This window comes from Erythranthe guttata, chromosome 3, assembly GCF_056151865.1.
Source record: "Erythranthe guttata isolate IM_541 chromosome 3, IM_541, whole genome shotgun sequence".
NCBI classification, from domain to species: Eukaryota; Viridiplantae; Streptophyta; class Magnoliopsida; order Lamiales; family Phrymaceae; genus Erythranthe; species Erythranthe guttata.
Genome location: NC_142535.1, coordinates 17,072,577 through 17,318,635, shown reverse-complemented (window position 1 = coordinate 17,318,635; position 246,059 = coordinate 17,072,577). Strand labels below are relative to the sequence as shown.

Sequence of the window (246,059 nt, the reverse complement as noted above, 5' to 3'; positions counted from 1 at the left end):
AATACGATGATGACACGTGGAACGCTCACACTTCATGTGGGTCCGAAAAAGTGGCTCAAATCTAAGGCGACGATTTTAAAAGCATTGGGAGAAGATCTATGGAACATCGTGGCACGACATTCGAGAAGGATGTCGAAATGATGGAGGCGTGTTGCAAATAATCACTTGGTTATCGAGAGCTATTAAATGAGTGATTATATTCGATACGTTTTCTTATTCTACAGCGAACCACTTCGTCAGATTCACTAGAGAATAGGGGGAAAGTAGATGACGTGGGTCAGTTGGAATTTGGAAACAATCCAAATGGGTAATTATAAAAGAGGTTCAAAGATTATAATAAATTATCTTTTAATTTTTTTAATTTTTAAAAAATTTTTTTTTGCGTCCCTGTTTCGGTTTATTGTCTCCACAAATTCAAAGTTAATAATATGCAGACAAAATCCAGGAATCATTGTCATATTCCCCTGACCAATAATTGTAAACTAATCCCATATTATCAAGACTTGTCGGAATATAATCCCCAATTAATAATAGGATGAAATTATGCTAATTAATTTTATTTTATTTTATTTGGGAGCAAGAATGCATCTGGACTAGAACTAGGCATAGATTCAAATCTGCATGTACAAAGTATGTGAATTCTGATGTAATTGGTCAAGAAAAAGTGTTTTCTTTTAGTGGAAAATAGACGATAAAATTCATGTACTAAAAGAGTGAAAAGATAAGCAAAAGTTCCAAGAAAATAGTCCAATATATAATCATTAAAAAATAAAAATAAAAGGAATTAATTTTTATGTGTCATAAGATTTAACCAATTTTTTCAAATCAATTTTATCAATACATTATCCTTTACGCAATGTATTCTATATATATTAATTATATGTATGGAGTCAACTTTGAGTAAAGGGTAAATTGAGTACCATCTTCATATATGGAGTCTATCAAACTTCAAATACAGTAATTATAATGGTCTAATTAATTAATCTATCGGTAGATGACAAACTAAACAACTTAACAGGGTGTTTGGTTAAACTTATAAGCTGTGAAAAGAGCTTATAAGCTCTTAAAATGTTTGGTAATTTAAAAAAAAAGAATCAAAAAACAAGTTGCTAAAGAATTAATAAATGATTTATAATAATTAAAGTAGCGCCACAATAGTTTTTCTCGATGTTTTGAGATCCGGATCGGACCGTTTTAACCGCAAATATAATCCGGCAAATATTAAGATTATTATTATTCAAAATAAAATAAAAAAAAGTTGGAAAGAAGAATTTAGAAGCAAAATCGTCAAGTATACAATATTAGAAGTGCACGCATTATATATTGCCATAACTATAAGTAGTTGAAGCTTCCTTTTAATAATTTTATTTATGTTTTATTCTAAATTAAGATACTCTTTGTAACTTGTAATAATTCAATTTGTTTTTCATTGTCAATATTCAACAATGTTCCATCCCTCACAAAGTCAGTGCCCATAGCTTATAACCAACTCCAATTTTGTCATTTTTATTTAATTACAATATTAGCCCTTGTCTTATAAATCGGCAACTTCCTCCTCAACATCTCCGATCCGACCGACACATCGCGTGGCAGAGCTTCTTCAATCCGTATTATACACTTCGTTTTTTCTGCCATCGAAAATTAGCATACTTTCGAAAAAAATGGTTTTTTTTTTTTTTTTTTCGGAAGTGGAAAAAAATAAAAAAAATTATTGACATGGAAAAATAGAGTAAATGATTCCCACTAGTTATGACACACACACACGGCTACGTTTTTTCACAAAAAGAATAATTGGAACTTTCTGGACTTTAATCCTCCACCATTCTTTTTTTTGTTAATTGCGTCCCAAATTACTATTGTTTTGAATAGACATAAATCAATTATTCATCTATTTTTTCTTTTTTTTTCCCCCTATTTATTTCTCCTATTTTTGTCACAATGCAAATTCACCATCACATCAAATTCATAAAATAACATACTTTTGGAGCCCCACTCATGTCACTCTAATTTGATCATTTTCCTTTTAATTTAAAGGATATGATTATGAAATAATGTCTTCATTTGAAGGGGTTTTGAGGGTAATTTCGGTAATTCACTCGACTAAGATAGTGTTTGGTGTTTCATTATATAATTATTGAACGAGTCGATTGGATTTGGTATTGGAAATTACAATTATTAAAATCTAATACTAAATGTTATTTATGTTGTGTCCCTTAATTTAACATTCACAATAGTCTTTAAACATGATTGTAATACTCAGTCCCGATGAAAACTCTCCGAAGATTCAAGTCAACTCGATTTGAGTGAAATATTCCGAAAGAACTTCAAGAATGTGATTAAAGAAAAATAATAAGGAATATATCAAGGCTCAGAAGTAGTTATATTATTCATCAAATTAATATGGACTTGGGCTAATTAAATTTGATTTAATTAATTAAATCCAAGTGAGCCACTATTTGTAAATGTTTAACTATTTAATAATATAAATTTAATAGTGATAAATGATAGTCCCACATAACGATGCACTTTGACTACATACTACGATTGTGTTGAGATTTGTACTTCTAGACTTCTTCTAATACTAATCTATATAATATATAAAAGTTGAATTCCATAGCTAATTGATTGACATTTGGCAATTTCAATTGATGACATGTCCTCAATTTCATCCCATGTGGCGAATTGATTGGTGGAAATAAATCATAAAAAAATATGTCATCATTTTCCAAAATTAAAGGTAATTAAATAAATTTAATTATTTTCTTAATCTATTTATATCCTACCATTTATAAAATGCTCTAAATATATCAACTTTCTTAGAAACCCTAAATAAATTTATTTTTGAATTTAATTTTATAATTAATTTAATTTGAATTTAGTTAAATTCGATTTAAAATCTTCCCTTATTATAATTGCATGATTGGTGGTGTTACGGATTTTTTAATTTTAATTCATAAAATTGAATTTATATTAAAAATATATATTGCAAAATAAATTATTTGATATTATACATTTCACATGAACATGAGAATATGTATTTTTTTACTAATTTAATATTATATATTAATATTATCTGTAAAAAAGAAAGATACATGTTTGAATTTACTATCTTGCGAAAATTGACACTATTTGTTATGCCATGTGTAGAGTAATGTACTCCCAATTATTTACCATATTGAAAATTATACTACATGAATTTCATGTTATTATTTAAATAATTATTTTTTCTTCACTGAATCCAGTGACAATAAATTTTACGATTGATTTAACTTTTTAAATTATATACTAATCAAAATACAAATTTTATCATAATTATACTAATAAATTGAATAACCTAAGTTAAGTTTAATCAATTCATAAAAAAAAACAAATTGATTTTATATAATTCAAAATATAATAATTCTAAATCTTTGGAATTAAATTTGTTTATCCACTTTATTTAATGGCTAACATTAAGAATATCAATTTTAAAATAATGATCGTATATACTATATATTGTATTCCACTAATAAGTATTTCATTATAACACTAATAAATATAATGAAGTAAATATCTACAACAACTCCAACCAAAAGTATCAAAATGAGTTTGCAAATATTTATGTGCTATTTAATATTTTATTTTGATATTTATCTAAATGTATTTGCTTCAACCATAGATATTAAATAGTTGTTAATTAAATATATCTAATTGCCACATGTTATTTTCTAAATGGACACTGAGGTGGTTAAATTCATAACTCATGTTTGATATTTTATTGTGCATGATTGCATAATGTATTTTTACATTCTTAAAGATGAAATGTCAAAATACCTCATTTCGTAACTCTATTAGAATTAAAAATTACTATTTTGGAGTATACAAATGGTGGTTAAATGTTTTGATAGCTCATTTAGTAATCCACTCGAAGTGCTCTTGCCGTAAATAGTTTATATTAATAATTCCCCTAATGTTTGTTTTCGTATTACACCGACCCCCTTATGGTATGATTTTTCAAGGAATTTTTTTACTACGTGGAATATTCCAATAATGCTTATTATATATACCCTACACACACGACATTTCTTTATGGTACTTTTTAAAGACAAAAATTACACTCAGGTGAACTTTACACGAAATCTTTATTCTTCTTAAATAACACTTTCACAAATTTTTATTATTACCATGACAAGCCTGAGGGTAATTTTTTTAATTTAAAAAGTACGATAAAAGAAATGTCACGTTTGCAAGGGTAGAATCCATATTTTTTGGGATATTACATGGAATAAAAAAGAATCCGTAAAAAAATCACACCATAAGGGGGTCGTGTAAGACAGAAACAAACATCAGGGGGGTTTTGGTATAATCACCGATAAGTGGAGGTGTTTTCTATAATTTAGCCTAAGTTCAGAAGGATTTTCATAATTTATCATATTAACAATGATTATTGTTCTTTTACGTCTTAACTTTTGCTTATACCCTTATAATATTTTGAAAATTTTAATATCAGTTTGATAATATAATTAAATATTAATTTCTAATATATTTAATATGTGTTTTTTTATGGTTCAAGTACCACACATAAGAAATTTTATATAAAGGTTCGAGATTGAATATAAATGTTCTATTTTATACTAGATAATAGATCATTGCAAAAAGAATTGTTGCAAAATCAGAATTTGTGATTAATATTAGCATTAGAATTATAATTATAATTATAATTAAGATTCTTTGAATTAGTATTAGTGTTAATACTAGAAATAGGATTCAGATTGTAATTAGGATTAATATAATATTAGGATGATGATTAATATTAGTATTAGAATTATAATTAAGATTATGATTATGCTTTGTACGATAATTAGTGACATGCATTAGTATTAGGATTATGATTAATAGTAGGATTGGGATTAGAATTATAGTTAAGATTAGAATTAGAATTAACATTAGCATTAGCATTAGCATTATTAGTATTAAAATTAAGATTATAATTAGAATTAACATTAGCATTAGCATTAGCATTAGCATTATTAGACTTATGATTAGTGTTAGGAATAGGATTATGGTTAGGATTACGATTAGAACTATTATTAGTGTTATGAATAGAATTAGGAATACGATAAGGATTTGGATAATATTATAATTACAATCATAATTAGCATTAGCATAATAATTAGCTTATCTAGATTAGCATTAGCATCAAAATTAGTATTAGCATTAACATTAACAATATTAACATATTAGTATTAGTAATAGTATTAATAATAGTATTAGTATTAATATTAGTATTAGTAATAGTATTAGTATTGGTATTAGCATTAGTATTAGTATTAGTATTAGTATTAGTATTAGTATTAGTATTAGTATTAGTACAAGTATTAGTATTAACATAAGTATAAGTATCCGTATCAATATTATTATCGGTATCAGTATAAGTATCAGTATCATTACCACAATATGTATCAATACCAATATCAGTAACAGTATCAGTATCATTATTAGTATCGGTATCAATATCGGTATCAGTATCAGTATCGGTATCGGTATATATATATATATATATATATATATATATATATATATATATATATATATATATATATATATATATATATATATATATATCATTAGCATTAAAATTAGTTTTAGCATTTATATTAGTATTAGTAATAGTATTAGTATCAATATTAGTATTAATATTACTATTAGTTAGGGGTGGCAATTTGGATCCGGATCCGTGGATCCAACTAGATTCGGTTCGGTTCATAAGGATCCGGTTTAGATTAAGTTTAGTTGAAACAAATCGGATCCGATCCAGTTGATATTTTTTTAAAACTGGATCCATGTGGATCCACTTTAAATCCATTAAAAGTTTAACCACAAAATAAATTGGGTCATATTGGATCCAATCAAAACCCAATTATAACCCAATCAAATACCAACACAATTTTCTCAAAAAAAAAGTCAAAATATTATTTTAATTAAAAGTTTAATCGATAAAAAATTCTCTCTCAGATTTCACCCCAAAAATTTCTCAACCCATCGCCATTCCCCACCTCCATCGCCGTTCCTCGCCGCCGTATACCGCTCCTCGCCGACCGCCGCCGTCTACAACCTCCACTCCGCTCGCCGCCGTCAACAACCTGCACTCCACTCACCGCCGTGAACAGCCTCCACTCCGCTCGCCGCCGTGAACAGCCTCCACTCCGCTCGCCGCCGCCGCACGCCGCTCGCCGCCAAGACCTTCGCCGTCGCCTTCCCGCCGGAAAATAAGGCCTTCCGGTGGTTTGAGGCCGCGGAGACCGTCGGAAAATGTTAAGGAACTGAGGAGAAGCAAGTCGGAGCCAACTCCGGGGAATCATTCCGAGGTAATTTTTTATTTTATATTTGTTTAGCAATTATTATTTTTTTCTACTATTTATTTATTAATTTATTTATTTTATTAGAACTATTATGCTGCAGATCATATATTCCAACTCAAGTGCTATTATTACTTCTGATGAAAAAATTAGGGCTGTTAAATTAATGATCTTATTTTAATATTTTTTTGTTCAAAAAACATGACAAATATCTTATTTTCAGGTGTCAAGATCATTCCAGGTGATTCTTGGTTTGGAGTTTATTGTAAAGTTATGGTCTTTAGTCTTTACACACTTTGATATAGATTGAAATAGATGGAGAATGATGTAAAACAGTGTGTGTGTGTGTGTGTGTGTAAAACAGTGTGTGTGTGTGTGTGTGTGTGTCTGTAAAACAGAGTGTGTGTGTGTGTGTAAACAGTGTGTGTATGTGAGTGTGTGTAGAAGTTGTGTGTGCATGTGAGTGTGTGTATGTGTGTAAAACAGTGTGTCTGTGTGTGTGGAAATTGTGTGTGCATGTGAGTATGTGTGTGTGTGTGCGTGCGTAAAATAGTGTGTGTGTGTATAAAACAGTGTGTGTGTGTAAAACAGTGTGTGTGTGTGTGTGTGTAAAACAGTGTGTGTGTGTGTGTGCGCGTAAAATAGTGTGTGTGTGTGTGTAGAAATTGTGTGTGTATGCGAGTGTGTGTGTGTGTAAAACAGTGTGTGTGTGTGTGTGTCTGTAAAACAGAGTGTGTGTGTGTGTGTGTGTAAACAGTGTGTGTATGTGAGTGTGTGTAGAAGCTGTGTGTGCATGTGAGTGTGTGTGTGTGTGTGTGTAAAACAGTGTGTGTATGTGAGTGTGTGTGTGTGTGTTAAACAATGTGTGTGTGTGTGTAAAACAGTGTGTGTGTGTGTGTGTGTAAAACAGTGTGTGTGTGTGTGTAAAACAGAGTGTGTGTGTGTGTAAAATGGGGTGTGTGTGTTAAACAGTGTGTGTATATGAGTGTGTGCGTGTGTGTGATAGTGTGTAACTGTGTATGAAAAGTGTGTGTGAATATGTGTGAGTTTGAAAGTTTAGATATTAATTATTAAACCACATAAATTGAGATATTAAATCCTAAAAGTTGAGATATTAAACTACATAAATTGAGATATTAAATCCTAAAAGTTGAGATATTCAACCTCATAAATTGAATTAAAAATGAAATGGATCCATTTGGATCCAATCCGGATCGGTCTAAATTCGATCCACATTAAATCTATTCATATAGATTGATATTGGATCCGGATCCTTTTGAATCCGATCCACATGGATCCGGATCGGATCCGGTCCAAGTTGAGAAATTGCCACCCCTACTATTAGTAATAATATTAGTATTAGTATTAATATTAGTATTAATATAAGTATAAGTATCCGTATCAGTATTAGTATCGATATCAGTACCAGTATCAATATAAGTATCAGTATCGGTATCAATATCAGTATCAGTATATGTATCAGTATCGAAATGAGTTTCAGTATCAAAATCAGTATGAATATCAATATTAGTATCAATTTAAGTATCAGTATCAGTATCACTATCAATATTAATATCAGTATCAGTATTATTAGTATAATATTAGTATTTTTATCAGCATCAGTATCAGTAACAATATTAGTATCAATATTAGTAATAGTATTAGTATTAATATTACTATTACTATGAGTATCAATATGACTATCAACATCAGTATCAGTATTAACATCAGTATCGGTATCAATATCAGTATCAGTGTCAGTATCAATATTAGTATCAGTATCAGTATCAGTATCAGTATTTGTATCAATATCAGTAAGTATTAGTATTAGTATTAGTATTAGTATTAGAATTAGTATCAGTATGAGTACCCAGATTAGTACGAGTATAAGTATTAGTATTAGTATCGATATTAATATCAGTAGTACTATTATTATTACTATCAATATAAGTATTATTATTAGTATTATTATTAGTATTAATATTGATATTAGTATTAGTATTAAAATTAGTATAGTATTGGTATTAGTATTAGTATTAGTATTAGTATTAGTATTAGTATTAGTATTAGTATTAGTATTAATATTAGTATTAGTATTAGTATAAGTATTAGTATCACTATTAGTATCAATATTGATATCAGTATTGGTATTATTATTGGTATTGGCGTATACATCTTATCTCTTTTGCAATATTTATAAGTTGTGTAGTTGTTTGAGTAATGTGATTACTAATTGAATGTTGTTAGTGATAAACTGCAGGTTATTTGAATATCTATTGAGTTACCTCTATGCTACTGTGTTTGTTGTTAAGTTAGTTATTTTGCAGAGGATTCACATGGTGTAGTAGATTGCATTCCATGAAATAGAGTTATACTATATGTTTTAAATTATTTCACTTAATCTTCATATCGTGCTTTGCGCCATTCGCGTATTTTTCTTTGTAATATTTAATTGAATTTCATATCTTATAACTCTGAATTAAGAGATAATTTTTTTCCTTCCATTTTGTTTTACTTGAATTGTTGTTGTTATAAAAAGATATTCGTTTAAATATTATTATTTTTCTCATTTTGAAACTGATATCCGTGCAACGCACGGGTGAAGTACTAGTTAATCACGAAATTAAGAGGGCGGAATTTTTTATTTTATGGCAATTTCACCCCTGAATTATGGTCAAATTACAAAAACTCCCTCATGTTTGAGTAATTACAGTCATCACCTCTCAACTATGTATCATCTTACAAAAATACCCCTATAAAGATAAATTTAAGGATATTAAATCGTAAAACCGAATCAAAATTTCGGTACGCCAACACTTTATACCGTTTACCGAATTGAATATACGATTTAGTTCAGTAAATAACCGAATCACATAACTTTTATGTAAAAACATTTAAAAAAATGAATGACTAATAATAAGATTTTTTTTCGTAATTTGGCCATGCAACCGTAATTTGTCCTTAATTTTAATTAAAATTAGTCTCCAAACAAAAGATTAGTAGTTTGCATTCTGTCACACATCTTCTGTTCACGTGACACGTGGCTTTGTATCGGCGCCCAATTCTCTCTCATCTCTCTCTCTCTCTCTTAAAATGAGACTGCTCGGTACTGAAGAAGCCTAGACAAAGGTAAACGCCTCATTTCCTCTGTGACTCGTCTCCTTAATTACCAGGTACAAACGTCTTTGCTTTCTCTCTCTATCTCTCTCTCTCTCTCACACACACACACAACATATTTTGTGTGCCCTATGATCATCTTTTTCTGTGATCAATCGGTTTTCGCGAAATACATCAATAAAAATGGAGGCCCTTTTTAATATTTTTTTTCGTGACTGAAAGAATAGGATAAAGATCAGTTCTTTGTAATTAATTTCACAGAGAGAGAGAGAGAGAGAGAGAGAGAGAGATTGAATTGAATTGTGTAGAAGAAACCTGACACTCTGAATAAGACAAACTGTTGAATTCTTCAGTACCTTCTCGCATTCACTTATTACAAATTTCCGAGTTTATCTCATTTCTGTATTGTTTTTTTTTGGGTTATTAAATTAATTATCAGGAATATAAAAATCAGCAGCTTTATTTTGGGATTTTTTCTACTGTGAGGAAAATGGGAGGAACAGAGGGTTTGGACTTAATTTTTGAGGAGGTGTTTGGATTTGGTGCTGTTCAGAACATGAATCAAAGTTATGGTGGTGGTGGTGAAATTGGCGGTGGAGGGCTGAGTATAAGTGAGTGGAAGGATATTCCGGCGGAGCTTTTGCTTAGGATTCTTTCTCTGGCGGATGATCAGACGGTGGTGGTTGCTTCTGGTGTTTGCCATGGATGGAGGGATGCCATTTCTTGGGGCCTTACCCACCTTTCCTTCTATTGGTATATACATATATATATATGTGTGTGTATATATATTTAAAAAAAAAATTGTTTTTTGATTTGGATGTGTGTGATTCGTGCAATCTTGTTCCGATTGATATCGAAGATTTTCGGTTTTTTCAGGTGCAAGAAGAACATGAATAACCTGGTTCTCTCACTAACTCCGAAGTTCACGAAACTCCAAGTTCTAATCCTAAGGCAAGACACGCCGCAACTGCAAGACGAAGCCGTCGAGAAAATCGCAAGCCACTGTCGCGAGCTTCAAGAATTGGATTTGAGCAAGAGTTTTAGGCTGACCGATAGCTCCTTATACGCGCTAGCACGAGGCTGCCCGAATCTCGTAAAGCTCAATATTAGTGGATGCTCTGCGTTTAGCGACTCGGCTGTCGGTTATTTAACCGGCTTCTGCAGGAAATTGAAATTCTTGAATCTGTGCGGCTGTGTTAAGGCAGCAACCGATAGGGCGTTAAAGGTAGTAAAATAACTCGTTAACGTAGTTTGAGGTTTCGTGACGTAGATATAGTTCTTGTAAAATTGCTGCTATTTGTTTTTTTTACGCAGGCGATTGGGTACAACTGTAATGAAATGCAGTACTTGAATCTTGGATGGTGTGATCGGATAGGCGACGAAGGTGTGAAGAGCTTAGCCTATGGCTGCCCTGATCTTAGAGCTCTCGATTTGTGTGGATGTGTTCTTATTACAGGTGAATTATCGATGTTTCTTGTTATTATTTGAGTAGGGGTGAAAATAGATGGATTGGAATAAGCACTTTTGGAAAGTTTCAATTTTTTTCGGAAGTGAAAAACTAGTTTCAATTTCGTTACAAATAAAGATCCGAAAAACCCGGAAATCGGAATTTTGGGTATTGGAATGAAAAAAGCTCGTTCCAAAATCGGAAATTTTCGGAGTTGAATTCTTGGAATTTTGAAAATTCCAATTTTTAGTCACCTAAATTTTTGGAAAAAAAAATTGAATTTTTCGGAAAAAAATTGAAATTTTCGGAAAAAAATTGAATTTTTCTGAGTTATTTTCGGAAATTAAAATGGGATCGGAAATCGGAATCTCGTATATATTTCAATTTCGATGGGGGGTTCTGTTTAACAATTATGGGAGAAAACCGGGGTGCCGAATGCAATAAAACCCGTTGTTACATCGCCCTTAAATTCAAGAATGTGTTTCGAGGTTTTCTAATTAGATTTTGCTTTTTGTGGTGATAAATAAATAAATAAATAAATAAAACGTGCAGACGAGAGTGTAGTGGCGTTAGCAAACAACTGCCTCCACCTCCGATCGCTGGGGCTCTACTATTGCCAGAACATAACCGACAGGGCAATGTACTCGCTGGCACAGAGCCGAGCCAAGAACAGAGTGTGGGCCCCGGTGAAGAAGACTAGGTACCAAGAGGAGGAAGGCCTGACCAATCTGAACATCAGCCAATGCACCGCCCTTACGCCGCCAGCTGTCCAGGCGCTGTGCGACTCTTTTCCTTCGCTCCACACTTGCCCCGATCGCCACTCGCTTATTATTAGCGGGTGTCTCAGCTTGACATCTGTCCACTGTGCTTGTGGGGTCCAGGGCCACCGATCGAATACTACCGCTATACCCCACCTGGCTCACTGAGCCTGAGTTACTCGGTTGTGTATGTATATATTATGTATATATATGTATGTATATATTGCGTAAATAAAACGAGAGACGTTTGTTTCGTGTATGTTTGGACTGAATTTGGGTAATGGTTGGTTTGTGTTTTTTTTCTTCAGAGACTTTTTGTGGAATTTGGTTGATTTCTTGCATTTGGAACTTGTGTTTTTATTAAATTGTTAAAAAGTCCTCGTGTTATTAATATTTGCAAAAAACTCCCTATGATTCATTTATTTTAGCACAAAGCTCCCAAAATGGCGCGGTAAAGACCGTTTTATCCTTTCCGATGATTTGGATTTCTCTCGTTGGGTGTTCCATCGTCTTCACCACAAAGCCATTCATCATCCTACGTATAGAATAACAAAATTCAAATTGCATTCTCCATCTTATATTAGTTTCGTAACTTTTTCGTTTCACCGTTTAAATTGTTTATTAGTAGTAAATTTGTTACGTAAATTTAAAGAAATTTGAGAGAAACGGTGAAACGAAAATTTACGACGCCATTAACAAAACTACATTATTTATTCTTCATAACTATGGCGCCTGTAACTTTTTGTTTCACCGTTTCTCTCGAATTAAATTTCTTTCCATTTTCGTAATTACTCGAACGCATCACTTCCCCATTAAAGGAATCCAAACGTGGAATCTGAGTTATACTCGCTATTTTTCACCATCACAACTCAATTTTGACGGATGTGATCGAACCCGACACAAATTCTTATGAATGATGATCGACATTGTGGATCGGGGTTGGGCTCCTATTTATACGAGACTTATAATAAAGGGAAAATTAGAGAAAACCCCCCTATCTAGGAAAATAAGTTAAGGAAGCACCCATTCCTATAAAATAATTAGAGAAAACCCCTTTAGCTAATATTCAACCCAAATGATATTTTCATAATTCCGAAACTGCACTTAATTGTCTACTATACTTTTTCAAAACCCTAATCTTATTTTCTCTTCTCTCCCGTCTCTTTTTCTCCGTCTCTTCTCTGTTTTTTTTCCTCTCTATTATACTTTTCTCTCTCAATTCTTTAAATTATTCTCTCTTGATCGGAAGATGAAGAACCAACCACGAACATCACCGCCAGAACAACGATGCCAATTCCGTTAAAGCCATCGTCGTCGTTGCCGTCTCCGTCGCCGTCGTCGCCGGGGTCGTCGTCGTTGCAGATCTTAACAAAAGCCATAAAGATGATGATGATTTTGATAGCGATTCTGAGTTCGAATGCCACGATTGCTACATCGGCGGCGAAAAGAGGTAAAATTGTCGATTTGTCGCCGGAATCGGATTTTGATGGGTGGTGGTTCTGATTTGGTTGGTGGAGCAAGTTGTGATTTTATTTATTTATTTGTAATAAAAAAAAATCACCATAATATTAAAGTAAGGTGGTGATGGTGTGTTGTGGCGGCGGTGTGGTGACGATGGGGAGGCAGATTTAGGGGTTTATGGTGGATTGGGCGGATGACGGCGCGTGTAGAGAATTTCGCGCATGCTGAAACTGTAATCGACTATGTACATGTTCATAGTCGATTAAGCTAATCGACTATCCTCTGGTAGTCGATTAAGGTTCATCGACTCCAATTTTTTTTTTTTTTTTGGATTTTTTGTTTATTGATTCGAATTGTATAAATCATTTATATTGTTTGTATATTTTTTGTTTTTGTAATATATAGTTGATTTTGCATTTTTTCGCAGTTGTGATTTGTTATTTTTAGTAGCAGATTTTTAATCGACTATGTTTCACATCATAGTCCATTAATATGCTTCATTGACTCCAAGTTTTAATTTTTTTTGAATTTTTTGTTTAATGATTGCAATTGTATAAATCAATTATAATGTTTGTATATTGTTTGTTTTTGTAAAATATAGTTGAGTTTGCATTTTTGTAGTTGTGATTTGTTATTTTTAGTAGTCGGTTTCTTAATCCACTATAGTTCATCGTAGTCGATTTAATATGCTTCATGGTCGATTAATATACCTGATAGAGAAAAAAAGTTAAAAAACGAAAAAAAATATTAAAAAAAAATAATAATAATAAATAATTAATAATAATAAAAAAAAATAAAAAAATAAAAAAAATTAAAAAGAGAGAAAGACACGACTATGGGTCATGGGGATAGTGTGCTGATGGGTCATAGGGATGTGTAAGGTGGAGAGACATAAATGGAAAAATAGGTGACTGGAATTTAGAGTAGATTTTTCTCAAACGGTGCAAATAATTTGGACCTTCCTTTATTAAAAGAAGTATTGAGGGGTTATATCATAGAGCCCCTATAATAAATTCGTAATTAGATTTTATAAAATTTCCCTACTACTTACTATAAGCATGTATTTAGAAAGTTAGAGAAAATTGATCCAATATATATAGACATACACATATGGTATGTATTAATATTTCCTACCATGTTAAGAGATTATTATAACTACGTGGCCTAGAGATAAATACTAAATATATAATTAGGAAGGTGAATTAGATATTCTTTGTGCCAATCACATTTTTTATATGGTAATAACAAGGGGTATATTTGGTATTTCACCCAGTCCCTAGGAATCAATTCGGATTATTTTAAATTTTATGTGTGGATATATATCGTACATACTATATATCGTGTGTGTATACATTTTTTTTTTAATTTAATTTCAGATTACGTACAGTTGTACTTACCATTGATATTAATTTGTTGTGAAAATAATAATCTGTGAAAAGATTATTCAAAATTATTATTTCATTTTAGGTAGGTAAAAGAAAATGCTTACGACCAACAAATAATATAATAGTGTATTCCATATTATTCTTGCAATTTATTTATTTTCTTTCTTTCTTTTTTTTCCCTGCATAATTTGTTATTGATTACATTAACAAAATTTTGTAGTCTAGCAACTATTTCTTCTTCTATAAATAGCGAGAGCAAATCTAGAACATCGATCATCATTCATTCGCAGCCGAAAAAAAACAAAGAAAAAAAAACATTTTAGAGAGAGAAAATGGAGAGAGAAACTACGGTGCTAATCGTCGGTGCAGGGCCCGCGGGCCTAGCAACTTCCGCATGTCTAAACCTAAAAAACATACCAAACATTGTCTTAGAGAGAGAAGATTGTTGTGCTTCTCTTTGGAAGAAAAGAGCTTACGATAGATTGAAACTTCATCTTGCCAAACAATTTTGTGAATTACCCAATATGCCCTTCCCTTCCAATGCACCCACATACATCCCTAGAAAGGACTTTATCCGGTACTTGGATGATTATGTTTCGTATTTCAACGTAAGCCCTTTCTACGAACGTACCGTGGAATCCGCCTCGTTCGATCACAGCTGTCGAAATTGGGTTGTGATGGCAAAAAACGAGGTTTTGGACACGATGGAGAAGTACGTGGCCAAGTTTTTGGTTGTGGCCACGGGGGAGAATAGTGAGGGGTACATACCTCAAAATATCCCGGGTTTGGATTCGTTTAACGGTGAAGTGATGCATTCTAGTAAATACGAAAATGGAAAGAAATTTGAGAAAAAGAAAGTGTTGGTTGTTGGAAGTGGGAATTCCGGTATGGAAATAGCGTTCGATTTGTCCAATTGGGGTGCTCGAACTTCTGTCGTTGTTCGTAGCCCGGTAAGTGCTTTATCCAAAATCTATTTTTCTTTTTGAATTTTTGATTTTTTTTTTAAAAATAATTACTCCTTTTGTCCTAAAATAGATGTCTTTTTGGGCCACAGATTAAAAAATAGGAAGAAAAAAAATCCGAGATAGAATGACTAAAATATCCATGTTTTATTTTATTTTATTTCCATTAATTCTCTCAATTAACTAATAGTAATAATGGCGAAATTGAGAAAATGGAAACAAGAAAAATTTCATGAATCGGCAGTTAATTTAAAACGAATTGAGTACGTAATTTAGCAAATGCACACTGATTTTTTATTATTATTTTTTTTTTATTATTTCAGGTTCATATTCTTAGTGAGGAGCTGGTGAAACTTGGAATGGTGTTATTGAAGCATCTAAATGTAGATTTAGTGGACAAAATTGTGCTACTATTGAGCAAATTGAAATTTGGGAATCTTTCTCAATATGGTATCCAAACGCCAAACAAAGGACCCTTTTATCTCAAAAGAGCAACCGGAAGATCTCCGGTTATCGACGTCGGCACCATTTCCAAAATTCGAGCAAGAGAAATCGATGTATGTACATGCATACGTAACTTTTTTTTGTACATGCATGCATGCATGTACACACGTGAAAAATATTGCCTAATATTTGGTTAATGTAATAATTTTGTAGGTTTTGCCCTCAATCAAGAATGTGCATGGAGATAATATTAGCTTTACGAACGGTGAAATGGAAAGTTACGACGCCGTTGTTTTTGCGACCGGCTACAAGAGCACTGTCAGAAAATGGCTCAAGGTAAGTTAGCTTTCATCGTTCGTATTTACGATTTTGCTAAAACATTTTAATTAAATGCAAATTTTTTGATTTGTTATATGTAGGATGATGGAGGGCTTTTTGGGGAAAATGGAATGCCAAAGAAGAGAAACCCGAATCATTGGAAAGGAGAAAACGGTCTTTATTGTGCTGGATTTGCGAGGGCTGGATTGTTTGGGATTTCGAACGATGCCAAAGCTATATCGCAAGATATAAGTGCGCGCTTTAAGTCATCGTAATTTTTCGTTTAATTGTAATTTTTTATGCAAGTATTATAGTATATGATCTGCTTAATGTGAAATAAGGGCGTCGATCGTCGATCTACAGCCGATATTTTCTTCAATAATTGAGAAAATAAATAATATCTCAAGCGCTCGACTTTTATCTCTAAGAAATTCAAAAATATAAACCAGAAAAAAAAAGCTAATTATTAGTTCATAAATGTTTCATAATTCTACTAGAAAGCACAAAAATCAGCCTTGAAAAACTTGTTGCTCCACTCAATACATTTCGAGTTTGATGGTCGAACATTGTCCGTAGAATTTAGTATTCAACGGGAGAAAAACGGAAGCTTGGTTCTTCACCATTATTGTATTTGAAGAAAACCACAATAACTGTAATATCGTCGTGAATTTTTCTATTGGAGCTACCAAAGTACATTCTCTTTAATTCCTTGTAGGTAACATTTTTTCTCTTGGCTGCAACTTTCATTGCTGATTTAATAAGTCTCTTGGCTATACCCTGAAATACACAAAAAGCTCAAAAAAAAAAAATAAAAAAAAAATAATAATAAATACATATAATTACTACTATTATGATTATTAGTTATTTGTAATTAATCGAATAATGTAAAATACCCGTCTCGGTTTATTGTGGACAATCTTTACAGCTTCTTCATTGGATAAAAATTCCCAAAGACCATGGGATGCAAAAATGACGAATTTGTCTTCGGTCGGTATTAAATTTATCTCCACGGTTTTAGGGTTGTCGCTATCGAGATCGAACTCCTCCGGATACTTAACGGAAGCATTGCCCATGCATCGGCATGCCTAGAATTTTATAACATGTATATACCAAATTAATTAATTTAATTATCACATAACCAATGATATTGTGTGTGTGTGTGTGTGTCTATATATATATATATATATATATATATATATATATATATATATGAAATACAAGCATGGATGGATGATAGAATACAAACATGTCTGATTTTGGGGTTGCGAGGTTGATCATAAGCAAGCTTCAACGGCCTAATCGAAGTCGACCGAGTCTCGATATTTCCAAGAATTGTTTTTGAATTCCCCAAATTAGCAACGTACAACGATTCATCCCATATTATTCCGACCATTGATACAACAAGACCCAACATTTACAATCCGGCGATTTTCTTTCAAAGACTGTCGAACGAAATCAATAAACCCCTCTTCGGTTTCCGAAATCGCCTGCTTGATCATATCACCCGACATTGTCCATCCCTTCTCTCCCGAAATTCCTGTTCACCAATTATTCAACACACACACACACACACACACACATTAATACAGTTGGGAGCAACAAAATTATATAAATTAAGCAGAATATTAAATTATCGAATTATTAATTTAGCACGTTCTACTAGTATTGGGACTGATAAAATTTATTATTTAATCAATTATATATACACTAGAACCCGATAAATTAATAGAATTGATTAAATAATTCATTTAGAGGAATATTAAGTTATCAAACGATTAATTCAGCACATTCTACTAGAGTAGGGACTGACAAAATTTATTATTTCATCGAGCTTATTAATTTATCAGGTTCTACTATATATATAATTAACTATTAGAGGCAAATAAAATAAATAAATAATAAAAAAGAAGGGACTCACTGAGTAGATTATTAAAGAGAAATTATTTTAAGTAGTTGGCGGCTTCGGTGCCACAGTGGCCGTCGTAGATTCCGACGAAGGTCGCATTTTTACCGATTACGACGTGGCTATAATCCTCAATGGGGGCGTTCGCCTCCAGCACAGCAGTTGAGAATTCACAGTTCGAGTAACTCACCATATCCCTCGACCGCAAAGTTGACTCACTACATCCTAACCCTACCTGCAATTTTTCTGACGTCATAACATCCGCCGGTGATTCCACCGCCGCCGCCGCCGGTTTATTTCGTTGTCCGACACAAGTCAAAGAGAATAATCTCCTAAACGCATCCATCTGAACGTAAGGAGAAAAAAAAAACAGAAAATAAGAAAGTGAATTAGGGTTCTAGCTATTTAATTTACGAGACTTAAATTGACTCATTAATTTTAAATAAATTGAAATAATTAATCCTTAAAATCAGCTACTAAAATTTTTGAAAATATATCATCCTTGAAAAAAGCCAAGAATTATGGTAACAGGCTTATTTCGTTATCACTATTCACTCATATTTCTTGACACATTGGCATTTATTTAAGTTTAATTTATTTTATAATTTTAATTATTAATTTCCAAATTAAACACCTAGTGACATGTTGATGATTTAATCTATTTCAAATCTGATTTGACTATAATTAAGTAGTGTTCTAAAAATCGGTCGAGGCGGCCGATTAATCGGTCTCCGAGGCGGAGGCGGTCCAAAATCTTTAAGATTTTAGTGTAAAGGTTTGAAAAATCGGTTTTTTGCCTGTGAGGCGGTTGTAGGCGGTCTGAGGCGGTCTGAGGCGGTCACACCTTTAAGGCGGGTCAAACTCGGTGGCAAAAATCGGTCAAAAATCGGTTAAAAATCGGTCTTTTTTTTTTCTTATTTTTTTCATAATTCAAAATAAAAGTTGGATTTTAATAAAAGAAAATATGAGTTTATGCCTTATTTTGTTTATGTTAATTGTTATTGTTAAAGAACTAATGATGTATGCCAGGAATGTTCAAGAATAAATGTAAATTCAAACAAAATATTTTTTTATTTATATTTTATAAGGATATTTATGTATTATGATCTTATAATTATTAAACTTTTATTATGTTATTAGGATATATAGGTGATGGAGATATAACTATGTTTAAATATCTGTTTATATATATGTTTGGAGTATTTATAAATAATATTTAGAAATATATTATATTAAATTTTAAAAACCGATTTATTTCCAATTTATCACCGATTAATCACCGCCGCACCGATTAATCGTGAGTAATCGGTGTCGATGCCTGACCGACTCGGACCCGATTACCGCTTTTTACAACCTTGTAATTAAGTAAGGATTTAATTGAATGTGAAATTAAACACCTAATGTATCCGTTGATTGGTGTTTTGAATTAGGGATTAAATTCCAAATGATAGGATGAATATCTGAAATATCAATATTTAATTATATAAAAAATGTATTATATTATATATAAATTTTTGAAATATCATTAGACATTATATCTTCAATAATTGAAAAGTAAATAATAAATGAAATATAGCTTCTTTTTTTTTTCTCATTTTTCGCAATTCTTTGCAAAATTAACACATATCTCAAGCACTTGACTTTTATCTCCAAGAAATTAAAAATCCAAACCAGAAAACACCTAATTATAATTTCATAAATGTTTCACAATTCTACTAGAAATCAAAAATTCATACACAAATCATGAAATCAGCCTTTTGAAAAACTTGTTGCTCCACCCAATATCTTTCGAGTTTGATGGTCAAACATTGTCCGTAGAATTTAGTATTCAACCGGAGAAAAACGGAAGCTTGGTTCTTCACCATTATTGTATTTGAAGAAGACAACAATAACTGTAATATCGTCGTGAATTTTTCTATTATCAATTATGTCACTATACATTGTCTTTATTTCCTTGCAGGTAACATTTTCTCTCTTTCGTGAAGGAAAAAAGGGTAGCTAATTGAATGCAATTTTTCAAATTTTTATATGTAGGATGATGAAGGGCTTTCTGGTAAATATGCAATGCCCAAAAAGAGAAATCCGAATGTTGGAAAGGACAAAACGGTCTTTTCCATTTAATTTCTTACGACATCAAATATATTAATCTCATACACATCTTTGAAATCTTAATAAAATTGGAATAAGCTTCCACAAATTATATGCTGGGTTTGACTGATTCCTCTTGAATCTTCTTGGTGTCATCCTTTTCTTGCAATTCTTCAATCTGCATTTTTTCCAACAATAAAAAAAAAAATTAATTAATTAATTAATTAATAATTCATTTTAGTAGAAAAGTTCAAAATGACCCTTTATGCATATTAATAAAATTATTAAATGATCTTTTTTCTCTCTACATAAATTGGTATAAACAAAATTAATTTTGGAATTAATAATATAGCATGTTCTCATCGCATCGGGACCAGAATAAATTATTATTTAAGAGATAATATTGATTTTATCGAGGTTCTACTATATTTACTTACATTTTGATCGGTGGTCTTCGTTTTTGACCTCGCGGAAACATCCTTGAGAGATTCAACGAAGGACTCTGCCTCGTCCTCTTCTTCTTGAACCTGCATTTTAGCATATATACATATCTCAAATATTAAATGATAAATAAATGAATTAATTCTACATAATTTCAAATATGTAATCCTGAAATAATAATATTAAAGTAAAACGTTATCAATTTTCAAATATCTCATCACACCTACTCCAATAACAAACGGTCAAAATTAGATATACTATTAGTCAACATTTTATTAGTGTGTGAGAAGAGTAACAATCCATATTTTTCAATTTTTGGGGGAGAAAATGCGAAAATGGAAAAGTTATAGGGGTGAAGTGCATTTAATTTTGTCATAAATAATAATAGTAAGGGTAAATTACAACCACCCCTAGGTATGGTTAAATTACAAAACCCCCCCTTTTGTTAGGGTAATTACAACCATCCCCTCAACTATAAATTTACTTACACGTCCACCCTTGTGGTTTCAAATTTCGTGAAATCTTCGAGATTATATGGAATGTAATCACTTTTGTACTCGTTTTATCCCATTCGAACTCCACATTTTGAAGCAAGATGTCAAAATATCTGTTTTTTGGCTTGTATATACCAGATTGTGGTGCGTCAGAAACTGTATTTTTACACAAAACGAGTATAAAGTAGAGCACATTCCACGAAATCTAGATGATTATGTTGAATTTGACACCATAAGGATGGAGATGTAAGGAAAAAACATAGTTGAGGGGTGGACGCAATTTTTCAAACAAAATGGATTTTTTTCGTAATTTGGCCATACCTCAGAAGCTGACCGTAAGATGCCCTAGAAAATATAGAAAAAGGCAAGAAAAATAATTGGTGGTAAATGAAACCTTATCAATAAAGTCATCAAGAAATCCGGCATCCTTTGCAGTTGTTTCAGCCAATTTTTCGACAAAATCAACAGCTTCTCTGAATTTGCCGCCCTCCGGAAAATCATCGGCGATGTCCTCCGCCACCTTCTCCACTTCCGCCGCCACTTTCTCCACTGCTTCCACCACATCTTCTGTCACCTGCAACGCGCTTTCTATTTTCTCTGCATGTACGTACAACAACTATATAAGTTAATGCTTTATTACAAATAAACTTATGTATAAATTTATTTTATACCTAATAAATGTATTTAAATTAGCTAAATATTTTGCTAATTAAATTATGAAAAATGACAAAAGGGTATATATAGAATTACTTTTGAGTAATGGTCCCCATTTGTAATTGACAATAGGTATCACTACTGCTATAGATACTGCTAAAATCCAGCTCCTGTCCACACAAAAAAATAAATAGTTATAATTAATAATTTGACAACTTTCCTAATAAAAATAATAATAATTCGAACGAAAAAAAATTAAAGCCTCGATCGACTCACAAAACATTCGAAGGAGGCGGCCCTGAAGGTGGAACTCCTGGTTGCACACCGTTGTAGACGACATACTTCCTAATAAACACCACCACTTATTTCCGTAAGTACGACATCACTTAATTACGTAAATCTTGATATAGTAAAAACATTGTATTTTACAATAAAAATCGTAAGTTACGTTCATGTCACCGAGAAACGATCTTTAATTCGACAGATTTTATTATAAAGAAACTACACATATATGTAAATTAACTCACCTTCGATTAGTGCGATTATGCCTTGGCAATGATCTTGTATAGCTGCTCGGATTTTGGAACCCTAGTTGATTTTCTTTGAAACGACGAGTGACTATAATAACCCGGTTCGAGACGGGACTATTATTATTAAGGACAAGGGTTTGATGATTGAAGTATACCTTGATCAACATGACTAACAAATATATCGATTTTCTGCAGTTCTTGATTTTTTTTTTTTTTTTTTTTTGTGTGTGTGTGTGTAAATTTGATGAAGAAGAAGCTAATATATATTATTTTGATCAACTACCCCCACTATATGAGATTTATAGGAGGGGTACTACTACTATTGGTTGGAGTATGAAAATTAGAGGGCATGACTTTTCAAATGCTGCATGCTCTATTATTGAATAAAAATAAAGTTATTAACTTTAATTTGGATATTCCTTATCTTTTTGTATGTATTATATTATAGTGGGACTTAGGAAAGTGAAATTCAATTCTTTTTGTTTTTTTCTTTTTTTTTTCCAGCCATATATATTCAGGCGGCTATATATAGAAATACAAGTATAAATATTTTGTGAATATAGAACAATTTTGAACAATTAAATATATATAATAAATAAAGAAATATCTAAGAAATACTGAAAAATGAAAATATTGAAGAAATCGTACTAATTTCACACGTGTATTATGCGTTATTTATTCATGTTTGGTAGCTTGGTAATAGCTGATGTTACATTCGTTGTATATAGTAATATTAACAATCGAATTTCTCAAACGAACTTTTAAAGAACGATCTCACATCAGTATTTAGTAACTTAATATATGTACACTTCATATATACGAAATGAATAAATGAACTATAGTATATACAATAAATTAAATATATAGCTATATTAAGAGTTTTCAAATTATTTTCCTACTCATTAATTATAAATTAGATATATTGGTAACAAATAAATTTGTCATGCATCCTTTGCCTCCTTGTGATGCTCACTGAGAGTTTCAACAATGTTTTCCACCTTTCCTTCAACTTCCTGAAACTGAAACATTCAAATAATAAATCAATATAATGTTAAATATTTTTATTAGTATATAGCATATATTTTGAACTCCATGTGACTAATTTGCACAATTTTCAAGCTAATGTAGATTAGTTATAATTAATTGGAAAGTTAGATGCTACAATCGGTCATTTACAGAGGTTGATTGATTGTTAACTGTAGGTGAAGAAGATAGATACCGATCAAAAAAACACTCAAATTCTAACAGAAAAATCCATTGTGAAAGAATCAAAAGTTTCTTTTTTAGTTCGGAAAATGAAAATGAAATATAACAAGAAAAAGCATGTAAAAAATCTTTCTTCTTTTTGTTGTTGCTTAAATCTAAAATATAAAATTATTATATAATAATATAAAACAAAACAAGTCTTTTTGTTTTCAAATCAGATAAATCATTATTTATCTATACTTCGTTGGAACAAAAAAAAAGGCCCGGCCTGGTCAGTACTTAGCCGGGCCATCAGAATAAGAAGGGCCTTTCAAACAAAACAAAGAGGTCTTCCTTATTTTTCTTTAGTTCGATTGTTGGCACGCCCCTCTTTTAGATACAGGAAATTCCTTATTTGTGGATCTCTCTCTATATATAACCAACCACTAAGCACACATACACATGGGTGTGTGCGTTATTATGTGCAGTTCTACGGTTAACAATCACCAGATATAGCATCTAATTTTCCCGATTAATTGGGCATGGTCCACATTTCGTGTGTTGGTTGGACGGTTTCTTGATAAATAATCATCGCCGTTTCTTTTTAAGTGTCGTTTAAGGTAGATGCAGATTAATTAAGAAAATTATTCAACAGCCTTGATTTATGGAGAGAAAAAATCCTTATTTGACCAAACTATCCTTTGTGGATTTTTATCTTCTCTTTCTCATTTTTTTTAAATTATCATTATTGTTGGGGTAAATTTGGAAATAATTTGGATAAAGATAAAAAAAAAATGTCATAAGATTCCATTTTATACACACATCAAGTTTCAAAGTCAAATAAGGCACGGAATTTGACTAACCAATCCTGCTAATTCATTATTCGTTAGTAATTAATCTAATTAATTATCACATTAATTAGGTGAAAAAGGTGTTGAATATTGCCTAACATTCAAAGATGGTTTAATTAATGGGATTAAGCAAATTAAATTAATTAAAACATAATTAATTACCTTGTCAATAGCGTCTCCAACGGTACGAGCATCTTTAACAGTTTTCTCAGCCACGTCATCCACAATTTCCACCACTTTTTTCATTCGTCCACCCTCCGGCAAGTTGCCGGAGATTCCATCCGCCACCTCGTCCACCACCTCCGCCACCTTTTCTACCACATCCGCTATTTGTTCTATAGTCTCCATCGCCGTATCAACGTCGTCTACAAAATATTCAAAATTCGATTAATATAATATACTTTTCTAAATTTCTTATTTCTCATGTAAAGTTAATTAAAATCCGATGCATCATAGTCTATTAAAGATTAAAAAAAACCCTAATCCTAGTTACTAATGTCAAATTAAATTAAATGAATCTAGATGCAATGTATAATATAGGGCAGATTACGGCCAACCCCTCAAGAACCCCTCAAGGTAATGTCGAATTACGAAAGTCCCCTCTTGTTTGGATAATTACAACTATCCCTTCAACTATGTAGTTTTTATAAAAAAAACCCCATTCAGTTGGTAAATTTGACACTGTAAAGGAGGACGTGTAATACAATACATATTGAGGGAGGTGGTTGTAATTATCCAAACATAAAAAACTTTTTCGTAATTTAACCTTACATTAGGGGGTTGGCCGTAATTTGCCCTATAATATATAATAATATTCGTTTAAATATAAATTTTGAAACTTACTTTTGAATTGGAGTAGTTGGCCCCACTTGCTGCCCGCGAAGGGTAAAAATATTGATAACCCTATTCCTAGAAGCCAACTCCTGCATTAATTAATTTAAATATCAACATTAATATATATTTAACATGCAATTGGCATTATATTTAATTATCTCGATTATTTTTAAAGATTAAATTAAAATTCCTCAAGAACACGTACAAGGAAGAAGATGGAGGCTTAGAATTAGGCAATGGAGCACCTGATAAATTTCTGAAAAAAATAATTTAATTTTAGGAAGATTTATAATTAGTGCGACAACAAATAAAACGAATGCATCGTAACTTACCTTCTATGCGGATTATAATTTTGCATTTCCGCATAATTGGTAAAGTGTCCGATTTTGGCTTTAGGCGAGATAATCCGAGACATACGATATGCGGAATACAACGATGAGATAAATCTTCTTGCAGACGACATAACTCAACTAATAATCGTTGTAACTAATTACACTCTAAATATAACATATACGTATGTATAAATTAAATGTGTAACGTTGAAGCAATAAATGAACTTGTATGAATATGGATTAATATCTTCTAAATGAAGGAAATTAAAGTAAATATTAATGTAAGATGACAAGAAATAATTAGAGGAAAAAGTGCAAATATATATTGAAGAGAGCTTGGAAGAAACGTGTTGATTGGAAGGCGTAGTGAAAACAATAAAGAAACTTTTGTTTGACAAATTCTTTGTACTATAATAGTTTGAGTTACTTTTAAACGACTTTGAAGCATTCTTTATAATATGGATTACATTTTTTTATTTATTAGTCAAATAAAAAATAAGGGTCAGTTACAACCACTTCGCTAAGCTAAAATGTAACTGTAAAGAAACATCTTATGTTTGAGAAATTACATCAAGTCCTTTGCAGTTTGTAAAATTCTTACACCTACATCTACAAAAGGATGTTTATGTTAGAAATCTACAAATTGTAGGGGATGTATGTAATTATTGAAAAATGAGAGGGTTTTTCGTAAATAAATCTTACTTTAGGAGGGCGGCCGTAATTTATCAGAAAACTTACAACAAACGTTGTTGTAGATGGGAGAATAGGATTGAGGTATTAGGTAGGAAGGTGATCAAGAACACGTGAGTAAAAGAATGGCAATTCAATCCTTTTCACCTTTTTTTTTGTTTTTTCAATTTATTTTTTCTGGTAATTTTGCAAGTTGATGTAGAAATTTCAATTTAATTATTAATTAAATAGATATATTGTCCAGGCTTGGAGCTACCAGGAGACATATATTACTCAATAGAGGCGGCTGATACAAATAATTGAACAATCAAAATATTCTACATGTGTGTGCATTTTTACCAAAGAATTGAGGATAATAATTAATAAATTCTTTAATTTGAATTATGTATGTAATATAATCAGTATTATCCTAAATTAAAGATTAGTATTATCCTAAATTTCTTTAATCACTTTTGAATCTTTCAAAACTCATCACCTTAAAAAGATGAAACATCTTAGGTCAATTTTTTATGCATATGTAATAATTATTATTTGCCTTCCTAGCTTAGCTATAATTTGATAGAAATTTGCCACCAAAAAAAATATAAAAAAAGCCCTAATTGCATGGAATAAAAAAGTTAGTATTAAAGTAGGGAATTTTTTTAAAGGAGAATTGAAGTAGAAATTTGGATTTAATGTGTGAGATATTTTTTTAATTGCATGGAATATTGGAGGCATGTAATATAGACAGGTCAAATAAAAGTGTGAAAGAAAAACAAGAAAATATGCAATTGTGTGTTATAAGCCAAAATGGTTCATCAGCCACCACACAAAATTCAAGCTCTATTATCTGCTTCATCACCACAATATTTAAATTCAGGCATTCACCTAATTAATCTATGTATCTCTAATTATCTTCACTAAAATAATTCACATTAATTAATTAATTACAACAATAATTAAGATGTATTTTGTTCAGTTTTTTTTTTTTTTTTGTCGCTACATTTTCCGATAATTCTTGTTTTACGCTTGTGTTAGTCGTCGTCTCCCGTTTGAATCGAAATAGTAGCGAAGATCAGTATATATAGAAAATAATAAAGAATTTTTTGTATATATTTAAATAAATATAATGGTCATCATTGTCATATACATTTCAACTTTTTTTCAATCAATAAATTAAATAAATAATAATATTATTATTTTGAGCCATTAATTATTAATAGCTAATTTATTCTCTAGGTATCTCTTGAACTTTTTCTTCTTCTTCTTCTTCTTGCTTTTGTTTGGAAGAATGCTGATGGCCGAATATGGCATCTTCAGCCAATGATTCTACATAATCCTCCACTTTGTCTTCTACTTCTTGAACCTGCATTTACATAATTATAATTTAATTAATAAGTAAATAATTTACAATTTTATTAAAAAAAATTTGGAATTTTTTAAATCCAAATTTAATTTGAGATTAATTGTCTAATAATATTTATAAAAAAAATAAAAAATTACCTTATCGATGAAGTCTCCGACTAAATGAGCGTCCCTATTCGCTCTTTCGGCCACATGTTCGATAAAATCGACGGCTTTTCTGAGCCGGCCGCCTTCCGGGAGATCTTCGGCTATGTCCTCCGCCACTTTCTCCACCCCCTCCGCCACTTTCTCCACCGCGTCCACTATTCCTTCTACCGCTTCCACCGCCGTTTCAACTTCATCTGAACATTGTATTGTTGTTAATTAATTCAACCATTTATTAAAATTAGATTCTTTTAATTATATTAATTAGGTTTAATAATTAATTATATAATATATATAGAACTTACTCTTGAGTTTGAGAAGTGATGTCCATTTGTGTGTGAAGAAGGGTATAACTACTGTCATTGCAAACCCCATAGCCCAATTTCTGCATTCAAAATGAAAATCAAAACCCATTAATTAATTTTATGTGATCAAAATTAATTAATTAATTAAAGAAAGAAAAAAATCAAATTATTACATGAAGTTGTAAGGAGGCTCTGATGGCGGCGGAGATCCTGGTCTGACAACACTTCGTACGACGAATCTCCTGGAAAAAAAATGAAGCAATAATTTTCAAGATTATTCGTCGAATATCCAATAAATTAAATAACACAATTTTCTGCCTATATATATGTTTACGCGATTTGCATCTACGTACGTACCTTCGACTTGTGCCGTACTGTTTCGCTCTACGAAAAACATGTTGATTACGATTATTTGCAGAAACGAAATGTGAAGAAGACGAAGAATAAAAGAATATTCGAGTTCCGGACATATAGGAGGGCTTGTTAGTAATATTGAGCCTAGGCAAAACCCCACATGCAATATTAATAGATTTGGTGATGATGGACATTGTTCCTTAATTATATCGAAAAAATAAAGTATGACTCGATCTGTACGAGGTAACAAAAACTTGTGAAAGAATAATTGGAAATTAAATTAATTTATTTTTTGTTAGGAAATTGGAAGTTTTTAAATGATTTAGTTCTATGGAGACGTTGTGCATTTTATAGGAATGTGGAATGGTGTGGCAGACACGGTAATTGGCTGCTACGATTTTGACTTTTCAATTTAAAAATATTCGGTCAAATGTAAATTCGAAGTAATTATTATTATTATTATTTATTACGATATATAGGAATATATATATATATATATATAGGGCGGTTTCGTGTTAACTTGCCTATTTGGATTATTTGTTGAAAATTCGCATTTGCCGTGTGTTATTATCTACATGTACATTTCAATTTTCCAGGATGAATATAATTATAGATTTTGAAATATATTTTTCATATAAATATTTATTTAATTTACGGTCACCCATGAGATGTAAGATCAATTAAATAATTCATCATGTTTAGGTAATTACAATCACTCCCCTCAATTATGAGTCTTTTTACACGTCTACTCTTATGGTGTCAAATTCAACATAATCTTCTAGATTTCGTGGAATGTTCTCTAGTTTGTACTCGTTTTGTGTAAAAAATACAGTTTCTGATGCACCACAATATGATATTTACAAGCCAAGAGGCCCGTCTTTTGATCATCTTGTTTCAAAATGTGGAGCTCGAATGGTGTAAAACGGATACAATTTGGAAAATATTCCTCATAATCTAGAAGATTCCAGTAAATTTGACATCGCAAGGTGGACGTGTAAGGAAAAAAATCATAGTTGAGGGGAAAAATATGTAATTACTCAAACATGAGGTTTAAGATTGCAGTAATTTACCCTATAATTTATTAATATATATATATATATATATATATATATATATATATATATATATATATATATATATATATATATATATACAATTTTAAAACTTATTTACTCAAAATTTTCTTTTAACTATTTTACTTTTCCAGCATTACTTATGCACCACTTAACTTGGTTAACAAACATAATCCACTATTGTGCAAATAAAAGACAAAATTATCATAACTACTCTGTTCTATAAAAGAATTAATAATTATGCCAACTAAACCACTAAAAGACCTGATTAATTAATTATGACGTCATTACATAAGAACAAAACAGCTTAAACATACACTAATTCATTATTCATCACATCACTGCAAAAAAAGGACATGCAGTAAAACTAACTTATATTGTCCTAATCATACAATTACTATTACAAGTTGTAATAAGATTAGAGATGATACTCCTCCAGCTGAACATCCTTGGCCTTCAAAGGTACATAATCCCCAAAATACCCCTCCAAATAATCGGAAAGAGCCGATTTATCGACATTCTCGTGGTGTAACGACTTGCACACGAAGTAGATAACAGTTTGGACAACCAAAACAAACAGAATCAGCTTCAACAAGAGCAGAAAACAGAGCACCCCAATCCCAATAACTTTTATTATCCCGATTTCGAACCACTCGTAAACGACATACATCCTAAAATACGAGTCTATAACTCCCAACGATAAATTCAATTTAAAGAATATAAGAATCGAAACCAATATTTTCCCCTTGATCAAGTTCTTGCTCTTGATCATCGCCTTAAATCCGCACGAATCCTCCAAGACCGTGACCACGCTAGCCAACTGCCATATTACACTCACGTACACGAACCCTATTGCGTACGATACAAATATGATCCACAAAACCACCGGGCCTACTATCGAGACTTCGCACAGAGTCACAAACCATAAATATAAGGTTACGGCAAAAGCTACGTTGTACGCGAAGAAACCTAAATAAGTGCACAAGAAAGTTACCATAAGCCTCTTCCAAACCTTGGGGACCACACTCATGACTTTCTTGAACGTAATTTCTCGATTTGTGTACACGCACGCGACGGTGTACACAACCGCTGAGGTGGCGAGGAGAGCGAGAACTAGGAGGGAAGTGACGTACACTGCCTTAAAGAGTACGTACAATGACCATTCGGACGATACAAGGTCCGAGAGGCTATCAAATCGCGGGGTGCCAGCTGGCGTACGGTGTAGCTTGTATTCGGTGTACCTGATTCTCCAGTAAAGGACTTCCGATATTTTCTCGTGCCCTAAAAAGATTAAGGAGAGAGGGAGGATTAGTGCGAGGGTGATTTGGGTAAAGATTTTACGGAGTTTGAAGATGAGTTTGTAGGCTTCTGCGTAGATGCCGAAGAGCCCTAGGAATTGCATTTCTTCGAGTTCTCTATCCATGGTGAATCTTCGATCGATCTTTTTCGTTTTTGCTCTCGGTTTTGCGGTGTGTGTGAAAATTGACGAATATAGACGGCAGGGCGACATTTTATAGGTTCTTGTTTTCTTGTGTTTAGGTGTATAGTATATACTTTTCGAGAAAGATGATAAGTACTATGATGTAGTATGTAAGAATCAAAGCCGGCATTGCCATGTAAGAATCGAAGTAAGGTTTGTCAATATATTTAATCATGTATTAATTTGATATTGCATCTTCTATAATTAAATCATTTTCGAAGATACAACTTACATTTGCAGAATGGCAAAAAATTAAAGTAAATTAAAAAAAAAATTAACAAAGAGAATCCATTGATTTTAACATTGCCTTTTTTTCTCAACATTGCGGAAAAATTAAGCTAAATTCTGATCCTAATAACAATTAACAGTGAGAATTTGAACACAAAAAATTAACAATAATACAATAAATTCGTTTGAGAAAAGTACCTGAAATGGATCACTATGCATTTGCCCTAGATCGGACGGACGATTTATATTGCGTCTGCTTTTCTCGCCCTTGCGTATCAAAACGACGTCGTGGTTGACAGTGGCGTATCTAGTGTGGTCCAAGGGTGTGCAACTGGATACCCTTGATTTTAAAACAAAATCTCCTAATATAACATATATTTTGCTATTTGTAACTTGAATTTATCTACCATTTCTTTAATATTAAATATAATCTAAATTATTCAAAATTCTTAATGTTTTTTATATATGTATTATTTCCATTGTTTTCTAAATTTAGAATTATGTGGGTCTTTTTTTTCTTTTTGAAAATCCAAAATATGCTAATGAAATGTACATTTTGTCGCTTGCAACTTTAATATGTTTACTACTCCTTTAATATTTTCACCAATTCTATGTCTTAATATTTTCTAAATTAGCCCAAAATTTGTAAAATAATCCCTCTACATTTAAAAATTTTAAATATATTTTTATTATTTAATGTGTACAATATTAAAAAAAAAAAAAAATCGGGGGTGCTGCCCCTGAACCCCGTAAACTTTTAGCCAACCATTATAATTTTTACTATATTTAATTTTGAACACCCTTGACAAAAATTCTGGATTCGCCACTTATGGTTGGGATGTGCAGTGATACCTCGCCGCTGCTGCAACTGTTGCCACGTCAGCATTATCATCGATATTTTAGAGAGAGAGAGAGAGGGGTTTATCCGAAAATGTAAAGTGACTGGGCTAAAGAGGAAGAGGCTGTTGGGTTTTAGCCCAAATAATAAAATTATATTTTCCTTTTGGCCCATTAAAATTTTAATTATACTTATATTTATATGATTTAAGAATTTTAAGGTATCAAGCAAGAAATTTATTATATCCTACGTAGCACGGAAACGGAAACGGCAATACGGGCAAACATTTATGGAGAAACGGCATGTTCTAAAAATGGGGATACATATGGAAAATTGGGGGGAAACGTGTAAATATTAAAAGTATAGGGGTTTATTTATAAATATTCTATTAAACAAATACAAGTTTTTATTTATGTATAAATTCCTTTTATATATTTTTACACTAATACATTCAAAATAAATTTTACTATCAACTATCAATTTGCAATTGATATTAAATCATGTAAATAATTTAGGAAACAATAATAATATTTAAAAATTTGCTATTAAAAAATGCTTCTAACTTTTTAGAAATTGCAAAATAGCCCATATGGTGTCCGGCGGGTGTCTTCAAGTTTCCGACACTAAATGTCTCCGAAACACATAAACGTTAACAAGTTGAAGTTTTCCGTGCTACATAGATTATATCTCAATCATATAATTCTAAAAAAAAATCACATGGGCAATACAAAAATCGCCATACATATATATAGGCATGTAGGATTTCAATATACAAAACAAAATTTATAAGATTCTCTAAAAAATTGTGAAATGGACAAACACTCAAAGTCTCAAACCCTAGATCAATTTCTACCCTATAAATTACATTAGGGACTTATAATTAAATCCGAGCCTACAAAGATTGAACTAGCTATACATACATACATATATATATATATATATATATATATATATATATATATATATATATATATATACACACACAAAACCCTAACCTAGTCATGATCATGCATATATATCTCTCCCCATGCAAACACACACTACGTACTATATATATATCATACATGCATAATTAATTTTCCTCAACCAATTACAATTCTATGTAAAAATAGAAAATTACAGAATTCCCACACCAAGAAAATCTATGAATGGAACATCTTTCTTTGATTTCTCTTCAATCTGCTTATTATTCTCACCACTCGTCCTCGTTTTGCTAAACGAAAACGAACTTTCTCCACACTCCAAATAACTAATAAATGGAGTACTACTCGAAAAATTGCTCAGGCGATGATTAAAAGGGATAGTAGCTAACATACGGGGATTATTATTTTTCGGTCCGAATAAATCAGAATAATTAGCGGATGAATTATAATTAGGCCATGGTGATGTGTACGAACCAGACGACAAAGAGAAGATTTTGTCTTTATGCGAATCGAAAATCCCACCATTCTCGAAGCTGATTTTCGAACCGTAATTATCCTCTTGAAATCTCGATTTCTTTCTCCGAAAAACGTAAGTAGTACTGCGAGATAATTTGGTTGATTGATCATCACTAATCTTGCCAGAAATTAGGTTGGATTTTTCCCTTTGCTTTCTTGCCATAATTACATGCCAATGGTTTTTAACTGCATTGTCAGTTCTACCTGGAAAAATTCTTGAAATAAGTGCCCATTTATTTCCATGGATTGCGTGAGCTGCAAGCAACCTTTCTTCTTCTTCATCTGAAAATGGCCTTCTGTTTATTCTTGGATCAAGTTGATTAAACCATCTTAATCTGCAACTCTTACCTGCATGCATGCATGATTAGTATTATTATCTGCAGACTCAATAATTTTAAATTCTTGAATTAAATTAAAATAATTATAAGTTGAATTATATTATTGGAGAATATAAAGTTAATTAAAAAAATTATGAACTTCTTGTAATTAGGTTGTGCATGATCAATTAATTAATTAATTAATTAATTAATTAATTAGTAATTCAGAGGGTTTAATTAATTCAAAAAAAGATTCATAAATTTCTGCTAAAAGAATGTTAACTGTAGAGATAAAGATATGTGGAAGAACATATCCTAATTAACTGAGAATAATAATTATCACACAATATATATGCAAACTTTTCTGGTAAAAAAATTATTATAATTAATAAGAGGGATATTAATAAAAACTTGATGTATTCTACAAATTAAAAGGAACTAAAACCCTAATCTATAAGTACATACACATACATATATTTAGATATATACATACAAGCATATACACATATATAGGCATATATATAATAATACCTGATCTTCCTTGAAGTTTATCAGCAATAGAATTCCAGTTTTGAGGACCGAATTGTTCGACTAGCTGCCGGAGTTTTTCATCTTCGGCGGGCCTCCAGTGGCCTCTAGGGCTAGTCGTCCTAATTATCGGATCGCCGCTCGATCCGCCGCCACCACATGCCGCAGTTTCATCCATATATATATCGCAATATTTATTGATTTTTTTTTAGCTGTTGATCGAAAACCCTCAAAGAAGTTAGAATACTAATCGAATTAAGTTTCAATCGAAATCGTGGGCATCGATCATGAGATGAATGAAAAAAGAAAAATGTGGATATACACAGAAAGAAGCTACTAATTAAGCTGGTTTTGCACCACAAAATGGACTTTAATTACATGTGGAAAAAAAACAAAACACCTTTTTTTTTGTCTTTGCTAATGGCCCCATCAATATTAATTAATTAATTAATTACTTGTGTTAAAAATGTCTTATCATTAATAAAACAATAAAATGACTCAAAATATAAATAGCAGAAGAATTGATGACCATATTATAAAGAAAGGATCCAATGGAGGGAATTGTTATTACCTTTAATTAGTTAGAATTCAATAGAAGAAGAAAATCCGAAAAATTGACGAGAATTTTGCCAAGAAAATATCGATCGATCGGATCATATATGATATATCGAGAGTTCGCAGCTCCGAATATAAAAACTCTTTTTTTTTTCAAAGCTCGGTATCGGAATAAAAAGCTTGTTATTCGATTAATATTGTGATGCTGTTTGGTGAACTCTCCATGTTTTAACTTATATAAGTAAATATATATATATATGTATATATAGGCTTGAAAAGTTTAGCATTATTAGATATGTGTCACTATACGTCTTTAACAAGAAACATTGCATTTGAAATTTATGGAAGCATAATATTATTTTTTATTGTTTAATTTTGGACAAGTTATTATGATTAATTGTATAATTGCTATAAAAATGAGGCAATTATTATAATTGTAAAGTTAATTAAGACAGTGTTTTAGTTAAATATATATTCACCTATACAGACAGTACTAAACCTTAATCAGGCTGTGGTGATATGTCTATATCTCCCATCATATATATATATTAGTCTAATCGAGTACAAGTGTTTTAATCACTAGTTAAATCGTCAACTTCTCATTAATTACCTGCTAATTTAATTATCGAAACATAAATCTAATTAATTAGTTGTGTGTTTGTATTATTAATTAGTAGGGATTACTGTTTTTTTTTGGGGGAGTATATATATATATATATATATATATATATATATATATATATATATATATATATATATATATATATATATATATATATGCGCGTTTTGGCATTCATGCAACATGCAAAGTTTATTAATTTCATCCTCGATCAATGGCTAATTTAATTGTTACATAATTAATATTAATCAGCAGCCATTCCTAATTAACTCAAAACAGATTACTTGTACATGGGTTGTAAATGACTTGAGTCGGCTCGTGAATTTGGGTAAGCCGGCTCGATCGACAGAGGCTCGAACTCAAACTCGAGGCTCATTCTTAGTTGTTCCTGAGCTACGCCGAGCCGACTCTCGTGCATTTTTTTTTTTGTTATTTTTGTTGAATGACCATCTCAACCAAAAGCTTAAGTTGTTAGTGAAATGTATCATTTAGTATTTATATCTCCAACACGCCCCCTCAAGTGTAGGCGAATTACATTTGAAACCTTGCACTTGAAATATTTGAATTGGGTGGCGGTGGGATTTGAACTCAGGACCTTTCATTTGACCTTTCGAACTCATGATCTTTCATTTGGTCTGGCTCTGATACCATGTTGAATGACCATCTCAACCAAAAGCTTAAGTTATTAGTGAAATATATCATTTAGTATTAATATCTCCAACAATTTTTTTAAAATATAATTGATATAAATTAAATAATAAGTTCATATAAATAAATAAATAAAATACAGGACATGTTTTTTATTTCGATATTTTTATTATAATTTATAATAATAAAATTCAAATAATATCAATAAAAAACTAAAAAGAATACACAAAATGGGCTCACACTCGAGCTCGAGCTCGACAAGCTCGCCTCGCGCTTGAGTTCGAGCCCAAAAAAATTACTCGAAGAACTAGCTAGGGGCGGACCAATGGTAATTTATTTGGGGGGCGAGAGTTTAATAAAAATAAATTAGGGGGCGAATATATTATAATCTAAAAATATATAAATAAAATTCAATAAAAAATAGGCAAAAAAAAAAAATTCTGCAGGGGCGGCTGCCCCTCCAAGGCACTACTTGGGTACGCCCCTGCGAAGAACTAAAGCTCGAGCTCGCCAAAACAGTCAAATTCGACTCGTTACACCCCTACCTGTACAAAACGATAGCGTGTCTTCCGCCATCCAAAAATAAATAAATTAAATAATCCAAATGAAGTAACACATAAGAAAAGTATGTGTGTCTGAATTAGACATTACTTGTCGAAATTTAGTTAATACCAACCCCCATTTTTATAATCACTTAATTAATATCTTTAATTATTGTCTTAAGTAAAGTTAGTTGGCATTTATGTATCTATCATTTCGAAAGATTGGCTCTCGTTTTCGGTTAAGAAAACCTTTTAATTCTCCATTTTTAAGGTGAAGTATGTGGAATTAAGATTGTGACAGCTCAGCTAATTAACTTTTTTTGTGATAATTTGATGAAACCTTGTAACAATTATTAATGTCATAATTAATATTTTTGATTTTGACATTTTTGATTTATCAAAAAAGACAATTTTTTTTCTAAGAAAACATGAGACATTTGATTGTCTCTGCAATTTTTTTTATTTAAATACATAAAAACTACATTTTCGTATAATAACTTATAAATCACACACACTAATATTCAGACAAAAACTTTATCCAGTAGTTCATATATTTAATTATTTTATCATGTAATTATTTTTATCGAAGGTTGTTTTAGGCCGCCATTCTTGTAATAATCATGGAATTAAATTGTAAAATAATTGAGTGAGTTGAATGGGTTGTTTACATCTTACCCACCATAACAAAAATCTCCCCAAAGACTTATGAGCATCATATTTTCTATACTCATTTGATTGTTGTTTGTTTCTTTTTCTTATAAAGAAAAGAAATTTACACAATTATTTAAATGTGTTGTGTAAATATTCATTCTCGTGCAATAGTTTGCAGATCGTAAACAATAATGTAAACTATATTAAACATAAGCATGTACGATAAATTAAATTTCGACCTACAAAATGTTGCGGAGGAGATTCTTACTAGACGCGCTTCTTAAACTCATTTAATTGTTGATTTATAATTGGATTAGTTTGTTAGGTTTTATCATAATTAAACTCACTACCTTACCATAATTCATCCATATTTAATGAGACGAGTCCAAATAAACAACATGGTAAATTACAACCGCCCTCCTGAAATAAGATTTATTTACAAAAAAAAACTTCTTATTTTTTTTATAATTACATCCAACCCCCTGAAATTTATAGATTTCTTACATTAGCAGCCTTTTGTAAGGAGTGGAGGTAAGAAATTAACAAACTGCATAGGGGCTAGATGTAATTTCTCAAAAAGAAGGGATTGTTTTGTAATTAAACTTTACCTCAGGGAGGTGGTTGTAATTTACCCTAAATTTACAGTTATTGGGCCAAAGCCCATTTCGCTACTTATGGGCTATAGAATTCGTTGAATCGCATACTTTATTCATCTCAACCATTTTATGGTCTAAATTTGAAATAGGATCTTAAAATGGCCCAGCTACTAATATTATTATTATTATTATTATTATTATTATTATTATTATTATTATTATTATTATTATTATTTTCTTTTTCTTTTTTATGTTTTTGCACCAACAGCGATATTTAGAAAAAAATAAAATTAACCAACTACATATTATTTTGTAGAATAACTTGTAATTTATCATGGAATAATTTTTTAAATTATTATTTTGATTTTTGTATAGTAGAATTGGTATTAACATGTCAAGATTTGCACGATGGTTCACTAACAAAACATTATATATATTATCTTTTCACATCTAATCCAAAAAAAAGTACACATATATAGTATATATATATATATGTATATATTATTTAAAGACAATTTATTATTTAACATGAATAAGCTCATTATTGTAGGTAGATACATAAAATTTGTAAGCCTTACGTCAAGTCACACGTGTACATCGAGTCATTGAGTATTTAATTATTTATTTATTATGTTCCAAGTCATCAAGTGGATAAAAGCTGTACAATATATATTTTTAACGACTTCCACACAATTATTATTAGGCTGCGGCCATACGCAATACTAATTCCACTTGTGCAAGATCAAATCAAAGAAAGATTCCAAAAGATTCCATTTTATTAAGATAAAATGACAAATATACCCATAAATTAAACTGGCTTTTGTTTGCTCATGCAAGACCAAATAAGAAATAATAAAAAAATATGAAACAACTAAATTTCGACATTAAGGTGTCATATACATAAATTCGACACCTTAATGTCGAAATTTAGTATATTTGGACTAATTTGCTAACAGTTAAATTTCGACACTAAGGTGTCGATTTTGTACTCCAAAAACGACATCTCAATGTCGATTTTTACCTATAAAATTCGACATGTACATGTCGACCGTGTCTGTGCGGGATTTTTTTTTTTTTTTAAATATGAAACAATTAAATTTCGACATTAAGGTGTCGAATATATGTCCATAAATTCGACACCTTAATGTCGAAATTTAGTATATTTGGACTAATTTGCTAATAGTTAAATTTCGACACTAAGGTGTCGATTTTGTACTAAAAAATTGACATCTCAATGTCGATTTTTGCCTATAAAATTTGACATGTACATGTCGACTGCGTCTGCGCGAGAGTTTTTTTTGGAGAAACGGTATTCTAGCTAAAAAAAAACACATATATGTATACTTTCTTGGGTTTTTCCACCGTAGATTATTCTATTTTGATGTCTTATGACTCCATACTTGTCATCTTTGTAGGATTTGTTAAGTTTTGATGATTTTGAAGATTTAGGTTTTGTGGTTTTATAGATGAGGAAGGAGAAATGTTTTGATGGAAAAGATGAGAGTTGATCTTATGGTTTTGTGATAGGGTTTTTTTTTTGTTTTTGAGTTTTTGATATTGCACATTTGGAATTTTCTATTTTTTTAGCAAGTAAGGGTATTATAGTATTTATACATTACAAAATTTAATTTGGTCTTGCACAAGTTGAATTAGTCTTTCATATAGCCGCAGCCTTTTTTTTTTTTTTTGAGTTTTTGGTATTGCACATTTGAAATTTTCTATTTTTTAGCAAGTAAGAGTATTATAGTATTTATATATTACAAAATTTAATTTGGTCTTGTAAAAGTAGAATTAGTCTGGCATATAGCCGCCGCAGCCTTATTATTATTATTCTTAATTATTATTATTATTATTATTGGGTTAATTAATAATTAGGCAAATTAATCCACTTGACATGGTACTCATCTTTATGGATAAGAAACCAATGTTTAGATAATGTTCCACTCTACCAAATAATTTCAGTAGGGGCACAACGGTCATTTTCACAAGGACACGGTTTTGTGATCAAAAGGTATCATCTTCTAGAAGATAGAGTAAATAAAAATTTAATCTTTTTTTCTCATACACAAACAAAGCGTTGACTGGGTCAGACCACTAGGTGTGGTAATAAGACACAAACATAAAGGGCAAAATGGGGTTTTAATTAGAAACATCCAATTAAAGCTGAAGAAGCTTCTGTTGAAGAAACAAACAGAGAATAGTGGTGGTAAGTTTCTCTCTCACTTTTCTCCAGAAGATTTTGAATCTTTCTCTTCTTTCCGCAAGTCTTTGAATTTTGTTCATTCCTATATCTATATATCTATATATATATATGTATAGGAAATTTATATATAATAATATAATATCTACGAAAAGTCTTTTGTAAAGCCTTGTTTTTTTCTGTGAAGGTATGTCTTGATTCTTTGTTTGTTAAAGTTTCAATCTTTATTGCTCTTACAACCTTTGGACATTTGTTTTTGTCTTTTGTTTATTGCTTATTCACTGAACCCACCTCAGAATCTTCAAATATTTTAATTTAAAAACAAAATCCCATATTAAAAAAATTATATTTTTATTAGATAGTTGCATTTGTTTACTATTTATCAGTAGTCAGAAACCCTAATAGCAGCTACCTCAAAGCTTAATTGATTTGCAGATTGTTGTTTGCTGCTGAATTGATTCCTTGTGGGCTGGTCTTGATTTTCTTCTCCTCTGTTCAGGTATTTATAGTTGTTTAATTTTATGAAAATTGAAATCTTTATTGTAAAATCATTTTTGTTTTGATTGAAACAAGATTGGAAAAAGAACAATTTTTTTTAAGGTTGTAGTGATTATGATTTGAGATTTAAGATTCGTTTACGATGAAGAGGAGCTTGGGGAATCTGTTATCGAATTTTCGAAAACGAAAAAATATATGTAATTTTGAGATCTTTTTAAGAAAGTGGCTACTGTTATATGATGATCTTAGCATTTTTTTTTGTGCCGTTTTCGTACTTCAATGGAGGTGCTGAATCGGGGTCTTGAAAAACGGTATTACCCGAACACGTGTGTATATGAAAGTACAACGAACGTTAAAAAGCGTGCGCTGGCCGGTAATTCGGCAGAAATTAGCTTCAATTTCACTCTTTCATGACTTATTTGGGAGTGTCTTTGTGAAAGATTTGCAATCTCTTTCGTTCGATTGGTTTGTATTCGTTAAGATGGTCTCGACTCGAGAATAAGAAACCACTATTTTCGATTGTCTAAAGAAAGCGAGATCACATTTGACCTCCTCGTGTTTGTGCAAAACTGAATTAACCATAGTTGAAGTATGTATTTGAAGAGAAAACCGAGGAATATGTTTTCGTTTTATTCTTCATGTGAAGAATGAACGTATAGAATAAGATTTCTCTTACCTTGTTTTCCCCTATGTTTTTTCAGATATAAGGAACCAACGAGATTTTCTGAAGTTTTGACTTTTTCGTCTGTTTGAGGAAGATTTCACGACTGGGAATTCGGATTGGACCATGTCTTTAGTAAGACCTGCTGCATTTTTCGGTAACCACGAGCTTTATTCGATAAAGAACGGTGATAACACCTCTGTCGCACAGTCAACATCCACTTCTAATTCAGACAACACCGAATCCTACAGCAGCGAAAATTACGGGAACGACCCTTATCAACCCAACTACGAATCAGACATGATCGACTACGACGATGCCCAGATGAAACTAAAACTTCAAGAACTCGAACACGCTCTCCTCGATAACGATGATGATAGTGATAATAATTACAATAATGGGATGGAAACCGAAAACGAAACCGAAGACTCCCCAAAGGAATATTCCTCCTCGGGTTCCATCTTTAGTAGCACAAGCGTCGCAACTTCTCCAAAGAGCCTGCTTTTCGCATGCGCAGCTTCGATTCAGAACGGCAATTTCGCCGAAGCGTCTCACATGATAAATGTGCTCCGTCAGAGGGTCTCGATCCAGGGAGAACCTTCCGGAAGAATCGCCGCGTACATGGTGGAAGCTCTGGCTGCTAGGGTAGAATCTTCCGGGAGGGGACTCTACAAAGCCCTGAAATGCAAAGAGCCGCCATCTTCCGACCGCCTCTCCGCCATGCAGGTCCTCTTCGAAGTCTGCCCGTGCTTCCGGTTCGGTTTCATGGCGGCAAACGGAGCTATTCTAGAAGCATGCAAAGACGAAAATCGAGTTCACATCATAGATTTCGATATCAACCAAGGGAGTCAATACTACACACTCCTCCAAACCCTAGCAAAGACTTCCGGAAGGCGCCCCCACATTAGGTTAACGGGGGTCGACGACCCGGAATCTGTTCAACGCGGTGTGGGAGGCCTCACCGTAATAGGACAGAGGCTCGAGCAATTGGCTAAAGATTTACGGGTCCCGTTTGAATTCCATGCAGTAACTTCCGAAACCGCCCTCGTTTCCCCGTCGACGCTCGACTGCCAGCCTGGCGAAGAAGCACTGGTTGTAAACTTTGCCTTTCAACTACACCACATGCCCGACGAAAGCGTTTCGACGGTCAACTTGCGAGACAGGCTTCTGCGCATGGTGAAGGGCTTAAACCCGAAGCTCGTGACGGTTGTCGAGCAAGATGTGAACACGAACACCGCGCCGTTTTTAATCAGGTTCGGCGAGGCGTACGATTACTACTCGGCCGTGTTCGAGTCGTTGGACGCCACGCTGGGGAGGGACAGTCAGGACAGGGTGAATGTCGAGAAGCAGTGTCTGGCGAGGGATATTATTAACGTTGTTGCGTGTGAAGGGGAGGAGAGGATCGAGAGGTACGAGGTGGCGGGGAAATGGAGGGCTAGGATGAGTATGGCTGGTTTTAGCTCGTCCCCGATTGGTCGGAATGTGAGCAGCGAGATTCGGCAATTGATTAAGGAGTATTCGGAGAGGTATACGGTTAAGGAGGAAAACGGTGGGCTGCATTTCGGTTGGGAGGATAAAATGTTGATTGTTTGTTCTGCTTGGATGTGAACTCAGATTTTGTATATATACTCAGAAAATAGGAAATCATTCATATATATATATATATGTAACAACACTTATTATTTCTGTCTTTTTTTGTTCTTTAATTTGTTGAATGTAGTGAACTTGTAACATTTGTTCTGAACTTATGATTTAGGTTATGTTGTGAGATTTAGGATATTGGTATGTTGTTGTGTAGGTGTGGAAATTGAACGAAACGGTAGCACTCTCGGAAAAATTTCAATTTTTTCGGAAGTAGAAAACTAATTTTGATTTTGTCGCGAAAATCAGAATTTCAGAAATTTGAATGAACAATTTGTTTCATAATCAGAATTTTTTTGATATGAATCAATTTTTTAGTATCCAATAACATAAAAATACATAATAACATTGATGTTACAAGTGTAATTTTCAAAAAAAAAAAAAAAAATCAATTTTTTTGCAAAATAGTTTCAGAAATTAAAATCGGAACGAAAATCAAAATCTGGTATATATATTTCAATTCCATCCAATAAAATTACCAAAAAAAAAAATCGGAATTGACGAAATTCGGAAGTTCCATTACACCTGCTATGTGAACATATTCCAAGGAACAGCTACTGAATTTATAAATACCAAATCAAAATTGGCCCTAACTATTATATTTAATCTTCATGTCTAAGAGATTACATAACCTTATAATTATTACCCAACAAAAAATCAGGCATTAACCTATTTGTATACATTAAAATAATTTCAGTACATTACTGATTACACAATAGAGAGATTTAATGTTTAATTCCAACAAAACACAAGCCTATTTCAGCTTGGGCCTGCATTTCTTCCAGCACTTTGACTATCTTTTCTCGGCTAAGTGCAGTTTCCGTTTGCTCCGAAAGAATTTTCCGTAATCTTCACACATAAAAATCACAACTTTATCAACAAACTACCAAAGAAACTAAATGAATAAATAATTGCAATAGAACCAACTCACTTTTGAACAATTGCAGTGTCACCATGGCCAGTACAGATAACGAGCATGGCATTGCACGGTAGACACGAGAATAAGCTTTTGACTTTCTTATCGATTCCACTAAGAATTTCCTTCAGTTCCGAAGTGACATTATATGAAATGCTTTTTTTACCATTAGATTTATTACACGTAAGCAATGAGATCATTTCTGCTATCTTCGTGTTTATGTTTTCATCATCGTTAGCTTGTTTCTTGAAATAAGAATACAATTCCGTGAATTGGGTCCAAATAAAATTCACCCGTTCATTTTTCACCTGATAGTTACCAAAAAAAAAACATAAGATAAGATTTATAAAAAAATTCCATGGACAGAAATTAAAATAAAAAATAAATAAAAATTACCTCTTTTCTGGCTTTTAAAAGAGCTTCTTCGTCGGAAGAAACTGGAATTGAATTAGATGATTCCGAGGCGTATCTCTTCACTATAGATACATTATCGATCAGCGACGAGGTTTTTCCGGATTCACTTAATAATGTGAGGAGTTTCTTACGTAAAAATGTTGAAGTGGGCATGCCAAAACCAGGCCCTGAATACCAGAAATAAAAGTAATAAACTAAATTATTACCAAATTAATTTGGATGCCTTTAATTCAGAATTGTATGGGGACGAAATTGCGTTACCGTGTTTAATTTTTAATAATGCAAGTTCGAGTGTAGCTCTTGCATCTTCGACACTATCGTGTCCATTTCCAGAATCTTGTATCTCTCTGGAAAGAAATTTCCTAGTCAGCACACGAAGAGCTGTTTTGTAGGACCGGCCTTTTGGGTGCCTATATAATATAGCTGTATCTATCACCGCATCGTGACGGATTTTCAGAGCTAATAAATCGTTTTCTAATGAATGTCCGACGAGGATAGTCTCTTTGTAAACCAGTCGAAGAAAATCTTCCTAAACACAGAAGCAAGTGATGCAATAAATATAATATACTCGAGATTGTTGGAATATAAAAATGGGAGGAAAAAAAAGGTAGAACTTAGAAGGCGTGAAATATACCTGGACATCTTCGAGGGTTGTGGTCACGTTTTCCAACATCTGATATGTAATTCCACTGTATCTGTATTATCGAAAGAATAAAATAAACAAAAATTTCCGAATAGATTAATTAGGCTCCCGGACTTTTTTCTCGGACTGATTTTCTCAAAAGACTCGAAAACTCATATCTTAGACAGTTTTAGTTAAAGAGAGTAAGTACCTTGTATTGTAATCGGTTATAGCATTTGCTGGTTTGACAAGTTTATCTAACAATACCTGCACATGAAACAAAATTAGCCAAAATTGTAGCAGCCCGAAATAAATCATACACAGAGAATATACTCTACATATCGAGTTTATGTATGTATCACTTTGTTTATCGAGGTTATGTGTGGATCCTTCGGGTATACCTGTCCAGTAATATCCACCAGTGTAACTCTCGTAAGCTCAAAACCCTTTCTTGTAATGCACTGGTCAAACAAACAAATAAACAAACATAAAAAACGGTGAACCAACTCAACCATATTTCAAATAACGCGCTCAAAACGAAGAAAATAATACAGAACATGGATATATAAATTATCCCCAATCTTAGCCTAACACTTCATTACTGACAAAAACGGTTAACCAAACTTAATAATTGAAAAGTTACCATCTCACAATCAAGTGCCACAATCTCATGCAATGGAGTTCCAGAAGGGGCCGGAAGGGTTGCAAGAAATTCTACAATGCCAGAAATTTAATCAACTATAATAAGAACAAACAATATCCGCACAGAAAATGTACAATGAGAAAAACCCCAAAAAAAATAATAATTAAAAAAAATTGCACAGGTTAAAACGTTACCTGGATTATTACAACAGTATCCATTATCTTCTAATTCCTTGGCAGTTAGTGTGTAGTAAGTGACTGGGAATGGCAGATTTTTTGTCAAGTCAATGGCAGATGCTTTATCACCCTCCGCAGAGTCGCAATTTCCCGCTAAAAGCATCATACAGTAAAAAAACTTCAGTTATATTTTACCAAGATTTAATTGCTAATGAAGGTGGCAATAAACCACAAATTTCTATATGATATTTCCTCGAACCTTGATAAGATGTCCGAGCAGCTTTTTTTTGAATGACCTCTGCTTCGTCCCTTTTTCTTTTTATTTTGCATGTAAGAAGTGCGTCTATTGTCTGCATTCCATCCGCTACACAGCTAACACCAAAAAAAAAAAAGCAAACACTTAGTAGGTACAATAGCTTAAGAAAATCATGCGCTCGACTTTTTTTTTTAAATGGTTACCAATTTACCTGAGAGATAAAACCGCTCTGGGAATTCCACAGCATTCTTTAAAACTTTTTAGTAGTTTAGACTGTGACAAATAAAGTGCTGCATCGAGACCAGGGATATAAAGCATGACCACTTTGGGAATTAACGGTTTGTTCTGCACATAAAAAGCTCGGAGACTGAATAAACTAGCTAAATAAATAAGAAAATCGACAAATTGAGCAAAACCGAGAAGCAATAAATAAGCTCTTTACTTTAATAAAAACCCACGACGGCATGAATCCTTCAGCAAGAACCCAGGTGGCAAGTCCTTGCACATCCTGTAACAAAAATCGAAACCAACGAGTACTGCCAAATTCAAAATAACATGATATAATAAATAATTAAATATCGAAATCTAGGTCGGTAATTCGAGAAATACATGCAGATTCAAGGTCGAATTTGCTTCGGGCTGCTTGAATTCTACATCTGCTCTCGCCTGCACCAAACACAAAAATCTCAAATTTCATCACACACCACCATTTTAATTTTATTTTTTTTCTTCTTCTTTCCATACGCAAGCAAAATTAGATGTTCATACTTGAGCATGCAATTAATGAAGAATGTTGGAACAATGCCCATGGCTACAAAGATTGCAGAAATTAAGATGAACAAACCTCTGGGCCGTATACATCGTAGAAGGTTTTTGCGTCGCCGTTGCCGGCGGAATCTGTCTCGTTGTTTAATTGAGCTTCATCGTCGGTAGAACTCATTTCACAGTACGATTGACGAGAAATCGGATTGCTTATTGCGTTGTTGATTGATTTCTGCCAAAGCCCTAATTTTTTTTTGTTTGCGCAGAAATTTGATTTAAACCTAGGATTTTGGGGGTGGGTTTCACTGAGTTGTAGACAGGAATAAAATAATATTTTTTTTATTAATTCTTGAAAATAATAGACATCCTGCAAATTGAGAATGATTGGTAATCTTTTTTTTTTCTTACATGAAATTTAATATGAAATAACCATTTATTTACATTTATTAAATAATGAAATTTTATTTTCTTTTTTATTGACAAAAAAAAACTTGCAGTCAATCGAATTCGACATTCGACATCGGGTCAAACGACGTCTCTTGTTCCCATACAAGTAATTGGGTTACTCGGGTCAAATACACATACCATACGCCAATATAAATATATATATATTCAAAGTGTATTTCGTTCACGTTATATTAAAAGTCGTTTAAGAAGTCGTTTAAGGTTCCAGTGCACGTGTTAGAATCAAAACTAATAAGCATGGATGAATTTTAGGGGGTAGACATATTATATAAACGTGACTAAAAAATATATCACCATTTATTTCTTCATAAATTATTTCGTGTGTTTGTGACTATTGAAATATTGTTTTAAGTAATAATGATAAAATTTTGGAAAAAAAAATCGAACTGTAAAATGATAGATAATATAAAATAAAATATATACATTTACCATATACAAAAAAATCTCGTATAAATTCAACTAAATAAAAATCAGATTTTCACACAATTAACGTAAAATTAATGCCATCTAAGCACCAATACAATCTTGGCATGACCTTAATTAAGTCAACAAAATATTAACACCAAAATATTACGCCTACCATGAATTATAATCCCATCCCCTCTATTTAAAACCATCACAAACACATCATATTTTCTCAAATCCAAAAAAAAAAAAAAAAAAAAAAATGAACATGAACAAATTTTATTGCATTCTCCCAATTTTCTTGGTTGTCACCTTATCATACCTAATTTGCCCTTCACTAAGTGACCAAAGAACACAAGATTTAATTAGCCAAATATGCGGTGGGGTCTCGGATTCCGCTACTTGTGCCATTGAACTCAACACGCATCTCCCCTCGCCGGAGACGGATCTTCCCGGTCTCACGAGAGTCACGGTTGACCTAACCCTAGCCTTAGCTAGAGACGCGGAACGAATATTTGGGGGACGAAGACAACACGAAGACGATGAGAGGTTGATAAAGCTCTATGGTTTTTGCGAAACTAAATACCACAGCGCAGTAGGGTTTGCGGAAGGCGCGAAATACGATGCCGACAGGGGGGATTTCAAATCGATGGTGTATCTTTTGCAGTTGTGTGCTCCGCCGGTTATCGAGTGCCAGAATGCACCCGGCGCTAATGACATTTTCGCATTGCGATCGAGGAATGAGGCTATGAGGACTTACATCAGCATGGGATTGAAAGAAGGAAGTCTTTTTTAGAAGAAAAAATAAATTAGAGTATTTTTTTATTTTTTTTATATCAATATTATTTAATATATTTGAAATGTATTTGGGCATTGCAATGATGTTATTTAATTTTCTAATAAATAATTAATTAATTAATTAATTGTGATCTTTTTATTATATTTTTCTATTGTTCAATTTGGTAAATGTATATTTGTATATAGTATACTGGGGAAGAAAAATATAAATACATGATAATTAAATCGTATTAAAAAAAATTGGTTCTAAAATTTAAATTACCAAAATAACATCAATCTTCCTACAAATATGATTATTCTGGGTGGATTATGATTTTGCTAGCTGATTTGCAAATCGAAAATCATTAGACCAAAAAAGACTGAAAACTAGGAAATGAAAAAAAAATTAATTATAAATTCTAAAAAGATTAAAAGTATGTCATTGGAGTTTTTTTATTGCACCATCGAATTTTTAATTTTATATATAAATAAATAAAGATATATAAAGATACTTGAACGAATGTGCAATTTCAAATAGGCCTCTCCAGCCCAATATAAAATAAAGTAAAATCTGAAGGCCCTAAATACAAAGAAATGTTAGCCCATTAAAGCCGGCCCAGTTTCAGCTAACTTTTCCAGTATTTAACATTTCCTCCCCAAACACTTTTGTGTATATTATATAAAAGTAATGAAACAAAACTTATACATATATCACAAGAGTTTTTTAAATATGATGATATAAATTTAATATATTAAATTATATGCTAATATCCAAAATAAATTATACAGAATTCTAAAATAATATGTGTCCAATAAAAGTCTTTAATCAAAATTTAAAACTATACAAGTTTTGAATTTAACACATTAAGACTACGGGTGTGAACGAGCCGAACTCGGTTGTTTTGACAGGCTCGAGCTCATCGAATATTTTTTTTTTAATTATTAATTTTTTGTTACTAAAAATTATTTATATTATAATAAACAAAATTACAAAATAAGTAATGAACTGTAATTATATATTTTTAAAATTTTATATGTTTTTATATAATATATATTATTTAAATAAAAAATAGTAGATAAAAAATAAATAACAAGAAGGCTCGTGAGCCGGCTCGTGAGTTCATGAAAAACTAAGTAAAGGCACGAGCTCAACTTGTCAGAAAGCTCGAGCTCGAGTTCGAGCCGGCTCATCTCGTCTACCACCCCTACGGCCTAGGTACTCGACGAGCTCGGAGATGGCCATTGGAGAAGAAAATCTTAGGATAATTTCCATAAATAAATAAGGAAAATACGTAAATTAGGATTGATGATTAATCAACCTATGTAAATCTCGAACGAATAAAAAGATCATAAATTAAAAAATAGCCATATACGATTCTTTATATAAACGAATATGTAAAAACCTAACGGATAGGTTTTTTGTCACATCAATAAATATTATACTCCCTCTTTAATATATTTTTCAGTCACTTGTTTATCTTCGTCAGCTTTAAGGTGGTGTTTGCAAATGCATTTAGAAATAAATTGTGAATTTTTTTTCTCATATAATCTAGTTTTAGGTGTTTGTAAAACAAACTTTTGTTTTTGCTTCTCTTAAAATAAGCTGCTTTAAGCTACAATTTTAAAAGCTCCCATGTACCTGCTTTTTTTATTTTAGTTAATTTTCCAGCTAATTTGCAACTACCCCCAACTTTTAGAAATAATCACTTAATTACAATTTAACTCACAACCGTAACTTCTACTTTTAAATAAGTTTTTGCAAACACCACCTAAATCTTGTATCGGGTGAGCTGTTTGACGATCGAGTGAGTTGCATTGAACAAAATTATGAAGAACATAATATAGTCAATCAAAACTTTATATGCATTAAACGAAATACCATATTAGTAGAATCATTTAATTTATGAACATAAATATACATTCAACCAAATAAAAATCAGATTCTCACAAAATTAACGTAAGATTAATGTCATCCAAGCACCAATCTTGGCACGACAATTAATCACAACCTTAAATTCAAAATTACTACTAGAATATTATGCTCACAATATAATATACATTTATTCATATCAACAAAAATATTAAATCAAGATTACACCTACCATATATAAATATAATTCCACCTCTCTATTTAAAACCGCAACAAACACATCATATTTTCTCAAGCACAAAACCTTAAAAAAAAAATATAATAGAAAAAAAACATGAACAAATTTTGTTGCATTGTCCCATTCTTCTTGGTTGTCACCTCATACCTAATCACCCCTTCACTAAGTGATCAAACACAAGATTTCATCAGCCAAATTTGTCGTACGGTCTCGGATCCCGGTTTTTGTTTCGATCAACTCAACAAGAATCTTCCGTCACCGCAGACGGATCTTCCCGGTCTCACAAGACTCACCACTGGCCTGGCCCTAGCATTCGCAAGGGACACGGAAACGTTCTTTCAGAGAGTTAAAGAACACGAAGAGAACGCGGGCTTGAAGAAACTCTACGAGTTCTGCGAAAGTAAATACCATAGTACAGTGGGGTTTATGCAAGGCGCGAAATACGATGCCGACAGGGCGGATTTCGTATCAATGGTGAATCTTCTGCAGTTGTGTGGTCCGCCGGTTATTGAGTGCCAAACTGCACTAGGTGATATTATTTACGCGGTGCGTTCGAAGAACGCGCATATGAGGACTTTCATCTCCATGGGATTGAAAGAAGGAACTCTTCTGTAGAAGCAAAATTTAATTTGCTTTGGAGTATTTTTTTTATAATATATTTTAAATGTTTTTGGGCATTGGAATGATGTTATTTAATTTTCTAATAAATAAATAATTAATTTTGATCTGTTATTATTTTTCTTTCTATTGTTCAATTTGGTAATGTATATTTGTATGTATAGTATATACTAATGCTAGCATCTTTTTCATGTGTGATGCATGGGGTAATATTGCAAAAAGGAAGAAAATTTACATACATGATAATTAAATTGTATTAAAAATATTAGATTACATAATATTAAAATATTTTATATATAAACTAAAGACTGGAAAAAAGGAAATGAAAATATAATAACAATTAATTTAAAAAAAATAATATGTTATTTCAAATGGGCCTTCCAGCCCAATATAAAATAAAGTAAAAGCTGAAGGCCCTAAATGCAAAGAAATATTAGCCCATTAAAGCAGGCCCAGTTTCGGATAACTTTTTCAGTATTTAACATTTCCTCCCCAAACACTTTCGTTAATTCCACAACAAAGCCACCTTACACCGCCACCACTACCTGCCGCCGCCTCCGCCGCCGCACAGAAGCAGAGAGATGTCGAAGACGCTTGTGCAGCCGATAGGACAGAAGAGGCTTACGAACGTGGCAGTGGTTCGCCTTAAGAAGCACGGCAACCGATTCGAAATCGCTTGCTATAAGAACAAAGTTCTCTCATGGCGCTCCGGCGTGTACGTATATACATATATATTAGATTATATTTTTACTCTAGTTTTACAATCAAATTTAAATTACACTGGAAGATTAAATTGGGCGTGACTGTAATTTTAATCGAAGGATAGGGTTTTAGCTTTTTTTTTTTTTTAATTGATTAAGGTTTTGGGGGTGATGTAGTGATATTTATGACATTTGAATGCGCAGGGAGAAAGATTTGGATGAAGTGTTGCAGTCTCAGACTGTTTACTCCAATGTTTCGAAAGGTGTTCTCGCTAAATCGAAAGAATTAGTGGCGGCGTTTGGGATGGATGATCAATCCAAAATATGTTTGGAGGTTTGTTATTCGATTTTATGTTTCTATAAACAAATTAAATGTGGCTGGTTATTCATCTTGTTTAAAATGGCACCATGGTTTCGTAACATTAGTTGCGTTAGATGACGTTGGTTAATGTGCATAGTTTATCATATCAGATAGAATAATAAATCGATATGTTTGGAAAGAAGGTGGAATAATAATGTGATTTGAGTTCCATGAAGCGGTGTTACGACTTACGACGAGTCGATTTTTTTCATACCATACCAATTTTTGTGATTCAACCAGTCAGTTTCTTCGTCACTATATTTGATTTAGACTTGGAATGAAATAAATAAATAAATAAATAGGAGTTGTTTGATGAACTGAAACAGGGAAAGATGTTTTGTTACAGATCATAAGATCCGAGAAACTGTGATTAGAATCATTGTGGAAACCAGGAGGCAGTTCTGTAATAAAATGATTGATCAGGATAATCTCTCGTATCTTATCGTAAAAACTGCGATGCACAATTGTTCTAGTAAAAAAGGTTGAGGTGGTAAGGTTGGGCACGTGTTATATGTCCACCATTTGACCTAGCGATAATTACATAAACTAGTAGGTGATAACCTCTCTTATGTACTTACGCAAATGAAGATTTTAGGTTTTATTCGTTAGCTTCTGATAATGTATTTGTGAATGGGTATAAAATCCTGGAATTGGCTGCTGGTTGTGGTTCAAACTAAGATTTTAGGTTTTATTATTATTTACTATGAAGTGAGAAGTTATCGATTTCATATTCCATTACATAACTTCTGCATGAAACATTAGCTTCTTAAAAGATGGAAAGACTACTGCAGATGCACGTGTTGAAAGAGTCGTATGCTTTCCCTATTGCAGATTTTAGAGAAAGGAGAGCTACAAGTTGCAGGGAAGGAGAGGGAGTCACAATTATCTAGTCAATTTAGGGATATTGCAACTATAATCATGCAGAAGACTATTAATCCTGAAACTCAACGACCGTATACCATAAGCATGATTGAGCGACTAATGCACGATATACACTTTGCTGTTGACCCAAATAGCAGCTCAAAGAAACAGGTAACTTTCATTTATTACAGATACGCAATTGCTAAATTTCACTATATCACATTGCTCGTGTTTCAACTCTTTCGATCTTCGACATGGCCCCGCTGTCTTTATCAATTGTCTTTTTTACTTGCTATCTTCTTTTCTTTCAGTTTTGAAAATGTATACCTATCATTGCGGTTCCTATATTGCTAATAAAATCCCAAAATACTTTCACAGGCATTAGATGTTATCCGCGAGCTTCAGAAGCACTTCCCCATCAAACGGTCCCCTATGAGACTGAAATTAACTGTACCTGAACAGAACATGCCATCTCTCTTGGAGAAGATCACTGAGTGGAATTCCACCGTCGTTTCAAAAGACGAATCTGGAAATCAGCTATCTGTTGTAAGTCTAATACCTTGGCCGAAAAAAATTATTAGTTAAACTCTGTTCTTTCTTCTCGTATTTATACGTATGTGCTTACACAATCCCGTTAACTAAATTTAATCCCTGTTTGTGTCAGATATGTGAACTGGATCCTAGTATTTTCCGTGACTGTGATGCTTTGGTAAGAAACCTGCAAGGGAGACTAGACATCGTGGCAGTGAATGTGCATGTCGGTAGTGAGACACACATGGACCATTACGGTGATTTGGAAGACGAACCATTGAGCGTACAGAAGGAACCTGTGGGGCCCGTTGCACAACTGAGTGAGAAATTGGAGAAGCAAGTTGTTATTTCTGCCAAAGAAGGGACTTCTTCTCATGGAGGAGATGTAGTAAAACAGCAAAAGTGCAGCACTTGCGATGCGTTTGTCGGTGACGCTAAACAGTACAGAGAGCACTTTAAGAGCGAATGGCACAAGCATAATCTCAGACGCAAGACCAGACAGCTCTCTCCTCTTACTGCTGAAGAGTGCATGTCTGACTTGGATATTGCCGACTCAAAAGCTGATTTGAAGAATTATTCCTTTTGACTGTTTCTAAGGATATGTATTTATCTCCCGTTTTGTGCTTGTGATCCGTTTCTCTATTTAATCGGCCAGAGTTTTCTTCACACTAAACATTACAACTTGGAAAAACTTGTTAATCTGTAGACGAGCGTTAATTACTGTGTACATCTCTAGTCCTGTGCAGTACTTGATGTGCTTGTATTCGGTTGAGGTTTCTCTCTGGGTTCAAGCAGTTTATTTAATATTTTGTTGATTGATCCCTTTTCCTTGCTATACGGTTGGAGTTGCTCGTTTTAAACGTGTGTGCTAAGTAGCAAAATGTGATGTATTCACAGGAAACTTCACCATCTTTTGTTGCTAGTCATTATTCTATATAAATTATTGCATCACATAATCAATCTACCGAGCACCTTAGTTTTTCGTAGTATATGATTTTACCATTACATACACTTATTTGTATGTTTGGATGCAACTGATAAGAAATCACAGCACACAACCCATTGATTGCTGGCATGACAAATTGGTCCTAGAGATACGAACAAAGGCCGTCGCCCAGTGTCTTACTCAATAAAAAACACATTGAAATTGGGAAGAAAAAAAACGAATGTGATTAATGTGATTGAAGTTGATGTCCACACCATTAGAATAATGTACATTACAACCTATAGGAAGCAGTTTCTGCAACTTGTAAGAGATGAGGATTATAGGAATCAGACAAGTAAAAATTAAACTCTAGCAACCCCTGATAATTCTACAACAAATTTGGCTTAAAAGGCAATCCAGACTATATACACTCAAGTACTCGGAAAATCTAGAAGCAGGTTTGTGTCCACGAGAGGGTCTTGGCAGAAAAGAGAAAATTTACGGTCAGCTATGTCGATCCTGCAAGTTTCCCTCAAAACAGTAAAGCCATCTGTAACAAACCAGCTGAAATTTTAGTAACGAAAAATTTATGATAATCTAAGATTCCTATGAAGAAACACTATGCCTCGTGCCATTTACCCTTTTCTCGTTTTCCAATGGGAATTACTCTCTCTTGATTTTCTACGCTGCACAAACAGCTACAACTTAAACAGGCCAAAACCCCATTAGATAAAAACCGATCAGGGAGATGTCTTCCAATCGAAATGAAGGTCGCTGAAACCATTGACCGCTCCAAGACCGCTAAGAAGTGGGTTGCCCAAATCTTGCTGCTGCTCTCGTGGCATTGCCATACCTACTCCTCGGGCCCCACTCATAGGCATAGAGTTATTACCAAGGGCCGCTCGAATCCCATTTGCCATAGCTGATTGTCCAATCCCATTGTTGTTCATTGTCCTGAAGCCTGAACCACCAAAACCAGGGTTGCCGTTCGCCACTCCATTCCCTACAAGAACATTGCTCCCGTTCATACCGCCATTACCAACAGGTTTTACGTCACCACCCATAGTCATCATACCACTCCCACCAAGCTGCGATGACATCATCATCTCGTGTATAATTTTCTGGACAGAGCTTTGCGAATCATTTGCATCTGCATCGCCTGAGGTAGAAGGTTGATGCATTGAGATATTTGGTGAATTAGCTGAGTTCATTTGAGCTCCACCTGATAAACTACCGTGCGAAGTTTGTTGTGGATTGTTTGACGAGGATGGTGTTGGGGATTGGAAAGGGGAAGAAGCGGGTTGAGTTTGCGGCACTGGACTTCTAGAAGAAGCTGGAGATGGCATCGGAACGTTATTATTACCTCCATAAGGGCTGTTTGAATTAGACATAGGGTTTTGCTGTCGGGAGTTGATTGAGTTTTGATGAAGCAGACCAACAATGGGGTTGTTAGATGAAGTTGTGGGTATAGAGTTCATAGTGTTGTTATTAACACTTGGCATGCCATTATTGGAGGCAAGTTGTGTGGCTGCAGCCTGGACAGGATTATCGTTGTTTGAAGTTTGAGCCACTCTTTGTTGCTGCTGCTGCTGCTGCTGTAGCTGACCCTCGGCTTGTTGGGGTTGACTTTGAAATCCGGGCGAAGGATTTGTTTTTTGAGTAAATTTGGTCAAGCTCTCTGAAAAAAAAAAGGCCCACCATAACTTAGTACATAAAGACTTCCCTCAAATGAAGTAGTGTTGATGAGACAACATTAATCACAATCGATACCGAATCCTAAGCACTTCTGATTACGTCAAATATCGGTATAGATAGCAACTCACAGAATGACATCAAATAGGACAAGTATGTAAATGACAGGCATGATAATGAAGCTTACCCATTGGGCCTGTTCCAGTTTCACGGCTATAATCAATAAGATCTTTCATGCTATTCACCACCTCTGATATCTGCAATTTTAACAATAAAAGATGTATAACAAATCTTTCATGCTATATAGGTTATCGTGTATGTGATACTGTACTAAGCAAATGTCATGTACAAGAACATTAAAAGGTAATGAAAAAAAAATAGTCATTGATGCCGGGGCCCGCTGGTCGCATTATATCATCAGTATCCATATGCAAGAGTTTGGGTGCTGCTCGATGATTAAAAGGATTTCCACTTGTTCAAACAGAGAAGCATACATTTTTTTTATTTTCAGTAAATTACGCAAATCCACCAAGTAAATTGTTACCTGCAAGCACCGCACATATCTCTTTGTATATCCCAAATCATTTACTAATGGAACTTCCAACGCTTTGGCCAATTGACGAGCTGAGGCAACAAACCTGGAAAAGCATAGAATCAAAACATTTTATGTAATACTAACCACCAAAAAATGAATAGAATAAATACCAAACAGGCACACAGGTAGCTAATACTCACATATTGCAGTTAGTTTGCAGTTCAGAAACAGATGTAGCAGGTGAGGCATTTTGAGTAGCAGCAGCCTGGCATTTTTGGGCAGCAGCACCAAGTTGGCCAACCTGTAGTTTAGAATAAAAGAAGTGAGATATGCAATGCACATAAATGTAAGGAGACACTGTCCTTGCTTTGCCCAACTAAAAGTTTTATTCCAAAAGCAAAATTTGAAAATACAACTGCATTTGAAAATATAACTTGTAGATTAGTTAACCTGGGGTATCAGCAATCTCCTAGGAATAAGTTCTTCATGACGACGAGCACAAAACTCCCATGAGCATATCTGACAAATTATTCCGAAAGCAAGAGAGTAAGCTTAAGCAATTCTAAGTATTAAACAACAAAAAGAATAGCCAATAGCTATTGTTTAACCTTAAGATCAGGTGAGAACACAATCCGAAGCTGACCATCTCGAACAACACGAAGTTGCTCAAAGACGCTTTCCTGTATGGCTTTTGCATAGTCCAAAACAATTTGCCCCGATGTATTTTGATACTCTCGAGGCATGTCAACGTAAAGTAGTTCTTCCAAAGTACCACTTTCATATTTTATTTTGAAGAGTCTGGGCAGTACCTCAGCAGTTGCCTCTGAACAGTTCATACAAAATAGTGTTAAATGCATAACAAATCCTTTTTTTTTCCCTTTTTTCACATATCTATGTTTTGTTTTTTAGGGTGTTTGGGAGGTGAGGAGCGGATATGACATGCTGAAATGGGTGCCTGAAAAAGGCACCACATCACTGCATGTGATACCATAATAACCACACAAAGAAATAAAGGAAGTGAACAACACAAAGGCAAACAAGAAACTGTAGACACAGCGAGAAATTGATACAGATAATGTAGCAAAACACGAAAGGAAACGCACCAAATCCACGACCAGGTTTGCGATTGCATATTTCACAGTGCCAAACATCCTGCATACATTGCCAAGTGAGAGCATTGCATTGGGTGATAAACAAATCTCAAAAGCTTCAAAAGAACTATAACATAAATTTTAATAGACCTCTATCCATCATTGAGTTAGTTTGAGACTATTTTATTCAAAGCAGCGTTATTAAATTAATACTTGACTTTTCAAAATATTTGGATAGAATACACATTATAACCACTATAATTTGGATGTCTTACAGATGCAAAATTGCCAAAAAAATCAATTCAACTACTCAAAGGGTTAGACATTTTGACTAGTAATGCAGCCAACTGAAATAAATTCAGTAGGATTTTTTTGTTAAAGAGCCAGGCTAAGCCTATTTTGAATTACCAAAATAATTTCATTCATACAAAACCTATAGTAATTGTTAGAGTACCAATAATGGCATAAACTGGGCCAGGAGAGTCCTGGCAGAAGTCCATCCATTATTGAGTCTGTAATCCAACAGACCTGTGGGAAAACTCCGTTCGTTTGGCGACCACTTCCGTACATCGAGACACACCACTTTTTCTTGGCATTAGGTGCAAAATATTCAGCTACAAACTTCCTCCAGTACTCAATATTATTGTCCTACAAAAATAATAAAATAAAGCGACGCAAATATCTCGCATTAGTAAGCATAACCCAAGGTGCTCACTAAAGAGAAGTTCTTTCCTAGGGGAAAAAAAAAAAAACTTATTCAGTATCAGAATCTTACTTCAGGTCTATGCTGTTGCTGGTACATGTAATGCGTTAGCCTCCGCGCGCACATTCCAGGTTCATAAACGGGTTTTACAGGAGACCTAATAGGTAAATTCTGCTGTTGAAACTGTGGTTGAAGTGGGGATCTTTGTTGAGGCATGGCTTTCAATAGTTGCTGTTGTTGAAGTTGTTGCATAAGCCGTTGTTGACTCAAAATATGTGCCGCTGTAGCACCCTGAGGGGACTGCCTTGACAGGAGGTGCTGTTGCTGTTGTTGCTGATGTAAGAACAAAGAAGGGTCCGAATGCTGGGGTTCCATTTTGACAGGACCTAAGCCTCTCATACTCTGTAACTGCTGGGATTCCAATTTCACCGAACCAAGAGTCCGCAAAGCTTGTAGCTGATGTGGTGATTGCTCACTGGTCCCCTGTGGCTCCATCTTAACAGGGCCGACACCTCCTAATCCAGCTCGCATTGCTTGAAATTGCTGCTGCTGTTGTTGGGAATTGTTCGGAAAAGAAAACTGCTGATTATGTTGAAAATTCTGAGGATCGATTTGTTGAGATTGTTGCTGGTCACCGTTAGAGAACTGTTGTTGACCTTGATTTTGACCAGACGAATTTTGGTTGGCTGAGATTGACGGAGACATATAAGATGATGACGGGTGATTAAACCCCATCCCTCCCCCGACGCTAGAAAGTGGATCGGACTCTGCCCCACCATTAATAAACGCTCTCTGTGAGCTCCCAGGATTTTGGCCTCCATTACCAAACGACTGATGGAGCAAAGATGAAACATTTGGAACATTACCGAGCATATTCATGTTACTATACTGATTGCGAGGCGACGCCAACGATGAAAATGCATTCTGCGAAGGCATTCCATTTCCACCCCCTTGACCACCCAACATCCCAGAATTTGATCTCGGCTGGCCTCCACTAAGCGGTGTGTGGGGCCCTTGTGGTACCATTTTTATTCAAGAATCGACACACTGTAAATTACAAGACTCTTATTACACCAAGGATTGAACTCCCTAAATAAAACATTAATCTCAAACTTTCACAAAACTACAAAAACGCTACAAAATCACTAACAGTGGACATGCATGAGGGTTGCGCTGGTGTTTTTCCAAAATAGAATCGAAATCTGTGACATAAGAGATGCCAACTTTATCTCTAGAAATCCTAACTTTTATCTTATCCAATAATCAACCCACAATATTTCACACCCTGCCCTACCAATCCCTGCGTAAAATAGTAAATTAAAGTCAGGTTTCTCGTCTTCATTTCATAACATCATGCAGACAGCATAAATCCATTTACAAAAAAGAACTGAGCAAAACAGGAAACGAGGAAAACATCGGCAGAAACAAAATCTTGAGGAATGAGACTACAAGGGGGAAAAACAGAAGTGGACTCTTTTACTTCAATAAATTAAATTAAATATATTAGAAAATAAATGAGAAAACTAATCATCAGAAATAATTACTTTACTTGCCAAAAAAAAATAAGAAACACCGGAATTTAATAACACTAAAGAAGCAAAAAAACGGAAGCAGATAACTCGATTGAACCCTAACCCTAGTTAGGAAAGGGCAAAAACACTCGATCTACAGCTGAAACCAATCGGTACTACACATACATAATAGAACATTGAATCTCAAACACACACGCATACGGCATAACCACGTGAAAAGTATTTTAACAACAAAAAATTAAAAAATAAAAATAAAAATAAATCAAATTACGAAGAGCACTAAGATACTTACACGAGTGTAGAGATTTCGAGCTGCTCTGTTCAGTCCACGAAATAGTAATTACTATTCAATTGAACTTCAAATAAAAAACACTTCTTTTTAAGCATCAATTAATCAAATAATTGAATTAATTCGCCCTCGTAATCAACCAAAAACCGAGATCTTTCGAAGAAAAAGTCTTCCTGCAGATTAACGACGGTGTTATTGAGCACAGATTTTTTTTTTTAGAGAGAGAAAGATGAATAGAGAAGAGATAGAGAGAGAAAGTGTGTGCTTTCTGGGGATTTTATTGCGGACGTCAAATTTGCATTAGATCGGATTGAATTCTTTTCTCTCTCTCTCTCTCTCTTCTGATTTCATTCTTTCTTCTTCAACTTTTCTCTCACTAGAGTCTATCAAAGTCAAAACTTCTTCTTCTCTCTTTAAACACGCATATTTAATTATTTATTTATTTATTTATGGATACATTATTTTTATATTTTTATAATTGTTATCATGTATGTATGTGTATGTATGTATGTATGTATGTATGTATGTATGTGTCTGATTTGATTTTAGATTGTGGTGATGAAGAATGTGAATAAATTACAGGCTGTACAGCTCACCATATTTTTGCCTATCTGGATTTGACATCGGCCTCCTGTTTATTTACCAAAGTGCCACCGCATGCGTTTTCTTTTATTCAGCTTCATTATTAAGGTCTGTTTGCTTACTAAGATACAATTAGTTAAGATAAATTTAAATAATCTAATAAAAATATAATTATTTCATTGGACATTCGGACATCAAATAAAATAAGTCTCTAAAAGACAAGGCAAGACAAAATAATATATGGGGGTCTCTCGGCAAATTATTGGGATATCAAACATAAAAAATAAAAAACCAACTACTTACTTATTAATGGTTAATCTTCTCAACCAAACGAGGCGTTAATAATACATCGAGTATTCTAACACGTCAGTTTTCACCTCATTTACGAAAATAGACATTAGATCGACATTTGCCGCAGAAGATAAAGGAAAATCATATTTAATACATATGTATTGATTTAACTTTTTTCTTCTTTCAATAATGGCAAATTAATTAGTGTTTGTTGAAAATGTTCGCATTTACGAAATCAAAAATTATTTTGACAATTTTAAAATGCATAAATTTAATTTGAGAAATGAATAAAAAGGGTGTACATATAATAAAAGGAAAAAAACAACAAGGGCAAACAAGTAATTTAACATATTGTCTATATTTACTTTACGCAAAGTAATGACATGATACGGCTGGCTGGAAAGCCATTGGATTATTATAGAAAAACCCTAACCACACACTCTATATATCAAATTAATTATTATAAAAAAATCCCAGTTAATACACGTGGCAATTATGTCATGCCATGGGATGATGGGCATACATAAGCACTATATATCCATTATGTTTACATTCCGTTAACATAGCATCGAGTTGCTGTTAAGACCTTTGACGGAAAAGCACGGTCCGTTAAGATATATTCATTTTTTATTTATTTTGTAAAATACTACGGGAACAGAGTTCGAAAAAGAATTAACGGCTGTTAGAAGAGTGATGACATTTGGGATAACGGCCCTGCACCTTAACGGATTCTAAAGAAGATTCTCTCTCTCTCTCTCTCTCTCACACACAAACACACACTTAAATGTGTGATTAGGTGTCAATTTCTCCACATTCTAAAGATGCCCCCCAGTTTCGTCATTTACTTAATTTTGTTTTTATTTATTTTTAGTAATAATTATAATTTGTGTGATTCCAGCACATAAACCCCAAATATTCATTCAATTCACGAGGCAAATAAAAAATATAAATAAACTAATCAGGGGTTTTTTCGTAAATAGTCTTTAACTCAGGGAGGTAGTTGCAATTTACTATTTACAAATTTTATTTTATAGTTAGATTCGGAAAATGGAGTTGTCATTTATTTACAAATTATAGCAATATATCATTGCTCCCAAATATTTATAAGAATAATCATGATTAATTAAATAATTAAAGTTTTATTTAATAATAATATAGTCTCACTGTAGGCCCTAGGAAAATAATATATATGGGGGCCCACTATTTCCTGGGTTATTTATAGCCCAAATAATTATTGCTAAATGCTATAACTACTGATCAGTCACATACATTCCTCATTAATATGTGTTTAATGTGTTTTATGAAATGAAATTCGAGATATAATAACAAATACAATAAGAAAATATAAATTGTGTACAACAAAAAATCAAAAATAATATTGCATGTTATTGGGCCGAAAGTTTGGCCCAAAGTTAACCAACTAAATTTATATTACAGTAATTTACAATCACCCCCTGAGGTAAAGTCAAATTACGAAAACCCCCCTCATGTTTAGGTAATTACAACCACACCACTCAACTATTAATTTTCTTACACGTCGACCTTGTGGAGTCAAATTCAACAGAAATCTTCTACATTCGGTGGAAATGTTCTCTAGTTTGTACTCGTTTTGTGCAAAATTACAGTTTCTGATGTACCTCAATTTGATATTTACAAGTCAAGAGACACATCTTATTCACATACATATATTTAGACACATCTTGTTTCAAAATGCGGAGCTCGAATGTGGTAAAACGGGTACAACCTGGATAATATTCCACATAATCTAGAAGATTTTTTAAATTTGGCACCGCAAGGGTGAACGTGTAAGAATATTCATAGTTGAAGGGTGGTTGTATTTATCCAAACATAAGGGGTATTTTCGTAATTTAACCTTAGTCAGGGGAATATTCATAGTTGAAGGATGGTTGTATTTATCCAAACATAATGGGTATTTTCGTAATTTAACCTTAGTCAGGGGATGGCATAAATTATCCTACAATTTATAACTAATAATATGTTAATTTTATTTTTTTAACTTCACAAGACTAATAATCATTAATAATTAATATAACCTAAGCCAATTCCTTAACAATATCAATTTGCAATGAAACATTCACTAACATGCAAAAGTGACAAAAATATTCAAGAAAAGCCAAAGCATTTATCTTCATCAACCATTGAATTATACAGGAAAATTGACAAAATTATTATTCTACTAACAAGTCACAAGTAAGCATATGAACTGGGAAAACATCAAATTTACCACAGAAAAGATATACGAAAAGACAAGTTCAAATTCGAACACAACGAACAAACGAAGAATCAGAATCCGCGGGTTAAAGCTATCCCTGTAACCAAACACGTTTTTTTTTTCGAACTAGACTTGTTCATCTTGTTTCTGTTGCTCGGTTTTGCCGTTGCCAATCTTATCCATCTCCACCGATTCTTCACCTGTCGGTTTCTTGATCTCCCCTTTGTTTTTTCTGTATATCGCGTAAAGTATCAGCTGCACCGCCCCTAATCCACACCCGAACCCATTCGGAATCTGCCCAAAAACAACAAAAAGATTGCATTTTTATATACTAAATAGTGAATTTCCCCATGATTATTCGACGAAAATTAAACGACGAAAGAAAACGTAAACAACTTACAGCAACAAAAGGGTCCTTCCCAAGTAGGCCAAACACAAACCAGGAAGTACCACACAGAAACACAAACAGTGATAGGAAAAATGGCATGAACTCCACGCTTTTCGTCTTGATCACCAACCGCTGCATTTTCATTTTTTTTAATTAATTAAATTAATATTCACCGAACAAACAAGATTCTTGCTTACATCTCAACTCACCCTTTTCAATTACGATCACAACTCATACGATTAGATAAAAAAAAAAAAAAAAAAAAAAAAGCAGAGGACTAATCGAAAGGAAGGGATGAATTAAGAACGTACGATGATTGTCAACGGTGAGCCGTACATAACGATCGAGAAGATAGTAGTTACAACACCGCAGAAGAGCTTCCTCCCATTTCCGTGGAGAACTAACAGAGAAACCAACACGACAGTTCCGAAAATAGTAAGGACGACACTCAGCAGTCCAAGCATTTTCGCCTTCTCCTTTTTCGGTGCAAAAACGAGAAATACTATCACGTAAACGGATTCTATAACAGCGCCAGTCCCGTTTATTGTCGACACGAGCAGGTTATTCGGTGACACAAAGGGCAGCCCATACCTATCCAATTATTAAAAAAAAAACATAAAAATCAAGAATTAATTGGAACAATAGTTTGCACTTTGCAAGAATTGGAGAAATTTTTAATTAGTAAATTATTATTTAAATAAAGAATTGATTAATACCAAGCAGAGAGAAGGCAGTTGAGCAAGGTCATGACATATGGGATTCCAGAGAATTGCTGAGTGGACTTGTTCATCACAATTCTTTTGAATGTTATCCTAATTAATCAAGAACACAATTTCATACTGTAAATATCATTTAAAATTTAAAAAAAAAATTAAAAAATTAAAATATATAAAAAAAAAAAAAAAATACTACAAAATGACCATCAAACTGCAATCTCTACACTAAAATGGTAACTCCATTTTTTAACTTTCTACACGTTCCGAAAACTTATAAACACACACACACACACACACACTAATTGTTTTCATGAGATTGAGAAGAAGGCTTACAATGGCGCCAAGAAAAGGAACAGAGCAGAAGCATTTCCTGTAAAAACAGAAAAAACATATTACAGAGAGAGAGAGAGAGAGAGAGAGAGAGAGAGAGAGAGAGAACTCAAGAAATTAGGGGAAAAGGAAAACCCACCAAAAATGCCGAAAACAAAGTGCAGCACATTCTCCATGCCTTCAACAAATCAGTGTGTAACGTAAGAACCCTAATCAAAAACCAGATAAAAATCGAATCTTTTTCACCCCCTTCTCTCTCTCTCTCTCTACTCTCTCTCTACACTCTTCTTCTCTTATGAAGAACGCCTACTCTGTATGACTACACTGCACATATATATAACAGGAAAATGGGCAGGCAAAAAAAGCGTGAAAGAAAGATATAGGAGGGGTTAAAAAGTAATTATTTGAAATTTATTTGTACTATTTTAACGTGGAGCAGAACTGTAGCTTTTTGCTTCCGTCACGTTCTGTAAACCTAAAATCTCTTGATTCTCAATATATACACACACTCACGGGGTCCTGTTTAATCAATCATTGTCCCACATTTGTAATTTTATTATTTTTTTATTATATTTTTCTTTTGGTTAAAATTTTCAAGAATTTGTTGGGTGGGTTAAATTATGGAGTGTGATTAAACGTTCAAGTAGGTGTGGAGAATGGAATATTCTGTTTGTTAGTTTGCAGGCAGTTGCATGATCAAAATCATATTAACTGCTGCTGTTTTGCGTTCAAATGACGTCATAATTCATAACTAACAATATGATTTTTTTTTTTTAATAATAATAATAGTGCAAAATTGGTTGGTGAATTCATGCCTATCTTTTAATTCTTGGGACAAAGCAAAATGCACACATGCCCTAAAATAAGCAACGTGTCATATATCTGATAGCTCTTGCCAATATTGTGTATTTTTCTTCAATTTGTTTCTTTGTGCAACAAATTTTATATAAAGTTAAAACATTTATAATTAATACAATCAAATTCAACAAAATTATGTTAATCCAGCGAAATAATTTCTAAATATTATTTTTCAATAAAGTCCGAAAAATTATTGTTTAACAAGCTTATTAATTTATCGATGTTTTATGTGCAACCGTTAAATCATCCTTTTAGTAACGTTATTTTAGAAACACTTTTTAAATTTATATGGGGGATTATATTCTAAAAGTTTAGTCAATTTTACATTAAATATTATAAGAATTGAGGAGACAATTATCTATGTCAACACAGTCATTTCGTCATCTAATACTCGTCAATTAAAGTAAAACACTTATCTAAGACTGTTTTTAGATGTCTAATCCACTTGTTTTTGTCTCTACTCTCATGCAATATATATTATTTAAGTTTTGAATTCTTATTAGTAATAAATATAATTTTAAGGAAATTAAATTTTGCAAAGAATTAATGATTAATCTAACTTAGATTGGGGAGAAGCTAAATAGGTAGAAGCATCCACACAAGTAGTATCAAAGTAGTATATTATAACAATGGAGTATTATTATTAATTATTATTATTATAATTAATTAATGAATGGCTCTTATCAAAATAGGTGGTGGATGTTTCATTATCAAATCTCATTTTGCATCCATTTGGTTTTCTTTAATTTTGAAAACAACATGTGTCTACCATATGAGCCGTGTGGAAACCTAATTCAATTTACTTCATTTTTCCTCATCAATAAATGAATTCAAAAAAAAAATAAAAAAAAAAGGGTTTATTACGAAATTCTCCTAAACTTAGGTTAAATAAAAAATACCCGCCCCACCTATCAGTAAGTACCAAAATCCTACTGATGTTTGTTTTCATCTCACAGTCACCCCCTCACGTAGTTTTATATGGAATATGTTTGATGCCAAAGAATATTCTCCAGAAAATGCCGATTCTACCCCTATAGACATCACACAAATTCCCCTTGGGGAGCGTTGACACCGAAATAGTTATTCTTCTTAAAGAATATATTCAAAACTTTTTAGTATTGTCATTACCACTACGAGGGTAATTATTGTCTTTAAAAAGTAGCGGCATAAAGAAATGTCACATCTTCATGGGTAAAATTGGCATTTCTTTGAAAATATTCCCTCGAATCCAAAGAAGTCGGTGAAAATTCACACCATAAAGGAGTCAGTGTAAGATGGAAACAAATATCGAGGGGTTTTGATCGATGATCACGGATAGGTTGGAGTGTTTTTGATAATTCTAACTTAAACTAAGGGGTATTTTTGTAATTTAATCCAAAATAAAATAACTATATGGATCATCAGGCATAAAAATGCATTGGACAATCGCAATCAGGTAGAGATGTGACATTAAAAATGGGGAAAATAGATAGCATTCAAAGGGTCTTAAATGTTATATATGTTTACATTACCCTCAAGACAAGGGCTCTCTTGATTATTCATAATTTGTTGTTCAAGAATTGATTGCACAAAATTTTTTCTTCCAAAAAGTAAAAAAAAAGGAAAGAAAAATAAAAATTAAATGAACAACTATATTAATTATGTATGAAGTAGAATTAAGCTTTTCTTGTGCTTTCAAAAATAAAAAAGACAAGAAGCTTAATTTGTGATTATTTAATAATAATTGTCATTTATGAGAGAATATATTTACAAGGGTTTATTAGGGATAACCCCCTTGTTCATATTTTCTAATGAGGTAGATCCAAATTTTTTTCCACTTTTTGAGATAGACCCAATTTTGCCAACTTGACAAAATATATTATATAATTTTCCTTTAATACCCTTGTTTATTTTTAAACGGTATTTAATTCCTTTAATACGTGATTTGAGATTTGCTGATACGTTGCCTAAAATCACGGAATAATATTACGTGAGATCATTGGCCGTTATACCAAATCGTGTATAATATTTTCGGAGGTTCTCTTTCACCGTTCCAGGGGATTTTTATCTTTGAAGATTTCTGCACCGTCGTGGAAATAGGATCGAATTGAGCGCTCATCTGTTGGACGTTGTTTAACCGGGTATGAATGCGTTTTTCGATTTATTTTTCGTTCAATGGCTAGGATCGTCGTGTATGGTGGTTAGAAATTTTAAGAGGTGTGTTGATACTTGATTATATTATGTAGAACGTTTTTTAACAAAATTATTCCGTCATATATACATCGTTAATTTTGGCGGATGATGTTTGTTCAGAAGAGGATTGACAGAGTTAGATAAGGATTGTTCACGCATATTGGACCAGAGTTATTTTATATGAACGTCGTAGTTGGTTTACGTAGTAATTGAAATAACTGTCCGCGGTCGTGGAGTTCATGTGTCTGATCCCGGTCGATAATTGATTTATTTGTTTATAACAGCGGATTTTAGGACTCTGGGTCGTACATTAAAATATACTTTGTAGTCTTTTTTAAGTTATCGTATGAATTTTGCATTTTAAGTTTATTTTTGATCATATTAATATATTTTTTAGTAATTTGTATTTTTAATGTCGTATTATGATTCAAGGTTTTATCGATGGCGAATTTTGTACGGATTTTGTTGAGATTTAGTGGGTTGGTTGCTATAAAGAGGTGTTCGAACGGGTTTACTCGCGGTTCATTGGTTGCATTTGTTATTTCAATGTGGCCACAACTCGATGGGTGGGATATAAGCATGACATATAGGCTGGAAGGCGTTGGTGAATGTATCTTGGCTGACGATGAGGACATGATTTCGATGTTTGGTGGGTTGGTTGCTATAAAGAGGTGTTTACGATGTAATGGCTCGGTAACGTCGGTTAAGTGCTAAACCGTTGTAATACAGTAGTATACTATTATGAATACCATATGATACTACCATTATCATTTTATTATACTATTATGAGATTATTAATGTACTAGAGTTTTTTAACTCGACATATTGGTTTGATTGTGTTATGATGTGTTTTAAGTATTTTATCAAAACCCTAGATTGAAATTATGAGATTATTAATGTACTATTTTATTGGTTATGTTGGAATACTTTACGTTGGTTTTGTTCTCAATGTTCTTGTCATTTCAGTGGTGTATTGTTTGTAACACAATTTCATATCACTACTATAACCGTAATATACTATCATAGCAGATTAATGTACTATATTGAAATTATTAATATACTATGTGGTTGAATAATACGGGATCCATAGTTGATTAACGAGATCCATAGTCGAATTAGATCAATGAGATAGTTTATTACATGATATAAGGAAAATTACCCTAATTGATTAGTATTTCAAACAAACATATTATTCAGTTTCCATTTATATTATTATTTTTTCATATATATTATTATTTACCCTAATCGTTTTCATATAATAAGGAAAATTACCCTAATTGATTAGTATTTCAAACAAACATATTGTTCAGTTTCCATATATATTATTATTATTATTATTCTAGGGTTTTGATGATTTTTCGGCCCATAGTCGATTAACGAGATCCATAGTAAAATTATACCAGTGAGATAGTCTATTAAATGATATGGGATAGTATATTAACACAGATGTAATTCGACTATGCATCTCGTTAATCAACTATGGGCCGAAAAATTATCAAAACCCTAGATTTGAGTAATCCTAGATTTGGGTAACCCTAGATTGGAGCAGTGACGGCGGCCCATAGTCGATTAACGAGATCCATAGTCAAATTATATCAGTGGGATAGTTTATTAGTATATTGTCGGTTTCGTTGGGCCAAATTACGTGAGTTTGCCAGAGATTTGATGCCCAAGTATTTCAAGCACAACAATTTCTCCAGTTTCGTTCGGCAACTGAATACTTACGTGAGCTTTTGCTAATCGAATCCTTCGATCTGTAACGAGGAATTTTGGTTTTTTTTTTTTTTTTCGATTATTGATTGAGTTGCTTATCTGATGATTTTTTAGGGATTTGGGAAGGTTATGCCTGATCGGTGGGAGTTCTCCAATGAATGCTTTCGAAAAGGCGAGAAAAGGCCATTGTGCGAAATCCAGCGCCGGAAAATTGCTACGACGCTGCACCACAGCGGACGGTGTCTCCGTCGGACTCCGGCGAGGAGCAAGTACTTTCCTCATCTAATTGCCCCGGTACCGTCCGCGAGATCCGTATAAATTTCTGGTTTTGAGAGGTTTGCAGATTTTTTGGTAGTGGGTTTGTGGGGATAGTGTTTTAACGGGAAAATAGGGTGGGATTTGATATTATTTCAAAAGGTAAAGTAACGTGATTTGTGGGATTTGATTGAGGGTACTTATGTAATTTAGAAAAGTTTGAGTTTTTATCAAAATGGCAAATTTAAATTTGGGTCTACCCCTATTATTTAAATGTCTAAGGGGGTTATATCTAATAGACCCTGTTTACAAATATCTATATGGATGAGTATAATTAAATAATTAATTGGTTATGTATTGTAGGGTATGAATTTGTTTTTATTAATGTTGAAGTGACAATTCAGTGCCTTAGAATTAAGGTAATTTACCTATTTATTGCAGCGGTGATATGAGTGAGTATTCAGATGAATCCACCGGATCCTTCCATTTTTCTACATACCTATATTTTCTCAATATTATTATTATTATTATTTATTATAGTCAAATTACATTAATTATAGCCACATTTCCACGTCAGCGTTGTACACTGAGCCGCCCAAGTTTTTCATATTCACACCGTAACCGGGTCGGGTCGACAGCTGGCTTCAGGGCATGAAATTGGGCCTCACCCATTCAAGGAATTGGTTAATATCTGAATAACCGCAGCAGGCCCAACAAATCACAAATCAATTTCTTCCCGATTCCCCTACGATCCCGACTGACTTGATCGTCGGAGTGCTAACGCCCAGAAATACTTTCCTGACAGTCTTTTTTGCAGATCTCTCGAGAATTACGTGGGCTTCTTCATTGGGCTTTCTTTCTTCAAGGCCCATACCAAATTTTATTTTATTTTCTTATTATAATTAACCATATAGGCAAAAAAGGAGATTATTTATTTATACACAAAACATGAGAAACTATAAAAACACCAAAAATTAAAATAAAAGTACAAATTTATTATATCCATTAACCATAGAAACACCAAAAAGAAACAACAACAAAATACTAAATGCAGAATATTTTCTTAAACTGGATGGAAATTAAAATTAATTAATTAATTAGGATTGTCCATTCTGAAAATAATTGGATTTAGCAAGGCCCATTTCCGCAGACGGTAATTTCTTGATTTCACCTTTTTTATTGCGGTAAATTGCGTATATACATAGCTGCATTGTTCCCAATAAGCACCCAAATCCATTTGGAATCTGCAAAAAAAAAAAATATATTAAATATATAATTAACCAATTAAATAAATAAAGTGGTCACTAATTTTTTTTCTCCAATTCCAAATAAAGTTTATTTAGTGACAAAATTATTTAAAAACTTACATAAATAAACATGTCCTTCCCAATTAAACCATAAATCAGCCAAGAAGTACCACACAGGAAAACAAACAGTGACAGCAAAAAAGGCATATACTCCACACTCTTGGTTTTAATCACCAGCCTCTGCACATTAAATAAAAATCATTAATTTAAATACTAGTAATTAATTAATTAATTAGTAAAATTTGGCAAAAAAAAAGTAATTTAATTAGAGATACTTACCATGACAGATAGAGGAGAAGCATACATTATGATGGAGAATAATGTAGCAGCTATACCACAAAACAGCTTCTTTAAATTGTCGTGTCCGCGAAAGGCGAGAATCGAGACCAGGGCTACCGTCGTAAATATTGCGAGAATCAAAAGTAGAAGCCCTAAGATCTTGCCCTTCTCCTTTTTAGGTGCGTATATGAGAAATATAAGCACGTAAATCGACTCGATCACCACTCCAGTGCCGTTTATAGCCGATACTAGGACGTTGTTTGGTGATATGAACGGCATACCGTACCTGCATGTACATTTAATTAATTAATTAGTTAAAATTAAATAGTTTTATGTAATTTTGTCGATAATTAATTAATTAATTACCAAGCGGCGAGCAAGCAATTGAGCAAGGTCATGACGTAGGGTATGCCGGAGAATTGCTCGGTCGATTTGTTGGTGATGATCCTCTTGAATGTAACCCTTTTAAATTTTTGTAGCAATTAAGTTAAATAATATAATAAATGTTAAGTATACTCAAAATTAATATATTTGGTAATAAAGTTAAATTCCTGATCATTTTGTGAATTATACAGCTAATAAAAATTAAAACAAAAATGAAAAAAAATCGGTAGTACTAACGTTGGAGCCAAGAACAGAAACAAACCCGTGGCATTTCCTGTTTGAAAATTACATGAAAACAACACAGAAAAAATAAAATGGTAATAAATTCAAGAAAGTACAAGATTAATTAATTAATTAATTAATTAAGATTAATGTAGTAATACTAGCATATATATGCATGCAGCATGACACTTATTAATGAAATCAACATACCAAAGATTCCAAACACCAAATGCAGGATCTTCTCTTTACCCATGAATACTGAATATTTATTATTTTTTTTATTCCCAACAGAAAAATTAATATCTTACAATAAAAAAAAAAGGAAAAAAGAAAAGAAAATGAATATTATATTATATATTCAAGAAAAGATGAGTTGGTTTGTTGAGAGAGTGATGAAAAAAGAAGTAAGGAATTGTGGGTGGTTTATATAGAACCAAAAATACAACACTTTCTTTTTTCTTTACCAGATTACGTCCTTATCCACAACTATCAAAAGCCCCCGGCCCCTCTCTCTCTCTAGATCTCTTTCTCTCTCTCTCTACATATAGATACACAGATGTATATATATGTATATGCATCATGCATCAATGTGTGTGTTTATATATATATATATATATGCATGGAAATTCTGCAGCACTGTGTTAACTGATTTAATTTTCTGTTGGAATTAAAAAAGGTTTGGTATGTGTCTGAAACCATGCATGTTAGTTTCTCTCTCTAAAATAATTTAATGTTTGGAAAACGCGTTTTGGTTTTAGCGATTTTAGGTATAAATCGTTGCCTCTGGGTTTCTATTAGCGCCACCGCCCACCATTCTTAGTATTTATTTATTTATTTATTTATTTATTTATTTATTTATTATACAGTACTTGCCAATTTTATTAATTCTCAGCATTTGTTACCAAGTACAGAATTTTTGTATCTAATTTACAAAAGTTGGAGAAAATGTGATAGTGTTATTTATTTATTTATTATGGATTATAACATATGATAAAAGATATGCCAAAATCAGAAGATGGTACAAAATTTGGAGCCACTTGGATACGGTGGTGCAATTTTGTTACTGACATTTTTTTTCTAGGGAATTTAATGCTTCTTTCTTGATTTTTGTAAAGGTACGTGGATTTATATTCACTTTATTATAGGTATTATCGAAAAGGGGAATCCGGGATGTAATAAAAAGTTGCACCAAAACATAAAGATTCTTTTTTTTTTTTTAAATAAATTAAAGAATCCGAAGTCAATCATGTAGAAACGCGGGGCAAATCTACACTTTCGTATAATAGATTGCAAATCATACTGTAAATTGCACTAGACTGACCATGCGTGACAAACTCGACCTAACGATCATTGGCAAGATGATCGAACTTGATCGATTGATATAAACTCACTTGCTCTAATCGATAGGGATTCTTCGATCTATGTACATGTTGGCATTTTACATATGTACATTAGTGTTTTGGGCAAATTACGGGCACCCCTCTGCGGTAAGGTCATATTACGAAATACCCCTCTTGTTAGGATAATTACAACCACTCACCTCAATATACGCATCTATTTTTACGGTGTCAATTATTTTATCTACTGAATTATGAGTTTTTTTTAGAAAACACTACATAATTGAAGGATTGTGGTCGTAATTACCATAACAAAAGAGGTTTTTTCATAACTTAATCTTACTTCAGGGTGTGTCCGTAATTTGTCCTAATATTATTTTCTTTAATTTGGATTCAAGCAACTAATTATAGGGGTGCTAAACGAGCTGAGCATGCTTGTGAACTTGACTAAAGCTCGAATTCGAGCTACAGAACAGACGAGCTTGACTCGTTAACACACGTAATTTTGTAAATCCGTATCTTTTATTCTAACTTTGTAAATCCGTATCATATGACGGTCAAAAGAATATTTAGGCAATATACCTATGCAAAAAATGTCATAAAAATTGCCACGTTGGAACTGATTTATTTTATTTTTGAAGTATATATATATATATATATGAATTAATGCTTACAATAAATATTTTTTGTTGTGTTGATATGCTCACTATTGCAGTTAAGACAATTTAAATTTTAAATAAAGAAACCTTAATAATTGACTGCTGGAAATTGCAGAACCTAGTTTCAGGCTTCAATCTGTATCAATGTGGTCCATTTATTAGCACCTTAATCACCAATTAGTATGGTAATTTTCGGTGCCATTCATTAAAATTTTGTAAATATAATGGATAAAAAAAATGCGAATACCCAGTAATGCGAGATCACTCGAAATGATTAGTCGTTGATCGGTAACGTAACGGAGTCCATCTTTGGGACTTTATTCACTTCGTAAATTCAGATGACTAAATACATTTTGACCGAACTTTTGTTATATCGTTATAAAAAAAATATTGAAGTAGTAAATTACAAATTTATTAATTACGAATAAATGAACATATTAAAGAATGTTGATAACAAATGATGAGTACTATTCGATGTAACATTTATTGCACCGTGGTCCATGTATCACCCTAAAGCTTTGATGGTCCATGTGATCGTTTGATTATTAATTAGAAATTAGGAATTCGATAAATATCGTTTCATTTTAAATAATACCGTTTCAACTTCAGATGTAATTTTAACAATTTTCAAGGTTGAATTTAGCAAAACTCAAAATACGGAATTTATAGTTGTGTAGATTAACTTTCTAATCCAACTTGAACCATCGAGATTGGACGTGAGGTGAAAAATATATACATGAATCAATGAACATTGCCACGATTTTGATGTTATGAGTAATCAAAAGTTCAAAATATAACTCATTCAATGCATAACTTTATCACCCGATATCCGATCTGGTTAATTTAAGTTGAGTTATAAACCTATATCAAAGGACCACAATTTTTACGTTTTGATTTTTTCCAAAAACAGAAAAGAAAATGGTGAAAATTACTATCGAAATCAGAACAATATTAATAAGATTGAAACGACATTTAATATTTCAGTATAAATTAAGTTTAGTATGTATATTATTTGAATATAAATGTGGTGGAATAATATTGATTAGATAGTTCCTAATTAGTTAAAATGCTAATTAATCATGTCATTAATACTGTCCTACCTATAATTAATTACTCATTAATTCCCTATGATCTGTTGTCTCAAAGAGGGCTGTTAACAATGAGACACAGTCTGAGGTATTGCACCCAACACTTGTCTTATTATGGAAGAAGAAAGCAAAAACTTTAATTAAACTCCTAATTATATACAGTGAACTTTTTCCCCACCCTACAATTTGCTACAAAAAAAGACAAGTGTCAATAATATATTTTTGTCAATGCACAGTTTGATTATATCATGATTGTAATTATTAATTAATATGATCTAACTACAAAATTAAATTACATTTGAGTTAACTACCTTTTTCGGAAGTTAAAACCTTCCAAAATCACATGGTAGGTGTAAAGTAAAGTCATCAAGAAAGTGGTGATTAGAGATGTTAATTCAGATTTTCAGCGCTTTTTTATAAGTCGATCGGGTAGATCTTGACTATTTATAAGCACACATCTACATTCGTGTGTAGATCAACGATAAAATGCCATCCATTGTAACCTTCAGTGGGTGCAGCATAGAAAAAATTGTCGATCGAGTAATTCTTGGATCTTAAAATCCTTTAGGTGTCAATTTTTAATTTAATATTTCTTTCTTGATTCAATCACTTCACCTAATTTTTAGGTCCAAAAAAGATATACTGAAGAGAAATAAATAAATAATGGTGATTTTCAGTCACGGGCTCATCAATTTGCATGACTGGAAATAGAAAGATTCCATTTTTTAATTGTCAAAATCTTTGAATATGATTAATGGACACAAGTCAAAACCACCACGCATCTAAAAGAATCTTGACCAAATTAGACATCCAAAAAAATCATTGTTTCAATCATCCATTGAAAACAACGTTGTAACTTCACACACACACACACACACACACACACACACACACACACACACACACACACACACACACACACACACACACACACACACACACACATGTGACCGAAGTAAACATTTCATTTCACTTTCGTCGGACAGGAGAATCAGCGGTTTTTCATACGATAGAAAATTCGGTAATACACGTATTAAAAAAAGAAGAAGAATTAGGGCAAAGGCATAGGCGTCTTCCATTTGCTAAACTCGACCAAATCTCTATTAACGATAGAACCATTATGCAACCAAAACGTTTCGGCTGAGTTATGGAATTTTCTCACTTTCGTTTGAAGCTCCCACAGAATTCCTCTGAAAGCAGAGCATGATTCAGATTCCGGAGAATATACCCATAAACACCTCACTCGTCTACCCTTAGCTATCATGTCCTCTATATATTTATCTGCGAGAAAAAAGAAAAAAAAATATTAGCAATTTACTAAAATGACCCCCTATAAGAAAAAAATGCAGGAAATCCGGACCTGGGATTGATTCCAAGTAATCCAAAAGTTGTGTTCCGATTCGAGTGGATGGCCATTTAATTGAAATTTGGGCATAATCAACTATGTTCTGAAAAGGCAGTTCCGCTTGATCTGATAAGAGAACTGGAACACATTCCTGTTCAGAGGCAACGAGTAAAAGTTCGACATCAAATTATTTTCCTTCAATTATAGACATTAATGCCAAAAAAGAAGGGTGAGAATTAAGATACATACCACAAAGAATGACTCGTAAAACCGAAGAGTCCATGATGACTCCCCTCGTGGGGCCAAACAGAATTTTGCGTTGCGTAGGTGTTGAAAGTATTCTGTCCTTCCGAGTTTTTCAGGGCCGCTGAATTTCAACTCTGGAGATTCCAACTGTTTATAGAATCAAATTGCATATCTTTTCGGAGGGAATTATAATGTAATAAAGTCGAGCTTTTAGAGAGCTACAGAAGTTGCTCTCTGCTAGGGTTATTTACAGTTATAGCCCACAGTGAAGTTGATCAACTCCAAGTACAGAATAAGTGATGTTTGTAACTGTCATCTTGATATTTCCGTTATAGAATTAAAATATATAAAGTAAACACTGTAACCCATAAGCTCGATTCAAGATTCACTACCGACTATTTGATATTTCTTTTTTCCATATTGCTTTTTTTTACGAGGTTGAGTTTCGGTTTTTTTTTTACTCCATGTAAAACAGAATAGGAACTATTTCCTGCAATGACTAAGAAGCCAAAATAAACCTCTAATGAGAAGCCACCATTCACATTATTTTTCCTCTTGGAATATTTTAGAGCAATGAATTATCAATCGAGAAGTGAAAGATGTACCTTATCAGGGTATTGTTTTGCAAGATCTATCAATTGCAAACGGCCAGCTTTTCCTTGAGCTCGACCTAAATAATTTGCCAAGTATTTTCTCCTCGATAACGGCAGAGGATCAACCAGCCTAGACTTGTGAGCTGTCATTCCATCATCAACATTACCAGGTATGATTATATCTTTCCATGTATTGAAGGCACTCGTGTCTCGTTTATCAGTCCGGTCACCCTGCACCATTCTCGAGTAAGAAACAGATTTCCGTCACACGAAAACACAGATCATGGAAGTTGATTATTCAAAAAAAATTAAAAAAATAAAATAAATAAAACATACCTCCGGAGTCAGAATTATAGACCTATTTAAATATGTAGCCCACGACTTGAACAAATGAGCTCCAGCACCACTGCGAAGGAGAAGCACAATTGAAATATTATTACAGCACTTACACATAGCGGAAAATGGGTTAAAAAGTACAAATTCCGAATGTCTGTCCTAACTAAGAACCACAAGTGAAAGACCAGGCATCATTCATACCTTGGAAAAACAAAAACATGATTGCGGCCACCGGATAACCTGAAATATGGCATTTGACTTAAAACCTGAAACCAAATAGTGGTAATTTAAATAACAATTGCATCCCCTAAAAATTTCTTCCAAATTGCCCGTGTTTGGATAAAGAATTGCATTACCTTGACATATGTTTGGTTGATCTCTTTATCACTGAGTCCACCCATCATTCGGACACATTTAACGTAAGATGGCACAAAGAACAGATCTGCTTCCTCTTTCTTTTTAGTTCGAAATGTTGATTGTAAAAGCAACCTATGTATCTTAACCTAAGTTGAATTAAATATTAGACAAAATTAAGTACAAAAAAAAATCCAATATATTTTTCTTTAGGTATTTCTAATATAGATCCAAATGTAGTTGTTATTCTTATTCCGAAATCTCTAACAAAAACTGCACAATTTTTAATTTAATCAAAACTCACAATTCGGGGCTTCTAATCACATAACATACACAATATAATACGACACACTGAAAACCTTAAAGCAGTGATCAAGACCCCTTTTCCTTTATGCAGCGAATTGAATATTTCACTTATACCAACAGTGATGTTGTGCTCCTAAGATACTGAAATCATATTGCGTTCGCACGACAACTGTTTAACAAGCAACTCGATTCGATCAAACTCAACGCCATCAACAAAACACCCTTGGTATAATGAAACCACGCTCGAAAAAAACTTTTTCAATCGCCCAAGAAGCCGAAGAAATCAATGCCGGAAGATGGTGTGACCTCAGCTTCACCGGTTGCTCCAATCCCGGCTGAAGAAGCAAATACGCAGATGGCTCCAACTGTGGAAAAAGTGTCTTTCCAAGCGAGATTCCATTATACCAAAGCAATTGTTGACGACACTGAGTTTAATTCTCTTTGAACAAAAATGAAGCATTTAAAAATGCTTGAGTTCAAACTACTTAGTAACAATGGCAGTTAATTCGCAATTCCATCCGTGTTTTTTCCTATCTTAGTAATTTATGGTGAAATTCAAACTACTGTCACAAACAATTGTAGCAACAATTTCTTTTTGCAAGAATAAATCCTTTCATTCCAAATTCGCAGTTCTCAATTTACCAAAATAGCCCCAAATTCAAGTCGGAGAGAGTACTTGCCTGAGTGCCCCACTGGCCTTTGACGCAAGCCTCGGCGGAAATCTTCCCCTCGCGTCCGTACAACAGCAGCTTCAAACCCTCGATCTCGTCCTCATCGTACACGTAGATCCGCAAACTCAGGTGAGTACCGTACCCGCCGGCGCCCTCGAACCGAACGACGTCGTCGGGCGCGGTGTACTGGTTCGGATCGGAGAATGAGTTGCGGTAGGGTGAAGTGCAGGAGCCGAGAGAGTGGTCGAAGAGTCTGGTGAGAAAGAAAGTGCCGACGATGAGTGCCAGGGCGGCGATCTGGTGGGTGCGGGTGCATTGGGTGTGGCTGTGGGGGTGCGGAGAGAAGAATCTCGTACTTTTGTTGCTGGGGTTTGTGCTCGCCATTGTTGTGAGAGTGTGACTGTGTGTAAGCGAGTTTTTATTGCTTGAATTTCTTCATTATAATGGGTATTATATTAATTGGATTTAAATATTCGGCAATTTAATTTTATTGCAAGTTTATATGCATTGAAAAGCCCAACCCCAGGCCCAAATACTACGGCCCGCATTCCTTGTGAAGCCACGTCAGCAAAAAGCTTGAATTAAAAAAAAAAAAAAGTCGAGACACGTGTGTAAATCGAATTAATGCCACTCTCTCATCACCTATAAATAAGAGAGAACCTCTCGCCAAAATCTCCATTCGAAAACTAAAAAATTCCTTAAAACCTTCGTCTACTATTTTTCACGTTACTTGCGAAGAAATCCCAAATTATCAACCACGATGGCGCGGCGGAGAGACGACTATGCGGAGGAGGAAGACTACGAGGACTACGACGGTGTTGACGAAGAAGATGGGGAAGCGGACGACGACTACGACGGTGGCAGGAAGACGAAACGCAAGAGAAGCCGATCGGAACTTATAGATGATTATGCGGAGGAAGACGACGACGACGAGGAAGAGGACGAAGATGATGAGGATTACAGCGGCGGCGCCGGAGGAGGGAAGCGGCGTAGGAAGGCGGCGTCACGGTTCTTTGACGATGAGGCTCTTGTGGATGACGATGATGAAGAGTTGGAGGACGATGAGGATAGAGAAGAAGGTTAGGGTTTTTTTTTTTTTTTTTTTTGCGCGCTTAATATTTTCTATTTAATCATAATACTCTCAGTATATAAAATTGAACTTGAATTTTGAGTTAATACGCCCAACTGATATTATCGATTGGAATAAGTGAAGAAACAATGCGTGATTTTGCTAGTTTAAGAGCATACGAGAAGTGAAATTGGTCATGGTAACAATTGCAACACTGATCAATGATTCTAATTCGTTTTGGAAATTTTTTAGGAGCTTCATGTTGAGAATTTATTCTCTTGTAATTGGAATTTTCTGAATTGTTTGTATTTTAGTTCTGTACTTTGGCTCATGTTTGCTATCATCCTCTGTTATTCTTATGGCCTTGGATCTTGTTATATAGATTTTATTGTCGACGATATACGTGATGAGGATGATAGACGAATTCATCGTCGTCCATTGCTTCCACGAGAGGATGAGCAAGAAGAGGATGTTGAGGAAATCGAGAGAAGAATTCAGGAGAGGTATTCTAAGAGCCTTCACGTTGAGTATGACGAAGAGGCTACAGACGTTGAACAGCAAGCTCTATTGCCGTCGATTAGGGATTCTAAATTATGGATGGTGAAATGTGCGGTATGATTGACGAAATTCTTTTAATGTTTTTGAATTAAATGAAAAGGATTTAAAATGATACAAATTAATATGATTCGTTCTTTGTGCTACGTAGATTGGTCGTGAAAGGGAAATAGCAGTTTCCCTTATGCAGAAGTGTATCGACAAGGGATCCGAGCTGCGAATTAGATCTGCCATAGCAATTGATCATCTAAAAAACTATATATACATAGAAGCAGATAAAGAGGCCCATGTGAAGGAGGTATGCATCAGTTTATAACTTTTACTGTACTTTTTCTTCTTCAGATTCTTTGGCTTGTAAATTTATGGAGAATGTTTTGCTACAGGCTATTAAGGGTATGCGTAGTATATATCCAGGTAGAATAATGCTCGTCCCTATAAAGGAGATGACAGATGTTCTCTCAGCCGAAAGCAAATCACTCGATATTTCTAGGGATACCTGGGTGAGAGTGAAGATTGGTGCATATAATGGGGATCTTGCAAAGGTATATTTTCCCAGTGGTATTTTTTTTTGTTGTTTTGTTTCCTGTTTTCCTTTATTTTGTTTCTTGGTTTCTTATGGCTGATTCGTTTCTTTTGTTGTAAATGCTAGGTTGTAGATGTTGACAATGTCCGGCAGAGAGTAACAGTGAAAGTAATCCCGAGGATTGACTTGCAGGCCCTTGCTAATAAACTGGTTTGTATTTGTAATTTGATGTTAAGAGTTTTTAAATTCTTGACCATTATGAACATGGCTTATGTCCTCTTTATTCTATTACACACACATGACATGCTGGCTTTGTTTCAGGAAGGGAGGGAAGTTCCAAAGAAGAAGGGATTTAAGCCACCTGCCCGGTTTATGAGTATCAATGAAGCTAGGTATAGTTGTTGCAAAATCTTTTTATTTGTTTCTTTCATTATTACTTGCTTCCCCCGAAAGTTGACTTTTTCATTTATCTGACCAGGGACCTAAGTATTCGTGTAGAAACTAAACGAGATCCATCTTCGGGTGATTCCTTTTACAAAATTGAGGGGATGATGTTCAAGGATGGTTTCTTGTATAAAAATTTCTCACTGAAATCGCTCAGAACTCAGAATGTGAAACCTACTTTTGATGAACTCGAGAAATTTCGGCAGTCTGGTGAAACTGGGGATGGTGACATGTCATGTTTGTCGACACTCGTTGCAAACAGAAAGAAAGGTCATTTCATGAAGGGTGATAGGGTTGTAGTTGTAAAGGGAGATCTTCAAAACTTGCAAGGATGGGTGGAAAAAGTTGAGGAAGATTCTGTACATATTAAACCAAACGAAAAAGGCCTTCCTGTGAGTAAAAACAGAATTAAGCTTATCCATGAAAATATCTCACATTTTATGTTGGATAGTTAATGAGAAAATAACCGTATTTCACGTTCTAATTTTCAGAAAACTCTTGCTATAAGTGACAAGGACCTCTGCAAGTACTTTCGAACGGGAAATCATGTAAAGGTCGTATCTGGTGCTTCAGAAGGTGCAACTGGTATGGTGGTTTCAGTTGAAGGTCACATAGTGAACATAGTTTCAGACACAACCAAGGAGCTTGTATGTTATCTTCCTAAGTACTTTAGTTGTCCATTTTATTTTTCTTCGTGCAAGTACTGACTCTGTTGCTATTTTTGCTATACGCAGTCTCGTGTCTTTGCGGACAACATTGTGGAAAGCTCTGAAATAACATCAGATGTTACTAGGATCGGGGATTACGAGCTTCATGACCTTGTGCTACTTGAGTGCGTTTTTTCTCTTTCATGAAAATTTTATTTAATTTCCAGTTTTTCACTATTGGGTTTTTTCAAATGAAAGCTATTAAACGTGCAGGGACAATAGCTTTGGCTTGATTATACGTGTGTTGAGCGGTGCTTTCCAGGTTAGCCCAAATAAATAGAAGCCAACAAAGACTATTGATTGGTTTGTCGTTCTATTAACTTGCTTTATGGTTTCTACTCAGGTTCTTAAGGGTGTTCCGGAATGCCCTGAAGTTGCCCTTGTGATGTTGAGAGATATTAAACAGAAGATATCTAGGAAGATTTTTGCAACGGACCAATATAAGAACACAGTATCCGTGAAAGATGTTGTAAAGATTCTCGAGGGTCCGTGTAGGGTACGCTTCTCAAACCTTACTTACCGTTTATTAGTAAAAATTGATGTTTTGGTTGTATTGAGATGATCATATAATATTCAACTCCATTACTACTTTTTCAGGGGAAACAAGGTCCGGTTGAACATATATACAAAGGAGTCTTGTTTATTCATGACCGTCACCACCTTGAGCATACTGGCTTTATTTGCGTTAAATCTGGGTCTTGTATGATTATGGGTGGATCTCGTGCAAACAGTGATCGCGATGTATGAATAAATATTATTTTCGTGTTCTCGAGTTTTCACTGACTTTGATTTTGACTTTGACATTTGACTTTTTTTCTATTTAGGGTACCACATTGATATCGAGATTTGCGCATCTCAGAACGCCATCTTGTGCCCCACAATATCCGATGAGACCACCTAGAGGAGGCCCCGGCCCCGTAAATAATTGTAAGTAATTATTACGAAAGAAAATTAAATTTTCTGCATTTTGTTTATATTTATAATATTAACTTGAATTGGACAGTTGGAGGGAGGAATGGAGGTGGTGGAAGAGGTTTAGTTGGAGCTGCGGTTAAAATTCGTGCCGGCCATTATAAGGGAAGCAAGGGACGAGTAGTAGAAGTTAAAGGTTCAACGGTTCGTGTTGAATTAGAGTCGCAAATGAAAGTTGTTACAGGCAAGTTTTTCTCCTCTGAATTTGCCTTTCTTTTTCTTCTTGATTTTTTTTTTACTCCCACGTAATCATATTTTGGTATCGACAATTTTGTGCAGTTGATCGCAGTTATATTTCGGATAATGTCAATGTTTCCACACCATTCAGGTAGGCTTATAAATTATAATAATACTTGGAATATTTATTTATTTATTTTTGGTTTTTGGATTTTAAGGTTTCTGATATAATCTTTCAAATCAGGGAAACATCAAGATATGGTATCGGAAGCGAGACACCTATGCCGCCTCGAACTCCACTGCATCCGTGTATGACTCCTATGAGAGATTCAATGGTTTCGAGCCCTGTATAAAATTGATCGAACTGATGTAGATCTTTATTTATTTATTTATTTATTATTATTTTTTAATTTCTGACAAAAAAAAAAAAATCTGAACAAAATATCACTATTTTGCCATAGTCAGATATTCCAAGCTCACTGGCAAATCTGGTAAACAGCAGCAACAATTTGTTATTTCTGTCATTATTAAAAAAAAAATGAAAGTTGATAAGCTTTATATTATTGTTGATACTTAATAAACATGTAAATATATATTGAATGTTATTTCAAGTGGACATATATTAACTGTGTGTTTAACATATTTGTTACAGAATTTAAACTACATTAAGTTGGTTTAAGCCTCATTGTGATATATTTATGGAATTTGCTTAACTTTAATTGTGATACATTTATGCTTGCATGGTATACAATTCAATATTGTGCAAGTAAAAGACAAAGACGGACTTACGAAACTACTCTATAATAAAGTTATATAATATTAGTATAAATGGGCATACGAAATAGTCAGCCCATTTTCGTGATACGTTGTCAACCCAAAATCTTGGCCCTAGAATGTGCAATTACAACAATTTACCCCTGTTTCGCTACTTCAGTACCCACCGCCTGTAGACACGGGCCATGGGTCGGGTCAGACTTCTAAGGAACCCGAAACCGACTCGTGTGGAGGTGGGTCCGGGTCCGCCCGGGTTCATCCAACAATTAAGACCTTGAGAAATAGATTAAATAAAATGAAGGTTGTGAAAATGAATTTGTGAAAACTGAAGTGTGGGTATTTATAAGTGAAAATAATAATTTAGAGATTTTTCAAAATTCATAATTCAATCTTTCTTTTAAATTACACGGGTTGAACCGTATTTTTTTTCTTCATTTTTTCAAAATTATATATATATATATATATATATATATATATATATATATATATATATATATATGCAATTGTTATTAGTGGAGTTTTTCATATTAATAACAGTGAATATAACAATTAATAATTTATTAAACATTAGTTATATAATCATTATAATCATTTTAGGATTTTATATTGATAAGTTTTTAATTGGGACTATTACCATAAGTTGGTTTGCCTGAATGGTTAGTACTCTTCTAAAGCTTTTGGGCGACTCGGGTTTGACCCATAAACCGGGTTGGGTCCAACTCGACCCGTGAACGTGTCTAATCGCCTGCCCAACTAAAAATTTTATTAATAGTTAATAAAATTTAATAATAAGGGGGGGGGGGGGGGGTGGGGGTTGGCTCGAGCTCAAACTCGATAAAACGGGCTCGAACTCGAGCCACAAAAGGAAGAAAATGAGTTTGTATCGATTAACCGTAGAAAAGACAATAAATTATACACTTTGAAGATTATTAAAAATCGCCTAAAAAAAGGATTGTTATAAATGTTTCACACACTTTACACGTACTTTGCACATATTTAATTATTTTTTTATAATTGAAGTCAGCGGTGCCTCACTATCTCAATGAATCATTGAACTCCTTGATGTCAACCGCTTAAATTGATAGCTTCAGTTTCCAAAATATGCATTGGAGATACAAATTATTAAAAGTTACCCTTCGTTGGACCTTGTCATCTCAAATCTAGTATTAAAATACATTTTACCAAATTATCGTACTGGAAAAAGGTTTTTATTATACACACTAATTTGAATAAGATCTATAATAATATAAAATATTATAGAAATAATATAAAAAAAACATATAAATATTAAAAATATATGTATACTTATGATTTATTGTTTATTTTGAATTTATTTTATTATAATCTAAATATTTTTAATAATAAAGTTTAATAATTAAAAAAAATCAAAATGAGCTTGTTGCTCGAGCTCGACAAAATGGGCTCGAGCTCGAGCACAAAAAATAAAATAAACTCGACGAACTCGAGCTAAAGCTCAAAGCTCGACAAAATAAACTTGAGCTTGAGCTCAACCCTGCCAAACAGACGAGCTCGACTCGTCACACTCCTACTTGAAACCTTAATGAAATTACATCACCACAGCAACAACCATCACAAGTTGTGGTTTTAGCCTCCTGGAGGCTCCAGGAGTCAACCATCACAAGTTGTGGAAGAAAGACGATAAATTATGCACTTTCAAGATTATTAGAAATCGCTTCTACTAAAAGTTATTGTTATAATTTTTCACGTACTTTGCACGCACTTTGCACATATTTAATTATTTTTTTTTAAATTGAAGTCAATTGTGCCCTCACTATCTCAATGAGTCCGAGCAGGAGTCAACAGTTATCCAAGGTTTAATTTGTTGTCTTTCTTTGTGCATGCATGTTGTGTTGTCCATGATTTAATTTGGTCGTTGTGTGTTTATCTTACTTAAATTTTATTAATTTTCTTAAGCAGTGTTTTATTTTTTTGCTTTTCATATATATATATATATATATATTCATCTTAGGTCTCACTTAATCAACGACGAACAGTTTTCTTCTATTCGCGCTACTTGTGGTACAATTCATGTTCACAACACGCACTTTGTGCCCGAACGCCGAGGCCATTGTCAGCCAAGTGGTGAACCGAGCTGCCATCGACAACCCTCGTGTGCCGCTGATTCTTCTCCGACTGTATTTTCACGATTGCTTTGTCAAGGTTTTTTTTTTCTTTATTTCAATAATTTTATTTATAATATATTTATCCATTTCTGTTTTCTTTTCACTTTGAGAGTTGCGATGGTTCTATTTTAGACCAACCCAAGAAGAAAGCACTTGGCCATCAAGGAGTCCAATGATTTCTTGAGATGGCGAGTGTCAAACAAGCACTCGAATCTGCCTGCCCGACGTTGTTTCGTGTGCGGACATCGTCGCTATGGCCGCACAAGACGCCATCGTATTGGTAATTTTTTTTTTCTTTTTAGAAATTCCAATTGAAATATGTGGGGATGTGAACTGAATTGGTAGATAATTAGTTGTGGTAATTATTTTTCAGTCGAGACCGGGAGAAGGGATGACACGGTTTCAAGTAGATTACTTGCAACCGACATGCCTGACTCTCGCGGCTCAGTAGACATCCTAAATTCCAAGTTCTCCAGCAAAAGACTTTCCGAGGCCGAGCTCGTCATTGATGGATTGAAAATGTTGATTTTTATTCAAGACTTGAAAAAAGTATATTGCTCCTAGTGTGTGTTTATGCATTAAAATTTTCCATTTGTTGAGAAAGTTCAATTTGTTATGGAAGTTTGAAAACAAGTAAATTATTATTACAATTTCACACATTTAGACCATAAATAACACTCTAACAGTTAATTTGAGTTTGTGTCGATGAACCATAGAAAGAAAGTCAATAAATTATGCAATTTCAAGATTATTTAGAAATCACCTCTATAAAAAAAAGGATTGTTAGATACTTTGCACATACTTTGCACGCACTTTGCACATATTTCATTATTCACTTTGCACATATTTCATTATTTTTTTTATAATTGAAGTCAGTTGTGTCCTCACTATCTCACTGAATCAGTGAACTCCTTGATGATATACTAATTATTAGAAGTTACCCTTCATTCGACCTTGTCATCTCGGATCTAATATTGAAATACATGTGAAGTGATAGTATATATATATATATATATATATATATATATATATATATATATATATATATATATATATATATATATATATATATATATATATATATATATATATATATATATATATATATATATTTCCAATAATTTAATACTAATTGTTATTATTATTATCTATCTAAATATTCCACATATCGATCAACTATTTTCCTTGTGTTGTTTCTTTTTCAAGAGTTCGAGCAGGAGTCAACAGTTATCGGAGGTTTAATTTGTTGTCTTTCGTTGTGCATGTATGTGGTGTTGTACATGATTTAATTTGTTCGTTGTTTTGTTTATCTTACTGAAATTTTATTAATTTTCTTAAGCAATGATTTATTTTTTTGCTTTTCTTATATATATATATATATATATATATATATATATATATATATATATATATATATATATATATATATATATATATATATATATATATATATATAAATTCATCTCAGGCCTCACTTAATCAATGACGAACAATCTTCTTCTATTCGCGCTACTCGTGGTACAATTCATGTTGACCACACGCGCTTCGTGCCCGAACGCCGAGGCCATTGTCAGTCAAGTGGTGAACCGAGCTGCCATCGACAACCCTCGTGTGCTGTCGATTCTTCTTCGACTGTATTTTCACGATTGTTTTGTCGAGGTATTTTTTTTTTCTTTCTTTCAATAATTTTATTTATAATATATTTATCCATTTCGGTTTTCTTTTCACTTTGAGGGCTGCGATGGTTCTATTTTGCTTACAAAGGTCATAGACCAACCCGAGAAGGAAGCACTTGGCCATCAAGGAGTCCAATGATTTCTTGACATAGCGAGTGCCAGACAAGCACTCGAATCTGCCTGCCCGACGTTGTTTCGTATGCGGACATCGTCGCTATGGCCGCACGAGACGCCATCGCATTGGTAATTTTTTATTTTTTTTTCTTTTTAGAAATTCCAATTGAAATATGTGGGGATGTGATCTGAATTGGTAGATAATTAGTTGTGCTAATTATTTGTCAATTCAAAGTAAATAATTTTTTTTTCTTTTTCAATTCCCCTTAGACTTGTGGACCGATTTACGCAATCGAGACCGGGAGAAGGGATGGCACGGTTTCAAGTAGATTACTTGCAACCGACATGCCTGACTCTCGCGACTCGGTAGACATCCTCAAGTCCAAGTTCTTCAGCAAAGGACTTTCCGAGGCCGAACTCGTCATTGATGGATTGAAAATGTTGATTTTTGTTCAAGACTTGAAAAAAATATATTGCTCCTAGTGTGTGTTTATGCATTAAAATTTTGCATTTGTTGAGAAAGTTCAATTTGTTATGAAAGTTTGAAAACAAGTAAATTATTATTACAATTTCATTTAATTTTAGTTTGTATCGATGAACCATAGAAAGAAAGTCAATAAATTATGCAATTTCAAGATTATTTAGAAATTATCGCCTCTATAAAAAAGGATTGTTAGAAACTATACACATACTTTGCACGTACTTTGCACAAGTTCTTCAGCAAAGGACTTTCCGAGGCCGAACTCGTCATTGATGGATTGAAAATGTTGATTTTTGTTCAAGACTTGAAAAAAATATATTGCTCCTAGTGTGTGTTTATGCATTAAAATTTTGCATTTGTTGAGAAAGTTCAATTTGTTATGAAAGTTTGAAAACAAGTAAATTATTATTACAATTTCATTTAATTTTAGTTTGTATCGATGAACCATAGAAAGAAAGTCAATAAATTATGCAATTTCAAGATTATTTAGAAATTATCGCCTCTATAAAAAAGGATTGTTAGAAACTATACACATACTTTGCACGTACTTTGCACGCACTTTGCAGATATTTTATTATTTTTTTATAATTGAAGTTAGTTGTGTCCTCACTATCTCAACGAATCATTGGACTACTTTATGAGATACAAATTATTAGAAGTTACCCTTCATTGGACCTTCTTATCTCGAATCTAATATTAAAATACATGTGAAGCGTTGGTGCGTGTATATATATATATATATATATATATATATATATATATATATATATATATATATATATATAAATAAAGACACAATTTAGCATTAAGGCGTCCAAGGATTTGCTGAAATAGCGAAGGCCAAGCAAGAGGTGCAGTTTATTTGCCCCGGCGTGGTCTCGTGCGCTGATATAATTGCCATGGCCGCAAGTGACGCTTTCTCTTTGTTACGTACATAAGATACCATTTCATTTTGAGTTTTATTTCAAATGTGGTCTTAAAACAAATCAAAATAGTTTTCTTTAATATTTTCATGTTGTACTATAATGCTTTTGTTGTGTGACTTTTTCTCTAGTAATTTCCATTTTTTCTACTAAATAGATTATTATATTAAAGATGATAATCTTTAGATTTGAAAATATTTACGGATAAACAAATTAAACAAGTACGTGCAAAGTGCGTACAAAATTTATAACAATTCTTTTTTAGTCACTTTCTACATCTAAACTTTCTATATGTTATCGGTTAATTATTTTATCATAAACTAGTAATTGTACCGTGCGATGCACGGGACAACAAATTGCATTGTTTTGATGTTGTAAGAATATACACAAACGTTTGATGTATCGTATGATCAAAATTCTGTTATAATCATTCATTAATAATTCATCAGTGGAACATTACTAAGTATACTACACAAGAACAAAAAAAACCAAATAACTTTACTGTTGAATAATTTTCCAAATGATGTGAATTAGCTAATACCAGTAGTTTGAAAAATTGAACCAAGAACAAAATCATCAACTATGTCTTTCATGTTGATCTTAAAAGTAATTAGATTTAATAACTTAGTTAACATAATCAAAACTAAACTATCGACAACATACCAACGTAAAAGGCCGCCATATATACATCTTGCATCGTAACTAAGCCCTTCTCCACTACCTCGTTTTGGTCTTGTTTTCCCACTGGAATTAACTTTGGAAAATTAAGAAACAAAAATAAATATAAAAAATAAATTAAATATACAAACAATAAGTCTTGAAGGCCTTCCAATAGCTAGTGGCTCCGCCCATTTTTGCTTAGTTCTCTCAAATCATCCCTTTAATAACATCTAAAAGGAAATAATTGTTATACACAAAATTTGAAATCTTTGGTATAAATTAATGAAACACATAATTTAATAAAATGAAATTATCTATAAGCCATGATGGAAAAAGATGCAAACTAATAACTACACAGTCAATAGGATGAAGAAGAAAATAAGACAAAAATTCTAAAGTCGGGTTACCGAAAGAAGAAGCCTTTGGTAGGATGAAGAAATAAAATTCAAATGTTGCAGACATTCTGTAAAACGATGTCAAAAAATCCGCTAGAGATGAAAATCAGATTTATTTACCTTTTTTTGTAGAAATCGAAAATCAGATTTATTATGAACTATGAAGAGAAAACAAATTGCAAAAGAGCTAACCTTTTATGAAGCCACAAACATTTGGTAGAAATGGGGAGAGATAAAACTGGGGTCGAGAAGTTGAGAGGTGGGGATATAAATAAGAAGAGAAAACACAAACGGAAGTCGAAAGTGTTGAGAGTCTTAAGGGAAGTCTTTGGGAATCGTCCATCTTTGGGAATATGATAATTAGTATTTTATCATCAAAAAATAATATTTAGGAGATTTAATTGGTTGTGCATTAGAGATATTATGGCTGAAAATAAGAGTGATTGGGCTGGTTCGGGCATAAAAAATTGATAAAAATCGAAAATCATATTTAGAAAATAAAAATCTGATAAAAATCGAAAATAATATTTAGGAGATAAAAATTTGATGAAAATCGAAAATGATATTTAAAATAATATTTAAGAGATTAAAATTTGATAAAAAACTGAAAAATAATATTTAGGAGATAAAAACATGATAAAAAAAAAATTGAAATAACATTCAAGAGATAAAAATTTGATAAAAATAAAAAATAATATTTAAAATAATGTTAATGAGATAAAAGTTGATAAAATACGAAAATAATAATTAAAATAATATTTAGGAGATAAAAATGTGATAAAAATCAAAAATATTATTTCAAATAATATTTAGGAGATAAAAATTTGATAAAAATCAAAAATTATATTTAAAATAATATTTAGGAAATAAAAATTTGATAAAAATCGAAAATAATATTTACGTAACAAAAATCTGATACAAATCGAAAATAATATTTAGGAGATAAAAATCTGATAAAACTCGAAAATTAAATTAATATTTAGGAGATATAAATTTGATAAAATTCAAAAATAATATTTAAAATAATATTTAGGAGAAAAAAATCTGATAAAAATCGACAATAATATCTAGGAGATAAAAATCTGCTAAAAATCGAAAATAATATTTCAAATTATATTTAGGAGATATAAATTTTGATCAAATTAGAAAATAATAATTCAAGTAATATTTAGGAGATAAAAAATTGATAAAAATTGAAAATAATATTTAAAATAATATTTAGGAGATACAAATTTGATAAACAATGAAAATAATATTTAGGAGATAAAAATCTGATACAAATCGAAAATAATATTTAGGAGATAAAAATCTTATAAAAATCTAAAATAATATGTAGGAGATAAAAATCTGATAAAATTCGAAAATAATATTTAAAATAATATTTAGGAGACAATTTTTTTTATAAAATTCGAAAATAATAAAATATTTTTACAAATATGACATTAGGGTTTCTTAGGGTTGCCCTAGCGTTTCTTTAATATTTAGGAGATAAAAATCTTATAAAAATCTAAAATAATATGTAGGAGATAAAAATCTGATAAAATTCGAAAATAATATTTAAAATAATATTTAGGAGACAATTTTTTTTTATAAAATTCGAAAATAATAAAATATTTTTACAAATATGACATTAGGTATTTAGGAGATAAAAATCTTATAAAAATCTAAAATAATATGTAGGAGATAAAAATCTGATAAAATTCGAAAATAATATTTAAAATAATATTTAGCAGACAATTTTTTTTATAAAATTCGAAAATAATAAAATATTTTTACAAATATGACATTAGGGTTTCTTAGGGTTGCCCGTTTCTTTCTTTTATATATAAGATAACATAGGGAGTATGTTCTAATATATTAAACATGAGGACTTTTTTAGTCGTTTTAGGGAGTATGTACAATTAGTCATTTGAGCGAAAATACTTAAATACCATATTCGATCTCTTAAATTATGTACACAATTACTGAATGTCAAAATAGAGTGAATATGAACTGAAACAAGAATCACCAACGAAAAGAAAAACATCTTATTTCCACACCGAAAGAATACTTTTATTGCTTTCTTTTATTTTCTAATTGTTAATAAATTTTTATATTTTTTTCAATTTTCATATTGCACTTATTCTTTTTTTTTTTTTTTTTTTTTTTTTTGTTGCACTTATTCATGCTATGATATTGAGTAGGTCGACAACAATTACTAATAAAAAAAGTGCAAATTTAGACAGGATGACCTGTTTAAGTAGGAAAATCGGATGTCATAGTTTAAATAAAAATATAATTAGGATTATAATAATTGGAAAAAAAAACCCCAACATAACCCGTAACTTCTGTAACCCTAATTATAAGCGTGATTTATTAAGAATTGTGACTTAAGAGTGCCGAATGTCAAAAAATTAGTGTAATCCGGTTTATATTAAATATCGGCTGAACCGCTCAAAATTTAATCTCTAATTAAAAACCAAATCTTGTTTGTTGCTTGTAATCTCAATCCTTATATTATTTTATTTGAAAGACGGCCCGTATGGCCCACGGACTCTGCCCACTCGGCCCATTTGTTTCATGGCCGATGGCCCGGCCCATGTAGGAAAACCATGTCAAGCCCGACCCCTCAGCCCATTTTACCCTATTTTGACGGTTCCGAGGGGCCTCAGGCAAACATCTTTTTTTATAGTAATCATATAATTACACAGAATGAGTTTATAAATTATATATTTATTTTAAAGTTATTATATAAGTAAGATATATATTTATTAAAGTAATTTTGATCATTTACTAGAAGAAAATAAAAAAAAAACTCATAAAAGTAGAAACTTAATAAGAAAAGTTTAAAGTGGAAACTCATACTTATTAAAGTTGAAAGTTGCAAAATAAGTGGAAAATTACTGAAGATAAAATTACATAAGAAAATACAAGGAATTTTTTTTCAAGCTGATGGAAGAGCTACATGCTGTTAGTCACAGCTTTTTGAAGCAAAAAAAGAAAGAATAAATAAAAAAAAAAAAAAAAAAAAAAAAAAAAAAAAAAAAAAAGAGAGAAAAAAATAAAAAACGGCTATAAAATTTGGGCCAAAGGGCCAGGCCTTGCGAGCGGCACCCGGCCCGGACCAGCCCACGGAGTAAAAGTGATGCATGGGTCGGGCTTCACTGGCCTGGGTTGCGGGCGGGCCGTGGGCCGACAGGCGTGGACCGAATTTAATTCATCACTATATGCTGGCATTCCGAATCACTTTTTTTAAAATAAAATAAAGTTAAATATCGATAAATTAACTGAAATGTTAAATCCTACACTAAAATTATCAAATCCCACACACAAATAAAAAACTTTATCTCTCTAAAATCCTCCAGAACCCTCTTCCTTTCCTCTTCTTTTCCCACACTTGTCTCCTTATTGTTTGCATAATCACACTCCAAATCATGAAATAAGTAGTTAAATATTGCAATTTGTGTTGAAGTATTTACTTTGCAGTAGTACTTTTTTGCTTGTGGGGACTTACGGTTTGCAGGGATGGAATGCGTTCATCCATCAAATTTTGTAAGATGGAAAAATTGTAAATTAAAACCTTATATCTAAATCTAAAGACTTCTATTCATCAAGCTTTAGAGCAGACTGAATATTTTTTAACCCATGTAGAAACAACCACATATTCCAAATCACCCAAAAATCAAATCAAGTTCAATCCGACGAACGAGCAAAAAAATCTTTAAATCGCGCCAAAAAAGAATGCGGATGGAGATAGAAAAATTTACAAAATTCGATTAATTTAGAGAAACATTAAATTAGCGAATCAACAATTTAATAATTTATTAATATCAAAGTTCTAACGTATATATAGAAAATAAATCGTGTACTCGATTGATATGTCCAATTAGTCCTTAGAAGGCCGAAAATTTAGGAATTAAAAACTCAAGGATTGGCCCAATTTGGCTTTGAAAAGCCCAAAGCCCAATTCTCTCTCTCTCTCTCTCTCTCTCTCTCTCTCTCTCTCTCTCCTTCCCTCCGTCATTTTCTCTCTCCTCTCCAGCTAGGGCTTTTTCTCTCTGTAGAAGTTACAGTGAACCTCTAGAAGAAGCAGCTTAATTTTCAATGGTGATGCCACTGGGGAGGGACGATTACGAGGAAGACGAGCTGGATCAGGACGAAGAAGACGAGTGCTACGCCGTTGATGAAGAGACGGTGGTGGATAGCGACGGATAAGAGGAGGAGGACGACGGAGATGGCGGTTAGGGTTTCGTTTATTCTTTCTCTCCGCCGGTAATTTAAGTATTATTCAATTGAATTTTTAGTAAAGTTGCACCTACTGTTAGTCTGTTACTGTCAATTGGAAAAAACTGGAAGGCAAAATGCATGATTTTTGTAATTGTCATAACAAATTCAACGCTGATTAATGATTTTTTTAATTGTCATAACAAATTTAACGTTGATTAATGATTTTTATTTGTTATTCAACATGATAGTGGAAATTATGAGGAGCTTCACATTGGGATTTACACTCTTACTAGGTGAATTTTCTGAATCAAAATATTTGGGGCTTAAATCGAAAAGGAAATTTGAATTTAAATGGCAGAAGAAACCATTAATAACAGCTTAAAAATGCAGAGAAGTTGTTGGTTCAATTGACTGAAAAGGAAATGTGTGGCGGATTAAATGCTTGATATTTCGATTTTCAAAACATGGGAAGGTTGAAAAATGCTCGTTGTCGTAAATGTTGGTGTGTGTTTGGGTTGAGTCTTGCAATTTGGAGCATTATCCATGCTGGTGATCTTTTCCTATGTTGATTATTGATGATGCTAAAAATAGATCACCTTAAGTAGTTGAGATCGAAGGAGCTGGGAGAGCAAAGTGGATCACTGCTCACGTGCTAGATGGCCCTGAGATACCTGCGAACAAAGAATACGTGAACTAGGCCGGGGGTTGATCCGGCGGAAACCCCTCCGACGCTCAAGTCAGACGTGAAGATAATAGAAATAGTCCAGAGAATACGTATTGTAGTATTGCTCAGTTAATAGGACGTACCTTACATCAATGAATTATGTCGTTATTTATACCTCAAATGAGATTGTTGGGCCCAAACCTTATTTGACAGTGATTGGGCCTCGGTGATAGTGGTCTTCAATATTGGGTTCTTGGCTCAATAGGTAAATAAATTGTAGGCCTATTGGGCTGACCCAATTAGGCATATCAATTATAATTTATTAGAGTTAAGAATTGAGCAAAAGTTAGACTTTGATATTTTCGTTAGTTAAATTTTGTTTATGCGAGTTCAGATTTAATAAACTTGATGTCACAGTGTTATCAACACATGTCCTATTCGTATTGTGTTATGTATTTTTGGATCATCATAATCTCTTACTAGGTAATTGACATGATTGCAAATGCTTTATTCATGTTCATTGTGTTTTTTTTTATGCTGAGTAGATGGTCTCACTTGTTCACAGTTGCTATTTTTTTTTTTTTTGAGTAAGTTCACAGTTGCTATTATCGTCTGTTAATCTGATGTTCTGGGATCTCGATATATAGCAGGCAATAGTCGTTGAACAGCAAGCTCTCTCTGCCGTCGATTAGGGTCTAAAATTATGGATGGTGAAATGTGCGGTATGATAGACGAAATTCTTTAAAGGGAGTTAGCAGTTTGCCGTATGCATAATTATATCGGTAAAGGGGTCTGAGTTACCAACTTGATCCGTCGTAGCATTTGATCATCTCAAAATGCATCGGCGAATTACTTTCTCTCTTAACCCTTTTTTCTTCTTCAACTTGTTCAAATTTTATATTTCATTTTTTTTTTCCACGTGTGAATTCTTGTAATAAAATTGATTATATGTGCAGGGAGGAACAAGCTTAAAGCTTTGAGTGTATATTAAACGTGTTGTGGGTGATGCTTTTCAGGTTAGCCCTAATAGATAGGAGCGGACCAAGATTATTGTTTTGATGTTAGGAGATATTAAACACAAGATAGTTAGTTAAGAAGTTGTTTTACGGAGGACCGATGTAAGAACATTTATCCATTATAGATGTTGTAAAGATTCTAGAGGCGCGTCTCTGTAGGCTGCGCTTCTCGAACTCCACTTTTAGTTTATGAATAAAATTGATCTTTTGGTTCGGTCCAATTTTGTGAACTTAATCCCGATGTTTTAAAAATCGGACCGGACATTGATCCGGACAAGTTATTGGGTCACGGTTGGGTTATTGGGTCACGGTTGGATCCTGTGTAACCGGTTTTTTCGTTTTTAATTATTTATATTTTCTTTCACACACATTAAATTATTACTCATTTCCGATTGAAATGTAAATCAAACCTACTTTTATTTTATACACACACGTCACAACAAATCATTTCAAATACTAAATAAATTATAATCTAAAAAAAATAAGTCTTACAATTTCAAATTTTCTATTTTGAATTAGATCTTCTTTCAAATGGGGCAGTAAAAAGAAAAGTGATTTTTCACTTGAGTTCCAATTATACGGTTCGACTGGTAAAACAGGACTGAGCTAGTCAACGGCGGTTTAATTGAGCCGTCTGTACTGTAAATCTGTAAAAGCTGATAGAATATATATATATATATATATATATATATATATATATATATATATATCTTTTGTCGAATAACACAAAATCAAGCAAATAGACATAATATAATTTCATGTAAAAATTATTTCAAATGAATAATTCACAAACCAGTATTTTAATCTTAATAATCAATGTTTTCTAAAAGCACTTTATTCGAACATTTTCTTCTAATGTTTGGGATACTTGTAAGTTGCAAGAATTCATTTAATGGACATGGGTTCAACTTCAAGTATGGAAAAAATCCATTTTAATTATGGGCAAATGGCAAAAAGGCCCATCACATGGGACTTAAATGTATTTTAGTCACAAAAAAAACAGTCTCTCAATTAAGCCCATCCCCATGTCTTTAATCTAAAATACCCTCAATAATATAATTCTTATCAATTCCACCCACTATGCTCTTACTTCCTTAATATTACACATTGACCCCGGATTTAAACAAATATATCACATTAACCCCCAAATTTTTTTTTTTCAGAAAATATTTTTTTTTTCTGAAATGTTTTTTTTTCCGGCCAGATTCCGACGTTGACCGCCGGTCTCCGGCGTTGACTTTTTTTTTTTTTTTTGAATTTTTTTTCTTAGAAAAAAAATATTTTAATTAATATTACTGTTTTAACTACTAAATTACTATCTCAGACAGTAATATTACTGCTTGGTACAGTAATATTATCAATATTATTTTTTCCGAACAGTAGTATTATGAATATTATTTTTCCGAACAGTAATATTATTAATATTATTGTTTAAGACAGTTAAATTACTGTTGAAGACAGTAATTTAGCATCTAAGGCAGTACTATTAATTAAAATATTTTTTTTAAGAAAAAAAATGAAAAAAGCCAATTAACAGTTAAAGTATTGTCTCCGACAGTTAAATAACTGTTGGAGACAGTAATTTAACAAACGAATACAGTAATATTAATTAAAAATATTTTTTTTAAGAATAAAAAAGTCAATTAACAGTTAAATCACTGTCTCCAACAGTTAAATAACTGTCGGAGACAGTAATTAAGCAACGAATACAGTAATATTAATTAATTTTTTTTTTTAAGAATAAAAAAGTCAATTAACAGTTAAATTACTGTCTCCGACAGTTAAATAACAGCTGGAGACAGTAATTTAGCAACGAATACAGTAATATTAATTAAAAAAAAATTGAAGAAAAAAAAAGAGTCAATTAACAGTTAAATTACTGTTTCCGACAGTTAAATAGCTGCCGGAGACAGTAATTTAGCAGCCAAGACAGTAAAATTAATTAAAATATTTTTTAAAGATAGGAAAAAAAAAAAAAGTCAACGCCGGAGACCGGCGGTCTCCAGCGGTCAACGCCGGAATCTGGCCGCAAAAAAAATATTTCAAAAATTATTTTCTGCAAAAAAAAAAAGTTTGGGGGTTAATGTGATATATTTGTTTAAATCCGGGGTCAATGTGTAATATTAAGGAAGTTAGAGCATAATTGGTGGAATTGATAAGAATTAGGGTTAAAATTGGAATCAAAATTGAAATTAGGGTTAAAATTGGTTAATTGATGAAATTGGGCTAAATTGGGGTGTAAATCATGAAATTGGAGTTGAATTGGGTTTCAATAAATTGGGGGTAATTTTTGTATATATGAAAAGATTTTCGTTATTTGCAAATAAGTTTGAATGAGGTGGATTTATTTGATGCACAAAAAAATTGGATGTCCCTCTTTTAATTAAGTGTCATTGTCATGGGCCTATTTACCATTACCCCTTAATTATTAATTATTAATTAAGTGGTACATCTGATTTCATTCTATTTCAAGATTTTGCGTCTAACAACCACCTTCCTTTCTTTGAGGGACGTACTCAATATTTATTACTTATGGTGAATTCATTCCATTTCAAGAGTTTGCGTATAGCAACCATCTTCCTTTGTTCTTTTGTTTATTCATTTATTTATTATTGTTATTATATTATTTAATAGAATTGCTTAGGAAATATAATGATCTATCACACGTGACATTAAAATCCAAGCTGATTACAATCATCGTGGGAATCTGAACCGCACAATAAATACATTGTAGACCTAAATTGAGAAAAAAACAGAATTATTAATTAGGGGAGACATTGATTTTCAATCATTTTTGCATGAACTCCAGATTTATTTTTGTAAATTTCACACGTACGTAGGGACGCCCACGCATGCATGGCAATTTGCACAAAAAAACATAATTAACTTTACACGTGTAAACTTATACTATTTTTTATTAAATTGAGCAATCTATATTGTAATTGAGAAATCTATACTGAAATTGAGCAATGAAAGAAATATTATTGGACTAGAATTAATTGTGGATCTTTTTTAGTTCATTTTTTTTTGGACCAAGCAGTTTCGGTTTGGCCTTCTTAGGCCCTTTAAAGTTTTAACAAGAAAAAAAAAAAAAAAAAATAATAAAAGGGGCAAATTACAACCATCCTGAGGTATGGTTAATTTACAAAAAAAACTTATTGTTTGGATAATTACATCTATCCCCAATTATGATTTTTTCTTACACATCCACCCTTATGGTGTCAAATTCAACATAATCATCTAGATTTAGTGGAATGTGCTCTAGTTTGTACTCGTTTTGTGAAAAATATAGTTTCTGATGCACCACAATCTGATATATACAAGCCAAAAAAACACATATTATGATCATCTTGCTTCAAAATGTGGAGTTCAAATGAGATAAAACGGGTACAAAAGTGATAATATCCATACAATCTCGAAGATTCCACTAGATTTAAAACCACAAAGGTGTACGTGTAAGAAAATTTATAGTTAATGAGTAATTTTAATTACTAAACAGAAAAAGGATTTTCGTAATTTGGCCATACCGTAAGGTTGATTGTAATTCAACCCCAAATAATAATAAAACAAATACCGTAAGGTGGATTGTAATTCACCCCCAAATAATAATAAAACAAAAAAGGTGACAGGTGGGGTGGGAAAGGTACTGCACATGCATGCATGTGTAAAATTCACTGCACTACGTAGGATCGAAGTAATTCTTATTACCAAATAAGATATATAGATGATTATAGCAAATTTTTCTATATATAGTTCTTTTGTCGAATAACACAGAATCAAGCAAATAGACATATATATATGTATATATATATAATATGTTTTCATGTAACTATTATTTACAAGAAACGAATATTTCTCTAAATACCACTATTATCCTAATTATTGTTATTTTAAAGCAAATTATTCAAATATTTTTGGAAACTTTTGTATATATATAGTTCTTTTGTCCTATAACACAAAATCAAGCAAATGGACAAAATATAATTTCATGTAAAAAATATTTCTAGAAATTAATAATTCATAATTAAACCAGTATTTTAATCCTAATTAATGTTTTTTTAAAAGCAATTTATTCGAATATTTTCTTCTAATGCTTTGGATACTTGTAAGTTACAGTAAACTCATTAAATGAGCATGGGTTCAAGTATGGAAAACCCCATTTTAATTAATTATTAAGTGGTCCATCTGATTTCATTCTATTTCAATATTTTGGATACTTTCTTTCTTTTTCTATTTTTGAGGGCTTGCATGCATGCACGTACTTAACACTTATGGTGAATTCATTCTATTTCAATACTTTGGATACTTTCTTTCTTTTTCTATTTTTGAGGGAATGCATGCATGCACGTACTTAATCCTTATGGTGAATTCATTCTATTTTAAGGTTTTGCGTATGCGTATAACAGCCACCTTTTCCTTTTTTTCACGTATAAACTTACATTTTTTTTATTAAAAAAAGTGTAAAATAAACGCCAATTCATCAAATTAACAACTATATATAGATATGCATGTTATGTCTTATTCTTCCCTCACTGCTTCATCAAAGTTCATAACTTTAATTTCTTTCACCTAATTCCTCAAATTAAATGGATCCAAAAGCAATTTTTTTTGTCATAATTATTTTTCACCACCATTTTATTTCAGTAGGAAGCGAACTTCAAGTTGGCTTCTACTCCGACAAGTGTCCATTCGCGGAGGCGACCGTCGAGGCTGCTGTGGTGGACGCTGCGGTAGTCAACCCTAGGGTTGCCCCGATTCTGCTCCGCCTTCATTTCCACGACTGCTTCGTGGAGGTGTAATATAATTCCTATCTTACCTTTTTTTTTTTTTTTTTTTTAATTATTTGTATGTTTTAACCTTTTATTGTTTCTGTAGGGCTGTGATGGATCCATACTGATTACAACCGGCGTACAGGATGCTGAAATTAGTGCATCCGCACACCAAGGGGTAATGGGGTTCGACGTGATCGCGAAAGCGAAAGCGGCAATCGAAGCTCAGTGCCCGGGGGTCGTGTCGTGCGCTGATATCGTGGCGATTGCCGCTAGGGATGCCGTCGCCTTGGTACGTACACGAATCGTTTTAGTTTTGAAGTGTTTAATTTATTTATGTATAATTTTCTAGCAAAACTTAATCGGAAAATATCACTTGAAACAAATAATTCAAGTGAATACAACCCTAAAAAATAGCCTAAACTTGGTTTTTATATTTACTCAAGAAAATAAAATATATACATTTTATTACTCAATTAAATTTTATCGCTGCACAAAAATATATGTTGATGTAAATTGGGATACCAATAAGACCAATATATAGTATGTTATACTATATTGATACTAAATAAAATATTACTTTTATATTCACTAAGATATTTTTTAAGAAAATATGGATTATTTTACATTATAAGAAATTAGTATTTTTCATTAAATCTGTTACAGTTATAATTTTTAAGAAAAACTGGACCTTTTTATGGGCCTATTTCATATATCTAAAATATGTGAAACTAAACTGGCCTATTTCATATATTAAACTGGCCTAACTTGGTTTTTATAATTCAAGTGGATACAATCATACAACCGTAAAAAAATAGCCTAAATTTGGTTTTTATATTTACTCAAGAAAATAAAATATATTTGTTTTTTAACTCAATTAAATTTTATATCTGCTCAAAATTTTATATGATGTAAACTTGCATACCAAAAAGACTAATATATAGTATATTACACTATATTGATGCTAAATATAATATTATTACTTTTAAATTCACTAAGATATTTTTTAAGAAAATATGGATTATTTTACACTATAAGAAATTAGTATTTTTCATTAAATCTGCTACAATTATAATTTTTAAGAAAAACTGGACCTGTTTATGGGCCTATTTAATATATTAAACTGGCCTAACTTGTTACTCAAAGTCAGCCCAGCCCACTTAATTATGGGCCTATGTCATATATTAAAAATCGGCCGAACTTCTTACAGCCCAGTTTCAGTCCAAGTCCAACTTAACTCTAATAAAACGTCGCCCTTTGCTTAATCGATGTTTGTGTTTTAATTTATTTGTCTTTTGGCTGATTTTTTTGTTTTTCTCTTTTGGCAACACGTGTTAAGGCCGGAGGTCCGACTTATGAGGTCGAGACCGGTAGAAGAGACGGTAGGCTTTCCAGTGCAAATATGGCATGGCGCATGCCACAATTTCACGATTCCGTCCACACGCTTCGGTTAAAGTTCTTCGAGAAAGGACTCACCGAAGCCGATCTCGTCTTGCTAAGTGGTAAGTAGTCTTTTAATAATATATAATTTAAATAACATATTAGCTTAGTTTATTCGAGTCACTTTTCAATAAAATCTAAAATAACGGTTTTTTTTTTTTTTTTCTTCATCAGGGGGAGCACATACGATCGGTACTACAGCCTGTTTTTTCGTCAGAGACAGGCTGTACGCCTTCATGGGTACAAATACATCCGATCCAACAATTAGCCCCGCTCTGCTACCTTCACTAGAGCGCCAGTGCCCAAAGGACGGAAGTCCAATGGATCGACTACTTCTCGATCAAGTGACTGGAGAAAGATTCGACGTCCAGAGCTTGATCAACATTAAGAATGGGCTCTCCGTCCTGCCCTCAGATTCCATACTGTACGACAACAACATCACCAAATCCGTTGTCGATTTCTACAGTGTCGACAAATCCTCATTTGCAGAGGATTTTGCGGTGGCTATGATCAAAATGGGTAGAATCGACGTCAATACGGGAACCGAGGGAGAAATACGGCAAGTCTGCGAAACTGTGAATCCAAGTCAGATTTGCCCCCCATTCACTTCAACGGGCTCTAGGCTGATATCAGACCACCTTTTATTGGCCTTACTATTTTTAGTATTGTTTTGTTTTTATTAGTGTTTTTACTCTATCTGCAGAGTGCAGACTGCAGAGTAAGAAAAAACTTTTAGTTATGTTATGTAATAATTGTTGTATGGATTGAAAGTGCTTGTAGTATGCGGTATTGAAATAAATAATTTTAATCCATCGATTTTTATTAATTAAAGACTTGAAAAAACTATATTGTTCCTAGTGTTAATTTATGCAGTAAATTTGTCCCGACAATTTTAAAATAAGAAAATATTTATTACAAGAAAAAGTATATCAATTAAATGTGTAGTATAGTATTTATTGCATTTAGTTTTAATTTTTTTAATAAATTTACCCAATTGGACATCTCTCAGTGTGGCAGCGTTCAAAAGCCCATATTGATATTAGGCCCAAAATTCAAAGTCCAGAGCCCGAAGCCCAAAGCCCAAAGCCCAAAGCCCAAAGCCCAAATTCCTGCACCGCATTTCTTCTTTCTTCTATCTATCAAAAATGCTCGATTTCTGTCTCTTCTCCCCTTGGCTAATTTTGTTCTTTCAGTTAGGGCTTTTTCTCTCTCGCTCACAGATACACTGTCTTACACTCTGTGGAAGTTACAGTACGTCTCTCAACACACTACTGGAGCCTAATTTGCAGAATCTTCGATTCGGTCGGGAGGAAACCTAATTTTGAATCGCGATGCCGCGGCGGAGGGACGAATACGAGGACGACGAGCTGGAGCAGGACGAAGAGGAGGAGTACGACGCCGTTGATGAAGAGGATGAGGAGGCGGATGACTACGACGACGGCGGGAAGACGAAACGCAAGAGGGGTAGATCGGAATTTATAGATGATTATGCGGAGGAGGAGGACGAGGAGGAAGACGACGACGATGACGAGGATTACGGTGGAGGTGGAGCTGGTAGCCGTGGTGGTGGAGCCAAGCGGCACAGGAAGGCTGCTTCGGGGTTTTTCGATGAGGAGGCGCAGGTGGATACCGATGACGAAGAGGAGGACGAGGATGGGGATGACGGTTAGGGTTCTTTTCTCTGGGAATTTATTTTCTTCATCGTATACTTCGTCCATAATTGAATTTTGAGTAAATTTGCCCCTACTGTGACTGTCAATTGGAAAAAAATGGAAGATAAATAAGAGGAGAGACTTTAAATTGGGAAGAACCGGATATCAATGTTACGGTTGAGTGGTACCACTCCCATTCTTGTGATGGGAGGTTCCGGGTTTGATACCGGTTGTGCGGTGTTGTGACGCCATTTATTAGGTCAAGTTAAAAGAGGTTGTGAAAAGACCGATCTTTCTGCCTTCTATCATTTTTCATAACAAATTTAACACCGATCAATGATTTTTGTTTCTTATTTAATGTGATAGTGGAAATTATGAGGAGCTTCATGTAGGGATTTACACTCTTACTAGTTGAGCTTTCTGAATTTAAATATTTAGGGTTTAATCTGAAAGATTTTAGGGTGTGAAGTTGAGTTAAATGGCAGAAGAAACCTTTGCCTTTTGAGATGCGACGAGTTTATTTCCTTCGAATTGTCTTAAAATGAATAATTGCTTACATATCATGGTTGGTTGAAGCTGAGATGTTTGGACTGTAGAACGATTCTATTGTTCTTTTCTGTTGGTGATTTTACTTAATTTAGCAGCAAAGTGCGTAATGATTAAATTTGTGTATTCACTAATTTTTGGTAAGATTTATAGCCTCTTCAATTATTTTTCTTGCTGAAAGAGAAAATGACCTTGGTAGATTAGTTTTTAATGCTTCTCTTTATTTTTTTGTGACTTTTGAGATCTCCTTTTCACTTTTTACATGTTTGAATTGAATAATTGAAGCTTCACTTAACATATATTTGTGTTTAGAATGATAGGATTTTACATTTTTGTCTGGACATTTAAGATTGGATACCGTTTGGTGCAATACAAGAAGTTCAGCGACTCCTGTCAGAGGGAGAAAGAGAGAATAATAGACAGTTTGTTGGCGCAATTGACCGAAAAGGAAATGTGTTGCAGATTAAATGCTTGATATTTCAAACATGATGAATTTGATAATTGCTTTTGGGTGTGAATGTTGGTCTGTTTGGGTTTAGTCTTGTACTAGAGCATTATCCATGTCAGCGATATTTCCCTAGGTAGTTTATAAATTTCGGAGTTTGGAATTGCGTAAAAGTCAGACTCTAGATATTTTAGTTAGTTAGAATTTGTACAAATAAAGAACTGAATCATGTCGGTGGGTGTTCTCTGGATTATATTGGTACTTATGCTGAATGACTAGGCTTTCCTTGTAGTTTGAGTATGACTTATTAAGATGCTAGGCTTGGTAGCGTGTGAATTGGTTACCAAGTTTATGACTGTTCAGATTAAATAAACTCTTTCCCAGTTCAGAGTTAATAAACATGATGTGATAGTGTTAGTAATATATGTCCTAGTCAGATTCTGTTATGTGTTTGGGTTTTTGTAATGTCTTACTCGGTATTTGAAATAACTGCAAATATTTCATTAATGTTCATTGTGTTTTTTAATTTCTTATGCTGAATAGATGGTTTCACTAGTTCAAATTTGCTATTATCCCCTGTTAGTCTGATGGTATGGGATCTCAATATATAGATTTTATTGATCCTGGGGCTGATATACCTGACGAGGATGATAGAAGAATTCATCGTCGTCCGTTGCTTTCTCGTGAGGATGAGCAAGAGGATGTTGAGGAGATTGAGAGAAGAATTCAGGAGAGGTACGCTAAGAGCCTTAATGTTGAGTATGATGAGGAGGCAACGGATGTTGAGCAGCAAGCTCTACTGCCTTCGATTAGGGATCCTAAATTATGGATGGTGAAATGTGCGGTATGATATAGGATATGCTTTAATGTAGTTTAATTAAATTAAAAAAAGTCAACAAATACAAATTAGTTTGATCCACTTTTTTCTCTACATAGATTGGCCGTGAAAGGGAGGTAGCAGTTTGTCTTCTGCAGAAGTGTATTGATAAGGGACCTGAGTTACAAATTAGATCTGTCGTAGCACTTGATCATCTCAAAAACTATATATACATAGAAGCAGATAAAGAGGCCCATGTGAGGGAGGTACGCAACAGTTAATTCTTTTTTCTAATCCTTTACTTCTTCAACTTCTTGATGATGTCATTATACATAATTCTATTTGTTGATTGACTGCTGTATAAATGCGAAATTCGTTGATAATGTTCTCCTACAGGCTATTAAGGGTTTGCGCAATATATATCCAAGCAAAATAATGCTTGTCCCAATCAAGGAGATGACTGATGTTCTCTCAGTTGAAAGCAAGGCAATCGATATTTCCAGGGATACCTGGGTTCGAATGAAAATTGGTACATATAAAGGGGATCTTGCAAAGGTATGTTTTTCCCCGGGTACTTCTTTCATTTCACCCTTATGTTATGTCAGTTCTTATGTCTGATTTTTTCTTTCTTTTGTAAATCCTAGGTTGTAGATGTTGACAATGTTCGGCTGAGGGCAACAGTGAAATTAATCCCGAGGATTGACTTGCAGGCCCTTGCTAACAAATTGGTTTGTATTTGTAATATGTTTTAATAAGCATTTTTAATCTTGACCATCCTGAGCACGAATTGTGTTTTTTCTCTATTCTATTCGTATATGTAATTATTAAAATCCCATTGTTAGAAATGTTATTCTGAAATGAGATTGCATTTATTGAATTTATAAATTCTGTAATGAGAAATGCAGATGATACCAATTAGCTGATCATATGAGTTTTGCATATGACCTTTGTGGTGATAAACCTTGTTGGCTTTGTTTCAGGAAGGGAGGGAAGTTCCAAAGAAGAAGGCATATGTTCCACCTGCACGATTTATGAATATAGATGAAGCTAGGTATGATTGTTCTATTTTCTCTCTCTATCTATCTCTCCTACATTTTACTTTACTTAAGTCCCCATGTCGTATGATTTTTTTCATTCTTTTGTCAGGGAGCTAAATATTCGAGTAGAGCGTAGACGAGATCCAAGTTCTGGTGATTACTTCGAAAAAATTGAGGGGATGATGTTCAAGGATGGTTTCTTATATAAAAACGTGTCACTGAAATCGCTCAGAACTCTGAATGTGCAACCAACTTTTGATGAACTCGAGAAATTTAGGAAAACTGGTGAAAATGGCGATGGGGACACATCAAATTTGTCAACGCTCTTCGCAAACAGAAAGAAAGGTCATTTCATGAAAGGTGATCGGGTTATAGTTGTGAAGGGGGATCTTAGAAACTTGAAAGGGTTGGTGGAAAAAGTTGAGGAAGATACTGTGCATATTAAGCCAAATGAAAAAGGCCTTCCTGTGAGTAAAACGGAATTTGGCTTATCTATGCGATATCTCATATATTTTATGTTTGAATGGACATCCTGTTAAGAGAATAACCATATTTGATGTTCTAATTTTCAGAAAACTCTTGCTATCAATGACAAAGAGCTTTGCAAGTACTTTGAACCTGGGAATCATGTAAAGGTTGTATCTGGCGCTACAGAAGGTGCAACTGGTATGGTGGTTTCAGTTGAAGTTCACGTGGTGAACTTAGTTTCAGATACAACCAAGGAGCTTGTATGTAATCTTCTTAACTTCAGGTATTCATTTTTTTTTTGTAGAAGTGTTAATTCTGTTACTATTTTTTCTTTACACAGATCCGTGTCTTTGCGGACAATGTTGTGGAAAGCTCTGAAGTGACGTCAGGTGTTACTAGGATTGGTGATTATGAACTTCATGACCTTGTGTTACTCGAGTAAGTTTTTCCCTTTTATGTAGATCTCTTTTTTCCAATCTCACTTTTCATATTTTTAAATTGAATATGTTCATAATGCAGTGACAATAGTTTTGGTGTGATTATACGTGTCGAGAGTGAAGCTTTCCAGGTTAGAAAGATAAATAGAAGCCGGCAAAGATTATTGGTTTGTGATTCTGAAATTGCTTTATGGTGGCTACTCAGGTCCTTAAGGGTGTGCCGGAGAGGCCTGATGTTGCTCTTGTGAGGTTAAGAGAGATTAAATACAAGATCGATAAGAAGATTTTTGCAAAAGATCGCTACAAGAATACATTATCCGTAAAAGATGTTGTAAAGATTCTCGAGGGTCCGTGTAGGGTGCGGTTCTCAAACTCTATTTATAGCTCTGAATCTGTGATTCTTTTGTAGTGGTATGAATAAATGATCTACTGGTTCTGTTGATGTAATTTCTGACTCCATTATCTTTCATTATGTCAGGGGAAACAAGGTCCTGTTGAACATATTTTCAAAGGAATCCTATTTATTTATGATCGTCATCACCTTGAGCATGCTGGGTTTATTTGTGTTAAATCTGAGTGTTGTATGATGGTGGGTGGATCTCGCGCAAACGGTGATCGGAATGTATGGCTAAATTTTATTTTTTCAAGTTTTCATTCTTGGTTTTTTGAAGTGTTTACTTGGTTACATTGATCTAAATTGCTTTTTTCTGTAGGGTAACACAACGCCATCAAGATTTGCCCATCTCAGAACTCCACCTCGTCCTCAATCTCCCATGAGACCGCCAAGAGGCGGTCCTATGAATTGTAAGTAAATTCTGGATATAATTGAACTGCTTTTGCCTTTGTTTGTGTCAGTATCTGTATCCTCAGTGGTCCAAAGGTCCCAAATTGCTTCTCACTTAATTAGTTGGGTGATATTTTTGTTGTGATTATATATTATATTTTCTTGCATCTTTCGTTATATTTTTCACTTGGATTGGACAGTTGGAGGGAGGCACGGAGGTGGAAGAGGGGGAAGAGGTCATGATTCTTTAATTGGAGCTGCTGTTAAAATTCGTCTTGGCCATTATAAGGGATGCAAGGGACGCGTGGTAGATGTCAAAGGTACCACAGTCCGGGTTGAATTAGAATCACAAATGAAGGTGGTAGCAGGCAAGTTCTCTTTTATGTGGCCAAATGTTCTTTCTGATATTGCTTGTTCTCCACTTAATATTCTTCTTTCAACCTTGTTCAGTTGATCGCAGTTATATTTCGGATAATGCCAATGTTACTACGCCGTCTAGGTAGGCTTTAGCTAATTTGTTTTTTGCCTTTGGATTTTATTGTTTCTGATTTCATCTTTCTGACCAGGGAACCATCCAGATATGGTATGGGAAGTGAAACCCCTATGCATCCTTCTCGAACTCCAATGCATCCATTTATGACTCCCATGAGAGATTCTGGAGGTATGTTCTGGATACCCCGCATCAGTTTATCTCACTGCACTGTTTTGATATGGTCGTGATCATTTGATATCTTTTGACTTTCGACCTTTTCACAGTAGCTCCTTCTCTTGATGGTATGAGGACGCCTATGCGTGACCGTGCATGGAACCCTTATACGCCCATGAGTCCTGCAAGGTATGTTTTCGTATTGAAAATGCATATCTGTTAACATTTTTATATGTGAATTTGGATTTTTATCTGAGTTGATTGTGCACTTCAAAAAACAAGAACTATGATAATCATCATCCTTTTTCCCCCCTCCAAGTTTTTGCATCTGATTTAAGGAGTCAGCTCTTGTGATTAAATTGCTATGCTCATCTATAAATCTTTAAAGCTTTAGCCTTTAGTTAAATGTTACAGCTTGAGGGTGGTTCTTTGAACTCGACAAATACATCAAATTATTTAATATTTTAATTTTATAACTTTTATGATGTACGCATTTTTATTATAATTTGAACTGTCCATGCTGTTGATTTGATGTTTATTGAACTGCAATAATGAAATGCCAGGGATAATTGGGAAGATGGGAATCCTGGTTCTTGGGGAACTAGTCCACAATATCAGGTAACTTGTTTGAATTTTAGTTTAGGGTCTTCCTTTTATTGTGTGTTTATATACTCTCCTCCTACATGAAGTCTTGTAAAGCTATCCAGTCCTACTATTAATCAATGGTAGAATCCCTCAAAAACGTTTTTTTCAAGTTGGATTTTCTGAAGTCCGCTAGTTTTTTATTTGTGTAGTCTTCATAAATCACTTCTATTTTCAGCCCGGAAGTCCTTCTAGGAGAGCATATGAAGCTCCTACACCTGGTTCTGGTTGGACAAGTACTCCAAGTAGCAGTTACAACGATGCAGGCACGCCAAGGGATAGTAGTTCTGCCTATGGTAATTGGATTATACCCTCATTGTCTTACAATCTCATTGTATTACAATCATACAGTACTCTAGATATTAGATTTTTACATATAACACTTCATGTTTTCAGCAAATGCTCCAAGCCCATACTTGCCCTCTACTCCTGGTGGGCAGCCACCAATGACCCCAAGTTCGGCATATTTACCTGGTACACCTGGTGGGCAACCAATGACACCCGGAAGTGGTGGTTTAGATATGATGTCACCCGTAGGAGGTCTGTAATTCTACCTTCAATTTAGCACATTTCTTTTGGAACCTTTATCCAAAATTCTGTTAAGTTGATGACATGGTATTACGTTATAAAATTCGGAAATTGCTTGCAGGTGCTGACAATGAAGGCCCTTGGTTCCTGCCAGATATTTTGGTCAATGTTCGTAGGTCTGGTGAAGACAGTTCTAAGGGAGTGATAAGAGAAATTCTTCCGGTATCTTTTCTTTTGATCCTCTCAATGTTACAAATACTATTTGTTAAAATTGGGAATGGGGGCTGTGTTGTTTTATAAAATAATGAATGTTAATGACTTCACTTAGACATGATAATACCGCATCTAGTATGCACGTTTAGACAAAGTGTGCCATCCAGTTAGTCTGTCAACATGATACAAGTCATATGACCGTAGATGTTAATTATCTAATATTTACTGTGAGAGGAAGTAATCTGGGCCCAGTTAGACATGATAATACCCTATCTAGTATGCATGTCTGGTTCATTCCCTAACTGGTTGTCTTTGTTTAATGACTTAACCGTTATTGTTTAATGAATTAAAATTGCTCTGGATAACGTTTCATCGTAATATAGTAACTATTCATGGTTTTCTCAATAGAATAAAGGGTGTGTGTTCTCTTCAAGAGGCGATTATAGCGTGTTAGTTGGTAACATTAAGATAAATGTTCTTAGACTCAGTTGCCAGTAATCATGTTTATGAGCTGAATGCTAATTTTGATTTATGTCACAACCTAGCATATGGGAGGCTAACTTGTAAAAAATGATAGCTGCTAATGGTATCAGTTTATTGTTTTTCAGGATGGTTCGTGCAAGATAGCTCTCGGATCAAGTGGGAATGGTGAAATAATCACTTCACTTGCTAGCGAAATCGAGGTAGTGGCTCCAAGAAAGGCAGATAAGATTAAGATTATGGGTGGTCAGTATCGTGGGTCCACTGGTAAGCTTATTGGTATTGATGGCACCGATGGAATTGTGAAAGTCGATGATACACTTGATGTCAAAATCTTGGACATGGTTATATTGGCAAAACTAGTTCAAACCTGATGTTCGCTTAACTAAAGCCTACCCAGGATTTGCTGAGACCGCAAAAGCTTTGGCAGATATAACATATATGTTATTAATTTTGTACATCTCGCAAGTTTTTGGAGTATTTTTAATTGACGGGCAAATATTTGAGAAATGGCTTCCACTTTTGTTATGATTTGTGACCATGGGATACGTGGAAGGAGCCAGGAATTGAAGGCAAAGAAAGCTAAGTTTACAAGGCTTTAATTAGTTATTTTCTTTTTTGTTTCATTTACAAAACGGGGCTGTATATTTGATATGGTATTAAACTAGATGGGAACGAATAGTCTGCACAGTAATTAGTTTGTTGTTTCGTCTAAGTTGAAGTTTGAACTGTAAAAATCTGTGTAATTGTACATCTGATTGGTGTGTGCTTCTCATGATAATGATGGAATTGTTTCCATCTCAGATAACACGCTTTTCGATTCATCATATGATTTGCTGTGAGTTGGATCAATGTGTTGGTTGGCTTTTGCTATCCAACTTAGATTTATCTGGCCACAGGTTTCTGGTTGTGAAAACTGCACATATGATAGTACCTAGTTGACTCAGAGATTTATGTAGTTTTAACTTGGGTCAAATATTTATCCAAAATACTAATTTATTATGTTCACAATGACTAATTTTCAATTATAGCACATAATTATTTCAATGAATCATATCTTGCTTCTCGATATCTGCAATCATACCATACATAGATGATTAATCAATTAATATAGTAATGATGGTATGTATATATTCTTCAAAGAATCAATCAATCAAATGCCTTGATTCTCAATGAAATCTGCAAAATATTCAAGTTATAAATACATACTTAATAATCCGGGAATGGGAAGAAGGGGGGAATAAAAACTTGTTTATTTCATTGATTTATTTAACTAAAGTTAGGGATGGATACAAGTAAACAAAATATTTGAAAGTGAATACAATGAAACGAAATATCCTATCGATCCATCCATCAAATCACCACAAATATTCTATGATTTCCACCCTATAAATCCCCTAAACATAAACACATCACAAATCATCATCGGCAAAGACTTAAGAAAAAAAGAAAAAGAAAAAGAAAAATGATGATGATGATGACGCGCAACATTTCTTATCCTTGTGTTTGCGGCAACACTTGTGAATTCCCAATGCCACCGAGTTCGTATAGCCAACTTTCTTCCCGAACTACCCCGTGGAACCGTTACATCGTGCCTGGTTAATGATACGGATCCAGGGCTTACGACAATTGCTCCTAACAAGGAGTATGTCTACTCATTTTGTGGTGATAAAACCATTTCATTTTGCCGTTTATATTGGGGCGAGTTCAAGGGGCTTACTGCACATGTCTTTGACGAATTCAGTGAAACTTGTCGCGGCGCTACGTGCTATTTTGCTCTTAAACCCGATGGAGCTTATTACTCTGATTCCTACCCTCCCAAGGCTCTCGTCAAGAAATATGAATGGCATAATATATAAAATTAATTAAACAACTATTGTAATAACACTATTTCAATTTTAATAAAATGCAATTACTTTTTTTCCATTTTTATTTTATATGTCTAACTTAGAATTTCAATGATCAAAGTACTGATACTCAACAATTATGAACTCTTCTTACACGTTCACTCTTGAGGTAAAGTCAAACTACAAAACCCCCTTTTATGTTTTGGTAATTACAAACTTGAGAATTATTCATATAATCTAGAAAATTACATTTAATTTGACACCATAAAGGTACACGTGTAAAAAGATTCATTGTTGATGACCAAATAAGTATTGATCATTGAAACAAATCACTGAACACAACATATAACTCAATTCAATAACTTGTTAATTTTACGAGACACAGTATATGAAATAAAACGTTAACTATTGGATCAAGAGATACGATGATGGACCTCCAATGAGTGGGATTCGAATGTTTGGAAGAAAACACGTGTCCTGTTTGGATTCACCGAATTCTCGACCAAAGATTGACAGGTGGCGAGTGCGACTTTTGAAGGTGGTGACAATGATACAAGTAATATGACCGTAAATGTTAATTATGCTAGCCAACTTGCCTTTTCAATACAAAACTAGTAACTCACCCGTGCGATGCACGAGGATCAATTCTAAGTACAATTTTTTAATGACTAAAATATGCCCATGGGATAAATCAAACACCTTTTAAAATAAAAAAAGGATGTTAATGAGATGGATAACAGTAATATAAAAAATGAAAAATATGTTTTAGATAAAATAATCGAACGAAAACTTTGAATATTTGATATATACTAATACTAATACTAATACTAATACTACTAATAATAATAATTATACTGATGCAAATACTGATGCAAATACTGATACGTATACTCATAGTAACACATATACTGATAAAGATACAAATACTAATTGTAATGATACTCATACCGCCACTCATGCAATGCACATGCATTAAATCGTAAAAATGATAGAATTATCTCAATCATGATTGAGGGATAAAAGTTTTATACTTGAGGTGTACATGATAATTAAGTAAATTACATGTTGATAAGAGAATAATCATTTAATATACATTCGATCGTTAAACTTTTAGCCGAATACAAATACAAATATGGATAAGTGTCGATATTAGAAAATAATCATTTAATAAAGAAATTTGATAAGTGTCGATATTAGATTATTAGTTAATCATTAACAAAGACAAATATGGAACAAATAAATACAATAATATATTTACATAATAATTGACGAAAAATATAATATTTTTTGAAATCATGTCAAAAACTTTACGATAATTGATTATTCATAACCGAAAATTTATATAATAATAGAGTTGGAAACTTATATACAAAATTGCATGTTTACGATGCATCTTGTATCGCCAAAAGAGAAATTTGCATACGACATAAAAGGTTTAAATTCCAATGCTTGATATAAGTATAAACATTTGAAATTACCTAAACCCGACCTATGTGAAAAACCCACTACAAAGCTCAATATAATGCATACACATTTTGAATCCTACCACACTTTTCAATTGAATAATCTTCTTGTCTGGATATAGCATTGTCGATGTAAACCAACTCATTGTCGAGTTATTAATGATTAGTTTTGTGGTATATTACACACCTTGTTGAGATTATGAAAAAAACAAAAGAAGAAATGAAAAAAGAATAACAAAGATTAACTATGAAAAATGAATATCAACAATAATAAAAATGATATAACAATGAAGAAAAATATCAATAATAACATAAAAATAAAAATAATAACTAATCACAATAAATAACAATAAAAATAATAACGGAATATTATAATATTTACAAACCACAATACGTATTTTACGAAAAATAAGAAAGACATAATGAAATGGAAACAAATTTAGAAGAATAAATGGAAAAAAATAACAACAAATAATGAAAATTAATATCTAGAAAAAAGAAATAACATCGAACTCCAATTAATGTTCTTAGGATGAACAAATAAAAATTTGATTGAGTAAAAAACAGGGGAATAAATCATGAAAACAAAGCAAACAAAAAAAAAATGATTGGTTATGAGCCGGCGATATAAAAATATGAGTGAAAATAATGGAGTATTAATAGTGTTTTTTTAGATGTGGTGTAAAAATATCTTTTTAGATTTATACATGTTAGGCAATTAAATTATAAATTGATATTAACAATTTAACATAATTTGGGAATTAACAGCTCAAATTTATGGACTGATTGATGATTGATTGTAGTAAAAAATCAATCAAAAATCGTGATTGGTATATTATATTGAAAATGTTGGTTTATTAACATAATAATTCAAATTCTTAATTTAAAAAACTGGATATAAATTATTGGCTATAGAAAGTGATTTTTTGGTTATTGGCTATAGGAATCAATTATGTGTATAGGTAAAAAAATTTGAAATCTTTCCTTTTTGAGTCATAAATTAAAATGTTAAAATGAAATAGAAAAAAAAAACTATTATTCAATTATAAGTCTACTTTTCTCAAAAAAAAAAATGTATAGCGTATACGTGGATACGCATATATTAAAAAAAACTGCATATATAAAATGAAAACTTGGACAAAAAAGTATATAAATACAATTAAAAGAAATTATGATGCCAAGTTAAAATTAAATGAAAATTGTGGGATAAAAATTAGAGATGACAATCCTTAATTGTGGCTTTTGTCTTCATATATTGGGTGCATTTGATATACACCCCTAGAATGGAAAATATATAGGGATATGTCCACCCCTAAAATTCTTTCTTTGAGATAGCCCCTGGAGATGCAAAAGTACTATTGTGCCCTTAAGTGCAATTTTCGCCCAACTGCATTCAGTATTTCCGCCCCTACATTCAGCATAATGTTGAACTTCATTTAGCATTTTGGGCCAGCATTTATCATTTTTATAGATTATTTTAATAAAAAATATAAAGTCTTATTTTATTATTATTTTTTATATATATCGTATTTTTATTTTTTTAATTTTTTAATTTTTTTTAATTTTTTTTTTATTTTTTTTTTAATTTTTTAAAATTTTAAAATATTTTTAATTTTTTTAATTTTTTAAAATTTTAATTTTTTTTTTAATTTTTTAATTTTTAATATTTTAATTTTTTTCAATAAATCTATTGTACTGAATTGACTATATATGACTACAGTATACCACAGTCATGTATAGTTATATGTAATCATATACTGTCTTTTTACCCCAAAATTAATCTAAACCAACAACAAAATTCACAATTTAATCTTGATATTATAAATTAACTAACCCAAAAAAAAATGAAAAAACACAATCACATGCATATAATCTTCAAAACATGAACACGCATTACTATACATTAAAAAACACACATACATATAAATATATGTTACTACACGTGACTATAGTTATATACAATTATCTATAGTTATATAAGCGGCATAAGTTTGGAGTACTGTAGCATGAATCCAACTTCACAAAGGCACTTCATCGAATTTTATTCTCCGCATGACATAAAACTATAATAAAAGCAAAACCTGCGACAAAAAAATACGAGTTAAATAGCAAAATGGAACATGTGAGTTAGATTACATGAAAAATACAAAAAAAACATGATTTTTTTGTTGATAAATTTACTGAACTAAAATCGACTACAAATGACTATAGTATACTACAAGTCCAATATACAGTCATGTATAACTACATGTAGTCATGACTATACATGACTACATGTGACTGACTATATATGGCTGTATATGACTAAATATAACTGTATATTCATCTGACTCAAATTAACCATTTTAGTAACCACTACTGGTTAAATTTCTATTACAGACAAACAAAGCTCTCACACATTAGGCATTTCAAATCATCTTCAAATAAATACAAAAAAAATACATATAATTTATAATAAAAAAACCAAATTACATGAAAAATACAAAAAAAAAACATGATTGTTTTTGTTGATAAATTTACTGAACTAAAATCAACTACAATTGACTATATTATACTACAAATCCTATAACTAGTCATGTATAGTTACATGTAGTCATGACTATACATGACTACATGTGACTGACTATATATGACTGTAGATATGACTAAATATAAGTGTATATTCACCTGACTCAAATCACCAATGTAAGTAACCACTTTTGGTTAAATTTTCATTGTAGACAAACAAAGCTCACACTTTAGGCATTTCGAATCATCTATAAATAAATACAAAAAATAAATTACATATGAATTATAATAAAAAATCAAATTAATCCAACGAAAAATATTTTAATATTAATTGTTCACATATCTTCAAAAACATAGTAGATCTGTGTTTTTATTTTTGGTAAATGCAGTAAATATATACAAATCGAACACCACCAATTCCAGATCTGAAATTCTAGATCTGACTACACATCGTCGGATCACACTTTAAAATTTTCGAACTTAGTTGATTTTCATAAAAGAAAAACAATAAAATAAGGTGAAATAGTGAAAAGAATTCAGATCTTAAAAAATAAATTAAAAATGGATGGACATTCATAAATTAAAAAAATAACTTAAAAAAATGAAGTGAATGGTTTAGTATCGAGTTCAAGGCGGTGGGAGGAGCAACGACGCAAGGGGCGGCGGAGCAGCGGCGCAAGGCAGTGGTGGAGCAGCGACAACGCATGGAGGTGAGAGGAGCAGCGACGACGGCGGCGTAAGAAGGTGGGGGAGCTAGCCGCGACGGTGGAGGGTCGTGGGTAGCCACAGAGAGTGAGATGAAGAGTGAGAAAGAAAGAGAAGAGAGAGAGAGAGAGTTAGAGAGAGAAATGAAGAGGGAGAAAGAAAGAGAAGAGAGAGAGTGTGTGAGGGGAAATGACGGCACAAAATAAAGGGGAAGGGGGTGGGAGAAAAAGATTAGGGGTTAGGGTTTTAAATTATAACTAAAAGGTCAAAATGGGTATTTTAATTTGCCTAGGGGGGTCTATCAAATTAAGTTTAGAATTTGGGTTTTTGACTAGACAAGAAAAATACATAGGACCTATCCCTATATATTTTCAAAACTAGGGGGTTATCCCATATTTCCCCTTAAATAAAATCAAAGCATTACATAAAAACATGATATTTATCACTAATTAATGGATCGTGATTGATTGGCTTAATTTAAAATTAATTTTCGAATTTGGTGGAAGAAAATATGTTATATAGATAAATTTTATATTTATAAAAAAATGTATATATAAATTCATAATACATTCAAATTAAAAAAAATGAAATATACACACTTTTAATAAAAAATAAAATTTTGATAATAGATTGAAATTGATATATTAACTTTAATTCAAATTTGTAAACATCTAATTCTATAAATATAATACAATTCAAGGAATTAATACTGAAAAAATACGAAAATATATACGAATATAAAAAAATCAAAAATATATAGATAATATAAAAAAATTGAATATTCATACATTAAAAATTGAGTTTTCTGAATTTTTTAAATATATAGGCAGAAAATATATTTCGAAAATTTTAAATATTAAAAAGACAATATATTTCGAATTTGTAGGAAATTAAATGCATGAATATATATATATATATATATATATATATATATATATATATATATATATATCTATATGTGTGTGTGTGTGTGTGTGTGTGTGTGTGTGTGTGTGTGTGTGTGGTATTTTTTAAATGAATGGACAAATGTTATATAGGAAAGAACTTAAAAACATACCAAGATTAAAATGCCTAGTAAGCTATTGAGTACTATACATCATCAATTGAGTGACAACTAAGCGATTTGAACAAATGACATATGAATTTGCCACATGTCATTCAATGAGGGCATATATCATCTTTTTATATAATATATAGATTTCAATTTAAAACATTATTTACAATTACATAATTGATTGGAAATAAAAATAATTAATTAAATAAGTGCAATGAACAATCATTTCTATATTCTCAAAATTAATCAATAAGAGGAATTATAGTATAACTATTTTAAATAATAAACTCATAAATTCTAGATATTAACTATAATTTTCATGTAATCTTTTCAAAGAATCGACGATTCTCAATCATATCTCTCAATTATAAATAAATTGTCATTGTTTTGAAACCTTTAAGAAACAACTTCCTTGGATGCATTCATTTGTTTTCAAATACTAATAAATTCCACACAAATTGCACGTAAGTTGCACGCAAGTTGCACGGATCATATCTACTTTTAATTCCATTTTCTGTAATCAATCTCCTTTTATTGATATAAAATATATTTGGAATGTTGACATATTTTAAGATATTTGTGATATTATTATGTTTAATTTCAACATGTCAATTTTCTATAATTATTTTTCTTAATCACTTTATCTTTTAACTATAAATTTGATGGTGCATTTACAATATTTGCTTTAATGTTTCATATATTGTACAATCACTACTTGGTCCAAAAAAATTGAAGGAAAAAATCCACCAAAGAAATTAATTGTAGTCCTAATAGTTAATAAGGAGGAAAAAAAAAAAAAAAAAAAACCTTGTTCATCCATGGCGGTAACAGCTATCCTGATAGTCATCATCCCGGTGGCACTTGTCATCCAACCGTTGGCGGCAGAAGAGGAACTCTTCGAGTGCCACAACTTCCACATCGGAAACTTCATTTCACCGGCATCCCGCTGAACGATGGTGTCTTGCCTGGTCAACAACATTGATCTAGGGCTCACCACTATAGGTCTGGAGAAGTAGTATGTGTACGATTTTTCAATCATAACACTGATCTAGGGCTCACCACAATCCAGTCATAACAACAAACATTAATCTAAACAACTAAAAATAAGTCTGAAATAAATAGCATAACACCACCCAAAGCCACAACCACATGAAGCTGTGATTTCGGCTTCTCCGAGGCTCCGAGAGTGACGATAAGATGGCCTTGATTAGCCGCGTCACAAACGCGCCTAATCTCGCCGCTGTTGCCGGTCTTCACACCGATCCGGCCCATCTTCACCATTGAGGCGGCGAAGTCCCGCGCGAAGGTCGAGTCCTCGACCGCGTACATGTCGACAACCGAGCGAGTAACCCTATCGTCGTATAGGATCGCATCCGACGGCAACACGGAGAATCCGCTCCAGATGTTGCGAAGACTCTGGTCGTCGAAAACAGTGCTCGTGACTTGGTAGAGCGGGGTCCTAGACAATATGTCTGCGCATCTCGGGCACTTGCTCTGGAGAGACGGTAGCAAGTCCGAACTGATGGCCGGATCTGAAGCGTTGACTCCTCCACCGAACATGTAGAGTCTATCTGTAACGAAGAAGCAAGCGATAGTTCCGATTGTATGTGCTCCCCCTACAAAGTAATGACGTGTAAAATAATAATAATAATAATAATAATAATAATAATAATAATAATAATAATAATAATAATAATAATAATAATAATAATAATAATAATAATAATAATAATAATAATAATAATAATAATAATAATAATAATAATAATAATAATGATTATTATTATTATTGGGGCATGGACAAGGCTATTATTGCACGAGTCTTCGACTCTTTCAGTGGAACTTGCCACGGGGCTTCGTACTACTACGCTATGAAGCTACTACTCGGATTCTTACCGTCCCAAAGCTTTTGTGAAGAAATATGATTGGGAGAACATATGAAGTTCCAAAAACAACCGGTGTAGTACTATAGGGCCTAAGGGATGGACTATTTTTTTTTCTGTTTGATGTACAAGTAGCAGTGCTACTATATTAAAATGCTTCTCTTAATTTTAGATAAACTGTCATTCTGATTTATATCTTTTTTTTTCTTTTTTTGTTTAATTTTTTTAATGTTGTTGTAATATTTGAATTTCAATAATTAAGCTATTATTATTATCATTATTATTATCATCATCATTATTATTATTATTATTATTATTATTATTATTATTATTATTATTATTATTATTATTATTATTATTATTATTATTATTATTATTATTATTATTATTATTATTATTATTATTATTATTATTATTATTATTATTATTATTATTATTATTATTATTATTATTATTATTATTATTATTATTATTATTATTATTATTATTATTATTATTATTATTATTATTATTATTATTATTATTATTATTATTATTATTATTATTATTATTATTATTATTATTATTATTATTATTATTATTATTATTATTATTATTATTATTATTATTATTATTATTATTATTATTATTATTATTATTATTATTATTATTATTATTATTATTATTATTATTATTATTATTATTATTATTATTATTATTATTATTATTATTATTATTATTATTATTATTATTATTATTATTGTTATTATTATTATTATTATTGTTATTATTATTATTATTATTATTATTATTATTATTATTATTATTATTATTTTTATTATTATTATTATTATTATTATTATTATTATTATTATTGAGTAATAAATTCCACTATGTTTTTAATATTGGTTAATGGTAGTTTATGAGAGTATAATTAAAATGATGTATGTGTTTTCAAATACTTAGTAAGTTGCACGCAAGTTGCACGTCATTTGCACGAGTAGGTCTATTGATACTTCCATTTTACCTATAGACAATATCATTTTATTGATATAATATATATTCAAAATGTTGAAATAGTTTAAGATATTTGTGATATCATTATGTTTAATTACTCCATGTCATAATTATTTCTCTTAATTAGCCTTGATTTATCTTTTATCTATAAAATTGATGTTGGATTACAATAATTTGCTCTAATTTTCATATCTTACACAATCACATACAATCACATACAGTAAAACCTCGATAAATTAATAATGTCGTTTAAATAATAAAATTTCCCGATCCCGACTCGGGGACAACGTGCTAAATTAATATTCGCTACATTTATAAGATAATACACATTCAAAATTTTTAGGAAGCCCCATATAATTAATATATAAATTGATAATGCATAAATTTTTTTTTAATACATGGTACAATACATATTTTATAGATCTATGAAGGCTTAACACAATATAATTTAATTCTCGCTTGTTTCTTGTTGAAGTTCACATTATCATCAATCTCGTCCCTCACTTTTCTTAACATGGTTAAAACTTTCAGTATAGTTTTCTCATAACTCAACATAAATCGTTGTATATTATTGCTGCTATAAGAGCTTCCGTTCGTAAAACGGGCTCTATAGCGCATTGAACGAATGGTACAATGAATAATATATACATAATTTTTTTTAAATATATGTATTTATTGAAAATAATAATAAAAGTAATTATATAAATTAATAAGTGATTAATAATTTTTAATAAGTTAATATTTCACTAAATTAATAAAATTTTAATGGTCTCAACATTATTAATTTATAGATGTTTAACTCTATTTCCTATGGCATGTATTATTGGCCTTATTTTTTACTCGGTCACGGATTTTTTCCAACATAATTACTAGAATCCTTTGCTTTGGTCCTTCTAGTTGTACTCATAGATTTGATATAGGGCAAATTACGGCCACCTCTAAGATATGATCAAATTATGAAAAACTCGTATTTTTTGGGTAATTACAATCACCCCCTCTTTTTAAATATTTTTACATAAAATTTATGTAATTCGGTTATTTATCGAACCAAATCGTATATCCACTTCGGTAAACGGTATGAAATATTAGCGTACCGAAATTTCGGTTCGATTTTACCTATTTAACACCCCTAAATTTACCTCTGAAGGAATTGTTTCGTAAAATAACACATAGTTGAGGAGTGACTATAATTTTACCAAAACATGAGTTTTTTTTTTCTCGTAATCTGACCATAACTCAGACGCCGACATTATTTGCCTTTTGATATATGACCAAATAAGTATTGATCATTCAAACAGATCACTGAACGCAACAGATAATTCAATAACTTGTTAATTTTAAAAAGACAAAGTACATGAAATAAAAATAACTCAAAGTTTATTAGAAAATGGCAAATTACGTCCCACACCCTGAGTTATGGTCAAATAGTAGAGTATGGGGAATAATTTCTTCACTCCATTTTGATGATACAACGAAGCCCTTCACCTTTCAGCATCAGTTCGAAAGCCTTGTTAATTTCAGCAAACGGCACCTCGTGAGTTATGAACTTCTCCACTTCAAGCTCCTATACATTAATAATTCAAAAAAAAACAAAAATTAAAAAAATTATTCGACGAAGCGTAGAGGAATCGAAATTCGAATAAAAAACTAACCTTGTTCATGTACATTTCGACAACCCCTGGAAGATCGGTGCGTGGTTTATAGTTACCAAAGAAAGTACCCTTTAAAGTCCTCTCGTTCAAGAAATTCACCGGGTGAGTTTTGAATTCCGAGTCTTTATGAGGCACACCGACGAGTACAGCTACTCCCCATCCCTAAATTGAATTATAATTTTTTATTTTTTTTTAAATTGATTTTTTTTTCGATTTTTAGAAATATTAGCGAATGAAAAGTAAACATACATCGTGAACACATTCGAATGCGGAGATCATCGCGTTGATGTTTCCTGTACACTCAACGCTTCGATCTACTCCTCCATCTGTCATCTCAGCTATCACCTATTTTTATATAAATAAAATTCAAGAAAATTAATTTGTTAATTTAAACAATACATAATAGAGTGATAATTAATATAACTCAATTAATTTATGGATCAACCAACCTCTTGAATTGGCTTGGTATAGTCTTTTGGATTCACAAATTCAGTCACACCAAATTTCTTTGCTGCATAAAACAAAATTAGCACAATCAAATTACGTATCGATTCTTTTGTTCGAAATATAAATACTTTGGTGCAATTTATGAATTGTATACCTTCTTCAAATCTGCTAGGGTTCAAATCTATACCAATAATTCTCGAAGCACCAGCCAATCTTGCTCCTTCTGCAGCCTGAAAATCACCCAAATTATATTTTTTTTGAAAATGATTTATTTCTTAATTGTATGATCTTTTCTGAAATCGGAAACGTACACCAAGCCCAACAGCTCCAAGACCGAAAATAGCAACCGAAGAACCCTTTTTCGGTTTAGCAACATTCAACATAGCACCAAGCCCTATAAACAAGAAAAGCAATCAAGATCCAATTTTTTTTTAATCCAAATTTAGTCTCGCAAATTAATCATAATGTATCGATCAATAGATTAATTATACCGGTGGAAATTCCACAGCTGAGCACGCAAACTTTATCGAGAGGGGCGAGTGGATTGATCTTGGCAAGACAGCCAACATGAACGACGGTGTACTCGCTAAACGTGGATGTCCCGATAAAATGGTAAATCGGCTTTCCGTTAATCGAAAATCTCGATTTTCCGTCATTAATCATCACTCCCCTTTCTGTGTTGATCCTTAAAAGGGTACACATGTTGCTCTCTTCGGATTTACAGTGAGCACATTCTCCGCATTCACCCGTGAACACCGGTAGAACGTGATCGCCCGGCACTAATTCCGTCACACCTTCTCCCACACTCTCCACAATTCTATATTATATAGTCAACATTAAAAATAAAAATAAAAATTTGCAATGTTTGTTTGAGTACTAATATGTAATAAGTTGACATCATTAGGAATAAATTAACATACCCTGCTGCTTCGTGACCGAAAATCCGAGGAAAAACAGAGTCTTGCGCCTGAAAAAAAAAATCAAGAATCGAAACAGGGGAGCTCTCATAAGTACTAATTACAGTAGAACCTCGTTAAAATTAATAACCTCGATTAAATAATAGTTTATCCCGATCCCGACTCGATGAAAACGTGTTAAATTAATAACTCGATAATTTAATAATTCGTAAATTAATAGAATTTCCCTGGTTCCGACTGCATTAATTTAATTTATAGAGGTTTAATTTTAGTACTTCAAATTCAATTTTCAAGTTTTTATTTTTTATGAATTAATTAATATACTAGGTAATGAATTTGTTGATTAATGAATTACCTTGGCTTCCCAGAAGTAGACATCGGTGTGGCAGAGGGAGGTGAAGAGAATCCTCAGGCGGACCTCCATTTTCTGCGGCGGCGCCACCTCAATTTCTTCAATCACCAGCGGCTTTCCGGCTTCCCATGCAACGGCAGCTGCAATGAATCAAAGATTCACACAACAAATAAAAAACCCCATTGAAATTTATCTGCGTAATTTTTGAAGGGTATGAAAAAAAAAAAAAAAAAAAAAAAAAAGATCGCACCTTTGCATTTTATGACCTGACCGGCGGTGGCTGACGACGGCGGCGGCATCTTCTTGTGTTAAAGATTGATGTTTTGTCTGAGTTGTTTATGGTTATGAAATCCTAATTTATAGAAGAAATAATTAAGCCAGATAGATTAAATTACAGGTTTTGTAAATGAATTATTATCTTAAAAATCTAAAAATTGATCACAGCTGACAGCTGGTTTTATTTTACCACTTTAGTAGAAGGGGAAGGTGGTATCTGGTTTTCCGTTATCTGTTTTTAACCTAAAAATTCAAATGTTAAAATTATTGCAACTTGATAATTGTTTTAGTACACCTTTTACAAAAATATCTAGACTAGGATTTTTACTTTTGTTTTTCATGACCGACGTGATATTAATCTTTTAATAGTGCAAAGCTCGTTCGGGGCAAATTAGATACTACAACTGGTTATTTATACTAGGTGAATTTGTACCGTAAATCTATACATAATTGCACATACGCTACACCAATGTGTATATGTGCTAAGTGAGTAGTTATTTAATTAAATCTACGGTTCAAATTCACCGAACGTAAATAACCAGATGTATCATCTAACTTCAGAGCTTGTTCGGTTACATGGAACAAATCGAGCTGTTAATTCTTTACATGGATAGTCTAAGCTTCATTTCATAGTAATTTCACTTTAGCCTTATAATTTAATTTTTTCTCCATATTAAGTGTCACTTTAGAATTTCAAAGGAACTTTACCTGAAAAACTAATGAAGAGTCTGAGAGAAAAATTTGTAAATTTGTCAAATTATTTTTTTTTAGTGCAAAATCAACATTATTTAACAACTTTCTTAATTAATTAACGTGCAACAATCTTAAACAATATTTAATATGAAATGGATGTAATAATTAATTACTTAAATAGTTAATAAAAATAGTAAATTCCACATTCCTCCTTTACTATGGCTGGATATCACTTTACCCCCTTATACTCTCAATTGCATCGATTTGCACCCTTGTACTTTGGTTCGATATCACCTTACCCCCTTCTACACTCAATTCATCGATTTGCCCCCTTGTACTTTTCTTCGATATCACTTTACCCTCTTTTACTCTCAATTGCATCGATTTGCCCCATGTACTTGAAAAATTGTCTCAATGTGGCCTCGCTGTTAGTTTTCAGACTTTGGACCTTAACACCATTTGATTTAAGTCTGAAAATTACTAAAATTTCACACCTCCAATTTAAAAAAAAAAATGAAAAATAAATAAATAAAATAATAAAAAAATTCAAGACAGCGAGAAAACATAGTCCACGACGACGCCAGCCACAAATTTTCTTTTTTTTTTAGTAATAATTATTTAACCTGGGAGGGGTGACTTTTTTGTAATTTTCAAACTTAGATCAAACGGTGTTAAGGTAAAGGTCTGAAAACTAACGGCAAGGGCCACATTGAGACAATTTTTCAAGTAAAGGGGGTAAATCGATGCAATTGAGAGTAGAATGGGGTAAAGAGATATCGAGCCAAAGTACAAGGGGGCAAATCGAGGAATTGAAAGTAGAAGGGGGTAAAGTGATATTGAACCAATGTACAAGGGGGAAAATCGATGCAATTGTTATTTTTTAAAATATTTTTAATAATCTCCAATTTTTCGGGTCCTATGATCTATAATCCAGGACATTATTTATTTACAATTACATAGGCCCGCCCAATATGAACCGGACCAAATCACTACCCATTTAGGGCCCATATTCGTATGTTGTAAGAAAGCCGTACGACGACAAAACCCGAAGAGAGAGAGAGAGAGAGTGTGTGTGTGTGTGTGTGATTGATGTCAGATGATGTTTGTTGCACGCCGCCCGTCATTTCACTTTCGGCATTGTCGAAACTCCTATGCATACACACCCAAACAGTGCCGGCTATTTTCCAGCAGCATTTCACTTAACCCCCCTAACCATTCTACTAATTACTATTTACTCCTTCCTAATTTCATTTTTATCATTTAAAAAAAAAATTACAAATCAATAGTATTCCTTTTTATTTGGAAATCACTAATTTCAAGTATTTCATTATTTGTATATATATACATACATCTCAATATAATAATTAACTTAAAAAGGTATACCAAAAGCACATATATATAGCTAGACAACCTTCATCATCTCTCAACCATTAATTCCTCATCTTTTTATTCATATTTCTAGAGAGAGAGAGGGAGAGAGAGAGAGAGATGATAAGCACAAATGACTTCTACAACGTGATGTGCTCAATGGTGCCACTATACTTCGCAATGCTGGTGGCCTACGCCTCCGTGAAGTGGTGGGGAATATTCTCGGCGGAGCAGTGCTCCGGCATCAACCGGTTCGTGGCGGTGTTTGCGGTTCCGGTGTTGTCGTTCCACTTCATCTCTCAGAACAACCCTTACCAAATGGACACCAAATTCATATTGGCCGACACTCTCTCCAAATCACTCGTCCTCGTCTCGCTATCGATTTGGTGCGTATGTAAAGGCCAAATCGACTGGCTAATCACTCTCTTTTCGGTATCGACTTTGCCGAACACTCTTGTTATGGGCATCCCTTTGCTCAAAGCAATGTACGGCGACTTCACTACATCTCTCATGGTTCAATTAGTCGTTCTCCAATGCATCATCTGGTACGTACGCATTGTATACTATATACTACATCTGTTTCATATTAAGTGGCGATTAAGTAAAATGAACACAAATTATGAAACCTAATTAATATAGTCGACTTTTTAATAGAAAACCCCTAAATTAACCTTTGCAGTACTATTAAAAGAGCTCTTAGTAATCAATTAATGAATTTGAACAATCTATACTAAAGGCTAAACTTGGTAAAAAAAAAAAATATTTTCTTGATAACCTAAAGTGACACTTAATATGGATTTATTTTGGCCGAAAACGCCACTTAATATGAATCGGAGATAATATATTTAATATATATTTACATTATTTTTCATGTACTAAACGTCTGAGTGTGTGTTTGTGTGTTTTTTTTTTAATACAAGTCAAACAAATGGGGCAGGGTAGAAAGTGAATGGAATTTTTAACCTAATTATGAAAAGCTGTGTATTTAAAAAGGTGTAATGAGCTTCTATGTAGCATGCAGATTTGAATAGGATAATTGTTGACTTTTTTGGCTTTTGTTTTGACCCACTAGTGTCTTTTCATCTTTGGATTCCTCAAAAAAAATAATAATTTTAATTATAATTAAAAAAATATATATATTTGGTTCAATTAACTGTATTTTATAATAATATAATTTGAATGGACGCAGGTATACGCTGTTGCTCTTCCTCTTTGAATACAGGGCGGCGGCGATACTTATCCAGACGCAGTTCCCCGGACAAGCGGCGGCCGCCATAACCAAATTCGAAATAGACAATGACGTCATCTCACTCGACGGGCGGGACCCACTTCTCACCGAGTCCGAAGTCGACGACAACGGCCGTATCCACGTCCGGATCCGACGGTCCACGTCATCGGCCGCCACCTCCGTGGGGCCCACCCCCAGGGGTTCGAATCTCTCCAACGCCGAAATCTTCTCCATCGGCACCCCGCTCGAGTACGGGTTCGGGTTCCGACCCGTCAGCCCGGCCGGGTTTTCTGCGGGCTACGCCTCGTCGGATGCTTATTCTCTGCAGCCCACGCCGAGGGCTTCGAGTTTCAACGAGCTTGATTCCGCCGCCGCGAGCCCGGTTGCCGGGAAGATTTTCCGGCAGCCTTCTCCGGTGGTGAAAATGGTGTGGGAGTCCCCGGAGGAAGGACACGGGTTCGGAGATGTTGCGGGTACGTACGTTGTCATTACATTTTTATTTTATTTTAATATATATGGATTAATTGGGTTTTAATTAATGAATAATTAATAAATAAATAAAAAAAAAGGAAATTAAACAATTACAGTTGCTGCAGAGAGAGGTAGCTATCTTGCATGTACATATTGTCTAAAAGATTCTCCCAACATAGTTTTCGTTATGTCATATATCACCCTGTCTTGACCAGACAAAATTGACCTCACTCAATTTCTTGAAATTAATTAATTAATTTATTGTATAATATCACAAGAATTTAGATAATTAATTGTCCTATCTAAATTAAATACATTCATGATTATCTCAATTGGGATTTTCTTATATTATTTATTTTTAACTTAAAAAAAATATTTATTTTTTTGGTGGGGTTGGTAAATTGAGGGGAGAGTATTCATTTGTGTAAATGGAGAGCATAATTACTAAAAAGCACGTGTGTTTTTAAGTGGGATTGTTGTATGATTGCTCCTTTGGAATTTATGTAATAAGACAGTCTGATGATCCTCCCCCACTCTATTTTGTTTGCCCCTTTTCTGCCTTGTACTTATTTTTAGCCACATTTTATTTTAATTATGTGCACTTTTCTAGGCTCCAACTTCTATGTATGTGTTTGTGTGTGTGTGTGTGTGTGGATATATTTAAGTAGGGACAATAAAATATTAAGATTTTAAGACAGGTGGGTTTTAATTATTATGTGTGAAATTTTCAATAATTTTAATTAGAAATACAAACAAAATGTTTCGAGTGTGTGTGTGTGTGTGATTAATTAGTAGTAATTGGTAATATGTTGTTATAGAGAAAGATCTAAGCTTCAGAGATTGCGGAAGGATTTCAGTGGAACAAGGATCAGACATGAAGGAGACATCAACCAATCAGGAAATGCCACGTGCCCTAGTAATGCTAAGGCTTATACTAATCATGGTTGGAAGGAAGCTTCTACGTAACCCCAACACTTATTCCAGCGTTTTAGGCCTTTCTTGGTCTCTAATCTCCTTTAAGTAAGCCTAATTAATTACTTTCAGCATTTTTTTAATTTAAATAAATACTTAATTAATTAATTAATGATTTTTTCAATCGACAGATGGAACGTGGGAATGCCAAGTTTGGTTAAATACTCTGTCAAAATAATTTCAGATGCAGGGCTAGGAATGGCAATGTTCAGTTTGGGTACTTACTATTATTAACTAATTAAATCCAATAATGTTTGTTATTAATTACATTCTAATTTAATTTGTCTAATTAAGTGTTGATGAAACTGAAGTTGCAAAAATATTATCAGGGCTTTTTATGGCACTTCAGCCTCGATTAATAGCATGCGGTACGAAAATGGCGACAATATCGATGGTGATTAGATTCATCGGAGGCCCGGTTTTGATGTGCGCCGCTTCTTTCGCCGTCGGGCTTAGAGGGGTCCACCTTCACGCCGCCATAGTTCAGGTACCTTTTAATTACATATTTAATTAGCAGCCTTGTTTTATTTTAAGTACGAACGATTAAACGAGGCGTAATTTGAGTGTAGGCAGCTCTGCCCCAAGGGATTGTTCCGTTTGTGTTTGCACGAGAATACGGATTGCATCCAGACATACTAAGTACCGGGTAAGTACGAACGATTAAGTACTAAACTCCTTAATTACACACTCGGAAATCAAAATACAGTAATTAATTAAGGCCTTTTTTTTTTTCTTCTTGTGTGAATGCAGGGTCATTTTCGGAATGTTGGTGTCGTTACCAGTAACTCTCCTGTATTACATATTATTGGGCTTATGAAGGGTAATAATCTGGTGCGATGCAGCGCGAATAATCGATGTTATCCAACTACTACGTTTTATTTATTTATTATTGTATCACTACGTTTTGAACTGACAAGAGAAAAATGTTACGTAAAAATATGTCTTTTCGGACAGCGATAGAGAAAGCGTTGCGTACATTTCGGTGCAGCTATGTTAAGGTGTTGCCCTCGTTGATCAGTGTCCGAAAATCATCTCCTTTAAAGAAGAGAATGGTGAATTATGTCCGTGAACTTTTGCATCTCTCCACACAGTTATTCCTGAGGAAATAAATATGCATGAATAAACAGTGAGAGACGATTTGTCGATTTCTAGAGCCCAATGTATCAATAACTATAGAGCGCACCTATCCACGCAAGAAAACCGAACGAAGAAGCCAGGAAAAATTCCCGGCTGATATTGTTGAAGCTGTAGCGACAGAAAATTACGAGTTATTAAAAAAAAATCGATAATCGTATAAGGTTGCGTGTGGAATCGAAAACGAAAATTACCAGTACAGGCATATAAGATTTCCCCATCCATAGAAAACACATGACCAAGTCGAACCAGTGAACCTGCAGATTGACCGTAGTTCTTAAATTTGCATGCAACGAGTTCTTATTTAACGACTTAGATTTTGTAATTATGGAAAAATTACCACATTAAATCCCGGATAAATAGTGCTCGTGGGATCAAAAGTCCGTTGCCAATCATGGCCAATAGCATCGACACAGCCGATAAACCTTTCACATTTTCAGGATTCAGAATATTTGTCCACTGCAAAAAAAAAAAAAAGAAACAATCAGCTTAACACACGAAATAAATCCCGAGAATTAATAAATTAAAAAAGGAGATAACCATTTGAGAAACAGGCATCCACATGAATAGAAGAGTTGCGGTCCACCCCGATACAAATCCAAGAATCCCGATGGCTTTCTCCGAGAGCTTTCCCATACGAGCCTGAATTTTTTTTTTATTAAAAATCTGCAAAATTAGAGAATTTCGAACTAAAAATCCTTACTAGAAAAAAAAAATTGTATATTTTTGTTCACCAGAAAAACAGCAACAACTGCAGTCGAAAAGGCGATGAATCCAGGCAAGACAGTGTGTGGAATATACGGTACGAATGTTGACCACATGACCTGGACATATACATCACAGTCAACACCGATCGCAAGAATTATTAAGAGTAATCGAATAAAAATGTTTTCTTTCGGTGACGGAAATGTTTACTTGTGGAAGTGCAGAGAGACCGCCAATTGTAATAAATTCTTCCCAGAAATGCCAGATTTCTCCATCGAGCAAATGAAAATATCTCATAAAATTTAAAACGAGACCCGATGCAATCACTATCGAAGTGACGATAAAATGTGGGAGCGGCATAGCGTCGGCGATAACAAGCTGCAAGATCACTGCATACATTGATATAACTCCTAACATTTGGACTACCACCGCTTCGGTTTCCCTCTTCTTTATAAAGTACGAGAGCAATGAAATATTTCCGAGTAATCCAGTTAACATACCCTAAAATAAACGAGCAATAAATATATATATCTTAACAGTCGAAATCGTTGGAACAGTAATAAAAGGTGTCGAAAATAGTACCAGCCATGGAATAGCTAAAAGGGCTGATTTATTCCCTGCCAAAAGATTCCGAGTATTGAGAATAATCTGAGGCAGTTGTAATAACAGAAACGGCAAATTTGCAGCCGCGGCAAATTTTGCTGTAAGAGAATCCCATTGGTCGAAACTCTGGCCTCTCACCTGTGATGAACCCTTTATTTTATTAATTAATTAAAAGGTAGATTGAAATCATTAATCGAAAAACAAAATCATTCGACTTAAATCTTGGAGCTGAGTATACCTGATTAATCAGGTGTGTATCTTCTGAGTTAAGAGCAGAAACTGGTTTGAGCCTGTAGCAACAAACTGATTGGCCGGAAAAGATCGTTTTCTTCGATTGAAGTTTATTATTTACGATTCGTCGAAAGTGTGATTCAGTACAGACGAACGACTCCAATTTTTTTGGATTAGAACTGAACGAACAACAGTGAGATGGCCAATAATTATGCAGCGGTACCTTATCCACGGAGAATAATGAAGCCTCCATTGATTAATCGAGCATTTGACGAAATCACACCTACTCTAAATCGTAATGAAGAGTTTGTGGTAGAACCGAACCGATCCCGTTAAACATGAATCGGTGGATGTATGCAGATGACATGTGATCTTAATTCTGTTACCTATTACCAGAACATACACAATCATAAACTTGCCTATAAAATGAATTCTGAATTGGATTTATGTGGTAATTTACATACAAAAATTTATGATGGATTCAAATACATGACAATGTATCAATATCCATCAATTGCTAAAAACAATAAGGAGAAGAAAGAAACAGCAGTTTCACCAACTCTTGTGGGCATTTCGACAAACAGGTAGAAGGCAAAACCAAAAAGACTATTAACAGCACATATATCAGTCAGAAGCAGCTATTAATGTACCAATGAAAGAAGCAGCTATGGCATTGCGAGCTATGTGCTGGACTGGAAGACGCAATTATTGCCAAATTTTATTTATTAATATTAATATAACTCGTGTGTGTGCGTGTGTGTGTGTGTGTGTGTGTGTGTGTGTGTGTGTGTGTGTGTGTGTGTGTGTGTGTGTGTGTGTGTGTGTGTGTGTTTATGTGGATTCTTGAAATCCAAAATCTGATCCGGTTGTTGGGGGTGGCAGATGGGTTTACAAAATCCAACATTTATTATAAGAGAAACAAACTCTGTATCGTACAGCAATTTGAGCTATTATTTACTTGTTTGTATAATAAAAAATCCACTTGTTATTTTTTTATTTTTTTTATTTTTATTTATTATTAACTCAATGCTTACGTCATTATTAATCAGAGTGATGAAAATTGAAATAGAAAATAGACAAGTTTGATACAAACATCCTCGGACATTCCACTTATAGGTATATAGACACTAGAATCTTGTCGGTTGACCATTGTACACACACCAATGTGTGTGTTGTGTGAAAAAATTAGGGTGGATTTATCCATTTGCAATCTTGATTTTCAAATTTATTTTAAAAAAATATAAAAAAATGCAGTCAATATATTAATATTGTTACACAGTTAAATAAGAGTGTTTTAGTGATTTGTTCCTCTCTCTATAGTGTATACACAAATACAAGAATCAAGGAATCTCTCAAACAAGAACCAAAAAATAAACAAAACAAAAAATACAAAAAGAATATTCAAAAATTATTCCTTCACTCTGAAAGCAGGAACGAAAAGAGAAGCTCGTTCCACATATCGGGCACTCCCGGCAAACACCAATGGCTACAATCGGGTACCGTTGGATTATCGCTCCACGTGCCAACATGAGCATCGCTCCGAAACGCACCCATTTTAGTAACATGCAAGAGTCTTACATTAATCGGCACATTTTTCACAACGTTAATTATTGCATCAGATATCGAGCTCGTTTGTCTCCCTTTCACGTCGTGTGTTGGTCTGATTGTTACTTTACAGTTTTGACGGGTCCCACTACTGATCATATTATAAAAAAAAACGATATTTTGTTAGAAGACGATATATGAAAATATTATATATATATATATATATATATATATATATATATATATATATATATATATATATATATATATATATATATATTGGATCAAGAGATACGATAACGTACATCCAATGAGTTGATTCGAATGTTCGGAAGAAAACACGGGTTCTGTTTGGATTGACCGAATTCTCGACCCACGATTGCCAGGTGGCGAGTGCGACTCTGAAGGCGTTATTTATCGACATTCCGAGCTTCATCTTTCCACCAATCTGAAAATACCAACCCCTGTGATCTGAAAATCCATATTAGACGTAGTTTGTAATGAAACTTCGACTAAACTAAAGATTGGAGAAACAAGAACAACTACAACTCCATAGTTTCTAACTTTCGAGTCCAATTTAACCTCTAGTTTCGATTTTAAACCTCTAGTGCAAATTATCTCATTTCGGTAACCAATCAAAATTCAAAAGGCAGTTTTACAGACATCAAAACAATTGCATACACTGATTAAAAAATCTATGTTCCAGACGGAAATATCACTTATAAGTCGATAGTATACGTCCATAAACGATACACACATAGGTCAACGTATGATAATCACAAGATAGTACTAGTAAGAGCAAGGTCCTACCGAATCAAGAAGTTTAGTCGTTGAGAAAACTCAATAAAAATTGATTCTTTATTCGTTTATCGAGAAGAAACAAAGACCAAAATGCATCCACGAGTAAAATTCAAATATAAGTACCAATGTGGATCCGATAATTTAACTCCAATTTACCATTACTCATAATTTTTTTCTGAGAAAACCAAATAAAAACGGACCAAAACAAGAAACCACTTACATATCAAACAGTTTCGTCGGTGTCCACCAATGCCCCGAATTAAAAACAAGCACATCCGAATCAATCCACTCTCCACTAATATCATCCAATTGGTCCAATTTCAACGCGGCCTTCACTCTCTTAGGCGAATGCCTAGGCACCAAACCAGGCTGCACTAGAAAAACCGACCGATAAAACTCGACCGTAAAATTAAACGGCCCAAACACAACACCCAAATGCCTAATCTGCTTCGTGATCTCGTTACCATTGATTTCGTAAACACTCGATTTATCCTCAACACCGTTCATCAGCATACAAACCATCGATTCCCACTGAGTCCGACTCAACGAGTCACCAACAAAAACGATCCTTTTGCCACGAAGAAACTCCAATACAGCACCCACATCGAATCTCGGAATTTCGCAGTTTTGGGGCTTCCATCTCCACTTGAGATACCCTTGATCATTTCTACCGTTACCCAAACAATCGAAACCCCGTTCCATAAACGGGCATTGCGACGCGTTGTATAAAGGGTAAGTTTCGTCGATTACCCATTTTCCATCAAACACATTGCAACCCTTGTTCAAGAAATCACTAGACCTACTACTATTGCTGTTGCTACTACTAACACTATCCCGATTCCGATTATCCGAATCGACTACTTTTTCGTGAGAGGGTAACATGAAAAAATAGCTGCACCCCATTACTACAAGAAAACATAGGAATGAACCAACCATGAGTAGTGCAGTTAAAGATTGAAAAATTGAGCTTTTTGTGTAACTCCCAGATAAAAACTTCACAGCTTTCTTGAAGGTGGGATTCAAATGACCAAAATAACCCCAGTACAGTCTCTTCATCTCTGCGCTCATTCGCAGTACACGAAGCAGTTACAGAACAAAAGATCTGATTTTTATCATCAAGAAATGAACTTTACTCTTTGCTAAAATGCAAAATTAGAAAAGCTTTTGGGATCTTACAGTTGTTTCAGAAACTGGGCTGCTGTTGATTATGATTAGCATACACAACAGGATTAAAGAATGGTGAAAATTAACCTGGTTGTTGTTGTTGAAGCTGAAGGAATGGGATTCAAGAACGGGGAAGAGAAGGGTATTTTGGTAACTTCAGGTTAGCTGTAGGTGCTAGATTGATGATGTCTGAACTAAAGAGATGTTGTGCTGCTTTTAACTGATGTGTGGTGAATTTTCTTACACGGTTTGTCATTAAATAAGGGTTTGGTGCTCTTCTGAGTCAATGCGAGCAGTTATTTGTTTGAATCTTTCGTTTTTTATCGAGTTTTTTAAATTGTGTCCCGAGTTTGGATTGTTGGGCAATTGAATTGAATATCGATATGATTTTCGACTAGATCAGCTTACATATTATGGCATTGTGCAAATTGGTCTTAAATTTGTTTTGAGTTAAAAGTGAGAATGGGTAATGAAAAGATCAAGATTTGGAAAGAGCCACAATTACTGAATTAGGTTATAAACCGGCAAGTTTAGTTTGCTATTTTAGATTTTGTTGACACTGAAAAGAGGAGTCTTTAATGAATCTTTTGGTAATTACATTTTGGGCACTATACTTTTTTGGTGGCTTGCCAGCTGGATACCACTCCCCCACCTACTACTTTTTTTTATTTTATTATTTTTTTTTTTTTTTGAATGAAGAATAAATCTCTCAAAAAAGAATGAAGAATAAATCCAGTAATTGTTGGTTTTTTTTTTCCTCTTTTTTTTTAATCTTTTTCAAATTGGTTTTTTGTAGGCACGTCCTCGACCATAGACCTTTATAAATCTAAGTTCAGGTGTATTTTTTTTTACACATAAGTCCATAACTTACACCGATCTTATCAGGAAGGACAAATTACTATTTTATGACCTTTTGCCTTCACGTGTAAGTTGCGCATTAACTGAACCCTAAGCGCACAATTGCTTTTTTTCTTGCAAGAAATCTCGATTTGAAGATCGTGGGTGAGCAGGAGCAGTTGTAGAAAGAGAAACGAATTTGAGTTTTTAGAAAGAGAACCAAATTCGATAAGGGGAGAGGGAACCCGATACAATTTGGTATTTAAGGGAGGGTATTTCGGTCTAAAGACAAGTTGATGGACTTAAATATTAAACATATTTTGATGTGGACCTATTTGTCAATAAGTGGAGGGATGGTGGGCTTATTTGTAATAAGCCTTTTAAAATTGACTGAATACACAAAATGTTGTGTATTTTATATATACTTTAACATAATTTAGTCAAACTCGAGATCACCAAAGACTAATGCTATAATATGAGCGAAAATAATAAATAATATGGTGTTGAGCTGTCTATCTGATTAAAAAATATTACATGTCAATCATTTTAAAAGGAAAACAATAATAAAAATAAATAAATAACTAAAACAATTGAACATGCAAGCCACCAATTATTAGTTTGGTGTGATTGTGTGAATAAATTAAAATTTTCTCTGTGTTCATATATATATATATATATATATATATATATATATATATATATATATATATATATATATATATATATATATATATATATAAATTTAATTAATCTTTCTTGCAATATGATCAATCTTAAAAATGAAGTTAACTGTTTTATTGGAGGCAAATAAAATGGACTTGTATAAAAATCCAAGAAAACTAGAGAAATCAAATTCAAAAAACACCAAAATCAAAACATTGTAATTTAAGTCTTTTTTTTTCTTGCTCGTATATCAGTCGTCGATGGCGGGACGTGTGTTGTTAGGCAATCTACGGCCACGAACGAACGAGCTGAACAGATGCAGAGCTCTCGACGGCTGTGCATACGGCACCATGTGAGCTGCACCTCTAACTGTAGCAAACGTTAACAAGTTTCCATATTCAGTTGCCCATCCTCCTACCTGTAATAAATTAACAAAATAAATATTATTAAACAATTATCTATTTTTTTTATTTTTTTAAATAAAAAGAGAAAGAAAAAGGTTATTTATTAAGAATGTAATAATATAGTACCTGGCCTTTATGGAACCAAGCTCCATATGGGACTGTGATCTTGAATTGCATTTCATGAGCAAGTTCTCGTACAAGTGTTCTCGAACCAAGTAATGGCACAACCGAATCTTGATCGCCGCTGTTTTTTTTTTTTTTTTTTGGCAACATTTCATCGGTTGTTGATAGTTCGAAAAAAAAAATATTGGGAATTTTGTTGAGTATATCTTTTTTTTTTTTTACTTTTACCTGAAAATCCAAACGGGAATGCGGTTCTGAATGATTCTCTTGAGCAAGGGAAGCATATCGAGGTTTCCATCTGTCTCGTTGTAGTTCAGAACACTGCCAACATAAATTAATTATGGAGATTAGTGAAATATGTTAAAAGAAACATAAATTATACGCTAAATATTACATTTTCATGGTAAAAGAGGTGGATTGTTGTCCTTTAAGACCTCGTTTGCTTGGGAAAATATTATTTTACCGTGGCCTATCTATCTCTTGTCTTTTAGGGAGATCATTTATCGAGCATTAAATTATTTAATATTATCTTATCTAAAGAACCAAACGAGGCCTTAAAGTAGACTCACCCACTGCACATGGACCAGCTATAGGGTAATTTGGTTCGATTTGCATGAAGCGCCTTTTGAACCTCAGGAAGGTTAAAATAGAAGCGTCTTTCGTAGCTCATGCAAACATCAACTCCAACACTAATCTTTGTCGCCTGCAATTTCGTATTGAGTTATTACTTTGAGACATTGAATAAAAAAAAGAAAAAGAAAAATTGAATAGGAATTGATTCTAGTGACGTATAACTGTACCATCTTTTTTAGTCGAAGCTCTTGCTCGACGATGGATGGATAGCAAACATCAAGAATAACATCGTAGTTATTTATATAATCACCGACAATCTGATTTGCCACGGATATTGCTTGGTTGCAAGATTCAGAAACATTGTGTGGACTAGCAAATGAATAATCATCAAAATCACAATCGTTCATAATTGCGAGGCCCGTTTCATCGGAAATCATTCCGTGTGACCAGAAGAATTCGTAAGTTGCTGGTACATCTCTATCGAGCCTCAGAAGTGGATTCCCGATCTAGCAAAACAAAACAAAAATTAAATCTTTTGTAAAATCAGAAAATGATAAACGAAGAGTAATGTTTACTTACAGCAACCCCTTTGATGTTGAACTTGAATTTGGGAGAATGTTGGTTGTGGTCCAGAAGAGCAATAGCTAATTGCGGGATGTAATGCCCTATTCAGAAAAGCAAAGATCTAATTTTTATCCATCTACAATTATAGAGCCGACGAATTCAATTTCAAGATTGTGTTTTTTTCTTTTCGGAATATCAATTTCAAGATTGTTTACCTGCATAACTTTCTCCTGTGAGAAATAAATCTCGGGTTTTGAAAGTGGGGAACTTCTTGTACCACTCCATCAAGAATACGTGCATATCCATTGCTGCCATAAAACAAGAAATTCGACTCCAACTTACAATGTTTACTTTTGCAAATGTATAAAATAAAATATGTATGTATAGAGCAACTCGGTTTTACCTGTCGATGCATCACCGCAAGTATAGTCCGAGCTCGTATTCGAATATGACCATCCCACACCAGCTGGAGACTCCACAAACAATAGATTTGATGCTACACAAACACACAAAAAATAAGTACTATAGTTCCCTCAAATTCGACATGCAGACAAAAAATAATTAACTATTTTTTTTTACCTTTGTTCCAAGATTTTGAATTTACTCTCAGGCTTCGGCCATCGCCATTGGGGAAAAAAGGACCTAACTCAGTGAAGGCACCTCCTCCAATCGACGAGCAACCCGGCCCTGATTACAACAAAAACAAATTCTCAACTATTTTTCAGAATTAATTCAATGGTATATAAATAAAGGGACAATTTACAAGACTACCCTCTTTTTTTTTTCTTTCCTTTTTTGCTCTTTATTGTTCGAATCATGTCAATATGCAGTTCGATTTAGTTTCGAAACTTCATCTCAAAATTCAAGAACTGACTTTTACTGTAGAACCAGCTAGATAGTGCCTTGTTTGGCTATATATATGTGTACTCTTAACCAGTGACATGCTCAAAATGTACAAATGCTCGAAACCGAAACCGAAACCGAAGCAGAAACCAAAACCGAAGCAGAAAAGCTGAAAACAGTAAAAATGTTCACATAACAACAGTAAAAAAGTAATCTTTTTTTTTCAATTCAGCAAAAAAAAAAAAAAAAAGAGTAAATAACACAGTCTCCCCTGTCTCACTAACATGGGCTAATGTCCTAACTAATACAAGTATATATAAAATAGAAAAAACAATATAAACTCTAAAAAATTGCAACAAAATATTACCTCCATTGAGCCATAGTGTGAGGGGTTTGTGATCAGGGTTATTATCAGCTTCCACAAAGTAGTAAAACAAGCTCCTCCCTTTCTTAACATCCACATCTACATAACCTGCATATTGCCTGAATTTCACAAATGGCTGACCTGGCAACTTCACCACCAGATCCTCCTCCGGGAACCCATAACCACCGCCGACCACCAAAAACGCCACCACCACCACCGCCGCCGCCAAATTCCAGCACAACCCCATCTCACTCAAGAAACAACCCTTTTCTGCAAAGATGCTATCTTTTAAGACCCACCCTTATTTTTTAACAAGAAAACCCAGTGCCCACATACATATATATATATATATATATATATATATATACAAGAAAAAGTGATGTATAAAAAGAAAAAAAAAAAAAAGAATTGTAGGCTATAAATAATGAATTCTGTTGAGAAAGAGGGCACGTGAATTCTGGGATTGCTTTACCAAAAAAAGCAAGCCCCTTTACCCTGAAAACCTTCAGATTAATAGCAATTTTCCCATGTTTAGATAAATTGTGTGTGTGTGTGTGTGTGTGTGTGTGTGTGTGGGTTGAATTATGAAAAATGTGAGCGACTGAGGGATGATGCTGCTTCTTCTACGTGTTGAGCCCAACGTATCTTTCTTCGCTAAGCATTATGGCATCTTTTTTTTGTTCTTATCTTTTTTTATTAAAAAAAAAGAAAAAGAAAATCAAAAGTTTGTTACGGAAAGAGAGTGAAATGATCAGAGAGAGACGTTGGAAAGCAGAAGCAGAAGCAGGAGAAGCAGAATTTGCAGTGCGCCACTGTGTGTTGTGTGTGTAAACACACTACACTGTGGGTCCCACTCTCTGCACACTTCGTTCAAAAATCAAAACCATTTTTTGCATTCATGACGACTATTCAAAACATATTATTATTCTATCACATAATCCGTCATAAAAATTGACTAATAAAATTTAAATTATACTGAATAAAAAAATTACGGCCATCCGGATCAAATTACGAAAAAAAATCATTTTGTTTGGATAACTACAACCACACCCTAGCTTTATGGTGTCAAATTATACAGAATCTTCTAAATTAAATGGCATGTTCTCTATTTTATACTCGTTTTATGCAAAAATGCAGTTTCTGATGTGCACAATCCGATATTTACAAGCCAAGATACACATCTTATGATCATTTTATTTTAAAATGTGGAGCTCGAATAGAGTAAAACGAGTACAAATTGAAGAATATTCCATATTATCTAGAATATTCCACTAAAGTTCATACAGTAAAGATAGAATACGTAAGAAGATTCATCGCTAATAGATATTTATAATTAACCAAATATGATAGGTATTTTTGTAATTTAATCTTACTTAACCTAAAATTAATTTACAATAACAAAAAGGTTGATTTCAGATCTAGTAGGGATATTTTCAAGGTGAGATTTAAAAAAGAGAAAGGGGAGTGTGTGTGTGTGTGTGTATAATAATGACTGCATGACCAGTCAAAAAAGTCAAGAGGAAGAGAACGAAAAAAAAAAAAAAGGTATCTTCTTTCTTTCCGCTAAATATTAATTTGTTTTTATTATACGCCTATGAGATGGGCCCACGTGGATTTTGTGAATATTAGGCTATATAGTAATATATTAATTATTTTTTATCCAAAGAAAAGATAAGAAAAATAATCATCCACGGCTCATGTACTAACTACTACAGGTCTAATTCGATTACCAAGATTGATTGGAAAGAAGTCATTTTCATCTTTGTTTAATTTAGTCTTATTTGGGTTTTGTGGATAGTGTTGCAATTAATTATTTAATATTTAATATTTATGCTAATCGTTTTCATTTCCCAATAATGAATATGAATATCCCAGCTGGATTACTACTACCTCATGTTTCTTTTTGTGTATTTCTTCAAAGGGGCTACTTTTTCTAATTTTCATTTGTTATCTGCAATTTCAAACTTTTGTCGAGCCGACTCGGCTCCTCTATTAACAATTGTCATCGTAGGGGTTAAATAAAGGGCCTTTAGTTAGGTTAGTAATTAAATATAGACAATGTATTGATAGGATTGGACAAGAAGCAAAGACAAGATTATAAAGTCCCTACCATGAAATTAATTAATAATTAGTAGATTGTTAGCGACCAAAGCCTGCGCCAAATATTTTTGAAAAAAATTAAAAAAAATAAAATAAAATTTAAGTGTCTTTCATTAAAGTGGGGTTCATCATTGGTTCTTGCTCATGCAATAAAATATGGACCAGGGCTCCTAATAAAAGTTTATATGCTCCTTATCTAATTAGTACTTTATATAGAGCTCGTAAAAGCTACTATCTCAAAAAAGAAAAAGAAAAAAAAAAGAAATTTAACCACCCTACAACTACGTGTTGTCTTACGAAGAAAACTCGAGCAAAACTCGATTACTTTGGCGAGCTTAAGCTCGAGTTCAATTTGACGAGTTGGGGTCCAATTTGACAAGCTCGAACTCTTCAAGTTTTATATTTTGAGCTCAATCGGGTTCGAGCCAAGCTTGTCGAGCTCGATCTCAAACTCATTTTGTGTATTTCTTATTTTTTTTTAATTAATATTATTAGGGTTTTACTATTATAAATTATAATAAAAATTTATGAAATGAAAAAAACTGAATTGTAATTTACCTTTTTATATTATTTATCTGAATTTATTATTAATTTTATATAATAAAAATTAAAATTAAAGAAAAAGAAAAAAAGAAGCCCGCGAGCTTATGGGGACATCTAAGAATAAACTTGGGTTCGGTTCGTCAGAAAGGTCGAGCTCCAAACACACGAGTTCGAGCTTTTGTCGAGCTAGCTCACCGAGCTCACAAGCTGGCTCAACTCACTTACGCACCTAAGGTGGACATGTAAGCCACTGCATAGTTAGGGATGGTTGTAATTACTCAAAAAGGAGGATTTTTTTTTTTTTCGTAATTTAACCTTGCATTTGGGGTAGCCTTAATTTACCCTAATTATAATTAATTAGTAGTACACAAGCAACCTAAATTTTAAGGGACTAAAGATATGAATAATTTCCATAAACCAAAAATAAAATATATGTGATGAGACTATTATGAATGAAAACCATATTAAATTAGTAGTTGACAGAGCAAGACAGGCAGAAAAAAGAGTGTTTTATATTTCAGAGTAGAACCGTACCAACTGTAGGGAATCCACTGGAGTAATTAACCGCCACTCTTTCTGTTTCTTATTGAGAGGCCTTCCCTTTCCTGCTTTTTCTCTATTCACTCTCACATCCGCTAATCCCCAAGTGCAAGAACGAGCTTCCGTATCGAACGATATAAGCCTAAAGATCCCGTCAAACTCAGATGATGGAACGGTGTCCGTTATTTCAGTGACGTATTTTACATACAAGTTACGATCTTTAAACCGTTCGAGATCTTCCGGAATTCGAACTACTCTTTCCACACCCGGTGATGAAACCTTAAAAAAAAAAAAAAAAAAAAAAAAAAAAAACAATATTAGGTTAGTTTAGAGGAAGCCATTTAATAGAGATAATTGTTATATACATATATATAGAAAATAAATAACCTCTAGAGATACGTTTGCAGGAATAGAACCGTTAGATTCAGCTTCATCGAGCTGTGTTCGGTACTTTCTTGAGAAAGCTTCAATGTCAGTCATATCGGGAGAGCCAGACCTGAGATATATTATCAGAACAAAGTCTTAACATTCGTTGATAACTAGGGTTTAATAGACAAACATAAGCAACAAATTATTGTATTAATAACTGAGTAATCGAGGGGGGGAAAAAAGGGTAGGTTTCGGATAAACGACACGTAAAATCTTAAATAAACTATTTGATTTTTCGTGAGCAAGTTTACCAGCTAAGTCAACCGAGTATCCATTTCCCTTTTGAAGATTCGAAATCACAAATAAAACGCAATTAAGCAGCTTCTTACTTATTTGTTAGTCTCTCTATACGAACTTGAATGGTGGCATTTAGCAGTGTCTTAAAGGCGTATATACCAAGTTCTCCGTCAAACGAAACAACAACTTCTTCGGCAATTTGTAAAGCTGTTTTATCCCACGCTGTGCCAGCTAGACATATTCCACCGCCACCAGCTCCATCCCCTGCCTTCAATAACACACAAAAACACTCTTTAAGCTCTACCGAGATGTCATTATTATTCGGAAAAAAAAAAATAAAGAATTGCAAAGTGTAAGGAACTTACAGAGGTTTCGGGTTCTTCATCAAAATATTCATCGTTGTAATCTTCATCATCTTCTATCAGCTCGTCTGTACATTCAAGAAATTGATGGTTACATATCAGTTTCTGTTGAGTGTTGAGTGATAAAGTAGGAGATCAGCAACTATTAGTTTATCATGCATAAAACCATGAGATTTCAATTTCAAATTTTGCTACTCGAAGACTCGTTAATGGAACTTGAACAAAAGACAATGGTTTAACAAGAAAACGAATCAATCGATAGAACAGAGTTACATATCATATGAAAGAAATCGAGCAATATTCCAGCTAAATACCAACTAAGAGAGCATCACATTGGCCATAATATACATGGTGGTTGCTTCTCTCTATCCACCCTTGATATACTTTACTCCATATATACGATTTCGATATATTTTACCCGAATTCTCCCTCGTTTTTTTTTCTAAATAAGCAATAATTTTGTTTTTCCCAATTCTAAAATCAAGAGAAATTCGGATATCAAAATACTATCAGTGTGAAAATCAATTCGTTAACAACTATATTCATCTAACTACAGAAATAAACACGAAATTAATTAATTAATTAAAAAAAAAAAAAGAGTTATATAGTACCGGATTCGAACCCCTCAAGGAGAATTTCGTCTTCTACACCGCCGTCATCTTCATCACCATCCATGGAAACTTCATCGGTAATGGAAGGTTTCAAAACTGGCTCCGACCGCGAATTTTTCTTCTTAGCGGAGGCAATGAATGACCTGCCGGAAACATCTAGAAGGAGATGGGGGTAAAATGGGAAAGATAGAGTACTAAACCCCACGGCCGCGGACACTCGCGGTGGAGTTCGAATTACTGCACCGCCACAGCGGAGGCGCGTCCACGGACGGCTGGTTGAGCTAATTAAGTTCATTACCCGAGAGTGGCTTCTTCCAGAATGCCGTTAATTTTGCGGAGATGAAAACGGAAGATAGAAGAATTTGCGTTTCTCGACATTGGAGCCAAAAAACCCCGAGCTCCGCCGGTGTTCTGGTGGTGGGGGCATTCGGCCCATTAACGGTTGATTCAGCCCACAATTTTGTAATCCATGATCAACTGTAATTGGGCTATTTATATGGGCCAATAAATTATGTGTAATCATTTTTAAGGGCACAATTTTCTTCATAATTACAAACCTACCCAAAAGAATTTTATACCAACTCAATATCAATTAAAATTCAATTATTTGTGAATCTTCTAAACTCATCTTCAATTGAAAATTTATGCTTCTTTTTTATTATCACCCCCCTTGAAAAAAAAAAAAACCTTTTGTTTGAGTAATTACAGGTAAATTTGACACCGCGAGGGTATAGGAGAATACATAGTTGAGGATGATTGTAATTACCGAAACATTGGGGGGTTTTGTAAATTGACATTACCTCAGGGGGGCTGCGGTAATTTGCTCAAAAAAAGGAGGGAAACATGGAAAATTAAGAGGTACAATCTGGTAGGCTCAAATCACAAGCACCGGTCTAGGTACACCACTGAATTCAAGTCCTGAAAAGCATCATTTAAGTCCGGACAATTTGCACTAACAAAACAATGTAAAAATGCAGGGTATTTGTTTGCTGGCTTAAACACATCATGCTAACTGGGTACAATACAAAAAGGATTTTTAATGTCATGATTCAAGGATCTGCCTTTTGAGAGCGCTCCACATATGCCTGCATAAACGAACGCAAAGTTTCAGTTTCCAGCACGAAAAATATCCAGAATCGAGCAACCGGTGTATTCCATATTATACTCTCTAATTTAACCTGCTTTCGGCTTAAAGAATGAAATAGTTGCAACACAAAATTTTGCAAGTAGCAAGTAATTAATTACCTGGACGAGTTTGGCAATTTTGGGTTTGGAAACCGACAGATACTGATCGACTTTATCCTGTGTCTTCGGGATGTGATCGACAGGGATCGCACCAGAAACTTTGTCGACCACCTTTTTCACAACGGTTTTGTGAGCATCTCTGCTCATTCGACCTTCCTTCCACGTAGGCTTCAAAAGCTCCTTCACAAATTCCACGAGGGCATTCTTGAATATAAACAACGCTTTTTCATCCTTGTTCATACCATCCAGATTTTCAGAAGGCTTATTTTCTTGACCGCTCTTGCTTTGGTCACCAATTGCATTTTCCGAATTTGGAACTGCTTCCTCTTGCCTCGGTCTTGGACTTTGTGGTTGCTTCACATTTAGCCTATCGACTTCAGTAGAAACTACAGGAAACGGAGAGGATAGTTTCAGTTGCATTTGATTTTTATGTTCAGTACCTTGGGCTAAATTTCGTTTCTCGGTAATATCTCTGTCATTTCCCATAGAATGGGACAGATCAAAAGAACCAGCACCTGGATTCGGTCGAACAACAGATTCTTTAACAAGAGGGGAAGGAGGAACCTGTTGACCAGCAGTAGTCACAGGAAAGTTTATCCCTGTATTGGATCTTTGCTCACTGGTTAACAGCTGTAGGACCTTTGCATCTAATAAACCTGATGATTGAACAGCTTTCTGATTGTTTATAATCTGCGTTTGCACATCCATCTGTCCAACTGTATGTGTATCGGGCCCATTCAGATCGGTGATTAATCCATTTGATGGGTCAGGACAGATAATATTCTGACCATCATGCGAGATTAAATTCCCAGCCACGTTATTTCCATCATTTTGATTAAAGGTTTGTCCCGAAAAAAGAATTGGATCGGTAGTGTATCTGACTTCCTTCTGCTCGGCAGGAACATTAGAACCGAACGTATTCGTTTGATTGTTTTCTAGTACTGTCCCATGTTGCTGTTGAATATTGGAAGCTGGGAAATATTTCTGCTGCAAGGCTTTAATAGCGAAATCCTGGTTCTCCAGTAACGCCTCCGGTCCATGGCCATAACTGACACTTTCTCCAGGAAGTGATGGTTGTTTCTCACTATTTACGGAAATACCTGTACCTTCTCTCCAATCAGAATGAGCAGTATTTGTTGCATTAACAGGAATAGGTTCACCCCAGCCACTGGGCTGAAGTGTGTCCGAGACTCCCGTTGCATCATCCCACGTGGGACCATTCCACCTGCTACTCTTGTGATGAGAACTGCGGCTGTCAATGGCTTCACCTCGTCTACCTTTTACGTTACTAGGATTATGATCCTCATAAGAATCATCAGTATGTGTTGCCTTAGCAAGAATAGGTTCACCCCAACGAGTGGACTTCGGTGTGTCTGAGATTCCCGTAGCATCACCCCTTGTCGGACCACTCCACCTGCTACTTTTGTCATGTGAACTGCGGCCCCCAGTGACTTCATCTCGCCTGCTTTTTACATTATTTCGATCGGGATCCTCATAAGAATCATCAGTATGTGTCGTCTTAGCACGATTAGGTTCACCCCAACCAGTAGGCTTCTGTGTGTCTGAAACTCCCGTTGCATCGTCCCATGTGGGACCATTCCACATGTTACTCTTGTAATGAGAACTTCGGCTGTCAATGACTTCATCTCGCCTGCCTTTTACCTTAGTACGACTGGGTTCCTCATGAGAATTATCAGTAGCAAGAATAGGCTCACCAAAACCAGGGGGCTTCTCTGAAATTCTCGTTGGATCCTCCCATTTCGAACCATTCCACATGTCAGTCTTGTAATGTGAACTGCGGGTGTCAATGACATCACCTCGCCTGCCTTCTATCTTACTAAGATTGAGGTCCTCATGAGAATTATCAGTATTTGTTGTGTTAGCAAGAATAGGTTCACCCCAACCGGTGTGCTTCAGTGTGTCTGAAATTCTCGTTGCATCATCCCATGTGGGACCATTCCACTTGTTATCCTTGTAATTGAGATCATCAGTATTTGCAATAGGTTCACTCCGCCCGCCGTGATTCCGTCTGTCCGAAATTCTCGGTTCATCATCCCATGTCGGACTGCTTCGCCTGTTACTCTTGTAACGTGGACTGCGTCTCTCAGTGACATCACCGCCTCGCCTAGCTTCTACCTTATCAAGATCTGGGTTCTCGTGGGAGAACCAACAATTATCCTTACCACACTTCCCCGCTGCAAAATACTTGCACAGAGGTTTCACACTCTTGTACGGTTCTCTGTCAATGTCCTTATCAAAGGACGCATTTCTAGTTTTTTGGCCTAAACCATCGTGAGAAAATCTGCAACTCTCTCCCCAGGTACAGTCGCCTCGGATGAAGTCCTTGCAAGGAGGTGCACCTCTACTTCTGCTCACAAACTGATCTTCTTCTCTGTAATAAGGATCAGAAACATCGTTACGTGAGCCTCTATCGTACGAATGCCTTGGAATGCGGCTACGATCTGCTGCTCTGCTCCTCCAACTTTCTGTTGTGTCATCTTCCATGTGGCCCCCATCCCTGCGAGGATGAAAAAATCTGCATTGGCTGCCTCTCTTGCACCTTCCTGAAGCAAGATCTCTACATATCTGAGATGATTTTTCAGGACCACTTCTTCTGTCACTCAACTCATAAGACTGGCGTCTAGGATCTCTGATTGGACTACGGCTCCTTGTGTAATGCCTTGCATTGCCATCTGTTCTGCTTCTACTCCGACTCCTGCTCCAGTCCCTTCTCCTTTCCCTTCCCCTATCGCTTCCCCTTTCCCTTTCTCTTTCCCTTTCCCTGCCTCTACTTGGGCTCGGACTTCGACTCCTGCCCCTAGCCCTGCTTCTGCTCCGACTCCTGCCTCTTCCTAGGTACCTACAGTGGAAGTACAAGCAGGGTAATGCAAGACCAATAATCGAGTAACATTTATTTTTTTAGAATCGGCAGAAAATGAAAATGGGCACAACAAATATTAAAGAATATTAAAGAATCTTAAAGAAAGGGACGGCATCATTATAAACTTTATGTTTTAAAGATGCAACTGAAGATCCCTCGAGTGTTCAAGAAAAGACATATTGTAATTGGGGATGTGTCCCTCAGCATTAAAGCAAATTCCAAATGTGTCTGAAAACAGCTCTTCACAATAATATTAATATCACAATATCATGGCATCACATTTGCACAATGACAAAGATAAACAACCCCATATAATCACAGACCTTTGAGAATGGGATTGATCGTATTCACGGGTATGGTCATGACTACGCAGTTCCACTCCATCAAATCCAGGAGAAACATCGTCGTAGTATCTTTTTCCTCCACCTCTTTCCTTCCCTTCGGGCGCATTCTTGAAACTGGTATTCATGGGTTCGGTTGGGTTTTCTTCAATTGATTCCCAAGTAGGCCATCCAGAATTATCCCTAGATTTTTGGGTAGTAGTGGTTCTCGATTCAGATAACTCGTGATAATGCCCACTACCCATCCAAGAACTATTTTCACTCGTTCCAGATAAATGTTTGGTCTCCTCCTCCATGCCCCACATTGGTTTTCGTTTTCTCCTTTCATCCATGGAGCACTCTTGCTAATTAAGGCCTGTAATACTTATTGTTGCTCATACAACAAAACCTGTCAAATGAAAACAGAAATTAGCATACTTGATACTCTCTTAAGATTTTTGATTCACTGTTTTGTTAAAGCATATACGCAACCATGTAATGGAAGAAAGATCATCATATGAAAATTACTTTGATCATTGATAGAACTATACACAAAATCAATGTCAACAACCAAAACACCTTTGTACTATTAAGCATATTGAAGCAACTTAGCCAACTCTTTCCGTTTGAGCATCCACTTTATCTTAACCTCGTTAAATTATTAAATACCGAACTGCCCCTACCTTCTACTAGCCAATCAAAAATTAGAGCCCAACAGCACTTTATCACCCTGGTAATTGTGCAATATCATGGCAAGAAAGTATAACTTCAACCAAAGTCCATTGCTAATGGCCTGTCAATCTCAAACAAAAATCTCAACGGTGTTGCTAATGCCGACATGTTTGCGCCCCTATTTAGTTGATGCCCTTTTGTGCTCAAACACATCCTATTTATAAATCGAGGATAAAAAATGCCATCATTAGCAGCACCATCGAGCTCTCTGTTTTGAGATTGATATGTTGTCTATAGATATTGGACCAAAATGTGTTTGCAGATGATGCCGTCTCACTCGACAGACATCATGTGTTTGAGGAACCAGCCATCTACATGGGCAAAAGAAAAAAAGGAACGGGATCAAATTACTATATCGGTAAGTTGCACATTAGATTTGTGCAGTATTCTTGAGTATTTACAGTATAGTTACAGAAGGCAAGAAGAGCTCGATTCTACATCCAATTTAAACTAGTCACTCAAGAAGCAACTAAACATCTATTAGCAAGTTAGTTATGGCACAGCTAGCTTGCTAAATCGCATTACCTAATTCAAAGTTACTGTACTGAACAATCGAGCTATACTTATTACGACTAGTCGATTACTAGTAAAATCATTGCATGCCTCGAGTTTTCTAGTGTTGAAACATAATGTATTCTAGAGTTCAAACATAATGTATTATAAGAAACCAATTCCACCGAATCCAAAAAAAAAGATGGTCTATGATTTCAAAATGCTTAGAAAAAAAATTGCAAAAATTAGATTTCAGTAACGATAGTGTTCCTCCAAGAATAAAACATTCTAGAAATCACAGTAAAATAGAAAAGTTACTCGCGAGGAAGCACTGTTTTGAGGGGTATATAATCACCAATGCAGATTCGCAAACGCATGAAAATCGTGATGCAAAGTCCACTTATATATCAAGAATCTACGGTAATAGAATAATAATTATCCGCGTCTTCTTCTCAAATTCCCTACAAAGCTTAATATTTACAAGTATTTTACTAATCCCCAAAATTCAACAGCACAACTACAAGATTCATAAGGGTTTGTAAAACGCATTATTCAGTAATGCTAAAGCCACACAAAAAAAAAAAAAAAAGAGTCACAAAAAGTTAACTCAATAATCCCGAATCTAGCTTCCAATCTCCTTAAACCCATAACCCCACTAGGTCAAATTGAAAAGAAAAAAAAATTCTCACAAACTAAAATTAGGAATCGAACAGCCGTAAACAACTAAAAATTGAAATCAATAAAACCAACAAAGGGCAAAAAGGAAAGTAGAGAGAAGGAAAAGGCTAACCTTTTCGAGTGCACGAGGGCGCGAATGAATGAATGAAGAAATGAATAAGGGAAAGAGGGACTAGGTTTTCCAGATTTACGAATTTTGACTCGTTCTAACTCGGTGGACTCAACCTCTGTGTATATAATATATATTATATATACGCTAATTTAAATTAAATATGAAATTATGTACATTTTCATTTTTCAATTACTTATATCAAATTAATTTTATTTGTAACAAATTTTGTTAAAAGCAAGAAACTTTTTTAGTTTTTAGTACCATTTATAATTACTAGAATTGAGTAACATCAATACAAACTTTACTACTAATGTTTAGTTAGTTCAAATGGAACTAATCAAATATTATCTAATTCAAAATACATTGATATTAAATTATGTATTAAGTGTAAAGTTTCAACAATATGAATACTGAATAGTCATATCCTAATCTTAGCAGTTTAGGGATAAATCGGTCCTTTTATTTTCTTTTTGAGAACGATCAGAAAATTAATCACGAGTAGTGTAGCTACTATTTTATTGAATAGTAATATTTAGTTGTCAATTTCGTCTTTCGTCACAAGAATGAGTTAAGATTTAATCGCACCATGCCAATGAATTCAGCTTTGTTATGAATCTCGAAAGAGTGCATAAAACTTGAAAAAGAAAATTAAAAAATAACGATAATTCTAAGGAGCGGATGAATGTAATGTTGAATAATTCAAACCAATCTAGGGTTTTCCAGTAATGAATACAAACGAGCTGATCTCCAAGATAGATAAAGTTAAGCTACTTTAATCTAAGACTAGTTAAAACACAAAATACTAAAAAATGGCTTAATGAAACAATCGAGCAAACTCCACCTTATACAGCCATATGCCCATATATATATATATATATATATATATCTATATATATATATCTTTTATAAAATAGAAAACTCAATTTGTTAAATATTTTTCTGTGTTTTATTATGTGGTATATTGACATTAATTTTTGGGATACAAATAAAAGCATTTAATGAGAGCATTTCTTTTGTGGCCCAATACTATATTTCAATAAGCCCAATAGAGTTGGCCCAACCAAAACCCAGTAGCAGGTTGATAGGCTAAGGAGTTGTACCTAGCCGATTCTCAATAGACCGGCTAATTAATGAAATAAATGTTAAATACACTTTACATCCCTAATGTATACTCTTTGTAACATTTACCCCTAATAAGTTTTAAAAAAATGAACAATCTCGATTCAACACTTCCAAATTCCAAACATCTATTATTAATTATTATATTCAATATAAATCTGCACTATTGAAAAATATAAAATATTAAATTAATTCAATAAATAAAAAGAATGGATGAATAATAAAAAGATAAATCGATAGTGTGAAAAATACGAATGACAATGGCGTATAAATAAAATTAACTATTTATAACTTAAGTAGTATCTTTTGAAATGAACGTGACCACATAAATCTCAAAATTGACGAAAAGAAATTGTAAAATTTACCAAGTAAAAAATAAACATATTAAGTTGTAGTTTCATCCACTTTCGGACACCAAGTCAACTCTCTTGAAGTCAATTTTCTTGAAAGTTGTGGAGGGAGTGTTGGTATCATCCAAGTTGCAAAGTCCAATTTTTCAAAATCGTAAGAATGGTCGCTCGAATAGTCGCCCTCAAAAGAATGATATTTCTGTGTATCCATTGAGTAGAAGACAATCTTGTCACCATGGAACTTCGAAAAAAAAATCTTGTTCGCCATGCTTTTATCGTCAGTTGTATATCCAAAAGACGACGTCTTGCTCACATAAAACACCCTATTGCGCAAATCATCCACCAATTTCCACCGAAGTTGTTCACTGAGCTCAAACACCCTGACCTTCCTTTCGTCGTGCACAAGAAATACACCGAAAATTGTTTCCTCGTTTTTAGGTTTAATCAAGAAGCATTCTTTAATATTCCTACAAAGTCGAGTTTTCGTGAAACACCTTGGGAAGATATCAAAGGACCATATACCATCGGTCATGTCAAACCATGCCACATTTCCTATAACATCCAAAAAATATATTTTTCCATCATGCAAAATTGGAGGACAAAAGGACACATTGAATTGATGATCTATATCCAATAAAACTACATCCCATCTATCCTCTCCATATTTAAGAACCCCTACTTCCACCTCATGATGTGTGTTAGATAGAATTCCAACAATTAGACAATCCGGTGAAGTTGGCGGGTGGAAAAAACATATTGTGTTGTACATGGTGCGATGACTTGGGATGGGGGGGAGTTCAATCGTCTGATTGTTGAAGGGATCAAAGAAAAAAAGGGTTCGATCATCTGGGGACATCATGAGCAACCATCCATCATTGGAGAAACGTACGGTTGCATCTTTTAGTAATGTGGGAAAGTTCATCCGAAAAAAACAGTTGTGCTGAAAATATTTCGAAACATGATTGCTCTTTCGGTTGAACGTCATTAGACAAGGAGAAGGATGATACGGTGAAGCTTTCGCAACTCTATTCCAAGATTCACATACTAGACTAAAACTATACCTGTCTTTACCCAGTACGTTCGCTAGTACCAAAAAAAGAAGCTCTTCAGGGATATCATTCCAATCCTCCATCGCTTATAATCTATCACATAAAACCATTGTGAATACACTAGTAATAAAATTCTCATGCATAATTCTCTAAATAACCAAAAAAAAAATAAAGAAAAAAACACTAATTTGATATCGTAAAATCAAGAGGAACTCAAACATATCTTGCAGGATTTAATAACAAGAAAAACTTGTATTCAACATCTAAAAGAAAATAAAAATACGGAGAAAATAAATTAATCACCCTGCAAACAACTTTATTTTATTGGCTTCCATGTTTTCAATATATTTTGATTTGGTCCGTGGGGCTCTTCCTCGCGTCCTCTAAGCTCTCTGTCGGATTCCGGTAGAAAAAAGACCTGCAACGCCGGGAGGTGTTCCCGGCGGGAAAGCTCCGACGATCAAGTCAGTATGATTTCAAAGCGAGTTTTTAGAAAGTACGTAAAAGTATGTGAAAAAATGTATATTATCTGTGTGGAAAAACGCAATATCATTCCCTATTTATAAATGAGGAAACCTTGGCCTCCAAGGTTTCCTTTTTAGGGTTTTTCCCCCCTCAAGCCATTGTGTGTATTGGGCCTTTTACAACCCTGGGCTCGATTTACCACGAGCCGATACTGGGCCTGCGAGCCGAAGTTCCGCAGTTCGTCGTTGAGGTCGTACGACCTAATGGTCTTTTTATATCATTGGGCTGAATTGCCATGGGCCTTTTGTCGTGGGCCTAATTCGTATTGGATCTTTCCAGAATGGCCCGTATCAACTACTCCCCCCTACTCCTTAATTATCGGGCGAGATAAAACTTCTGTTTTGTCCCGTTCGATGAATATGGAGTATGGAGTGCGAGGTAACAGTTCGTTTTTAGCGTTTAATCTTTGATGGGGAAGCGTGCTCTACCGCCTTCTGCTGTCCTATCAATCAATGCAGTCGATTCGAGTTCCCTAGGTCATAATGAGGGAATTTCAATCGGTGCTTTCCGCGCCGAATTCGAGGCGGCCTGCTTTTGATCTCGTTCGTCCGAATGAGTGGTTGAGATCTAATTTCCTCTTATCTCTTTCCCTATAAATACCTCATTAACCCAACTTGTAAAAGTTTTTTCTTTTTGCCTACACGTCTCTCCTCCTGCTTGATTTCTGGTGATTCCATTTTCTGAGACAGAGCTTTCCTCCCTCAAGTCCACTCTTTCTCTCTAGCCAAGGTATTACTTCTCTTCCCCATCTTTTATTACCTCCATCTTATTCTTCAATTCGATAATGTCAGCCCATTCCCCTGACCCTTTTGGCCAAAAAGCACCTTCCGGGGAGGGGGGTGAAAACCCTGCTTTTTCTATCTCTTCTTCGTCGGAGGAGGGGCCTTACTTCTCCCCTTCGGGTAAACTCTTGGAACGACCCAAGAAGAAGGGCAAGAAAGAGGTTTCTTCTTCTGCGAGGAGTGGTTCGCCCTCCGTATCTGAGGGGAGGGATTTAGATGACCAATGGGGGCCCAGTACCTTGACCGACATAGATCTGGCTAACTTAGTCCGCGACATAGGCCTCTCCACCGATGTCGAGTTGATTCTTCCTTCGCGAGATGACCGTCCTTTAACTCCCCCCTTAGGTTTCAGTACTTGGTTTTCAGAGCAGTTTTATTTCGGTCTATCCTTCCCTATCTCGCCTTGGTTTTCTGAAATTGCCCAGCTATGTAATGTGTCCCTTAATCAATTCCACCCTCACGCTATAATAATTATGACGGGATTCCGTATGCTATGTGCTTGGTCGGGGGTGATTCCTACACCAGCTCGATTCCGAAGTGTCATGGTATTGAAAAATTCCAGTCCTTTCCATGTTTCCATCTCGGCTCGTCCGGGTTTCAAAATATTGATGCCACCCAACAAAACCGATGGGTGGCAAGGTCATTATTTTTTCGCAAAAAATCCCGTTGATACTCCCTATTTGTGCCCTTGGCTTGCCACCTTGCCCGAGAAGAAAAGGGGGAAACCCTTGGCAGTTGATGAAGTTTTGCTAAAAATGATATCTCACTTTCAACCGAGTTACGGCGTCCCGGATAGCCTCACCAGCTTTCCGCCGATGCTTCGTCATTTCCATTTTCACGACAACGGCACATATTCTTTAACTCGGGAGGACTTAGGTAGGTTTAGTTGCAACACTTACTCTTACTTCAACCCATTGCCCTATTTCGCACGGTTGCTTTTTGTTATTTGGCTATGTGCTTATATGTTTTGTTTCTCATCTACTTATCTTCCCTCTTTTTTTTATATTCTGCTGCGCAGACTTAAGGATGAAGAGGATGTTTCGAGGCGACAAGCCGGCTACCCGTCCCTCCGATCCGGAGCCTGGGTTCGAGGCGTCTGAATTTCAGCGCCCTCTAATCGCTGAATCCGAGAAAAGACCCTCGGAGGAAGGGGCTCTAAGGCCCAGGCCATCGAAGAAAAACACCGCTCCTCCTCGCGCCCGTGGTGGACCAGCTTCGCGAACTGAGGACTCTGAACCTCCTAAACAATCCTCCGCGATAGTTCTCGCCCCGTCACCGCCTCCTTCTTCGACCGAAGAGGTGGTAGAGAAAGAACCTGCTCCGAAGAAACGGAGGTCTGAACTGGCCCTTGGGGCGGCTGGGTCATCTTTACCGGCCGACTTTGGACTGTACCTCTGCCGGAATGCTGAAAACGCTATTGCTGCGTGCCGGTCCTTGGCATTCCCCACCGATGTCGCCCACTTCGGGCAAATGAGTAAGGGCGACCGACTTGAGTTGCTTCTTCATAACATTACACAGGTTTGTTTCACGCTGTTCTTGTGAATTGGTTTTTGCCATAGCATCTTGTATTTAAGATTAACTCCATTTAACCTCTTTGTGAGTGCAGCAATTCGCCATCGCCTTCTCGGGTCCCCTGGGGTGGGATGATGTTTCACGCGAGGCGTATGATAATCAGAGGAAAGAGGTGATGCAGCTCCGGAAGGAAGTCCGGGGCTTGAAGGAGAGTTTGGGAGTGTCGGAGTCCTCGAAGGAGGGGCTATTTGCCGAAGTGAAGAGGCTGAAAGAGAGAGAGAAAATCCTCGAGGCTGAAAAAGACTCCCTTGTATCCCATAATGCCAGTTTGGAGGAGAAAGCTAAGGGGCTTTCCAACGAGCTGTTCGCGGCTGGAGTACAGGCCTCCACCAATTTCACCGAAGGGGTGAAAGAGGGGCAAAGGTTGTTCCCGGGGTCGCCTGAGGGCCTTCGCTTCATCGAGGAGTTTGTTCGCCGCTTCTTTCACCGATTGTGGCGTTCCACCACGTTTACTCGAGAAGCTTCAGGCTTAGCTCGTTTCTTCTTTTCGTCGGCGGTTGCGGCTGTTCGGAAGAGATTAGGCGGTGCCGGCATCGAGTTCCCGTTGGTGGAAAATGAACTGGCAGAGGACCTCCCCGACGACGTGATCCCGGGTTTTGAGGGGGATGTAAACGAGGATCCCAACTTAGAGTGGTGGAGGCCGGTTTATCAAGGCCTCGTTGAAGAATTCTCCCGGCAAGGGGCTATCACCGACTTCGCCGGAGACATCGGAGCCCTTGGGACGGTGGTTAGTTCCGAAGAGGCACAACCAAGCCTCGTTTCGCCGCCCCCTCCGGATGCTGAGAATCGGAGTGAAGCAGTTCCGAAATGAAGACCAAAAAGACTTAACCATTTATTATGTTTTGTACTTGGAATATGTATTTCTTGAATATTATTCCCTTTATTTCCTTTTGTCATGTACCCTTAACAATTTCTCCGTTTTTCCATATGTTTGAAACGTCTTTATTCGCTTTTATGTCTTTGTTGTTTTGGGCTTCAGACTTAGTCCGTCAATATCCTTACTATTCCTATATTTTAACTTAGCACCCACTCATAATATTTTGCTTATGAAACCGCGAGTTAACGTCACCACGAAACACGCGAGTTAACGCCACAATGATACACGCGAGTTAACGCCACAGTAAAACACGCGAGTTAACGCCACAATGAAACACGCGAGTTAACGCCACAGTAAAACACGCGAGTTAACGCCACAGTAAAACACGCGAGTTAACGCCACAATGAAACACGCGAGTTAACGCCACAATGAAACACGCGAGTTAACGCCACAGTAAAACACGCGAGTTAACGCCACAATGATACACGCGAGTTAACGCCACAATGATACACGCGAGTTAACGCCACAATGAAACACGCGAGTTAACGCCACAATGAAACACGCGAGTTAACGCCACAGCAAAACACGCGAGTTAACGCCACAGTAAAACACGCGAGTTAACGCCACAATGAAACACGCGAGTTAACGCCACAATGAAACACGCGAGTTAACGCCACAGTAAAACACGCGAGTTAACGCCACAGTAAAACACGCGAGTTAACGCCACAGTAAAACACGCGAGTTAACGCCACAATGAAACACGCGAGTTAACGCCACAATGAAACACGCGAGTTAACGCCACAGTAAAACACGCGAGTTAACGCCACAGTAAAACACGCGAGTTAACGCCACAATGAAACACGCGAGTTAACGCCACAATGAAACACGCGAGTTAACGCCACAGTAAAACACGCGAGTTAACGCCACAATGAAACACGCGAGTTAACGCCACAATGAAACACGCGAGTTAACGCCACAATGAAACACGCGAGTTAACGCCACAGTTATAACTTAAGTAAATAACACAAGTACTTTTTTAACGTGGAAACCCTCCAAATAAGGAGAGAAAAAACCACGGGGCCTAGCCCAGGTCGGAAAATGGATGTTTATTAATGGTTTTTTGTGCGTACAAGGTGTGTCTCGATTTCACTGACTATCTGTCCTCCTTCTCTCTCCCCCTTTTTTTTTTTTTTTTTTTTTTTTTTTTTTTTTTTTTTTTTTTTTTTTTTACGCGAAGAAGCGTTTTAAATGGATGACATTCCATGCCCGTGGCAGTGGTTTCCCTTCTACGTCTGCTAGCTCATACCCTCCACCAGCCAAACATTTTGTGACCATGTATGGTCCTTCCCAATTAGCCTCTAACTTTCCTGTATGTTTTAGTGCGTCAGCTCGGCGCAAGACCAGGTCGCCGATCTGGAATGAACGAGGCCATACCCCTTGATCGTATCGTGCTTTAATCAGGTTCTTACTTCGCTCCATGTGTAGATACGCCGCTTCTCGCAGGTCAAAGACCTCGTCCAGCTGTGTTCTCAAGGCGTCATCGTTTGTTTTTTCATCAAATGTGGCGATGCGAAGTGTGTCCATTGCCACCTCAACTGGAATAACAGCGTCGGTTCCATAGGTTAATCGAAATGGTGTCTCGCCGGTAGCTGCTTTGGCCGATGTCCGGTAAGACCATAGGACCGAGGGCAGCTCGTCGACCCAGCTTCCTCCTAGCTCATCCAGTCTTTTCTTCAAACCATTGACAATGGTCCGGTTTGTGGATTCCACTTGGCCATTAGCCTGGGGGTGTGCTACCGCCACAAATTTCTGTGTTATCTTCATCTCTTCGCACCATGCGCGGATCTTTTTGCCGTTGAACTGAGTGCCATTGTCTGACACAATACTGCGAGGTAGGCCAAACCGGCAGCATATATACTTCCAAATGAAGTGCATTACCTCATCTTCTGTTATTTTAGACAAAGCCTCAGCTTCAACCCACTTGGTGAAATAGTCCACCGCAACAATAAGAAATTTCTTCCTACCGGTGGTTTGAGGAAAAGGTCCCACCAGATCAATTCCCCATTGGGCGAAAGGGCATGGAGCGCTCATAATAGTCATTTCTTCTCCTGGTTTATGGATTAGTGGGGCAAATTTCTGACATTGCGCGCAATGTTGTACATATTGATGGGTGTCTCTCTTCATGCCGGGCCAATAATACCCAGCCCGATGTAATTTTTGCATGAGGGCCCGAGCTCCTCCATGCTCCCCACAACCTCCTCGGTGTACTTCGTCTAGGACACATTTCGCTTCTTGTTTTCCTAGGCACCTTGCATCCACCGTGGTGAAGGTCCTTTTATACAATACCTCGTGTCGCACATAAAAGTGCCTTGCTTTATATGCCAAACGATGCTGTTCCCTCTTCGTGCCAAAACGTTCTCCTCTAAAATATCTGAACAAAGGTGTTCTCCAGTCAGATTCTTCCTCGATTATCATGAGCCCTTGCATCGGGGTAGGGGCGATGAGGATGGTAATTTTTCGCTCGACACAGTCAATAACTGATGACCCAATTTTAGCGAGGAAATCGGCTCGTTGGTTGTCGCTCCTCGGAAGTTGATGCACCGTGCAGGTTTCGAAAGTTTCTTGTACTGCTCGAGCTTTATTCACATATCCCTTCATTCTATCATTTTTTACTTCATAATCTCCCTCTAGTTGGTGTATCACCAATTGTGAATCAGAGTATATTCGCACCACTCGTGCTCCGAGTTCCTGGGCAATCTCCATTCCTCGGATGAAAGCTTCGTACTCTGCCTCGTTGTTAGAAACTCGAGGCAGTTTGACGGCGAACTCAACCTCCGTTCCGGTGGGATCAATGACTATTATTCCTGCCCCTGCTCCGGTTGTTGTTGACGACCCGTCTACGTAAATTTTCCACTCTTTTTCGATTGGTATCCTGGTAGTTTCCCGGATGAAATCTGCCAAGGCTTGCCCTTTAACCGAGGTACGAGGTTGATACTGAATCTCGTATTGTCCTAGTTCGATGGCCCATTTGACAATTCGTCCTGACGCAGTAGGTTGACCTAAGGTTTGCCGAAGTGGTAGACTTGTGCGGATCACCATGGTATGCGACAGGAAGTAAGGCCGGAGTCGTCGCGTGGTGAGGACCAGAGCATACGCTATTTTCTCGACTTCAGAATATTTACTTTCCGATGTAGTAAGGATTTTGCTAATATAGTAGATTGGCTTTTGTTGATTATTCACTTCCTTGAACAGAACCGAACTGATTGATTCATCGCCTACTGACAGGTATACGAACAGAGTTTCCCCTTTTTCCGGAATGCTGAGGATCGGTAAACAAGTGAGGGATCGCTTTAGCGCGTCGAATGCGAGCTGGCACTCGGTAGTCCATTCGAATTGGGCCGTTTTTCTTAATATTTTAAAGAAAGGTAAACTCTTGTCAGCCATACGCGATATAAATCGAGCTAGGGCTACTACCTTCCCTGCTAAGGATTGGACCTCCTTGATGGAGCGAGGGGGTGTCATTTGGAGTACGGCCTTAACCTTATCCTGGTTCACTTTGATACCTTCCCGGTTAACAATATACCCCAAGAACTTTCCAGCTTGTACTGCAAATGCGCATTTCGCGGGGTTGAGCTTCATTCCATACAGACGAAGAGTGGCAAACGTTTCAGCTAGATCTGCGAGGTGCGTGGAACGCTGCTTGCTTTTAACTAGCATGTCATCCACGTAGACTTCGATGTTGCGTCCGAGCTGAGCCCGAAACATTCTATCCATTAATCGCTGATATGTGGCCCCTGCATTCTTCAAACCAAAAGGCATCACCACGTAACAATAAGTACCCGTGGCTGTGACAAAACTTACTGCTGGCTGATCCTTCTCGTCCAACGGGATCTGATGGTATCCTTGCGAAGCATCCATCATGCTAAGTAGCTCGCACCCGGCAGTGGCATCTACAAGCTGATCTATGCGAGGTAAGGGGTAATCGTCTTTAGGGCAGGCCTTGTTTAAGTCCCTAAAATCGATGCACATTCGCCACTGGCCGTTGGCTTTCTGTACCAAAACCGCGTTGGACAACCATGTGGGGAATTGAATTTCCCTGATATGTCCGATGTCCAAAAGTCGTTGAACCTCTTTTTGTATGATTTCATCCTTCTCAGTACCGAAGTGTCGTCGTTTTTGTTTGACGGGTCTACACTCAGGTCGCAAATTGAGCCTGTGCACGACAGCGCGAGGCGAGATACCGGTTAAATCACTTGATTGCCATGCGAAGATGTCCTCATTAGATCGCAACAACGCTATCAGCTCATCTCGGAGAAGCGGTTCTAAGTCCTTGCTTATCCGAGTCTGCTTCATCATGCCAGGGACGAGGTCAACCATCATCAATTCGTCCATAGGCTGTACATGGTTAACCTTATCCTCAGGGTCAATTCGAGGGCGTTTCTCGTCTCCCAAATCTTCTTTGGTGAGGGTATCACGTCGGCCTTTCTCTGCTACTTTAACCATTTCGACATAACACGATCTCGATTGGGCTTGGTCGCCCCTGACCTCTCCCACCGTTCCATCAACTGGAAACTTAAGCTTTTGATGAATGGTTGAAGGGACCGCCCGAAAGGTATGTAACATCGGTCGCCCTATCACGATATTATACGAGGTTGGCGATCCTTCGACAATGACGAAATTGACGGTTTGAGTGCGTACTCGAGGTGGCGTCCCTATAGTGACGGGGATTTTAACTTGTCCAACCGGCGTCAGGGATCCTCCCGTGAACCCAAATATCGGAGTAGTGACAGGGAAGATTGGGAGGTCAAGCTCCATTTGCAGGAAACATTCGTAGGATATAACATCCACCGAACTTCCTGGATCAACGAAGGCGCGAGCGACATCGTACCCCCCAACGTTAATCGTGATGAGGAGAGGGTCACAATGGAAATCCTCTAGGTCCGCTTCATCTTCCGGACCAAACGAGATAGTGGGATATTGACGATACTTCGGTGTCGAGATTTGGCAAACCTCATGATTATTTTTGAGGCTACCGAGGTGGCGTCTCCTAGCCCGGTGAGTATCTCCTCCCGTAGGACCCCCCGAAATCATCTGAATGTACCCTCTTTTCGGTGCTGGTGGTGGTGGCGGTGCTCGTGGCGGGTTCCCAAACTGGGCTTCACGCTTTTGTCCCCGAGGTGAATCTATCTTCACAAAATCCCCGATTTTGTTATCTCTAATGAGACGTTCCACTTCGTCCTTCAGATGTGCGCAATCGTCGGTCGTATGTCCATATTCATTATGAAAACGGCAAAAAGTACCCAACGTTGGATCTCGACGGGGGGCTCCGCGAGCAGTTCGAGGCCATCGTAGATCAGCCCTCTTCTCAATCGCGCACAACACCTGGGACAGAGGAGCCGTAAGGGGCTGATATGATTGAAAACGAGATCCCTTAGCATCCGGGACAATACTCCGACTAGGGGCATTGGCATCCCTGCGAGGTAACATGAGCTCCCTGCCTTTCTTTACTTCGCTGACTCGTGCATTTGCGACTTGGTGAGATTCTTCCATTTTCTGTTGGCGGGCCTCTTCTAAATTGATGAACCTAGATGCCCTTTCTAATAGGTTATCGAAATCAGGGGACGGCTCCAGCGCCAAAGCTCGGAAAAACTCATCATCTCTCAGTCCTTGAGAAAGAGCTGCCATGAGTACCTCATCACTGGTGGTCGGGACTTCCAGGGTGGCCGAGGTGAACCGTTTGATGTAACTCCTGAGGCTTTCTTTCTCCTTTTGGCGAATGCTAAATAGTGACAGGGAGGTTTTTTTGCACTTCTTTGAGCTGGCGAACTGGTTCATGAAAGCCTTGGCAAATTGCTCGAAAGATTGTACGCTCCCGGAAGGCAGCAAACCGAACCAGGCCTGAGCAGATCCGGCTAGAGTGGTAGCGAAGGCACGACATCTCACCCCTTCTGTGAGCTGATGAAGCGATGCTGTATTGTTGAAACGGCTTAGGTGCTCGGCGGGATCCGATGTGCCATTGTACTCGAACGAAATGGGTCGGTAGCTAGCTGGTATGGGGTCATCATCAAGGTGTTTTGCGAAAGGGCTAGATCCCACGAGATCTCGCGCTGGCCTGTTCCGTAAGGCCTTTAATTCATTCATATCGCGTCTCAGGCTGTCTACCTCGGTCCTGACTCTATGACTATCGCCTCTTCGATTTTCCGAATAACTGTCGCCTTCGTCATCAGCTCGTCCCTCGTTCGGGGAATGTCTGGGATCCCTCCTGAGTCGGTTATCGTGAGGTAAACTTTGGGTGTAGTTTCTGATGGCCGCGGTGATCATGGTTTCCACCTCGTCTCGGGTATACGTGCGCTCATTGGGAGCCTGAGCGGGGGTTGTGGCTGGCCTTCTCGAAGCAGCTTCGCCATCCTGGAACTCGAAAGAGGGGCTGCTTGGAGCGAAGGGGATCCGGCCCTCCTTTTCAGGTGTAAGGAAGCTACACCCCGATTTATCTTTCTGAACGGACGATGGGTCAACCGGTGCACCACGGGCTACCGCATCCAAATCCTTCTGCAAATTCCGGGCGACTGCGTCTTCTCCGTCCATTCTTTCTCCACGTTCTCAGCTCAGATCTGGACTTCCGGGGGTAGATCTGATTTTTCCCGGAAGCTGTTTTCTCCTGATTTTTAGGCCTTTCCCACAGACGGCGCCACTTGATTTGGTCCGTGGGGCTCTTCCTCGCGTCCTCTAAGCTCTCTGTCGGATTCCGGTAGAAAAAAGACCTGCAACGCCGGGAGGTGTTCCCGGCGGGAAAGCTCCGACGATCAAGTCAGTATGATTTCAAAGCGAGTTTTTAGAAAGTACGTAAAAGTATGTGAAAAAATGTATATTATCTGTGTGGAAAAACGCAATATCATTCCCTATTTATAAATGAGGAAACCTTGGCCTCCAAGGTTTCCTTTTTAGGGTTTTTCCCCCCTCAAGCCATTGTGTGTATTGGGCCTTTTACAACCCTGGGCTCGATTTACCACGAGCCGATACTGGGCCTGCGAGCCGAAGTTCCGCAGTTCGTCGTTGAGGTCGTACGACCTAATGGTCTTTTTATATCATTGGGCTGAATTGCCATGGGCCTTTTGTCGTGGGCCTAATTCGTATTGGATCTTTCCAGAATGGCCCGTATCATATTTCATTAAAGAAAAAAATAAAATAAAAGATCTATCACCTTCATTATTAGCTAACATAAGAAAAGACTTGTATTAATGAATTTAGCTTGGGTTGCATACAAGAAATTTTAAGATAAACAACAACGTTAATTATGAATTAGATGATCAAAAAAGAGTAATCTTGACAACCCACATAGAATTTTTCTTCACACAGAGTATTTTATCCCCAAATTCATATATTACTATTTTAATTGAACACCAAAAATAAAATCTTAAATTGATCATCACGGATTGAGAACGAACGTAACACCAACATGTATTAGAATCAAATAATCAATAATTCTTACAGCCGTCAGGGGAAATAATACATACCTTTGATAAATAATAGATGTCGATCAGCCAGCTAATCAAAAGAAGTGTGTGATTTTTTTTTTTTTTTTTGTCAGATATATATAACCTTTTTTTTTACTATCTCCAAGTTGGAAATATTTTCCTACTCCAATTAGGACGCTCAATATATATATATATATAAATAAAATATAATATATAAATAAACTTCCATTGAGTAATTGGAATTGCTTTCTGTATGGAGTTGTTATTTTCCTACCCTTCTCTACTATGATTCGAGATCTTTTTCCTATGCAATAGAACACCAATTGTTGATAGGAAATTTTTTAATATTTAAAAAACGTGTTGAAAAAGAGAGAGCAAAAAAAAAAAAACCCTAAAAAGATAAGACCCTTGCGAAATATAATTAGAAAATTAATAGAATAATAATAATAAAAATAATTTTGATTTTTGTTTTTCTTTGTAAAATGTAAATCTCAATATATAGTGCGTAGGTTATTCTCTTTAACTACATGTTTATAAAAATGTATGGATATTTTATTTTTGTTTAAAAAAAAATAAAAAAATAAATAAAAAATGTATGGATATAAATACTACAGACATTCAACTTTATGCGAATACATAATTTGTTCTAGAATTCCTAGTTGGAGAAGATTTATGACTACCTTTATTTTAGATCTTTTTCTTATTTTTATTCAGATTTGGTTACTAATTAGAGTTGCACCCTAATTTAATTACGTTATCTTCCTTTTTTTTAATTATTGGTCATGTAAATCCTATATATTATATATATACAGACGTTCCCCTCTCTCTATTAAGCCATTCAAATTCATTCTACTCAGACGCAACCATTGGAATTCTGTAAGCCCCTCAAATTTTTGTTTGTTTGTTTGTTTATTTGTTCGAGTACGTTGTTAATAGTTTGAGGAGAAGAGAAAATTTATTAATCGAATTCGGGATTTGTTGTTCTAATGAATGACTATTGATATGGATTTGTTTACGAAACTTTGTCGTTCGATTTTTTATTTTTTATAGTTTTCTAGCTTGTGTAACGTTGCTTCTTGGATTTATGTAGATTTTTTTTTAAAAACCCATGAATATTTACATGTGCAGGTAATTCATCACTATGGAAACAAAGGGCATAAATCGAGAGAGCAAAACTCCTTTGCTTATGATATCCCACGGGGAATCGGTGGAAAAACATTTAATTTACAATCCATCCGAGAAATCGGTTCGCATGTTAAACAACGTTTCGGTCTTGAACGGCAAGAAGGTACTCGGTTCTTTTTATGGATGGTTAGTTTTAGTGAAACCCGCTGATGTTGATGGTGATTGTTGTCTTTTCAATCCAATAACCGAGGAAAAAATCGAGCTCCCAAAACTCGATGACTCGCGCACTTACAGTCAATGTATTTTGACCAAACCCCCCACTGAACCTGATTGTTACATTTTGTTCAATGGATGGGAACAATCTTTTTGCCGGATTGGAGACAAAGAATACGTGACACGGACATTAGAACAACAAGAAGAAGAAGAACAAGAAAATGGTCGTGTTGGTTTTGACGATCTTCGGACGATTGCATCTTTTCAAGGTACTACTTACGGCTTCATGGATCCCGATAAATTTGTTACCATTCATTTCGTGGGGAATACTATCGAGTTTAGGCGGATACCAATGGTGGAGCCTTCGGTCATTCCTCATTCGTCGAGAGCATATGACATATGGTTGATTGAGTCTTGTGATGGTGAGCTCTTGGTAGTTCAAAGAATACATCCTTTCACAGAGAGTTGTTATGATGGGATGGACTTCACAGTTTTCCGGTTCGATACAAATCGAATGAGTTATGCTGAGATAGAAAATATAGGGAATCGAACAATTTTTGTTAGTGAAAATGGTGCGGGATATTGTTGTGTTTCTCAAGAAACAAAACCAAATTCGATTTACTATACAAATGAAGACGACAGAAATTTCAACAGGAATCACGACAGAAATCTCCATGTATTTGATTTGGAAAATAGGAGCACACACTCGATGCTGCCATCCTCTAAAGTTGCAACCAACAAGTTAATAACAACATGTTGGGTGCAACCCGAAATATTCCATCGTCCCTAATATTTTCATTCTTCCAGTCTATATATGAAGATAGGTTTGAATCTAGAGTTATAATTTTATATTAGTTTTTGTTTTATTTTCTTTTGTCATGATTTTATTCTATTCTAAGATTTAGCTTGTGCTAAGCTAATATTTAGTTGTCGATTTCGTCTTTTGTCACAAGAATGAGTTAAGATTTAACCGCACCATGCCAATGGATTTAACTTTGTTATGAATCTCGAAAGAGTGCGTGCATAAAACTTGAAAAAGAAAACGTAAAAATAACGATAATTTTGAGGAGCGGATGAATGTAATGTTGAATAGTTAAGGGGTAGATGTAATTATCCAAACATGAGGGGTATTTTTATAATTTGACCATACCTTGGGGGGCTGATTGTAATTTACCCCCAAAAATAAAATTTATATTATCGATATAACTTTGGTAGGTGCGCCAATCTTATTAATAAAAGGAAGGTTGTTCTGGTGAAACCCTAGGGTTTTTTTTCCCGCTCATTTTTTCGCTACATTTGTCATTTAATTATTTTTTACTTTTATTGTTTATTTCTTACTTTTATTCTTTTATAATTTCAATTTTCATTTAAACTAATATTTTAATTCTAAACTAATTACGTTTTTAAAGGAATTATCCAGATTTTATTATTTTATTATTTTCATTTTCAAGGAATTATCCAGATTTTATTATTTTATTATTTTCATTTTATTAATAAGATTACTTCAATTATTATTTTCACTTTATTAATAAGATTACTTCAATTTTCATTTAAATTTTTTATTATCCAGATTTATTATTTTATTATTTTCATTTTATTAATAAGATTACTTCAATTTTCATTTAATTTTTTTATTTCAATTTCAATTATTATTTTCATTTTATTAATAAGATTACTTCAATTTTCATTTAAATTTTTTATCATCCAGATTTTATTATTTTATTATTTTCATTTTATTAATAAGATTACTTCAATTTTCATTTAAATTTTTTATTATCCAGATTTTATTATTTTATTATTTTCATTTTATTAATAAGATTACTTCAATTTTCATTTAATTTTTTTATTTCAATTTCAATTATTATTTTCATTTTATTAATAAGATTACTTCAATTTTCATTTAATTTTTTTATTTCAATTTTCATTTAAACTAATTTTAATGATATTTTAATTCTAAACTAATTACATTTTTTCAAGGAATTATCAAGATTTTTTTCCCATTCAGTTTTCATTTAAACTAATTTTAATGATGTTTTAGAATTACTTCAATTTTCATTTAAATTTTTTATTATCCAGATTTTGTTATTTTATTATTTTCATTTTATTAATAAGATTACTTCAATTTTCATTTAATTTTTTTATTTCAATTTCAATTATTATTTTCATTTTATTCATTTTATTAATAAGATTACTTCAATTTTCATTTAATTTTTTATTTCAATTTTCATTTAAACTAATTTTAATCATATTTTAATTCTAAACTAATTACATTTTTTCAAGGATTTATCCAGATTTTTTTCCCATTCAATTTTCATTTAAACTAATTTTAATGATGTTTTAATTCTAAACTAATTACATTTTTTCAAGGAATTATCAAGATTTTTTTCCCATACCAAATCTACGTATCTTTTATTATTTTATTATTTTCGCACATCCCACTTTTCATGTCTCTCCTCTCCACTTCATCTCCTTCACGATTCTTTGTTTTTTTTTTTTCCTTTAAATTTTTCTCTTCTTCTTTACAAATCCGACCACCACCACCGGATCCGCCGAACCCCAACCAATCTCGCGAAAATCTGCGCAAATCCAGCCACTCATGACTAATCCCGCGGCGATTTGTGCTCCACCCACTCCACTTCATGCATCTTCACGGCTTTTCATACTCCGAAATATCCACATCTTTTGTTCACACCGAATCTATGTATCCTTCTTCAACTCAAGTTCTCTTTCTCCAGATTTCTACCCCGAATCTACATCTCTCTAAAATCCTACCCGCTTCTCCTACTTCTTTTCTCATATTTTTCTCCCCAAAAAACACCTATTTATATCATTTTCCCACTTCTTTGTGGGTATCTTTCTCTTTGCAAAAATAAAGTTCATTAGTCAACAGGTAAGTTCCACGAAATCTTCCCACTTCCCACTTATTCTCAATTTCCTATGTATTTAACAGTAATTATAGGATTGGAAAGGGTTTAATTTATTTGGTTGTTTGTTGATTTATATTTCTTCTATCGGTCGGGTTTGTTATTAGAATATGCATCAGAATGTAGATAGGAGAACAATCGAGCTGTTTTGTTTCGTATTAGAATAATTAATTTTTAACTTCGTTCAATTCCGCAATTTTTTTTCCCTTCTGTATTCGATAGTCGCATAACAACAAAGTTTTCCGACTAAAATGTTTTTCTTTTTGTTTTTCGTTTCAGAAAATGATTGGATTTTTTTTCCGTTGCAAAATGGAATTGTACTTATTGAAATCTTGATTTTTGATTTCAACAGTGGATTAAAATTGAGAAGTGATTTTTATTTAAACAGTGGATCAGTCGTCAGGTTTGTGCAATGACACCCGACTGTCAATCAAGCGATTAGGAAAGCGAGTCTTGGAAGCAAAAATTATATCAGGCACCAACATTGGTCATAAGGTTTTTATTCCACGACTCACTCTGACGCCATCCGATAGCAGAATTCCTTTTAAATTTCTACGTCGCCAGTTTCCTATCATGCTTTCGTTTGCAATGACAATAAATAAAAGTCAAGGCCAGTCTCTTCAACATGTGGGTATTTATCTTCAAAAGCCGGTGTTTTCGCATGGACAATTATATGTTGCTATCTCAAGAGTTACCAGTCGCAAAGGATTGAAGATACTTATATGTGACAAAAATGAAAACACTTCAAATACTACGACGAATGAAGTTTATAAGGAAGTGTTCCAAAATTTGATCTAAGTAATTTATTTATATTATACTTTTTAAACTTATTATGTTTTTTTAGTATTGCTGACTTTAATATATTATGGTGATGATATATAACTTTTACTTTTGAAACTTATTATGTTTTTTAGTATTGTTGACTTTAATATATTATAGTGATGATATATAATTTTGGGTTATACAGTAAATTTTAGATTGAGATATTATGTATAAGATTCATACTCTTAATTAGTGTTTGTTTGCAGCACTAGATGGGATAAAATTATTTTATGCCGCATAAAAAAGTGTCTACTTTTTTTGGTACCTCTGATTCTCCCATCCCCAAGCTTGGCAACATTCGTGGGTGGTTAAAATGCATAAAGAACTTTGAATTGTCTGTGAATTTATGAAATTTAATGTAGGTGTTATGAAGAATTAATACATGGTTCCATTTTGACTGTATTCATGAAATTGTTTTAAAAGTTCATTAAGAGATTAACGTATTAATCTTGGTATTTTATATTTTTTTATCAAGTATTTAAATTAAGATTTGTTTATGTAACTGTAACTTTTAGCAAAAGTATGGTAGCCGTAGGAGCTCATTTTAATCAGTTTTTTAGCAGTTTATTTACCATATAATTGGTCTGACTTTTAAACGCGTGCATTCCTAAATAAATAGAGTATTAGTCTGCATTAATTTTATTCCAATCCGTGCATCGCACGGGTCAGATTACTAGTTTAGATTAAAAGCAGTGTACAAAGTACAAACACGTCTCGTGGAAATCTAGTCATACATCTTTTCCAAAACCCCATCTCTCTCTCTCTCTCTTCATCTCTCTTTCTCTCTCTTGAGTTTACAGCCGTATTTTATTCTTCCTTCATCTCTCATACATATCTCTATATCTTTAACTCTTATCAAATTTGTATCAATCTCGATATATATGAATTCAATCTACCTTTCTCCGATGAAGTTCCAATTAGCTCAAATTCATGTCAAAGTTTTATCAGTTTTTAATCAAAGATATCATCTCTCTCTCTCTCTCTCTCTCTCTCTCTCTCTCGATATGAATTCAGATCTGCTAAGGTATATGCAAAGTTTATGTTAATTCTAACTTGTTTCTTGTGTTTAAGGTATGGAAAAAACCTCTCCATTTTATCTCATTTATATGTTTTCAATTTCAAGATTTCTGTGCAAATTTGTCCATCTATGAAAATCTTTGCACTCTGTATATTAATTCCTTCTCTCCATTATTTCCTAGTCGAAATTGGAACCGGAACTAAACCGAAACCGGTTTCACCAAAACCGGTTTTGAACCGCCGGCGGTTTAGAATAGGTCCACTATATATATATATATATATGTATATATATATATATATATTTTTTTTTTTAATCTGAGTTAATACTTGTAGGTTTTTTTTTTGGTAAATAACTTTATATAGTGGGGTGTGGGTGGAGGTGGGTGGGTGGGGTGGCGGGCCCACTAATTAAAGTGTTAGGTATATGTAACCGAATCTCGTGTGTAATTTAAAAACATTGAATTTGAAAATGTTATGATAAATAATTACAAATTTTTTAATTAAAAAAAAAAGTAAAAATATTAAACATAAAACTGCGGCTATTATAGAGGTTTAGGTTAAACCTAATTTATACACGATATATCTCTCCATTAATACACTTTGACCATTTCAATTCTCTTCTCAATCTCTTTCTTCCTCTCTATCTCTGCACTCTGAAAATCTCTCTCTCTCTCTTGGTTCAATCCATCTCTCTCCATATCTCTCTCTCGGTTCAATCCATCTCTCTCCATCTCTCTCTCTCTTGGTTCAATCCATCTCTCTCCATATCTCTCTCTCGGTTCAATCCATCTCTCTCCATCTCTCTCTCTCTCTCTTGGTTCAATCCATCTCTCTCTCTCTCTCTCTCTCTCTCTCTCTCTCTCTCTCTCTCTCTCTCTCTCTCTCTCTATTGGTTCAGTCCATCTCTCCGTAGCAAAGCAATCCGACTTTTGCCATTAGTTTTTATGTGGAAGGTATTTTCATTGTACAAATATTTGTTGTTTCTTATACATAAGGTATCTCAATTCAATTGATATGTATTGTTTCTTCTGTTTAAGGTATCTCAATTGTATAAAATATATTTATTTATCCAATGATTTGTTGTTTTTGTGGTGTGATTGATTGCGATCTTTTTAGTGTGATTTTATGTAGGTTGATTATGTTTTATGAAGAAATTTAGATATATCCACAAAATATGTCATGTTGATTTATTTAATTATGATTTCAACAAAAAAAATTAATTCAAGTTCTTCTGTTGTACGGATCTGGTAAATTTGTTTGCTTATCATATGTTTGCTGCAATCATGTCCTTCACCTAGGCCACTATTGGATCATATATATATATATATATATATATATATATATATATATATATATATATATATATATATATATATATATATATAGATATATATATATATATATATTAGAAACTTTTCGCCACATATATTATTATTATTTTTTATTATTTTGCAGAAAATGGAGAAATAAAAGGTACCATCGGAGGAGTGCCAACATCTATTGCTGTTGACAAAATATGGTCGATTTCTCAATCACTCTGCGACATTGCCTTTGCGATCCTGTTTTCTCTTATTTTTCTTGAAACAATGGTGTGTAAATCTTTTACTGATGTACCTAGAAAATATATATATATATATATATATATATATATATATATATATATATATATATATATATATATATATATATATATATATATATATATGTGTGTGTGCGTGTGTGTATAATAATTCGTAATATTAGAAGGATACTTTGAGGCCTAATCCACCGGAAAAAGTCGGTGACGAAGGCGTCTGTGGTGGCGGTATTTGTTACGACTTTCTTCTACTTGTGCTGTGGAGGTTTCGGTTATGCGGCCTTTGGAAACTCTACTCCGGGGAATCTTTTGACCGGATTTGGATTTTACGAGCCCTATTGGCTAATAGACTTTGCTAATGCATGCGTGGTTCTTCATCTTGTCGGAGGATATCGATCTTATAAACTTGCAAAATATAGGGATGGAAAGCATTCGACATAGTGCACACATTAGAAACGAGAATGTGGGCCATCCATTAGAGTCGAATTCAAATGATGTCGATAATCCAGTGCTTGACCAAACAGGTAAATTTGAGCATATTGATGTTTGATTTTCGATTATCGTGTCTCTATCTCACTTCGTCGATAACAATTATTTTTGTTTTTTGTAGAAAATGCCCGACAAAAAAGAGCTAGAGGGCCTACTTACATGACACGTGTTTGGGCAGGGAAGGGTCGTAATGAAGTTCAGTTCAATGAATACGGGCAAGCTATCGACTTAAATAAAAGTGAATACGTTCAATTCGTCGGCACGTTAGTGAGAGGAAGTAAGTTACTTCCTATTGACATTAAAGATTGGCATCGAGTGCCAAAGCCTACAAAAAGCAAGCTAGTCGAACTGGTTAAGGTACTATCAAACCATCTGCACCCTTCTTTACACATCCTTACACCTCTACTCTTAAGTAAATGGTTGATTTCCGTCTTTTTTTGTTTTGGCATAGATCGATCCTGAACTTTCGAGAAATGTACTTGTCTCAAAAAAGCTCGACACTAAAATACCTCAATTCGCCTTTTTCCACTTCCGTTCCTTCGTGCAGAGTTGGATCCGAGCACGAATCTGTCAGATCTAACGACGAGTTTAAACAGGTTACCCTCTTTCTTCTCCAGTATATACACACACATATATATATATACATATATATATATATATACATATATATATATATATACATATATATATATATATACATATATATATATATATATATATATATATTTCCGACATTCGGTTTTTTGCCTCTTGTACGATGTGATATATATATTTTTTTTTGACCAAGGTATATGGACAGCATATCACCGATCGATCATTCCGCTTCTCGAGAAAGAGTATCGGAGCACAATAGTGAAATAAGAGAAACGGGATAACTAGAAACCAATTTAACAAACATAAACCTCCAAATACGTAAACTTCAAAGTCGATAAGAAAACACTCACGATCTCGATATTATTCTACTTTGCGCAAACGTACTTCGAAGTGAAAACACGAATCGAAGTAAATAGAGCTGTGTTAATGCAACAAAATTAAAGGCAATTAAGTGTTCAAGTTTACCCTGTCAAAATCAGTTCTCACCACCACCTCTTGCCCTAGCTGCACCCCTTTATCTTCCACCACCACGTCTTGCCCTAGCTGCACCCTTTCCTCCGGGCGCTCCTCTGCCCCCTGCACCTCTGCCCCCCGCACCTCTGCCCCCTGCACCTCTTCCCATAGCTGGGTCAGCGATTGGATTTGGCTCTTGACCACGAGGAACGCACTGTTTCTTGTGGGCGCGGAATTCAATAATCGTTGTTGATATATCGAGATATGTAAAGCACTTCGTACACAGTTTTCCCTTCGGTTTATCCGGCTTGTACCAGGTGACGGCCGCCATCTAAAATGTAACAATAACGGTTAGAAAAAAGTTACAACATTTAAATTTACATTACTTTGAAAAATTACAATTAAACTCATTCAATCATTTTGTCAAACACCTTATATGCATACACATTTTGGCAGAAAAATGCATTATAGTGGGAATAAGCTCGCTCTATTTAAACACACAAAGAATCAGAAAAGATCTAACTCAACAATTTCCAAATCACCGATCTTCTTAACCCATACCCCCACTAGGTCCAATTGCAAAAATAAATAAAAAAATCTCAATCTAATTAGCATGCAAATCAACATTTGAATTTGAAATCAAGTAAACTAAGGTCAACAAGGAAAGTAGAGTTAAGAAAAATCTCATAATCTAATCAGCATACAAATCCGATAACCTCTCGAGAGTAGTGTGCACGATGATGAATGAATGAAGAAATGAAGAGAAAGAGTAATTTTCACTCAGATGGATAGTACCTCTATGTATATATAGTTTTATTTGGATTAATTAATAAAGATAAATATTATCAACAAATTTCATCTTCAACTTAATTTTATGGGATAATTAGAGAAGACCCCCCTAAGATATTTGATTGTATCAAGATGGATATATCCTCATTTTGCATATTAGTGAGTATCCCCGATTCATATTTTAATTTAGAATAAATTCTAATTTTATATGGTATGTCTATATTAACCTTAAATTACTACATAAAAATACCAAACCCTATTTCTCTAATTCATCCTTCATTTTTAATACACAGCTAGGGGTGAAAGTCGGATGGATCGGATCGGAATAAGCATTTTCGAAAAATTTCCAAAAAAAATTGGAAGTTTAAAATCAATTCCAATTCCACTTTCAAAATTCTCGGAATCTAAAAATTCATTCCAATTCCAAAAGGGCCCGTAAATTTCGGAATTTCGGAAAAAATCGGCATAAGATTTAAAATTTCAAAGCTTAGCCGAAATTTTCTAAAATGTTCATAATATTTCAAAAATAATATTATCCACGTCCATAAAAGTAAAACTAGTAACTACTAAATTCAGTTAAAATAAATAAATTAAAATAAACACAACATAATATCCAATAAAGCTTCTAACAACAATTCATTACGTCAAAATCCTAAAACAAAACTTACATGTATCTTTCGGAAAAATATGTATTATATAATATATATTATTTGTAGGTGTATTTTTTGGAAAAAAAATTGGATTTTTTCGAAATTAATTTCAGGATTAAATCGGATCAGAAATTCCAAATTTATTTTATATAATTCCAATCCAATCCAAAAAAATCGGAAATATTCGGAAATCAGAATGAAAAAAGTTATTCCAAATTTGAAACTTTTCAGATCGGAACCGGCGGAAATTGGAAATTTCGTTCCAACTTGCACCCCTATACACAGCCATTACCTCTCTCTCGCTTCTCTCCCCTTCTCTCCCTGCCACCGAATTGCATATCTGCTCTGCCGCCTCTCCATTGCCACCGCCCCGACCTCCTTCTATCTCTTATTTCACGATATGAAAAAAAATGTGGCTAGGGCAGTGCACATCTACTGGGTTTTTTTTTTTTTTTTTGGTTCTTCAATTTTCGAAATCATTTCTTCAACCCTCATCGGAAAACCGCCTCCACCACCACTGTAATGGAATCAATCAACCCCGAGGAGGATGAAGAAACCTTGGACTACACCTTTATGGAGAATTGTCGGTGTCGGGCTCCATTGCCCCCGCCCTATATCTACCAAACTTTTGGTGGTTAGAGATATCAAGGTTTCCGATTTCATCATTAGATTTTCGATTACGCTGCCGTCATCTCCGCCCTAATGCAGCCATCGTTTTTCTCGCACAGGAAAATAGTTGTTTTCGTCATTTTGTTTAGTTGTTTTCAAAATTTGCTATTTGTTTTAGTTGGTTTCGAATTCTGCTATTTGTTTGAGTTGATTTCGATAATTTATAGTAGGTTATGATAATTTTGTAGTCGATTCCGACAATTTGTAGTTAATTTCGATAATTTTATAGTTGATTTTGATAATTTATAGTTAATTTTGATAATAGTTGGTTTCAAATCAGTAAATCTTGAATACCATATTTTTTTAGTTGTTTAGTGACTTAGTCTAATTTTATAGTTGATTTTGAAAAAAAAACTAAAAAAATGAAAATTGTAGTTGATTAAGAAATTTTTGTAGTTGATTATGGAAAACAAAAATAAATTGCAAATAAAAAATATTCAAAATTAATTAAATTTTTAAAAAAAATTAATTGATTTCGGAAATATTTTAGTTGATTTATGAAAAAAATAAACGGAAAAAAACTGGAAAAAAAGATAAAAAAATTATTTTTTATTTGAATTTTTTTCTATTATTTTTTTAATAATTTAATAAATAAAAAACAAAAATTAAAAATAAAATATTTATATAAATATATAAAGGAATCAAGTAATTAGTAATAGGTAGTGGGAATTAACTAGTGGAGAGGGACAAATTCGAAATATGAAAAAAGTTGGACTTACAACTAATATTGAAAGTAAGGATAGATCCACTCTTATTAAAAAAAAAAGTAGAGGGAGTTATCACTAATAGTCCCTAATTTTATGAAGTAAAGAAACGTTTTAGTACCGTAGTGCATTTCAAGAATGTACTGGTATATGGGTGAGAGCAAACCATCTCTCTGGACTAAAAGTGCAATCTGCAATCAATATAAAAGAATTGCAGAAGAAACTTGAAGGGAAAATCTTGAATCTGGAAAGGCACTCAACGTGAGGGGCAAATATGAGAAGAGAGATTTCAAGGAAAAGTAACCTAAGTACAAATTAAAGTAGGGATGGTAAACGAGTCGAGCCGACTCGTGAGCTCGGTAAGTCAACTCGAACTTGAATTTTTCGAGTTTGAGCTGAATCCGAGCTAGTTTTTAGTTGTTTATGAGCTCACGAGCCGGCCCACAAGCCTTATTTATAATTTTTATATTTATATTATTTTTTATTCCAATAATGTATAATAGTATAAAATATTATAGAAATAAATAAAAATAAAATAAAAATAACTAAAAATATATATAATCACAATTTATTGTTTATTTTGTAATTTAATTTTTTTTAATAATAATTAAAGAAATATTAAAAAACAACAACAATAATGAGCTTGGGATCGAGCTCGAGCTTGACAAAATGAACACGAGTTCGAGTTCAAGCTCGAGCTCGACAAAATAGATTCGCTCGAGCTCGAGCCTGTCAAAAGAGGTGAGCTCAAGCTCGAGCCTGTCAAAAGAGGTGAGCTCAAGCTCGAGCCTGTCAAAAGAGGCGAGCTCGACTCGTTCGCTCCCATAGATCTAAGTCAGCAAAATGTAAGAAGACCCCAATAGATAGGAGTGAATGGAAGTGTTATAGGTGTAAGAAACGTGACCACTTCAAGAAGGATTGCCCCGAGATTAAGGCACAAGATTAGAGGCAAAACAATGGAGAATGATGTTATAGCTGAGGATTTTGAAGCCGATGATGTCCTTGTTGTCACTAAAGGTGACGTTAAGAAGGATTGAATATTGAATCTAGGGTGTTCTTTTCACATGACATCAAATAAAGACTGATTTGAAACTCTTGAGTTAAATGAGTGGGAATTAGTTTTATTGGGAATTATGATGTCTACTATGTGACATGGGTTGGTTTTGTAAGAATCAAAATATTTGATGGAATTGAGATAGTTTTACCTGAAGTGAAGTTTGTACCTTAGGTCAAGAGGAACTTAATATCTCTTGGAGTCTTAGACAAGAGTGGTCGCACGTTCAGTGGGAGCAACGGTATTCTGAAGGTTTCTAAGGGATCTATGTTTGTTATGAAGGCATTATGGCATCTACCATATGGAGAGACTGTTATTGATTGTGTTTCTAGTATTGAAAACCACAAGGATAATAAGACTAAGCTTTGACATTCGAGACTTGGTCATATCAGTGAGCTGAACAACAGTTGTTTGGACATTACAATGTGGATAAGCTGGATTTATGTGAGTAATGTGTTCTTATAAAGGCAAAGATGATGGGTTTTGGTGTTGGATAACACACTACAAAGTAGCTTTTGGATTATGTTCACAATAATTTATGGGATCAGCTAGAACATAAACTCCTAATGGTGGCAATTCAATCATAGATGATTACTCAAGAATATTGTTGGCTTTAATTATGAAATTTAAGAATGAAGCATTTTAGAGGTTCAATGATGGAATAGTGGAAGTGGAGAATCAATCATGAAGCAAATTGAAGCATTTTTTGGATATATCATAATTTTGAATTCAATGATTTCTGCAAAGCCAGTGGCATCACAACGCACAGGACATAGTAGCACATAGATACGGCTATGGATCGGGTTGAGTTCGGGTCCGACTTTAAGGGGATCCGAAACCGACCGTGGGGAGGCGGGTCCAGGTCCATCGGGTCCGGGTCCGAATCGTTTTTTCAAAAAAATAAATTCTTTCAAAGAATTACAAAAACGAAAAAAAAGTAAATTGAAATTTGAGCTTAACTTTAAATTCAAAATAAAAAAAAAGTTGAATTTAAACATTAAACAATTTTATAAAAAAATGAAACAATTAAGACATTGAGAAATAAAACGAAGGTTGTGAAAATGAATTAACGAAGATTCAATTGAAAGTATTTATAAATGAAAAAAATAATTGTGAGATTTTTCAAAATTTAAAATTCAAACTTCAAAAAAATTTAAAATTTAATCTTTCTTTTAAATTAGACTGGTTGAACCGTAATTATTTATATTTGTCAAAGTTAAATATATATGCATTTGTTATTAGTGGACAATCTGTTATTATAATCACGGTTTTATAGTATGTATATATTTATAGTTCACCGTAACCTAATTGTTTACTTTGATAGAATGGTTATATGTTACTAAACCATTTGGTGGACACGAGTTCGACACACTAAGGCTCCGTTTGACAGGATTAAGCACTGAATGCTGAATGCTGAATAAATATCTGAATCAATAAGAGTTATGTCTGAATGCTGAATGCCGAACAATTAAGTCCATTTGATAACTGAATATCAATAATTACTGAATAATATTATCTTCTTGTTATAAACTTGTGTAATAGTGAAATTATATTTATTAATTAAATTTGAGTAATATATATAAATAAATTTAAAATTTAGAATATTTCATATAGAATATATTATGACAAAAAATAAAATTGTAGATAAAATTAAAGGTCAAATATTAAATCTATAAGTACTTACTATCATATCAAATACAATGATGATAGCAGGAACAACAAATATAATAATAATAAACAAATATAATAATAATAACACAAATACACTGTCCTCATTTAATCCTTCATTTCACATTAGTTTTTGTCAAAATAATAATTTATTATTAGCTTCCATAATTGATGTAGGAGAGATATGAGATAGCCGTGGAGGGTTTATTTTTTACCAAAACTCACTGGGGTACACATCTTACCGAATAAGCAAATGATTTTTGGCTGAACCAATAAGAGGTAAAATATTCAGTTCAGAGATTCAACCCAAACACACTGAATGAGATCATGCTTACCGAATAAGAGGAAATTGCTCATTCAGAGGCCATTCAGTGGTCATCAAACAGGGCCTAAGCCTATTAATTTTTGTGAATTTACACATTAAATGCGGGTAGATTCGACGGGCTGGACCCGAGTCGGAAAAGGACCCGCACAGCCCCGGCCCAGACCCGAGTTTGCTAAAAAATGATTTAAATGAGGATCGAACTCGGATGTTTTAAATGGATTTACTAACCACTGGGCCATAAAAAATATATTATATTTATCTAGCAATACTTAATTAATAAAAGCATTTAACTGAGATATAAATAATGTTAAAAAAATATTAATTTTCATAAGCATTATTATTAAATAATTTTAATAAAATATTAACAAATATAATATAATAAGTTTAAAAAGATATAAACAGTCTCGATTCAACACGTCCAAGTTCCAAACAATTTTATTCAAGGATTTAAATTGATTGAAGCTCAACTATTGATAATAGCGTATAAATAAAATTAACTATTTATAAGTTAAATAATATCTCTCAAAATTGACGAAAAGAAATTGTAAAATTTAACAAGTAAAAGATAAACATATTAAGTTGTAGTTTCATCCACTTTCGGACACCAAGTCAACTCTCTTGAAGTCAATTTTCTTGAAAGTTGTGGAGGGAGTGTTGGTATCATCCAAGTTGCAAAGTCCAATTTTTCAAAATCGTAAGAATGGTCGCTCGAATAGTCGCCCTCAAAAGAATGATATTTATGTGTATCCATTGAGTAGAAGACAATCTTGTCACCATGGAACTTCGAAAAAAAAATCTTGTTTGCCATGCTTTTATCGTCAGTTGTATATCCAAAAGACGACGTCTTGCTCACATAAAACACCCTATTGCGTAAATCTTCCACCAATTTCCACCGAAGCTGTTCACTGAGCTCAAACACCCTGACCTTCCTTTCGTCGTGCACAAGAAATACACCGAAAATTGTTTCCTCGTTTTTAGGTTTAATCAAGAAGCATTCTTTAATATTCCTACAAAGTCGAGTTTTCGTGAAACACCTTGGGTAGATATCAAAGGACCATATACCATCGGTCATGTCAAACCATGCCACATTTCCTATAACATCCAAAAAATATATTTTTCCATCATGCAAAATTGGAGGACAAAAGGACACTTTGAATTGATGATCTATATCCAATAAAACTACATCCCATCTATCCTCTCCATATTTAAGAACCGCTACTTCCACCTCATGATGTGTGTTAGATAGAATTCCAACAATTAGACAATCCGGTGAAGTTGGCGGGTGGAAAAAACATATTGTGTTGTACATGGTGCGATGACTCGGGATGGGGGGGAGTTCCATCGTCTGATTGTTGAAAGGATCGAAGAAAAAAAGGGTTCGATCATCCGGGGACATCATGAGCAACCATCCATCATTGGAGAAACGTACGGTTGCATCTTTTAGTAATGTGGGAAAGTTCATCCGAAAAAAACAGTTGTGCTGAAAATATTTCGAAACATGATTGCTCTTTCGGTTGAACGTCATTAGACAAGGAGAAGGATGATACGGTGAAGCTTTCGCAACTCTATTCCAAGATTCACATACTAGACTAAAATTATACCTGTCTTTACCCAATACGTTCGCTAGTACCAAAAAAAGAAGCTCTTCAGGGATATCATTCCAATCCTCCATCGCTTATAATCTATCACATAAAACCATTGTGAATACACTAGTAATAAAATTCTCATGCATAATTCTCTAAACAACCAAAAAAAAAAAAAAAAGAAAAAAACACTAATTTGATATCGTAAAATCAAGAGGAACTCAAACATATCTTGCAGGATTTAATAACAAGAAAAACTTGTATTCAACATCTAAAAGAAAATAAAAATATGGAGAAAATAAATTAATCACCCTGCAAACAACTTTATTTTATTGGCTTCCATGTTTTCAATATATTTCCTTAAAGAAAAAAAATAAAATAAAATTTCTAAATATACGATTCAAATACTTAAATTTTCTCTTTCTTCCCAATACGAATCCATCGTTGCAATTGGAAGAAGGTGTGAGATTTCAATGGAACTAAGAAAATCTGAAATCAAACTCAACCAGAAAATTTCAATCCCAATTCTTTGTATTATTTTAATTTTTATTCCAACTACACCTTCAAGTATAGAATTTTTCTTTTTCTTCATATATTACTATTTTAATGGAACACCAAAAATAAACTCTTAAATTGATCATCACGGATGAGAACACCAACATGTATTGGAATCAATAATTACATACCTTTGATAAATATTGGATGTCGATCAGCCAGCTATCAAAACAAGTGCGTTGTGAATTTAGTATTTTTTGTCAGATATATATAACGTTTTTTTTTACGTACTCTCTCCAGTTGGAAGAATTTAGTATTTTTTGTCAGATATATATAACGTTTTTTTTTACTCTCTCCAAGTTGGAAATATTTTCCTACTCTAATTAGGACGCTCAATATATATATACATAAAATAAAATAAAATAAAATATTGTATAATAAAATATATAAATAAACTTCCCTTATGAGTAATTGGAATTGCTTTCTATATGGAGTTGTTATTTTCCTACCCTTCTCTACTCTGATTCGAGATACTTTTCCTATGCAATATAGAACACCAATTGTACGAGAGAAGTTTATAGCAAGTTTTTTAAGATTTAAAAAACGTGTTGAAAAAAAAGAGCAAAAAAAAAAAAAAAGAAAAAACCCAAAAAAGATAAGACGACCCTTGCAAAATATAATTAGAAAATTAATAGAAAATAATAATAATAATAATAATAATAATAATAATAATAATAATAATAATTTTGATTTTTGTTTTTGTTTGTAAAATGTAAATCTCAATAGGGCGTAGGTATGGATATTTTTTTTTTTTAAAAAAATAAAAAAAATGTATGGATATAAATACAACAGACATTCGTAGAATTCCTAGTTGGAGAAGATTTATGACTACCTTTATTTCAAATATTTTTCTTATTTTTATTCAGATTTGGTTTCCGTGAGTACGTAGTAATTAGAGTTGCACCCTAATTTAATTACGTTATCTTCCTTTTTTTAATTATTGGCCATGTAAATCCTATATATATATACACACGTTCCCCTCTTTCTATTAAATCATTCGAATTCATTCTACTCAGACGCAACCATTGGAATTCTGTAAGCCCCTCAAATTTTTGTTTGTTTGTTTGTTTGTTTATTTGTTTGTTCGAGTACGTGGATAGGTACACAGACGTGTATGTATTCATTCAACAAGAAAAAATATCTAAATATTTTACTATCAAACCTCTGCCTTTCGTAATTTGATAGTTTGAGGAGAAGAGAAAATTTATTAATTGAATTCGGGATTTGTTGTTCTAATGAATGACTATTGATATGGATTTGTTTACGAAACTTTGTCGTTCGATTTTTTATTTTTTATAGTTTTCTAGCTTGTGTAATGTTGCTTCTCGGATTTATGTAGATTTTTTTTTAAAAACCCATGAATATTTACAGGTGCAGGTAATTCATCACTATGGAAACAAACGGCATAAACCGAGAGAGCAAAACTCCTTTGCTTATGATATCCCACGGGGAATCGGTGGAAAAACATTTAATTTACAATCCATCTGAGAAATCGGTTCGCATGTTAAACAACGTTTCGGTCTTGAACGGCAAGAAGATACTCGGTTCTTTTTATGGATGGTTAGTTTTAGTGAAACCCGCTGATGTTGATGGTGATTGTTGTCTTTTCAATCCAATAACCGAGGAAAAAATCGAGCTTCCAAAACTCGATGACTCGCGCACTTACAATCAATGTATTTTGACCAAACCCCCCACTGAACCTGATTGTTACATTTTGTTCAATGGATTGGAACAATCTTTTTGCCGGATTGGAGACGAAGAATACGTGACACGGACATTAGAACAACAAGAAGTAGAAGAACAAGAAAATGGTCGTGTTGGTTTTGACGATCTTCGGACGATTGCATCTTTTCAAGGTACTACTTACGGCTTCATGGATCCCGATAAATTTGTTACCATTCATTTCGTGGGAAATACTATCGAGTTTAGGCAGATACCAATGGTGGAGCCTTCGGTCATTCCTCATTCGTCGAGAGCATATGACATATGGTTGATTGAGTCTTGTGATGGTGAGCTCTTGGTAGTTCAAAGAATACATCCTTTCACAAAGAGTTGTTATGATGGGATGGACTTTACAGTTTTTCGGTTCGATACAAATCGAATGAGTTACGCTGAGATAGAAAATATAGGGAATCGAACAATTTTTCTCAGTAGAAATGGTGCTGGATATTGTTGTGCTTCTCAAGAAACAAAACCAAATTCGATTTACTATACAAATGAAGACGACAGAAATTTCAACATGAATCACGACAGAAATCTCCATGTATTTGATTTGGAAAATAGGAGCACATACTCGATGCTGCCGTCCTCTAAAGTTGCAACCAACAAGTTAATAACAACCTGTTGGGTGCAACCCGAAATATTCCATGCTCCCTAATATTTTCATTCTTCCATTATATATATAAAGATAGGTTTGATATTAGTGTTTTTTTTTATTTTCCTTTGTCATGGTTTTATTCAATTCTAGTACTTAATGCAATGTATTTTATTAAGTTCTATGCATTAAGTTTTTGAGTTCCAATTAATTGGTGACCTTTAGATTTCATTATTAACCAATAAGTCATGCTGCAAATATATGTACATGTAATTTTAGTAAATTATGTCTCATAAAAATACTACGAAAATATTATTTAATTGGCTCAAAGGAAAAAAAAAATATATAAAAAAAGAATTAATAATCACTTAATTTATAATATAGAAAACTCAATTTATTAAATTATTTTTCTTGTGTTTTTATTATGTGTATAATAAATAATATATAATAATATAGGCGCCAATGTTAACGAATACTAGATATCGATAAGCCCAATAAATTTGGCCCAACCAAAACCTCTCAAAACAATTTAATTCATAATAAAATAATTTATTCAGCTTCTTCCGCCTAAACCCCCAATTATTCTGCTAAAACCCCTTTCCGCAAGTTATCGATTGCAGACCAAAATTTTCGTCTGTGTTTGTTTCCGGCATCTCCTTCAATCTCTATCGCCCTAGTTTTTTACAAGGTAACTGTTTTTATTTTCTCATAATTCATGAATTGGGTTTCAATTTGTTGGTCAATTTGAATTCGAACTGAAATCTTCGTTATAAAGTTCATTGCTTTTTTCAGTTAGTTCAAAAATTTCAGTTCAACTAGGTTGCTGATTTTTTCCCTTCATGTTTTCGATTTTTTTTAATCGATTGTCGGTGGTGAATGATTGGAGTGGCAGAAGAGTTTCGTCACTATTAAAGCAACCAATTTCTATAGTGCTTTTTGAATCGATTAATTACTTGTGAGGGCTTACCTAATTACAGCAGCTTCTGCTCTGCAAAGCATCGTTTTGTATTTCTTAATTTGATGATGATAGCTTCATATGAAAAATAAATCCATATAATTTTATGTAGTGATTTAGTGACGAAAAAAAGCTACATTCCTTTAGCCTATACGATGCCTAAATTCGTAGTTGATCTTATCTTATGTGCTTTTGCAGCTGCTAAGAATTATTAGGTTAAGATATATTTGGTGGTGTTTGTCAAATGCGTGTTCAGTCATGCAGATGGTACCGCGCATTAGCTGCATCAAGATGTGCAGTGGGTCCCACTTCGAATCTGCATGTCTTCTCCATTTCGTAAGCTGCCCAGAAGCCTTTCCTTTCATCAAATCGAAAGATGCATTCCTATGAAATGGAAAGAAAGCATCAAACCACCACCATTGGATGTCCGGGAAAAACCCGAGCCGCAATCTTGTTTTGCCAACGAAACTATTGTACTATTACCCGATGAGAAAACCGATAAATGTCTGGTCGATTGCCTTGCCATCACAGTGAAAGATTTCGCCCGCAATGGCCGTTTGTTCAAAGCCTTAAGGATCTTTTCTCTTATCCAAAGTCATGCCTTGGCTTCCTCTGCGTATCCCGTTTTTGTTGTAGACTCGTTATCCTCTCTGTTATTGTCTTGTGCAAATCTCGAGTTGCTTCCACAAGGCAAACAGCTTCATGCCCAAGTTATTACATGGGGTCTTCACAAAAGCCAAGCATTGGTTCCAAAGCTAGTGTCTTTTTACACAGCGTTCGGTTTTATCGACGAAGCTCATTTTATAGCTGCAGATTCGGACATTCTGCTGTCTTTGCCTTGGAATGTTCTTATTTCGTCGTACGTGAGTGAAGGACGTTACGATGAAGCTATCTTTGCCTACAAAGAAATGGGTCATAAACGGGTCGTACCCGATCGTTTCACTTACCCGTCTATTCTCAAGGCCTGTGCAGAACAATCAAATCTTGAATTCGGTAGAGAAGTTCATAAGTCGATCAATGCTACTAGCTCTTTGAAACATGACTTGTTTGTGCAGAATGCGTTGGTTTCTATGTACGGGAAATGTGGGGATCTTGAAACGGCACGAAGCATCTTCGAAGAAATACCGGATAAGGACGAAGTTTCGTGGAACTCGATTATTTCTGTATATGCCTCGAGGGGTATGTGGGACCAGGCTTTCGAACTTTTCGAAAGCATGAGAGTGGCCGATATGACATTAAATATTATAACTTGGAATATTATTGCTGGAGGTTGTTTGAGAACAGGCAACTTCGTAGGGGCTCTTAAGTTGATACGTCAGATGAGGACAGGTGGCGTTCGGTTAGATCACGTGGCGGTGATTATCGGATTAGGTGCTTGCTCTCGTATACGTGAGTTGAAATCAGGAAAAGTAATTCACAGTTTCGCAATTCGAAATGCTTCCATCAAATATGATAATGTGAAGAATGCGCTGATTACGTTGTATTCTCGGTGTGGAGATCTTACGCATGCTTATGTCGTCTTCAGATTGGTGGAGGGTAAAAACGTAATTACGTGGAATTCGATTATATCCGGTTTTGCAAAAAGGGATATGTCCGAAGAAGCCTTTTCTCTCTTCAGAGAATTACTTCTTACAAAAATCGAACCGAACTACGTGACACTCGCATGCATTCTACCCCTCTGCGCACGTTTTGCAAATCCGAAACACGGGAGAGAGTTTCATGGCTATATTGCCACGCGTGCGGAATTTCGGGGGAATTTATTACTGTGTAACGCTCTTATCGAAATGTATTCAAGAACAGGTGGGGTTTTAACAGCTAGACGAATATTCGATTCAATGGAGACGAGAGATTTAGTGACGTACACTTCGATGATAAGTGGATACGGCTCACAAGGGAAAGGTGGAATTGCCGTTGACCTTTTCGAGGAGATGATAAAATGTAACATAAAACCTGATGACGTGGCGATGGTTGCTATTTTGTCTGCTTGCGGTCGTTCGAGGCTCGTTTCTCAAGGTCGGTTGTTTTTCGAAAAGATGGTGAGCGTTTACTGTATAACTCCTGGCTTGGAGCATTTTGCTTGCATGGTTGATTTATATGGGAGGGCTGGTTTATTGAAGAAAGCGAAGGAGGTTATTTCGACAATGGGTTATTGTCCGACTGAGCAAATGTGGGCCATGCTTATCGGAGCGTGTAGGGTCCACGGGAATACGGAGATTGGGGAATGGGCGGCCGAGAAGCTTCTAGAAGTTTCGAAGCAGAAGAACAGATGACCAACATTTTTGAGCTATTATAAACTTTGTAATTTTTGGTGTACACCAAGCAATTTTTTGACTTCACAATTGGTTTACCTAACTGTATCTGCATCATTAAAATTTTACTTAATATAAAATTTATTATATTACGTAATTATACTGAGTACCAACAAATTTTAGGGTAAATTACAAAGCTCCCCATTAACTTGGACTAAATTACAAACAACTATCCGCAATTATCATATCCCCTGATGTTTGTTTTCGTCTTACACCGAACCCCTTGCGATGTACTTTTTTATGCTACTTTTTCAAGATAAATATTATTGTAGGGGTACAACTGACATTTCTCGGGAAATATTAATCGGAACAAAATATATTCCATGAAAAAATCACACCGTAAAGGGCCGGTGTAAGATGGAAACAAATATCGGGAATTTTGGTAATCAAGATGAGTGGGCCTGTTTAAAAAACACGGAGTCAAAAAGCCCAAACATAAAATCTCGGAAGACAACAACGATTAGGGTTTTCTTCACCCTTCCTATATAAACCCGGGACTCGTCACTCTGTTTCTCAGATTTAGGGTTCATCATCATCTTCTTCAGTTCTACAGTTAGATCCCCAATTATAATTTTTTATTTATTTATTTAAATCTGGATTGATTTTGGAGAAGAAAGGGGCAGTGATTGGAAATTGTCATGCACCACTCTTACGAGATGATCCTCTCGTATGATGATAATGACTCATACCCATATGATTTCTGAGCCCTAATTTCTTTCTCAATTCCCCCCCCCCCCCCCCCTTTTTTTTTTAAATTCAATTTCTTCTTGATGAAATTAATCAGTTTTCGTAATTAATTAATTCGAAAGAGGAACCAAATGATGCGATCTTTCTTTTAGGAGAAAGTTCAAACCATGATGCGGACCGTACAATAGCTTTATGCTTCTGGGGATAAATTTTGGTGTCTGATGGTTTCCTCTTCTAATATTTTTTATGCTTTGATTTTTTTTTGTTAATTACGAAAACAGGGCATTTAATTTTAGTTCAATTAGTGAAAAATCATGCTTAGCGAATCCAAATTATTTTGTTGGATTTAATTTTGGATTTTTGCCCATTCTATTTATTTAATTGGTACAATTAATTAATCTGAGTACTACTTGGTTCTTCGTAATTAGTTAGATTAATCATTCTTAATTATTTTATTTTCAATTCTGTTTTCCCAAATTTGTTAGCTGTGTAGCATGTTTGAAATTGTTTACAAGATTGATAGGATTAGATTCTGAATTCACTGATTGTAAACGCACTTTTTTAAATGATCTGTTCATATGTTTAAATAAAAATTGATTGAATTTCAGTTATCGGTATGTTTTTTAAAATCTGGGTTGATTTTAGAGATTGGAATTACAGAGAATGTCATTATTATTTTTATGTAACAAATATGTTGTTTGAATAAAATTTTCAGTTCTTTCTTTAATATTTTTCTCGTTAATTATGAATTTTAATTAAACTAAACAAATAGGATTTTTGAATAAGGTCATTTAATTTAATATACGTAATTATATGATTAACATTCAAAATTATTCAATATTATAATAGTTATGAAAAAGATATGATTAATATCTAGTAGTATTATCACCACACTAATAAGTTAATACAATGTAATTTTGGCAAACATTGATTAATGGACAGGCAAATTCAATATCGTGTTGCGAAAGAGATAAGATAAGGACCCATTATTTGTGGACAAGAAAAATATTATTTTAATAATTAGTAATTATAAATTATTTAACACGTCCCATTATTCAACTATGTCAGTCAAAAATGTTTATATATATCAAATATATTTATCACTAACTTATTATATAATAATTATATTAATAGGCATCTTCAAAATCATAGTTCCATTATTCAAATGTGGCTGCCATAAATAATTACTATTTATATTATTTAAAAATAGGAAATATGTCATCAAATTCAGCATGCACTAATATTCTTCTTGATTTATTCTATATAAGAACCACTTCACTCAACTAATTGTAGTTAAGGAACACTTAATCAGTAATTATACTATTAGTGTAAGTAAGAGTAAATCATGGCAAGTTCAGATTCTACCTGAACGACTACAAAACGGTTGATCCAAACTTTGTCGTCGGAGTCAATGGTGTTCAATAGTTTTTATTTATAGTAATTAATTATATTGTATGCTTTTTTTGAAAAAGAATTAAATTAAATAAATAAATAATTATTTGAAGGAAAAAAAGTATTTTACATTGGAGCAAATGAGAAAGGTAGGGGGAAGCTACAATGTGATGTTGCAGACGTCGTTGCCACCGTCACTGCGATTCTACGACCCCGACGAAGAAACGTAGGACTCTTCTCAGACACTATTCAAGCAAGTATTTCCATGTGGATTTGCGTTTGAAGTTCTTCAAGCTTTTTCCGGTCCGCCCTGTAATTTTGTAGAAGTTTAGGCATTGGGGTTATTTCCCCTCTTGCATCAAGACCTCTCCAATGGCAAAGTCGAAAGCGTGTGTGTGTAACTCGAATGAATTCCCAAAGCCCGGTAAGACGAGGACCAACTCTTGGCTCACCGCTGCCTTTAAGTCCTCGAACGCCCGTTGGCATGAGTCAGACCACTCCCACGCCTTGTTCTTCTTGAGCAAGTTTGTTAGTGGTGTTGCTCGTGATGAGTACCCTTTTATGAACTGTCGATAGTAATTAATTAGACCAAGAAAGAACGTAATTCGGTTACCTTTGTTGCTGCCATATTGGGTCGACCCCCAAGTCTTTCCACAAATTATTCAATATTATTTATTTTTTATTTCTATTAATATTCATAGACTTGTTGCTTTAAATTTTACCACATTGTTGTGACCAAAGGCAAATTTTGTTTTGAATTTATCAATTTAATTGAGGTATAAATATTTCTATGTGTATATGGTGAGATATCGTATAATAATTGAATCCAACCACAACCATGAAAATGACTTACATTAGTTGGGACATGATAATTTGTGGACAAGAAAATTACCACTTTATTAAATAATTATTTATTTTCCACGTACCCTTATTCAACACCGGCTGCTACCGGCCATCGATAAATATAACAAGTAGAGTAATTAAATTGTTGAAATATATACATGAAACATATATGTAATCATATAATAATTAAGTAAATGGCATCTTCAGATAATAGTAATAATATTAGCACAGAGAAATACAGATCATACTTGAATGAAGAAGATGATGTTAAGAACATCAAATGGAGATATGGTGCTCCTCCTAACTACGACGTCGTAAACAAGCTCTTCGAAGAAGGCCGAACTAAGGTATCTATGTGATTTTTTACAATTTTTTTATTTTTTTTAATTATTTTTTTTAAATTATTTAAAAAAAATTAAAATTTTTAAATTTTTTAAACTTTTTTTAATTTAAAAAAATGGTTTTAATAAAAAAAAATTAATATAGATATGGAGTGCTGGTTCAGTTGAAGAAAAGGTGCAGAATCTAGTGAAGACATGGGAAATGGAGATGTTCCACAAACTCAACTTTGATGAGTATAAAACTGTGGATCCTCTTAAGTATAGGTTTAGTCTTAATGGTAATTAATCTATCTAATCTTGCATAATTAATTAACTATTATTTTTTATTTTTTTGGAAATTGGGAGTATGTTATCCATGAAATTAAATTAAATTATTTCAGGAAGAAAAGCATTGTCACTGGAAGAGAAAAGAAAGCTTGGAGGTGGTTACAATTCCTTGTTGCAAACATCCTTACCAGAAAAATTCAGGTGTTTAAAATCGGAATCGAATTTCCGAATTCTGCCTATTTATGATCCAAAATTTTCCGATTTTGGAACAATTCCGATTCCGATTCCGATTCCCAATCGACAAAATTATATGTATATAATTCTCAATTTTCTAAAATTTCCTGGAAAATAATTTACGACGAATCTGAATTTCACAAATTCCGCTGCTTTCAACCCGAAAAAATTTCCAACTTCCGATTTTAATTTTGAATCGAATTCGGAATTAGTCAATTCCTAATCCAAAAAACAAAAACTAATTCGAATTCGATCAACCTGATTTCCATCTTTAGGTGCTTCAATCCAGCGGAGGAAACAGTTGACTCGTCGCACCTCGCTTTCACAACGGCATTTCCAAGAGGATTCGCATTGGAGATTATTCAGGTGTACTCAGGTCCACCGGTTATCGTGTACAAATTCCGGCACTGGGGTTTCATGGAGGGCCCTTTTAAAGGCCACTCTCCTACCGGCGAGATGGTTGAATTTTTTGGCATGGCCATTTTCGAGGTGCATACATTTGTCATGGGCATATTACGGCCACCCGTAATTAGATAATGTCGAATTACGAAAATACCCTTTTGTAAAAATACTGTGTCACGTTATTTAATTTTGGTTATAAAATAATAACGATTTGATGAAATATAGGTTGATGAGAATTCGAAGGTTGTGAAGGTCGAGTTTTTTTACGATCGAGGGGAATTGCTCGGTGGTCTTGTGAAGGGGGCTGCATTATCCGACGATGGTATTACGAGTAAAGACGTTTCTTCGAGTTGCCCTTTTTTGAGTAGCAACACCGGTTAATACGGAAACACGATTATTGCCAAATCCGACGTTGTTGTTAATTCCTATTGCGCATGGTTTTGTACTGTGTATAATAAATAATGTGTGAACCACAACTACCACCATGTATGGTGTATTGTATCCTTAATGAATTTTATTGTTTTCCATTTAATATTTTGCAATTCTTTTGTCTTGACCGAGAAAACATAGTATTTAAACGAGGTTATTAATTTATCGGGTATTAATTTATGGAGGTTCTACTATATATGCTTTTGAAATCATAATTGTGTCTGGCTGCTTTTAATTTAGTATAATATAACAAATTAGTGGTATTAATTAAATCCTTATTAATTTAATCCCATATAGGTTAGGTTATCTTTGGAGTTTTAGCTTTTCAGTACGTTGGTGGTATGAATGATTGAAGGTGATAATTGAGGTAGTACTAAAATAAAAATCGAATCACGAGTCGAATCGAAATAAATACTTTTTGGGAAGAAAAAAAATCAGAAATTTTGAAATTGGAATTTTAAAAATTGAAATGTAAAGGTTTGATTCAAAATCAGAATTTTTCGGATCAGAGTCGACAAAATTTGAAAATTCAATTTAGCTAATAAAAGATAATACATAATAATATTAATCTTACAAGTGTAAGTTAATTATTTTTGAAAATTAAAATTAGATCGATAATCGAAATTTCACATATATTCCAGTTCGGTCAATTTTAATTTTTTCCCCAGAAAAATAAGATCTTTTCTTAACTTGGAAAATGATCGAAAAATCGATGGATTTCGCAAAATCTGTTCCAATTTTTTTCCCGGAAAAAATGGATATATCTTAACTTGGAAAGCAATTTTAGGATCGAAAAATCGTCGAATTTCACAAAATTCGTTCCAATTTCCAAACCCTATTACAAACTTCGTATAGTTCATAACAAAAGTTTAAATTAAAGAAAATAGGGAGCAAATTTGTAACGGACTCCCCATTTATGCCCAAAAAACAGACACCAATTACAACTTGCCATGTGGAAAATATTAGTGAAATATTGGTTTATTATTCTTTCTTTTGTGGGACCACTTTAATTAAAGATTATTTTAATCAAAGATTTAAACAAACACATATAATTCCCCAAAAAGATTATTATAGAACATACTTAAAGAAAATTGTATATGATGTTTCTATGTGTTGATAAATATTTTGTCCGTCAATCCACGTCTTTGCTTCTGTTCCTGGTTGTCTTTGCTCCTCTTTTTTTATTTTGCTCTCTTATACCGTTTAGTATTCAAAGGAGTCCTAACCTAGATTAGCCACGTAATTGATTAATTAGTTAATTTTTATAAAAGTTAATATTCCACGTGTCAAGCCCTGAATGGGGTCTGCTTTTCTCAAAATAATGGGGAGTCCGTTTAGAATTTAATTCCAAGAAAATATGGTGAAAATTATCAAATAATTGCCATATACTAATGATCTTTTGAATAGTATAGAAGTAAAATACGATGGGGTCACCACCTACCCAAATATTGTCACGTGCACAATGCATGGTTTGTCGTTCTCTCTCTGGCTGCGGAACCACATTCAACGAACCTAAAAACACGAACTTTTTCGACTTTCGTTTTTATTATTATAATGTAATATAAAGAATGATAATTATAAAATAATAAAAATAAACCTTTGTTGAATATTATTATTAACAATGTGGACAAACCACAAGTTGCTAGGAAACTTTTGATTATTCTATATAAGAACCCCACTAATGGAATAATTTTGTCTCAACAATTATTGTTCAAACATTAATCCAATATTTATTACAATACTCATAAAAGAAAAAAACATTGCAAATTAGTTCATATCTCTCTTGAAATTAATTGTCCAAAGATACAGAAGCGCGCGGCAAACGAAAAAAAGATGAAATCGAAACACGCTTTTATGCTCGTGCAGTTCTTAGTCTTCGCTTTAGCCTTCGGTACTTCAAATCATCTTTATTTTTTTCTTGTTCAAGTGTTTGGAAAATTTTGTTTAATGATTTGTTTTTTCAATTTTTTTTATAATTATTTTTCAGAGGCTGCGATCGGCGCGACCTGCACAACACCGATTTCAGCCGGTTCGGAAGGCGGAGACAAGTACAGATGGTACTTAACACCCGAGGATTTGGCGAACACCAAATGGCTTAGTGGTGTTCCTAATTACGACGTCGTTAATAAGCTCTTCGAAGAAGGCCGGACCCACGTACGTTTATATATATGCAATTAATTATCTCGATTCTCTTGATTTTATATTTATACACATATGTCACTTATATATTAACAAAATCAATAAATATGCATGAATTATATATACCATGAAAAAAAAGTTATATAGGAAATTACCAAAATACCCTTTTCCTAAATTGCTTTATAATTAAGTATTTTTCGAGTAATTAAAAGTGATAACTTGAATACATTGCAGTTAATTAATGATTCATTGAAATTTTAAAGTGACAAATAATTTGGAACAAAAATAAATAAATCCAAACGAACTAGTAATTATTAATCCGATATATTTTTTTTTAATTTTATATATATTTATTAATGTTAATATTGGTTTTGTGTGGCAGGTATGGGAAGCTGGATCACTTGAAGAATATGTGCAAAGTCTTGTGAAGACATGGGAATTTGAATTGGTTCAAAAAGCCGATCCAAATGATTACAAAACAGTTGTTCCAAACTTCATCCTAGGAATCAATGGTAATAATAACTTTAATAATATTATTATGTTTTATTGCAATTAAAAAATTTATGTGTATATATATATATATTTTAACAAAATTTGAAAATAATAATAGGGAAGAAGTATTTTACATTAGAGCAAATTGGAAAGATAGGGGGAAGCTACAATGTGTTCCTTCAAACTTCGTTACCGCCATCACTTCGATTTTACAACCCCGATGAAGAAACGTACAACTCATCTCAGACGGTGTTCAAACAAGTATTTCCACGTGGATTTGCTTTCGAGATTCTTCAAGTTTTTTCGGGCCCACCTGTCATTGCTTTCAAGTTTAGGCACTGGGGTTATTTCGAGGGATCTTACAAGGAATACGCTCCTACCGGCGAACTCATCGAATTCTTCGGAACTGCCATTTATACGGTATATAAGTACTAATTAAGATTTTCGTCGTTTGAATTATGTTTTATGTGAGTGTTTTAATTGTGTGAATTTTGAAACAGTTGAATGAAGAATGCAAAGTGACAAACGTTGAGTTTTTCTTCGACCGCGGAGAATTGCTGGCTGGACTACTTAAGGGCAAAACATCCGATGAAGCGGCGGCACTTTCCGGCGGCTGCCCCTTCGTACAATAATAGTTTAGCCATGGAAGAAAAAGTGATCACTTCATATAATTTTTACTTTTTTTTTCGTTTATGCAACCAATGTTGAATAATTTGAATAGATTGTAATGATCAATTCAAGTGTAATTTGAATTTTTTTTTTTCCTTTTCAAAATTTGATTCAAGGGCTTATAAGCTTATTCTTGAATTGAATAAATATAAGAACTTCCTCTATAACATGGGAAATAAATCACGAACACCTTGAATTTAAATGTGTTATGAATAGCAGTAAAAACTTGAGACTGAATTTGTAAACACGCAAGTGCACGTATCGCAAACAAGTGCACGTATCGCAAAAACTTGTTGGGTGCCAAATACCTAACACGCAAGTGCACGTATCGCAAACAAGTAGTAAAAGTGGACTCGTGAGAGTCGGATGTCGATCCCACAGGGAATACTCAAATTATCTAATCCTAAGTACCAAATTCTAACAACTATGATTTTTATCCAGCCTACGCAAAATTGTCAAATTTAATCAACTAAATAATTAAACTAATTATGAAAGCAAATTAACACGAGAAAATATCAATAAAAACGGACCTAGGATTTTATCTTTCCCTATGCAAGAATTGCTCACCCAAAACCCCTCAATTATGAAATATATGATTCATGATTATTAACCCGAGACACTAATTTACTCATAACCCGCTGTCGCGTGTATTATGAGTCTATTATTCATAAACGGTTCACTATATGTCTATGATATATGGCTACCTAAGGTGATATATGTATGTCTACGACACCACATGCAATTGACACACTCATCCGGTGAAAACTACTCGAAGGTTCTTATACTTACCGTCTAATTATCAAAATAGCTCTGTCGAGTCAATCCCAATAATCACAGATAAAGCACATAAATTGATCAAGTTCATGCACTAACAATCATAACAAGTAGAAGAAATAATCATAAAATCATAATTGCATAATCTCAAGAAAACGGGTTCACCATCCCCACATAGGGTTCAAATAAAATCCTAGATTAAAAACTTAGCTACTCGTAATTTTTATGATAAACAAAATAGAATAAATAAAATAAATAAGAAAAACTATGTTTGAGTCTTCGTCGATCTTCGTTCTTCGCGCTACTCTTCCTCCAAAATTGTGTTCCAAAGTCTTTTGATTCGTGCTTAATTTGCTCTTAAATAGCTGCCCCAACTTGGTAGATGATTTTAGGTTTCCTTATGTGATTAAATGTCCAAAATTGTCTCCAGCGTGTGTTGGCGCGGCCGCGCGAAAATCAGTCAAAATCTCACACGGCCGCACGAGAATCGCCGAAACCTTCTGCCCAACTTCTGCAGTTGGCACGGCCGTGCCAAAAATATGCTAATTTTGGCACGGCCGTGCGGGCCTGTTTTCAGCCAATTTTCAGCATATTTTTTATTATTTCACTTTTGGCCCATATTTTCTCCAAAATTGCAGTTTTGACCCCATACTTTTCCAATTCTTCAATTTATACCTAAAATACAACAAACCACTCATTAAGCATCATTAAATCAATAAAAGTATACAAAAATCCTCGTAAGAAAGTATACATTAAGTGTAAAATATACACTTAACACTCTATAACACCGGGAAATAAATTACGAACACCTTGAATTTAAATGTGTTATGAATAGCAGTAAAAACTTGAGACTGAATTTGTAAGTCTACGTAAGTCTTTCTTTTTCCATTCACCGAAATCCTCATTTTATACGCACGGGCTATTGTTTCTTGACTTTTTGACATGGGCCATACATTTGTAAAGCTCAAATATAACATGGACTAGTTTGGGACTCAAATTAATAACCGATTTATTTGGTTATTAGTTGGTAAATTGTCCAAAGTTAAATATATTCGAATTATTTTATAAATTACAAATTGAAATATTAAATATAGTTTCATTAAAAGACCATGATGAAATAACTGGTTTCTTCATGCAGTTAGTTACATCATGCGTTCTGCAATTCCTTTGACCTGCCAAATTCCCCTGTTTTCACAACAAACACACCTCATATTAAAATTAAATTTTCCCTAAATTAATAAATATATTTTAATTCAGACACAACATTAATTTCTCTCTCTCTCACTTCAATTAATTTCGTCGATAAAGAAATCGTTGCATATTTTGCATTTTTTTGTAGCCATGTCTGAAACCTCTGAATCCGAATTCCTTTCAAGTACTTCAACCCGGTTCGTCCATTCAGTATCCGGGTCGGGTCGGATCCTCCCTGCCACCTCAACCCGTAATTGGAACTCAATCGACCTCGATTTCAATCTCCTCCCTCAAACCACCAACCGATTCCACTCACTCCCCGCAAAATTCTCAAAATCCGTCGATTTCAACCTAACCATTTCCGACAAACCCCACTTCAAACGCTGCGTTTCGATCTCAATTTTCTTACTCCTCCTCCTTATTCCACTATCGATTCTGCTTCCATATTCTCTCACACACAGTAAACACACACCAGATCACCCACCTCCCAAGAATCTCACCCTTGCTTTGAACCAAGCCCTCCTCTTCTTCGATGCACAAAAGTGTACGTACGTACGTACTCAATACTCATGCATGATGCATCCATGCATGCATGTAATTAATTTTCTCATTTTTTCTTTTTTGTGGTGACAGCTGGCAGTTTACCGGAGAATAGTACGATGAAGTTTCGTGGAAATTCAGGTTTAAATGATGGGAAAGAAGAAGGTGGTGTCATTAATGCAGATCTTGTGGGAGGGTTTTATGATTCAGGGAATAATATAAAATTCAGCTTTTCTACAGCTTATACAGTCACGCTTTTAAGCTGGACAGTTATTGAATATCAACAGAAATATGCAGATATTGGAGAGCTTGATCATATTAAAGACATAATTAAATGGGGAAGTGATTATTTGCTCAAACTTTTCATTCCTCCTAATTCAGATAATTCAGCCCTTTTATTGATCTCTCAGGTGATATATAATATTATATCTATATATACATATAATATGTACATATATTGCATAATTATTTAAATTCTTGTTTGACATAATTTAAGGTAGGAGGGAGTGGCGAAAATCAAGAAAACGACGTTAGTTGTTGGCAAAAACCGGAAGATATGAATTATACTAGGCCGGTTTCGGTTTGTGACGACACAGCGGCTGACCTGGCAGGGGAAATTGTTGCGGGATTATCGGCTGCTTCATTAATTTTTAGCGACGAGGAAGATTATTGTCATAAACTAGTCGAATCGGCAGAAAAATTGTTCGATTTAGCGACGAGGCGGGACCCTTCTCGTAAACTAAGAACGTACACTGAAAAAGACGATGATTGTGGAAATCGAGCTAGAGAATTCTACAATTCGTCTAGCTATATGGATGAATTGGTTTGGGGGGCAACTTGGTTATTTTTCGCAACGGGTGAGGTTAGTTATCTGAAATACGCGACGGATAATTTCGATGCGGCTGAGGAGGAAGAATTGTCGTCGGAAAAAGGGGTGTTTTATTGGAACAATAAGTTGACAGCTAATGCGGTATTTTTTTTCGTTTCGATTTCTGAATTTCTTTTTTTTTATTATTATTATTTTTTATTTTAAGGTTATCTGGTTTTATAAATTCTATGATGTTTAATTTGTTTGCAGATTTTGCTGACAAGAATTAGGTATTTTATGGATCTTGGATATCCATATGAAGATGCATTGTCTACAAACAGGACTGATTTGCTCATGTGTTCTTATCTTTCTTCTTATGATCACAAGCTGAGTGTGACAAATGGTGAGTGAATCAGATTGTAATTTTCGAATATTATTTTTAGGGGCGGAAATCGGATTGAAATCAACACTTTCAGAAAAATTACGATTTTTTTCGGAAGTGAAAAACTAGTTCCAATTCCATCCCCGAAAAAATCAGAAAAATCGGAAATCGGAAGTTCGGAAATTGGTATGAAAAAACTTGTTCCAAAATCGGAAATTTTTTAAACGGGATCAAAGGCATTCAGAAAAATCCAATTTCTAGTAGCCTAAAATATGTATTTTTTTGGAATTATTTTCGAAAATTAAAAGACCGGATCGAAAATCGGAATCTCATAGATATTTCAATTTCAATCCCAATCCAAAAAGATGGGAAAAAATCGGAAATCAGAATTTTTGGAATTCTGAATGAAAAATACTATTCCAAAATCACAATATTTCGGATCTGAATCAGCGGAAATCTGAATTCCGTTCAAATTTCCACCCCTAATTCTTTAACCAATGTGAAAATTGATTTTTTTTTATTCTATTTTTCCAATAATATAGGTGGATTAGTTCTCCTAAAACCAGATGCAGGTGCACCACTCCAGTATGCTGCAACTGCATCTTTCCTCAGTAAACTATACAGTGACTATCTTCACCTCCTAGGAAGAACACTTGGCAGTTGCACTACTGCCGTTTTCTCCGCTGACGAGCTGCAAAATTTCGCGATTTCCCAGGTAACAATAGATTATACAATCAATTATCAGAAATTAGTACAAGAAAATTTCTCATTATTGTACTAATTAGTAATTAATCTCAGGTTAATTACATATTGGGAGACAATCCTATGAAGATGAGCTACATGGTAGGGTACGGTGAACGTTACCCTAATCACGTCCACCACAGAGGAGCATCGATCCCTTTGGACGGCAAAAAACACTCGTGTTCTGAAGGGAACAAATACTTATATTCGAAGAAAGAAAATCCGAATAATCTAGTTGGAGCAATGGTTGTGGGGCCAGACGAAGACGACCTTTTCTTGGACGATAGAGATAAACCATGGTTCACCGAGGCGAGTATATCGAGCAATGCTGGTTTAGTGGCTGCACTAATCGCGGTTCATAATCCTACGGTTAAGTCTTTCGATTTCAGTAATGGTATAGACAAAATTGGCATCTTTCGAAACGTCCGTTTGTGACTTTTTCAAAAGTGTTTGTCGATAAATTCGACGATTTTGGAGTAAATGTGAATTATGTGTATTGATAAACAATTATGTGAGGTACAAGAAAGAAAGTTATCAACTAGAAAAGATAGAAAGTTAATTAGGGTACTATTTTACATGTTTGTTTCAACTGTACAAGCTAATATATATATATATATATATATATATATATATATATATATATATGCATGGCTCTATGCATGTGTAAAAGAGGGGGCATCAATTCATAAAAAGATTTAACTAGGCAAAACTGAACGATGTACACAGTTGTTTGAGACAATCTTAAAAATCGACTTCTTCGATCACGTCGATTTCAACTTATCCAACTGGTACATTCTCTGCAAGAACGCGCAAAAAGAAAAAGAATAAATAAACGATCGAACTTAATTATCGATTTTTGTTTTTTTGCATCATTCAATTTATGTACTAACTAACTGAAAAAAAAAATTAATAATAATAATTACTAACCAGAATCTCGTTGTTTTGGTCTAAAACGGGGACGAGTAAAGCGACGAGGTTCTGCATTTCTTCCTTGAGCATAACATTGTCTTCGTCTTTGACCTTGAGAATGTCAACTAAAGTTTGACTATCAGGCACCAATTTTATTGCTACCTATAAAAATTACAGATTATGAATATGCAAATTCGAAAAGAAAAAAATATTTAAAAAAAAAGGATGTTTATTTATTTATTTATAAATGGTAGTATTAACGTACTTTATATGCAGCAGAAGAAATCCATCCATGCCATGGTTTTAAAGTGGTGGCATATGACTCTTCAACAGCTTCCTCCATATTTTTCCCCAAATCCTTCACAAGTAACTGTAATAAAGCTCGGGTGAAATCGAGAGACCTGCATTTTCACGATAACAACTTTATTTTACAGTAAAATCTTGATAAATTAATAATATCGCTTAAATAATAATTTATTTCGGTCCCGACTCTAGAAAAATGTACTAAATTATTACTCACTCCGTCCTGATTTAACGACGGTTGTTGCGCACACATTACAAAAATCACTAAATCTGCATGGGTTATAGTAAAAAGATATAAAAAATCACTAACATTAATTGTTTTACAACTAATTTAATTAGGAGTGATAAAGGTAAAATTAAAAATAATGTAATTGATGATTTATTGAAAATCTAAAATAATAGTAAATAATTTAGGACAAGAAAATAATTTAATATTTCGGTAAATAAAAAGAATTTTGTAATTTGTTAGACATGGTGTAACGTTATTATTTCCTTTTAGGCAATATAATAAAATAAATATATACTATATATATACTAAAATAAAAAAAATTAATTACCTATTAAGCCAAACAAAGGCTTTACTGCATGTGGGGCCCTTTTTGGCTTTGCCTTCGTTGACTTCTTTCTTGAGAATCTCAACCACATCCCAATACTTTGATGGATCAGAGTCATGGAACTTCTCTAATCTCTAGATATTAAACAAGATAACATTAATTAATTACACTAGCAACAAAAGAAGAATAAATTAAGGATAAACTAGTTTAATTAATCTCTGTTTTAGAAAGATAATAATTATTAAAAATAAATAAGATAAAAACCCTAATTGTGCAATATGAACTGGCAGAAATAACCCTCTTGTATTAGCCAATTAAAAAACGGCATTATTGGATAATGCTTAGTAAAGTCAGTCGTTGACGAAAATGCACCTATCGGATTACTACACTAGCTACCTCATGGCCTTGAAGAGGAAGGGTAAAATAGTAAATACACATTATGCAAAAAAAAAAAAAAAAGAAAGTCAAAATGAAGAGGTGGCAAGTTTCTGGCCGTAGTAAAGATGCAGACTTTTTTTGGTAGGGATGAATGAAGCAATGCGTGTGTTTTGCACGCACTGTGTAAAATGACAAATTTGATTTTTAACTTTTAGTCTTCGTTTTTTCAGACAAGGGTTTTTCTTTTTCCTTTTTTTTTTTTTTAATTTTTTTGTTATTACCTGTATGTTTTGATGAATGTCTTGTCTCAGTACAGCCATTGTTGGCCCTATCTTATCTGCAAAAAATAAAGTAAAAAATAATATTAATTAATTAATAATCATTCGTTTTTGTTTTTTTTTTCTTTGTAGTGAAAGTAACACCACATAATTGATAAGAACTCAATTATTGAATGATAGTTCACAGAGAGAGAGAGGAAGAAAGAGAGAGAGAGAGAGAATAACCAAGAATTTGAATGAGGATATTGCAAAGAGAGAGAAAAGGCTTGATGTGAACATGATGCTGAGTATGAATATCAGTATCAGTATCAGCAGCGGCAACAGAGGCGGCGGCGGCGGCGGCAGGGACGCTGGTGCAACCAATTTTGAGGTTGACCCCGAATAGTGAAAGCTCCTCAATGGCGGACCTGATCTCCGATGCCGCCGTCTCCGCTTCTCTCATCCTCTTCATTTTTCTCTTACTTTCTCCGGGTTTTCTTGAGCCCCACAAACAATATATACTGTATATATATATATATATATATTAGCCGGTCGAAGTACTTGGAGTTTATTATTATTATTATTAATTATTAATTATTATATATATAAACCGAGATGCCTATCTGGCTGTGATAAAATGCAATGAATTCAAGAATTTTATTTAAAAGAATTATATACATATATTATATATATGCAGTTGGACGAACTCTCTCAGCTTAATTGATCAGTACTATTTATGTCTGTCTTCTTTTTCTATTATTAATTTAAATATTCATTTGCTTGTATTTTATTGCAGAATTTGATCGTGACCTCTAAATTTGACCTTGGAATTATCTCAAATTTATCCTCTAGATATATACATATTTTTTATTTAATTTATTTATTTTATTTTATCTGCCCGACAAGACAAGGTCTGTCTGCATCATCAAGACAAGCGAGTTCAGGAGATCCAACAGCTACACAAAATATTCGGACTGGTTAATTAAGTTATATATATATATATAAGTTTTTTTTTTTGGTAAATTTTAAGTGTTGCAAAATTAACTTTTATTTTTTCTCTTAAAACAAGTTGTTAAAAGATGTAATTTTAAAAGCACCTCTCGACTTGCTTTTTCAATTTAAGTTGATTTTCTAATATAGTTGCAAACAACATCAACTTCTAAAAATAAACACTTAAAACCAATTTAACTCGCAATATTAACTTTTGCTTTTAAATAAACTTTTGTTATGTAAACTAACGGTGAAAAGTTGGATGAATTGCTCAACTGAACTCTACACGATGCATCTTCTTCGTCTATTTTTACGGTCAGTGGCCGGTCGGTGGTCCATTAGCTTTTTATCACTGAAATTTTGGTTAATTAGTAATTTGCATCTGCCTCCTCTAACTCTAGTATTTGAATTTTTTTTGTTGACGGAGAAATGGATGAATTAAGAGGATGGATGTATATGCCAAAAGAAAACGTTTGCGGTGCACTTGCGAAAAGAAGAAAGTTCAGGAGGGGTGGATGCAAATTACCGATTATTAATCTTTGTATTTCGAAAATGATATGTCAAAGTCCATTCAATTATATGTTCATACATACATGCACGAGTTGATTAATAGGCAATAGTTTGGGCCTAAGATGACTCCAATATATAAACAATCTTACTCAAGTTAAACCCTAACTCCAAATTACTAATTAACCAAAATTTCAGTGATAAAAAGCTAATGGACCACCGACCACTGACCGTAAAAATGGACGAAGAAGATGCATATGTCAAAAAATATATATTGTAGATTTTACGATTATTGAAATTGATGTGACAAGCTAACAAAGTATATATAATTGGTCACATATATTTAAATATTATGAAACCACTTATATGCCCACAGTACTGCTAGCAACATATGTTGTATGAACGCCCCAATTCATGCCGGAATCACAACCATAATCTTTATATATATATATATATATATATATATATATATATATATATATATATATATATATATATATGTGTGTGTGTGTGTGTGTGTTCCCTTGTGTTGGGAATCTTGACATATATCCACACCTCAAAACTCTGGCAAACCCCATTTTGTAACTGAATTTGCATCCAATTCAAATTGTTTGGGACCAATCATTTATTTACAATTATTTAATAAAACACACACATTCCCACACTTCATGGATTCCAATTTTAGGTCTGTATGCTCAGTTCTGAAACAAAACCTAGTCCTTTACATATATAACTATTCATCGGTGACAAAAGTTTTTTTCCTTGAGATACGAACTCATCATTATTAAAATCGAGTTTTCGTCGAGCCAGCTCATCAGCCGGTTCACCTCATTTACACTCCTATATTTATATAAAAAAATTGTCTAACTTTCAACGATGAAGATAAGATATTGTATATGAAGATAAGTGGTAGCTAGGTTTTGAATATTGAAAGAAAGTAGTCGATTGATAAAATAGCATAGCGATCGTATGAAGACTGAAGTCCGTGTTTTCATAAAATTTTAGTAATATGGTTGGTTGATCGATAATCATCAGTCAATTGAAATTTGGTGATATTAGAAATTAACCATGAACCGATCCAGGGGCGGACCCAGGGGTGTTTTCTTGGGGGGGCGGAAATATAGGGGTAAATTAAGAGAGAATTTTTTTTTTGTTTTTAGGGACTAAAATGTACAAAATTAAAAGTTTGGGGGGGCGAAAGTGTATAAACTAATACATAAATACCCAAAAAAAAAAAAAAAAAAAAAACAGCTTAAAAAAAAATTCTTGGGGGGGCGGGGGCCACCCCAGCCTTAGGCGTGGGTACGCCCCTGAACCGATCCATTATAGATCGGAATATTGAAATTTTCGAACTGATCCAATAAGTCATCAGTTAAGGATTTATTATCGACCTTGAAATATGGATCGTAGGATCGTTAATGGATAAAGCCGACCTCTCTCAATCCTAATATATTATACCTATAAATGTATATTATAAGTAGAGCAATTAAAAAAAATTAGTACCCTCTAATATTTAACAAATTTAATATTTACATACATGAACCTATAGTACAATTGCAGTGCATTAGAATATAGCATTCTTTTCTTTAGATTCCATGTGATGTGATGGTAACATATATATATATGTATATATATATATATAATTATAATTAATCTCCACTTGCAATTTTCCATTGACTTGTGAAAAACCAAAGTGCCATTTTCATTTATTTTGACATCACAAAGAAGAAAAGGTTTATACGTGTCTATGGTTAATTTATAATCTAAAAATATCAATGAGATTTTATTTGTCAAAATTCATAATAATTAAATTTAAATTTGTCACGCATGATGTTATGAGTCATCTCATTGGCTCTTAAGTAATACTATAGATTAGATGACGTGTATTAAAATGTGTGAACACGTAGATTCCCAGGATAATTCCGGCACAAATTAATCCAAGAATCTTAAGAAAATAATGACACATTAAAACAAAAAAAAAAAAACAAAAAAAACTAGATGGTTGAAATATGATGGAAGCTAGCTTATGCAATAATTCAAATTTGTTTCGCATTTACTTGGGATTTTTTTTGCTAGATAATTGTACAATATTATGTAATGTGATCTAATCAATATTTTGTCAGGTGTATAATTAAAATTTTCAGCAAGTGAACGATCAAATGTGGTTAAATTTTAGATAGAACAAAATTTCAAGGGCGATTTGTGTATTTTTTTCATGTTTGAAGGATCTAGTGGCAATTAATAGATAACCTCAAGGGTGTGTGTATATAATTACCCTATAGTATACACACTACTCAAAAAAGAATCTAAATTTCAAGCAAAAAATAAATAATTAGAAAAAATATATATTATGATTCTCTAATTACGCGCATAGAGTGGACTTTTAACATCTTAATGATGAAATTGTTCTCTGTTAATATGAAATAAATAAATTAAAATACACTATTTTCAAATATCAAAATTCAAATTTCATCCAAAAAAAATATATATATCAAAATTCAAATGGTTTAATTGTGGATTAAAAAAAATAAAAAAAAGTCAAGAAAATATTAGTCGTAGCGTGAAGTTCTACCCACATTAATTTATATTATCTTAGGTTTTATTTGATATTCCAATTTACATGATTTTTATGTAAACTTCAGATTCATTAAGCATTAGATTACATTTATTTTAATCCCAATTATTTTAATGTCTAAATATTCTGATTTATATTTAGTAGAAAAATCTTGCACCAAGTCGAAAAATTTAGTTACTTATCAAAAAAAAAGTCGAAAAATTTAGTAGAAAAAATCTACTGTTTGATTGCCAAGTCGAAGCTCCAAAATGTGACCATGTCTTTTCTCATTTTTAAAGTTTTTTGTAAACAAAATATTTTTGCATATTATTTTATATATAATATTATTATATTATTGTATATATAACAAATAGATATATACCTTTCAAACTCAAAAATACTAAGAAAAGAAAATACATGGCATTTTTTATAAAAAAATGAGATAATTTTATATATATTTTATGAAACAAATTTCATCATTTTTTAATATTTTGGACGATTAGTATTAATTTTTTAATAGGTATTTATCTATCTATCCATATATATATATATATATATATATATATATATATATATATTGATTAATGATGAATATATCGCATTAAAGCCCAAATTACTTTCACCAGATTGGGCTAAATTGTGAAATACAACCGGTCCATTAAAAAAAAACCGGTCCATTAACGTGCGAAATGACAAGTGTACCCTTGCCTGAGTTTCAGATAACGTGGGAAAAAAAACCTGTACAGAATTCCGAGAGGGTGGGGCAAATATCTCCGGCATGGCGGGTGTTTTAACGGTGACCGTGTCATCAATCGGCGTTTACCGGAGTTCTATACCCCTACGGCGCACGCTATACGCGACGAGAGCTATTTGTTCTTCCATGTCATCCTCGAAATGCTATTCGCGAATGGGTTGGAATTCCCTGCAGCGCAGGTCCACTGTGCTCCCGTCGAGAAAGCTTGTGATTCGAGCTGCCAGAATCGAGTCCGAAGGAGTGTCCCTTGGTTTCAGAGCACCTGATTTCGAGGTCTGTACGTATTTATAATGTGTGTGTGTGTGTGTGTGTGTGTGTGCGTGCCTGTGAGCGAATTTACTGCACAGAGGATATGAATTTCTTGCGAAAATACATGATTCGAGATTATTGAAACCCTAATTTTGCGGTGATGGTTTCTAATTCGCTTCTCCTATTAATTTGAATTTTAGCTTCCGGAACCTCTCACTGGGAAAACGTGGAAACTGGACGACTTTGAACCATACCCAGCATTACTGGTAATTATATTCTACATAAAAAAAAATGTTTTAATTATGTGAACTTATTTTATGTTCGTGATTAATTTTTGTGTTAATTTTGTTTTGCGTGGTCGAAGTGATACTGATTTGTTTATGTGCTTTCTGTCTGTATATCACTTGTAATGTGGTTAGGTGGCAAAGAAAATTCTCCTTCTAGGTTGTTTCATGTCAATTAAACGATCATTCAACGGGTTATTTGAAGGTGAAACTTAAAGGGAATATTAACATTTTAGTTACAGGAGATACTTGAGGGTTCTTCAGTGTAACAAAAGTAGTTTGTTTGCGATAGATAATTTAAGATCATAATGCTAATTATAAGAAGTGCCCTTTTTTTTTTACTTATAACACCGATTGACGTTCTTGATATAAATCGACATGTTTTCTTCACACATAGGATGGTGGGGTTTTTTAAGGAAAGAGGGGGACCTTGGTTGAATTCGTTAATGGTTCCCCTGAATCAAGAAAGCAAAAACTTGTATGATTATTGCTTTCCGATTGCAGCTGTCGTTGTTGTCAGTTTTGATTGTTTTTTTTCTGTTAGTGTAGGTAATGTTCATCTGCAACCATTGCCCCTTCGTCAAACATTTGAAGAAGGACATTGTCAAGATTTCAAACTTCTACATGAAGGTAAGCTATTAATATTGTTATTTTCCGATATTTTTGTCGTTTTTGCAAAAGAAGAAAAAAGCGTTGCTGATTTGTATGTCTATGTGGCAGAAAGGGCTTGCGGTGATAGCAATTTCTTCAAACTCAGCAACTACTCATCCACAGGTTCAGATGAACTTATATCTTCAAATTTTGAGCAGTGTTGAAGCCATTGAATGATTCGTACAGAATTAATGTATACCTCACAGGATGGTCCTGATTTCATGGCTGAGGATGCTAAGATGTTTAACTACCCTTTCCCTTATCTCTACGACGAGGTAATTATTCATCAGATTCCGATTCTGTTTCTTCAAAGTGAATCTGCTATGTCATCGTTTTTGGCTGTCATAATGTTTGCCCATTCTCTTACATCTTTTGTTGTTTTAACTGCATTTGTCAGAGAATTGTTAATGTTTTTTTTCTTCTCATACTCATCATTGTCTTGCACTATTAATTGAACGTGCTGTATATTTATCTGCAGTCCCAAGATGTTGCCAGAAACTTTGGCGCTGTATGCACACCTGAGTTTTTCTTATTTAAAAAGGTAATTATCAGCTTTGCTAATAAACATTGAGATCATACATAATTATTTATGTTTTTTTTTTAAATTATTTGGTGTTGATCTTGATTTTTATTTTGACGACAGGATGGCCGTAGGCCATTTGAGTTAGTTTACCATGGACAATTCGACGATTCACGGCCGAGTAACAATGTACGGATCACTGGAAGGTTGTTTCCGTACTTGTAATATTTAGAAATATACTCGCACTAATAATAATTATTTTGTTAGGAACTTAATCATGCGTTCCTAACAATTTATTTTTATGCTTAACATAGGGACCTGTGCTTAGCAATAGACAGTGTTTTAAGTGGACAACCTGTACCATCCTTTCAGAAGCCTAGGTATATCTCCTATTTATCTCTCTTCGTGTCTTATTACATGCTATTGTTTTACAGTTAATATCGTATCTTCGTAAAGCATGGTATCAATTTATAATTATCATGGTTGAATCTAAGTTCATTATCTTTCTCTACCGCTAGTGTTGGATGCAGTATAAAGTGGAATCCTGAATGAAGTAAAGGTATAACTAGAGGCGCTTAAATTGCCTTCAAGATGCCATCGTCAGCCTTGCTCTGAGGTGCATGATATTAACTTTGTAATAGCTGATTAAATTTCGATTATCAGAATTCATTTGATTCGTTTTTATGTAAGTTTTGTGATCATTTTCCACGTCTTTGCGAGTTCATTTCATGAACTTAGCAGAACAATGTGGTGCTTACATTTCATATTTTTCGATATCTATTTGTATAAAGTTATTACATTTTTGACTTGTGCCTCCACATGCCTGTTTTAATTTACAACTGAAGGACTGAAATTTTACTGACACATCCCGTTTTAGTTAGTTAGTTAGTTGCCATAAAATTTGTATAATTTTAACTTTTAATTTTATTAATTATAATTTTAAAATTTATTTCTGATTTTATGAGACTTCAAAATAGTGCCTAGGAATTTAGTTATTGTGTTTACTTTAATTTGTACTTCTAAACGAATCCAAACGTAGCTTTCGAGAAATGCACATTAAGATATTAAAGTAGGAGTGTAACAATGAAAAAAATGTATAATCTTTAATGTAATTTAAACCGAACTTGTTACACAAAGAACCTATACAATTTCATTACAGCTTAAAAAAGAATGAACTGAAGAACTAGGTATTACAGCATGGGGGTAGAGCAGGAACTGCCTATTGGGAATGAGGAGGTGATCTGATCAGAGGTTTAGATAGCCTGGTAAAACTTCTACACTGAACTGGTGCCCTCTGGTTTGAGCTCGCTTCTTTTCTCGGTTTCTCAAACTCCTCATTCTCATGTTTGATTCCGTCCAGCATGGCGATTACATCCCTCATTGTAGGTCTTTCGTCCGGACAAGGGCTCACACACAGAAGAGCTATTCCTAGTACTTGAAGCATCTCTTCTGTCTGTGTGCCCAACTGTAGGAGTAGCTGTTGATCGACAATTGATGTGAAATCTCTGTGTTCTGTTCGAAGCTCTTCGTAAACCCAAGAAACGAGGTTTTTCCCATCTGGGATTCTAGGATCAGTTGGTTCCATTCCTGTTAACACCTCTAGGAGTACAATTCCGTAGCTATACACGTCACTTTTCTCCGTAATTTTCAAGCTGTATCCATATTCTACAATATAAGGAATGAAAATTTAGTACAGTATTTTGCTTAAATAATTTATTTATTATTTATTATTTTTCAACAATTGTACTTACCAGGAGCTATGTAGCCATACGATCCTGCTACAATGTCTGAAGCTCTTGAAGTGTCTGAAGAACTTACAAGCTTTGCCAGACCGAAATCTGCGAGAAAAGCCTCGAAGAGTGGACCGACCAGAATGTTGTTGGTCTTGATATCTCGGTGAACTATCGGTGGGACACAGTCATGGTGAAGATAAGCCAATCCTTGGGCAGCTCCCATTACGATGTTGTACCTCGTATCCCAATCCAGGAATATTTTCTTCTCGTGGAGCAATCCTGCCAAACTGCCGTTACTTATGTAGTCGAACAAGAGCAATCTTGTTTCGCCATTGTCACAACAACCTAGCAGCTTTACTATGTTTTTATGCCTTATTGATCCTAGTGTTGTGACTTCTGCCGAGAACAAGTCCCTCTGAGGAATCTCCCCTCTCTTCTTCGGCCACAGTCTCTTCACTGCAACAACTTGACCCATTGGTGTCTCGACTCGGTAAACAATACCCGAGCCGCCTCTTCCCACAATGTTGGAATCGGAAAGCTTTATCACCACATCTTCGACCGAGAAGTTGAGCTTTTGATATGGGGTGAAATCCCAATTAATCCCTCCTTCTTCGTCGTTTTTCTCGAACGTGGTGTCTCGTGCTCTGTTGTATAATATTACTCCTGCAGTTACCATAATGAAAGCAACGACAGTGAGCAAGACGAATATAGTAAGATTTCTGGCAGATGTCCGTTTATTTGTGCCTTCACTGAGGTTGCACTTGTTCTTGTTGAAACAGAGATCCTTATTACCAGCAAATGTCCCATTAGGAAGCCCCTGAAAGAACTTGGTATTTGGAATCGTGCCCGAAAAATCGTTGTACGAAACATTCAAAGAGACAAGATTGTCTAGATTGCCTAGGACTTGCAAGCTTCCTACAAACATGTTGTGGGAGATGTCCATGTTGGCCAGGTTTGAAAAATTCGAAAAGCTTTTCGGGATTTCTCCTGTTAAATAATTCGAACTCAAGTTCAAGAGTATGTCTAGTTCTTCTAAACGGCCAATCTCATCCGGGATCGAACCGCTGAGCCTGTTGTTGCTTATATCAAGCAACTGCAAATCCTTACAGAGGCCTAGTGATTGAGGAATTGGACCAGAGATGTTATTACCACTCAGCACAAGCTTGTTCAGTGATGTGAGGTTACCTATGCTTTGTGGGATATCGCCTGATATTTCATTGATGGAAAGATCCAACACGTTAAGACCAAGAAGAGAGACGAAAGAGAGAGGGATCGTTCCTGTAAGCTTGTTTCCATGCAGATCGACCATCTCCAGCTGTTTGCAGTTTCCTATGTCCGAAGGGATTTCTCCGGTTAGCTGATTTTCAGACAGCTCAAGAAACCTTAAACTCTCGAGCGTCCTGATTTCCGAGGGGATTTCACCGTCTAACCTGTTTGATCCTAGTCTGAGCCGGATTAAGCTGGTGCAATTGCCGATTTCAGCTGGGATTCTACCGGAAAGTCGATTCGAAATCAAAAGCAGCTTGGTTAAATTCCTGAGATTGAAAAGAGATTTCGGAACCGAGCCAGTGAGGTAGTTATTAGACAGGTCAAGATCTTCGAGTTTCTTGCAATTTGCTAGCTCGTCTGGTATATTCCCGCGGAGCTGATTTTTCCAGGCGAAGAAGAGAGAGAGTTCTTTTAGCAGCCCGATATTCGATGGAATTTCGCCAGAAATGTAATTGTTGTCCAATTCAAGTTGCCTCAAGTTGGAGAAATTGCCAATGTATTGAGGTATTACGCCACTAATGTGATTGTCCGACAAGAGAAGCCCCTCGAGTAAGCCTACGCTTCGAAGAGACTGAGGAATTTCTCCCGACAGGAAATTCATCGAGAAATCAATCACCGTCAAACTCGAGCAGTTACCGAGAGATCCAGGGATTGTTCCTCTGAGATTGTTCTGCCACAATAAAAGCCTCTTGAGGTTTTTGAGGAAGCCGATTTCTTCCGGAATCTCACCGGAGATTCCGTTTTGATAGAGGAACAAATCCTCTAAACTCGAGCAATTTCCGAGTTCCGGAGGGATTTCGCCGCTGAGATTTCCTGTGTACACAGAAAGTGTCACGAGATTCTTTAATTCTCCAAAACTACGAGGAATCTCGCCTGTGATCCCAGTATCTGCAAGACCTAAAAATTGCAGCTTTGTACAGTTCGATAACTGAGCCGGAATTTCCCCATCAATTCCGAGGTTGCCACCTGCTCGAAAGATTTCAAGAACGGTTAACCGCCCGATCTCCGTGGGGATATTCCCAGAAATTTGGTTGTCATACAGTTCAAGCTCCTGCAGTTGTGTGCAGTTCCCTATTTCTTTGGGAATCCCTCCCTGCAAGTGGTTAGAATTCAACGATAACTGCTGCAAAGCCGACAGTTTTCCGATTTCCGGTGGTATCGTCCCTGTCAGATTGTTGTAACTGAGGTCCAATGTCACGAGTGAGGAAGAGTTTCCGACCGAGGATGGAATTTCTCCGGTGAGGTTTCCGTTTGAGAGAACAAGAATTTCGAGGAAGTTGAAGGATAAAACCTCGCTCGGAAATCTAGCGGGGAGATAGATGGAAGTGATGGTGATTTCAGACACGAATTCTTGATTATTACATTTAATGAAATCCCACCCGCATGGATTCCGGTCGGTGGAATTCCATGAAGAGAAGAAGGTGGTGGAGGAGGAAGGGTCGAAGCTCGAAAGCCATGCGAGAAGAGAAAGGCCTTCTTGGTTCAAAGCAGAAATGGTGGGAAAAAAGAAGCATATTTTGAGGAACAAGATGAATAAGGTAATGGTGATTCTTGTCATGATGAAGTTTGTCCCTTTTTTCCTGTTATTGTTTTTTCATCTTATTATTCTAGCAAAAATGATGATTCTATCATTGTTAAATTAAATGCTGAAAAGGGGTCCCTTTTCGATGATTTGTTTGATTTTGTGGAATTTAAATTAATTAATTTGTGATTTATTTAAAAAAAAAATTATTTTTTGCGTGTTTATTTTTGTTATCGGGTGTGAACGTACAGGTATGGCGCGGGTGTCAGAAAATTTGTTAACATTGGACAGGACAAGAACAGATGAATGGAATTAATGTGGTGATATGTTTGCAGTGTACTAAAGGTTATGTTCTTGCATGTTCTGAGGTAAGATCTCTTCTTCCCCACACCTTTTTTTTTTTAATTTTTTTATTATTCTTCTTTCTTCCGATATTTATTACATGACTTGCCGTTTCCATTATTTCTATCTTGCATTTTTCGATATTTCTTTTTCTTTTTTATTTAAAAAAAAAAAACTAGGAGGTGAAAAGAGAGTATGTTATGTGAGTGTTTTATGTGTTTGTTGTGTGAGATAATGCAGCCAAGGGTTCCAACTAAACAACAAAGACAAATTGCCACCATCAAGATGTGAGAACACACCACAATATTTTCAACTTAATAAAATATCGAAAATCCCAAAATCTGCTTTTTCTGATAAAAGTTGCATATATTATTTGTATATTATGCATTATGTAAGATGAAACTAAGTAGCACCACTCCTCTTCAAATAAAAGTTGGCATGCATGAACCTCCCAAGGGGGTTTTGTCACTTTCTTTTTAGTTGTATGTATATGCATGCAATAATAAATAATTCCGTGGGCTAATTGTTTTCTTTTCTTTTATTTTATTTGATCTTATTTTATTTTATTTTGATTGGCTTGATGAGTGCCTAATCCCCATCTTAGTTGGAGAAGTCAAAAAAAAAGAAAAAAGAAAAAAAAAGGCATGTGCACTGTGCAGCTGATTAGATTGTTTTTGATTGATGGGATGCTGAAATGGGAAGATTGGTAGGGCAAAATGATCCCTCCACCACGTGTGCTGACACCTCTAATTTATACCACCAATCCAAATTTATCTATCCCATTTGATTTGGATTTATTTTCCTTACATCAACTCACACCACTTTAAAAGCGACACTGAATGCAACATTACATATCTCTCTCTCTCTCTCTCTCTCTCTCTCTCTCTCTCTCTCTCTCTCTCTCTCTCTCTCTCTCTCTCTCTCTCTCTCTCTCTCTCTCTCTGTGTATATATGCGTGTGTAGATTTCTTAGCTTATATTAATGCATAAATATCAAGAAATTGTGTGTGTGTGTGTGTGTGTGAAAATGAAGTCTTATTTGTTTATATGGAAAATGAAATAAATCGAAAACCCGGAGAAACGTAATTCGAAATAAGATTCTTACGTAACTTGTGATTCTTATGTAACTTGTGTACACTTAATAAAATACTTGTAACGAGCCCAAAACCAAATCTAATGTTTTGCCTGGTCTGTTGGGCTTATTTTTGAATTTTATCAACTTTGAAAATTTTGAAGGAGCCCAATAAGAAATTTTAGTTCGATTTTAAATACAAAAGAGAAAAGACTTATGATCCTGATCAATTCCGATGAATTCTGGCCCAATAAGCAATTTAGCACAAAAGGATCTCCGAAAGAAGAGTGGGGCCCAAATAGGTCAATCGGGCAGGAGACTGTCAGCGAGCAAATTCCTTAAGGAGAGGTTATACAAATGAAAGAAAATGGCGAGCTTAAGAACCGCCTTACGTTCCGATAACATTTATACAAGTCTAATCAAATCCTTGTGCATATAATGTTGTCTACTTTTATCACATGCGGATATCCTACGACAGGGTAAATGAAATTTGAATTTCGTGGATATTTTAACTGACATGATAAGATAGATTAAACCATAGCATAAATGAGGATTTGGAAGTCTGGACTTGGCTATAAATACCGAGCATGCACGGGTGTGAAAATGTAAGAAAAACAATCCTAATATTAGAAAAATCACTGACTTAATTAGTTGTTGGGGTGTTGTATTCGGCCTAAGTTCCAACTTTTCCTCTCCTTTGCACTTCTCATTCAACATAAATCACAATCATATCAATGATTTGACTTGGTCAACTTACAATATCAATATTTTTATGTATTTATATTCCTGAACAAAAAATGAAATCCGCTAGTTTCAATTCGAAAAACTTCAATTTTTGAACAAGTTTTTTCATTTCAGTTTCCTAACTTTTTTAGAAAAAAAAATAAACATTTTTTCTTTCCGAACGGATTTATTACGTTTTGTGTGCAGCTATACTAACCTTATAAATGTTAATCTGTACGAAATAAAAATACATGATCTTCATTCATACACATCAGTAAACTGCAGTACCATGCATTAATTAGGTTTTAACATAAAACGTTACTAGGGGGTTAGCTATTCGATTTATTATTAATAAGAGTTTGGTGCACATTTAATTTGCAAACCAAACCCTAAAATAGCACAAAGGAAAGAAACAACAATTGTGAATAGTGGTCCTTAATTCATCCCATAATACTCCTATCCTATTGTCAGTCAAACATTCCATCTTCTTCTCATCAACTCAATTTATGTTCATTCTATTTATAGATTCTATAGAGTACCACTTCTACCAAATTTATTAATATAAAAATAAAATAAAACTATTACATTATCTTTCAATTTTAATTTCGACTTCTCAACTTATCTAATAATTGGAGGGTTCAATTAGCCCTCCAGTGTTTGGTCGAGACGACTTCAGTGGTACATTTGTTTTTTCTCTCGTAGATCTCAATGCTGATCTATCTCGTAATTTTTTAGCCCATCTTTTAAATAACTATTGATTTCACAATTGATTATATAGGCCCCTACTCTTTGCTATATCAACTAATTAAATGTCAATTTACAATTTTTGTTTATGGTTGTATGGTATTGATAGTGATGGAGATGTTAGGGAATTAACTACACATTGACAAGTTGATAAATATCTTTTTGCCTAACATAAATATCTTTTTTTTTTTTGCAATTAAGCACCTTGATTATGCTAAACGCTACCACAACAAGATTGGAATTAATAGCCTCATGTGCCATAATTAATTGTTTCACATTTACAAAGCTACCCACTAGTAAAATCTGCATTGCTAAAATATGAAGAAATAGGGTAAAAAAATAATTATTTTCTCATATATATAAGATTATATAAGTATATTATATATATATAAATATAGACATCATAATTCATCATATTTTGCCACATGTCCTTTTCAGAAAATTGTGACAGCTAACTTCCAAGAATTACTCTCACAGTCTCTCATTCACCCACCCAAATTAAAATTAAAAAAAAAAAAAAAAAAAAAAACTCCAGCTGATGAAAAAATCAAGGCGTTGAAAAGATTTCATACGTGGACAAATCAAACGAGCCCCAATTATCTGCAGAGATTCTAAATTGATCATCAGGCGAAAATAGCCCGAAATCTGGCACCTCAGCCGTTGGATTTTGTGATCCAAAACTCGGTACATTTGTACCTTCTGACCATAGCATATGATCTGCTGCTAGCTCATGGTTGCCGAGAATACCCTGCTGCAGCTGATCAAAAGCATCGCCACAATCCTGGTACACGAAATCCTGACCGTCGATTCCCGGGTGCACGGAGAATCCAGGAACCACCTGCTGCACCTGATCATCCCCCCCACCGTTGACCAAATCCAAGCATCCTCCATTGACCTGATGAACATTATTCTCCGACGAGCCACTGCTACCCCCGGGGCTAAAGCTAAACGACTCGTCGTTGTCCTCCGCATTTTGGTTCACGTAGTTAGCGAACACCGCCGCCAGATCGATACACGTGGTGGACCCCTCCGATTCTCCGCCGGAGTGGCTGCCGCCGCCGCCGCCGGCTGCGGCGGCGGCGGCGGAGGAGGATGAGGACCGGGAGCGGCGGGTCTTGCGGCAGCCGCCGCCGACGGGGACGTTACGGAGGGAGCCGCCCTTGGTCCAGTAGCGGCGGCAGGCCTTGCAGAAGTAGCGCGGCTGAGAGAGGCTGTAGTTGTTGTAGTAACAGAATTTGGTGTTGGAGGAAGCGCATCTAGGGCAGTTTGGCGCCGTCTCGATTTTGGTGGTGAAGTTCCATTTTCTGGAATTTGTGTCCATGATCATCGGCCTCAATGGTGGTGGGCACTCCACAATTGAGTTTGAGTATTGATGATGATCACTTGTTGTGGTACTAATGAACATTTTTTGCAAAAAGATTTGATTTTTATTTTATTTTTTCTTCAAGAAAGAAATATTATTAGATAGTGTGGTGTGGTGTGGTGGATAGTTTGAGTTAGGAGGGAATGTATGTATGTGTGTGTGTATATATATATATAGATGGTAGATACTATACATATATGACTAGAGGGTTGGTAGTAGCTAGTGTGTGTTTATGAGTTCTATTAATTAATCCTTTTTCTTTGATATATGTTCATTTTTTTAAATAAATATATTTTAATCTATAAATAATTATTAAAATATATATACGCGTCTGAAGTTGTGATCTGAGCACTCTTTTTGGTTAGTTACTACACTGAAAGGTAAACCAAACTACTCAATTAAACATATGAGTCGAGACGACTGTTATCGAGCTTGGTTCGTTAAGTTAATGAATCAATACATATTTTATAAACCATGTTCGAGTTCAATTCAATTTCTTATATACCAAGCTAGCCGGCCACACTCGAACATAATTCTGAAACTCAAAAATACTTGAATATCCATGCATATAGATAGCTCTCACGTCTCGATTCATTTACACTCTACTTGCAACACTAGGACTTTGTAAAGATTTTTTAAGGACAATCTGACTAATTAAAATAAAAGTTTTGCAATTTAGTAGGATGTAATTAATTGTTTAAGGTTAATAGGATAGCAAAGCTTTTGAGGTTTTCAAGCTCATGCTCTAATAAGAAACGATTAATCAAACCAATCGTTCGATATCTCTGTGTGTGTTAATTTCTTAGATGATGTGGTCATTCAATATGGTACTAGAGTCAACTAAAATAAAATGTTATGTATTCAAATTTTCCCGTCGCCCGTTTTTTAAAATTCAACGTGCAAGACTTCAAAATGTAACACGTCTGCACGTAAGAAGAGAGTAGAGCGAATAGAAGCATTGGGCTTATGTGTATAGTGTGTGCAAATATTATTTGGTGCATGAGTGAAATGGGTAAAATAATAAAATTATTATTAATAATTTTATTATTTTTAGAACAAATAAAAAAGATGATTAGAGACAAACAAAATGGGCGGTTAGCGAGCCGTTAGGAGAAAGAAAGAGCATGTGATGCAAAAATATGGCATGTTAATACTAAAGGACACGTCATGATTCATTGTGTGGGAATTATGGCTATCTGTTTACGTTTGTCTAACGTGGCATTTCCTCATTGGGCCTTCTCTGACCGTGATTGATGCTTATTAGTCAAGCCCCTTCCTCGCTGTCATTTCCTTTTTTTGCATCCTGGTCCTCCTGTTATTTTACCTTTTCCTTTTCATCCTTTATTATTTTTTGTACTTCCTTCATAATTAGTTGTTCTAAACTCGAATAGACTAACTGTCAATTAGTTTTTCTTTTTTCTTTTTTCTTTGATAGGTACTATCACTTAGTTATTTTCCACTACATATGTCGACCAACTCTTATCCGCTAATAATATGTTCGGTTAACATGATTCATATTTGTTCGACGACCCGTTATAAAAATTGAAGCTGCACAATTATATACTTTTATTTTATTAAACTAGTAGCATCTGAATTGAAATCGAAATCGAAACCGAGATCGATTTTCGATTGTGAACTAGAAAAGTAACTAATTTTGTATGGCGGGTAAAAAGAAAAAAGGGACAATTTCAGAATTTGTTTTCTTCAGAAAAATAAATTGATTAAATTATATAATAATTTTATTTTATGAGGAGGAAAAATAATAATTTAATTTTACCATATGCCGTCGGCAAGGCATAGACCAAATGCAGAGAATTTCACACTGGTCTAGGGATCGACGAAGATTTAGTTAGTGTAATTAACAGTTCATTAATTCCTGTGTTAGCTTCACGAGGGAGGAATTGCTGAATTCCACGTGCCCATGTGCCTACGTGGCATTATTTCCTCACTCTATGATTTCTTAAACTTTAGTAAAACTATTTTACTATTATTTAATCATTTCAATTTCAATATCTAATTTACTTTGATTTCAGTGTCTGGTTAATCGCACTGCACGTCATTCCCCCTAATTAAATCCACTTTAATTAATTGCAGAAGTCAACCTAGATTCAATATTCTCAAAGTCAAACATAATCTTCTCCTATTTTATTTTTCTTTAATAAAATAATCTTTTGCTAATTACCATTCACTGTTTTGGATCTTGGGCTGGGCTCTTGTTTATCTTATAACGGGTCTTGAAAAGCCCGATATTATCTTTTAGTTAATAAACTTTCACCCCTAAACTTTCAAGTTTATACACTTTAGTCTATAAATTTTGTTTCTTCTCTTAACCGACCCGCATATTCTGACCTCCCGGAAAAAAAACCCTTGGATCCGCCCGTGTCGACAACCCAATTCTAATTTTTGGTCTTCTCTTAAACGACCCGCATATTCTGACCTCCCAGAAAAAAAAAACCCCTGAATTCGCCCGCGTCGACAACCCGATTCTCAACAATATATTAAAACGAAGACATTAATAATTATTACATCTAAGTTGGTTTGATAGCAATTCGTTGTCCCCATCCCTACCACTCTCAACCAGGCAAATAGTAAATGCTAATGTATGATATCCATAACTCCCATTTTTCCCAATTGTACAAATGAGTTAAATTCTTACAAAACAAGTTATAAAAAACATCAAGGTAAGATCAATTATTTTTTTGTATCAATCTTTTGTGGTGCGTTGTAAATTCATTAGGACAACAATAGTTCACGTGGGTGTTTTCGGTCATTTTCTTAGCATGATTATTTGTTGGAACATTTGATAGGTGAGATAGATCCACACTACTTACCTCCCCATAGCTCATTTCTTACTATTTTTCTTACAATTTGTCACAATTTCTCGTGCAATAGTATGCAAACCACACAATAAATGGAAAACCGTGCTGGACAGATCACGCACAACGAGTTCGACTTAGGAGGTATTGGAAACAAAATCGAAATCGAATCTTTGGAAACCGCACTCTCCTACTCCACCAATTATATTACTCTTTTTTTTTTTCTCCCTTGAAATATGTTCGAAATTCAATTAATGATGGCGCAATTCCACGATCATCAAACTAAAATGTGAATTTAGGATAAACTAGTTTGAAATTCAATTATGAAGTTAAATGTTAGGGCAAATTTTGGCCACCCCGAGGTATGGTAAAATTACGAAAAATCCCTCTTGTTTGGATAATTAGTGCCACTCCCTCCTTTTAAATATTTTTACATAAAATTTATGTAACTTGATTATTTACCGAACCAAATCATATATTTAGTTCGGTAAACGGTATGAAAAGTTGGCGTACCAAAATTTCAGTTCGGTTTTACCGATTTAACAACCCTAAATTTACCTTTGGAGGGATATTTTCGTAAGATAATATATAGTTGAGGGAGTAGCTGTAATTACCCAAAAAGAAGGGGGGTTTCGTAATTTGACCATAACTCATGGGTGGCCGTAATCTGCCTAAAATGTTATGAGTAAAAAAAATAAAAAATAAAAAATCTTAAAGGTCCTAAAAATCCAAAAATCACAATAAACCGAATAACATATATTGAATTTGTCCAATAATAAGTATGGGCCTCACTCATTCTCGTCCAGCCCAACAAAATGAACATATTATTTCATGTTCTTAAATTATTCAAACATAAAAGAAAAAAATAATAATAAATAAAACATATATAAAAAAAAAAGAAAAATATATGTATTATGCCTCAGTCCTCAATTTCATTGTCCTAAGCAAAACATAGGTAATTAACCGATAACCTATGATCATAGCAAACATTGCTCCAATTTCAACTCCACCATAATCAAGCTTATGCCCCTTAATCAGAGGAGAATCACAAATTAGTGATAATCCAGATTCACCCCCAAAGCAGCTGTACTGAATCTTCATTAGCAATCCATACGTATGATAATTCAACGATACGTATTTAATCCACGACATAAATCGAGGCACTTCCTGCACGGTACGTACCATAGTAAAAAAAAAAGAAAAAAAAGAAAAGAAAATCGTACGTCAAGTTTAATATAATGCCTTTATTTTAATAATGTCGTACTTTTTTTCATCGAAATACGAGACTAAATCATCGTATACCTTGATGAAGAAACCACCGGATAACATAAATGTCATCACGATAACCGAAGCCAACGTTGTCGCTTTCTTCACATCCATGAATGCCGCACCTATGCTTAGTCCTAATCCCTGAGAAAGAAAAAAATTCGAAAAATATTTAATTAATTAATTTCGATCGAAATTAAAGAGTTGATTTATATATGTGTTTCGACTTTTACCTGAGCAGCAATAATGCTGAGGAAAATTGTGAAAAGAGTTAGTGAAAAAGCAGAGAAGGTCATCTTTAATCCAACCATGAAATAAATTATGATGAGGAATATAATTGGTAGCAAGAGATCCAAAGGAAGATCGCTCGTATTTCTCGCTATCAAATACGCGCTAAGCTTGTACATATCGACCGATCTTTCCTTTGCCAACATTGCCCTTTCTTGTGGAAATGTGAAAATCGCGTTGAAAACCGGAAAGAATGCCCAAAACACCGAAATAAAGAACAATAGCCCCCCCTATTAAAAAAAAAAAAAAAAAAACTTTAGTACAATTTAAAAAAAAATCGGGTTTTTTTTTATAAATTGTGAAATAAAGCTCGCCTGATTTTGAACGCTATTTGAGGGCGAAGCATTCGAATTCCACCAAAGTAATCCCACAATAAATGCGGTTGATACAACTTGAATAACACGAAGACTGCTTAAATATTCGTGTCGCCTTTCCTTAAGGCCTCTTTTAAATAGTATAGAGAATTGTGAATTCCAATTTGCTCCCATTTCTTCGGTATTGTTCCTCCGCCAAAGCCCGTTATTCAGCGTAACGGGCTCACACTTTGGTATTCTCTCCACATTACAAGATCTCGATTCGTAAGCCTCCAAAAGATACTACAAGAAAAACAATTTATTCAAGATTATACTAATTTGAGTTAAAAAAAAATATTAATTTTTTTTTACCTCATGGACATCAAAAGGAGAAGGCCCGTTGATTTTAGTTTCGAAAAATTCGCCTCCCGGTAGAAATTTATCTTCGAGAACCGAAGGGATAGACTTGTCTTTTATATTACCATTTGCAAGATCAATCAAGAATTCGGGTGGACTCATTGCAATGAGTGGAGAGCATCCGATCGAAGAGAAGTACAGCATTGCTTCCGAGGCCTTCCCAAAGTACAACGAGCATCCGTTACTCATTAGAATTAATTTGTCGAATTTGCTGAATAATCTACTCGAGGGTTGGTGTATAGTAGTCACCACTGTCTTTCCAGCCTATGTAACAAAATAAAATTTAAAAAAAAATGATTTTTTTAATGGAAATTGTACGAAAAAAGAAAAATAATAATAATACCCGAGCGATTTTTTGGAGCATTTGAATTATACGAAGGGCGGTAGTGGAATCTAATCCGGAAGTTGGTTCGTCTAGGAAAAGAAGTGAAGGATTGAGAAGAATTTCGTTGCCTATGCAAACTCGTTTCCGTTCGCCCCCCGATACTCCCCTCACAAATGTGCCACCGATCATCGTATTTTGGCACCTAAATAATAAACCACAATTCTTGAAATTATTTATTTTCGACAAAAAAAAAACCCGAAAAAATTATCGAGAAAGTAGTTAGTTACTACCTTTCTAGTCCAAGCTCTAAAATGACGTTCATTGCCCTTTCTTTCTTTTGTTCTATCGACAATTTCTTGGGAAGACGAAGCAATGCAGAGTACGTTAGCGTCTCTTTTACGGTTAAGTGTGGGAATACCACATCATCTTGAAATACAAATCCAATCCTAAATAAATAAAATTATGCTACATTAGCCAAGATCAAATATAATGTTCGATTATATTTTGGGTGATTTAATTAAATATTACCTGCGTTTCAACGATTTCGAGTACAACTGATCGTTGTAAGTTATGGTGCCACCGTTATATTTAACTCTGCCGCTAAGGAGATTGAGTAGGGTGGTTTTGCCGCCACCGGAGGGCCCCATTAGGGCAAGAACCTCCCCCGGAGAAACCGATCCACTCACCCCTTGTAGTATATTTTTTCCGACGTCCGATTTTTTGTTTCCCTTAATTCTTACCTTGTAATTGACATCTTCAAACTGTAATAATATGTAACAAATTAAAGAAATAATTTTTTTTTTTAATCAGCATTTTAATTTTCTTTGTGAAATATTAATTTATATTATATATATAATAATATAATTATTTACCTTGAGAGAAATACCAAATGCTGGTTCAATCTGTATTTTTGTCCAACTACATGAATCAGGATCCTCCTCTTCAATTTCAACAGATAAATCTGATTATTAATTACATAAAAATAAAAATAATTTCATTAATTAATTCGACCAAAAAATTAAACTATACTTAATAATGCATGCATAATATACCTGATTTGGGATCGTGTTTCGATTCATAAACTGAGAGGAGACCGATTTCGTCGATCCTACGAGGATTATTACTTACAAACGAGTCTGTTTCGACACACGAGTTGATTATTTCATCAATGTTTACTAAAAAATGAGAGCTCAACGACTTCGCTTTGCGCATAGTATTATTTTTGGTCGGGGAATATTCCTTAATATTTAGATCGAAGCTTCTCATTTTCAGCAGAGTTTTTCTACTACTCGTATCAACTTCTTGTTCGTTTAACCGTGGTTCGTTTGCCTTCATCTCCTCCATTAGTTCTGATTAATTAATTAATACCTTAACAGCTGCACCATCGAAAAGAAAGTTGATAAGAAAATGATCGATGGGCAATAATATTACGAAAACGGCACAATTATATACATAACAGCTATTATTTCGTTAAGTATACATATATATATATATATATATATATATATATATATATATATATATATATAACAAGTTTAATGTAATTATAATAACATAACAAAAAATTGAAAAATTATATAAATTGGAAATAAATTGTAAAAGATTATACATTTGAACAATGTGTGAGTGAAATAATAAGCTTACAGCTTGAATGATTTGATGAGACTCAGGTTGATATATACATATATATATATATATATATATATATATATATATATATAAAGGAATATATGTTGAAAGTGAGAGTACAACGTATATGCTTTTAGGTGAGGATTTGTCGAAAGTTAGTGTTCGATTTTCCGGTTAAAGACATTTTAGAAATGCCTATAATATATGATTAAGTACATATGCTTCTTAATTATATTTCTCCCGTTAGATTAGCATTTGATGAACGCGATGGTTTCTTCGATCGATAAAAGCTGCTGGTCCGAAACACGAACATATCTACGAAGCAAAATAGTTTACGTCAAATGAAATTATACCCTTATTTCATGCACATGCGCAGCTCGTAATTGTAATTAGTAAATTGATCCTATCGATCATTCTTAAGAGAAGTATAATAAAGTTGAAAATTTTAGCGACAAAACTCGAGAAAACGAGCTAGTTGATTGTAATGTAAAGCTACCATCTCATAAAATCAAGTGCGGTCGATCTCAAATACTTTCATAAATCACCGGATTTTTTTATTTTATTTTTACGATTAATTTAATTTGAAAATTGACAGTTCATGGGTGAGCTACTATTTAACAAAAAATCAGACACACAACCTCTGCAGATTGCGTGAATATTTTGAATCATAAGTTTACAAAAAAGTATGAAGATTTTGACATTTGCAAAATAAATAGTACAAATATTAATTGTGCAACAATAAGTTGCAGTCAGTTGCAGGACCATTTACCGGGTGCCTTCGTATAAAGGGCAAGCTACATTTTCACAATACAACAGTTTAACCTCTATAAATTAATAGACACGATCGCTGACAAAATTTATAAAAATAGCATAATATATTAAATATTCGACGAGTGAATGATTATTTATAATAAATTGATAAAACAGCACCATAAAGTTATCGCTTAGTTAATAAGACTTTAAAGACGACGAGATTCAATCAAGATTACATAGATAGCACTGCGTTCTCTTACTCTATCAACTAAGTCGTCACCATTTACTGATGACTAGTACTTGAGGGTTACGAGTTGTGACTACGGAAGAAATATTGACAAGACAAGTCGAATAAAATATATAATGTTGTAATAATAACAGAAAAACGATGCATGATAGTTTCGCCACACTCGTCGATAATTATTTACTTTTGAGAGTGTGTCGTTTTCGTCCAACTTTTTCGACACCAAACTTTATAAATATGACAATTGACAAATCAATGGAGAAAAACAAGTGACCACAACAAACAACTGTGTGTGTGCTTATGTAATAAAAACAAAAGTCATTTTCAAGACTTATGGCTGAGTGAAGAGACTGATTTCTCAGGTCACCTTAGGAACGATTTCGAACCTCTTATTACTTACTAGGGGTGGAAAATTCGATTTCCGTTGCTTCAGATCTGAATTTTTCTCACTATCAATGATATTTTGCACCCGGAATTCCGGATATCTTTTTTTTTTTTTTTGGATTGGAATCGGAATGTATATGAGGTTTCGATTTCTTATCAGATTTTAATCTTTAAAAATAATTCCGGCCGACATTAAAAAAAAATTCCCATATCAAAGTTATTATGTATTTCATATAGTCCGCTAAAAATTGGAATATTTTGGAATAAGTTTTTCCATTCTAATTTCCGAAACTCCATTTTTTTTTATTTTTTTAGAACTTAATTGGGAACTAGTTCGAGGCTTCGATTTCCGATCAGATTTTAATCTTTGAAAATAATTCCGGACATTCCAAAAAAATTCCCACATCAAAGTTATTATGTATTTCACATAGTCCATTAAAAATTGGAATATTTCGAATTCCGCTCATTCCTGAAAGTTTCAGATTTTGGAGTAAGTTTTTCCATTCTAATTTCCGAGACTCCAATTTTTAATTAATTTAGAACTTAACTGGGAACTAGTTCGTTTCCGGAAAAAAAAAATCGAAAATTGTGCACAAGTCCTAATTCCAATCACCCTATTACTATATACTGTGAAACCTCAATAAATTAATACCGCGGGACCAACAAAATTCTATTAACTAAATCAAATTTATTAATTTATCGATGTTCCACAGGTTTCTCGTGGACTAAATCTTTTGTTGGAGACCAAGTAATTGGGCCTCACTATTGAAACGGCAAGACTCAATTGTAATGGGCTTTCAAGATTTTCAGATTTAAATACAAGGGAAGGATTGTATAAACCTATAAATTTGAGGGGTCTAAATATAATTTAAACATAATTTCAAAAGATTGTGTTGCATGTAGTATAACTGTATAACTGTGTTCAGTCGGAGCTCCCTCTTCGCACAGACGGAGATCAGAAGAACGAACGCGAAGAAGGAACTCTATCAAAAAGCGCAAATGCTTACAATTTTCGCCTTCCACACCCCCAATGGTAAATTCCCCCTCTTAAGTACATTCTAATTATAAACGTTCATCCGTAAATTCATGTAAAATTCATTGTTAGGGTTTTGGATTTTTTTTTCTCCGCTGATTTTTCGATTGTTCGAGTTTTACGCGTTGGTTTTTCTGAGATTTAGGGTTTATGCGTTGGGAATTTGGCTTGTTAATTTATTTTCGATGTTTAATCAGATAATTTTTAGTGCGATTCTGTGCAGAGCTGGGTAATTGTAATTCGGAAAAAATAGTCGGTGTTTTGCGTTTCAATTTTCGATGCGATTTCACGATTTGTAGTCGTGTAGTTTATTTAGGATTATCACTTTTCTTATTAGCATCGAGTTTTGTTAGTGAATTCAGTAGTTTGCATGATTTAGTTCTGTTCCGTTTCTTATTAGTTGGATTTGTGTAGTTCAATCCTCGAGCAGTATGTCAGAGTGGGTGGTATCGAATTAGGTTATTTAAGGGGAGAAATCTTGTGCCGTAGAGGTTATCGAACAGTAAATTTCTTTAAAATTCTTCCTGCGTTTGTATGATTAGTTTGGGATTTTCGAGAGATTGTATCCAATGTGTTTTAGTTTTCTTAAGTGTTTTATATTCTTGAACAAGCTTTTCATTGTTAGGGTTTATTATGTGTATTTAATTCTTTTCTGAACGGAATATCACAGTTTTCTTGAATCCCTAGTACAATATTATACTTATCTTGTATTGGATTATACAGTTACGTTTTGTGTTTTTACTTGATATTACCTCTGGTTAGAGAGACGGTGTCACATTAGGTTACTTAAGGGTAGAAATAATGTGCCGTAGAGGTTATCGAATAATAAATTTCTTCAAAATTATTCCTGCGTTTGTGTGATTAAATTAGGAATTCCAAGAGATCGTATCCGTTGGTGCTTTAGCTTTAGCATTCCTTTGTGATTTATATTCTTGAACAAGCTTTTCATTGTTAAGGTTTATTATGCTCCTTAATTTTTGGATTCCTTTGTCCGATATCATACTTATTTTGCATTGGATTATACAGTCAGGTTTTTGTCTTCTCGCTTAATATTACCTCTGGTAATCTTAATTAAAACAGGCTTTACATTTTGGATTTGGCTTGTTGCATATCTTCTAAGAACCTTTCATAGATTTCTTGATTCCCTAGTACAATATGATAATGAAATCGAATTTCATTAGACTGCAGTCTTGGAAGTTGGAATATCATATCTTGTAATCTTAACTAAGACCATGTTATGTGTATTATTTTTTTCTGTCTGAAGTATCACAGTTTTCTTGAATCCCTGGTTCAGTATCATACTTATTTTATATTTGATTATACAGTCTCGGGTAATCTTAATCAAAACAGGCTTTATTCTGAATTTGGCTTAATAAATTTCTTCCGAGAACCTCTCACAGATTTCTTGATTCCCTGGCACAATATGATAATGAAATCGAATTTCGTTGGACTTCAGTGTTGATGTAACAAAATCTTGTATTCTTAAACTAAGACAAAACTGTATATTCATTTGGGATTTTCTTATTAGTGCTAAAAATTCTTATCTATTTCTTTTTTTCTGCAGTTTCGAAAGAGGACGAATTGAGGTTGGTCTTTTGTGTGGTGGACCCTAATCAAATAAAAGAATGTACAACTCCGGAAGAAGTCTGGCGCGCCTCAAATCCAGACAGCTACTTTGAAGTATGCATTCCGTACGAGGTTGATCCGATTACGAGAAATGCCATCAAAGAGCGGTTGAAAAATCACCCTCGCGTTTACGTAAGGGATGGTTTGCCTGGTGAATATCAGCCTAGAGAACGGAGGGCGGCGAACGAGAATATTTTTGTTGCTGCAGCTTCCTATGTTCGAAGCTTTGCAGGATTCCTTGGAGTGAATATTTGACGTGCTGTTTTCGAATACTTCTTTAATACAAACCGAAGACGAGGGTTACTTTTTTGGATAACTTCTTCGGAGTGATGTTTAGTTTCTGTTAGGAGTGACTTCTTTTGCCTGAGCTTCACTTGTACTTGATGGTGCTTCTGTCTTGTAAGTAAACACTGATGTTTTTTGTTGTGTATATTTTTTTCTGTCTATAAATTTGGTTAGGATTTGTTTGGTATATCTGTTAAGTGCATATTATCAGGCAGGTTTGGGTAATTTTCAATGTGTGAGGGGTTTTATATGCAATTAAATCTAACTTAGATGGTGGGGATTTCAGGGGACTTAGGCAGTAAGGTTAGCAAAACAGTTAAATTTCGCAACATAATACTAGGTATAAATGAACCGAGACGAGATGAGCACAAAAACCATTGTCGTTTGTTTGAATTATTATCGAGTTTTTATAGTTGTGTGTACATGAACTTTATCCGAGTAGCAATCCAGTCGAACTAGAACAGACTTTGATCGAGCCTTAACACGAATCGAGTTCATCTAACTTGAATTATTTTTAGTTCATATTTTAGCATTGTTTCATAACTAAGCTCGAGCCCGTGTCGAATTTCTTATATATATATATATATATATATATAGATATAGATTTGTTATTATTTGAGTGAGCCGTGACTTAGTCTGGAAAATTCAAACCGGAACAGGACCTTGACCGATGTTTACTATTATTAGCATGAATTGGCCAAGCTAATTTTCAGCCATTGGATTCTTCTTTACTCGTATTGCAATTAATTATGCAGATGGACCATGTCATGTCATATTGGATCTGGTCAATCTGGTCGGGTCGGGTCGGGTGATTGACCTGGATTCGGGTTATGGGTCGAATCTTGCAACTTAGCCAATCACCAGCTTTTGTTCACTGTCCTTATCATTGTCTAAGTGGCTACTGATATCCAGATTTATTTTTTATTTTTTATTTTTTACTTTTTTTGCAGTTAATACTAAAAAGATGATTGACCAATGTTTTTCCACTAATATTAATAATATTAATAGCTTCTACAAACTTGATTAAATTTACTATTTTCATTTGGAATTTCAAGATCCATAAACTTTGTAAGATAGACTTAAGTTTTGTTGAAGTTAATAATTTGTCCATATTATATACAAATACAAGAAGACTATTAATAAACTAACAAAATCTATAATAAATTTAGTTCTTACTTTAAAATCTATAAACACCATATTAATTATCAAATGGTTAAAACGACTATTTTTTACGCCTTATAATTGTTATTTTTTAAAAATATTTTTGTATTATTATATCACTTATTATTTTACATTTTCAATACTGTATTAAATATATATTTTTCTACTTTGACCTTATTAATTCAACTTTAATTCAGACATTATTTCTTATAAATTATTAAAAGACAAATGTTATTTTAGTCAGTAAATAATAATATGAGGAAGATTATCACCGGCATCTAATAGTGACCTCGTGGCAGCCAATCAGGAATATTTAATGCTTACATGACAATCTTCGTCATCAACCAAATATCCTACGTGGCAAATAATTAATGTTTGACAAGTTCAAACATTTATCAAAATTCAATAACCATAAAACAATACAATAATAGTTAATAAAATAATACTGTATTTAAAAATTAATTTCCAGCACATATATATAATCCCCATACTTCATTGACTAGTAATATATACTTTGATAAATTATACTAAACCTACCACCATTTATTATCATCACCCAAAAAAAAAACCCATATTAATAATCCTCCATCGCCAGCCGACACCATCGCCGCCGCACCGCCGCCATGGATTTCTCCGACGTCCCTTCCGGCCGCGGTTCGCCGAGGAAGGAGCTCCAAGGCCCCCGCCCGGCGCCGCTCAGAGTCCGCAAAGACTCCCACAAGATCCGAAAACCGCCGATGGCTCCGCCAGCAGCAACTGCAGCAGCAGCAGCATCCCAGCCGTTCCACCACCACCACGCGCCGCCGCGTCCGCCGGTGATAATATACACGGTCTCCCCGAAGATAATCCATGCAAACCCTAACGAGTTCATGTCACTGGTCCAACGTTTGACCGGCCCGAACAACAACTACTCGCCCTCCGCCTCTTCCTCCTCCTCCGCCTTCGCCCTCGCCGCCGACGGCGGCGCAGTATCTCCGGCGGCCCGTTTCGCCTCCATCGAGAAAACAAAATCCCCCGACGGAGGACGAAAACAGCAACACGTCAGCAATCTCGACGATCAAAACATGGGATTCTTTGAAGGAACAGACGTACAAATAAATACAGGACAATTCCCGGGAATCTTATCACCAAATCCAAACTCTCTTCCGCCATTAATCCCACCTAATTTCTTCTCTCTCCCATCAGATAATAATAATTATTATAATAATAATAACCCCTTAAATTATTACTACGACAACAGTTTCATTTTGCAACCTAGTCCCTCAACTTTCATCTCACCTCGCATCAACACCCCTTCTCCAAATACTCTAGAACTCTTCCATTCTTTATTCGATATGTAAATTAATAATCATATATATATATAAACACACAGAAAATAATGATATGGTAGAATATTCTTACATTAATTTCTTTGTTTGGAGCTTGGCTTCAATGGCGATTTGATGATGGGGAAACAAGAAAGGGACTGAATTGTAAATTCATCACACGTTCTGCAAGCAAGTGGGGGCTTCTTCTCATTGGAGGTTATTTAATTTTTAATTTTTTAATTTTTTTTATTACAGTTGAAAATTTATTTTTGTGGGCCCACGTGCATGATATATATATATATATATATATATATATATATATATATATATATATATATATATATATATATATATATATACATCAGATTTTTGTATTTTGTTGTAGACTTTTATTATAGTAATCCTAAAATATAAATTTTGTCATGTAGCTTTTTACTTTGGGATTGTCAATTTTTAAAACAAGAATTACTGGATCTTTTGTTCTTGTTTGTTTGCACCTTTGTAAATGTGTTTACTTAGTCAAAACTTAGTTTTAATCATGATTATATTAATCGAATCTATTTTGATTCAATTAATTGGATTTTATCAAATCTCTATTTCTTGTATTGGATGTAATATATACTATAAATGTTTGATTTTTTTTACTAAATCTACTAATAAAATTTGATATTAATTATGGTTTTTCGATGAACCGAGCATAAATATCTGGTGAAAATACACCATATAGTTTTACATCGTTGATCTACGCATAATCACACACACATATGTATGTGTATTTATTGTATAGTTTTTTGTGTAGATTTACGGTTCCAAACAACATGATGTATTTCAATAGTTACGTTGTAGGATCTGATAAGCCGAATGAGCATATCCCTGTTTGAATTTTAGGGTTTTCTTCCCCCTCCTTTTTAGTAAATATTTAAGTATCATTTAAGGTTAACGCTAACGCGCACAGATTAAACAAGTTATTTTGGTGGTGTTTGCAAAAACTTTTACAAATAGATTATAAGTTTTTTTTCGTTCATCATCTGTTTGCAAATGAACTCTTACTTTTGTTTTTTTTAAAATAAACAACTTCAATTTGAGCTATAATTATTTGTTAAGCACACATGATCTTTTTCTATTAAAGTTAATTTTTCAATAAATTTACAAATACTCTCGATTATTAAAAATAAACACGTAAAACCAACTTAACTCACATAACATCTGCTTTTAAAAACACCACCTATATAGCATTGAAAAAGAGATTATATTAAAGTAGACAAGTAATTTAAATATCCGTCCACCTAATACACGGAGACGTGTGATTAATGATTATCGTAATTAATTGTATAATGATTAGAAAAATCTACTGTCCATGTGATTCAATTCGTCCGTCTTTTGAAATATATAAATTAATCTTTGTTCAAACATATATTTAATAAATAAATAAATAAATACATTATTTAATTATTTGGCTTAATAATGTCAAACATGTTACCCATCAATCTCTCTGGAAACACATCCTTTTTAACCTTTTTGACTGCGTAAAATGTGAACAGTAAATAATTGATATTACAGATTTTTTATAAATTTTTAAATAATTGATATTAAAAAAATATATAATTTTTTTATAAATTTTTAATACTATTATTATTATTATTATTTTATTTTTTTAGCAAGGGGAAAACTGATTAACAAATTAACAGTTGAATAAGCTAAAATTATAATGAAAACAAAATTGCTGAAAACTGATTAACAAATTAACAGTTGAATAAGCTAAAATTATAATGAAAACAAAATTGCTGACAGCTATGCTACCTAGTATTTGTTCTAATTACTAAAATGACCAGCTAACTTTTAAGAAATAAAAAATTACCCCATCAAATTATATTTTTGTTTCACCAACACCCCATTTGCAAACTACAATGATCAATTTGTTAACAACTACTCTATTATGTTTCTTCAAGGTTGAATAACCATTATGGTTTATATATATCAACCACATTCCATGTTAGAAATCGAGCCGAAACGGAACAAAGTTTCTAGAAACTTCTAGAACATATCAATTCGTCGTATGTGATTCGCTACGCTGCTTAGCCCTAAATACTCCCCATAGATAATACTTGCCTTGAAATCCTGCACCGCAAAAAGTTCGTTTATTTATTTATATTTTTTCTCGCAAAAAATAAATTTGAAAAATATGTATAGCAAGTTTGACGAATTGGACTCGAAACTTACTCTGGTGCAAAACTGGCAATTCCGTCGAAGTGAAAACCAAAAGCTCCGCATTCTTCACAAAGGCTTGCAATGCAAGTTCTTCACGCATCATTTTCGCCACTAACTTGTCGAATTTTGTATCGCTTAAAAAAAAAGAATCAAGATTTAGTTCAATCATAAATCGAAGAGGGAGGGGGGGGGGGGGGGGGGGGGGGGGGGAATAAAGTAAACTAGAAGTTATACCCACTCTCGGATGGAAAGAAATAGAGTGCGATACTATCATCGCTCGGTTCTGCATCCACGAAACGTTTGGGCCAAATATCGAATTTCGGAAGCATTTTAAAATGGAGCGATTCTTGAAAATGAGTTGCCTCCTCGTGTACTTTTTCGCATGCTTTGACGGACGTGTGAGCTGTAATCCCATCGATGTCGTGTTTTTCGTCCCAAATCGAGAAACATCCCCTGTCATTTATCAAACACCAGACAAATTATTTATTTAAAAAAATAAAATAAAAAATCGTCAACACAGAGTAATTTCATGTCCAAATTTTTACGACTCTCGCTCACTTCCATATTGGCCTCAAAACTGGCTCAGCTGATGAGACGCTTAAATTTTCTCGAAAACCCTGTTCTTTGTCTTCCGATTCTTCGATTTTGATACGCTCGTTTATTTCTTGTACACTTGTTTCGTTTTCTTCGGTTGTTTTAGAAAGTAGCGTAGTGGAATCGCGTAGGGTTGTTTTTTGAACACCTCTCTTTTTCCTTGGATTGGATTTGGCCTTTATCGGTTGCTCCTCTGTGTGAACTGATAAGGAATCTTTTTTCCTTTTTCCATTTTCGGAGATTTCTTGAACATTCTTCAAAACTGTAGCTCTGTTCTTGGATGTGATGGAATTATTGTCGCGGTTTTTTTCCGCTGTTTCGCAATCATCGCAAAGCCAATGGACGTATTCATCGAAAGTCTTTGGTATTACATCCAGACAGTAGCTGAAAAAAATAAACAATAAACAGCAAAAAAGAAAATCAAGAAACCCTTTCAAAAGCCGTCGTTTTTCGGTTTTTCCTCTGAATTTACGAGAGCTTACAACTTACTAAAAACAGCAAACAAAAAAACAAACAAAGGGTTGTTTATCAAATCATCTGTACTAACCGAAATATGTAATCGAACGAAACAGAATAAAGAACATTGATGATTTTGTTAGAACTCCAACTATCAATATTACTCACACAGAGAGAGAGAGAGAGAGAGAGAGAGAGAGAGAGAGAGAGAGAGAGAGAGAGAGAGAGAGAGAGAGAGAGAGAGAGAGAGAGAGAGAGAGAGAGAGAGAGAGAGAGAGAGAGAGAGAGAGAGAGAGAGAGAGAGAGAGAGAGAGAGAGAGAGAGAGAGAGAGAGAGAGAGAGAGAGAGAGAGAGAGAGAGAGAGAGAGAGAGAGAGAGAGAGAGAGAGAGAGAGAGAGAGAGAGAGAGAGAGAGAGAGAGAGAGAGAGAGAGAGAGAGAGAGAGAGAGAGAGAGAGAGAGAGAGAGAGAGAGAGAGAGAGAGAGAGAGAGAGAGAGAGAGAGAGAGAGAGAGAGAGAGAGAGAGAGAGAGAGAGAGAGAGAGAGAGAGAGAGAGAGAGAGAGAGAGAGAGAGAGAGAGAGAGAGAGAGAGAGAGAGAGAGAGAGAGAGAGAGAGAGAGAGAGAGAGAGAGAGAGAGAGAGAGAGAGAGAGAGAGAGAGAGAGAGAGAGAGAGAGAGAGAGAGAGAGAGAGAGAGAGAGAGAGAGAGAGAGAGAGAGAGAGAGAGAGAGAGAGAGAGAGAGAGAGAGAGAGAGAGAGAGAGAGAGAGAGAGAGAGAGAGAGAGAGAGAGAGAGAGAGAGAGAGAGAGAGAGAGAGAGAGAGAGAGAGAGAGAGAGAGAGAGGGGGAGGGAAGATGCTTACCGGTGCACAGCATAACGGAGACATTTGACACAGTACACAAAGGCATTAGTGAATCCTCTGTCGCCACACTGCACGCATATCTCCCCCTGTGAGTGTCATGGATTTATACAAAGTTTAATCATCATACACTAATAATATGGAAATATATATATATATATATATATATATATATATATATATATATATATATATATATATATACGCACACAGATATATACAGATTCACAACGTGCATAAAATACTCCATCGGATAAAAAATCAGCAATGTTTCAAGAATTAAAAAAATAAAAAGAAAAGGAGGGAATAGGGATATACCATGACTGACAGAGAGAACACTCAAGAATACTCCAAGAACAAGAACTGAAAAGTGATAGCAAAGCTTTGATTCTTTGAAATCGAAAATGGCGGAATTCGATATTTTTATTCTTCTCTCTGTTTTTTTTTTATTTCTTAAAAAAAAAATAATAATAATAATAATAACAAAAAACAAATCTGTGAATCACAGTACTACAACAATTTATTTTATTTTATTTAGAAGAAAGTACCTTTAACCTATTTTCAAAATAATAATTTAAACTTATTTATTCTTTATTATTATAAAAATTTCAGATTATGATACAGACGCAAATTCGAACGACTTTAATAACTAACACCAAAATAGCAGTATTTGCCTTCTCATTATTATCCTGTAAGAACAGTTACATAGGACTTTTTTTTATTTTTTTTTTAATATACAAGAATTAAAGAAACATGTCATTTCAAATATTAATGTTGGACAGAGAATCTGGTCATATGATTTCCCAGTACATTACAAAAAAGATGTCTCACTAACTTTCTTATATTTAACAAAGCCTCAGTAAATTGTCCAAAACTAATTTCTTGAGTTTCAAAAATAATTAATCTGAATGTAAATCATGCTGACTCTCAAGTAATCGAATTTCAAATTCGATCTCATGTAGATTGAGAGTCTTCCCTTGTATTCATTTTTGAAGTCTTTACGTGTTTCATGCTCGTATTCGTCATCTGATCCGGAGTAGTCCGTCCCCTCTTACAAGGATTAGCGTTACCTTCTATTTCGAAAAAAAACACAAAAAGCTCGTTAAACAAACGATGGTTTGTACAGAAAAGTAGTGCAAGTAAATTTGTTTCATGTAACATTATTACTTTATTATAATGTATATATGATCACTTATAATGCATTAGCTTACTTGTCCAGCTATTAAACCACTGTTCCATGACTGTTTGAACTTTTAACGGCACCTGAAGACAACCCGTTACCTGCATTTGAGGAGAGCCGCCTGCTAAATGAGCCTTTAAACGGGAAATTCCACCGTAACAAGAAACGAAGCCACAGTAATTGCATTGTGCCTTTGTCCTAGCCTCGTTCAACGGCTTTACATGTTCCCATGCACTATCTGGCTGTCTTCCTTTTCTTTCGGCTGAAATAACTACAAGTAAAATAGTCTATCAGTAAAACAAGGGATTAATGCAATTGCAGAAGAAAAAAGTATTAGTCCATTTCATTAACACATGCTCCCGTTTCGGCTAATACATAAAGCAGAGAAAGAAAAATCAAAACGGGTTATTTTCTTGAACTTTCACAAGACGGAGCTGATTTAAATCGAAATTAGTTCACTAATCAAATCGATTATATCTCAAGTATTTAACCACAAAAAGACTCGACTAAAATAAGCACACGATGAAGGTGAAACATGGAATACCTTTCGTTTCCGTGGTCCAAGCAGCTTTGGTGCTTTTAACCCATTCAGTGAACCAATCAGACATCACTTTCTTGACTTGAGGTGACACCTTATCGCAACCTGGTAACCGAAATCTAGGTTCACCTCCACCTAGGTGTGCCTTTAGGCGCGAAATGCCTCCGTACCAAGAAATAAACCCACAAAACCTGCACTCTGCCTTCTGTCTCGATCCATCCAATAGATTGGCATGTCTCCAAGCATCATCCAATTGTTTCCCCTTTCTTCTTTCAGTTTTCGCACCATCCGTTGCTAATTTCCACAAGGAAAAGGAGTAAGAAGATGAGAAAAAAAGAAACGCAAATTTAACTGTCGAAAATACCCGCCAAATGCATCACAGTCGAAATTTAGAAACACCGTTACATTTTTCCAGTCATCTTATAGAGTAGGGAATAACAGCAAACGTAATGTATGAGAATGTGTATTACCACTCGGTAACTTTGTAGGTGTTGTTGTTGTAGGGCTGTTTTCATCCAATTCCTCTGTATATGAACGAGAATGCGATTTGCTACTCTGCTTATTACTCCTAAATACTCCCCATAGATAATACTTGCTTTGAACTCCTGCACCGGCAAACTATTCAGTCTAAAAAAGTTTGTTTATTTGCTTATTGTTTTTATTTTCGTGGACTATGTCAAAATGAAAAAACATTTTGCAAGTTAATGGACTCGGACTTACTCCAGTACATGATTGGCAATTCCTTTGAAGTGAAAATCAAAAGCTCGCCATTGTGCACAGGGGCTTTCAACGCAAGTTCTTTATGCATCATTTCCTCCACCAACCCGTCGAAAATTCGTTCGCTTTCACATTGCATTGCATAAAATGTTGAAGGCTCTTAGTTGAATCAGAAAGCACATAAATCGAAGGGGTGAAAAAGTAAAATAGAACACGAATATATATACCTTATCTCTGATGGAAAGAAATATAGTGCAATACTATCACCAGTCGGTTCTGATTCCTCGAAACTTTTAGGCCATACATCAGTTTTTGGAAGCATTTCAAGATAAAGCACCGTTTGAAACTGAGACGCCTCCTCGTTTACTTTTTCGCATGCTTTGTTCGACATGTGAGCAAGAATCCCATCTATTATATCATGATTTTCGTTCCAAATACTAAAACTTCCCCTGTCATTAATTAGAGCAAAACCGCCAATCAGCAGAGCGGTAAACTAAAACCGAAAGTAATATTGTTTCCATACTATGAGAACTCTTGCTCACCTCCATACTGGCATGACAACTGGCGCAACAGATGAGATAAGTAAATTATTTTCTCGAAAATCATTTTCTACATCTATCGGTTCTTCCTCTTCGTTTTCAATATGGTCGTTTTCGGAACAATGATTTTCTAAACCGAGCGCCTCGTTTTCTTTCATTTCAGACGACAGTGTAGCATCATCCTTTGATCTGGTGCACTCGTTTACGTCCGTTTTCACGTGTTCCTCATAAGATTGGTTGGACGGTCCACTACAACGTCTGTGCTCGTATTTCTCCACAGTTGATTTTTTAACACTTCTCTTTTTCCTCCAATTACACTTGGCATTTTCCTTCCACAGTAATTGCGTACGAGTAATACCTTCATATGACTGCTCAACGTCATCTTCGTAAACACGCTCCTCCTCTGTTTGAACTGTCGAGGAATCGTCTTCATTTTCTCTGATTTCGGAAAAGGGTTCAATATCCGTCGAAACTATATATGATTCTGTTTCATCACACTCTTCGCAAACCCAATGAATATCTTCATCCCAAGTTTCTTCTATCGCATCCAGATCTAGTCCCAGACAGTAGCTGAAACCAAAAAAAAAAAACAAACAAAAAAAAAAAAAGAGTTCATAAAAAATCTGTAATCAAACTGAAAACAATGAAGAACATTGATGATTTTTCAGGACTTTCAAATCTCTAATTCACACACACACACACACACACACACACCCACACACCCACACACACACACACACACACACACACACACACACACACACACACACACAATTACTGTGTTGGCTTACAGGTGCACAGAAGCATCGAGACAATTGACACAGTCCACGAAGGCCTTAGCGAAACCCCTATCGCCACACAGCAAGCATATTGTCCCCTGTGTAATAGATACACAAGCTGTTTGATATACAGTTGATAATACAGTATGGAAAACCAGAATCACAATGAGAAATATCAATCAATTTCAAATTGAGATGATTAATTGAGCAAACTAACGAAAAGTTACTGCGACAACTAACTCGTCAATATTTGCCCCAATTCCTCCCCACCATTAACCAAAAAAAAAAAAAAAAATCTGCAAAAATAACTTTGACTACCACCAGGAGCAGGAAGGAAGCGAACAAACAAAAAACAAAACGCAGCACCAAAATAAAAACACAATTTGTAGGAAGAGAAAAGACGAATCAGACAATCTACATGATTAAAACAGCAAAAAAAAAAAAAAATCCTAATGTGACGTAAGATACTCCATTAGATAAAAAATCAGAAAATGTTATGAAAAAGACGACGGAATTAATTAGGAGGAAGAGTACCATGAATGGTGTTGTTGTGTTTGGGGTTAATTTCAAAACCCTAGTGAAGGACAATTGAAGAAGAAAGAGAGAGGTGAAGAAGAAGCAGTGACGACAAATGTAGCAGGGAAAAGCATAATTGCTGAATCAAAGTATTAAAACATGTTATGCATGGGAGGGAAATAAAAAGAAATGCGGAATCTAATAATCGGATTTGGAATATTTTATTAGTTTTATTGTGTGAAAATGTGTTTTGATGAAATGCCACGTGGCAGCATATTTTTTCTTATTTTTTGTTTTCCTGATTTCCTTTATTTATTCTGGAATTGTCCTCTTTGGTTTATGTTTAAGTGAGTTATTTAGAGTTAACTAATTTTTAATTTATTATAATATTATTTTTCAGATATATAAAAATTGTTAATAGTAATAAATTATGACTACAACTTTTTATTCTATTATTCATATGAATATAATACACCAAAATAGTAATTACACATATCTATTACAAAAATAGTTGAAGATATATGAAATTCGGAACGAAATATCCGGATTTGGATCTAATTATTTCCAATTTTTTCTTGAAGATCGCAAATGGAATATGTATGAGATTCCGAATTTCGATCTGATTTGATTTTCTGAAAATATGTTTTACTAGACAATATACAAATAGAACAATTACACCTTGGAAGACAACAATACATCCATATATCTGAACTTAGATTGAAAAAAAAAAAAAAACATCAGCTAAAAATTGAAATGTGGATCAATGTGCAAAAATCTGCTAAGGCATTGAAGCCAACTGTCTCTCAAGTGATTGAATCTTAAATTGCATCTCAAGTAGATTCGAGTTCATCCCTTGTATTGATTTTCGAAGTCGATCTTTTACGCTCGTATTTGTGATCTGATCGAGTGCAGTAGGCCTTCCCCTCTTATACAGAATATCGCTAGCTTCTATTTCGGGTGAAAATAAGGCGATCGATTTCTTTGCTTTCCTCTTACGTGCTGCTAATCCCGACTGCTCGGTGGGTCCCACAGCAACATCACCTCGCCTTCCCATTTCGGCTAATACGTAAATCAGAGAAATGAAAAAAATTAAACATATCTTATATACATTCCGGCGACAAAAAAGACTACAGAATAAAATACGGCATACCTCTAACTTTCTTGTTCCAAAGAACTTTCGAGTTTTTCACCCATTCATAGAACCAATCAGACATGATTTTCTTCACTTCAGGCGACACTTTATCGCAACCCGGTAGCCCTCTGATTCTGGGGTGAACTCCCGCAAGATGTGCCTTAAGGCGCGAAATGCCTCCATACGAAGAAATAAATCCACAGTAAATGCACTCTGCCTTGATTCTTGGTGCATCCAATTGATAGGCGTGTAACCAACCATTATCTAGTTGTTTCCCTCTTGTTTCAGTTTTAGTACCATCTGTTTCTAGTTTCCACAAAGAAAGAGTAAGAAACGAAGCGAAAAAGAAAGGCATGTATAACTGTCGAAAATACCAAGCCAAATGCATCGCAATCAAGATTTCGAAACGGGTGAATTAATAATAATAATAGCAAACGTAACTCGTGAGAATGTGCATTACCACTCAGTAACTCTGTAGGTGCTGTTGCTATCGGAATGATCGCATCCAATTTCTCTGTACATGAATGAGAATTCGATTCGTTACTCTGCTTACTACCCCTAAATACTCCCCATAGATAATACTTGCCTTGAAATCCTGCACGTGAAACTATTTAGTCTAGAAAGGTTCGTTTATTTGTTAAAAGGTCAACTATGTCACCGTAAAAAAACATATAAAATATGCAGCTAGTTGGTGAACTCGAACTTACTCCAGTACAGAATCGGCAATTCCTTTGAAGTGAAAATTAAAAGCTCGCCGTTCTGCACAAAGGCTTTCAACGCAAGCTCTTTATGCATCATTTCCTCCACCAATCCGTCGAAAATCCGTTCACTTTACCATTGACAAAATGTTAAAGGCGTAGTTCGATCAGAAAGCACGTAAATCGAAGGTATGAGGGTGAAAAAGTAAAATAAAACTCATACCTTATCTCGGATGGAAAGAAATAGAGTGCGATATCAACACAGCTCGGTTCATATTTCTCAAAACTTTTGGGCCATACGTCGGATACCGGAAGCATTTCAAGATCAAGCACCACTTGAAACTGACTCGCCTCGTCATATACATTTCCACGAGCTTTGCTAGACATGTGAGCTATAATCCCATCGATTATATCACGATTTTCGCTCCGAATATTGAAACTTCCCCTGTCAATAGCAGAATTGCCAATCAGCAGAGCAATAAACTATTCGTAACATAATGTAATATTGTTTTTCAATATTACGAATCTTCCTCACCTCCATATTGGCATGACAACTGGCACGGCAGACGAGATATCTAAATTTTCTCGAAAATCATTTTCTACAGCCATTTCAGCACAATGATCTTCTAAACTGGGACCCTCTCTTTTTTTCACTTTAGTAGACAATGTACAGTCATCCTTTGGTCTGGTGCACTCCTTCATGACCGTTTTTACGTGTTTGTCGTAAGATCGTTTGGAAGGTGCGTTACAAAGTCTGTGCTTGTATTTCTTCACAGTTGATCTTTTAACACTTCTCCTTTTCGGCCAATTACACTTGGCATATTCCTTCCGCACGAATTGCATGAGAATACCTTCATATGACTGCTCAACACCATCTTCGTAAACACGCTCCTCTGTTTCAACTGCCGAGGAATCGTTTTCGTTTTTTCCATCTTTAGAAACGCGTTTAATATCCGTAGAAACTATGCGTGGTTCTGTTTCACAATCTTCGCAAACCCAACGAAAATCTTCATCACATGTTTCTTCTACATCCAATCCCAGACAGTAGCTGGGAAAAAAAATCAAACAGTTGACAAACACAATCAAGAACTAGTTAATGGTTAAACAAATTAAAGACGGTACGACTGCTTGTAGGACGGTAAAAAATCATCAAAAAGTCCTGTCAAAAACTCGATGTCTTGTTTTTTCATTTTTCCACTGAATTTACTAGAGCTTACTTACTACTTAAGCAGGACGAGAAAAAATATAGCAAAAGTATGTCGAGCGTAGTTAAATAGTTTAACTCGAGGCCGAACGAGTAAGAAGCTAAATATACGTTTACGCAACAAAACCACAAACAGCAAAACAATAGCTTCGCTATCAATCAATCATCCACACTACCCGCAATATGTAATCAAACTAAACGAATGAAGAACATTGATAATTTTTTAAAACTCCAAATCTCACTAATTTACACTCACACACACACACACACACACACACACACACACACACACATCAATACTATGTGGCTGCTTACATGTGCACAGAAGCATCGAGACAATTGACACAGTCCACAAAGGCCTTAGCGAATCCCCTATCGCCACACAGCAGGCAAATTGTCCCCTGTGTAATGGATTTATACACATGTCGATTATCACACAAGCCAATAATACAGTACGGGAAAGCAGAACCAAAACGAGAACCAGTTCATCAAAATTTTCCCCAATTCCTCCCCACCATAACCCCATTCAAATATAGGCGCCTAAGATATTTAAAAAAAAAATCTGCAACAAAACGCAGACATAATCTACAGGAAGAGAATGGCAGAGTCGGAAAATATTAATAATTCAGAAAAAAAAAACAGCATTTTCCAAATGTGACGTAAGATACTCAATCGGATAAAAATCAGAAAGAAAAAAAACTTGAAAAACAAGGAGGATTAGAGTAGTATACCATGAATGGCGCGAGAGATTACAATCTCAATTTGTTGTTGTTGTTGTATTTGGGGATATTTTGTAAACCCTAGTGAAGAGTAATTTGCAGACGACAGAGGAGAAGAAGCAAAGACATATGTACTGCAGTAGCTGGGAAAAAGACAAAAACAATTTATGCATGGGAGAAGTTGGAGGAAATAGAAAAGTGCGCAATTTAGCATGGGTCCAAAACTATGTTTCATGAACTTCAAAGGCGCAATTTAGCAAAGGTCCAAAAATATGTTTATGAGCTTAAATAAAAGGCGCAATTTAGCATGGATCTAAAACTATGTTTAGGAGCTTATTATTGTGAAAGTGTTTTCTGGGAAGAATTTGAAAATGAAACTATTACTTATTTATCTTTTTTGGAGGGACAAAAATAAATTACCAGTCAAATCATATTTAAAGTTATTATTCGAGAAACAAATTTAATTATCGACATTGTAACATGGGTTGAATACAAGAATTACAAAGATACGCCATACCTAGTGCCTTTAATTTATATAGAGTAGAGCTTCGATAAACCAATACTCGATTAATTAATAAACTTGTTTAAATAATATTTTTTCCTGATTCGAATTGGGGAAAAGATGTTATAAAATAATATTTATTTTTAGATTTTTATACGCTTCATACAGTGTTTAAATTAATAATGCATATAAATCTCTTCAAGTACTAGTACAATACATGTATATACTTAACAAAATATGTTGTAATTTTCTTTTGATTCTTGAAGTTGACATATATTGGTAAAATTAGCATCTTCAACTTCAGCATCTTTATCATTTCCCATCAATTTATTGAAAATAATAATAATACTACCAATATATTAATAGCAATTTCATAAGTCAATAATTTATTAATTAATTTTTTTTTTAAATTAATAATTATTTTATCCGTTTTCAAAATAATTAAATTAGAATGTAAACCATGGTGGTCAAGAACTCCAAACCACAGCTGATAAGCTTTCATAATTTCAGACAATAATAAAAAGTAATAGCTACTATTCAAATTATAATCCACAAATTTTTTGTTCAACTAGACACAATCATATGGGCACAAATTACACCTAGGGAAGACGAGAAATACAATCCATATGTCTGAACTCCGGTAGAAAATATCGACTAAAGACGAAAATCTGGATCCATCGAAAAAAATCTGCTAAGGCATTGAAGCCAACTGACTCTCAAGTGATTGAATTTCGAATTGCATCTCATGCAGATTTTCACTCTTCCCTTGTATTAATTTCTGAAGCCTATCTTTCACGCTCGAATTTGTGATCTGGTCAAGAGTTTCTCTGAGTATGTGATGTCGTTTTTCGAACGAGATGATTTCGCCCATTTTTCTCTGACTCTCTGTCAACCAAAAAAAAAAACATGCGTAAGTTTTTTTTTTCTTTTTTTTTTTTCCGGTTTCGTTTATGACATAATGGTGATTAAAGAAAGTTTCTTACCATGTGAGGATTCGTAATTCTCCATCGGTACACCTTTCGATTTCTTCGGGTATTTCTTGATTCCTTGAGCAGCCATCAAGGTTTTGACTTCCCAAGAAACATTAGGGCAACTC

At 34.1% G+C, this 246,059-nt stretch overlaps 44 protein-coding genes, 3 long non-coding RNA genes and 1 other non-coding gene across 67 annotated transcripts in view; 23 read left to right on the top strand and 25 right to left on the bottom strand.

The window, feature by feature from the left end:
• Window positions 1-5,994: 5,994 nt before the first annotated feature.
• LOC148771983 (uncharacterized) lies at window positions 5,995-6,917 on the top strand. Its single transcript, XR_016030420.1, has 2 exons — window positions 5,995-6,347; window positions 6,562-6,917. It is a non-coding gene; the product is annotated as an uncharacterized LOC148771983 (long non-coding RNA).
• Window positions 6,918-9,365: 2,448 nt separating this feature from the next.
• Window positions 9,366-11,967, top strand: SKP2A (F-box/RNI-like superfamily protein). Its single transcript, XM_012987794.2, has 5 exons — window positions 9,366-9,511; window positions 9,895-10,208; window positions 10,332-10,680; window positions 10,770-10,911; window positions 11,455-11,967. Exons 2-5 carry the CDS (start codon window positions 9,946-9,948, stop codon window positions 11,826-11,828), a joined length of 1,128 nt encoding a protein of 375 aa, XP_012843248.1. The 5' UTR covers window positions 9,366-9,511; window positions 9,895-9,945; the 3' UTR covers window positions 11,829-11,967.
• A 2,808-nt stretch (window positions 11,968-14,775) lies between these two features.
• On the top strand, window positions 14,776-16,523 carry LOC105963439 (putative indole-3-pyruvate monooxygenase YUCCA11). Its single transcript, XM_012987843.2, has 4 exons — window positions 14,776-15,456; window positions 15,792-16,025; window positions 16,126-16,248; window positions 16,332-16,523. The coding sequence occupies exons 1-4, from the start codon at window positions 14,839-14,841 to the stop codon at window positions 16,503-16,505; spliced, it is 1,149 nt and encodes a 382-aa protein (XP_012843297.2). The 5' UTR covers window positions 14,776-14,838; the 3' UTR covers window positions 16,506-16,523.
• Window positions 16,524-16,732: 209 nt separating this feature from the next.
• LOC105963445 (putative protein phosphatase 2C 72) lies at window positions 16,733-17,932 on the bottom strand. The gene is made up of 3 exons (XM_012987850.2): window positions 17,477-17,932; window positions 17,124-17,315; window positions 16,733-17,007 (listed from the first exon to the last, which is right to left on the bottom strand). Exons 1-3 carry the CDS (start codon window positions 17,642-17,644, stop codon window positions 16,810-16,812), a joined length of 558 nt encoding a protein of 185 aa, XP_012843304.2. The 5' UTR covers window positions 17,645-17,932; the 3' UTR covers window positions 16,733-16,809.
• Window positions 17,933-20,222: 2,290 nt separating this feature from the next.
• Window positions 20,223-22,755, bottom strand: LOC105963398 (uncharacterized). Its single transcript, XM_012987793.2, has 6 exons — window positions 22,338-22,755; window positions 22,087-22,155; window positions 21,907-21,980; window positions 21,551-21,753; window positions 20,659-20,748; window positions 20,223-20,399 (listed from the first exon to the last, which is right to left on the bottom strand). The coding sequence occupies exons 1-6, from the start codon at window positions 22,505-22,507 to the stop codon at window positions 20,331-20,333; spliced, it is 675 nt and encodes a 224-aa protein (XP_012843247.2). The 5' UTR covers window positions 22,508-22,755; the 3' UTR covers window positions 20,223-20,330.
• Window positions 22,756-23,184: 429 nt separating this feature from the next.
• On the bottom strand, window positions 23,185-25,805 carry LOC148771982 (uncharacterized). Its single transcript, XM_088815811.1, has 4 exons — window positions 25,543-25,805; window positions 25,220-25,299; window positions 24,539-24,741; window positions 23,185-23,359 (listed from the first exon to the last, which is right to left on the bottom strand). The coding sequence occupies exons 1-4, from the start codon at window positions 25,671-25,673 to the stop codon at window positions 23,282-23,284; spliced, it is 492 nt and encodes a 163-aa protein (XP_088671937.1). The 5' UTR covers window positions 25,674-25,805; the 3' UTR covers window positions 23,185-23,281.
• A 1,611-nt stretch (window positions 25,806-27,416) lies between these two features.
• LOC105963444 (uncharacterized) lies at window positions 27,417-28,290 on the bottom strand. The gene is made up of 4 exons (XM_012987848.2): window positions 28,199-28,290; window positions 28,026-28,105; window positions 27,715-27,917; window positions 27,417-27,577 (listed from the first exon to the last, which is right to left on the bottom strand). The coding sequence occupies exons 2-4, from the start codon at window positions 28,093-28,095 to the stop codon at window positions 27,440-27,442; spliced, it is 411 nt and encodes a 136-aa protein (XP_012843302.2). The 5' UTR covers window positions 28,096-28,105; window positions 28,199-28,290; the 3' UTR covers window positions 27,417-27,439.
• Window positions 28,291-29,818: 1,528 nt separating this feature from the next.
• On the bottom strand, window positions 29,819-31,100 carry LOC105963438 (uncharacterized). The gene has a single exon (XM_012987842.2). The coding sequence runs from the start codon at window positions 30,960-30,962 to the stop codon at window positions 29,871-29,873; it is 1,092 nt and encodes a 363-aa protein (XP_012843296.1). The 5' UTR covers window positions 30,963-31,100; the 3' UTR covers window positions 29,819-29,870.
• A 1,952-nt stretch (window positions 31,101-33,052) lies between these two features.
• On the bottom strand, window positions 33,053-34,562 carry LOC105963437 (uncharacterized). The gene is made up of 2 exons (XM_012987841.2): window positions 34,286-34,562; window positions 33,053-33,785 (listed from the first exon to the last, which is right to left on the bottom strand). The coding sequence occupies exons 1-2, from the start codon at window positions 34,458-34,460 to the stop codon at window positions 33,115-33,117; spliced, it is 846 nt and encodes a 281-aa protein (XP_012843295.1). The 5' UTR covers window positions 34,461-34,562; the 3' UTR covers window positions 33,053-33,114.
• A 5,460-nt stretch (window positions 34,563-40,022) lies between these two features.
• SCL1 (SCARECROW-like 1) lies at window positions 40,023-43,037 on the top strand. Of its 3 annotated transcripts, XM_012987792.2 has the most exons (3): window positions 40,023-40,099; window positions 40,529-40,592; window positions 41,293-43,037. In XM_012987792.2, exon 3 carries the CDS (start codon window positions 41,379-41,381, stop codon window positions 42,858-42,860), a length of 1,482 nt encoding a protein of 493 aa, XP_012843246.2. In that variant the 5' UTR covers window positions 40,023-40,099; window positions 40,529-40,592; window positions 41,293-41,378; the 3' UTR covers window positions 42,861-43,037. The 3 variants fall into 3 exon arrangements, with proteins under 3 accessions (XP_012843246.2, XP_088671936.1, XP_012843245.2); XM_088815810.1 differs by lacking the exon at window positions 40,023-40,099 and having other exon boundaries at window positions 40,288-40,592; window positions 41,350-43,037; XM_012987791.2 differs by lacking the exon at window positions 40,023-40,099 and having other exon boundaries at window positions 40,288-40,592.
• Window positions 43,038-43,345: 308 nt separating this feature from the next.
• LOC105963396 (Polynucleotidyl transferase, ribonuclease H-like superfamily protein) lies at window positions 43,346-47,130 on the bottom strand. The gene is made up of 14 exons (XM_012987790.2): window positions 46,765-47,130; window positions 46,530-46,586; window positions 46,363-46,428; window positions 46,132-46,265; window positions 45,924-46,036; window positions 45,683-45,817; window positions 45,489-45,559; window positions 45,247-45,306; window positions 45,057-45,112; window positions 44,858-44,918; window positions 44,485-44,752; window positions 44,206-44,390; window positions 43,825-44,117; window positions 43,346-43,742 (listed from the first exon to the last, which is right to left on the bottom strand). Exons 1-14 carry the CDS (start codon window positions 46,858-46,860, stop codon window positions 43,619-43,621), a joined length of 1,719 nt encoding a protein of 572 aa, XP_012843244.2. The 5' UTR covers window positions 46,861-47,130; the 3' UTR covers window positions 43,346-43,618.
• Window positions 47,131-47,820: 690 nt separating this feature from the next.
• On the top strand, window positions 47,821-48,348 carry LOC148771981 (pectinesterase inhibitor-like). Its single transcript, XM_088815297.1, has one exon. The coding sequence runs from the start codon at window positions 47,821-47,823 to the stop codon at window positions 48,346-48,348; it is 528 nt and encodes a 175-aa protein (XP_088671423.1).
• A 2,185-nt stretch (window positions 48,349-50,533) lies between these two features.
• LOC105963436 (uncharacterized) lies at window positions 50,534-51,052 on the top strand. Its single transcript, XM_012987840.2, has one exon. The coding sequence runs from the start codon at window positions 50,534-50,536 to the stop codon at window positions 51,050-51,052; it is 519 nt and encodes a 172-aa protein (XP_012843294.2).
• A 501-nt stretch (window positions 51,053-51,553) lies between these two features.
• LOC105963395 (sequence-specific DNA binding transcription factor) lies at window positions 51,554-54,328 on the top strand. The gene is made up of 5 exons (XM_012987789.2): window positions 51,554-51,770; window positions 51,961-52,090; window positions 52,949-53,149; window positions 53,357-53,524; window positions 53,643-54,328. The coding sequence occupies exons 1-5, from the start codon at window positions 51,637-51,639 to the stop codon at window positions 54,093-54,095; spliced, it is 1,086 nt and encodes a 361-aa protein (XP_012843243.1). The 5' UTR covers window positions 51,554-51,636; the 3' UTR covers window positions 54,096-54,328.
• Window positions 54,329-54,656: 328 nt separating this feature from the next.
• On the bottom strand, window positions 54,657-60,843 carry LOC105963394 (transcriptional corepressor SEUSS). Of its 6 annotated transcripts, XR_016030418.1 has the most exons (12): window positions 60,280-60,686; window positions 59,606-59,755; window positions 58,528-59,502; window positions 58,281-58,400; window positions 57,765-57,813; window positions 57,270-57,484; window positions 57,112-57,180; window positions 56,862-56,962; window positions 56,671-56,764; window positions 56,314-56,383; window positions 55,074-56,112; window positions 54,657-54,984 (listed from the first exon to the last, which is right to left on the bottom strand). XR_016030418.1 is itself a non-coding variant. In XM_088815812.1 (11 exons), the coding sequence occupies exons 3-11, from the start codon at window positions 59,479-59,481 to the stop codon at window positions 55,175-55,177; spliced, it is 2,610 nt and encodes an 869-aa protein (XP_088671938.1). In that variant the 5' UTR covers window positions 59,482-59,502; window positions 59,606-59,755; window positions 60,280-60,697; the 3' UTR covers window positions 54,657-55,174. The 6 variants fall into 6 exon arrangements, 3 of the variants coding, with proteins under 3 accessions (XP_088671938.1, XP_012843241.2, XP_088671939.1); XR_001173275.2 differs by having other exon boundaries at window positions 58,528-59,755; window positions 60,280-60,843; XR_016030419.1 differs by lacking the exon at window positions 59,606-59,755 and having other exon boundaries at window positions 60,280-60,664.
• Window positions 60,844-63,272: 2,429 nt separating this feature from the next.
• Window positions 63,273-94,536, bottom strand: LOC105963393 (bidirectional sugar transporter SWEET1). Its single transcript, XM_088815809.1, has 7 exons — window positions 94,502-94,536; window positions 64,956-65,068; window positions 64,820-64,856; window positions 64,487-64,582; window positions 64,082-64,361; window positions 63,783-63,902; window positions 63,273-63,676 (listed from the first exon to the last, which is right to left on the bottom strand). The coding sequence occupies exons 2-7, from the start codon at window positions 64,990-64,992 to the stop codon at window positions 63,509-63,511; spliced, it is 738 nt and encodes a 245-aa protein (XP_088671935.1). The 5' UTR covers window positions 64,993-65,068; window positions 94,502-94,536; the 3' UTR covers window positions 63,273-63,508.
• On the top strand, window positions 67,484-68,739 carry LOC148771980 (uncharacterized). The gene is made up of 2 exons (XR_016030558.1): window positions 67,484-67,794; window positions 68,279-68,739. It is a non-coding gene; the product is annotated as an uncharacterized LOC148771980 (long non-coding RNA).
• On the bottom strand, window positions 70,795-72,582 carry LOC105963443 (bidirectional sugar transporter SWEET1). The gene is made up of 6 exons (XM_012987846.2): window positions 72,217-72,582; window positions 72,022-72,058; window positions 71,767-71,862; window positions 71,401-71,686; window positions 71,182-71,301; window positions 70,795-71,058 (listed from the first exon to the last, which is right to left on the bottom strand). The coding sequence occupies exons 1-6, from the start codon at window positions 72,257-72,259 to the stop codon at window positions 70,912-70,914; spliced, it is 729 nt and encodes a 242-aa protein (XP_012843300.1). The 5' UTR covers window positions 72,260-72,582; the 3' UTR covers window positions 70,795-70,911.
• On the bottom strand, window positions 76,041-79,374 carry LOC105950785 (Exostosin family protein). Its single transcript, XM_012974151.2, has 8 exons — window positions 78,951-79,374; window positions 77,967-78,113; window positions 77,812-77,876; window positions 77,611-77,680; window positions 77,287-77,505; window positions 76,685-76,828; window positions 76,451-76,586; window positions 76,041-76,371 (listed from the first exon to the last, which is right to left on the bottom strand). Exons 1-8 carry the CDS (start codon window positions 79,323-79,325, stop codon window positions 76,142-76,144), a joined length of 1,386 nt encoding a protein of 461 aa, XP_012829605.2. The 5' UTR covers window positions 79,326-79,374; the 3' UTR covers window positions 76,041-76,141.
• LOC148771979 (putative transcription elongation factor SPT5 homolog 1) lies at window positions 79,661-83,787 on the top strand. Its single transcript, XM_088815808.1, has 16 exons — window positions 79,661-80,020; window positions 80,393-80,622; window positions 80,717-80,863; window positions 80,949-81,107; window positions 81,215-81,298; window positions 81,410-81,480; window positions 81,567-81,924; window positions 82,024-82,179; window positions 82,267-82,364; window positions 82,453-82,501; window positions 82,583-82,735; window positions 82,837-82,980; window positions 83,064-83,166; window positions 83,243-83,395; window positions 83,491-83,539; window positions 83,633-83,787. The coding sequence occupies exons 1-16, from the start codon at window positions 79,702-79,704 to the stop codon at window positions 83,739-83,741; spliced, it is 2,382 nt and encodes a 793-aa protein (XP_088671934.1). The 5' UTR covers window positions 79,661-79,701; the 3' UTR covers window positions 83,742-83,787.
• Window positions 94,537-100,968: 6,432 nt separating the features above from the next.
• Window positions 100,969-103,389, top strand: LOC105950637 (peroxidase superfamily protein). Its single transcript, XM_012974004.2, has 4 exons — window positions 100,969-101,234; window positions 101,317-101,502; window positions 102,550-102,712; window positions 102,825-103,389. Exons 1-4 carry the CDS (start codon window positions 101,028-101,030, stop codon window positions 103,331-103,333), a joined length of 1,065 nt encoding a protein of 354 aa, XP_012829458.2. The 5' UTR covers window positions 100,969-101,027; the 3' UTR covers window positions 103,334-103,389.
• A 400-nt stretch (window positions 103,390-103,789) lies between these two features.
• On the top strand, window positions 103,790-112,197 carry GTA2 (global transcription factor group A2). 2 transcript variants are annotated; one of them, XM_012974104.2, is made up of 22 exons: window positions 103,790-104,315; window positions 105,905-106,137; window positions 106,230-106,376; window positions 106,507-106,665; window positions 106,755-106,838; window positions 107,091-107,161; window positions 107,257-107,614; window positions 107,720-107,875; window positions 107,956-108,053; window positions 108,135-108,183; window positions 108,258-108,410; window positions 108,531-108,674; window positions 108,766-108,856; window positions 109,037-109,204; window positions 109,287-109,335; window positions 109,403-109,497; window positions 109,593-109,671; window positions 110,046-110,100; window positions 110,303-110,420; window positions 110,521-110,664; window positions 110,774-110,874; window positions 111,474-112,197. In XM_012974104.2, exons 1-22 carry the CDS (start codon window positions 103,982-103,984, stop codon window positions 111,717-111,719), a joined length of 3,132 nt encoding a protein of 1,043 aa, XP_012829558.1. In that variant the 5' UTR covers window positions 103,790-103,981; the 3' UTR covers window positions 111,720-112,197. The 2 variants fall into 2 exon arrangements, with proteins under 2 accessions (XP_012829558.1, XP_088671933.1); XM_088815807.1 differs by having other exon boundaries at window positions 103,794-104,315; window positions 109,596-109,671.
• A 10,907-nt stretch (window positions 112,198-123,104) lies between these two features.
• Window positions 123,105-125,700, bottom strand: LOC105950780 (alcohol dehydrogenase 3). The gene is made up of 11 exons (XM_088815804.1): window positions 125,636-125,700; window positions 125,420-125,521; window positions 125,173-125,309; window positions 124,821-124,867; window positions 124,392-124,717; window positions 124,212-124,294; window positions 124,055-124,130; window positions 123,903-123,964; window positions 123,703-123,798; window positions 123,454-123,615; window positions 123,105-123,365 (listed from the first exon to the last, which is right to left on the bottom strand). Exons 2-11 carry the CDS (start codon window positions 125,466-125,468, stop codon window positions 123,252-123,254), a joined length of 1,152 nt encoding a protein of 383 aa, XP_088671930.1. The 5' UTR covers window positions 125,469-125,521; window positions 125,636-125,700; the 3' UTR covers window positions 123,105-123,251.
• A 1,833-nt stretch (window positions 125,701-127,533) lies between these two features.
• On the top strand, window positions 127,534-131,242 carry PIN6 (Auxin efflux carrier family protein). The gene is made up of 7 exons (XM_012974079.2): window positions 127,534-128,051; window positions 128,696-129,207; window positions 130,024-130,225; window positions 130,309-130,394; window positions 130,507-130,664; window positions 130,747-130,823; window positions 130,928-131,242. Exons 1-7 carry the CDS (start codon window positions 127,627-127,629, stop codon window positions 130,992-130,994), a joined length of 1,527 nt encoding a protein of 508 aa, XP_012829533.2. The 5' UTR covers window positions 127,534-127,626; the 3' UTR covers window positions 130,995-131,242.
• Window positions 131,051-133,789, bottom strand: LOC105950711 (maltose excess protein 1-like, chloroplastic). 3 transcript variants are annotated; one of them, XM_012974082.2, is made up of 10 exons: window positions 133,501-133,789; window positions 132,858-133,236; window positions 132,599-132,757; window positions 132,227-132,517; window positions 132,046-132,135; window positions 131,852-131,953; window positions 131,652-131,770; window positions 131,506-131,568; window positions 131,361-131,422; window positions 131,051-131,274 (listed from the first exon to the last, which is right to left on the bottom strand). In XM_012974082.2, the coding sequence occupies exons 2-10, from the start codon at window positions 133,101-133,103 to the stop codon at window positions 131,192-131,194; spliced, it is 1,215 nt and encodes a 404-aa protein (XP_012829536.2). In that variant the 5' UTR covers window positions 133,104-133,236; window positions 133,501-133,789; the 3' UTR covers window positions 131,051-131,191. The 3 variants fall into 3 exon arrangements, with proteins under 3 accessions (XP_012829536.2, XP_088671929.1, XP_088671928.1); XM_088815803.1 differs by having other exon boundaries at window positions 133,411-133,730; XM_088815802.1 differs by having other exon boundaries at window positions 132,599-132,769; window positions 133,411-133,727.
• A 302-nt stretch (window positions 133,790-134,091) lies between these two features.
• Window positions 134,092-136,629, bottom strand: LOC105950710 (protein trichome berefringence-like 7). Its single transcript, XM_012974081.2, has 3 exons — window positions 135,417-136,629; window positions 134,701-134,859; window positions 134,092-134,546 (listed from the first exon to the last, which is right to left on the bottom strand). The coding sequence occupies exons 1-3, from the start codon at window positions 136,262-136,264 to the stop codon at window positions 134,267-134,269; spliced, it is 1,287 nt and encodes a 428-aa protein (XP_012829535.2). The 5' UTR covers window positions 136,265-136,629; the 3' UTR covers window positions 134,092-134,266.
• A 1,341-nt stretch (window positions 136,630-137,970) lies between these two features.
• Window positions 137,971-141,516, bottom strand: LOC105950709 (serine carboxypeptidase-like 42). Of its 2 annotated transcripts, XM_088815801.1 has the most exons (11): window positions 141,204-141,516; window positions 140,735-141,001; window positions 140,104-140,211; window positions 139,928-140,020; window positions 139,740-139,832; window positions 139,540-139,625; window positions 139,188-139,466; window positions 138,957-139,090; window positions 138,616-138,708; window positions 138,391-138,508; window positions 137,971-138,278 (listed from the first exon to the last, which is right to left on the bottom strand). In XM_088815801.1, exons 2-11 carry the CDS (start codon window positions 140,976-140,978, stop codon window positions 138,111-138,113), a joined length of 1,416 nt encoding a protein of 471 aa, XP_088671927.1. In that variant the 5' UTR covers window positions 140,979-141,001; window positions 141,204-141,516; the 3' UTR covers window positions 137,971-138,110. The 2 variants fall into 2 exon arrangements, with proteins under 2 accessions (XP_088671927.1, XP_012829534.1); XM_012974080.2 differs by lacking the exon at window positions 141,204-141,516 and having other exon boundaries at window positions 140,735-141,102.
• Window positions 141,517-143,766: 2,250 nt separating this feature from the next.
• Window positions 143,767-146,034, bottom strand: LOC105950712 (uncharacterized). The gene is made up of 5 exons (XM_012974084.2): window positions 145,554-146,034; window positions 144,946-145,010; window positions 144,673-144,848; window positions 144,302-144,410; window positions 143,767-144,193 (listed from the first exon to the last, which is right to left on the bottom strand). The coding sequence occupies exons 1-5, from the start codon at window positions 145,846-145,848 to the stop codon at window positions 143,885-143,887; spliced, it is 954 nt and encodes a 317-aa protein (XP_012829538.2). The 5' UTR covers window positions 145,849-146,034; the 3' UTR covers window positions 143,767-143,884.
• Window positions 146,035-146,404: 370 nt separating this feature from the next.
• Window positions 146,405-152,224, bottom strand: LOC105950744 (uncharacterized). 3 transcript variants are annotated; one of them, XM_088815798.1, is made up of 5 exons: window positions 152,014-152,123; window positions 150,683-151,042; window positions 150,003-150,408; window positions 146,799-149,658; window positions 146,405-146,638 (listed from the first exon to the last, which is right to left on the bottom strand). In XM_088815798.1, the coding sequence occupies exons 3-5, from the start codon at window positions 150,350-150,352 to the stop codon at window positions 146,603-146,605; spliced, it is 3,246 nt and encodes a 1,081-aa protein (XP_088671924.1). In that variant the 5' UTR covers window positions 150,353-150,408; window positions 150,683-151,042; window positions 152,014-152,123; the 3' UTR covers window positions 146,405-146,602. The 3 variants fall into 3 exon arrangements, with proteins under 3 accessions (XP_088671924.1, XP_088671923.1, XP_088671925.1); XM_088815797.1 differs by lacking the exon at window positions 150,683-151,042 and having other exon boundaries at window positions 152,014-152,224; XM_088815799.1 differs by lacking the exon at window positions 152,014-152,123 and having other exon boundaries at window positions 150,579-151,006.
• Window positions 152,225-153,348: 1,124 nt separating this feature from the next.
• LOC148771978 (F-box/kelch-repeat protein At1g57790-like) lies at window positions 153,349-154,673 on the bottom strand. Its single transcript, XM_088815806.1, has one exon. It carries the CDS (start codon window positions 154,612-154,614, stop codon window positions 153,517-153,519), a length of 1,098 nt encoding a protein of 365 aa, XP_088671932.1. The 5' UTR covers window positions 154,615-154,673; the 3' UTR covers window positions 153,349-153,516.
• Window positions 154,674-166,271: 11,598 nt separating this feature from the next.
• LOC148771977 (uncharacterized) lies at window positions 166,272-167,986 on the top strand. The gene is made up of 2 exons (XM_088815796.1): window positions 166,272-166,578; window positions 166,831-167,986. Exon 2 carries the CDS (start codon window positions 166,844-166,846, stop codon window positions 167,828-167,830), a length of 987 nt encoding a protein of 328 aa, XP_088671922.1. The 5' UTR covers window positions 166,272-166,578; window positions 166,831-166,843; the 3' UTR covers window positions 167,831-167,986.
• Window positions 167,987-171,507: 3,521 nt separating this feature from the next.
• On the top strand, window positions 171,508-174,937 carry LOC148771976 (uncharacterized). 5 transcript variants are annotated; one of them, XR_016030415.1, is made up of 6 exons: window positions 171,508-171,810; window positions 173,259-173,392; window positions 173,547-173,903; window positions 173,990-174,225; window positions 174,320-174,511; window positions 174,592-174,937. XR_016030415.1 is itself a non-coding variant. In XM_088815794.1 (6 exons), the coding sequence occupies exons 3-5, from the start codon at window positions 173,738-173,740 to the stop codon at window positions 174,446-174,448; spliced, it is 531 nt and encodes a 176-aa protein (XP_088671920.1). In that variant the 5' UTR covers window positions 171,508-171,810; window positions 173,259-173,392; window positions 173,547-173,737; the 3' UTR covers window positions 174,449-174,464; window positions 174,656-174,937. The 5 variants fall into 5 exon arrangements, 2 of the variants coding, with proteins under 2 accessions (XP_088671920.1, XP_088671921.1); XM_088815794.1 differs by having other exon boundaries at window positions 174,320-174,464; window positions 174,656-174,937; XR_016030417.1 differs by having other exon boundaries at window positions 171,523-171,857.
• Window positions 174,938-185,762: 10,825 nt separating this feature from the next.
• On the top strand, window positions 185,763-188,584 carry LOC105950813 (pentatricopeptide repeat-containing protein At1g71490). Its single transcript, XM_088815793.1, has 2 exons — window positions 185,763-185,902; window positions 186,397-188,584. The coding sequence occupies exon 2, from the start codon at window positions 186,502-186,504 to the stop codon at window positions 188,449-188,451; it is 1,950 nt and encodes a 649-aa protein (XP_088671919.1). The 5' UTR covers window positions 185,763-185,902; window positions 186,397-186,501; the 3' UTR covers window positions 188,452-188,584.
• Window positions 188,585-189,107: 523 nt separating this feature from the next.
• On the top strand, window positions 189,108-189,198 carry LOC148771975 (small nucleolar RNA Z221/R21b). Its single transcript, XR_016030584.1, has one exon. It is a non-coding gene; the product is annotated as a small nucleolar RNA Z221/R21b (small nucleolar RNA).
• Window positions 189,199-191,391: 2,193 nt separating this feature from the next.
• On the top strand, window positions 191,392-193,188 carry LOC105950808 (pathogen-related protein). The gene is made up of 5 exons (XM_012974175.2): window positions 191,392-191,759; window positions 191,899-192,031; window positions 192,134-192,221; window positions 192,530-192,743; window positions 192,882-193,188. The coding sequence occupies exons 1-5, from the start codon at window positions 191,607-191,609 to the stop codon at window positions 193,035-193,037; spliced, it is 744 nt and encodes a 247-aa protein (XP_012829629.2). The 5' UTR covers window positions 191,392-191,606; the 3' UTR covers window positions 193,038-193,188.
• A 1,542-nt stretch (window positions 193,189-194,730) lies between these two features.
• On the top strand, window positions 194,731-196,630 carry LOC105950674 (pathogen-related protein). The gene is made up of 5 exons (XM_012974041.2): window positions 194,731-194,976; window positions 195,073-195,239; window positions 195,607-195,736; window positions 195,835-196,136; window positions 196,217-196,630. The coding sequence occupies exons 1-5, from the start codon at window positions 194,919-194,921 to the stop codon at window positions 196,346-196,348; spliced, it is 789 nt and encodes a 262-aa protein (XP_012829495.2). The 5' UTR covers window positions 194,731-194,918; the 3' UTR covers window positions 196,349-196,630.
• A 1,727-nt stretch (window positions 196,631-198,357) lies between these two features.
• Window positions 198,358-201,367, top strand: LOC105950817 (endoglucanase 25). The gene is made up of 6 exons (XM_012974186.2): window positions 198,358-198,894; window positions 198,984-199,300; window positions 199,387-199,860; window positions 199,969-200,101; window positions 200,623-200,795; window positions 200,879-201,367. Exons 1-6 carry the CDS (start codon window positions 198,501-198,503, stop codon window positions 201,254-201,256), a joined length of 1,869 nt encoding a protein of 622 aa, XP_012829640.2. The 5' UTR covers window positions 198,358-198,500; the 3' UTR covers window positions 201,257-201,367.
• Window positions 201,368-201,484: 117 nt separating this feature from the next.
• On the bottom strand, window positions 201,485-203,772 carry LOC105950690 (glycolipid transfer protein 3). The gene is made up of 6 exons (XM_012974058.2): window positions 203,469-203,772; window positions 203,247-203,302; window positions 202,591-202,721; window positions 201,996-202,131; window positions 201,749-201,892; window positions 201,485-201,618 (listed from the first exon to the last, which is right to left on the bottom strand). Exons 1-6 carry the CDS (start codon window positions 203,692-203,694, stop codon window positions 201,583-201,585), a joined length of 729 nt encoding a protein of 242 aa, XP_012829512.2. The 5' UTR covers window positions 203,695-203,772; the 3' UTR covers window positions 201,485-201,582.
• A 4,212-nt stretch (window positions 203,773-207,984) lies between these two features.
• LOC105950812 (Thioredoxin superfamily protein) lies at window positions 207,985-210,533 on the top strand. The gene is made up of 9 exons (XM_012974180.2): window positions 207,985-208,300; window positions 208,477-208,542; window positions 209,110-209,190; window positions 209,281-209,334; window positions 209,418-209,486; window positions 209,690-209,752; window positions 209,855-209,937; window positions 210,046-210,111; window positions 210,250-210,533. Exons 1-9 carry the CDS (start codon window positions 208,052-208,054, stop codon window positions 210,281-210,283), a joined length of 765 nt encoding a protein of 254 aa, XP_012829634.2. The 5' UTR covers window positions 207,985-208,051; the 3' UTR covers window positions 210,284-210,533.
• Window positions 210,534-210,771: 238 nt separating this feature from the next.
• On the bottom strand, window positions 210,772-214,511 carry LOC105950759 (uncharacterized). The gene is made up of 2 exons (XM_012974125.2): window positions 211,483-214,511; window positions 210,772-211,396 (listed from the first exon to the last, which is right to left on the bottom strand). Exons 1-2 carry the CDS (start codon window positions 214,289-214,291, stop codon window positions 210,951-210,953), a joined length of 3,255 nt encoding a protein of 1,084 aa, XP_012829579.2. The 5' UTR covers window positions 214,292-214,511; the 3' UTR covers window positions 210,772-210,950.
• Window positions 214,139-215,458, top strand: LOC148771974 (uncharacterized). Its single transcript, XR_016030414.1, has 2 exons — window positions 214,139-214,271; window positions 214,507-215,458. It is a non-coding gene; the product is annotated as an uncharacterized LOC148771974 (long non-coding RNA).
• Window positions 215,459-217,467: 2,009 nt separating this feature from the next.
• On the bottom strand, window positions 217,468-218,728 carry LOC105950680 (uncharacterized). Its single transcript, XM_012974046.2, has one exon. It carries the CDS (start codon window positions 218,538-218,540, stop codon window positions 217,683-217,685), a length of 858 nt encoding a protein of 285 aa, XP_012829500.2. The 5' UTR covers window positions 218,541-218,728; the 3' UTR covers window positions 217,468-217,682.
• A 3,313-nt stretch (window positions 218,729-222,041) lies between these two features.
• Window positions 222,042-225,561, bottom strand: LOC105950798 (ABC transporter G family member 22). The gene is made up of 11 exons (XM_012974164.2): window positions 225,513-225,561; window positions 224,956-225,279; window positions 224,776-224,864; window positions 224,432-224,664; window positions 224,194-224,349; window positions 223,922-224,105; window positions 223,534-223,842; window positions 223,183-223,464; window positions 222,814-223,098; window positions 222,617-222,724; window positions 222,042-222,481 (listed from the first exon to the last, which is right to left on the bottom strand). The coding sequence occupies exons 2-11, from the start codon at window positions 225,245-225,247 to the stop codon at window positions 222,227-222,229; spliced, it is 2,193 nt and encodes a 730-aa protein (XP_012829618.1). The 5' UTR covers window positions 225,248-225,279; window positions 225,513-225,561; the 3' UTR covers window positions 222,042-222,226.
• A 2,226-nt stretch (window positions 225,562-227,787) lies between these two features.
• On the top strand, window positions 227,788-230,044 carry LOC105950682 (uncharacterized). The gene is made up of 2 exons (XM_012974050.2): window positions 227,788-227,946; window positions 229,511-230,044. Exons 1-2 carry the CDS (start codon window positions 227,913-227,915, stop codon window positions 229,825-229,827), a joined length of 351 nt encoding a protein of 116 aa, XP_012829504.2. The 5' UTR covers window positions 227,788-227,912; the 3' UTR covers window positions 229,828-230,044.
• Window positions 230,045-231,558: 1,514 nt separating this feature from the next.
• Window positions 231,559-232,625, top strand: LOC105950685 (protein MKS1). The gene has a single exon (XM_012974054.2). The coding sequence runs from the start codon at window positions 231,642-231,644 to the stop codon at window positions 232,356-232,358; it is 717 nt and encodes a 238-aa protein (XP_012829508.2). The 5' UTR covers window positions 231,559-231,641; the 3' UTR covers window positions 232,359-232,625.
• Window positions 232,626-234,074: 1,449 nt separating this feature from the next.
• Window positions 234,075-236,876, bottom strand: LOC105950638 (PHD finger-containing protein 1). Of its 2 annotated transcripts, none has more exons than XM_088815791.1 (6): window positions 236,758-236,876; window positions 236,443-236,528; window positions 235,092-235,511; window positions 234,768-234,986; window positions 234,546-234,667; window positions 234,075-234,443 (listed from the first exon to the last, which is right to left on the bottom strand). In XM_088815791.1, the coding sequence occupies exons 1-6, from the start codon at window positions 236,758-236,760 to the stop codon at window positions 234,370-234,372; spliced, it is 924 nt and encodes a 307-aa protein (XP_088671917.1). In that variant the 5' UTR covers window positions 236,761-236,876; the 3' UTR covers window positions 234,075-234,369. The 2 variants fall into 2 exon arrangements, 1 of the variants encoding a protein (XP_088671917.1); XR_016030413.1 differs by having other exon boundaries at window positions 234,241-234,443; window positions 234,772-234,986; window positions 236,758-236,850.
• Window positions 236,877-237,081: 205 nt separating this feature from the next.
• Window positions 237,082-240,899, bottom strand: LOC105950810 (PHD finger-containing protein 1). 2 transcript variants are annotated; one of them, XM_012974177.2, is made up of 9 exons: window positions 240,727-240,899; window positions 240,205-240,290; window positions 239,417-239,983; window positions 239,102-239,323; window positions 238,878-238,999; window positions 238,628-238,762; window positions 238,164-238,451; window positions 237,651-237,890; window positions 237,082-237,512 (listed from the first exon to the last, which is right to left on the bottom strand). In XM_012974177.2, the coding sequence occupies exons 1-9, from the start codon at window positions 240,727-240,729 to the stop codon at window positions 237,394-237,396; spliced, it is 1,782 nt and encodes a 593-aa protein (XP_012829631.1). In that variant the 5' UTR covers window positions 240,730-240,899; the 3' UTR covers window positions 237,082-237,393. The 2 variants fall into 2 exon arrangements, with proteins under 2 accessions (XP_012829631.1, XP_012829632.1); XM_012974178.2 differs by having other exon boundaries at window positions 237,082-237,509; window positions 240,727-240,867.
• Window positions 240,900-241,368: 469 nt separating this feature from the next.
• The window catches only part of LOC105950640 (uncharacterized), an 8,145-nt gene continuing 3,454 nt past the window's right edge, over window positions 241,369-246,059 (bottom strand). Inside the window, exons 9-19 of the mRNA XM_088815296.1 lie at window positions 245,947-246,059; window positions 245,656-245,848; window positions 244,496-244,604; window positions 244,199-244,282; window positions 244,058-244,143; window positions 243,074-243,586; window positions 242,762-242,983; window positions 242,548-242,669; window positions 242,301-242,435; window positions 241,859-242,146; window positions 241,369-241,767 (exon numbers count right to left, since the gene is read on the bottom strand). The exon at window positions 245,947-246,059 is cut by the window's right edge and continues 181 nt beyond it. Of these exons, the coding sequence (XP_088671422.1) occupies window positions 241,487-241,767; window positions 241,859-242,146; window positions 242,301-242,435; window positions 242,548-242,669; window positions 242,762-242,983; window positions 243,074-243,586; window positions 244,058-244,143; window positions 244,199-244,282; window positions 244,496-244,604; window positions 245,656-245,848; window positions 245,947-246,059 (2,146 nt within the window). The 3' untranslated portion in view covers window positions 241,369-241,486. The remainder of the gene's footprint in view (window positions 241,768-241,858; window positions 242,147-242,300; window positions 242,436-242,547; window positions 242,670-242,761; window positions 242,984-243,073; window positions 243,587-244,057; window positions 244,144-244,198; window positions 244,283-244,495; window positions 244,605-245,655; window positions 245,849-245,946) is intronic.

Excerpts from the sequence above, each read along its gene's own strand:
- LOC105950638 (XM_088815791.1), bottom strand. Across the intron at positions 234,668-234,767 it reads TTCTTTCCATCCGAGAGTGG|CGATACAAAATTCGACAAGT; the intron begins GTATAACTTCTA and ends TTTTTTTTTAAG. Across the intron at positions 234,444-234,545 it reads ATTGCCAGTTTTGCACCAGA|GATTTCAAGGCAAGTATTAT; the intron begins GTAAGTTTCGAG and ends TTTGCGGTGCAG.
- LOC105950682 (XM_012974050.2), top strand. The coding sequence starts at position 227,913 with ATGCTTACAATTTTCGCCTTCCACACCCCCAATG. Across the intron at positions 227,947-229,510 it reads CGCCTTCCACACCCCCAATG|TTTCGAAAGAGGACGAATTG; the intron begins GTAAATTCCCCC and ends TTTTTTCTGCAG.
- LOC105950759 (XM_012974125.2), bottom strand. The coding sequence starts at position 214,291 with ATGACAAGAATCACCATTACCTTATTCATCTTGTTCCTCAAAATATGC. Across the intron at positions 211,397-211,482 it reads GTATGGCTACATAGCTCCTG|AATATGGATACAGCTTGAAA; the intron begins GTAAGTACAATT and ends CTTATATTGTAG.
- LOC105950785 (XM_012974151.2), bottom strand. The coding sequence starts at position 79,325 with ATGGCGAGCACAAACCCCAGCAACAAAAGTACGAGATTCTTCTCTCCG. Across the intron at positions 76,829-77,286 it reads CAAAACAATACCCTGATAAG|TTGGAATCTCCAGAGTTGAA; the intron begins GTACATCTTTCA and ends TTCTATAAACAG. Across the intron at positions 76,372-76,450 it reads TTACTTGGAATCAATCCCAG|ATAAATATATAGAGGACATG; the intron begins GTCCGGATTTCC and ends TTTTTCTCGCAG.
- LOC105963438 (XM_012987842.2), bottom strand. The coding sequence starts at position 30,962 with ATGTCGCCCTGCCGTCTATATTCGTCAATTTTCACACACACCGCAAAA.
- LOC105950709 (XM_088815801.1), bottom strand. The coding sequence starts at position 140,978 with ATGGGGTTGTGCTGGAATTTGGCGGCGGCGGTGGTGGTGGTGGCGTTT. Across the intron at positions 139,833-139,927 it reads TTGCGGTGATGCATCGACAG|CAATGGATATGCACGTATTC; the intron begins GTAAAACCGAGT and ends GTTTTATGGCAG. Across the intron at positions 139,091-139,187 it reads AGCTTCGACTAAAAAAGATG|GCGACAAAGATTAGTGTTGG; the intron begins GTACAGTTATAC and ends ACGAAATTGCAG.
- LOC105963443 (XM_012987846.2), bottom strand. The coding sequence starts at position 72,259 with ATGGGTAAAGAGAAGATCCTGCATTTGGTGTTTGGAATCTTTG. Across the intron at positions 71,863-72,021 it reads TTTCTGTTCTTGGCTCCAAC|GGTTACATTCAAGAGGATCA; the intron begins GTTAGTACTACC and ends AAAATTTAAAAG. Across the intron at positions 71,687-71,766 it reads AATTGCTTGCTCGCCGCTTG|GTACGGTATGCCGTTCATAT; the intron begins GTAATTAATTAA and ends ATGTACATGCAG.
- LOC105963398 (XM_012987793.2), bottom strand. The coding sequence starts at position 22,507 with ATGTTGATCAAGGTATACTTCAATCATCAAACCCTTGTCCTTAATAAT. Across the intron at positions 21,981-22,086 it reads CCGCCTCCTTCGAATGTTTT|GAGCTGGATTTTAGCAGTAT; the intron begins GTGAGTCGATCG and ends TTGTGTGGACAG. Across the intron at positions 20,749-21,550 it reads TTGATGACTTTATTGATAAG|GTTCAAGAAGAAGAGGACGA; the intron begins GTTTCATTTACC and ends GCTAAAATGCAG.
- LOC105963393 (XM_088815809.1), bottom strand. The coding sequence starts at position 64,992 with ATGGAGAATGTGCTGCACTTTGTTTTCGGCATTTTTG. Across the intron at positions 63,903-64,081 it reads GCTCACCGTTGACAATCATC|CGGTTGGTGATCAAGACGAA; the intron begins GTACGTTCTTAA and ends ATGAAAATGCAG. Across the intron at positions 63,677-63,782 it reads GGAAGGACCCTTTTGTTGCT|ATTCCGAATGGGTTCGGGTG; the intron begins GTAAGTTGTTTA and ends GTTTTTGGGCAG.
- LOC105963394 (XM_012987787.2), bottom strand. The coding sequence starts at position 59,481 with ATGGTACCACAAGGGCCCCACACACCGCTTAGTGGAGGCCAGCCGAGA. Across the intron at positions 57,485-57,764 it reads CAAACCTGGTCGTGGATTTG|AGGCAACTGCTGAGGTACTG; the intron begins GTGCGTTTCCTT and ends TGAACTGTTCAG. Across the intron at positions 56,384-56,670 it reads GATATGTGCGGTGCTTGCAG|ATATCAGAGGTGGTGAATAG; the intron begins GTAACAATTTAC and ends TTAAAATTGCAG.
- LOC105950680 (XM_012974046.2), bottom strand. The coding sequence starts at position 218,540 with ATGTTCATTAGTACCACAACAAGTGATCATCATCAATACTCAAACTCA.
- LOC148771979 (XM_088815808.1), top strand. The coding sequence starts at position 79,702 with ATGGCGCGGCGGAGAGACGACTATGCGGAGGAGGAAGACTACGAGGAC. Across the intron at positions 80,021-80,392 it reads CGATGAGGATAGAGAAGAAG|ATTTTATTGTCGACGATATA; the intron begins GTTAGGGTTTTT and ends CTTGTTATATAG. Across the intron at positions 83,396-83,490 it reads GCAAATGAAAGTTGTTACAG|TTGATCGCAGTTATATTTCG; the intron begins GCAAGTTTTTCT and ends AATTTTGTGCAG.
- LOC105950812 (XM_012974180.2), top strand. The coding sequence starts at position 208,052 with ATGGCGGGTGTTTTAACGGTGACCGTGTCATCAATCGGCGTTTACCGG. Across the intron at positions 208,543-209,109 it reads AACCATACCCAGCATTACTG|GTAATGTTCATCTGCAACCA; the intron begins GTAATTATATTC and ends CTGTTAGTGTAG. Across the intron at positions 209,753-209,854 it reads AGTTTTTCTTATTTAAAAAG|GATGGCCGTAGGCCATTTGA; the intron begins GTAATTATCAGC and ends TTTTGACGACAG.
- LOC105950674 (XM_012974041.2), top strand. The coding sequence starts at position 194,919 with ATGAAATCGAAACACGCTTTTATGCTCGTGCAGTTCTTAGTCTTCGCT. Across the intron at positions 195,240-195,606 it reads TCGAAGAAGGCCGGACCCAC|GTATGGGAAGCTGGATCACT; the intron begins GTACGTTTATAT and ends TTTGTGTGGCAG. Across the intron at positions 195,737-195,834 it reads CTTCATCCTAGGAATCAATG|GGAAGAAGTATTTTACATTA; the intron begins GTAATAATAACT and ends AAATAATAATAG.
- SKP2A (XM_012987794.2), top strand. The coding sequence starts at position 9,946 with ATGGGAGGAACAGAGGGTTTGGACTTAATTTTTGAGGAGGTGTTTGGA. Across the intron at positions 10,681-10,769 it reads CAACCGATAGGGCGTTAAAG|GCGATTGGGTACAACTGTAA; the intron begins GTAGTAAAATAA and ends TTTTTTACGCAG. Across the intron at positions 10,912-11,454 it reads TGGATGTGTTCTTATTACAG|ACGAGAGTGTAGTGGCGTTA; the intron begins GTGAATTATCGA and ends TAAAACGTGCAG.
- LOC105950637 (XM_012974004.2), top strand. The coding sequence starts at position 101,028 with ATGGATCCAAAAGCAATTTTTTTTGTCATAATTATTTTTCACCACCAT. Across the intron at positions 101,235-101,316 it reads TCCACGACTGCTTCGTGGAG|GGCTGTGATGGATCCATACT; the intron begins GTGTAATATAAT and ends TTGTTTCTGTAG. Across the intron at positions 101,503-102,549 it reads CTAGGGATGCCGTCGCCTTG|GCCGGAGGTCCGACTTATGA; the intron begins GTACGTACACGA and ends ACACGTGTTAAG.
- SCL1 (XM_012987792.2), top strand. The coding sequence starts at position 41,379 with ATGTCTTTAGTAAGACCTGCTGCATTTTTCGGTAACCACGAGCTTTAT.
- LOC105963439 (XM_012987843.2), top strand. The coding sequence starts at position 14,839 with ATGGAGAGAGAAACTACGGTGCTAATCGTCGGTGCAGGGCCCGCGGGC. Across the intron at positions 15,457-15,791 it reads CTGTCGTTGTTCGTAGCCCG|GTTCATATTCTTAGTGAGGA; the intron begins GTAAGTGCTTTA and ends TTATTATTTCAG. Across the intron at positions 16,249-16,331 it reads CTGTCAGAAAATGGCTCAAG|GATGATGGAGGGCTTTTTGG; the intron begins GTAAGTTAGCTT and ends TGTTATATGTAG.
- LOC105963436 (XM_012987840.2), top strand. The coding sequence starts at position 50,534 with ATGAACAAATTTTGTTGCATTGTCCCATTCTTCTTGGTTGTCACCTCA.
- LOC105950798 (XM_012974164.2), bottom strand. The coding sequence starts at position 225,247 with ATGGAGGAGATGAAGGCAAACGAACCACGGTTAAACGAACAAGAAGTT. Across the intron at positions 224,665-224,775 it reads CATTTGGTATTTCTCTCAAG|TTTGAAGATGTCAATTACAA; the intron begins GTAAATAATTAT and ends ATATTATTACAG. Across the intron at positions 222,725-222,813 it reads TCAGCATTATTGCTGCTCAG|GGATTAGGACTAAGCATAGG; the intron begins GTAAAAGTCGAA and ends TTTCTTTCTCAG.
- GTA2 (XM_012974104.2), top strand. The coding sequence starts at position 103,982 with ATGCCGCGGCGGAGGGACGAATACGAGGACGACGAGCTGGAGCAGGAC. Across the intron at positions 108,054-108,134 it reads CATGACCTTGTGTTACTCGA|TGACAATAGTTTTGGTGTGA; the intron begins GTAAGTTTTTCC and ends TTCATAATGCAG. Across the intron at positions 110,101-110,302 it reads GAACTAGTCCACAATATCAG|CCCGGAAGTCCTTCTAGGAG; the intron begins GTAACTTGTTTG and ends TTCTATTTTCAG.
- LOC105950810 (XM_012974177.2), bottom strand. Across the intron at positions 239,984-240,204 it reads CTCGATGCTTCTGTGCACCT|CTACTGTCTGGGACTAGATC; the intron begins GTAAGCCAACAC and ends TTTTGGTTTCAG. Across the intron at positions 238,452-238,627 it reads ACCTACAAAGTTACCGAGTG|CAACGGATGGTGCGAAAACT; the intron begins GTAATACACATT and ends TGTGGAAATTAG.
- LOC148771981 (XM_088815297.1), top strand. The coding sequence starts at position 47,821 with ATGAACAAATTTTATTGCATTCTCCCAATTTTCTTGGTTGTCACCTTA.
- LOC105950817 (XM_012974186.2), top strand. The coding sequence starts at position 198,501 with ATGTCTGAAACCTCTGAATCCGAATTCCTTTCAAGTACTTCAACCCGG. Across the intron at positions 199,301-199,386 it reads CCCTTTTATTGATCTCTCAG|GTAGGAGGGAGTGGCGAAAA; the intron begins GTGATATATAAT and ends ACATAATTTAAG. Across the intron at positions 200,796-200,878 it reads AAAATTTCGCGATTTCCCAG|GTTAATTACATATTGGGAGA; the intron begins GTAACAATAGAT and ends AATTAATCTCAG.
- LOC105950711 (XM_088815802.1), bottom strand. The coding sequence starts at position 133,103 with ATGGAGGCTTCATTATTCTCCGTGGATAAGGTACCGCTGCATAATTAT. Across the intron at positions 132,770-132,857 it reads ATACACACCTGATTAATCAG|GGTTCATCACAGGTGAGAGG; the intron begins GTATACTCAGCT and ends AATAAAATAAAG. Across the intron at positions 131,569-131,651 it reads TTTATCCGGGATTTAATGTG|GTTCACTGGTTCGACTTGGT; the intron begins GTAATTTTTCCA and ends GTCAATCTGCAG.
- LOC105963395 (XM_012987789.2), top strand. The coding sequence starts at position 51,637 with ATGTCGAAGACGCTTGTGCAGCCGATAGGACAGAAGAGGCTTACGAAC. Across the intron at positions 53,150-53,356 it reads ATAGCAGCTCAAAGAAACAG|GCATTAGATGTTATCCGCGA; the intron begins GTAACTTTCATT and ends ATACTTTCACAG. Across the intron at positions 53,525-53,642 it reads CTGGAAATCAGCTATCTGTT|ATATGTGAACTGGATCCTAG; the intron begins GTAAGTCTAATA and ends TGTTTGTGTCAG.
- LOC105950685 (XM_012974054.2), top strand. The coding sequence starts at position 231,642 with ATGGATTTCTCCGACGTCCCTTCCGGCCGCGGTTCGCCGAGGAAGGAG.
- LOC105950813 (XM_088815793.1), top strand. The coding sequence starts at position 186,502 with ATGTCTTCTCCATTTCGTAAGCTGCCCAGAAGCCTTTCCTTTCATCAA.
- LOC105950808 (XM_012974175.2), top strand. The coding sequence starts at position 191,607 with ATGGCATCTTCAGATAATAGTAATAATATTAGCACAGAGAAATACAGA. Across the intron at positions 192,222-192,529 it reads TCCTTACCAGAAAAATTCAG|GTGCTTCAATCCAGCGGAGG; the intron begins GTGTTTAAAATC and ends TTCCATCTTTAG. Across the intron at positions 192,744-192,881 it reads TTGGCATGGCCATTTTCGAG|GTTGATGAGAATTCGAAGGT; the intron begins GTGCATACATTT and ends GATGAAATATAG.
- LOC105950710 (XM_012974081.2), bottom strand. The coding sequence starts at position 136,264 with ATGAGCGCAGAGATGAAGAGACTGTACTGGGGTTATTTTGGTCATTTG. Across the intron at positions 134,860-135,416 it reads CCGACGAAACTGTTTGATAT|GGGTTGGTATTTTCAGATTG; the intron begins GTAAGTGGTTTC and ends TTCAGATCACAG. Across the intron at positions 134,547-134,700 it reads TTCGAATCAACTCATTGGAT|TAGTGGGACCCGTCAAAACT; the intron begins GTACGTTATCGT and ends TAATATGATCAG.
- LOC105950712 (XM_012974084.2), bottom strand. The coding sequence starts at position 145,848 with ATGAACTTAATTAGCTCAACCAGCCGTCCGTGGACGCGCCTCCGCTGT. Across the intron at positions 144,849-144,945 it reads ATGAAGAACCCGAAACCTCT|GCAGGGGATGGAGCTGGTGG; the intron begins GTAAGTTCCTTA and ends GTGTTATTGAAG. Across the intron at positions 144,194-144,301 it reads CTGCAAACGTATCTCTAGAG|GTTTCATCACCGGGTGTGGA; the intron begins GTTATTTATTTT and ends TTTTTTTTTAAG.
- LOC148771982 (XM_088815811.1), bottom strand. The coding sequence starts at position 25,673 with ATGTCGTCTGCAAGAAGATTTATCTCATCGTTGTATTCCGCATATCGT. Across the intron at positions 25,300-25,542 it reads AATTATAATCCGCATAGAAG|GAGTTGGCTTCTAGGAATAG; the intron begins GTAAGTTACGAT and ends TAATTAATGCAG. Across the intron at positions 23,360-24,538 it reads TTGGAGACGCTATTGACAAG|TTTCAGGAAGTTGAAGGAAA; the intron begins GTAATTAATTAT and ends TGAATGTTTCAG.
- LOC105963396 (XM_012987790.2), bottom strand. The coding sequence starts at position 46,860 with ATGAGTTCTACCGACGATGAAGCTCAATTAAACAACGAGACAGATTCC. Across the intron at positions 45,818-45,923 it reads TGCTCGGACATCTTATCAAG|CGGGAAATTGCGACTCTGCG; the intron begins GTTCGAGGAAAT and ends TGATGCTTTTAG. Across the intron at positions 44,391-44,484 it reads ATTATTAAAAATTAAACACG|GGCCTGGTTTTGGCATGCCC; the intron begins GTAACGCAATTT and ends TCTGGTATTCAG.
- LOC148771977 (XM_088815796.1), top strand. The coding sequence starts at position 166,844 with ATGGAAACAAAGGGCATAAATCGAGAGAGCAAAACTCCTTTGCTTATG.
- LOC148771978 (XM_088815806.1), bottom strand. The coding sequence starts at position 154,614 with ATGGAGGATTGGAATGATATCCCTGAAGAGCTTCTTTTTTTGGTACTA.
- LOC148771976 (XM_088815794.1), top strand. The coding sequence starts at position 173,738 with ATGCATGCGTGGTTCTTCATCTTGTCGGAGGATATCGATCTTATAAAC. Across the intron at positions 173,904-173,989 it reads TCCAGTGCTTGACCAAACAG|AAAATGCCCGACAAAAAAGA; the intron begins GTAAATTTGAGC and ends TGTTTTTTGTAG. Across the intron at positions 174,226-174,319 it reads AGCTAGTCGAACTGGTTAAG|ATCGATCCTGAACTTTCGAG; the intron begins GTACTATCAAAC and ends GTTTTGGCATAG.
- LOC105963444 (XM_012987848.2), bottom strand. The coding sequence starts at position 28,095 with ATGGGGTTTGCAATGACAGTAGTTATACCCTTCTTCACACACAAATGG. Across the intron at positions 27,918-28,025 it reads ATCACTTCTCAAACTCAAGA|ATGAAGTTGAAACGGCGGTG; the intron begins GTAAGTTCTATA and ends TACAATGTTCAG. Across the intron at positions 27,578-27,714 it reads TCGGAGACTTCATCGATAAG|GTTCAAGAAGTAGAAGACAA; the intron begins GTAATTTTTTAT and ends ATGTAAATGCAG.
- PIN6 (XM_012974079.2), top strand. The coding sequence starts at position 127,627 with ATGATAAGCACAAATGACTTCTACAACGTGATGTGCTCAATGGTGCCA. Across the intron at positions 128,052-128,695 it reads GTTCTCCAATGCATCATCTG|GTATACGCTGTTGCTCTTCC; the intron begins GTACGTACGCAT and ends GAATGGACGCAG. Across the intron at positions 130,665-130,746 it reads TTCACGCCGCCATAGTTCAG|GCAGCTCTGCCCCAAGGGAT; the intron begins GTACCTTTTAAT and ends ATTTGAGTGTAG.
- LOC105963437 (XM_012987841.2), bottom strand. The coding sequence starts at position 34,460 with ATGGATGAAACTGCGGCATGTGGTGGCGGCGGATCGAGCGGCGATCCG. Across the intron at positions 33,786-34,285 it reads TAAACTTCAAGGAAGATCAG|GTAAGAGTTGCAGATTAAGA; the intron begins GTATTATTATAT and ends GCATGCATGCAG.
- LOC105950690 (XM_012974058.2), bottom strand. The coding sequence starts at position 203,694 with ATGAAGAGGATGAGAGAAGCGGAGACGGCGGCATCGGAGATCAGGTCC. Across the intron at positions 203,303-203,468 it reads TATCCTCATTCAAATTCTTG|ATAAGATAGGGCCAACAATG; the intron begins GTTATTCTCTCT and ends TATTTTTTGCAG. Across the intron at positions 201,893-201,995 it reads TTTCTTCTGCTGCATATAAA|GTAGCAATAAAATTGGTGCC; the intron begins GTACGTTAATAC and ends TAATTTTTATAG.
- LOC105950744 (XM_088815797.1), bottom strand. The coding sequence starts at position 150,352 with ATGGATGAAAGGAGAAAACGAAAACCAATGTGGGGCATGGAGGAGGAG. Across the intron at positions 149,659-150,002 it reads GATCAATCCCATTCTCAAAG|GTACCTAGGAAGAGGCAGGA; the intron begins GTCTGTGATTAT and ends CTTCCACTGTAG. Across the intron at positions 146,639-146,798 it reads AAATTGCCAAACTCGTCCAG|GCATATGTGGAGCGCTCTCA; the intron begins GTAATTAATTAC and ends TCGTTTATGCAG.
- LOC105950780 (XM_088815804.1), bottom strand. The coding sequence starts at position 125,468 with ATGCCGCCGCCGTCGTCAGCCACCGCCGGTCAGGTCATAAAATGCAAA. Across the intron at positions 124,718-124,820 it reads TTCGGTCACGAAGCAGCAGG|AATTGTGGAGAGTGTGGGAG; the intron begins GTATGTTAATTT and ends TATATAATATAG. Across the intron at positions 123,616-123,702 it reads CATTCGAATGTGTTCACGAT|GGATGGGGAGTAGCTGTACT; the intron begins GTATGTTTACTT and ends AATTCAATTTAG.
- LOC105963445 (XM_012987850.2), bottom strand. The coding sequence starts at position 17,644 with ATGTTGGGTCTTGTTGTATCAATGGTCGGAATAATATGGGATGAATCG. Across the intron at positions 17,316-17,476 it reads GCAACCCCAAAATCAGACAT|GCATGCCGATGCATGGGCAA; the intron begins GTTTGTATTCTA and ends ATAAAATTCTAG. Across the intron at positions 17,008-17,123 it reads TCCACAATAAACCGAGACGG|GGTATAGCCAAGAGACTTAT; the intron begins GTATTTTACATT and ends TGTGTATTTCAG.